This window comes from Zootoca vivipara, chromosome 3 (assembly GCF_965207765.1).
Source record: "Zootoca vivipara chromosome 3, rZooViv2.hap1.1, whole genome shotgun sequence".
Classification (NCBI taxonomy): Eukaryota; Metazoa; Chordata; class Lepidosauria; order Squamata; family Lacertidae; genus Zootoca; species Zootoca vivipara.
Genome location: NC_142586.1, coordinates 109,154,698 through 109,443,055, shown reverse-complemented (window position 1 = coordinate 109,443,055; position 288,358 = coordinate 109,154,698). Strand labels below are relative to the sequence as shown.

The 288,358-nt window shown below is 46.0% G+C and overlaps 1 protein-coding gene across 4 annotated transcripts; it reads right to left on the bottom strand.

Annotated features, from left to right (window-relative positions):
• Positions 1 to 162,920: 162,920 nt before the first annotated feature.
• CCDC85A (coiled-coil domain containing 85A) lies at positions 162,921 to 286,806 on the bottom strand. Of its 4 annotated transcripts, XM_088667430.1 has the most exons (5): positions 285,055 to 286,806; positions 278,007 to 278,943; positions 194,506 to 194,582; positions 175,593 to 175,703; positions 162,921 to 167,260 (listed from the first exon to the last, which is right to left on the bottom strand). In XM_088667430.1, exons 1-5 carry the CDS (start codon positions 285,331 to 285,333, stop codon positions 167,171 to 167,173), a joined length of 1,494 nt encoding a protein of 497 aa, XP_088523556.1. In that variant the 5' UTR covers positions 285,334 to 286,806; the 3' UTR covers positions 162,921 to 167,170. The 4 variants fall into 4 exon arrangements, with proteins under 4 accessions (XP_088523556.1, XP_060129124.2, XP_034966821.3 ...); XM_060273141.2 differs by lacking the exons at positions 175,593 to 175,703; positions 194,506 to 194,582 and adding an exon at positions 259,734 to 259,813; XM_035110930.3 differs by lacking the exon at positions 175,593 to 175,703.
• Between the last annotated feature and the right edge of the window lie 1,552 nt (positions 286,807 to 288,358).

Here is a 288,358-nt window from a genome sequence, read left to right as displayed (position 1 = left end):
TATAATCCAAATCGTGAGGTTACTTACAATCTTGTTTATTTTCGGAAGAATCCAGCGCTCTCCGCCTTCGGCTTGAAGCTTCTCCCTGCTAGAATAACGTTGCCGCTCAAAATGGCCCCCGCGACTTCTACCCTCCTCACTCCGGAGCTCTTATTAGAGCTAACCGAAGAGTTGGGGAGTCCGGATTGGGTCTATGCCGAGCAAATTGCCCCCGGGACGCCCTTCCCGAGGTTCTAAGGGGCGCAGCGTCGCTCTCGCTGCCCTCCCCACTCCTAGCAGAGACGGGCCGTCTCGGAGACGAGACGAAACCCCGCCGATCGGCGTTGGCGCTGAACCAGGAAGCCTGCAGCAAAAAATATTAAAGAAAAAACAATGCACTGCACATATGTAATTCTGGGACATTCTAACCCCTTTCCCAGACCCTAATGAATGATTTCTGTAAAGCTTTCTGCATTCGCCAGATCTAATTCACATTCCAAAGGCCACACTGATTGAAATGCCTTGTTTGATCATACTCCATTATCTTCCGACGTGTAATACTTGTACCCTCAATATGATTGCATTCTTTGGTCCTTGTGTTTATTTATTTATGGAAACTCTTGCTGCGAGAAACCATACCTGATGTACAGAAACCTCACCGAAACATGGGTCAGCGTAGAGCAGGGCTGTTTGATTAACCTACAGCAAACACATTTGCTCCACCAAAGCAACCTGTTTGTTGATTTGACAATGGCCTTTTGGGTGAGACAGGGCAATTGCTGATTGATTCATTCCAAATGATTTGCCTGGCAGCTTCTGTAAAGGATTTCTCATGTCACAGCTGGCTAGTTCTTCTGAGCAGGCTTCAAAAGACCGTGGTCCAGGAGGTAAGTGGTTCGTGTCTGTGTGCCAAATCCATTTGTCAGCTCCCAACCACAGAAGAATGAAACTGAGCAAGGAAAAACTGGGGTTCTGGTACGGAACTGAATTGCAGAATTCGGAAAATGCAGAATTTTGATGCAGGGGGGCAGTGACCAGGTTGATGACTGGGACCAGAAGTTCAAACTTCCTGACAGGAAGTTCAAACTTCCTGACAGTAAGAGCTGTTCGGCAGTGGAATTTGCTGCCAAGGAGTGTGGTGGAGTCTCCTTCTTTGGAGGTCTTTAAGCAGAGGCTTGACAGGCATATGTCAAGAATGCTTTGATGGTGTTTCCTGCTTGGCAGGGGGTTGGACTGGATGGCCCTTGTGGTCTCTTCCAACTCTATGATTCTATGAAATTATATAGTAAATGTTCCAGACTGCCTGCCTATTTGTTTCCAGGCCCAGTTCAGAAGTGCTGCTTCTAATCTGTAAAACCTTACTTGGCTTGGGGCTCCAATAATAATAATAATAATAATAATAATAATAATAATAATAATAATAATAATAATAATTTATTTATACCCTGCCCATCTGGCTGGGCCTCCCCAGCCACTCTGGGCGGCTTTCAACAGAAGTATTAAAATACAATAATTTATTAAACATTAAAAGCTTCCTTAAACAGGGCTGCCTTCAGATGTCCTCTAAAATTCCATTATTTATGGAATGTCTCTCCTGCCATAAACCTGCCTGTATCCTTAGGTTAACACCTATCTATCTATTTATTAAATAATCTATCTATTATTTAGTGCCTGGCATGCTATGGTCCATGGGGTCACCAAGAGTCGGACACGACTAAACGACTAAACAACAACATCTATTTATTACAATTATTTGCCACCTTTATCTTCCAAGGATATCAAGGTGGTGTTCATTATTCCTCTCCTCCCCACTTCATCCTCACAACAACCCTGTGAGGTAGGTTAGACTAAGAGACAGTGACTGGTCCAAAGTCACTGGCTGAGTGGGGATTCAAACCCTGCTCTTGCAAGGTCCTAGTCCAACACTCTAACCATTATGCCATACTGGCTCTTCTGGTAACCCCTTTGAGGGAGGGTTGGAGGGATGGATAGGACCTTTTTTGTTGTGGCTCCATATCTATGAAATCCTCTCTTACTGAAGGCCCCCAGGCACCAACTTTGTCATCTTTTTAGTACCAGATAAAGGTATTATTTTCCCGAGAAGCTAGATAGCTCAGTTGGTTAGAGCATGCTGTTGATCATGCCAAGGTTGCAGGGACATCTGCGTAATCCATGACTGTGCTGGACCAGAATGATCCTCAGGGTCATTTCCAAATCTACGATTCTACAGTGGAATGGATAATCCCGAAGAGCAGCAGAGGTTTTTAAACAGAGGTTGGATGGCCATCTTTCAGCCATTCCTTAGCTGTGACTCCTGCATTGCAGGGAGTTGGACTAGATGATTCTTGGGATGCCTTCCAGCTCTACAGATCTGAGATTCTATGATCAAGAAAGGAAGGGTGTCTTTTTGGTAGTGATTTTCATTTATTTCTATTAACATGCTTAGTTCATTAAATGGGGCTAGTGTGTTAGTTAATGAAACCGAACTTTGAAGTGTGATTACTATCATCCTTGATTACTTTCACATTTTGCAACCTTGATTACTTTGATGTTCATCAGGCAAATAAACCTGGGTAGTTTCAGAATCCTTCCAGTCATTTTAAGAAGTCCCTTTAAAAGCAACTTATTGATCAACATACGCTGAGCGCTCACAGTTATGACTGCTGACCACATGGGCAAAATAATGAATAGCAAATCGTGAATGTACACATATTAAAGTCAGGACTAAGAGAAAGGATATCAGCATCATTCTCCCGAGCCCTTTTCTGGGAGTCAGTAAAGACTCCTCTAAGAGGGGAGTTTTCAAAGTCTCCAGCAATGGGGATGATCATGTTGGAGATCTCTGAGGAAAACAGGAACAGAAGCAGAAATTGCTAATCTTTGCTTATTCATCTCATACGTGGAACAGAAATGAGCCCAGCAAATATGACCAGCATCTGCTGTTGCTCCTTTCAGTCTGCAAACAACACTCAACTGATCACATTCCCCATTCCCATTCCCATTGCATTTCCTTTGTATCGAAATGAATGGGTTAGAATAATGTAACAGCAATGTAATCTGTGCGATAAATAAGGTAAATTATGCAAGTTTTGCTACAGCGGACAGCGAGCTGAATACTGTAGTTTGGGGCAGAAGATGAACTGCAGCAGAAGTGAAATAGTGCTGTACTATTACAGGGTAGAAAATGAAAACGATGCCTTCTTTTATCTCTACCCAGAATCATCTGCAGCTTCATACTTGCATGGTTTCTGTTTTTCTACTACGCTTATGGAAGCTAGATATGTGGCACCACCTACTCTGAGAAAGGCCAACTGTCCAAATAGCTCTCTACTATTCCCAGCAGGTGGCGCTGTGGTTAAACCACTGAGCCTAGGGCAGGCATCCCCAAACTTCGGCCCTCCAGATGTTTTGGCCTACAACTCCCATGATCCCTAGCTAACAGGACCAGTGGTCAGGGATGATGGGAAGTGTAGTCCAAAACATCTGGAGGGCCGAAGTTTGGGGATGCCTGGCCTAGGGCTTGCTGATCAGAAGGTCGGTGGTTCAAATCCCTGTGACGGGGTGAGCTCCCGTTGCTTGGTCCCAGCTCCTGCCAACCTAGCAGTTCGAAAGCACGTCAAAATGCAAGTAGATAAATAGGAACCGCTACAGCGGGAAGGTAAACGGCGTTTCCATGTGCTGCTCTGGTTTGCCAGAAGTGGCTTTGTCATGCTGGCCACATGACCTGGAAGCTTTACGCCGGCTCCCTCGGCCAATAATGCGAGATGAGCGCGCAACCCCAGAGTCGGTCACGACTGGACCTAATGGTCAGGGGTAAACTTTACCTTTTTTTTATTCCCAGCAGACTATCCAAGCTCTCAAACAGAGGTCTTTCAACAGTCAGCTGCCTGAGCCCCTTTTAAGTGCCAGTGCCAGGGGTGGTACATAGTACCGTACTGTATATGTGAAACATGGACCACTTATAAACACCATCTCCAACTCCTTGAAGGATTCCATCATATCACTTGGGAAGACAGGCAAACTAATACCAGTGTACTGGAAGAAGAAGCAAAGATCACCAGTGTCGAAGCAATGATTCTTCAACATCAGCTTCATTGGACTGGTCATGTTGTGCGGATGCCTGATGATCGTCTTCCAAAGCAACCACTCTATTCCAAACTTAAAAATGGAAAGCGTAATACTGGTGGTCAACAAAAGAGGTTTAAAGACTGATCTCAAGGCAAAAAAAAATTAAAAAAACACCAACATTTGGGAAACACTGGCCTGCGAGCGCTCTACTTGGAGAACAGCCTTTACCAAAGGTGTCATGGGCTTTGAAGACGCTCGAACTCAGGACAAAAGGGAGAAACATGCTAAGAGGAAGGCACGCTTGGTAAATCCACACCGTGATCGACTCCTGCTCGGAAACCAATGTCCCCACTGTGGAAGGACGTGTGGATCCAGAATTGGCCTCCACAGTCACTTACAGACCCGCTGTTAAAACCATGTTTATGGAAGACAATATTACTCGGCTACGAGTGATCACCAAAGAAGAAGAAGGTACATAGGACTTTAAAAATGCAAAGCATGAACTATTCCTCTGAGCTATGGCCTGCCAGCACAGGCTGACCTCGAGTGATGCACTTCTGCCTCTTCCCATTATTAAAGCCTGTATAAAACAAATGTCACATATTTGGTCCTCCGTAGGTTGTTGTTGTTTAGTCGTTTAGTCGTGTCCGACTCTTCGTGACCCCATGGACCAGAGCACGCCAGGCACTCCTGTCTTGCACTGCCTCCCGCAGTTTGGTCAAACTCATGTTCGTAGCTTCGAGAACACTGTCCAACCATCTTGTCCTCTGTCGTCCCCTTCTCCTTGTGCCCTCCATCTTTCCCAGCATCAAGGTCTTTTCCAAGGATTCTTCTCTTCTCATGAGGTGGCCAAAGTATTGGAGCCTCAGCTTCACGATCTGTCCTTCCAGGGAGCACTCAGGGCTGATTTCCTTAAGAATGGATAGGTTTGATCTTCTAGCAGTCCATGGGACTCTCAAGAGTCTCCTCCAGCACCATAATTCAAAAGCATCAATTCTTCGGCGATCAGCCTTCTTTATGGTCCAGCTCTCACTTCCATATATCACTACTGGGAAAACCATAGCTTTAACTATACGGACCTTTGTCGGCAAGGTGATGTCTCTGCTTTTTAAGATGCTGTCTAGGTTTGTCATTGCTTTTCTCCCAAGAAGCAGGCGTCTTTTAATTTCGTGACTGCTGTCACCATCTGCAGTGATCAAGGAGCCCAAGAAAGTAAAATCTCTCACTGCCTCCATTTCTTCCCCTTCTATTTGCCAGGAGGTGATGGGACCAGTGGCCATGATCTTGGTTTTTTTGATGTTGAGCTTCAGACCATATTTTGCGCTCTCCTCTTTCACCCTCATTAAAAGGTTCTTTAATTCCTCCTCACTTTCTGCCATCAAGGTTGTGTCATCTGCATATCTGAGGTTGTTGATATTTCTTCCGGCAATCTTAATTCCGGCTTGGGATTCATCTAGTCCAGCCTTTCGCATGATGAATTCTGCATACAAGTTAAATAAGCAGGGAGACAATATACAACCTTGTCGTACTCCTTTCCCAATTCTGAACCAATCAGTTGTTCCATATCCAGTTCTAACTGTAGCTTCTTGTCCCACATAGAGATTTCTCAGGAGACAGATGAGGTGATCAGGCACTCCCATTTCTTTAAGAACTTGCCATAGTTTGCTGTGGTCGACACAGTCACCACAGTCACCACCTCCGTAGGTTAGTGATAGCCAGAGGCCATGGCGTTGCAGACAAGGTATAAGGTCAGCTCGGCTATCTCTGCCTAACAGTAAATGTCTTATTTATGCTTCTGCTCATTTTTGTGAGAGCATTTTATACTGTCAGGTTTTTACTCCTCTTTTTCTCTTCATGTAAGTTCACTTTGTGTTCAGATAAGTTCTACTATAGTGAGTTGAGCGTAGAAACAGAGGAGATTCCCCCCCCTCCAGTTCACCTTTTAATGTCAACCTAACTCATTTGCACTTCCAAGATGCAAACTGAAATATAGAGGTGCATCATTATTCCCAGTTCTCAAAAATCTGCAGTGCGGTTCTCCAGCCCACCCAAAATGCATCCAAAAAAATATGTATATTAAAGTGTGCATAAAAAAATGCATGCATTGCAGGGGGGGAATAAGCATACAAAATCCGTGTATAATAAGCACACAGGCATGCATTAAATCAAGGAAAAACTGGTTTCAGAAATAAATGTACTAGGTAAAATTTGGTATAAAATGTGCATATTAGGAGTAATGCACGTGAAAATGACAACACGTTTTTGTGTGGCCTTGTGAGAAGAAGGCAGAGAGAGCAGCTTTTCATCGCCATGGTTTCTTTCTTGCAGCTCAACCAGACGTAAATATGATCAGGACAGGAGAGCAATGCCATGGCAATGAGATATCAGGCAATGTGTTCATGTGTGAACTAGAGCTGCATAAGAGGCAGTTACTCACAGCCTCGGTCCTATATACCTGAAGGAGCGTCTCCACCCCCATCGTTCAGCCCGGACACTGAGATCCAGCGCCGAGGGCCTTCTGGCGGTTCCCTCGCCGTGAGAAGCAAAGTTACAGGGAACCAGGCAGAGGGCCTTCTCAGTAGTGGCACCCGCCCTGTGGAACGCCCTCCCATCGGAGGTCAAGGACATTTAGAAAACACCTAAAGGCAGCCCTGTTTAGGGAAGTTTTTAATCTGTGATATTTTAATGTATTTTGGTATTTGTTGGAAGCCGCCCAGAGTGGCGGGGGAAACCCAGCCAGATGGGCGGGGTATAAATAATAATAATAACAAGACTGTTAAGATATAACAGCAGTCCTAAAGGGTCTACATTGGCTCCCACTACATTTCCCAGCAGAATTCAAATTATTGGTGTTGATCTTTAAAGCCCTAAGTGACCTTGGCCAATGTATACCGAAAGGAGCACCTCCACCTCCAGCGTTCAGCCTGGACAAAATGGACCAGCTCCGAAGGCCTTCTGGCGGCCCCCTCACTGTGAGAAGTGAAGTTACAGGGAACCAAAGTGTTACATACCTTTAAAGGTGAACAAATAAAATCATTTTTAAATGTACACTTGGAGAGAAAACATGGCATTTGCATTTTTATGTTTAGTATGCTCCAAAACCTAATCATAAATGTCATATATAAGTATTTGTTTGTTTGTTTGTGCAAGATGGTTGAATGGCACCTTATATGTTGCCTTCCAGCAACTCCTGCAGACAAGCTGATGTCCAACCTATTGCTGTGCTTTCCTTTGGACCACATCAGCAAGGCTGAGAGGGGAGTCTTGTCTTGAGAGGGAGCCAGTGTGGTGTAGTGGTTAAGAGCGGTAGACTTGTAATCTGGTGAACCAGGTTCGCGTCTCCGCTCCTCCACATGCAGCTGTTGGGTGACCTTGGGCTAGTCACACTTCTCTGAAGTCTCTCAGCCCCACTCACCTCACAGAGGGTTTGTTGTGGGGGAGGAAGGGAAAAGGAGATTGTTAGCTGCTTTGAGACTCCTTTGGGTAGTGATAAAGCGGGATATCAGATCCAAACTCTTCTTCTTCTTCTGGGCAACCCAGGACCTCCAAACACACTGTCCAGGCTTGCACCCTGGAGTGGTCACTTCAGTGCTGCTAATGCAGCAAAAACAACATGGGAGACAACAGTTACGAGTTACCTGTCTCTGCAGCCACAGCAGGCGCTGCGATTCTCCAGGGTTTTGACTTCACCCCTGGAGGTGTACTTCATTGTCTCTCAAGACAGGTGGATGCCAACCAGAACAATATATATGGAGACGAATTGGTTATTAAGCAGTCTCTATTGTACAGCGGGTGGCGCTGTGGGTTAAACCACTGAGCATAGGGCTTGCCAATCAAGGTCGGTGGTTCGAATCCCCGCCACGGGGTGAGCTCCTGTTGCTCGGTCCCAGCTCCTGCCAACTTAGCAGTTCGAAAGCACATCAAAGTGCAATTAGATAAATAGGTACCGCTCTAAGCGGGAAGGTAAATGGTGTTTCCATGTGCTGCTCTGGTTCGCCAGAAGCAGCTTTGTCATACTAGCCACATGACCCGGAAGCTGTACACCGGCTCCCTCGGCCAATAAAGTGAGATGAGCGCCGCAACCCCAGAGTCAGTCACGACTGGACCTAATGATCAGGGGTCCCTTTACCTTTATTGTACATTACATTTTTAACTGCTTAGAGTTGGGTTTGTTTGTTTTTTAACAATCAAGAAATATATAGATGTTGTTAAATAAACAAATAAATTCAAAACCAATACTTACTCATACTTTTTAAGCATTATACATGCATTCAAAACATTATAAACCAACAATTTCTTCCTGGTATCAGCCATAAACTTTTACTGCGTTCACCAAAATTATCCCATCTTATTGCAAAACCAAGATGCTTCCAAAAACACGTTGGAAGCATCAGAAACAAAGAAGGAGATTTCTTTCCCATGTGATGAAGCAAAGCAGTATTGCAAAAGAAATAAATGTCAAATAAACAGAAAACTTAGGGTATGAAATATCCCTTCAACCAGTGTTTCCCCCCTCTTAATTTACATAGAAGGGTTGGGGAATATGGACAAATGGTTTGTTATATGTTGGCCACTGCCAAATTACTTTTTACAAATATATGATTAGCTAGAATACCCTCTTTTACTAACAAATAATAATTTGTTTCCTTGCATGCTCAAAGTGCTAGGTTCAGACATCAACATCTCTATTTAAATAACTAAGAGTAAACCAAACTATGTTAGGTAGACTGACCCAAAATGAAGTAGTTTCATATATATCACTTGGGACCTAGGGAACTAGTGCTTCTATAATCATTTGTGCATTCTTATTGGAATTGGGTGTCTTCTTCACTCAGCCCAGGATATTCAAACTGCTTGCAATGGTATAATTCCCTCCCCCCAAAGTTCAGAGCTTTCATTCATACATCTGAGATCCATGATACTAAAGGTAAAGGGTAAAGGGACCCCTGACCATTAGGTCCAGTCGTGACCGACTCTGGGGTTGCGCGCTCATCTCGCATTATTGGCCGAGGGAGCCGGCGTATAGCTTCCAGGTCATGTGGCCAGCATGACAAAGCTGCTTCTGGCAAACCAGAGCAGCACATGGAAACGCCGTTTACCTTCCCGCTGTAGCGGTTCCTATTTATCTACTTGCATTTTGACGTGCTTTCGAACTGCTAGGTTGGCAGGAGCTGAGACCAAGCAATGGGAGCTCACCCCATCACAGGGATTCAAACCGCCGACCTTCTGATCAGCAAGCCCTAGGCTCAGTGGTTTAACCACAGCGCCACCTGGGTCCCTTCCATGATACTAAAGGTAAAGGGTAAAGGGACCCCTGACCATTAGGTCCAGTCGTGACCGACTCTGGGGTTGCGCGCTCATCTGAGATCCATGATTCTAGCTCCCTTCTTTTTACGAGTCATGAGCACCAATAAAAATCACCGGAAAATGTTATGTTATTATCCTGCGAATCGCCCAGCAAAGTCAATGTGGTATCATTTGGTATGCTGCCAAAAATAAACAAATCTTATTGAATATATGTAGACAAGAGCAACTCGAGAATGAGGCGGGATTGTGCAACATTGCTCCCAAGGCACTTGAGGAAGTGCAACTTTCAGAAAGGTGCACCGAGAGCTCTGCATCAGGTCTTAACATTGTTGTTGTTTAGTCGTGTTCAACTCTTCATGACCCCATGGACCATAGCACGCCAGGCACTCCTGTCTTCCACTGCCTCCCACAGTTTGGTCAAACTCATGTTCATAGCTTCGAAAACACTGTCCAACCATCTAATCCTCTGCCGTCCCCTTCTCCTAGTGCCCTCCATCTTTCCCAACATCAGGGTCTTTTCCAAGGATTCTTCTCTTCTCATGAGGTGGCCAAAGTATTGGAGCCTCGGCTTTACGATCTGTCCTTCCAGTGAGCACTCAGGGCTGATTTCCTTAAGAATGGATAGGTTTGATCTTCTTGCAGTCCATGGGACTCTCAAGAGTCTCCTCCAGCACAATAATTCAAAAGCATCAATTCTTCGGTGATCAGCCTTCTTTATGGTCCAGCTCTCACTTCCATACATCACTACTGGGAATACCATAGCTTGAACTATACGGACCTTTGTAGGCAAGGTGATGTCTCTGCTTTTTAAGATGCTGTCTAGGTTTGTCATTGCTTTTCTCCCAAGAAGCAGGCGTCTTTCAATTTCGTGACTGCTGTCACCATCTGCCAGTGATCATGGAACCCAAGAAAGTAAAATCTCTCACTGCCTCACTTAACATAAAAGGGTTTTAAAAAGCAATGAAGAGCGGGATATCTTTGTCCGGCTAACATTATTAAGTAAGTTTGAGTAGCAATAAACCTTTGCTTTACAACTCTCCTCTATGTTTCTTTTTTATAATATATTTTATTAGTTTTTACAAACAGAACAGAACATCTACTCTTATCTTATACAACATTTTGAATTTAAAGATGATGAAGAAGCTGCATGGAACATTGTTCCCTCAGTAGGGGGGGGGGAACGGACGGACAGGAGTCATGCTTGATTCAAAGAGCCTTCAAAGAAGAACCAGCATGGAATAATGCCCTCCCAGTGTTATTATGATAAAAGAAATAATATTTGAATGCATAAAAAATGGGTATAAATTTGAGGCTAAGGGGAGAAATAGAGGATAGATTGATGGGAAAATAAATTTAGATTTGGACTAAGATGGATTATGGGTGGAAGATAGTCGATGCTTTTAAGAATAGAAATAGTTGTGAGATAATGAAAAAATGTGTTAGAATGATTTAAGATAATAAATGAAAATTGCTTAATTTGGAGTTTAAAATTGACCCAGTGCGAGGGGAATCGAGGAAGTCTACAATGTTAATTAAAATGTTAGAATTGATATGTTTTTCTTTTTTATGTTTTTTGTGAATTTTTGTAATTTGTAATGTTTGAAAATCAATAAATATTATTTCGAATAGAGCCTTACTGCGAGGACTGTGCATTAATCAGCGTGCACTGATCTACACACATAAAACAAATTCACACACAGGTGACTTCCAAAAACCCATCCCAAACCCAAAGGACTCACTGTTAAAACTGTGTTTATGGAAGACAATCTTACTCAGCTATGAGTGATCACCAAAGAGAAGACATTAGCTCAATAAATTATATATATTGTTGTTGTTTAGTCGAAACAACAACAACAAAAAATTCCTTCCAGTAGCACCTTAGAGACCAACTAAGTTTGTCATTGCTAGGAGCTTTCGTGTGTATGCACACTTCTTCAGATACACTGAAACAGAAGTCACCAGATCCTTATGTATAGTCAGAGGGTGGGGAGGGGTATTACTCAGAAGGGTGGTGAGAATGGGTGATTGGCTGATAGGTGTGGTGAACCTGTTGACGACTGTTGACGACTGCAATTGGCTTACAGGAAAAATCATGGGGTGAGATGGCTAAAAATAGCTTTATTGTGTATAATGAGATAAGACTCCAATGTCTCTATTCAGACCAGGTCTCTCCATGGTTTTAAGTTTGGCAATAAGTTACAATTCAGCAACTTCTCTTTCCACTCTATTTCTGAAATTATTTTGTAATAAGACAGCTACTTTGAGATCTTGTATAGAATGTCCTGCTCCCTGGAAGGACAGATCGTGAAGCTGAGGCTCCAATACTTTGGCCACCTCATGAGAAGAGAAGAATCCTTGGAAAAGACCCTGATGTTGGGAAAGATTGAGGACACAAGGAGAAGGGGACGACAGAGGATGAGATGGTTGGACAGTGTTCTCGAAGCTACGAACATGAGTTTGACCAAACTGCGGGAGGCAGTGCAAGACAGGAGTGCCTGGCGTGCTATGGTCCATGGGGTCACGAAGAGTCGGACACGACTAAACGACTAAACAACAACAATAGAATGTCCTGGGAGATTGAAGTGTTCTCCTTTGTTCTCTGACACGCTTGGACCTCCGAGTTTGTGGGGAGGGAGGGGGTTTTCCCTCGCTCTCAATTTATGTATCACCCAACTGCTCCCTCCCTTCTGGTTGCTTAACTACTGTCCCATAGTTGGGCAGCTCCTGTCTCAACTGTGCAGCTTCTGTGTTTGCCTTTCTCTCTGCTTCTAGAAACGCTGGACGGGGGGGGGGGGCAAACGAATATTTTTCCTCCTCTTCTGTTAGAAGCTGATCTCCCTGCGATTGCATTCCCCAATCTTCCGATCCAGACCAGCCCCTGACAGGTGACAGCCGACAGGCACAGTCCCAGAACCCAGTGAGCCTTGAAAGTAGGAGAGCAAAGAGCTCAAATACAGAGGGCTCCCGTAGAGGAGGTGATGAGGATGACGAATGAGGAAGTGAGAGAGACGGGGAGGTGGAGATTCACTAGGGACAATGTCGTTATCCAAGAGGCTGGGCTCCATAGCCTCTCTCTGGAAATACTGAATAAAAAGCGGACGATAAGAACGTTCCTTGTCTTTGTACGTTCCTGGGCAACCAGCCATGGGGAGATGGTGGAGGCAGCCTGACACCCCTTTATCATTTTGGTGGCCCTTTTCTGAACCTTTTCCAACTCTACAATGTCATGTTTGAGGTGAGGAGACCAGAACTGTACACACTACTCCAAATGTGGTCACACCATCGGTTTTTATAATGGCATCATGAGATTAGCAGTTTTATTTTCAATTCCTTTGCTGATGATCCTTAGCATGGAATTTGCCTTTTTCATGGCTGCAGCACATGGGGTCAACACCTTCTTCAAGCTATCTGCCGGATGCTGAACTAGATGGACCATTGGCCTGATCCAGCAGGCTCTTATGTTCTTATGCTCTTATTCCTGCCCATCTATTGGGATTAATAGAGCTGGTGATACAGAGATTTTATAACTTTTAGGCTCATTCAACTCTAGACTTCTGTACATGACATCTGAAAATTTATCTTTCTCAGGAGCTGAGAAATTAATGGCATGGCAGCTCCCTTTCAAAGCATGATGTTTTCTGTAATGTAACAACCCTTACTTTTTCTCCATAGATTTCAATATTATATTCTCAGTTAGAAATGTTTTATTGATTTGTAGCTACTAGCAAATTTCATTCCAGCTATTCCAGCTGTGGGGTGAATCAATGGCAATTCACTTTTCTTTATTTATAAGTGGCCAAAGGGACCTGGTATCAAATTTTAAGAAGAACAGAGCACCACTTTTAGCCCATCTTGTAATTTCAACGTTTAGCTCAATGTAAGAAGCAAGCAGGTAACGCTGGCTGGGATAAATCTGTCATTAGTTTGTTCATTTTAAAGAGAAAAGAAAAGGAATGAGATGGTTGAAGGTTTTAATAGAGGATAAGAGTGCTCTCTGAGTTTAAGACACAGGGGGCAACATCTCTCCGCCACGGAAATCAATAATGGCTTCGCCATAATCATTGGTCTTAAAATGTCCATTCACTTTAGTGAATTCACACTTTCACTGAGACCCTGAAATTAATTCTGACCTTGCAACAAACTGGGGGGGGGGATTAAAACAAAAGAAAGAAAGAAAGAAAGAAAGAAAGAAAGAAAGAAAGAAAGAAAGAAAGAAAGAAAGAAAGTATCCATTTCAGGACTTGTGTGGTTGCCAGGGCAAGCATCAGAGGTTGACATTGTTGGGAACAGGTTGAGACCTTTAGGGCTTTAAAGGTCAGCACCAACACTTTGAATTGTGCTCTGAAACGTACTGGGACCCAATGTAGATCCTTTATGTACAAGTGTTCTATGGTCCCAGCAGCCACTCCCAGTCACCAGGTGGCAGCTGCATTCTGGATTTAGTTGTAGTTTCTGAGCCACCTTCAAAGGTAGCCCCACACAGCCCCATCCTTTGCAGTGGTCCAAGCAGGAGATAACCATACCATATATCACTGTGCTGAGATAGTGCGCAGGCAGGCAGCCACTTCCAGAAATGTAGTGGAATATAGTACAGGCTTGGTGCTCATTTCTCTGTGTGTTGGAAGTAATATTCTTTTATGGGAGCAAACACTATGGAAACAAGTGCTAAACCTGTGCTATATTCTGCTAGGTTTCCAGAAACTCATAATTTTGCTCTGTCTTTCATTCAAAGGCCACCCGTAGGTGAAATATTGCACCAGGTGGTTATCTTAACCGAGAGGACTATGGTTTCATTAGATCATTTGCTTTGGAGTACCCCCATTGCTTCAGGATTACATCTTACATTTACCTCTAGGCAAGTTCTCAGCAGGGGGACTTCAAGAAAATCAAACCAGTTTGCAGCTGTAACTCCAGCAAAATATGCGGAGTCTGTCTGTGTTTAAAGATTTTTCACAGAGGGGGTTTCTCATGAATTTCACTCTGCAGTGTATCTCAATCACAGACCCTCCAAGTGCCCCTTTTTTCCAGGGGCAGTTCCGGATGAACAGAAGCTGTCCTGGTTTCTGATTTGTCCTGCTTTCCCCTAGGGCATCCCTATTTCCATCCAAGAAATGTTGGAAGGCACCAAGTTATCTTACCCCGGAGCCATCTGAAGGGCAGTTTTTTTTAAAATGTTTAATATTATTATTATTATTATTATTATTATTATTATTATATGTTGGAAGCAGCCAAGAGTGGTTGGGGCTGTTGACATCCAAGGGCATGGTGTGGCTTGTTGGCTTGCCTCCAGCTGGCCCAGGCCCTCCAGCCGATACGCTGGCTGGTCCTCTGGAGCAACGCTGATTATGGCTCTGCTTCTCCGAAGCAGGAAGATATTAGCAGAGTGTCCGACGCAACAAAATAGGCTCTGAGGACAAGTGCAGAAGCATATTTACAGCAGTTTATGCAGACAGCGGAATAACATGTCTTCTCTCTGCGAGAGAGAACAACAGAAGCGAAAGCAAAAGCTATACAACAGTTTCCCAGCAATCTGTGCAGGCACGTAGCAGACATGTGACATGTGACATGTGTCTGCAAACCCTTAAGGTGGAATGGAAATCAAAATGGTGCAACCCCACCAGATAGATGGGGTATAAACAGAAAATAACAATAATAACAATAATAACATTATTATTATTATTATTATTATTATTATTATTATTATTATTATTATTGAATAGGATGTCCCTATTTTCATCAGAGAAATGCTGGAGGGTATGCAATCACGAATAGTGAATTTGTTTTTGGGGAGGAGTAAATTGGGATGGTAGAACTCTTCAATTCCAACCTTCAATTCAATACAGTATAGTATTTGTTTAGTCGTTTAGTTGTGTCCAACTCCTCGTGACCCAATGGACCACAGCACACCAGGCACTCCTGTCCTGCACCGCCTCCCGCAGTCTGGTCAAACTCATGTTCATAGCTTTGAGAACACTGACCAACCATCTCGTCCTCTATCGTCCCCTTCTCCTTGTGCCCTCCATCTTTCCCAACATCAGGGTCTTTTCCAATGATTCTTCTCTTCTCATGAGGTGGCCAAAGTCTTGGAGCCTCAGCTTCACGATCTGTCCTTCCAGTGAGCACTCAGGGCTGATTTCCTTAAGAATGGATAGATTTGATCTTCTTGCAGTCCATGAGACTCTCAAGAGTCTCCTCCAGCACCATAATTCAAAAGCATCAATTCTTCGGCGAGCAGCCTTCTTTAGTATATCTCCCTGCAAGCCTGTCCATGTTCACTTGGAAGTAAGTCCCATTGTGATCAGTGGCACTTACTCCCTAGCAAGTGTGTTTAGGATTGTAGCCTTAATTACTCCCATTAAACTGAATGGGGCCGCAAAGTGCTTGAATGTGGCCGGAACACAGGAAAGTATCAATAACAGCAGCAATAGTGGTGGTATTCATGCACCATCAACACGTGGAATGGAATTCTGAAGTAGTCTGGATTCTCCCTCATTAGACACATGTGCTATATGTGCGTGTGTTGGCTTGTGCACACAGCCACTTTCCAAATGGAAAGCCAATGGCAGCAGGCATAGAGGCAAGCAGGTGTGGCAGTGGTTGGGCTACTTGATTGTTAGGAGTCCATGTTCCCGGCTTGATAACACAGTAAACATATGTAATTATAAAGGAGGATTTATTGCAAAAACAATGGGACCCAGGTGGCGCTGTGGGTTAAACCACTGAGCCAAGGGCTTGCTGATCAGAAGGTCAGCGGTTCGAATCCCTGTGACGGGGTGAGCTCCCGTTGCTTGGTCTCAGCTCCTGCCAACCTAGCAGTTTGAAAGAACGTCAAAATGCCAGTAGATAAATAGGAACTGCTACAGCCAGAAGCGGCTTTGTCATGCTGGCCACATGACCTGGAAGCTATACGCCAGCTCCCTCGGCCAATAATGCGAGATGAGCGCACAACCCCAGAGCCGGTCATGACTGGACCTAATGGTCAGGGGTCCCTTTACCTTTTATTGAAAAAACAAGCAATTAGCTCTGGACGGCTCTAGCCAAGCCTCTGGTATCATCACTCAGTTGACCCTTCTAAAGAAACCTTCCGTTTCCGGCAGTATAAACTGAAGCTATGACCCTTGCGCTTCTTATTTTGTTTCCTGTCAAACACCCTCCCCCGCCGACAACTTCGTGGGTTCATTGGATCCTCTCCAACTTCTTCCTGAGAAGACAGGCTGTCAATCATCTCTTTCGCGCCTGCCTGTGCCTCTCGTGAGCTGTGGTTGGATTCCAGCACAGTCTCTGCTCCAGCCTTATCTGGCTGCCTCTCGGGGTCAAGAGGAGGGCAGGTCCGCATCTGCCTTCTGTCCTCTGTCTGAGAGAAATCTGATCCCGACGGTTGCAAACTGCGGTCTGCTACTGGCTGCATTCCTAGGCTAGGAGCTAGCGTATTCATGACACTGATGCACGCTCTCAATTCTGCCACATGTCCAATAAATGTTTGATGGAGGCCATGTGTACACTCCTGATGATGCCCCCTCCCAAAAAAACAAAGCAGCAAGTTTTATAGCAGAACAGGGATCTGAACCCAAATTTCCACAGGTTGCTCTCTTGACCTCTACACTGGTCACCTGAAAGCTTCACCCCACAAATGTTTGTTGTGCATTGTGGTCCTTTTTTTATCATTGGCACAGCACCCGCTGCATGAAAATCATTTCACAACCACAGTATCTTCCTTGCTAACTTGCTGCCTTTGCTGGTAGCTGATCATTTGGGCCCATCAGGGACAAGAGGAATATTTAATTCTCTCCGGATAACGTTGAGATTATAGACAGATTTCGTGGTGGGGACGTATTTGCAACGAGGAGGATGCTTAAGAGCCAAATAATCCAGGCATCTTCTTCAAACACCCTAGAGGCACTACTGGAGAAAGAGCCCTTGTCCTTACTTTCATCGGAAATCAATATGTTATTTATGCAAGATCTTAAAAGAGGTGCTAAGAAACCAGAAACAAGGATGGTTTCTTACCGACAGAGTGTGAATCTTCGTGAGCCTCCAGCTTGCTGGAGAAAGTTGCACTTATTTGCTGCAAATGGGTCAGCGGTGCTGTTAATGGTGTGGTAAAGAAAACAGAGAGTGGGCAAGTCTAAAATTGCTCATTGTCTTCCACTTGCCACTTCAAGGGGAGTGATCATTTTTCCCGAGAGGAAAGAAAGCAGGGAACACAATTATTCATATTGACCCATTTCACATTCCTTCTTCTTCTGGAGTGTATACTTTGATTACATCATATTCTTTCAGCAGCTTTCCATTGAATCGGGCAGATGGTCCATGATACTGCCTTTACTGAATATTGGCAGTTGGCATGGTTTTAGAGAAAATTTGATTATTTTATTTCATTTTTCTGTTGTAAGCCGCCCAGAGTGTCTGGGGAAACCCAGCCAGATGGGCGGGGTATAAATAAATAATCTATTATTATTATTATTATTATTATTATTATTATTATTATTATTATTATTATTTGCTCCAATTAAAACCAATGCAGCTTTGAAGTATGTCAAGTAATCATCTTTGTTGTCATTGTTCTAATAGCATTAATGTTAGTATTCATGCATTATCAGAGCAGGAAAGGGGGCAGCGAATCCACCTTTTGAATTTTATTCCTTGGGTTTGTTCCTTTCAAATAGGGGGGGAAATCCTCAGTATCATACTTATTGTTCAATTATTGTTAATGAAAACAAATAACACAGTTTCTTAAAGCAATTATGCAACCAGTACTAAGAAAGCCCAATTGAGTTATGAAAGCATGACTCATTTCTCTATCGTTTCCCCACTGGCAAAATAATTAGGTTGTCTCCTTTAATTTTTGAAATGTGCTTAGCATAAATTGTTGATTTTATTTTAAGTATATTGGCTGGGTGTTTTCCAAGGGGTTTTACTTATCTATTTGTTTCTGACTTGGGAATTTTCTGAATGGAGACGTCGGGAAAAGAAGGTCTTTCTTGCCCACTCACCAGACTGAGAACGTGGCACCAAAATGGGTGGCATTTAAGGGTTGTAACTTCAGTTGAACTGTAACGATCTGTGATGGACAAATAAATGTTGACCTTCCAATCCAAATGCAGCTCCCTAAACCTAGAGGAGCAAAGCCCTGTTCTGCCTCCTTTAAAGGCAATGCCATTTTGTAGGCAAAGCTGGCTCAAATGACTTTGCTCCCACCCTCACCTCCATCCTGTTGAGGCAGTTGGCAATAAGAGGTGGGCTGCGTAACCATCCCTTTGCCCTCTGTGGACAGCAGGATCCTTGCCAAGGTAATCAGGTGGGGAGAGCGCTGTTCCATTCAGGATCTACTTGTGGTGTCAGAGGGTCATCGTGGCTACTCTAGAGTAACTCCGCTTGAGTTCAGACTTTTATTGTGCAAAGTATTTACAGTGCAGAGACAGCTTAAAACATGACCTCTCATTCCGAATCAGAATCCGGCAATAGCGTACGTCTGTTCTTACACCAGCAAAGTAGTCGGGACACCCCAAAACGCCTCCCCCTTTACCTGCGTCGCAGTGCTCTCCTTAACTCTTGCGCCAGAAGGAACGATGCCCTCTCAGTCTCCTCCCTGTCAAGACGGTGGAAGGGCTCTCCAGCATCCTTGAGCCCTTCCCTACATCTCTCCTCCCCTGAGCTTTCCCATGGTTCCACACGCTGGGTTCTCTCTCCCTCCGAGTCCTTCCCCTCCCCCCTGGCTGCTTCAGACCCACTGCTGCTCCCTGTGCTTGGCGAGGTGGACCTTAGGATGATGGGGGCTGGCTCCCTGTAGGGAGTCCCCCTTACATGTGGGCTTCCCATAGGCTAACCACTGGGACTTCCGGATGCTGGGCTAGCTGAGCCATTGGCTTGATCTGCGATTGGTTGTAAGAAGGCACGTAGGTGGGGTCTAGCTGAGAGCAGACTGAGATCGGCGGGGCAGTGCCCCATTTGCCCAAATGGACCAGTCTCCACTGCAAATAACACATTGTCAAGTTGGAACAGAAAATTGTCCTCTGGCAGCATCCATCAGTTTTGTTCAAGAGTCTCTATCTTGTATCTCACCAAGATACAAATCATCTGTAATATTCTGCCTTGCCATTTGTTATTTCGAGGTGCAAATATGGCAGTGGGGAAGCTGTGTAGTAAAGAAGAAGAAGAAGAAGAAGAAGAAGAAGAAGAAGAAGAAGAAGAAGAAGAAGAAGAAGAAGAAGAAGAAGAAGAAACATCTTAGAACGTCTGTGGTGCCTGGGGGAAGTGGCAGCGGCAGCTCAGGTGCAGTGGCGGACTGTGCCGCTTGGCTGCCTGGGGTGGCACCCCCTGGGGGCGGGGCGTTGCTCCGCAGCGCGCGTCATGCCGTCACGATGCGCAGTCCATCCGGGTAGCTGGCCGAAGCAGTTCTGTAGCGCACTCTTTTTCATCCTGCTTGGGCAGAGGAGGCGAGGGGTGGGCCAGGGGCCAGGGGCGCTGCCCCCGCACGCTGCCCCCATGCGAGTGGAGCTTGTATGGAGCTAGGGGAGGCCTGCCCCCCGCCCCTCCCTTGCTACGCATCTGCTCAGGTGTAACAGAAATTGTTTGGGTTGTGTTTTTTCCTACTGCTCCCATGTTCCAAATGAGTCTTTGAACACAGGCAGTTCTCCTCTATGGGAGGATAAGAGGTTTCCATTTCCATTTGATCCTTTGCAAACATGATTGTTGGAACCTGAGTCATGTCATCTCAGCCAAGGATAAGACTATAATGGTTGTGGTGGGTGGAAATATATCAAATATATTCTCTTTCAATTAAAACACTAAAAATGATTTCTACCAACAGTTTAACCCTGGGTTTATCTGTATGACCTCTTCAGATTTCCCCATAGAGTGACTCTTATAGCATGCTTGCCATTTGCTCACAAAAAGTAAATGTTGTTTTTGTTGTTGCTTTTTTATATTTTTTTTAAAAATAGGAACATAAAGTGAAAAATTGTACTAGGCTCTAGACACTTTTGGTAACCATGGTAATCGCATCAGAGCTCAGAAGAGCACCCCTTATTCAGACTTCATTCAGCAGTTCACTTTGATAGAGACAGTATTTTTGTAATGAAGCCTGTTTATAGAGTTGCTTCCAAATTTCACCTAACTTAAAATCTAGACGTTCCTATGCAGGCAAAAGAGTAGCAGAAAGCCAAACAAAGTAGCCAAGTCGTAGGGCATCTGTCTTCTATGCAGATGGTCCCAGATTCAACCTCCTTCATCTTGAAATAGGCCTGGGAGAGACCTCACTGGCTGAGAATGGGCAGGATGATACCTGCAGGGCCCCGAGAGCACTCCACCAGCACCTATCCTCCCAGACAGATGGCACAGCCATGCAGGTTTGACTATCAGTTGATGTTTCTCAAAGCTTATACAGAGTGAGGGGAATGCTACCTGGCCTCCCTCTGAACTGGCTTTATTACAGCACTACTTGATCCATCAGATCTAGGAAATAGGCTGGCAAAACGCCACTCACTCTTGGGGCGCCAACCAAAGCTGTAAATTATTCCCTTCCCAACACTTACCAAATGCAAACAGTTGTGCCAATCAGAAGCCACTTAGCGCTGTCTAATTAAATCCTTTGCTTTGCTGAAGCCCAATGTTAAGAACGGTTGTCATGATAAACCAGAGGAACAAAGCTTGTCGAGAGAAAAGGGAGTGTGCCTCTGGGAGTGAAGTCAAATCGCTGGAGAATCACAGTGCAAGCTGTGGCTGCAGAGACCAGTAACTAATTTTATTTTTTTATTTTTTTATACCCTGCCCATATGGCTGGGTTTCCCCAGCCACTCTGGGTGGCGCCCAACAGAAGATTAAAAACACGATAAAACATCAGACGTTAAAAACTTCCCTAAACAGGGCTGCTTTCAGATGTCTTCTAAAAGTCAGATAGTTGTCTATTTCCTTGACATCTGATGGGAGGGCATTCCACAGGGCAGGCACCACTACCGAGAAGGCCCTCTGCCTGGTTCCCTGTAACCTCACTTCTCCCAGGGAGGGAAATGCCAGAAAGCCCTCGGAGCTGGAGCTCAATGTCCGGGAAGAACGATGGGGGTGGAGACTCTCCTTCAGGTATACTGGGCAGAGGCCATTTAGGGCTTTCAAGGTCAGCACCAACACTTTGAATGGTGCTCAGAAACGTACTGGGAGCCTGTGTAGGTCTTTCAAGACCGGTATTATATGGTTCTGTAACTTGTAACTCCTGCCTCCTGTGTTGCTTTTGCTGCATTAGTAACACCAAAATGAACTCTCCAGGGTGCAAGCCTGGACAGTGTGTATGGACTGCCCAGAGCCAGCGTGGTGTAGTGGTTAAGAGCGGTAGACTCCTAATCTGGGGAACCGGGTTCGCGTCTCCACTCCTCCACATGCAGCTGCTGGGTGACCTTGGGCTCGTCACACTTCTCTGAAGTCTCTCGGCCTCACTCACCTCACAGAGTGTTTGTTGTGGGGGAGGAAGGGAAAGGAGAATGTTAGCTGCTTTGAGACTCCCTAGGGTAGTGATAAAGCAGGATATCAAATCCAAACTCCTCCTCCTCCTCCTCCTCCTCCTCCTCCTCCTCCTCCTCCTCTTCTTCTTCTCCTTCTTCTTCTTCTTCTTCTTCTTCTTCTTCTTCTTCTTCTTCTTCTTCTTCTTCTTCTTCTTCTTCTTCTTCTTCTTCGCCTCGCTGATGTGGTCCAAAGGAAAGCAGAGCAATGCATTTGGCACAAGCTTGGCTGCAGGAGTTGCCAGAAGGAGGCATACAAAATGCCATCTAATAATCTTAGGGACACCACTGCGGATTTGTGTGGGGTTGCCTCTTCAGCGTTTTGCCTCTTTAGCATTTTCTTCTCCTGAGAATATCCCACAAGGCATAGGCTAGCATGTGAACAATTGCTGTTACATACTTACAGTAGGTGAACCCATTCAATATGTTCCTATTGCATATATGTGTGTGTGTGTGTGTGTGTGCGCGCGCGTGTGTGCGCGTGTCTTAACAAAGGATGCCAGCTTAATTTTTCTTTTAAAGAATTAAAATATGCCTGCAAAAGAAAGTTATTAGCCAAAAGAGATCTTGGTTGGCACTATGCGCTGAGCAAAGTAACAAAGCTCTCCTCAAACATAATGCAATGCAGAAAAACTTCCAAAAGTGTTTTATTGGCGTTTTATATAAATGTTACAAGCCAGCATTATGTTTTAAGAGTCTATATCCCCTGCATGAATGCACACCAGATTAATTCCTGTTGCATTTATTATTCCTGAGGGCAACTAGGATAGTGAGTGAAAATAATATTATTATTTTTAAGCCTGTTATTAAAAGAACTGGTATTTTATGGTTCTGTAAGTACTTGTGTTTTCTTGCTCTTCTGCTAACAATCTGCCCAGTATAACTCCTGAAATCACATTCTAGTTAACAGACCTTTGTTTAAGGAAGACAAAGAGAAAGGTCTTCTGTTAATCTCAGATATCCAAGGCCTCTGGGTCCGCATTTTGACCTTGTTCTGCTCTTCACGCAAATCCAGACAGTCGGCCATGGCATTTTGTCACCTCAGTACCACAAATACATGCAGGTTGGTACGTCTGGTGATGTCTCAACAACCTAACCCAGAATGAGGGAAGTGCTATTTGGCCTCTGTCTGAACTAGCTTATGACAACACTACAAAGCTAACCTTAATTAGTTTTCTGGTGTCGCCATGTAGCCATCAAAATGGAGGCATCAAGGAATGGCCTCATATTCAAACAATATAAAGATGGGTTGTTCCTCTCAAAGGACCTTTCTGCACATACCTTTTGTTTTGATATAGTTGCCCCCTCTTTTGTTCATTGCTTCCACCGTATTGTTACAGTGGTACCTCGACTTACGAATGACTCAACTTATGAATGTTTCGAGTCATGAACAGAGTTCCGTCCGCCATTTTGGATGTGGTTTAGATAGGATTTTTTCGACTCACGAATTTTTAGATAGGATTTTTTCGACTTGCGAATTTTTTTTTTAAAAAAAATCCCCATTGGCTTCGACTTACGAATTTTTCGACTTACGAAGGTCCGTTCGGAACGGATTAAATTTCGTAAGTCGAGGTACCACTGTATTTATTAAATTTGCATACTGCCCTATACCGGCAATTCTCAGGGCGGTTCTCAGGATAAAAATGCTATATAAAACAACAAAATACATAAACCAAATAAAAGCAAAAACAACCAGTCCCCCCCCCCAACACACACATTTAAATTTGTTCAGCTGCTATTCTGGAACAATGTACTCATAAAACTGCATTTTATACTACCACAAAAAAACCCTGCCATTTGTGAATGATCCTTAACGGATCACACCACTGTTTTTATGCCATTTCCCTCTGACTGGCAGGGCCTGTCCATTTGGGTTGGGTGCAGTTCTGAGGAGAAAATGGCCCATGTTCTGATATGGAAACAGCAGCAAGAACTTCCTGAGGGACCTCCCAGAACTGCCAGAGTCTTCTTTATAAACAGAATAAAACTTTTCCTTGGGAAAATAAATTTGTGGATAAGCAGCATAGTTAAAGAGCATACACAGAGTGCTCATAACAGCTTTCTTAGTCTTCACAGAGATCTTAGCTACTGATTGACTGGAGTCCTGGAGCCGCTCTGTCTGCAACAATACAGAAATACACTGTCACTCTGAACGACAGACTCTGAACTGAAGAGAGACTGAGGCTGGTTACATTTATAGGGAACCCAAGATGAGTCACGAGTCACAGTGACGTGGCAGTTTACTGCTAACAGCTAGCAGGCTTGAAAGGATTGTGTAGGCATTGCCTTACTGCTTCTGCTCTTAAGAACTTTTGTCTCTTGACAACAATTCCCACAGCTCCCTAGGAAGTAGGATGGACTGTTAAACCACCCTAGGAATTGTAGATTTGTGAGGGGAAATGGGGGTCTCCTAGCAACTCACAGTACCCTTAACAAACCACAGCTCCCCGGGTTATTTGGGGGAAGCCATGGCTGTCATTGGCGTACTATTGCTTTGACTATATTAGGTGGACGTAGCATAGTGACGTAGCAGCAGAAAATCCCTGGTTGAAATAATGCTTTTGCTGTGAGATCACTTGATGGTCTTACAGAATGCCAAATTTCCTGGCCACACCCCTGTTCTGCAATATGGAAGGGGAGGGGGTCAAGGGCGTACCCACCACGGGGCAAGTTAGGGCAGCTGCCCTAGAAGCAGGGCTGGTGGGCAGAGGCGGAGCACAGCCCGGCGGAGCGCGAGTTCGCCATTCCCGCCGTGCCGCGCCGCACCCTCCCTCCAGCTCCCCGGCGCGCCCTCAGACAAGGCCAAGCACGGCGGGGAACCAGGGAGCGCAGCGCGGTGGGCGGGAACGCCGAACTCGCGCTCCGCTGGGCTGGGCTCCGCCTCCGCCCACCAGCCCTGCTTCTAGGGAGGGGCACAGCCCGGCGGAGCGCGAGTTCGCCGTTCTCACCCGCCGCGCTGCGCCCTCCCTCCAGCTCCCTGTCGCGCCCTCTGGCAAGGCCAAGCGCGGCGGGGAACCAGAGAGCGCGGCGGGCGGGAACGCCGAACTCGCGCTCCGCTGGGCTGGGCTCCGCCTCCGCCCACCAGCCCTGCTTCTAGGGAGGGGCACAGCCCGGCGGAGCGCGAGTTCACCGTTCCCGCCCACTTTGTGGCCCCTCCCCTTCCGTGCCTTGGCCCCTCCCCTCCCCCCCCCTAGTTTTGATCCTGGGTACGCCCATGGAGGGGGTAACAATATTGACCCACCTTAACAGCATTGTTACTAATATTATTAAGATAATGTATGTGGACCGCCAAGGCCCAAAGTATTACTGTTCACAATATCCAAGAGTGAACGGCAGAGGCTTATCATTACTGAAAGATTAACATCAGACCTTCAGTAGGGACGTTTGGGAAAATATATTAAGGCTTACGAGGCAGACTACAGAGAGTGAAAGAAGAACACTAGACCGATATAATTTCTGATTTGTGCCCTTGTTTGATTGAATTGCATGTCTGTTTTGTGTAATCTACACGCCGTCGAACCAATTTATTGCTTTCCTCGCCTCCTTTGTTACATCATGCGGTATCAATTCGCGCTCAGAAAATGAAAACAAAAAGAGAGAAGGGGTGAAAGTGATTAATGTTGCATGGCAAAGGGAGTACTGTACTCAAAAGGATATAAAAGGTTTTCTGATAAAAGGCAAAAAAATTGGGGGGGTTTGAGGCAAAGAAGTGAGAAGTGAGAGGTGAGCGAGAGATGCCATCTGTCCTCCTTTACCTCAGCAAAGGTGTGTGCTATTTGTAGCATCATTAAGGTGGCCCCCCTTGGAGCCAAAGGGCTGGGGAGCATATGGTGCCTTTTCCCACACCTGAATAGCTAATATCTTCTACAGCATTTAAGGGATTTTTGCTCCTCGGGTCCCAGTAACTCCTTCCTCTTTCGAAGGGCCTAGTTCATACACCTGGCTACTGACCCCCCCCCCACCAGAGCAAAGTGGGGCTACACTACATGCCTGGCAGGGAGCCCGGTCGTCCAATGCAGCCCTTGGCAGGTAGAGAGGAGCACCAGGGCCGGGCCACGCTGGGGTCACCTGTGTGAGAGCGCCAGGTTCACACCCCTTCAAAAATTGTGTGCCTGGGCCCACTGCCCCCCTGCCACCCCCATGCTATACCCCTGCTGGCTACCCACCCCCACAACCACAACCACCTTTGGAGTTCCAATCTCACAAAACCGGTACTGCTACACAGGGCCTGTGCACTTGGCCGATACAATTTCTATACAGTGGAACCTTGGTTTACAAACACCTCAGTTTACGAATTTTCGGTTTACGAACACCGCGGACCCATCTGGAACGGATTAATTCACTTTCCATTACTTTCAATGGGAAAGTTTGCTTCAGTTTATGAACAGACTTCCGGAACCAATTACACCCATGCTTCGGGTTAAGTACGCTTCAGGTTGAAGCGTACTTCAGGTTAAGTACGCTTCAAGTACGCTCCGCGGACCCGTCTGGAATGGATTAATCCACTTTCCATTGCTTTCAATAGGAAAGTTCGCTTCAGTTTATGAACGCTTCAGTTTATGAACAGACTTCCGGAACCAATTGTGTTCATAAACCGAGGTACCACTGTATTTATTTTGGGTGTGAGGGTGATCTGGCTGCAGCATCTGTCACCACATTGATCACCAGGGTTGATTTGGCTATATTTATTTCAGGGACTTTCTTGACGCATTCATGGAGGATATGGCTAAAAATGGCCACTAGCCATGATGGCTATGCTCTGCCTCCACCAAACTATTAGCTAAAGAATGCTCCATGTGCTATCAGGAAGAATGCTTAAGATACACGACTGATGGTTGAAGATCAGCCTACAATCATCTCCAGATAAGGCTGAGAAAGACTATACTGAACTATGGAGATTCTCTGCTGATCAGTGGATGGCTGGATGGTCTGATTTGCATAAGGCCACTTCCTGTGTTCCTAATTTTCGATTGTGAGCTATTTGGTACATGGGCCTGTCATCTTGTTACTCTGTGAAATGCAAAGGAGGAGGAGAAGCCGTTCTTGAGGAAGTTCTCCTGCTGACTCCAGCATTTCCTCCAGTGGCTAATCCCTCTTTTCTCAGTCCCTGACCCTTGCAACAGCTTCCTTAAGGGAACGGAAGCCAGTTGCCTGCACGGCACTTCATTTCCAGTGGCTGTTTTAATGAGATGCTTGCTTATTACAAACAGGATATTGAACGCAGAGTTAATTTCAGCCCAACTACTTTCATTATGCAGCTCAGCTTGGGTTCGATGTTAGAACGGTGCTCATGACTTTCTACGGAACACTGGAATGATGTAGTGGTACAGACCCTCAAATCTAGTTGTATCACGAATGCAGCTGCATATGTGGGTTTCTGTCTGTGATCTGCTTCTCTCATGCCTTTCTTCCCTCGAGGCTTGGAGACAGTTAGAGGTTCTACATGAAACCGATGTTCAACGTGGGATGCCTCCCACACTCAACCAATGTCAAATGTGGGGTGCAGGTTCATCTCCCATGAGGGGATGAACAATGGGAGAGCATAACAAACCACTGTTGCAGAAGCTGCATTTCTAAATGAATTCAAAAGCGGCATAGGAAAGAGGCAGAAAAACTGATGCCTCCTTGGAAATGGAAGAAAACATCTGAAACTGCAGGACTGGTTTCAGCACAGGACAAAGTCAGATGATGCTAAGTTCTGTTGTGCCCTCATGACTAATATTCTTTTTTTTTTGTTGAATAATTTTTATTAGGTTTTACATGAAGAAGAAAAAGGTAAGAGGTAAAAGGAAAAAAAGAAAAATTTAAAGAAGAAATATGAAAATGCAGAACAATATTATCACATCTTATTTCTTGAAACTTCTTCCCTTCCCCTTCTTCCATCCTTATTAATAATTAACTCATAACATTTCCAAGTCTTAACTAGACATCATAGAATTACGTCTTATCTCCCATTTCATACCTTGTTCATAAATGATTCTTATTCATTTTATATAGAAGAGTGAAGGAAAAATATAAAGAAAAAACCCAAAATAATAATAAAAAGACATAATCATATTTTCCAATTTCTAATCTAAACATTTCGGACTTCCTCATTCCCCGTTCTTGAGTTTCTTATTGATCACTAATTATTGCAGTTTCCCAATCTAAAATTACATTCTTTCTTCCAATTTATAACTTCTTTTTGACTATTTACCCTTCATACTTCTCTTTCCTAATGACTAATATTCATGACTAGTATTCATAGATAGAGCAATTTTTCTTCCATGACATCAATTGCTTGTTAACAATATTTCAAGCTCTATTGTGAACATTGTGAAGTGTTGTCCTGCTGGCAGCCATGCAAACTGCAGCATGACCAACATTTTTATAAGAAAAGTTGGGTGCTTCCCCCTCTTTCTGTCATAGCTTTAAGAAATATGGTTTATTCGCCCATTAACTCCTTCAGTCCATATGGAGGGATTCCAGATCTTACAGCAGGGTCGTTTCCAGAGGGGCTTGTCCCCCATAGCAGGGCAGCCATGGAGTCCAAGGTGAAAGATTATCTTAAAGTACCTCCTACTATGTTTTGTTACCTGTGTTGTGTTCCCATCCATGTATAAAACGTTCTCTTACTATGCCATAAAGCGGATTGATTGAGTCCAAGGAATCTCTTAGCCAGCCTTCAGCCAGCCTGCTCAAGATGGATCCCAGTCCATTTTTCTTCTTTCTTCCCAGAACACCTTGCAAAAAACTCTCTCCCGTCACCTCATGCCCAGTTACCCTGGCAACCTTCCAAATCCCCATCCTTTGTTCACAACTCAGGGCAAGGGGATGGAGCATAGCTGCCAAGTTATCCCTTTTTTAAAGGGAAATTCCCTTATGCTGAATAGGCTTCCTCATGAGAAAAGAGAAAACTTGGCAGCTATGGGGTGGAGAAGAGTTCTCTGGCATTGCCAATGGCTCTCAATGGCCCTGTATTATTTCTTAATGGCCCCAGCTTGGCCAGGTCATTTTGCATAGGCTGGCCCAGGAATTCCTCTGCAGCTCGTATTTCTCCCTCCACATCCCAAATCATTAAAATCCTACCATTTGTTAATTTCTAGAGTTTAGGATGCCCCCCCCAAACTATAACAATATTATGTAGCAAGAAATAACATGGGCATTTTAGCCATTTTGGCATAATCAATCAACTTGATCTGCCATTCTTCTCTGGTAGGGACTTTATCAATAACACCCACACAGCCATGACTAGAATGGCTAAAATGGCTAAAATGACTGGAAGAGTCAGAAATCAGGAAGACCAAAATTTTAATAAGGACTGGGGAAAATTTATAACCTATTTTAAAAACCATTGTGAACAGTTAAAATCGTTAGTAGGATTGGAATATCACTTGTAGCTTAATGGTGAATTTTGGACACAATGGAGATGTAAAAGATTTGGATAAAAGATGCAGGAGGAAATGAATAACGATAGGACCCTCAAAGGGAAGGAGAGAAGTCTAGGAGGTTCCTTGGAATCTTGTTTTTATGTTGTATGTTTAGTATGTGACTGTGAAATTGTAATCTGAGAAACCAAATAAATTTATAAAAAGAAAAAAGAAAGAAATAGCAAGGGCAATGAACTACTGGCCTGTAGCAGTCCATAGCATAACTGCCAGGGGTGCGAAAAGCACTTTCCCAATGCTGCTTTCTGGACTCGGTCCCACAGGTGGGACCAAAAGCACTGTAACACGGTGCCCCCCAATTCCCATCTCACGGAGCTGATCCAGGAGGAGAATGCCTATGTACTATTTCCAATGTAGATGAGTTGTTACGAATTGTAAGTGGGGAGAGTGTTACAGTGCTCAGGTCCTGTTCACAGGCTTCCCGTGGGAATCTAGTTGGCCTTTGTGAGAACAGGAGGAGGGACTAGTTTGCCTTCCATCTAATCCAGTGGGAATTTTATTATCTTGCTGGGAGCTGCCCAAAGTGGCTGAGGGAACCTAAAACTGTTGTTGTTATTTTCTTACCAGGGACAGGTTTTAAGGATAGTCTGTGCAGAACAAGAAATCCTCCCTCACATCACAGGTATGTTTAGTCTGGAGAAGAGAAGGTTAAGGAGTGATATGATAGCCATGTTCAAATATATGAAAGGATGTCATATGGAGGAGGGAGAAAGATTGTTTTCTGCTGCTCCAGAGAAGCGGACACGGAGCAATGGATTCAAACTTCAAGAAAGAAGATTCCACCTAAACATTAGGAAGAACTTCATGACAGTAAGAGCTGTTCGACAGTGGAATTTGCTGCCAATGAGTGTGGTGGAGTCTCCTTCTTTGGAGGTCTTTAAGCAGAGGCTTGACAGGCATATGCCAAGAATGCTTTGATGGTGTTTCCTGCTTGGCAGGGGGTTGGACTGGATGGCCCTTTTGGTCTCTTCCAACTCTATGATTCTATGATTCAATGCCTGGCAGATTTTCTTTACTCCCTTTCCTGAGTTCTATCGTTACTAGAGAGAATTCTCTCTCTACACTTTCTTCACCACACTTATAATTCTCAACAGTTCTGTGATTGCAAAGCTCTGGCAACATCCCATTGCCTCCAAAAATCCTAAAGGTTACACAAATACTTCCCAAAATGTCACAGTTCTATTTTTCTACCTTGTATAAGTCTTGATCAAATTGCACAAATTAAACTTAAATATTAAAAAAGGAAGGAGAATTAACGCCTGGAATATTTGATGTGAAATGCTGCAATTTACACTGTAAGCTGGTGATTTAGAAGAGAAGCAGTCTTTGCAATATGCTGTGACTGTGGTTCATTTATCTCCCCTTTTTGCCGCTGCTGGGCTTATGAAAGAAAAGAGCCAGACTTATATCTTCTGTCTAAGGGGCATAGTAATGTCATCACATGCCTCTAGTGCTCATTAATCATATATGCCTGTCTCTGAAGTTGATAGCATAAGTTGTATTAGATATTTACGCCATAAAGCTCTATATCATAAAGCTTTGCTGAAGCGAAAATAAGGTATCGTGGAAGTTCAGTTTATTGTCGCTTTAAATTCTTTAATATGTCATGAGAATACATCATCAACATGACTGAATCCTGCATCGCAAAAATATCTATTATTAAGTGGCTTCAGCGTTTGGTAGCAGAGGTGGGCAAATTCCCATTTTAACTTGAGACTTTTCTACACTCTTCCCTCACAAATCAGGAGAGCCCAGAACAGTTTGGAAAATAAAAAGCAATAGCTCATCTGCATCCAAAACAATGGATTCACATTACGAGAAAGGAGATTCTAACTAAACGTTAGGAAGAACTTTCTGAGGGTAATAGCTGTTTGACAGTGGAACAGACTTCCTAGGAAGGTAGTCTTCTTCATTCACTCATAGCCGAGTAAGATTGTCTTCCATAAACACGGTTTTAAAAGTGAGTCCATAAGTGACCATGGAGGCCAGTTCTGGATCCACACGTCCTTCCACAATGGGGACATTGGTTTCCAGGCAGGAGTTGATCACACTGTGGATTTGCCAAGCGTGCCTTCCTCATAGCGCATTTCTCCCTTTCATCCTGAGTTCGAGTGTCTTCAAAGTCCATGACACATTTGGTAAAGGCTGTTCTCCGAATGGAGTGCTCGCAGGCCAGTGTTTCCCAGTTGAGGGTGTTTATACTACATTTTTAAAGATTTGCCTTGAGAAGGAAAGATCACCAGTGTCGAAGCAATGATTCTTCAACATCAACTTTGTTGGACTGGTCATGTTGTGCGGATGCCTGATGATCGTCTTCCAAAGCAACTACTCTACTCTGAACTTAAAAATGGAAAGCGTAATGCTGGTGGTCGACAAAATAGATTCAAATACTCTCTCAAGGCAACAAAAGTGGTGGACTCCTCATCATTGGAGGTTTTTAAAGAGAACTTGGATGGCCAACTGTCATGGATGCTTTAGCTGTGATTCCTGCATTGCAAGTGTTGGACTAGATCAGTGTTTCTCAACCAGTGTGCCTCCAGATGTTTTGGGACTACAACTCCCATCATTCCTGACCACTGGTCTTGCTAGCTAGGGATGATGGGAGTTGTAGTCCCAAAACATCTGGAGGCACACTGGTTGAGAAACACTGGACTAGATCCCTTCCAACTCTATGATTCTATGCATCCATCTCTACCAGCCTCCACCATCCTCACCAGCTCTTCCCACCAGCATCTCAAGCACACTTACCTCTTCCTTTCTCTTGCCTTCTTTTCTAAGTGAAACGGGGGCAGGACCGGCAGTTTACACTGATTAGCAGCAAATGAGGCAACAAAATCCCAGAGGATGGTGTAAGATGAAGTTTTCTTAGGGACAGCTGCAATTGCGTGTTTTAGAGGAGCAGTTGGGTAGTGGGGAGGTCAGGGAAGGGGAGCCAGGCTTGCTAGGAGGACAACCATCTGTCCCATTGTGTTTGGATTCATCCTGGATCCAATGAGAGATTGTGGCAAGAGCATGGCCAAATTTTGATAGGTTTCTGAGAACATTTCAGAGGTCTGTCTTTCTGCCACTCCCAAATGGAAGCCACTTTTGCAGAATTTTCTCCAAATATTCTCCACCACCCTCTCGACTTACCAATACACATACAATGACCTGTACATTGTACAGCAAACAAGATCCCAATAGAGGTAGTCATCTTTTTTATATCACTATAGAGCAAAAATAGATTGCTCTCCCCACAGGGCCATGAGGGCACCCATCTGTTTGGCTATACTGCTTGAAAATGAGGTCCTAAATTTGCACCACTGCTTGAGAAGCTGGTAGCCAAACAAGACCCAAGAAGATATCCTCTGTTTAGAAAGATTTATTTTAAATACATCAGCAGGAGATCAGTGAAAGCATTTCAGTTTATGAAAGATCTGAGCATATCGCTGAAAAGAAATCAGTAGTGCATTATGCAGGACATGAAATAAGGAACAGTATATGGAAATACTGGTTACATGGCAAACAAAATTGAATATGAAAATGTAAACTTAACTCTAGCAAGAAAAAAAAAGTTCAAGACTCAAATTTACTGCAACTTAACCATTGCTGAACCCTACACTGGCCCACCTACTCTTCATCAGGACTCCAGATGGCTCAGTTGGTTAGAACTTGGTGCTGGTAACACCGAGGTAGCAGGTTTGATCCCCATATGGGATAGCTGCATATTCCTGCATTGCAGAGGGTTGGACTAGATGATCCTCAGGGTCCCTTCCAACTCTACAATTCAATGATTCAATGATTCAATGAAAGGTTACTTTGTAATCCCAGCTGTCCCAACAACACTGTCCATGTGAGTGACACAATGTCATCCTATCCCACTGCTTCCAGGGAGCATTTGCAGCTAAAGACAAGCATACCTGTCAGCTCCAGTTTCTCACAGTTTCTTATTTTCCCAAGCTTCAGTTCAGATCTCCACATCAGTTTGCAAAAATAGAAACTAAGTCTTTTTGAAAATTCACCAGCATTTCAGTGCAAACGTCTCCTAACCTACAAATACAGTGGTACCTCGAGTTACAAACACCCCAGGTTACATACTCTTCAGGTTACAAACTCTGCTAACCTGGAAGAGTTACCTTGAGTTGAGAACTTGTCCCAGGATCAGAACGGAAATTGTGTGCTGGTGGCGCAGTGGCAGCAAGAGGCCCCATTAGCGAAAGCAAGCCTCTAGTTAAGAACAGTTTCAGGTTAAGAACAGATCTGCGGAACGAATTAAGTTCGTAACTAGAGGTACCACTGTATTTATATGCAATTTTGTCTAACATGGACTTTTTTTTTTTGCAAAGCCATTTTCCCTAGTACAGCACATTTTGATGTCCCTTTCACCAACACATGCATTTTTATGCACCATTTAGGGTGTGCATTTTTGTACTTGGCTGGCAAATTGCATTGCAAAATTCAGAGAAACATGAATTTCAAAGGATGGCTGCATTTCAGTTCTCTTATTTTTGGGGAAAGTGTAAAATAGGTTGGTTCACCTTTAAATTTGAACCAAACAAGAGTTCTGCCCCAGGCCTTTTAGCAGTCCCATTTTAGTTACACAAGACAGCTGCCACCCATTTTCAAGGTGCACCAAATAGCAATTTCCTGTGGAAAGGAAGGTGGGGAATTAAGGCAGCTTCTTCCCATGCAGCCCCAGTTTCCTGGGTCAATACTCCAAAGAAGAACTCTGTCCCAATTGGCAAGAGCAAGTGAGGTGAGTCTGCTTTAGAACCCAGATTTAGTTAATTCCTCTTCCCATTCCTACCCATGACGGAAAACCTCTCAGCAAAAAGATCTATGTCTGCATTCTCCCTCTCCTGCTGCTTCTGTGAAAACGTAGATTCCCACCACCCGCCAAAGTTAGTTAGGAGGTGCTGAAAAATAACTCAAACAGTAATAAAGGAGTCAAAGCACCTCTGAAGTGAAAAATGACGCAAATTGAATTTGGCGTCAACGTTTGATTGACAACCCAATCAACCTGAATGTGCAATAAAGATGTTTCCACTTCTGATATTTCCAAGGTTATTTGCTATCCCTTGGAAAGCAACGAGGCCATAATAGCCTAGTCTATTATGTTATCACATCTTTGCTTAGAAAAGCTCTGAAGAGCAGCTTATCTCCCTCAAATGCCAATGTTTGCTACAGTACTCCTGCCAATAGGGTAAAATAGCCACTGATGTTACCAAATAACATGAAATTGTGTGAAATCCTCTCCCTTTCCCATTTGCCTTCCTGAGGACAAGCTGGGAAGAATTGAAATTTTTAAAACTGATACAGATGTGACGGCCCATTTGCCTAACAGTATGTGCTCCTCAGGGACCCAGGTGGCGCTGTGGTTAAACCACTGAGCCTAGGGCTTGCTGATCAGAAGGTCAGCGGTTCGAATCCCTGTGACGAGGTGAGCTCCCATTGTTTGGTCCCAGCTCCTGCCAACCTAGCAGTTCGAAAGCACATCAAAATGCAAGTAGATAAATAGGAACTGCTACAGCGGGAAGGTAAACGGCGTTTCCATGTGCTGCTCTGGTTTGGCAGAAGCGGCTTCGTCATGCTGGCCACATGACCTGGAAGCTATACGCCGGCTCCCTCGGACAATAATGCGAGATGAGCGCACAACCCCAGAGTCGGTCACGACTGGACCTAATGCTCAGGGGTCCCTTTACCTTTACCCTTTTATGTGCTCCTTAAGGGGATACACTGGTACTTCTGGTTACAAACTTAATTCATTCCAGAGGTCCATTCTTAACATGGGGTGCACTTTTGCTGATGGGGCCTCCCGCTGCCACTGCACGACTTCCACTCTCATCCCGGGGCAAAGGTCGCAATCAGGAGCATCTACTTCCGGGTTAGCGGAGCTCGTTACCCGAAGCGTTCGTAAGGAGGACGGTATGTAACCCGAGGTTCCACTGTACAATACAACTGAGGTAAGGAATGCAACATCACTGAGACAAGGAATGATCCCTCTGTACTGCTCAAATAATAACAATTATTTATTTATTTATTTATACCCTGACCATCTGGCTGGGTTTCCCCAGCCACTCTGGGCGGCTTCCAACAGAAAAATGAAATAAAACAATCTATTAAACATTAAAAGCCTCCCTAAACATGGCTGCCTTCAGATGTCTTCTAAAAATCTGGTAGGTGTTTTTCTCTTTGACATCTGATGGGAGGGCATTCCACAGGGCGGGTGCCACCACCGAGAAGGCCCTCTGCCTGGTTCCCTGCAACTTGGCTTCTCGCAATGAGGGAACCGCCAGAAGGCCCTCGGTACTGGACCTCAGTGTCCGGGCAGAACGATGGGGGTGGAGACGCTCCTTCAGCACAATGCACAAACTATCAACCAGCTGTAAAGTTTCTAGATGCTAGTTGTTTGGAATTGATTACAGAGATCCCTTGCTCCTCACATGGCAGGACAGCAGCATCCTGAGGTTTTCTGCAGCCTCTCTGGCTGGCCAGACAGTTATATCCTATTAACCTATAAATTTAAAGTGTCATTTCCTAAAGCTGTAATAGGTGTGTGTGTGTGGGGGGGTGTTCTCTGAGCTGGAGAAGTCAGGCCAAGTCCCAACCTATTGTGCTCCTGCCAAAGAAAGAAAGCATAGATAAGATTCTTCACCAGATCTTCACCAGATCTTGGGAATCTGACATCTGGATGTGGGCGGAGGTGGCCTGCAAGGTATCTTGGACATAAGGCATTGAGAACTTTAGATCGAACCACCAACATGCTGAATCATCAGCAACTTGGAATCCCAAAGTCATGCAGTGCCAAGTTCAAGTCTTGTGTTGCTCTTCACCCAAACATGGGACTGTTCAGATCACATTGGCTATTACATCAAGCCATGCATGTAGGAACAGATAACCAGTGTGCTAATTCCCCAACCATATAGTCATGAAATCATAGAATTGTAGAGTGGGAAGGGGCCATGAGAGTCATCCAGTGCAAGAACCTTTTGCCCAACGTGGGGCTCGAACCCACGACCCTGAAATTAAGAGTCTTATGCTCTACTGACTGAGCTATTCCAGTCAAGAGAGGGCCGATGGTTCAATGGTAAAGCATGTTTTTCATGCAGAATGCCCCAGGTTCTGTTCTCAGGATCTCCAGCCAAAAAGTCTGAGCCGCAATGTCTGCATAGCTGCCAAGTCTCCCGTTTTCCCCGGGAAATCCCCATTTTTCCAGCTGTTCCTAGCTGAAAAAAATGGATTTTTTTGTTTTTTCCTGGTTTATTCTGGCACGGTGGCCATTTTGGAACTGGGCAGAGCATGCTCAGAAGCGACTTTTGATGCTGCTCTGCCCAGTTCCAAAATGCTGGCAGCGCTACTTCCGGTCTGCTATTTCCGGCCTGGTCCCTTATTTCTCTGACAGCAACTAGGCAAGTATGTGTCTGTGTAGCCAGGATGGCTCTGAGCATCAGTCGTTGCTGCTGCGAATCACATGTGGGGAGAGTGCTGGTACATTCAGGTGCTGACTGCAAGGCCAGGGATGTTGGGAACTGCAATCCAACAGCAACTGAAGGGTACTACATGGGCTACCCAATTGTAATGCTACTGTTACTTAAGCCACATTCACACCATACATTTAATTCTACATGGTACCACTTTAAACATTCAAGGCTTCCCTCAATGAATTCTGGCTAAGGGTAGATGGCTAAGGGTTATGAGAGTTGTGATAAGGACGCAGGTGGCGCTGTGGTCTAAATCACATAGCCTAGGACTTGCTGATCAGAAGGTTAGCGGTTCGAATCCCCGTGACGGGGTGAGCTCCCGTCGTTCGGTCCCAGCTCCTGCCCACCTAACAGTTTGAAAGCACATTAAAGTGCAAGTAGATATTTCTGTGCGTTGCTCTGGTTCGCCTGAAGCGGCTTATTCATGCTAGCCACATGACCTGGAAATACTGTCTGCGGACAAACGCTGGCTCCCTCGGCCAGTAAAGCGAGATGAGCGCCGCAATCCCAGAGTCATCTGCGACTGGACCTAATGGCCAGGGGTACCTTTACCTTTGATGAGAGTTGTGAGGGGGTCCCTATTCCTTGAATCGTAGAATCATGGAGTTGGAAGGGACCCTGAGGATGACCTAGTGACAGTCCAGCCCCCTGTGATACAGGAATATGCAGCTTTCCCTTATGGGGATCGAACCTGCAACCTTGGCATTATCAGCACCAGGCTCTAACCGACTGAGCTACTGTTCCCAAAGCTCCCTGGAAGAAGGGATTGATTGTAAAAAACCACTCTGGGAATTTTAGCTCTGTGAGAGGACTGGGATCTCCTGACTGACAAACTACAGCCCCTATAATTCTTTGGGGGAAGCCATTGACTGTTCAGAGTGGTCAAAATGCTTTGAATGCCTTGTGTGAATGTGGCCTTAGCATTGCTAATTGGGAGCTTTGGGTCCACCTGAGCTTCTTTTAATTGGTTGACTGGTTTACTTTTATGGGTCTGTAAGCAGTTTTGAATATGCATGATAATAAAAAAGTGGGGTGTAAATCTAAATAGGAATAATTCAGATTTGGCTTTTTAAAACAATGGCACTTCTTTGGGGGAAGCATTTTCCACCAACATTTTACTGGACGTGTTGAAAGTATTGATCCTGGATTCTCAATACTAAGAAGAATGTACCCCAATGTGTCTTAAATCCATCAAGTGCTCATCGCATTAATCAGTCCTCTATTGCCTGTCAAATGCCTGCTCAGTGGTATTCGCTGCCCTTTTTGTCATTCTGCTCACAACTACCTTTCAGAGTGAGCTCAGTACAAATGACAGCAGCTAAAATATCCAACCAACAGCCCTTCCCCCATACCGTCTGTAGATCACCCTGTCTCAGAGGCTCTTAAAAAAAAGAAAAAGCGATCTAGTCTTGGATTTTAAGATGTCCAAGAGAATTAATCACGAGCTATTAAGACCAGGAGGCATTTGTTAAAGGCCTTGGAAGTGGATGGACAAGTTATCTCAGGCTGATATTTTACTCAGTGAAGGCTTGATAATTATCCCATTCACCTACACACAGTAGCCTTGAGACAATTAATATTCTTTTTTTTACAAACCAGGGGTGTTAAGGAAGTGAGACTTCCCAGGGAAATGAGCAAAATGAACACAGGATTGTCCAGACTAAGAGATGGTTCTCAAGGGATTGTGTGTGTGAGCGTGTGTGCACACACACACACAAATGTTAAACAATTTGGGGTATAAAAATACATCCTATTCCACAATTCATTCATCGCATACAGCACTGATTCCTTGCTGCTGCAGTTTGTCTTCTGCTCAAAACGACATTGTTGTTCTTGCTGCTAGGTGTGGAGAAAATGCATAATTTACAGTTATCTAGTGATGCAATTAAAGTGGTGCTTCGCTAGACGAATTTAATTCGTTCTGTGAGTCAATTCGTTTTACGAAAAATTCGTCCAGTGAATCCCATAGGAATGCATTGAATTTGTTTTTTTGTTTTGTTTTGTTTTTGCCCATAGGAATGCATTAATTGAATTTCAATGCATTCCTATGGGAAACCGCGATTCGCTAGACGAATTTTTCACAAAGCGAATTCGTCTTGCGAGGCAACCTCCGCTCGAAAAATCTCTTTGTTAAGCGAAAAATTAGTCTTACGGGGCATTCGTCCAGCGAGGCACCACTGTAACTGCATAATCAATTATTTGTGCAAATTAGAATGTGCAAAGAATGCTTTGATGGTGTTTCCTGCTTGGCAGGGGGTTGGACTGGATGGCCCTTGTGGTCTCTTCCAACTCTATGATTCTATGATTCTATGAAATTACATGTCTCATTCACATTATGCTATTCCACCTCATTCAGAGGAAACACAATGCAAACTGGGGTGTGTGTGTAGTCTATTTCTTATCAATTGCAGGCTGAAAGCAACAACAGTGAACACTAATTCCTGGATTCATTTCTGCACCAGTCATGGATTGATTTCCATTCCGCCACACCCCTCGCTGCCCCTGCCCTGAGTGTCTCGGTCTGGTGAGAATGTGTCTTCTTCTTCTTCTCTGGCGATCACTTGTCGCCGAGTAAGATTGTCCTCCATAAACACAGTTTTCACAATGAGTCTGTTAGTGACTGTGGAGGCCAGTTCTGGATCCACACCTTCTTCCACAGTGGGGACATTGGTTTCTGGGTGGGAGTTGATCACGGTATGGGTTTGCCAAGCGTGCCTTCCTCTTAGCACATTTCTCCCTTGTGTCCTGAGTTCGAGCGTCTTCAAAGCCCATGACACCTTTGGTAAAGGCTGTTCTCCAATTGGAGCGCTCGCAGGCCAGTGTTTCCCAGTTGTCGGTGTTTATACTTCATTTTTAAAAATTTGCCTTGAGAGAGTCTTTAAACCTCTTTTGTTGACCACCAGTATTACGCCCCCCCCCCCCCATTTTTAAGTTCGGAATAGAGTAGTTGCTTTGGAAGACGATAATCAGGCATCCGCACAACATGACCAGTCCAAGCAAGTTGATGTTGAAGAATCATTGCTTCAACACTGGTGATCTTTGCTTCTTCCAGTACACCCCTCACTACCCCTGCTTTGAGTGTCTCTGTCTGGTGGGAATGTGTCCTTGGATTCTAACCAGGGCTGTATCTTGGCTGGGTAGAGGAGTGGGGTGAGTGCATGCAGAATCTAGCCTTCTGTACATTTTTTGCTCTTTCCACTTTAGCCTCTAGACCTGGCAGGCAAGTGGTCTGCAGAACAGAAGGGAATGTAGCCTCCAGACCCCCCATCTTTCTCCTAAATGCTTGAGCTGCATTGCAGGCAAGCAAGATTTAGGTGGGGAAACGAGGCTTTCGCAAGATCTGGATTGTATGGAAGGAGACAAAATAAGTGTGAGATTGCAATTAGCTTATTAATTGCCTGAGAAACACTGAAGTCAGGTACAGCTGGTTTAAATTGGAAGGGTAGGATTGTGTGCTATAATCAGGCACAGATAATTAATTGTGCACGGCCTCTTTAAGTACAGTCCAGCCTCCAGACTTCCCCATCCCTCTCTTCCCTTGGAATGCAAGAAACCATGTGCTGGCCCGTGTTGGGAACCCCACCAGGATGCTCTATAGAGCCCTGCCCATGGAAGCTGTTAGGTAAAGCTGCTCCACAATGAACTTGACATTCAACCCAGATGTCGTTCAGAATTAAGACCTGAAAATTTCAGGCTATCTTCCCTTGTGCACCACAGCGAGCGTAAGGAACTTCCCAAAATATCCTATTAAAAATCCTATCAAGAATGCTCTCTGAGAGCTTCTGATCATTTTGAGCACAGAGATGTTCATTAGTCCGAGATACATCTCATTAGGCATACGGGTGCTTTTAGCAAAATAATGGACAGAAATCTGCAGCTTTCTCCCGAGCTGGATTTCCAGGGGCTTTCAATGTGCCTGTCACAGCTATCATGTAGACATAGCATGCAATTTTCAGCTTTTTATTCTAAATGTGCAGGTTGGGCTAATGATGTTGGACTATTATGTGTAGCCTGAGTGTGGTATTCAAGGTTCAAATCCAGCAACGAAGGTCAAATCTATATTTATCTGGGTCTGTAAATGCATGATGTATTCATAGCATTATATTTCCTGCCCACTTCCTCCATTATATTTGTATGTATGTGTTCGTTCATTCGTTCGTCCGTTGAAGCACAGGCTGCAATTGAACCTTTAGTGCTCAACCATCTATTTTATTTTATTTTTAATATTAGCTTTGTGTGAGTTTATGTTATATGACTGGCTATCAGAACTTCCTGCCAGCTTAAGTTCTGTGTTCAAGCAATTATTCCTGCCAGGGATTCAGTAAGTACAAAAAAAAGTGTCAACACAATTCCTCAGGGGCTGTTTTTTTCTACAGCTCTGGATACAGGGACATGAAGCTGGGTCCTCAGATCTATTTTCTCAGCCAGCCCCAAGCAACAGATTTCACAGAAACATCATCTGCCTCTTCAAACTCTGTATGGTTGCTGTTTGCACTTCCCTTGATTCAATGCTATCAATTACTTGCTTGTAGCCGAAGCCTTGGAAAAAAAAACTACCTGTGTACAAATGTTGCAACCTGTCCTCATAGGGAAGTCGCTCAATACCCCTGATCATTTTGGTTGTAGAATGGGGATAACAGTAGAGTTGGAAGGGATCCAAGGGTCATCTAGCCCAACCCCTGCAATTCAGGAATCTCAGCTAAAGCATCATGGCAGATGGCCATCCAACTTCTGCTTAAATACCTCCAAGAAAGGGGAGTCCACCACCTCTCCTGGCAATCTGTCCCACTGCCGAACATCTCTTACTGCCAGAAAGTTATCCCTGATGTTTAGTCAGAATCTCCTTTCTTGTAACTTGAAGCCATTGTTTTGAGTCCTACCCTCCAGAGCAGCAGAAAACAAGCTTGTTCCATCTTCCACGTGACAGCCCTTGAAATATTTGGAGATGGCTATCATATCTCCTCTCAGTCTCCTCTTTTCCAGGCTAAACATACCCAGATCCTTCAACTGCTCCTCGCCAGGCTTGGTTTCCAGACCCTTTATCATCTTGGTCACCCTCTTCTGCATATATTCCAGCTTGTAAACATATTTCTTAAATTGTGGTGCCCAGGTGCCAGAACTCATCATGAACACCTCTCTTGTTCTCTTATAATGGCAATGGTGCCCACCTGAGAGGTGTCGGAACTTAGTTCTCATGAGTTCCAGCTGGAAAAAAAGCCCTGGGGATAGGGTACCATCTCATCTCAGGCAGCAAAATGTATTGAACTGACCATGCTTGGGGTAGGTGGGTGGGCTTTTTGGAAAAGATGTGGCAAAAGCTGTGCTTTCTTTTTATGTTTAAAATGTTACTTCAAGAAATTGTTGTTATTTAGTCGTTTAGTCGTGTCCGACTCTTCATGACCCCATGGACCAGAGCACTCCAGGCACTCCTGTCTTCCACTGCCTCTCGCAGTTTGGTCAAACTCATGTTGGTAGCTTCGAGAACACTGTCCAGCCATCTCGTCTTCTGTCGTCCCCTTCTCCTTGTGCCCTCCATCTTTCCCAACATCAGGGTCTTTTCCAGGGAGTCTTCTGACCGAACCCAAACGGTGCTCATCAATGGCTCCTCCTCATCCTGGAGAGTGGTGACTAGTGGGGTGCCACAGGGTTCTGTCTTGGGCCCAGTCTTATTCAACATCTTTATCAATTCCTTCAGTAGCACCTTAAAGACCAACTAAGTTTTTATTTTGGTATGAGCTTTCGTGTGCATGCACACTTCTTCAGATCAGCACACGTATCTGAAGAAGTGTGCATGCACACGAAAGCTCATACCAAAATAAAAACTTAGTTGGTCTTTAAGGTGCTACTGAAGGAATTTTTTTTTTTTTACTTCGATCCAGACCAAAACGGCTACCTACCTGTAACCATCTTTATCAATGACTTGGATGATGGGCTTGAGGGCATCCTGAGCAAGTTTGCAGATGACACCAAATTGGGAGCGGTGGCTAATACCCCAGAGGACAGGATCACACTTCAAAATGACCTTAACAGATTAGACAACTGGGCCAAAGCAAACAAGATGAATTTTAACAAGGAGAAATGTAAGGTACTACACTTGGGCAAAAAAAAAATGAAAGGCACAAATACAGGATGGGTGACGCCTGGCTTGAGAGCAATACATGTGAAAAGGATCTAGGAGTCTTGGTAGACCACAAACTTGACATGAGTCACCAGTGTGATGCAGCTGCTAAAAAAGTCAATGCAATTCTGGGCTGCATCAATAGGAGTATAGCAACTAGATCTAGGGAAGTAATAGTAACACTGTATTCTGCTATGGTCAGACCTCACCTGGATTACTGTGTCCAGTTCTGGGCACCACAGTTCAAGAAGGATACTGACAAGCTTGAACGTGTCCAGAAGAGGGCAACCAAAATGGTCAAAGGCCTGGAAACGATGCCTTATGAGGAACGACTTAGGGAACTGGGTATGTTTAGCCTGGAGAAGAGAAGGTTAAGGGGTGATATGATAGCCATGTTCAAATATATGAAAGGATGTCATATGGAGGAGGGAGAAAGGTTGTTTTCTGCTGCTCCGGAGGGGCAGACACGGAGCAATGGATTCAAACTTCAAGAAAGAAGATTCCACCTAAACATTAGGAAGAACTTCCTGACAGTAAGAGCTGTTTGGCAGTGGAATTTGCTGCCAAGGAGTGTGGTGGAGTCTCCTTCTTTGGAGGTCTTTAAGCAGAGGCTTGACAGGCATATGTCAAGAATGCTTTGATGGTGTTTCCTGCTTGGCAGGGGGTTGGACTGGATGGCCCTTGTGGTCTCTTCCAACTCTATGATTCTATGATTCTCTTCTCATGAGGTGGCCAAAGTATTGGAGCCTCAGCTTCAGGATCTGTCCTTCCAGTGAGCACTCAGGGCTGATTTCCTTCATAATGGATAGGTTTGATCTTCTTGCAGTCCATGGGACTCTCAAGAGTCTCCTCCAGCACCATAATTCAAAAGCATCAATTCTTCGGTGATCAGCCTTCTTTATGGTCCAGCTCTCACTTCCATACATCACTACTGGGAAAACCATAGCTTTAACTTCAAGAAACAAGTTACCGCAAAAACAAGTTGCCCCAAAGAATCCTCTGATATCAACAGTTAGATAACATAATCATATGAAACACCCCCATCAAAATAAAATTAAATAGTAGGATGGCAATATAGTTGAATACAAAATAATAAAGGGCATCGACACATTCTTGCAAAGCTAGTGCTGGAAGAATGCTTCTCCTATTTCACAATTCCAGTCAACATACCCTATTTTTATGTGTATAAGATAAGACAAGGTTTTTTAAAATTAAAATATTATGTTTGATTTTTGGAGTTGTCTTCTACACGGATAGTGCATCTGGGGGACCTGGGATTGGTTGCTTCTGTGAGCCAGAGATGGCCAGCAGTTATTTTGGTGTGTTATTGTTGGCTGCTGGCAAAGGCTGGTGTAGATATGCTGTTGCTGCGTCAATAGGTTTGGCATTTGGTATACTCTGCTGGCATGGGGACAGGCGATAGGTGGCCTTTTCGACGAGTGCAGGTGAGCGTCTTTCCTGCCTAAAAAGAACCTCAACAACTCTGGGCAATCCCCCCCATTTTCTTAATTTTGAGTCCCCCCAAATAGGGGGCGTCATATACACGGGGGCATGTTATACATGGAAAAATACGACACATCTTTGCCTGTTCTTCCTTGTCCCAGGGCCTGAGAAATGTCCCTGTCATTTCTGCCATGGGACTGTGCTCTCTAATATAAATACAGTGGTACCTCTAGTTACGAACTTAATTCGTTCCAGAGGTCCGTTCTTAACCTGAAACTGTTCTTAACTAGACGCGTGCTTTCGCTAATGGGGCCTTTTGCTGCTGCTGCACTGTTCTCATCCCGGGGCAAAGTGCTCAACTCAAGGTAACTCTTCCAGGTTAGCGGAGTTTGTAACCTGAAGCGTTTGCAACCTGAGGCGTTTGTAACTCAAGGTACCACTGTAATAAACATGTTTCACACTGCATAGTAGTGCAGTGATTATTTTTCCTTGGCCATTCTCAATTTGAAAGTCAGTTTCTCAGCCACGGAAATATTCCAGAGGCAGCTGGTCCAGTTTTCCATTGTTAAATGTTCAGCAGGTTTCCCCATCTTTGCAATCTCCATCTCTTGGCTAATTCCAGCATGAAGTCAATGAATGGTCTGCATGGTCAACTCTTTTGTTGACTCTGAGGGCCACTCCATTTCTTCTACGGGATTCTTACCGCAGTAGTAGATAGTGGGATTCGCCCATTCCCATCCATTTTAGTTCACTGATGCCCAGGATGTCAATATTTATTCTTGCCATCTCATTTTTGACCACATCCAGTTTACCAAGGTTAATAGCTCTTACATTCCAGGTTTTATGCAATATTTTTCTTTACAGCATTGGACTTTCCTTTCGCTTCCAGGCGTATCCGCAACTGAGAAACCTTTTGGCTTTGGCCCAGCCGCTTCATCAGTTCTGAATCTACTTGTACTTGTCCTCTGCTCTTCCTCAGTAGCATGTTGGACGCCTTCTCACCTGAGGGGCTCATCTTCCAGCATCATAACTTCTATCTGCCAGTTGTCTTTGTCCATGGAGTTTTCTTGGCAGGGATACTGGAGCGGCTTGCCAGTTCCTTCTCCAGGTGGATCACGTTTAGTCAAAACTCTCCACTATGACCTGTCCATCCTGGGTGGCCCTGCACGACATAGCTCATAGCTTCTCCGAGTTATTCAAGCCCCTTTGCCACGACAAGGCATTGATCCATGAAAGAGATAATACAGTTTATGGAATACTGATTAAATGCAAATCATACAAAAATCCAGCCTGTGAAATAGCAGGATACTAACTTGGTGCTTGTGGAGAGTAGAAAGAGATCTAATTCCATGCTCCTTTCAGACGAAGAACTGCAGAAAATTCAAGATAAGCCACTTGGGCTGTCAATCTAGAGCAAGTCACAGAAGGTGGCAATAAAATAAAACTCCCAAGAGAAGCCACGGAACAAGTGCTTTGCCTTGATTTGTGCTCTTTTGATCCCCCCCCTCCCTGTGTGTTGCTCACTCTTCTATTGATCTTCCCTTGGTTATTTCCACACTTTCATCTCCTCTTTTCCACAGCGCCCACAGGGAAGGGATATATTTGACATCGCCAAGATTGCCTTCACCTCAACAGCCTCTGAGCTCAGAACCAACATCTGCAGGTGAAGAGATTACCTTAGGTCAGGAGCAAACTAACTGGATCCACTTGAAGCCACTGTTTTTGTTTTGTTTTCAATGGCACTGGGATCACATCCACCTTGCAAGCGACCTCAGTCTGCCCGAGGCCTTTCATTCCATTGGAATTGATGCGAGCTACAACAGAAAGTTTGCGAAAACCCTGAATGCAGCAGAGAAAGTAAAGAGAGAAAGAAAATGTGTGCTTGGAAACACTAGAGCCTGGGTTGCCAAACAAAATGAACTGGCCTCAGATACAGGTAAGAGAGAGAGAGAGAGAGAGAGAGAGAGAGAGAGAGAGAGAGAGAGAGAGAGAGAGAGAGAGAGAGAGAGAGAGAGAGAGAGAGAGAGAGAGAAGTATTTCTTCATTCAAAGAATAACTTGCTGGAATTCTTTCTCATTCATTCTTCCTCCAAGTTGCTCAGAGCAGATACATAAGAACATAAGAAGAGTCCAGTTGGATCAGGCCAGTTCTCACAGTGGCCAACCAGATGTCTGTGGGGAACCTGCAGAAATATGAACAGGGTTCATCCCATTGTATTCTGTGAAAGAAGCTAAGAAGAGAGGTAAAGGTAAAGGTACCCCTGACCGTTAGGTCCAGTCGCGAACGACTCTGGGGTTGCAGCGCTCATCTTGCTCTATAGGCCGAGGGAGCCGGCGTTTGTCCGCAGACAGCTTCTGGGTCATGTGGCCAGCATGACTACGACGCTTCTGGCGAACCAGAGCAGCACACGGAAACACCGCTTACCTTCCCACCGGAGCGGTACCTATTTATCTACTTGCACTGCATGCTTTCAAACTGCTAGGTTGGCAGGAGCTGGGACAGAGCAATGGGAGCTCAGCCCATTGCAGGGATTCGACCCGCCGACCTTCTGATTGGCAAGCCCTAGGCTCAGTGGTTTAACCCACAGCACCACCCGTGTCCCATGTGTAGGAAGTTCCAAATCGTTACCAGAAGGCTATGAGACTTTTTAAATTCGTCAATTTATAAAATGTCATCTACTCCAACCCCCTGCCTGCAATGCATGATTCGAACCGCCGACCTTCTGATCGGCAAACCCAAGGCTCAGTGGTTTATACCACAGCACCACCCGTGTCCCTCAAGAAGAGAGATAACATTGCCTAAATCTTTGGGGTCACCAATGTGGTACTTGTGGATACAGTGCTGCAGTCTTCAGAAAGCCTCTGAGCCCCCACCCAACTATTGCTTTCTTGGTCACAAGGTGGTGAGGATGGTTACCTCCCCCACCCCTTGCAAAGTGCATAGAGCTGAAGGAGGAAGTTGGAGGAGTGGCACTTTCCCCACTTCCTCTTTCAACTCTATGTACTTTCATCTCTACGTACTTTCCAAAGCTTAAGTTGTGTTTACTGGATTTTTTTAAAATATAATTTTTATTTGATTTTACAAGTGTAAGGATACAACAATACCAAATGCATATCCGTAAACATATTAGTGTATCGGATTATCTATCTATATATATATATAAATGTAAAAGGTCCATGTTTGTGTTTTATGACCTTTCTCCACAACCGCTTGACCGATTGTGTTGAAATTTGGACACAACGTCACATGCGAATATCCGAGGGTTTGCATACCATTTGCGTAGACAGATGCCACACTGCAGGTAAAGCAGGTAAAACCCACTGTTTCCGAGCACAAAACTCAGACAGCCGGGGATGCTGGGAGTACAGGAGAGGTTGCACAACAGTGGCCTCTAGTGGAGGCTACACTGGTACTGCAGGTAGGAAATCTTCCCTCTCCACAACATCTCGGCTCGACTTTGTAGACTAGGCCGAGTAGAAGTGGGGGCTCTCCTGGGTGGGGGATGGGGGAGGAGGGGCGGGAAAGGTCATGGGTTGGGACAGGGTGGGGCCAATCACAGGCATGAGCCACAGCAAGGCGTGGCCGGGCCAGCTAGTTGTCCATAAACGCACCTTTAGAATCATTTGTGTCGAAAACTATTTAGAAAGTGATGGCAAATGGGAGGGGACAACCTCTCTCACATGAGACTATGTGAATCTCTCTGCCATTGTGGTCATGCTACACATGCATAGAACAAGCCTGGAGTCAATTCTGACAAGCTAAAGCAGAAGGGCTGGACATCAGTTATATGAGAGAGTTAAGAGTCAAGCTGTCAGTATTTTTATTCTTTCTCCGTTCCCCCACCTTGCTGCTCCCCCCCCCAAAAAAATGATACATAAATACTGAAGACTATTTCCGACAGGGGCTCATTTCACACATCATTGGGAACAATAATAAGTGTATTCTAGATAAGGAGCACTTGGTGTACTAATGCGCTTTAATGCACTGCAAAATGTAAGCTGATAAGTGGATCAACTAGATAATTGCAGGAAGTCAGCATCAACACCAATCTTTATTACATATACACATGTCTAGTGAGAGTGTCAGTTCCTAAATGTTCTAATAACCAGGTTTAATCCTCTTTTGACACACACCCCCCAAAGGTCCACGGCATTTCCTCTCTCAAACAACATTTCCAAGAGAATCTGCTCTGAAACATATCAAGGCTAATGACTGCCTTTTCTCCAGTTTTGCAGGGCTGGATTCCATCAGATATATTCCTCCAATATTTAATCCTGCCTTGCTCCCATCATGGAACTCAGAGTAGCATATAGGTAAAGGTAAAGGGACCCCTGACCATTAGGTCCAGTCGTGACCAACTCTGGGGTTGCGGCGCTTATCTCGCGTTATTGGCTGAGGGAGCAGGCGTACAGCTTCCAGGTCAGGTGGCCAGCATGACAAAGCTGCTTCTGGCGAACCAGAGCAGCACACAGAAACGCCATTTACCTTCCCGCCGGAGCGGTACCTATTTATCTACTTGCACTTTGACGTGCTTTCGAACTGCTAGGTTGGCAGGAGCAGGGACCGAACAACGGGAGCTCACCCCATCACAAGGATTCGAACCGCCGACCTTCTGATCGGCAGGCCCTAGGCTCTGTGATTTAACATACATATGGATAAAATTGCCAGATATATATGGGCTATGAGTGAAGCTCTCAAGTTTCAGCCTGGCAGTAGCCTGGTGTAAATTATTCCATGGAATTTCAGGGAGAGGGTCTACTTTACTTTGCTTTCTCCTCCCCTCTCCCAATTAACCTCCATCTCCAGGGCTCTGGGGTTTGAGGGACCACAGAGGAAAAACTACCAGCTCCCAGCACCCATGACATCACCAGTGGCTGCTCCTAAGTCTCAGGTTTGGACCCTGAAGTCTCAGGGTCTAGGATACTCCTGATCTGGCAATCCTATTCCTTGATGGTCTATTTCCAGGAACTGACGAGACCCAGATCTGCTTAGTTACACCAAGGTGGTGGTCTCATGTGACTTCAGACCATCCCTGGATCCCAGTATTAGAAATGGCCACCACTGAAAATGTCTTTAAATTAGTCATGCTTCTGTGTTTTAGCATGGACTGAATTATTGCCCAATTTTGAAATAACTTTCTTTTAAAAAATGTCCAAGTCAAAATTCCTTCTCAGATGACAACACTGGAAGCCTCGGAGACAGATGGGGGGACTTGAGAACAGAGGGCAGGGAAGGGAAGGGATATAATGAGAAAAGGAGACAGCTCCAACAACCACCATCACCAACCAGCCTGATCAAGGATCAGGGATGATGGGAGTTGGAGTCTGACAACAGATGATTATTTATTTATTTATTTATTTATTTATTTATTTATTTGTTTGTTTATTTATTTATACCCTGCCCATCTGGCTGGGCTTCCCCTGCCACTCTGGGCGGCTTCCAACAAACATTAAAACACATCAAATATCACAGATTAAAAACTTCCCTAAACAAGGCTGCCTTCAGGTATTTCCTAAATGTCAGGTAGTTGTTTATCTCTCTGACCTCTGATGGGAGGGTGTTCCACAGGGCAGGTGCCAATACCGAGAAGGCCCTCTGCCTGGTTCCCTGTAGTTTTGCTTCTCGCAGTGAGGGAACCGGCAGAAGGCCCTCGGCGCTGGACCTCAGTGTCCGGGCAGAACAATGGGGATGGAGACGCTCCTTCAGGTATACTGGACCGAGGCCGTTTAGGGCTTTAAAGGTCAGCACCAACACTTTGAATTGTGCTCAGAAACATACTGGGAACCAATGTAGGTCTTTCAAGACCGGTGTTATGTGGTCTCGGCGGCCGCTCCGAGTCACCAGTCTAGCTGCCGCATTCTGGATTAGTTGTAGTTTCCGGGTCACCTTCAAAGGTAGCCCCACATAGAGCGCATTGCAGTACTCCAAACATTGAAGGGTGGGAAAGAAAAGCACAGAACCCTTCTGCATATTCTGAAGTTGCCATCAAACAGACAAGTGCCAGATTAGTGAAGATGTCAGAGGGAAAACTCAGGGCTCTGTATGCTCAGAGAAGAAGGACCACGTGCATATGAAAGAACAAAACAAAGCTAGAGGACTGACCAGAGGGACTGTAGAGCAAGTTCTCTCCGCCAGCAACCTCCATAGTCTCACGGTGGGGATGAGATAATGATACAAATTGACATCAGCCTCCAGGCTTTTCAACTTCTTCCACAACAGTTTTTAACCATTGGCTCTTATTAGATTTATTCAGATGTTGGATAACCAACCAAGCATCACAACAATTTGGAGAGGGGTCTACAGGAGGAACACACTAGCTTGGAGGTTATAGTTCAGAAAGCCATTAAGGGAACGCAAAATAGTTCACCTTCACATCCATGCTTTTATCCCACCCACCCTTACGGTGACTTTTCAATGACCTTGGCATTCAGGGTATCTTCTCAGCTGGTGTTGGGAAGCGACCACTCTTGCTTGAAATTTGAGATGGATGGATCAGTCTAAAGCATAAGAAGAACTCTGCTGGATCAGGCCAAAGACTAATCTCCCCTTCCCCCCACATCCTCATGTCCCCCCCACCATTTAATAAACCTATAGGCATTATGTTTTGCTTCTAGGAGACACTTGCCTGCAGCATCTTGATGACTGAACATGTGCAGTGGGTTTGGGGAGGGGGAGGGAATAGGGAATCCAGGGAGGAATGGGATGGATAGAAACCTGAACAAGAGCACTTGATATTACAACGTTTTTGTTACAGGTCCTACCCTGATGTTTTTGCATATGGTGTATCTGCATCTGCATTGGAAATATGTTTTGATCATGTTATCTCTTGCTGTTTGCCTTCCCGGGCTCCTTTGGAAAGAAGGGTGGGATATAAATACATTAGAGAATTCCTTAGCTACCAGCACATAAAAGGATGCCTTCAGCATTGCACAAAACTATATATAAATACTTCTGCATTAATACTTATAAAATGATGCTGCTGTAATTAGCTGCAGGCTGAAATGCAAGGTGCTGGTTTGGAGTATAAAGCCTTATACCACTTGAAGCCAGGATACCTGAAAGATCCTCTCACCCCTTATATACCCCTATCAATTACCACACTCTGCAAATGAGGGCCTCCTGCAGATATCACCTTATCTGGAGGTTCACTATGCACAGCATAAGAACCCAGCCTTTAGTGATGTGTCCTTTGGAATTCTCTCTCCTTAAATATTAGACAGTCTATGTTGTCCTTTTGGTGCCTACAGAAGACCTTCCTCTTTCACAAGTCTTCTAAGTTGGGACCTTTCACAGTCTGCATCTGCATTGGAAATATGTTTTGATCATGTTATCTCTTGCTGTTTGCCTTCCCGGGCTCCTTTGGAAAGAAGGGTGGGATATAAATACATACATAAAAAGGAAAAGGTACCCCTGACCACCAACAAAATCCTGTTGTTTTGTTTCCTCCTACAGTGGGAGATTTGTGACTCTTTTCAGTCCAGTTCAAAAGACATTCTGAAGGTCCTCTGAGCAGCAATGGTGGTAAGCAACTGTTTATGGGAACTTGAAAAAAGTAGTTTCTTCCACAGCAAGTTTATTTCTTCTCCCAACAGTGGATTCTTTACCTCTCAGTCATCTGTCACCTCCCATTATGTCCCTTGCCTCTTGCGACAGACATGTTACAACCCAGATGCCAAAAGGTCCGCCGTCTCTCTTCTGAGCAACAACTCTTTGCATAACAGATCCCTGAAGGCAGTAGCTGATCTGAAAACAAATGAACCCCTAAAAAGCAATCCCTCACAGAAGGAAAGGAAGCCTAGAGGTATCCATAGCTAAAGAGGTCATTTGATGGTCAAACATGCCATCTCAGGGTTGGTCGTTGAAAATGCACTCTGCTACATCATCATAAATCTGAGACCTGTTGGAATCATGTGTAAAAACTCTATGGAAGGGATATAAAGTGGTGTTTTAGTCATGCCTGAGGATATTGGGAATGGTCTTGCATGCAGGTTCAATTTCCAAATGTGGCTGGGAAGGAAAAGTCCTTTCTCTGGAACCCCGAAGAGTCAATGCCAGTCAATACAGATGAAGGGTGTCTAACCTGTGGTTCTCCAGATTTTAGGGGCACCATCTCCCATTGGTCTCAAACAGCATGGGCAACAATCAAGGACTATAGGAATAGCAGTCCAAGAATATCAAAGGAGGATACAGGTTAACCACCTCTGGTGTAGACAGCACTGAAACAGTGGAATACAACTTCCTGGGTTCCTCTCTATATCTCATCCTTAAATATAATTTTTCCATGTGTTCTGCTTTTCTGAGCTGACAACAGCATTACAAAATTCGCAGAAGTGCAGAATCCGAAGAACAATTAAGTTCCAATCTGCACATTAGTTCAGGAGGAGCGGATTGGGTCGGTTTGCACTGGAATGCCCCAAACTGAATTCCTCAAAGCATCTCTAACGGGGGGGGGGGGGGTGATGCACATTGTCACAACACCTTATGCCCAGAATGGCTCAATATCCCTATGAGTAAGTTTAGAATTTGGATGGAAGGCAAAGCAAGGTATACTCCCCTTCCTGACAATTAGCCTCTCCATACTGAAAGCTAATTTATGTATAATGCTCTTGGGAATTGGCACATCACTAAATATGCACCACATGACGAGTGATAAGGGCCATTCCCGGTGTTTGTTTTTGCTTCTCTGGGCTGCTGAGCAACAAATGTCAGGAGTGACAGACTAGAAGATGGGTTATCCATCATTATGAAGGATGGAGAGCCAGAGGAGAGTCGGTAGCTGCTAAGTATTGGGGAAGGTGTGCTTTGATTGTTTCCAAATTAGAAGCAATCTGCTTCAGTTGGAAGAACTAGTGTTTTGAAGCTGATTGGGTGTCAGATTCAGAGTGGGAAGACCTGGATCCTGTCAGGTTGGCTGCAGGTAAGCAGCTAGCTGAGCCAGGGGGCAGGGCAGAAATCTAAGCAAGTATATATCTAAGCAAGTACATAATGGTTTAGGCTGCTTTTCAGGGTTGCCTGTCTCTGTAAGCAGTGTCCCAAACCAGTTCAGGACCCATTGAGAAGTGACTGCTATCACATAGTTTGCATCTGGATTTTTTAGAAAGTCCATGTGGGGGAGGTGGTGAGCTGGATAGGGACCATCATAGGGCATTAAGCCTTTGCCTCCTGTTGCGTTCCTGATCAGAATAAACTTGTTGTTGTTGTTTAGTCGTGTCCGACTCTTCGTGACCCCATGGACCATAGCACGCCAGGCACTCCTGTCTTCCACTGCCTCCCGCAGTTTGGTCAGACTCATGTTCGTAGCTTCGAGAACACTGTCCAACCATCTCGTCCTCTGTTGTCCCCTTCTCCTTGTGCCCTCCATCTTTCCCAACATCAGGGTCTTTTCCAAGGATTCTTCTCTTCTCATGAGGTGGCCAAAGTATTGGAGCCTCAGCTTCATGATCTGTCCTTCCAGTGAGCAGTCAGGGCTGATTTCCTTAAGAATGGATAGGTTTGATCTTCTTGCAGCCCATGAATAAACTTATCAACAGCTATTCACAGTGGAAGGACACTAATGAGAGCTTTTTGTTATGACCCTGATGTCAGACTTTATCTTCTTCGGGGAATGAGGCTGGGAATTCAGCATGGGACAAGGAGTAGCCCCAAAGCACCTCACCAGCTGGAAGAACTTCCACAAAAAGAGCTCACAGTGCCAGTACCCTTCCAGCCATAAGATGTGGTCTTCTTGCTCCAAGGAATCCAACTCAGAAGCCCCAGTGCAACCAGAGTCCTCCCTACTCTTGTCAAAGTCAACAACTGCTGGTATTAAGACAAAGGTTTTAAGACAAAGACACTCCTCTTAGTGAAGGTGGATTTGGCCCCTGAGAGTTGCAGCTCTTACTTAAGGCTCAGCCTGAGAATGACTGCTACTGAAGCAACATCTGAGCTCTGCTCTTGTGAAATCTCTTGCCTCAACCCTGTAGGGAGCTGAAATAATTAAAAAATTAAAAAAAATGTCCAGTAGTACCTTAGAGACCAACTAAGTTTGTTTTGGGTGTAAGCTTTCATGTGCATGCACACTTCTTCAGATACCTGTAGGGAGCTGTCCATGGTACCGTCGCCTCACTTCTGCTGAAGGAAGCACTCACACTGCAACACTTTCCTCCCATTGTGAATTCACATTTTCATGTGGCACTGTGTGATCAAAGGAGCAACTTCCATCTTAATCTAAATGGTGTACTTTCTTAAGATTGTTTCATACCTCATCTATTGTTCTCTCCTTGCATCTCTCTTCCTCTCTCTCTCTCTCCCTCTCTCTCTCTCCCTCTCTCTCTCTCTCAATGTAAACTTCAACAACAGAAATATAAAAAGAAAAGAAAAAAGTTTACAAAGTAAAGGATGTTAAATATATGTGCATTTTATTATCATGGGTTGTCAATGTGGTGACCCAGGTTGTGTTGGATTCCAGCTCCCACAAGCCCCATCTAGCACAGTCAATGGTCAGGGGTGATGGGAGTTGTAGTCTGAGAGACACTTGGAAGATCACAGGGTCTCCGTCTATGGTTAAGGAGCTGTGTGGCCAATCATTAAAATTGAGGAAGGGGGAGAGGAAATATTGTAGGGACATTTAGGTTTTAGTTTATTCCATGGAGGAAATAGTGAGCAGGGACACAATGAAGTCTCTTTTGCTCATATGCAAGGATGCCAAGATTGGTGTTAGGAGTCTCCAAGTAAAATTAGGAGGTTGCTACAGGAGTATCTGAAGGTTCCTGGTTGCCCATTGCCACTATATTGCAAAACAAATCAAATTGCACTCCTATCTATTGCTGTCACTGAAATATTTTGGGTCTACTGAAAAATATTGAGGTTTGATATCTGTTGTTCCTTGCAATTTGCAATTGGGCTGGCACAACCATGGGTGGGAGTTCTGCTGTCAATAAAGACTGAGCCTGCCCACTCCTCCTGCAAATGTAGGGCTGCGTGCTTATTGTTATTTGTGGTCATGTTTTCTGTTTTGACCACATTGGGGAGAGGTGGTTCTCGCCATGGAAGCAGTCATTCCCCAATGTTGCCCTTCTCCTGCATATTTAAATGAAACCTTCTGTTGCCTCCAGATGGAATGCTGACTCAGGGACCTGATCTTCAGTTGTCAGCACAGCATGTCCCGGCTCAAATTATTAGTCACCTTCAGGTCTTCGTTTTAAAAATCGAGGTAAATAAAGCAGAAGGAAAGGAAAGCCTGAACAGAAAGCAATGAAATATAGCAGGCATTATTTTTATAGCGGGATTTTGTTGTGACTTGCTCCGTCAATAAATCAGAACTGAACAAGGCGTTTGGAGATTCACAGCCACTAATATGTTTTAAGAGGGCTCCAGTTATAAATATCAAAGATGAAAGGCCAGCAAGGGCCTCCATTTCTTTTTATAGGTTGTTCATGCTTTTGCCAATGTGCCCTTTCTGGGAGCCATGTCTTCTATTCCCTCATGTCTCTGCAGCAGAAAAGTGAAGAGCTGCAACTTGAGTCCTGAACTGGGCTAACAGCCTAGAACAGGAGCGGAGAACCGTCAGCCCAGGAGTCAGGTGTGGCCCATGGGGCCTCCCTATCCAGCCTACAGCACCCCAAAGAGTTGTGGTGTTGGAAGGGACCCCAGGGAATCCTTTAGCTGTGATTCATGCATCTGAGGAATTTTTAAAGTCTCATAGCCTTCTAGTAATGATATGGAACTTCCTACACACAGGACACAGGTGGCGCTGTGGGTTAAACCACTGAGCCTAGGGCTTGCCGATGGGAAGGTCGGCGGTTCAAATCCCCGCGACGGAGTGAGCTCAGCCCCTGCTCCTGCCAACCTAGCAGTTCAAAAGCACGTCAAAGTGCAAGTAGATAAACAGGTACCGCTCCAGCGGGAAGGTAAACAGCATTTCTGTGCGCTGTTCTGGTTCGCCAGAAGCGGCTTAGTCATGCTGGCCACATGACCTGGAAGCTGTACGCCGGCGCTCTCGGCCAGTAAAGCGAGATGAGCGCCGCAACCCCAGAGTCATCCACGACTGGACCTAACGGTCAGGGGTCCCTTTACCTTTACAGTGAAATGTGTGACTTCTAAGGCATACATGTGAGCCACAGGGCCAGAGATACTTTCACAACATGAAGTACATATGACTTAAGATGGAGATAGCAAAGGAGAAGGGTCAAAAGTATTTACAGTGATGGTTGAATTCTCTATGCCTTTGTGTTTTCTGTGAGTGCCTTTCTTTCTTGCAATCCCCCTAGAGGAGAAAACTGATGGTTGTTGTTTTTGTTGTTGTTGTTGTTTCCTTTTACAGGAAAAAATGATCCAGAGAGAATAATAAAGCACCACTACTGCACTACTGTCAAATTTACATCAGCAAGAGGGTTTCAAAGGGCTGCTGAAAAGAATGGCGCTTAATACACACAAAGCCAACACCTTTTTCTCCTGTCCACCCTAATAATTGCTCTGATTTCTTTCTGCCACAAATTAGCACACTCCCAACTGGCCATAAGTTCCTCAAAGGGACGGACTCAAAACAGAAGTGCATTGTGATTTGTGACAGAGGTAATAGTTTTTCCCCTCTTTCAAGCATCACGAAGCAGACACTTTTCAGCTTTTTCAAACACCTGTCTTTGCTTCTTGAACAACAACTTGGTAAATGGATGAAAATATTGCCACTTCTGTCAGCCTCAGGCTGAAGCTACAAATATCCATGATTATTACGCATGAAGGGCACAACCAGGCTTCCTATTGCACCACAATTTCCAGGAACAGGTCCACGCTTGAAAACTCCGTGTCCGAGTGTGTTTTTTTTTGTTTTGTCCTGGCATTTTACCTAGGGAAACCCATGTTTTACTGCTGAATTCAAGCAAACGGCAATCTGTGGCACAGCAATCACATCAATTCAGTGGTAAAACACAGGGTTTTCATGAGGAAAGTGCAGGACAAAAAAATAAAAGCTTGGACACTGACTTCTACATCCTGGACCTGTGTCTTTAAACACAGCACAAAAGTCAATCTGAATGAGCCCTATATGAACATGGAATATTTGCTGTTGCTGCTGCTGCAGAAGGCTCAGATAGCTGTCCTGAACGGGAGGCAAGCATGGCAAAATCTTTGCATCCACAGGTGGTGGGGGAGGAAATTTTGATGGATGTTATGCAATTAAACTAATTGCAGAGACAATGCACACAAAAGGATCTGATTTGTATCTGGGGGGGGGGAACAGGTGGTGCGAAGTGATGAGGGAGACTGCAAGGAAGAGGTTTAGCAATGGCTCCTGGATTTTATTTGTACCAAAATCCGTTGTGTAGCACATTTTTGACGTTAGAGTTGCCTTGAACTGCTACAAGACAAGCAGAAATTCAGCAGGGAAAGCTCTTTAAGCATGCAGGTGCAATAGCTGAGAAAGCCTTACTGGATGAATGTCAAACACCTTAGCAAAAAACACATCAGCCATCCTCAAGTATCTGAAGGGCTGTCACATGGAAGATGGAGCAAGCTTATTTTCTGCCACTGCAAATGGTAGGACCCGAACCAATGTCTTCAAGTTACAAGAAAACAGATTCTAACTAAACACCAGGAATAACGTTCTGATGGAGAGAGCTGTCCAACAGAGCAATGAAGTATCTAAGGAGGTGGTAGACTCAAGGTCAGCCACTTTCCCATTAATTCTAGGGAGGTGGAGAAACTACCCTATTAGGAACTGTCGCAGTGTTTGGGACTTTTTAGTTTAGAGAAAAGATGAGTTGGAGGTGACATGATAAATTGTGGATGACATTGTGAAAGTGGATCGAGAAAAATTATTCTCCTTCTCTCATGACACAAGAAATTGTGGAGATGTGATGAAGCTGGTTGTCGGAAGATTCGGGGCAGATGATCCCATCTAGCTGGGTTTCCGCAGCCACTCTGGGCAGCTAGAAGAAGAAGAAGAAGAAGAAGAAGAAGAAGAAGAAGAAGAAGAAGAAGAAGAAGAAGAAGAAGAAGAAGAAGAAGAAGAAGAAAGTGATAAAACATGAAACATTAAAAACTTCCCTAAACAGGACTGCATTCAGATGTCTTCTAAAAGTCAGATAGTTGTTTATTTCCTTGACATATGATGTGAGGGTGTTCCACAGGGCCCTCTGCCTGGTTCCCTTCAACCTCATTTCATGCAGTGAGGGAACAGCCAGAAGGCCCTCGGAGATGGACCTCAGTGTCCGGGCTGAACGATGGGGGTGGAGACGCTCCTTCAGGTATACTGGTCAGAGGCTGTTTAGGAAACTCACTCCCAGAGGAGACAGTGATGGCCACCAACTTGGATGGGATTAAAAGAGGATGACACAAATTCCTGGAGTATCAATGGCTACTAGCCAGGATGGCTATGCTCTTCCTTCACAACTGAAGGCAGCAATGCTTCTGAATGGCACTAAGGACAAAATAGCAGCTTGTGACACTCCACAAACATGAAGGCTACTCTTTGGACACAAACCTGGAGGTAGAAACTGAGTCACTATAGCACCAATGCCCATTCCATGCAGGCAGCCCAGAAGGATACCACAGGCGATGGTATCAAAAGTAGATGAGATATTGAGGGGGGAAAGAGCAGAGTCGCACTCCCTTCTCTCTGTAAAGGTCATGCATGAAGGCAATCAAGGCTGATTCACTCCCCCAACCAGAACCCAGACTGGCATGGATTGAGATAATCACTTCCAAACAAGAATGGCTACAGTTGTTCCACCATGACCCTTTGAATCACCTTCCTCAGAATGGGGGTATTTCTGACCAGGTAATAGTAGTTACAATCCACTGGGATGATGTTCCGGGCAGGTACAGGAATCCAATTGAGTACAGTGGTACTTACGTCCTACCAAACATGGAAAGGATGGGGCTGTCAAGCTTATCCCTAGCTCTTGACTTCTACTACAAGACATATACACAGAATTGGACCATTACATCTACTGACAAAGATGGCTTTGCTGGTCCCATGTCATTCCTGATTTAAATGGATTTTCTTGCTGCGTGCATATTAATTTTTCATTGCGCCCTTTTTACCTGCCGCTAAGGAAACATGCACTGGAATAGAACCAGAGCCAGCTGGTAGGTTGCTTCCAAGATGGTATGAAAGGTATTTAAATGCATATGGCATGAACAGAAAGGAAATACTGTGGGTGATTTGATTGGGGGGGAAATGGTAAAGAAATACAAACTTTGTTACTGTATACTTAACATCCCAGGTAAACTCATGAAAGCATGGGGGAGGGAGCAGGATAGGAGGAATGGAAAGATCAACACATGTGTGTTCCATATCAGTGTTGTATGTCTGATCCCACCCTATTTTCTGTAGACTTTTCTTTTTAAAAAACACAAAAAATGCATTTAAGTGGCACACATTTTGTATGCAGTTTCCCTGAAAACACACATTTTATATGCACCCTCCTGCAAAATACTGTTTTTTACCGACTTCACTATGTGTTTCCTCCTAAAATCTGAATTTTTTTGCATGCCTTTCCCCAATAAAATGGGCATCTCCATCCATTTTTAAAAAAACCAAAGCTCTTTCACAAATTTAGGAGAAGTGCAGGATCTGATTATTAACTGTGTAATGATCCACATATAAGTCGAGGAATCATGTAGCGCGTTGGCTTGCTTTAAAATGTGGACCAAACCAAATTCTTCTTAATCAGGCATCCCCAAACTGTGGCCCTCCAGATGTTTTGGCCTACAACTCCCATGATCCCTAGCTAATAGAACCAGTGGTCAGGGAAGATGGGAATTGTAGTCCAAAACATCTGGAGGGCCGAAGTTTGGGGATGCCTGTTCTTAATCCTTACACTGCCTCCCTTCACATGCCCTGTTCTTCCCACCAGCTTTTCTTAGGTCAAGGGCCACATTCCCTTCTGGAAAATATTATGGGAGCCACATCACAAGGGTGGGCAGGGCCAGGTGCAAAACTGAGCAAAGGTTCTCTTTGTTTCAATGTCTGGCATTTGCATGACTGGAAAGATGCCAATCATACCTGTTGCTCCACCCACTTTTGCCTCTGCCCCCGCCCACCAGTGCCATGGGGAAGGTTGTCCACAAGGGAGGGCAGTCTTCGGCCTCCCCACCACTAATCTACGCAGTAGAAAGAGTCACTTTTGTGGCATAAAATCAAAGCCCATTTATATTCAGATGAGTCTGAATGTTGATTATCAGGTATTCGTGACTTGTTTGAATAGCTAAAATAATAATAACAAAACCAAAAACACAAACTTGTGCTCTTCTGATCATTCATGATAAGCTGCACCAATAGGTTAAAGAACAGTTTCTACCATACCTGCCAAGTTGCTGTCGGAGAAATAAGGGACCGGGCCGGAAGTAGCAGACTGGAAGTAGCGCTGCCGCCATTTTGGAACGGGGCGGAGCATGGTCATAAGTGACTTTTGATGCTGCTTTGCCCAGTTCCAAAATGGCCGCCATGCCAGAAGTCGCACTGCAGCCATTTTGAAACTGGGCAGAGCAGCATCAAAAGTTGCTTCTGAGCATGCTCCGCCCAGTTCCAAAATGGCCACCGCACCAGAATAAACCGGGGGAAAACAAAAAAAGATCCGTTTTTTCCAGCTAGGAACAACTGGAAAAACGGGGATTTCCCGGGGAATACGGGAGACTTGGCAGCTATGGTTTCTACCCATGGGCCGTGAGGCTGCTGAATGGAAGACAGCAACATTGCAGCTGATGTTCGGGGTTGGTGGTCATACCACAGCACACAGAGTGTAACAAGGACTGAGAGATTGTGGGGGGGGAGAAGGGGGGGCTCATTTAATCTCACTGTAAACAAGTGGTACAGTGACAATGAAGCATTTCTATTCTGTCAGTGTGAGCATTTTTGATTACCAGACGGAACAGTCTCCCATTCCCTCATCTCACATGCTGTTCTGGGTTTTCTCTCGAGTAGATTTGGGAGAAAAGTCATAGAATCGTGCGAGGACTCGCACTGGCTTCTGCTAGTGTGCCAGGCTAGTTGAATCCACCCCAGTATGACTAGAAGATGCCTGTGGTTAAAGTTCTACAAGTGTTCCCTGATGGGTCTCCTCTTCATTTTGCCCCCTACCAAACAGCTTGACAAACTCTCCATTCGCAGTTTGCCAGGGGGCGAACCTAGAGCTGCTTTCAGATTTCTCAACCCTGAAGACAATTACCTCTCCCCCCCCCGCTTTTTTAAAAAAGGGAGGGGGGAATCATAAGACAGCTCAGAAACACTCCGTGATCCCATCAATATTTATGTACCTGACTCCGTAGCATCTGTGTATCTTACAAAAGGGCCATCAATGCAGGATATCAGCCCGTGTGACAAGTTACATTTTATTCCTGTCAACAGACAAAGATGTTCATATCTTCTCTGCTGGCATGGCACTCAATCTTTCCCCAACATGCTTGGCTGGGGCTGGGTCCAAAGCTCTGCAGACTGTATACTACTTCTGCATTGTGGGGGTTTTCTGTCCTCCCCTAATGGTGGCACCCTACAAGTCACCCACACAAATTATCCAAGATCTGGGGGTCCTTTACACCTCCATGAGGTGCAAAAGCCTGGCTACTTTGGGCTTATATATGAGAAGGGAATTTATAGAATTGGAGGGGAGGGGGGAAGAGATCTTCTTGTGCTGTGGATTGGCTTTGTCCCCAGAAGAAATTGATACGAAGTGATTTGCCTTGGCAGTAGGCTGACTATGGGAAACAATGGGAGAACTCAAACACCAAGAAGACTTGGAGGAAAGAGGAGTTCAAAGCAAAGATACTTTTAAAAAAATTAAAAAACAAAACAAAAACAAAGCAAAGTCGGTTTTGAGATGGCCAACAGAGAAACAAATAGAAGTGTGTCAGGCAGAAGCATGTGCAGTTTCATAATATTCAGTGTACTTTTTATAATGCCTCGATGTTTATTTTGTGGTACCTTATATCATCCATTTTAAGGGAGGAAGCTGGGTGAGAGACTGTTTTGGGAAATGAATCAGTGCAAGAGCTTCCATTTCTTATATATATAATAATGTTTATTAGTGCTAGAGCTTCCTGCAGGAGTGTAGTCTATGTTGTTGTTGTTGTTTAGTCGTTTAGTCGTGTCCGACTCTTCGTGACCCCATGGACCATAGCATGCCAGGCACTCCTGTCTTGCACTGCCTCCCGCAGTTTGGTCAAACTCATGTTCGTAGCTTCGAGAGCACTGTCCAACCATCTCGTCCTCTGTCGTCCCCTTCTCCTAGTGCCCTCAATCTTTCCCAACATCAGGGTCTTTTCCAAGGATTCTTCTCTTCTCATGAGGTGGCCAAAGAATTGGAGCCTCAGCTTCAGGATCTGTCCTTCCAGTGAGCACTCAGGGCTGATTTCCTTCAGAATGGATAGGTTTGATCTTCTAGCAGTCCATGGGCTATGATCTGCCTCCATGGCTGGAGGCAGCAATGCTTCGGTTTATATATAGAACATGTTAGAAATGTCAGACAGTCCATTTTAGATGTGGCACTGGATGGAGAGAGAAAGACAAGAGGAGAAAGAAGACTTCTAGTCTAGTTTTCTTTCTGATATGCAAGTTTTCCACCTGCTGGGGACAGGCTTTTGATGTGGGGCTGACTTCACACTTACAGTCCTCCAAATCCTTTCTGAAGTGGTACAATCATGCCACTATTATACAACATCCTTTTGGCTAATCTCTATTTCCCTTGATTTTGAAAAGCTCACTGTGACTAGGCATAGTCAAATCAGACTCTTTCTCTGCTATGTCCCTTACGCAAGTGTTCACCCAGAAGTTTGTCCCATCCTATTTCTGCATTAATCTGTTTTGTTGTTGCTACTGTTGTTTGTTTGTTTGTTTGATTGATTGATTGATTGATTGGATGGATGGTTGCTTGGTTGATATACCACCATTCATCAAAAGATCTCAGGGCAGTTCACAAGACAAAAATGCAAGATGAAAGCACAAATAAATAGTTGAAACAGAAACAGCAGAACAATAACTCCCCTCCAACAAAAACAACAACATTTAAATGCACATTTAAAAATACATTTTAAAACAAATTTTTAAAGCCTGCAACCACAGTGGAACATTTACGAAGTGTGAAAGCTAGTGGATTACTAGGTTACGATCCACACATTAGATGAGGATACCAGGTATCAGAATCTGCAAAGAATCAAATTCCTCAGGCAGGCTTGAATAAGTAAATATAACTGAGAATGACACCTTTAAGATCTTCTGCCTAGTGACGCCATATCAGCAAGTTGATTGCAAGGGATGAGTTTTACACTGTAGATTATTTAAAATTGTACTGTAAGAGATGGAGAGAAGGAGATAGATGAGTTCATAAAATCTCAGCAATCAACCACTGACAATGAATCTGAATGCCAGCTTTTCCCTGTCTCCTCTCGGGAGGTGATAGATGAATATTTGTTTCTGTTTCATCTGTAATCTTGTTTATGAGACAATCAAACTGCGTGCCATGGGTTTGGGGAAGAAAGCGCTGGGTATTAAAGATGAGGATCATAATAATTGCCTGTAGTTTGAGCAGGGCAGGGGGAGGTATTTAGAACACAGCAGAATGTTTGAAGATGAGATTTGCATTCCTTAACTGCGGCTGACATACAGAATAGAAATCTAGATGCAAAGTTTTCTTCTAATTTGTGACTTCTGCTTGCAAAATTTGACGTGGAAATCCAACTGTGGGGCAGGGGATGGAATCAAGAAATCTCCATAAATTGTGGGCTGAGATTCCACCAACCGAAAACATAATCAGCAGCAGGCAGAAAAGGAAGAAGAAGATGTGAAAGTTGTTGAGAAGATTGTGCATCTTTTATGCAATGTGTGTGCCTGATTGATTGCCAGCCACAACTAGGACTTCGCTGTTGTCTGCTCAAGCTTTCCACACCATGCATTGTAAGTAGTGTGATACTATTTTAAACAGTCATGGGTTTACCCCCAAAGAATTCTGGGAGCTGTAGCTTGCCGAGAGTTGTTAGCAGACCCCTGTTCCCCTCCCAGAGCAACAATTTGCAGAGTTTTTTTTAACAATCAATCCCTCTTCACAAGGAAATCTGGAAAGGGTAGGTGTGTGAAGGGAATCTGATACAAAGGGACTTTTCTCACTGCAGACCAGAATCCTCTGTTGGCTTGTCAGCTGTTTCAATTGCACCGCAGTGCTGGGAGCCCCCCCCCCCCACTGGCAGGGAGGGCAATTGATGCTATTATTATGATCACGATTTTAGACTTGCTTTTGATATGCTAACAGAGGGCGTTTCTCTTCCTCCAAATTGCCTGACAAATAAGACAATATTATCTCAAGAAGACATAAAGCCCTCCTCCTCCTCCTCCTCCCAGAATACATAGATCAACCCCAATGAATGAAGAATAGATGTACGCCCTTTCATTAAAAGGGGGAGGGGTTAAGAACCATCAACTCTCCATTAAAAGAGCCAGGCTTCTTCACTAGTACCATTTTCCAGTTAGCATAAAGAAGGCCACAGTTGCTGTCACTAATTAATACCAGTTGTTAAGCCTCTATTCTCACTGTTTATCTTCCTCTAACAATGTCAGCTATCGGATGCAAACACACGTCGGAGTCCCATTGAAGAGCGTTTCCGTCCTGATAGACGGGTGTCCTTCATCCATCTTGGATGGCTGCCAAGCCAGCAGAGAAGGAGATAAACCTTTGCAAATGCATTCCTTGGACATCTATAGATTTCGGCATGTATTTCAAGCCGCTCCGCCACATTGTGTGACATTAGGGTACCAGGAGATTTATGTGCACAACATTTGATGGGATTGCATTGAAGTTCTGTATCAGTCGCACAATGAGAGCTCGATTGCCACTATCGCGAAGGTACAATGCAGAAGCTGCAACGAATGAAATCTAGAGAATGCCATTGAGTGTTGTGCATAAAATAATCTGCAACTCGAACAAAACTACCCCCACCCATGAAGCATGAATGTAGCACATGTCCTACAACTGCACAAATATACAGTGAGCCCCAGAGATTGGATATCAGCAAAGTATGTTTATTGTGTGATAGCACTAAGGCTGTATATTCCCCCCTGTGTGTAATATGAAAATTTTGCCATAAAAGCCGCACTTTGATACAGTTTGTATATCTGAAGGAAGCATTAGCATATTTCCTGGTGTAATGCAGTCAAACCATTAAATAAAATATAATCTTTAATGCATATTTTCCAGAACCATGCTTGAAAAACTGTTGCAGTAAGTAGCACAGAGCCATAAAGTCTTCATCTCCTTCCCGCTCTTAAAATAATATATTCTATATCTTGAACAATGTATTTCTTAAAGGAAAATAAAAGCAGAGGATTATTTAAGGAGGGGGTCATAACTCATTGATAGGGAAGCAGTGTGGTATAGTACTTAAAGTGTTGAACTAGGACTGCAGAGATGCAGATTCAAGTCCCCACTCAGTCATGAATCTCAGTTGGACTAGCCCAGGGGTCCCCAGACTACGGCCCGGGGGCCGGATGCGGCCCAAATAGCCTGCCAATCCGGCCCGCAACGACCCCCGGCGCTGCCGCCCGCTCTTACGGTGCGCAGTGCGGCAGCGCTCTTCCGGGTTGGGAAAAAAGCGCCGAAAATCCTTTGTGTGCATGCGTATGGGCCTCTCCCGACCTGGAAGAAGTCATTTCTGGTGCACTTCCGGGTCGGGGGAGGCCCACGCGCATGCGCACAACGGATTTTCGGCGCTTCCCCCACCCTGGAAGCGCGCCGCCGCCCCAGTAAGCGCCCGTGCGCATGCGCACAGGCGCGCACTCCCCCGCCCGCCGGCCCGCACAGGCGCGCACTCCCCCGCCTTTCCGGCCCGCCGCGCAATCGGCGTGGTGGGAACCGGCCCAAACGCTGCTAAGTCTGGGGACCCCTGGACTAGCCTCTATTACATCACCTAACTTACTTCACAAGGTTATTTTAGGGTTAAATGAGAGGGAGAAGATCATGAATTCCTTGGAGGAAAGGTGGGGTACAAATGCAATCAACCAACTGATCAGTTCTTTGCTTGCAAATGGTCCCAGGTTCAATCCAGGTAAGACTGAGGATGGCACGCACCCCAACTATTTAAATGTTACCGTATTTCCTCCATCCAGGAAACCCTGAGAAATTCAGGTCATGTCTACACATTTGAAAGCACATGGCTTCCCCCCAAGAATCCTGGGACCTGTGCTGGGAATTGTAGCACTGTGAGGGGTAAACTACAGTTCGTAAGATACTTTGAGAGGAGACATGACTGTAAAAGAGCTGTTTGACAGTGGAATTTGCTGCCAAGGAGTGTGGTGGAGTCTCCTTCTTTGGAGGTCTTTAAGCGGAGGCTTGACAGCCATCTGTCAGGAATGCTTTGATGGTGTTTCCTGCTTGGCAGGGGGGTTGGACTGGATGGCCCTTGTAGTCTCTTCCAACTCTATGATTCTATGATTAAAGAGCTACAAATGTCCCACTCTATGAAAGAGTGAGAGGCTTCTTAGTTACTTCTCAACACACTCACCAAACGACAGCTCCCAGAATTCTTTGGGGGAAGTCCAACTGTTATAAAACTGACCCATATTTGGACACTGAGAGCTATCGTCTCCTTCCTTTTCTGTGCTTTACCAAATCTATCCCCATGCTTCTAACAAGTCAGAACGGGGAGAGGGGGTGAAATACTGATCTGACTCTTACCAGTGCTTCCCAGAGTTCAATTTTTGTACTAATTGGAGCTCCTGAAGTGTAACATCAGAAAGGATGGCATCAAGATATCAGGCATAATTCACTCTGGTAGTACCCACTGAGCAACGAAGTCACCAGGAGGGAGAGAAACCTCATTGACGCATAAATTCGCAACAAGATTTGAGCTGATGACTATTTAATTGGATGTGATCCTGGAGGAAAATTACCTTCTGATCCATTCCAGGCTCCAGTATAGGCACCCTGCATAGAAACACCTGCTAGTGGAAGGAACAAAGTTCTTCATTAAAACAACAACAACAACAACAACAACAACAACAACAACAACCCTATAAGGATAGATCTGAGCATGCTGTACTTCCCCAACCTGATTGAACATAATAACTACCTTGATGGTTCTGACTAAAGGATGTCCAGATCGAGAATTATCCTCTACAGTCACTTGCTTGTTGTTGTTTAGTCGTTTAGTCGTGTCCGACTCTTCGTGACCCCATGGACCATAGCACGCCAGACACTCCTGTCTTGCACTGCCTCCCGCAGTTTGGTCAAACTCATGTTCGTAGCTTCGAGAACACTGTCCAGGCATCTCGTCCTCTGTCATCCCCTTCTCCTAGTGCCCTCAATCTTTCCCAACATCAGGGTCTTTTCTAAGGATTCTTCTCTTCTCATGAGGTGGCCAAAGTATTGGAGCCTCAGCTTCACGATCTGTCCTTCCAGTGAGCACTCAGGGCTGATTTCCTTAGTCACTTGCTAATACACTGTTAAGACCATATTCATGGAAGGCAATCTCATTCGGCTACAAGTGATCACCAAAGAAGAACATCTAATTCACCATTCCCTTCTCGCGGTGGCCAACCAGGTACCTTTGGGGAAGCCACAAGCAGGATCTGGGCACAAGAGCACTCTCATGTCCTGTGGTTTCCCACAACTGTTATTCAGAAGTATTACTGCCTCCAGCGATAGACAAAGAGCATAGCCATCGTGGGTAGGAGCCCCCAACAACCCTCTCCTCCATGAATTCATTTCATCCTCTTTTAAAGCCAACTAGGTTGGTGGCCACTGCTACCTCTTGCAAGGGTGAGTTCCACAGTTTAAATAGGCGCTGCAACCTGAATTCGCCACTCTGTAAAGAATCCCACCCCCAAATAGCAAAAGTCCGGCAATGCCCCAAGGTTAAGGTGCTTGTCCTGAGGCAGAGATTTAATTTTCTGTTCTTGTATCCCACTATTGCTTTAATTTCTAAATTGCTGAAGGATCAAGCTGGCAATGCATGCAACGGGTCCGATGAAGGAAATAGGCTAATAGAAGATTGATTTCCCTTTGTTTGTTTTCTGGCCTACAAACGTGAGTCATCTTGTCACTATTGACTAAACATTACCACATTGTGGAAAGGTAGAAGGGGGGTCTTTACAGGCCAGATTCCAGTATACTGTCATCCTAGTATTGACTCACTTTTCCTGAAAAAAAGACAATTTTTGATGTTCTCTAGATACTCCTTAATCCTCTCCTTTTACTCTCGTATCTAAAGAGATCAGCAGCTACAACTGGGCAAGTGGTTACGTTTTATCAATGCTGAACTTAAAATGTTATTATATTTATTGATTATTCCTTGAAATGCCGAGGAGAGGATTTTGTTCCTAGCAATGGAGACGCTTGCAGACAGATCCTACCACCCACGCTAGATCACCATCTGTTTCTCAACAACTTACCTTCCAAGTCCCGGACTGCAGAATCCCCGTGCGACACCAGAAGTTGCGTCGACGTAACTTCCGGTGTCGCTTTGCCCTTCTATGGGCACCAGAAATGGCCAGCGGCGGCTTCGAAAGTCGATGGTACGCATGTCAGGAAGTGCGTTGACGCAACTTCCGGTGTCACTCCGCCCATCTATGGGCACCAGAAATGGCCGTCGCCGACACAGGAAGTCGCGTCTATGCACTTCCGGACATGCGTAGATGCGACTTTTGAAGCCGGCGGCGGCCATTTTTGGTGCCCATAGAAGGGCAAATCGGAAAGAAAAAAAATGGCCACCAGCAGGAGAAAATAACGGAGAAAAACGGGAGACGAAGTTATACGGGGGACCACTGGGGAAAGGTAAGTAAAAATGGGGGTTTTCCGGGGAAAACGGGGTACTTGGCAGCTATGCTCAACAATGGCCGTGAAGATGTTCCCAGAGTGGCCACTCACCATTTCCACAGAGGGTGACATTTGCAGCCCCTCATGCTCCTCCACCTTCATCCCCAGCAGCCAGAGCACACTCACCTGCCGGCCGTTGTTGTGGAATTCGCTTCCAACGGCAGTATTAAGGAGTAGCCTTCCCGCCAAAGAGTGCAACTTTGAATGAGCCAGTCGGAGGTCCTGCTTGGAGGGCAGTGCCTCGATGGCCAACAGGCATTAGCTGCTGCCTCCCTGGCCACTTTCTGGGGAACTCTGGGAATTGTAGCTTCCTTGCAACTCTCAGCAGCCTTAACAAACTACAACTCCCAGAATTCCCTGTTTTCGGGCCTACAACCTGCAGCTCCCAGAATTCCTTGGGGAAAGCCATGACTCTTTAAAGTGGCATTATAGTGCATTAAATGTCTAGTGTGACTGTGACCTGTGTGTGTCGTTTTCTACACACAATTCACAATCTTGCAAAGCGGCTAACATACTCTCCCCGCAGGACCAATTGCAGTCATCAGCAGTCATTAACAGCCATCTACAGGTTTACCACTCCCATCAGCCCATCACCCATTCCCACCCCCACCCACCCACCCTCTGTATATACATAAGGGTCTGACTTCTGTTTCAAGTGTATCTGAAGAAGTGTGCATGCACACGAAAGCTCATACCAAAATAAAAACTTAGCTGGTCTTTAAGGTGCTACTGAAGGAATTTTTTTATTATACTCTCCCTTAGTCATTTATTTTCCCAAACCAAAAAGCCCCAAGTACTTTACCAGCTCACTTTATATAATGCAGACTTCTCCAACTTGGCATTTTCCAAATGTTTTGGATGGCAACAATTCTGTGCCAAAGTGTGGCAGGGCATAGAGCAGAACTCTGGGGGGGGGGCATAGAGCAGAAATCTGATGTTGCCTCAGCAACAGCCAACTTTAGACTGAGCCCTCTCCAGGAGCAGAAGATTGACCCCAACTGAAAACTCTGCCTTCGCTATTATTGGAATGGGAAACTAAAGATGAGGAGGTGATGAATGGGAAACGAAAGATGAATTGACCAAAGAAACAATGATCAGGTAGGCACAAGATTTAGGGGAAACAATCAGGTATGAGGGATGGGAAAATTTGTGGAATCGGGATCTAAATTACATTATGAATTACGAGAAAATTTTCTTAAAATGCAATATAGGTGGTACCTAACACCGGCAAAATTGGCCAAAATGTATAAAGGGACGAGTAATATTTGTTGGAGGTGCCAGGAAGAAATTGGGACTTATTTGCATGTTTGGTGGGAGTGCAAATTTTTTAAAAAAAATTGGGAAGATATATACAATGAATTGAAAAAGATATTAAGATATTCTTTCAAAAAGGAGCCAGAATTATTTCTATTAGGATTATTAAATGATGATATAAAAGCAAGAGATAGATCCTTGGTGATGCATGCGACAGTAGTAAGCAGACTGCTCATCGCAAAGAATTGGAAAAGTGACAAAATACCAAATAAGGAGGAGTGGATTATAAAATTGACAACCTATCAAAATTTAACAATAAAAGTGGGAAAGGTGAAAGGTTTGAAAGAAGAAAAATTAGGAAAAGATTGGAAAATGTTTAAACAATATTTAAGGAAACAGGTGGGAAAAGCAAACCTCCTGGAAGAAATATAAAAGGCCCAAGGTTAAAGATGGAAAAAATAGGAAAAAGTATGCATAATGATAGAGATATATATAAACCAGAGTAGAGGGAAGACTGGAAGTCACACAAGGTGAAGGGGGTGGGGGGGCGAGGTGTAGGTAGCTTCTTATTATTTGTATTTTATTATCTATTTATATATATTTTTCCTTATGCTTGTTCTGTCCTTTATCAGTTGCATATTTCTGTTATGTTAATTTTTTTGATGTTTGTTATATGATTTCATATTTATATATATATAAAAAGATGAGGAGGTGAAATTGGTAATGATGCATTGGGCTAAAGATCTTGGACATAATATACAGTCACAAGAATGAGAGAGGTTATGGGATGAAGGTATTAACTTTACAACATGCAGTACACTTAAAGAAAAAATTATGAAAATGATGTATAGGTGGTATTTAACACCAGTTAAACTGGCCAAAATGTACAGAGCAAAAAATGAGTGTTGGGAATGTAAGGAAAAGGAAGGTACTTTTAACCATATGTGTGGTGGACATGTAAAGAGGTAAAGCCTTCTGGGAAATGATATATAATGAGTTAAAGAAAATGTTTAAAAACACTTTTGTTAAAAACCAGAAGCTTTTTTTATTGGGTATAGTGGTCACTGGTCCCATCACCTCCTGGCAAATAGAAGGGGAAGAAATGGAGGCAGTGAGAGATTTTACTTTCTTGGGCTCCTTGATCACTGCAGATGGTGACAGCAGTCACGAAATTAAAAGACGCCTGCTTCTTGGGAGAAAAGCAATGACAAATCTAGACAGCATCTTAAAAAGCAGAGACATCACCTTGCCAACAAAGGTCCGTATAGTTAAAGCTATGGTTTTCCCAGTAGTGATGTATGGAAGTGAGAGCTGGACCATAAAGAAGGCTGATCACCGAAGAATTGATGCTTTTGAATTATGGTGCTGGAGGAGACTCTTGAGAGTCCCATGGACTGCTGGAAGATCAAACCTATCCATTCTGAAGGAAATCAGCCCTGAGTGCTCCCTGGAAGGACAGATCCTGAAGCTGAGGCTCCAATACTTTGGCCACCTCAAGGGAAGAGAAGAATCCTTGGGAAAGACCTTGATGTTGGGAAAGATGGAGGGCACTAGGAGAAGGGGGCGACAGAGGACGAGATGGTTGGACAGTGTTCTCGAAGCTACGAACATGAGTTTGACCAAACTGCGGGAGGCAGTGGAAGACAGGAGTGCCTGGCGTGCTCTGGTCCATGGGGTCACGAAGAGTCGGACACGACTAAACGATTAAACAACAACAATAGTGGGTAGAGAGATACCGAGACAAGATTTAAAAAATGTTTCTATATGCAACAACTGTGGCAAGAATTTTGTTAGCCCAAAGAGGGAAACAACAGGGGTTACCAACAAAAGAAGAGTGTCAGGTGAATCTGGTGGACTTTGCAGAACTGGCAAAACTGACAGGAAGAATCCAGAACCAGTGAGACCAAGCATTGCAAAAGGACTGCAACAAATTTATATTATATCTGAAAGACAACTGTAAGCTATTAACATCATTAGCAGGGTTATTTGAAGATTTGTAAGATGAAATTGCTACCAATTCAGGTTGAGTAATATAATATTTTAGGTAATGATGTAACAAGGATAGGAAACGAAGCGGAACGTAAAGATGCAAAGTTTAATTTTGTAAACCATCCAGATGGGAGGGAGGGAAGTCGTTAGGCTTAGTTGAGCCAATAAAATAAAATAAGAGGTTATGATGTTACGTCAGGCATCCCCAAACTGCAGCCCTCCAGATGTTTTGGCCTACAACTCCCATGAACCCTAGCTAACAGGACCAGTGGTCAGGGATGATGGGAATTGTAGTCCAAAACATCTGGAGGGCCGAAGTTTGGGGATGCCTGTGTTACGTAATGTGATTCCATGTAAAACCAATAAGAATATTTATATATTAAAAAAGAAAACCCTGCCTTTGCTGAAAGGTGCCTCTTCAAGCAATCTTTGACTCTGACAGACCCGATTAGGCTTTGGTTGAGTGTGATTGGATACTGTGATGGAGTCCTCTGAGCAATTCAACATCCTCTGTGAGTCGGGGGGGCACTTGCCAGAGATAACTTCTGGGTCTAGCCCAGTAGACAAACTAAGGCCTGGGGGCCGGATCTGGCCCAATCGCCTTCTAAATCCGGCTCGCGGATGGTCTAGGAATCAGCATGTTTTTACATGAGTAGAATGTGTGCTTTTATTTTAAATGCATCCCTGGGTTATTTGTGGGGCATAGAAATTTGTTCATTATTTTGTTGTTGTTTAGTCGTTTAGTCATGTCCGACTCTTCATGACCCCATGGACCAGACCAGAGCATGCCAGGCACTCCTGTCTTCCACTGCCTCCCGCAGTTTGGTCAAACTCATGTTCGTAGCTTCGAGAACACTGTCCAACCATCTTGTCCTCTGTCGTCCCCTTCTCCTAGTGCCCTCAATCTTTCCCAACATCAGGGTCTTTTCCAGGGAGTCTTCTCTTCTCATGAGGTGGCCAAAGTATTGGAGCCTCAGCTTCACGATCTGTCCTTCCAGTGAGCACTCAGGGCTGATTTCCTTAAGAATGGATAGGTTTGATCTTCTTGCAGTCCATGGGACTCTCAAGAGTCTCCTCCAGCACCAGAATTCAAAAGCATCAATTCTTCGGCGATCAGCCTTCTTGATGGTCCAGCTCTCACTTCCATACATCACTCCTGGGAAAACCATAGCTTTAACTATACGGACCTTTGTAGGCAAGGTGATGTCTCTGCTTTTTAAGATGTTGTCTAGGTTTGTCACTGCTTTTCTCCCAAGAAGCAGGCGTCCTTTAATTTCATGACTGCTGTCACCATCTGCAGTGATCAAGGAGCCCAAGAAAGTAAAATCTCTCACTGCCTCCATTTCTTCCCCTTCTGTTTGCCAGGAGGTGATGGGACCAGTGGCCATTATTTCCCCCAAAATATAGTCCGGCCCCCCCACAAGGTCTGAGGGACAGTGGATCGGCCCCCTGCTGAAAAAGTTTGCTGACCCCTGGTCTAGCCCCAGGTGCAATTGCCCCTCTGACTCAAATTCCTCAACATTACCCTCTGAAGAGGGTATGTCTGACCCCCAAGGTCATAACAACAGCCTCCATCACCCACAACCAGCACAGAATTGTAGACCGAAACATCTGGAAAGCACAAGGTTTCTGAAGACTGTTTGAGCCATACCATTTAGCTCTGCACCATTTTATGTGCACACCATTTGACAACATTCCCCCTCCCAGTGCTATATTCAAAATATGCCCATATTTGCCAGTGATGCAAAGTGATATTTATCCCCCAGCCATTCAAATGTTGTTGAAAATTGAGAAGTGCTCTTGTCAGTGGATCGCCGTGTCAAAAGAGAAGGTGCACTACTGTAAAACCCACTTAAATGTTTGCATCCTGTAATATTATATCTCTGATGTTTTCATAGGTCTGTATTTGCCAGCAATACAAACTAGTCTTTAATCTTCCAGCCATCAATATGACATTGAAATGCAAAGAAATGCTACCGTCAGCATGTCTCGGGGGGGGGGGGGGGAGAGGAAAGGAAGGCTGGGGAGGAAAAATGGAAACGACTCAAGAAATACACGCCAGCGTCTAGTTGTATGCTGAAAACAACAAAGCATCTTGGGGCACTTTAAGGACAAACCAATTTATTATGGCATAAGCTTCTGTAACCTGTTGTTGTTTAGTCGTTTAGTCGTGTCTGACTCATAGCTGCCAAGTTTTCCCTTTTCTCGCGAGGAAGCCTATTCAGCATAAGGGAAAATCCCTGTAAAAAAGGGATAACTTGGCAGCTATGGTCTGACTCTTCGTGATCCCATGGACCATAGCACGCCAGGCACTCCTGTCTTTCACTGCCTCCCGCAGTTTGGTCAAACTCATGTTCGTAGCTTCGAGAACACTGTCCAACCATCTCGTCCTCTGTCGTCCCCTTCTCCTTGTGCCCTCCATCTTTCCCAACATCAGGGTCTTTTCCAGGGAGTCTTCTCTTCTCATGAGGTGGCCAAAGTATTGGAGCCTCAGCTTCACGATCTGTCCTTCCAGTGAGCGCTCAGGGCTGATTTCCTTCAGAATGGATAGGTTTGATCTTCTAGCAGTCCATGGGACTCTCAAGAGTCTCCTCCAGCACCATAATTCAAAGCACCAATTCTTCTGTAATCTACAATCCACTATATCAGATGCCTGGACCACATTAGATATGTAAAGGCATGCTTTGGGGAAGGGAAAAAACGAAACCAGAGGGAGATAAAATGTAGAAAATTATGGGCGGTGAAAATTACTTAACAGTGCTAATTCACCAAACAGGTCTTGATGGTACAGGCATCCTGTCATTGGTAATTGGCAATGTTACCAAAAATTGATACTCCTTCTTGGGAGAACGCTGAGAAAAGGAGAAAGAAGGAGCGGCTGAACTTCCAAGAAACTGAAGGCAAGTTTTGCTTCACTATTATCCCCCATGGGGGAGGAAGGGGAGGAAAGGGCCGGCTGAGTGGCCGGGCAACCTTCATGGTGCTGCCGCCTCGGCTCCTGGGCTGGAAATCGGGCAGCGCTGGCACCGGAAGTTGCTTCTAGCTGAGTTTTTGGCAGCAGTGTCTCAAGGAGTAGTTTAATAGGAAGAAATCTCAGATATATATATATATATATATATATATATATATATATATATATATATATATACAATTAGTATATGCAGTTTACTGTTGCCTCTTTGTATTCATTTTAAATACTTTTGTATGTGATTCTTTTTCTTGTGATTCTATTTGTAAAATGCCTAATAAAGGTTTGATAGTAATAATAACTGGACCCAGGTGGCGCTGTGGGTTAAACCACAGAGTCTAGGGCTTGCTGATCAGAAGGTCGGCGGTTCGAATCCCTGCGACGGGGTGAGCTCCTGTTGCTTGGTCCCAGCTCCTGCCCACCTAGCAGTTCGAAAGCACATCAAAGTGCAAGTAGCTAAATAGGAACCGCTCCGGCGGGAAGGTAAATGCCGTTTCCGTGCGCTGCTCTGGTTCGCCAGAAGCAGCTTTGTCATGCTGGCCACATGACCTGGAAGCTGTCTGCGGACAAACGCCGGCTCCCTCGGCCTATAGAGCGAGATGAGCGCTGCAACCCCAGAGTCGGACAGGACTTGACCTGATGGTCAGGGGCCCCTTTACCTTTAGTAATAATAACTAATAATAGTATTTTTCTAACCAAGACTTGGAAGTTATGCAAGGCTATCTCCAAAAAAAATTACACATCACTTGGGAAGACAGGTGAAGTAATGTCAGTGTACTGGAAGAAGCAAAGATCACTAGTTTTGAAGCAATGATTCTTCAACATCAACTTTGTTGGACTGGTCACATTGTCCGGATGCCTGTATATTGTCTTCCAAAGCAACTACTCTATTCTGAACTTAAAAATGGAAAGCGTAATGCTGGTGGTCAACAAAAGAGGTTTAAAGACTCTCCCAAGGCAAATCTAAAAAAAAATGTAGTATAAACACCAACATCTATAAACACCAGGCAAATCTTTAAAAAAATGGGAAAACAACTGGGAAACACTGGCCTGTGAGCATTCCAATTGGAGAACAGCCTTTACCAAAGACAATCAAACTCAGAATGAAAGGGAGAAAAATGCTAAGAGGAAGGCACGCTTGGCAAACCCTCACCGTGATCAACTCCCACCCGGAAACCTATGTCCCCACTGTCCAAGGACCTGTGGACCCAGAATTGGCCTTCATAGTCACTTGCGAACTCACTATTAAGACCATGTTCATGGAAGACAATCTTACTCGGCTACAAGGGATCGCCAAAGAAGAAGATAGGAGAAGAACATTTAGAAAGGGACCACTAGTAGTTGCACATTATATCACAAGATGTGCAAAGGGCTTGCTTCTTGTTTGTTCCCTTTCTTTTCCAACTTTAAAAGTGGAAGTGCACCGCTCAGCTGAACACCTGCCAGCAAGCTGGCTCCTGTACACTTTGTGCATTGCAAATAGTTCATCTAATGCCCCTGGGAATCTGTTGCAGGAGGGCACAGCTTGTGTGTTGAAGAGAGGTGGAAGGAAGATTGCTTTGCTTTCAAATGCAAACTTTGGAGGATGGAACCAATTAGGCTCTTGCAACTGGTACTTAGTATTCCTGGGGAAAATTCAGTACCCAGCATGGAATTCAGTCCCCTGGGCTGGTGCAGGGATTCACACCTCCATGGCCAATGGCTGCCATTGTCTTTATTCTCCATAAAAGAACTCCATAGTTGTGTGTGTGAAATTTATTCCCCCCCCCCCCCAAGGAGTTCACGGTCAGAAGAGTCTGCTGGATCAGGCCAATGGCCTATCTAATATTTATATTTTATTAAAGTGATTTCAGTTAAAATAAAGTGATACATAAAAAAGAAGGAAAAGTGAGAGGGAGAAAAACACAACAACAATGATACATATAAAAACAAAAATATGCAAAAAAGAAATATACGATATTGTATTAATTGTATTGTATAAATTGGTATAGTGTTATTGTTCTAGTGCTTATGTAAATGTTAAAAGCCTACTTTGTTGCTGTTTAGTCGCGTCCGACTCTTCATGACCCCATGGACCATAGCACGCCAGGCACTCCTGTCTGTCCAGCCATCTTGTCCTCTGTCATCCCCTTCTCCTAGTGCCCTCACTCTTTCCCAACATCAAGGTCTTTTCCAAGGAGTCTTCTCATGAGGTGGCCAAAGTATTGGAGCCTCAGCTTCAGGATCTGTGCTTCCAGTGAGCACCCAGGGCTGATTTCCTTCAGAATGGATAGGATTGATCTTCTTGCAGTCCATGGGACTCTCAAAAGACTCCCCCAGCACCAAAGTTCAAAAACATCAATTCTTCGGCGATCAGTCTTCTTTATGGTCCAATTCTCACTTCCATACATCACTACTGGGAAAACCATAGCTTTAACTATACAGACCTTTGTCGGCAAGGTGATGTCTCTGCTTTTTAAGATGCTGTCTAGGTTTGTCATTGCTTTTCTCCCAAGAAGCAGGCGTCTTTTAATTTTGTGACTGCTGTCACCATCTGCAGTGATCAAGGAGCCCAAGAAAGTAAAATCTCTCACTGCCTCCATTTCTTCCCCTTCTATTTGCCAGGAGGTGATGGGACCAGTGGCCATGATCTTGGGTTTTTTTGATGTTGAGCTTCAGACCATATTTTGCGCTCTCCTCTTTCACCCTCATTAAAAGGTTCTTTAATTCCTCCTCACTTTCTGCCATCAAGGTTGTGTCATCTGCATATCTGAGGTTGTTGATATTTCTTCCGGCAATCTTAATTCCGGCTTGGGATTCAGCTAGTCCAGCCTTTCGCATGATGAATTCTGCATATAAGTTAAATAAGCAGGGAGACAATATACAACCTTGTCGTACTCCTTTCCCAATTTTGAACCAGTCAGTTGTTCCATGTTGTTGTTGTTGTTGTTGTTTAGTCATTTAGTCGTGTCCGACTCTTCGTGACCCCATGGGCCATAGCACGCCAGGCACTCCTGTTGTTCCATATCCAGTTCTAAGGATGTTGAGAAGCTGGAATGTGTGTAGAAGAAGATCAAGGATCTGGAAACCAAGCCTTAGGAGGAACAGTTGAAGGAGCTGTGTATGTTTAGCCTGGAAAAGAGGAGGCTGAGAGGAGATATGATAGCTATCTTCTAATTTCTCAAGGGCTGTCTCGTGGAGGATAGAACAAGCTTGTTTTCTCCTGCTCCAGAGGCTAAAACCTGAACTGATGGATTCAAGTTACAAGAAAAGAGTTTCCAACTAAACATCAAGAAGGACTTTCTGACAGTAAGAGCTGTTCAACAGTGGAACCGACTCCTATGTGAGGTTGTGAACTCTCCTTCCTTGAAGGTTTTTAAGCAGACGTTGGATGGCCATCTATTATGGATGCTTTAGCTGAGATTCCTGCATTGCAGGCGGTTGCCTATATGACCCCCCGGAGACCCTTCCAACTCTATGAATCTGTTACTATGGGTCTTGAAAAAGGGATTGCAGGATCAACAGGGATTGCAGGATCCCATGCATTGAAATGGCTAGTTACAACTAGTCCACTGATGAGAAGAGGGCAATGCACAGAGGGGCTAATAAGCAAAAATGCTGCTATTTCTAGCTTCGGTTTCAAAACTGAGGAAGGCCAATCATTTGGGAGAATAAGTTACCTTGATTCCCTGGACTGCTTGTTGTTGTTTAGTCGTTTAGTCGTGTCCGACTCTTCGTGACCCCATGGACCATAGCACGCCAGGCACTCCTGTCTTCCACTGCCTCCCGCAGTTTGGTCAGACTCATGTTCGTAGCTTCGAGAACACTGTCCAACCATCTCGTCCTCTGTCGTCCCCTTCTCCTAGTGCCCTCAATCTTTCCCAACATCAGGGTCTTTTCTAAGGATTCTTCTCTTCTCATGAGGTGGCCAAAGTATTGGAGCCTCAGCTTCACAATCTGTCCTTCCAGTGAGCACTCAGGGCTGATTTCCTTAAGAATGGATAGGTTTGATCTTCTTGCAGTCCATGGGACTCTCAAGAGTTTCCTCCAGCACTCTTGAGCACCCTGGACTGCTAATAAATCACAATTCTACAGCACTGAACGATTCTACAGCACTGAACGATGTTTTCCCTGGGCACCCACTGAAATCATATTTCCCCCCCATCCACATGCTTTTCTCAGATATGTCAGATCACAATATTGATGGCCTTGCAGCAGAACTTCCACTTGCTTGAGAAGAGAGGCTTTATTAAATTTCTGGCACGCTCTCTCAGAGAGACAGCCACTCAAAGCAAGCATCCCTCTGAACCAAATGCAAATGTCTCTTAAAGAAAGCTCTGCACAAGGGAAGCCTGAAAGGCTGGGCTGATTGTTCTTTGTAGTTAAACAAAGTTTTATGCCCATTGTTCATTAAGCACTTAATATTTTTTTCCTAAGCCCTGGACACGGAATAACATGGAGAGCTCCTCTGGCAGAACAGCTCACAATCTCATGAGCATGAAATGAGCAAGCAGGCTTTATAAATAATAAATTATTATTATTATTATTATTATTATTATTATTATTATTATTATTATTCCTCCTAATAGTTGCAGGGTGGGGAAACTTAGTCCAATTACGGCTGTAAAGAAAATGTGTGATTTGCCCCAAAAACCTACAAAAGGAGAGCTTATCTCTTCATTTACCGTGTTTCCCCTTTTTTAAGACACCGTCTTACAACTTTTTTTCCTCAAAAAAACACACGGTGTCTTATTTTCAGGGGATGTCTTTTTTATCATCCTTACTGTTTTTATTACAGTACCTTACAGTTGTTCCGGGCTTTGAACTCGAACTTAGCTTGGTAATATATGGGAAGCCAGAGCAGGTGGAGAGCATGCAACACTGTCCAGGACAGGGGTCAGCAAACTTTTAATGTGGGGGGCCGGTTCACTGTCCCTCAGAACTTGTAGCAGGCTAGACCGTGCGCACACACACACACACACACACACACACGCCCATGCCTTCCTTCCCTCCCCGCGTTCAGATGGAGCAGGCTGGGCTGAGGAGGGGGCACCCCGTCGGCGCTGGGTCTCGGCTTGTGCTGAGTGGCCGCAGCCACCCTGCCAGGAAGGGCCCCTACCCCGGAGTGTCTATGACCATGCTGCTAAAGTGCCTCCGCCAAGCAGCACAGAGTCCTCCTCCTCCTCTTACTCTTCCTCCTCCTCCCTCTTCGCAGGCTCTCTGCTTCCGCAGCGCTGCTGGGCTCTCCGAGCGCTCTGCGTTGCAGCAGCCATCAGTTCTGGGCTGCGGGGTGGCAGGCCTCCTCAGCCGGGCCAGGCAGAGGCCCGGCCACTGGCTCGGGTGCTCTGCCCGGTGCTGCTGTGCGCTCTGCGCTGCAGCAGCCGCCAGTTCTGGGCTGCAGGGAGATCAGGCAGGGCGTGTGCGTGCAACCTGCAGGAATCAATGCGCTCCCAATGCGCGTGCAAATGGCCCGGGAGGGCCACCTCCGCCACCTCTGCTGCCAGGTCAGGTCCCCGCTGTAGCTGCAGACTTCCCGCGGGGGCTGCCTGTGAAGCGCCACACCGAGGCTCCCCAGGAGAAGGCGTGCGGGGGCTGAAACCAGAGGCAGCGGGGAGCGGATTCCGGCCCCGGTGATGTCAGGCGCGTGGCAGTCCCCTGAGCTGAAGCGCAGCTTGGGGGACTGGTGGCAGCAGCGGGGCTTCCTCGGGGAAGGCAGGCAGGCAACAACAGTCCCGGAGCCGAAGCTCAGCGGGCGCTGCTTGCCACTTGCCTGCCTTCCCCGCCATTCCCCCAGCTGGAGCGCAGCTCGGGGACTGGCGGCGGCAGCGGGGCTTCCTCGGATCGGCAGCTGGGCGCCGACTCGGCAGGCCGCCGGATCAAGGAAGTGGGCTGCCGGGTCGGCGCTGATCAGTGCTGCGCGGAGCACCCGATCAAGGAGCCAGTCTGCAGAGTCAGTGCTCAGCAGCGCCGCACAGAGCATCGCCTCCTCAATCCAGCATGGCGTTGCTGGGCGCTGACTCTGCAGACTGGCTCCTTGATCCTGTGCTCCGCGCAGCACTGATCAGCGCCGACCCGGCAGGCCGCCGGATCAAGGAAGCGGCCTGCCGGGTCGGCGCCCTGCACCGGATCGAGGAAGCTTCGGGGGGGGGGGAGAGAAAGAGGAAAAAGGTGTCAGCGGGGAGGGAAAACGCGCGAGTCCTCTCCCCTTTCTTTCCTGCTTAGCCGGCTTGCGGGCATTTTACAGGAACAAACAACGTGAAAAGAAAAAAGAGGCAACGAGACCGGTCAGCGGTGTCTCCCTCCCTCCAACTCCCCCCCCCACACCAAATGGAACTTCCCGACACACATACCCCGAAACTTTTGGCCAGAGGCGTCCTCGGCCCCGTTCCCACCTTCGCTGCTGCATGTCTTATTTTCGGGGTATGTCTTATATTTTAAAAATCTCAAAAATCCTGCCATGGCTTACTTTATGACTACGGCTTAAAAAAGGGGAAACACGGTAATACAACAAACTAGCTTGGCCCATGACAATATTTCTGCAGTGGCCATGTTGTGTTATGCTAGTAACTGGTTCACAGCCCAAAATGATCTATCCCTGTTTCATCAGTGCAAACCATTGGCATCTCCCCAGCTTTGAAACACAATACTGATCAACAATTAGGAACGTGACATCCTCCAGTCAGTTGGAAGAGGCTGAGTTTTGCAGTTTGCATTTGCAAAATCTAGACTCGGGGGTTTGGACCGCAACCTTGGGATGCTCAACAATGGTGGTCTGGGAGTCAAAGACAGGACCAGCATCCATGCAGTCTCATTTGCTTCCACAATGCACTGCTTGTAAATTTATGAACAAAATAAATATCATAAAGATTGCAAAAAATCTCTAGTGCTCCCATCCGAAGCGTATGTGTGGAATAGCCCTCCACTGGATTTTTCCCCTCTCTTAGGAAACTGGGGACCAAAGCGAAATATCCCTGCTTTCCATTTTAGGAATATTCTCTTTGGCAATGCTGGAATGAATTATGGAATGGCTGGCAAGGGGAGGAGAACATACCTTCTGACTCCTCCAAATAATTCTCCTGCTTCTCATTAGCATTTGTAATGAGGCAACTGGTCAAGGTAGATGCCAAAAAGGAACAGATGGATCATGAATTTTGGAGGAAAAGAAGATGGCGATTATCTGCAGCATCTTTAATCTCGTTTCTGATGTTTTAAATGCATGCAGTGGAGGAACCTGAGGTTAAACGAATACTACTTGACACGAAATAGTTGAGGTCAGCTTGGCACAGGGCCCCCAAAGAATGTTGCCAATTCTGAAGTGCCACAGTTTCTCAAGGAATCTTGCAGTGGAGTCTAGATGCCTAGATTCTCTGCACCTCTGTGATAGCTTCTAATAGGAGAGAGAGTGCCTGCTCTTTTCTCTGATGTGCATCAGTGCCACCACTTTAGATAGTCTGTCTTCATGAAGAAAATTGCTTGAAGAAATTAATTGTGGAGATGATTTTTTTAAAAGGAATCCAAGCAATATACCGCATTTTTCACTCCATAGGACGCACCTAGGTTCTTAAAGAGGAAAACAGGGAAAAAAATTGCTTTCTTGAATTGTCCTAGGCATAGCAGCCAGCTCCTAGAGGCCTAGGTGCCTTTGCCCCCCCTCCAATTAAATATTTGAGGAAGCTTATTTTGCAAAGGGGGAAAGCTCCATTTTTTTGAGGATCAGCTCAAAGTTGTGCAGCTTTTTTTGCAAATGGGAAAAGCCCTGTTTTTGTGGGGGGGGGGTTTCAGATCACAGTTGTGCATCTTTTTTACAAAGAGGGAAAGCTCCATTTTTTAGGATCAGCTCAAAGTTGTTGAGCTTACCTTGCAAATGGAAAAAATCCTGTTTTTATGGGGTTCAACTCACAGTTCCACAGCTTCTCTAAGAAAGGAAAGGGACCCATTTCTACAGTTTCTAGACATAATCTAATCAGCCAGTCACATGTCGCTGGGGAAACAAACAGCTTCCCTCTGCAGACAACAATTGAGGCCTGGCCAAGGGGCCTGGGCGGGAAGGGAAGGGAAGGGAGCTAGCTCCCTTATCTCCCTCCCCGATCTCTTGCAATCAGCTGCTGAGCGGGTTCCTTTCAACACTCTCTTTCCCTCTTGTTAGCCTTTAGCTATTTCTTTTTTGTGCAATTCGGCTTCAGGGACCACACATTCGCTCCATAAGACGCACAGAATTTCCTCTTACTTTTTAGGAGGAAAAAAGTGTGTCTTATGGAGCAAAAAATACAGTATTCAGAACAGAATGCGAAATTAATTGTAAATCAGGCAATAAAGAAGGAATGTAAAATACAAAAAGGAACCAGGCAAGGGTGTCCGACCGTTATCACCGCTGTTGTTCATCTTGGTCCTGGAAGTACTTGCAAGAAATATAAGAGTAGAAAATAATATTATATGGATAAAAACTGGGAAGAATGAATTTAAATTGAAAGCCTTTACTGATGATTTAGTAATTACGGTAGAAGATCTGAAAAATTCTCCCCCTAAGATGATAGAGAAAATTCAAGAATTTGGGGAAGTGGCAGGATTTGAATTATATAGAAACTAAATTAAATTATTAGTTAAAAATCTAAAAGAAGAAGATAAAAAAGATTTGGTGCAAAGTGTTGAGATAGAAATTCATAAAAAGTAAAATATTTAGGGATATGGTTAACAACAAGAAATATAAATGTGTATAAAGACAATTACCATATGAAAAAAGTATGAGATAAAAAGGAATCTAGAAATATGGAGTAGAATGAACGTCTCACTGTTAGGAAGAATTGCGGCGATAAAAATGAATGTGCTACCCGAAAATGCTCTATCTTTTTCAGGATAAGGATGATTGCCTCAAAGGATGGCAAAAGGATATCTCCAAATTTGTTGGGGGGGGGAGGATTAAACATAGGATACTTACAAAAGAAAGAGGAGGCTTCGCCCTCCCAGACCTTAAATTATATTACGAGGCTGCATGTTTGGTTTGGATTAGGGAAGGTAAATGGCGTTTCCGTGCGCTGCTCTGGTTCGCCAGAAGCGGCTTAGTCATGCTTGCCACATGACCCCGAAGCTGTCTGCGGACAAGCGCCGGCTCCCACGGCCTATAGAGCAAAATGAGTGTGCAACCCCAGAGTCGTCCGCGACTGGACCTAACGGTCAGGGGTACCTTTACCTTTTTTACATATTAAGGGTGCCCTCCTAATAACAATAGGCAGGGAGTTCCAAAGCATAGGTGCTGCCACCATGAAAGATAATGAGTGAGGAGATAGAGCAACATCTACTACTATCCTTCCCCCCTCTGGAGGTGGTTGTGCAGGTTGAGTCCAGAGGGGGACAGAGCAAGAGGGAATAGTGACAATGTTTGTGAAACATGGACCACTTATAAATGCCATCTCCAACTCCTTGAAAGATTTCATCAACGGTATCTCCAAGAAGATGATTGCCAAAGAAGAAGAAGCAACCTTAATTATGTACACTTGTGTTTTGACAGTGGCAGTTTTTATCTGCATTTTGTTGATAATCTGCTGGTTTAATGGGATTGTTTCATTGCGAATTTTAATTACAGATATTTATATTTTAATGCCTGCACAGTTGGTTTTTATACCTTGTAAACTGCTTAGAAACCTATTTTGACATTAAGAGGTATATTAATTAATGGTGATGGTGAGGGTTTTTATTGTTGAATAAGCAGTTTATAAGCTTTCATAAACACACAAATTGAAATATTCGCCAGCATGCAAATGTCACAACTCCAAGTTCAATTTTGTTTTCAGAGCAGGCTTTTCTCCCTCCTTGTGGTTCTGAGCTAGAGACAAATGAACTTGCCCCACTTGTATGCAGATAAGCACAGTATATTGTGGGCTCTGCTTAATGCAACAGCTGTTCTCTGTTCCCTGTCACCCTAGCCTAACCAGGCCTGACACATTGAAATTACAGTTGCCTCGAAACTCTTCAGATCAAATAAAAGCAGAGCTTGAGATGTACATGTGCTAAAAGTCCAGATTCTGCCCCAATTTCAGATCAGAGGAGTAGGAAAAGGAAAGCTAAGGGGACTTGCAGTTCACAGCCAACTTGTATCGAAAGCCTTTCCGATTTCAAAACAAACCATCTGTCACATGTGAAAAATTGTTCATGGACCATACCACTTGAGACAGTAAGTGGGAGATGGCAGGATTGAATGTTCCTGCAGGTAAGGGGGGGGGGGATTAACTAGACCAGGCATCCCCAAACTGCGGCCCTCCAGATGTTTTGGCCTACAACTCCCATGATCCCTAGCTAACAGGACCAGTGGTCGGGGAAGATGGGAATTGTAGTCCAAAACATCTGGAGGGCCGAAGTCTGGGGATGCCTGAACTAGACCAAAGGAGGTACAGTGTTCAACTACTCTGCGGAATTTGTTCCCACGAGGTGTCAGGATGGTCACCAGCTTGGACGGCTTTAAACAGGGTCAGACAAACGCATGGAGGAGAAGTATCTCAGTGGCTACTAACCATATTGCTTACCTCCACTGTCAGAGGCAATCTGAGGCCTCCCTAAAATGGACGGTGCTCATGCTGTAGCAGAAGGTGATCAGGGAAGGTGCACGATGGCTCTCTCAGGAAAGGGAAATTACAAGTTCTAGGTGCGCTAACTGAAGTGTCTTTGTCTCTGGCCCAGGTCAACAATGGTTTTGGAGCACATGTTGACGATACTAATACTTTGTGTCAAAGAGCGAGCCAGCAGGAAATCACACTGTTAGCTGTTCATTAGCAAAAACACAGGCCTAAGTTGCTGTCAGAGAAATAAGGGACCGGACCGGAAATAGCAGACCAGAAGTCGCACTGCAGCCATTTTGGAACTGGGCGGAGCATGCTCAGAAGTGACTTTTGAGCATGCTCCACCCAGTTCCAAAATGGCCGCCACGCCAGAATAAACCGAAAAAATCTGTTTTTTCAGCTAGGAACAGCTGGAAAAAAAACAGGGATTTCCCGGGGAAAACGGGAGACTTGGCAGCTATGGGCCTAAGGAACACAGCAGCTCATCCCCAGTAGGTCTGGGCCCATGAATCTGTTGCTGAAACTGGAAGTCCCTGCTTCTCCAACAGCCATCTAAGTTCCCTCCTGTCCAGGGCTTTTCCCAAGCAATCAGAGATTTCGCCTGCATGCAGTCTGTTGCTGCTCTCCCTGTTTCGGCCATCTTCTGGTTATGGGAGATGGAGGAGGAGGGAGACACCCATGACTCTTCACCAGCCTGCCTCATCTCTGCTTCTTGGCCTCCTTCCTCCCACCCTCCTGCTTCAGTTTCTGCCTCTAATTCCAGACTTCTGTCGACCACAGACTCTCCCAGCTCACTAAGTCCTGTTACCTCTTTAGCTTCCAACACCTCCTCTTCCCAGTCTTCTCCTTCTTCTCCCTCTGATCACTCACCCTCCCACCACCACTCCCCAAACTCTGAGCCTTCTTCCCTTGGGGGTTCCCCAGCTGGTTCCTTCCATCATTCCTCTGTGTCCAACCAGTCCATGTCACTTGGGCAGGAACATACTGGAGATATACCTAAGTCTGGGTTTGCACTCATTTATGACCCACAATTTATTTATTTTTTAGACAATCATATTCCTCTTGACTCCATTTGTTGGTCCCCAGTGAAATGCTGGAAGACACAGAGGACCTGTGTCCCCCCCCTGCCCCACATTGTTGGACTACAGCTCCCATCATCACTGACTATTGACTCAGGCTGATGGGAACTGGAGTCCCATCAGGACTCAACGGGCTCCCGAGTCCTGCCTTCAGATTTGATGGAGGAGGAAGGGAAGGAGCCCTGAGCCAAGAGCGGAAGACCAGCTAATGAGCACAAACATTTAGAAGCTGTTTCTGGAATACAGCTTTGATTCACAGCCTTCTCCCCTCTCTCCCTCTGCAGTCTATTTTGGCCTTTGTCTCCAGTAGTTCCTCAAAACAGCAAACCAAAGCGAGACGAACAGTCTAGCATTTGGCATTGTTAATGTACGTCTGATTCTTTCATGCTTTGTGGCGGGAGTGGGTAGGTGGCGGGGGGGGGGGGACAGGATGGGGAGGGAAGAGAAAAGGAGATGTCATCATTTTAAAAAGTTACCCAGTCACGGAACTGACAGCCGGTGTCTCTCTTGCCTATGAATTATTTAGAGATTCCTACATTTACAACACAAAGGAGCCATGAGGACCTACATACTATGGAACAAAGAAACATCCCAACCTCAGCGCCGCTCGCTTGGTAAGGAGAAGCGTATTGTTGAAGTTCATAGAAGCAGGTGAAGGGAGGCCTCATACTGTCAGGAGAGCTTTAGTGTCCCACACACAAATCCACCCCCCAGTCCCCCCCCCCCCGTTATTAGTTAAACAGCATGTAGTTAAACTAGATTGAGGTTGAATCCTGACAAGACAGAAGTACTGTTTGTGGGGGACAGGAGGCGGGCAGATGTGGAGGACTCCCTGGTCCTGAATGGGGTAACTGTGCCCCTGAAGGACCAGGTGCGCAGCCTGGGAGTCATTCTGGACTCACAGCTGTCCATGGAGGCGCAGGTCAATTCTGTGTCCAGGGCAGCTGTCTATCAGCTCCATTTGGTACGCAGGCTGAGACCCTACCTGCCTGCAGACTGTCTCGCCAGAGTGGTGTATGCTCTAGTTATCTCCCACTTGGACTACTGCAATGCGCTCTGCATGGGGCTACCTTTGAAGGTGACACAGAAACTACAACTAATCCAGAATGCGGCAGCTAGACTGGTGACTGGGAGCGGCCGCTGAGACCACATAACACTGGTCTTGAAAGATCTACATTGGCTCCCAGTACGTTTCTGAGCACAGTTCAAAATGTTGGTGCTGACCTTTAGAGCCCTAAATGGCCTCGATCCAGTATACCTGAAGGAGCGTCTCCACCCCCATCGTTCTGCCCGGACACTGAGGTCCAGTACTGAGGGCCTTCTGACGGTTCCCTCGTTGCGAGAAGCCAAGTTGCAGGGAACCAGGCAGAGGGCCTTCTCAGTGGTGGCGCCTGTCCTGTGGAACGCCCTCCCACCAGATGTCAAAGAGAAAAATAGCTACCAGATTTTTAGAAGACATCTGAAGGCAGCCCTGTTTAGGGAGGCTTTTAATGTTTAATTGTTTTATTTCATTTTTCTGTTGTAAGCCGCCCAGAGTGGCTGGGGAAATTATTATTATTATTATTATTATTATTATTATTATTATTATTATTAACTGTGGAACTCACTCCTGCAGGAGGCAGTGATGGCCACCAGCTTGGATAGTTTCAAAAGAGGATTAGACAAATTCATGAAGGGGAGGGCCATCCACAGCTACAAGCCGTGATGACCAAGTTCCACCTCTATGGAAGCAGGCATTATGGGAAGAATCAGAACCTTTTCAGACTTCCTTAGGCTTCACTGCACGGGCTTCCTCCATTTTTCTGCTCCCTTTTATTACTAATCCATGCCTAAACCAGGGGACGTCCTACTGATGTAGATCGAAATACAGGCAACATCTGGCCCTCTTTGTGTGTTTAAGGCAAGTGAAACCGCGCACATGCAAGTCACTTTCGGCACCGAAAGAGGGCAGGCTTATCCATATTCTGCCGACATGCGTGATGACCCAGAACATAACCCCCGTGTAAATGTGGGGTTGTCTGTAATGCAAGAAAACCAGATCCCGTCATGCGTTGCCATAGATCTATGGTTTGTTTTGTTTTGCATTTTCATTTTGCGGTTAAGTATTGATTGATTGATTTTAATTACCTATGCTGGGCACAATAATCTTTCCAGGGTTTAGGACCTCTAAAGGTCTTAATCCAGAAAAACCCATCACAGACCATGCTTCCAGAGATGATACACTGGGGGCACATGAGAATGAGCGCAAGTTAAATGAAGAAGCCGACATTTTCAAAAGGAGTATCACAAAATTGCCAAAACATTGGAGTTTTTAGGACTGGGAGGCGGGGAGAATTGTTAAGGAAAAACAAGGAAGCATTCCCCTTCAATCCTGAACAAGGCATCTTAGAGATTAAGTAGTTTGTATGCATAATGCTTGGTTTTTTTAGACCCTTGATTATTTTGGTTGTCCTCCTCAGCACATGTTCCAGCTCGTTGACACCCTTCATACCACAGAGATTCCAGAGCAGCCCTCGCCACAGCCCCTCATGAAATGTCCATGTTTATCTCAAAGCTATAACAAGGAAAACAAGCCTGGACATTTATGAAGTTAGCGTTCTCAAAGCAAAGTGATTTGCAAGGGGGAACAGCAATCCATTTCATTAATATGAATTGCTTTCTTTTATCTTCCCCTGCCTTGCTTTCCACAAAGTGCTTAATAAATTACCGTCTTCTTGTCATTCCGAGGCAAGTCAGGGGAAAGCCTGTTTTGTTTTATCAGGGAAGATTCACACTGGCACAGCATCACAACAGGGACCAATCCATCCTTCGCTAGACTGGCAGGTCCTCACCTCGGCGGGCCTGCTCTTGCGTAGCCTCATTTGCTTTCCAACCTGGCGGATGCGCAAATGGGAGGCCAATGGGGAGCTAGAGACTGGAGATGATGAGAGGGCAGAACAGAAATAAAGCCTTGAAGGGCAAGGATTCATCCTAATGTATGTCCGTGAGGAGGATAGTCTCAAGGGTTTGCCTCCAAGAAGATAAATGCAGAGGATCATTTTTGCTTGGAAAATTAAACCATGTGCTCTGATAGCTGAAAGCTCAGGTCATCCAGTTTGGAAGGAGTACGTTTCTGAGCACAATTCAAAGTGTTGGTGTTGACCTTTAAAGCCCTAAACAGCCCTTGGCCCTTGGCCAAGTATACTTGAAGGAGCGTCTCCACCCGCATCGTTCTGCCCAGACACTGAGGTCCACCGCCGAGGGCCTTCTGGCAGTTCCCTCACTGCAAGAAGCAAAGCTACAGGGAACCAGGCAGAGGGCCTTCTTGGTAGTGGCACCCACCCTATGGAACGCCCTCCCATCAGATGTCAAAGAGATAAATAACTACCTGAGATTTAGAAGCATCTGAAGGCAGCCTTGTTCAGGGAAGTTTTTAATGTGTGACATTTTAATGTATTTTAAATTTTTGTTGGAAGCCACCCAGAGTGGCTGGGGAAACCCAGCCAGATGGGCGGGGTACAAATAATAAATTATTCTTATTCTTAGGAAACTACCCACCTAGACATGGTTGGGAATCCATCCTTACCTGCCCTACACCTGATGTCATGTGGGATGACACCAGCTGTCAATCAGGACTTGCAAAGTGCTGTGCTCTTACCCACATGGTTCGATTTCAAACTAGGGAGGTAAAAACAGGTCAGCTAATGTCATTGTGATGTCAAGTGATTGACAGGTGGGTGAGATCAAACTTGGTGGGGGGGGGAGATAAGGATACAACCTGCTGCTCTAAAGCATCCTTCCCAACCTGGTGCTCCTCAAATGCTGCTGGACTCCAGTTTCCATCAGCCCCAGCCAACATCACCAATGACACAGGGATGAGAGGTGGCTGGAAACATCTGGAAGCCCAAAATTCTCTGCTCCTGTCTTGGCACCATAAGAGAAACAGGCATGTCCCTTGGTTGGTCCCACCTACTGTGCTTCAGTGTTGCTGAGTTAATAGCCGTCTGAGGGGCATTCTGGGAGGGAAATGGCAGCCACCGAGTGGGTGACTGCTGTTGTTATAAACTGCCGCCACCGTGTTTGGTGGCGGCAGCCTTGTAACCAACCTTCCTTGTTAGATGGGGCAGTCCAGAGGCACCTCCTTGAGCCAAAGGAGCTCCGTATATGTGACATCACACAGACAGCATTGGGAGGAATAACAGCATTGGGAGGAGGCCTTGCCACAGCTTCAATGGTCGCGGCTCCTCCTCCCTTGCACTCAGGAAGAGCCTGTCTTTCATGCAGCAGTGCACTTGGCTCAGTGGTTCAGCCTCGTTCACCCCTGCTGAGGAACGTTGAGAAAATTGACAACACCTATTATTATAATATAATAGGGACGCGGGTGGCACTGTGGTCTAAACCACTGAGCCTAGGGCTTGTCAATGGGAAGGTCGGCAGTTCGAATCTCCGCAACAGGGTGAGCTCCTGTTGCTCGGTCCCAGCTGCTGCCAACCTAGCAGTTCGAAAGCACATCAAAACGCAAGTCAATAAATAGGTACCGCTGTGGCGGGAAGATAAACGGTGTTTCTGTGTGCTGCTCTGGTTTCACCAGAAGAGGCTGAGTCATGCTGGCCACATGACCCGGAAAAACTGTCTGCAGGCAAATGTTGGCTCCCTCGGCCAGTAAAGCGAGATGAGTGCCGCAACCCCCAATTCGTTCGTGACTGGACTTAACTGTCAGGAGTTCTTTCCCTTTCCCTTTTATTATTATAATTCCGTATTGGCCCGAATATAAGCCACACTTTCTTTCTTCCAAATTCCGACCGTGAAAAGTTAAAGAGCAGCTTATATTCACGACCTTACCAAAATTGGCATTTTGATCGGCTGTGAGGTGGCGCACTGTTGTGGGGAGCCATTCAGTTGGTCTGCGGGCTCGGCTGCAGCGCTCAGGATCACTCAGGCTCTGGGCGCGCCGCAGGAGTCTATCAGCTGTGAGGCGGTGTTCCCCCAAGCTGAGCAGGAGCGGCTGCCCAAGATTTCTCCTACACGCTACAATCTCTGATCAACTATTAAGCTGTTCCTTTACAGCTGGGCAGCAGGCGTCTTCCAGTTATTGTATTCACCAGCGAACGACCGCGTGGGCTTCAGTGGTAAGAATGTGCTTGTTTGGGACGGGTGCATGTTGGCCCCCTTTTGATTCCCTCCCAACCCTCCCTGGGCAAGTGTTGTGTGTGTGTTCCGCATTGTGTGATTGTGCTTCATTGGGCAGGTGCCTTTTGGAATTCCCCCCCCCCCTCCAATTTTACGGGAGCAACTTATCATCATCATTCTTTATTCGACCGTCAGTCAGAAAAGATACATTTTTTCAGTACAAAGTTAAAACATCTAAGACATCTAAAAACTAAAATAAAACATGGGCAGCACCAATAAAGGCTATACAGATAAACCCGCATCAATGCAGTCAATTTTACTCTTACGACGCTTGAGAGCTAGGAAGAGAAATTTGGCCACCAAGAATGCTGTTTTCCCAGTGGGATTATTCAACAAATGTACAACCTGACTTTCTCTGGGTAGACAGCTAAGCTGAGATAGGAATGGGGCTATGAGACATTGTCTTAAATCTACTGAAATATACTCGGAGTCGAGAGTGAATTTCATGCTCTTTATTCAGCTCATAGTCATCAAGGAGAAGAAGAATGCCCCTTTCCCAAAACCATCTGCTTATATACATTATTTACACAATGGGCTTTGCATGATTGGCTGCTTCAGGGCTACACCTGTGGGCCAATCAGTTTGTGGATTGACTTCTCCCAGCCGCCTGATTGGCTGCTCCTGCAGGCCAATCAGGTTGCGGATTCACTTCCACCTGGAGTTGGATTGGGTGGCTCCTGCGGACCAATCAGACTGCTGATTCTGGATCCTATTGTTCTATGATTCAGCTCAGTACATAACATCTACATAGAAAGGGCAACTCAGGAGGATATGTTCGGTGGACTCTACCTCACCCAAGGCACAATGGCAAGTTCTCTGATCGTATGGAACTCCCCTGTACCTTCCCCATAATACCGCGGATTCAAGGACGTTCAGTCTGGCCGCAGTGAGGAGTCTGCGGTATTCCACATAGTGGATTACCGCGAGATAAGGGGCTGGTGTGACCTGATAGATCTGCTCCCCCAGGAACATCCCTGGTTTCACGCAGGCTATGTCCTCTTGTCTAGCAATATTGCCCAATCTCTGAGCAATCACGGCTCTAGCTTGACTGTATGTCATAGACTCCAAGTAACGGTGTGACAGTCTAAGGGAGCACCTTATATTCAGGTACTGTCTTTTCCCCCCTCCAATTTTGAAGGCACAGCTTATATTCGGGTGCAGCTTATATTCGAGCCAATATGGTAATAAAATTTTATTATTTGTACCCTGCCCATCTGACTGGGTTTCCCCAATCCCCTACACCCTCCTGGGAGGTGGCACACATGGAGCAGCCATACTTCTGTGTGGAGCGCTATTGCGGAGAGATGCATAGTGCCAGACAGTTCCCTTATGCATGTCAGCAGGGGGCAGGGTCAAAAGTGGGCAGGGAAATGAATGTGAATTTGACTTTTACACAATAGGCAAGTTTCTACACATCCCTTCTGTTTCCGACACCCAGCCAAGGACGAAGCATTGTTAACAGTTCAAAGACCCATTCTAGACAGACCAAAACTTTCACGGATGGTTTAAAGGAGGGCTGGGGGTGAGTTGTGCAGCTGTGAGAGAGTCCTCAGGGTCCAGTGGGCCACATCTGGTGACCAGGCCTGAGGTTCCCCACCCCAGCTTTAAAGGGAAGAACCAGAACTTCGAATTGATCCTGCAAACAAATCAATATCCCATGTAGATGTTACCCGCACTGCATAGAATGGTGGTTTAGACCTCTCCTGAGTCAAACCCTTTGGTCTGATCCAGCAAAGGCTTCTCTTTACGGGGAAAGGATATACGGGCATTCTCTATTTAAAAAGAAAAACGAAACATTATTAGGATCAGAATAACAGTGCCAAATGGAGGTGTACCCTCTCCAACAACTTCCCCGAGGTTCCACAGTCTATAATTATCCCATAAATAAACAAAAAGAGAAGGTCCTTTCTCTGTTCTAAACACGAAAAGGAAATACTTGGCTTCGGCAGTGTATAATTTTCCTATCATCCGCAGCAACTTCATTACGGTTAAAAATAAAATAAGAATACCCTACCTATTTTGACTTTTACTTAGACAAGGGTTATAATTATTTCTCTCGGCGACTGTTTGTAAGGGAACACTGTGCCTGTTGTCCTTCAATACCTCCAGGAAAACAGGCCACGTTTTCTCATTCTCTCCCTCCTTGGTCCCCTATCCCTCAGGGAAGAAGGTCTTTAGTACAGGAATTTCTGTAAATATTTATAGGGAATATTAGTTCATTTCTCCCATCTCCAATACCTTGGGGCAGTTGTTTTCAAAAGTTCAGCCTCCAGGGATTCCTTTCCTCCTTGAATTGTCTGCCACGCAAGCCTCTCATGTCTTCCATCTAACCCTCAGCCTCACAGAGGTTTCAACTTATCCTCTGATTTTTTCTTCAACCCAGAATTTGAAAACTTGGTTTAATAGAAAAATGAGGGGAGGGGGGCTGGAGATGAGTAGCATTCGCAGGAGGGAGGGGAGCGCTTAACGAAAAACAGCAGGACAATTTCCTTCCATTTAGTATCAGAATGATGGAGCCATTGCTAATTGCAAAACCAATTTATAAACCCATTAAAGCAACAGGACGACGGCTGGATTTACCAGATCCCAGCTGATGAGGATTTGACACTTGGAGGAAAAGTGCTTGCTATGGCGTGAGCAGAAAGAGTACCATGTTTTTCTGCACTTGGGGTGGAAAGAAGGTGAATTCAAAATTTGGATACCCGTGCATATGGGGTTGAATTCAACTAAGAAGGCAGTCCCATGGCAAGGCAAAAATGAGGGGGGGGGCATACAGCCTGGTGGCCAGAAAGCAGATTAGAGATAGAGACCTTTACTTATACAGCAGGTCCATTTGGATTATTTCATATTTTATTAAATGCTGAGTTTGTGCTGTAAAGCATAAGATTCTGTATGCATATTTTTCGATGTTTTAATTCTGTTTTAAAGAAAGCTCTGCCAGTAAAAGTTTAAATAATATTAATATGGGTCTGGGCCATGTTTCATTTCCAAAGGAATCAGTTCTTATGTTTCCAGTCACTTCAAACTGTGCAATATTTAATATCGAAACAACCTAGCATAGAACACCATTTCAAAGGTTGCTTTCCCCCCTGACAGGCTTAGGCAGAGCAGCAGCTCGCTTTATGACAGAGCAGGTTCTCCCCCTAGAGGAGAACATGGGTTCTGGAAAGGTTAACAAGACATCCCAGGGTTGGAGAGGCGGGTCAGTTTGGATGACCACATGTGTGGTTGGTGGGTGTGCTGTTGCTGAGAAAATTTGCATGTAGCAAATGATTGATTGACAGCCTTAACCCTATATATGCTTAGCGAGCAGCTTTCAGTTCCACTTTTGCTGCTCGCAACGAATCTCCCGCCTGCCCTCCTCTAATTTTAGGTGTTTTTGCATTGACCTTGCTGCGCCTCTCATGGGGTCACCTGTTTTGGATCAGGGGCCTGGTAGGAATTTTGACACTTGGCTGATTGGCTGGTGCCAGGTGGTTTTTGCCTACTACGCTGCAATAAGTCACAACTTGTAAGGTTGGCGGTTAGGCATTGGTTCAAATTGGATGGTGGAGGGGTACGGATTTTTGTTGGGCCTGCCCCTCATGGTTGCTGCTGCCTTTAGGGGTATTCCTTTAAAGGAATCCTGGGGCTCTACATGTTTGTCCGTTTGTCCCCATTAGGGGCCAGGACCGTGCATGAGCCTCGGGGAGCATCTGAGGGATGAGGTCAAGGGCGTGGGGCCCTGCCCTGATCTCTCCCAGAGGGTGCTTACTTACTGGCTCCCCTACTAGACTAGTGGGAGTCAGATCTGTCCCAGGCGGGGGACAGATGACAAGAACCAATGCCTAAGCAACCACTCACATTCAGTTGTATTTAAATAAAGTTGTGGCCAAATTAATGCCAAAAATCTTAAACTTAAAATATTGTGTGAGGTGTGATTTATTGGGAGGGTGTCTTGGTACCTCGGCACGCAACTTCTGGTGCCTATGAGTGTTCCCTAAGTCACAAAAAAAGGGAAACAACTTCCACTTGTGCAAGGCATTTCCCCCTCCCCTTCCTGGTATTATGGTTGGAGTCCAACCATATAATACCATCTTGGCTACATTCTTCCTGTATAATAAATATTTCCTCCAACCTGTGTTTTTATAATCAGCTGGCTAATAAACCCTGGCTGAAAAACTCAGCCAATAGGAAGCTCCATAGCTGCTGCCTACATTGTCGGCAAGACAACTCTAAAAAAAAAAAAAAAAAGCTATTGTCCTCACTGTTGCCCACTGCCTTCATTGCAAGGGAAGGTCAGTGTTGTTAGGCAAGCTGTTTTGAGAAAAGCTTGCCTGCCTTTGCTGACTTCCATCCTGAGGAAAGCATCAAATATTCAAGTAATATCACAGGATTTCTCCGGAAATGTCTGAAAAGCTCCAAAAATAGCTGGACCTTGTAGACCATTTTCCCTGCATGAGGAAACCTAGATGAGGCATCCGAAACCGTAATGATCTAGTTATCCTTCAGAAATTCGCCTGGCTCTTATTTGAACCCAGCAGGCTTCTGTGCTCGCACAACAGGTTTCTGGGAAAGTGTTCCAGATGGCGTTGTGATGTCAAACAGTCACGCTATCTCCTCTGGGTGCCGTGAGGAAAGTTTCACCCGAGTGCATCTGCAGTGCCACTTGGCTGAAGCTTCCCTCTTGCTTTGGTCCACATTTCAGAGGAGAAGGTCACACTGCGAGCCAGCAACACAATTGCTGCAAGATTTGATTCTTAAGCAAGATCTGGGAGTCAGGTGAGAAAGTCGTAGTGTTTGGGAAGCTGGTGATGGATATTCACCCAGGCGGCATGACTCTTACAGAATCCACACAGAATTGGCAAAACAAACAAAGAAGCAGCTATGGCGCAGTTTAAGAAGTAATAATAATAATAATAATAATAATAATAATAATAATAATAATAATAATTTATTATTTGTACCCCGCACATCTGGCTGGGTTTCCCCAGCCACTCTTGGCGGCTAATAAATAATAATAATAATAATAATAATAATAATAATAATAATAATTTTTATTTATACCCCGCCCATCTGGCAGGGTTTCCCCAGCCACTCTGGGCGGCTTACAACAGAAAAATGAAATAATCTATTAAAAATAATCTATTAAACTATCTTCCAACAAAGATTTAAAATACGGTACATTAAAATGTCACACATTAAAAAAACTTCCCTGAACAGGGCTGCCTTCAGGTGTCTTCTAAATGTCAGGTAGTTATTTATCTCTTTGACATCTGATGGGAGGGCGATCCACAGGGCGGGTGCCACTACTGAGAAGGCCCTCTGCCTGGTTCCCTGTAACTTGGCTTCTCACAGTGAGGGAACCACCAGAAGTCCCTCGGTGCTGGACCTCAGTGTCCGGGCAGAACAATGGGGGTGGAGACGCTCCTTCAGGTATACTGTGTTTTCCTAGAGGGAAACGTGGAATTTTCCTGATTTTCTTTGATCGTTTCTTATGATGAGGCACCTGCCTAACAAGGCAGAGGTTAGAGGACAACTGGGGTCAGGGCGCCAACTCTAGGGGTTGGAAGGGGCTTTGGCCCCCTCAATATTGGTGGGCAGGGGGATGTGAGGGCCGCCATCACCTGTTGCCACGGGGTGAGTGCTCATGCACCGGGCAGGAGCGCGACATGCAGAGGGTGAAGGTCACCCTCTGAGCTCCCCAGCCTCTGCTGCTGCCACCAAGCGGTAGGATATATCACATGATGCTGGGCCCCTCCAATATTGGGGGGGGCAAGTCACTGGGGTGTCCTTCTCACTGTGGCGGTAAATCTGTACATGAGCAGTACCCCTTCAGGTTGGGAGGTCACATGCTCCTGTGTACTAAGACATAGGCCCCTCCTTTGCTGTATATTCAAAACAATATTATACCATTTTAAAACGTCATGGCTTCCCACCAAGAATGCCGGGAACTGTAGTTTGTGAAGGGTGCTGAGAGTTATTAGGAAACACCTATTCACAAAGCTACCATTCCCGGCGTGGTTTAATAATAAATAAATAAATAAATAAATAAATAAATTTTTATTTATACCCCACCCTCCCCAGTCAGAACTGGGCTCAGGGCGGCTCACACCAATAAAATTACAATAAAACATAAAAAGCAATTAATTAAAATACAGATTAAAACACAGTATTAAAATTTAAAATGCAGCCTCATTTTGAGTAGTCAAATTCAAGCCATGAGGGAGAAAAAATGCAGGGGTCAGACTAAGTCCAACCCAAAGGCCAGGCGGAACAGCTCTGTCTTGCAGGCCCTGCGGAAAGATGACAAATCCCGCAATGGATCACATCAAGAGACAGCTCAATTGAAAGGGGGAGGGTTCCTCCGCAGCCCCCCCCCAATCAGCTGATCAGTGACAGCAGGATAAACCCGGTCTCCAGACATTCTGATAGCCCACATTTCGCTTTCCTTTTATTCCTTTCCTCGAATGAATATGTAATTTCCACATTTGAATGAATATGCAATTTGACTTCATGCGGTGATCACCCTTCCTTCTATGCCTTGAGATGCTAACCTGGTCCCCTATCTTTTACCTCTAATAGCGAAAAGCTATGTTGAATACCCTCTTGACAAGAGGCGATATGAGGACAGCAGTGACCTAACATCCTTTCGCCTGCCTCTTTAAGCGCCTTGGGTAACGTTTGCAGTTGAAATCCCCCTTTGGAATAGTTTATGAGCATTCGCCTCTCCACTCACTTACTGTATCTGCAGGAAATTAACATTAAAACATTTGCTTCTCTTCCTTCCTCTTCTTGTTGTTGTTGTTTAGTCGTTTAGTCGTGTCCGACTCTTCGTGACCCCATGGACCATAGCACGCCAGGCACTCCTGTCTTGCACTGCCTCCCGCAGTTTGGTCAAACTCATGTTCGTAGCTTCGAGAACACTGTCCAACCATCTTGTCCTCTGACGTCCCCTTCTCCTAGTGCCCTCAATCTTTCCCAACATCAGGGTCTTTTCCAAGGATTCTTCTCTTCTCATGAGGTGGCCAAAGTATTGGAGCCTCAGCTTCACGATCTGTCCTTCCAGGGAGCACTCAGGGCTGATTTCCTTAAGAATGGATAGGTTTGATCTTCTAGCAGTCCATGGGACTCTCAAGAGTCTCCTCCAGCACCATAATTCAAAAGCATCAATTCTTCGGCGATCAGCCTTCTTTATGGTCCAGCTCTCACTTCCATACATCACTACTGGGAAAACCATAGCTTTAACTATACGGACCTTTGTCGGCAAGGTGATGTCTCTGCTTTTTAAGATGCTGTCTAGGTTTGTCATTGCTTTTCTCCCAAGAAGCAGGCGTCTTTTAATTTCGTGACTGCTGTCACCATCTGCAGTGATCAAGGAGCCCAAGAAAGTAAAATCTCTCACTGCCTCCATTTCTTCCCCTTCTATTTGCCAGGAGGTGATGGGACCAGTGGCCATGATCTTGGTTTTTTTGATGTTGAGCTTCAGACCATATTTTGCGCTCTCCTCTTTCACCCTCATTAAAAGGTTCTTTAATTCCTCCTCACTTTCTGCCATCAAGGTTGTGTCATCTGCATATCTGAGGTTGTTGATATTTCTTCCGGCAATCTTAATTCCTGCTTGGGATTCATCTAGTCCAGCCTTTCGCATGATGAATTCTGCATATAAGTTAAATAAGCAGGGAGACAATATACAACCTTGTCGTACTCCTTTCCCAATTTTGAACCACTCAGTTGTTCCATATCCAGTTCTCTTCTTATTTTAGCTCTTTTTGTGCTAGGCAAGGCCGAAACAAAACTACCCATCTCCATTTATATTATTCCTTTTCTCGCAACTCTTCTAAAGCCAAAGTTTTCTCGGTTCTCACTACAAAACATCCGCGTTGTCTTTTTGAAGCGCTTTTTTTAAAAAAAACACCATTTCTTTTGGGCAGGAAAATAACAAAGGGAGGGCAAGCAGAAAAAAAATACTGCTTGTGCCCTGTAAGCTGTAATATGGTTGATTAACAATGGCTTTAATTAAGTTCAAGGGTGCTATTGGGTGTTCCCCCCTCCCCTTCCTTCTTGCAACAGCCGAATAATAAATAAATAAAGGAACAGGAAACGCTGCTGGTTGTTTTCAATCTCTTTGGGGAAAGTCAAAGAGGTCTATTATGCTTTCTGATGGTGTGCACTTGGGAAAACATCTCTTCTGAGAAATATCATTTGGTGTGAAGTTTGAAAAATAGATTTCATGTCCTACTTTCCCCTCAAAAGGCCAAGGGTCTGGTGCTGAACGTTAATGAGCACACAGCTAATGTACGATGCATGCAGAAATTAACTCTCAGGCTTTGCAGTCCATTTGGTTTCAGTATTACCAATCTATATCATAGCTGCCAAGTACCCCGTATTTCCCGGGAAAACCCCATTTTTCCTTACCGTTTCCCGGAGGTCTCCCATTCCAGCTCCTCTCCCGTTAATTTCCCTTATTTTGGTTCCTGTCGGCAGCCATTTTTCTGGTGCCACTTTGCCTATTTATGGGCACCAGAAAATGGCCGGCGCCGGAAGTCACGTCTACGCATGTCTGGAAGTGTGTAGATGCAACTTCCGGTGTCGCTTTGCCCATCTATGGGCACAAAAAATGGCTGCTGCTGACACCGGAAGTTGCGTCTACGCACTTCCAGACATGCGCCGGCCATTTTCAGTGTCCAAGCCTTCCTCTTTAGCTTAGACCAGGAATGGAGACCATCCTAACCATTATGCTGAGTTCGGGATGGCTCAGTGCAATGATGGAGAAGATTCTTGGCACACACCCTAAAGAACATAATAAAACGTTCAGGCCAATGGCCTATCGAGTCGAACATCCTGCTCTCACAGTGGCCAAGCAGGTGCCTCTGAGAAACCCACAAGCAGGACCCAGGTACCAGAGCACTCCTGCAGTTTCCAGCCACTGGTATTCAGAAGCATTTCCAAGTATCCCTAATTTCCAGGGACAGTCCCAGATTTACAGAAGCCATCCCGGTTTCTGATTTGATCCTGGAATGTCCAGTTTTCCCTTAGGATGTCCCTATTCTCATTGGAGATATGTTGGAGGGTATGGAGTTATGCGACCCCATGAGCCAAGGAGGTAAGTAACTATAAGGACATCCCTATTTTCATCAGAGAAATGACATTACTGCCTCTGACTGTGGGGGCAGAGCACAACCATTATGACTAGCAGCCCTATCCTGCCTCCTATGGATAGCTCAGTTGGCTAGTGTGTGGTGCTGATAACACCAAGGTCGCAGGTTTGATCCCCTTAAGGGACAGCTGCATGTTCCAGAGGGTCCTCACGGTTCTTTCCAACTCTACAGTTCTATGATTCCACGAATCTGTCCAATCCTCTTCTAAAGCCATCACTGCCTCCTCTGGAGGCTCATTCCATAGCTTAACTTTGCACTGCGAAAAGAAGGCTGATGTTTGCCCATTTTGATAGTTCCATGTAGCAGATTGTAGATAGTTCAAAGTCAAATCAAGGCTCTCTTCCCTTTGCCACTCCAGGTGAATCCACTCAAGGTGGGTTGTTAAGATGTGATAGACCAACTAGGGAGCGGGTGTCGCTGTGGTCTAAACCACTGAACCGCTTGGGGTTGCTGATCAGAAGGTAGGCGGTTCAAATCCATGCAACAGGGTGAGTTCCCGTTGCTCTATCCCAGCTTCTGCCAACTTAACAGTTCAAAAGCACGCCAGTGCAAGTAGATAAATAGGTACCGCTGTGGCAGGAAGGTAAACAGTGTTTCCGTGCGCTTTGGCTTCTGTCACGGTCCTCCATGTGCCTGTAGTTTAGTCATGCTGGCCACATGACCCGGAAAGCTGTCTGTGTACAAACACCAGCTCCCTTGGCCTGAAAAGTGAAATGTGCACCACATCCCATAGTTGCCTTTGGCTGGACTTAACTGTCCAGGAGTCCTTTACTTTTACCTTTTAGACCAACTAGTAGGAAGAGAGCTTATATAATAAGCCAGGCATTTTTGTGTTTGGTGTCTACAGTGTTTGCAAGCAGCATTAGTACAATCTCATGCCCCTGGGCTTCTCTGCTCTCACAGAAATGCTGCTGTGTAATTATTTGAGGTGGCTGCGAGAAGCATTTGAAAGTGGCAATTGCATCACCCTGCCTTATTCCAATAAGCATCTCTCAACCCCATCTTCTTCATGAAATTTCATTTGTTTATGAGGCATTAGAGAAAGTGCCATGTTCTTTGCTCTCTGATATTGCTCTTATCTTACATAAGTGCCGTGCAGATCCAAATTACAGGCAATTGCCTTGAAAGGGGTTCTGTATTTAAATAGAACCTTTATGTATGCATCCTTTTGATTCTCATGAACCAGGTCAAATTCAAATGCCATGGGGGAAGGTGTATATAATTCAGGCACGAGTGAAAGGGTTGAGTAAAAACGAATGTTGAAATTATCATGCAGATTTGAAACCTTCCTTGGAGAGCATGTGAAAGCAGCAGAGTAAGGCAAGTAAATTTGATGAGGATGATGAAGATAATTACAGGCTTACTTGCATTGTTTGGCTCGTTTCACACACTCTCCAAGAAAGGTTCTTAATTGTTGTAATTGTTGTTGCTATTGTTGTTGTTGTTGTTGTTTAGTCGTTTAGTCGTGTCCGACTCTTCGTGACCCCATGGACCATAGCACGCCAGGCACTCCTGTCTTCCACTGCCTCCCGCAGTTTGGTCAAACTCATGTTGGTAGCTTCGAGAACACTGTCCAACCATCTCATCCTCTGTCGTCCCCTTCTCCTTGTGCCCCCCATCTTTCCCAACATCAGGGTCTTTTCCAGGGAGTCTTCTCTTCTCATGAGGTGGCCAAAGTATTGGAGCCTCAGCTTCACGATCTGTCCTTCCAGTAAGCACTCAGGGCTGATTTCCTTCAGAATGGATAGGTTTGATCTTCTTGCAGTCCATGGGACTCTCAAGAGTCTCCTCCAGTATCATAATTGTTGCTATTGCTATTACTTAGTAATAAGAGTCTTATCCAGCACCATAATTGTTGCTATTACTATTACTTAAAATCATCTGATCTTATTCACAGTTCCCCAGCTTATATGTGGATAGAAACATGGCTAGCGATTCGATTGCACACATCTCCAATGAGAGCAAATAAGGATGCTTATTTTATGGTGGCAATCAGGGCCAGCCAAAGACATTTTGGCACCTTGGATGACCCACAAAAGGCACACCATTCTTCCCCTTACCAGGTAAGGGTGTGTGAAGATTCACATCAGGAAGAATTGGGGGAATAAAACCAAGCTTATCCAACAGTTAAGGAATAAAAGGTCATCACAAGGTGGGGAGGGGCCCATTCTGAATTACACTGGGTGGTGTCACTGGGCAGCTGACAGGAAGCACGCTTTGCAAAAAGCAGAGAGAAGCAAGGCATGCAACTAACTTCAGCTCACAGCTCTTTTATTAGCGTCAACACAGGGAGACATGAAGATTCATGAAGTATACTCCCTCAGAATGAGCCGTTGCCCAGATTGATTTGCTCCTCCCATCTAGTCTATTTTCTGTGTCTCAGGTCCCTCTGTCTGCCTGTGGGGAGTCCCCTCTCTGTTTCTGCTTGGCTTTCTGTTCTGTTACATGGAGTAATCGTCTTGTTTTAGGGGTGAGAGGTGAAGCTGGCAGAATTTCAACAGACATGCTATCAGCTGATGGTGGTGTTGCCTCTATTAAGGCTGACTCCTGTCCTTGCTCAGGGCTGGGGCTTCTGCTTGTTTGCCCCCTGTTCCTCACCCTCCTGACTCCCAGGTTCCAGTATTTCCCAGCTCTCTTCCTCCTCTGGGGTGTGTCCTGTCTCCCACCACCACAAGCCTGGGTCCAAACTGTCCTCTCCTGCACTTTCCCTGAAGGCCTCTTGGTCAGGCGGTCTCCACCACTCCTCCGCATCTAGGCAGTCCCTGACAGGAGGGTGCAGAGCTCAGGAGACCCCAAAGAGTAGGAGGACACCAGCAGTGCCCCCTTTTTTTTGTAGAGGAGGCAGATCCATGGAGGACACCGCAGCCATTGCTGTCACTTTTCTGAACTCCGTGTAAAAAGTCTGTGAATTGAGTTCATTAAAGACCTATTGAAGCAGATATTGTCCAATGTCTCCCTTCCCATAGGTAGAGCAACTGTGCTGGTTTCTAAAATTGAACCATGATACAATAATTTTCCTTGTGTTCCTTTCATACCACGTTTTGTTATTTTAAGGGTTTGCAGAAGCTGAGAGGTAAGCTGCCCTTTATTAAAGCCTAGTTAAATATCATGCCTTCAGCAGTTTTATAAGGACGTTTCAGAACTATGCTGTACTCTGCCCATATCTGTCCTTGAGGTATAAACCGGACTCAGGATCTCAAATTAGATATTGTCCTTTATACAATGCACTGAAAGAGCAATACTGGGGGCAAATTTTAGGCAGAGAAGGGGAGAGGTCTGTCCATGAGTCTATAATTTATCTTCAAGATCAGTTTGCAACTCTTTCTTCTCACTATGGCTTCTTCGTAGCTGAGTAAGATTGTCTTCCATGAATATGGTCTTAACATGTGTCCATAGCTGACTGTGGTGGCCAATTCTGGATCCGCACATCCTTCCACAGTGGGGACATAGGTTTCTGAGCAGGAGCTGATCACGGTGAGGGTTGCTAAATGCGTCTTCCTCTTCCTTTCGTCCTGAGTTTGTGCTTCTTCAAAGTCCATGATGTCTTCGGTAAAGCCTATTCTCCAACTGGAGCGCTTGCAGGCCAGTGTTCCCTAGTTGTCAGTGTTTATACTACATTTTATATATAACTATGAAGAGGGATGGACCCAGGTGGCGCTGTGGGTTAAACCACTGAGCCTAGGGCTTGCTGACCAGAAGGTTGGTGGTTCGAATCCCTGTGACGGGGTGAGCTCCCGTTGCTTGGTCCCAGCTCCTGCTAACCTAGCAGTTCGAAAGCACATCAAAATGCAAGTAGATAAATAGGAACCGCTATAGCGGGAAGGTAAACGGTGTTTCCGTGTGCTGCTCTGGTTCACCAGAAGCGGTTTTGTCATACTGGCCACATGACCTGGAAGCTGTACGCCGGCTCCCTCAGCCAATAACGCGAGATGAGCGTCGCAACCCCAGATGCTGAACTAGACGGGCCATTGGCCTGATCCAGACAGGCTCTTCTTATCTTCTTCTTTGGAAGCTGGAGCCGCCCCAAAACACGGGTTTGTAAATAAACAGACATTACAAGAACAGCGTCAGTCACCAGCAATGGCTCTGCATGGTCAAACAGGCTCCATAAAGCTGTCCCTGAAATCTCCTACAGCTCGGGTTAAGTGAGAGCACAAACCACTACCTTTTACATGATAATGGACTGCAGCAGAAAGAATGTATGATAAAAAAATCTGTGAAGAATTAAAGAGAGAAGGCAGACAGAGCTGTTCTAATCGGAAGTGAATCAGACGTGATTTTTTTTTCCTTCGCAGTCTCCTCCCTGAATCTAACATGTTTACTGAATGGCAGATGTTGTTGGGCTTCCAGGCGTAATCTGTCACATGTGATGAAAGCGATCATTTCCTCAAAATGCCCTTGACAGCACACTTCAGTCTGTTTTCTGACCAGGGCCTGAATCCTTGTCGGAGTCTATGCCTCAATTATGATGCACAGGGCTTCCGTGCTTTTCAAGCACCAAGATCAATAAAGGAACAACTGAGACAAACTTCCTTCTGAGACATTTGACATTGCCAGAAACTTGGAGAATAGCCCTTTAAAGAAGAAAGCATAAGCAGAGCAAGCTGATCCTGTAAGCCAGACCCCCCTGGTCCATCTGGATCAGGAGTGCCTACACCAACTGGCAGCTACTCTCCAGGGAGTACTCTCAGGAGACAGTGGAGGAGTGTGCCTTTGGGGTGAAGTCAAACCATTGGAGTGTTGCTGTGGTTGCTGTGGCTGTAGAGACCGATAGGGGAGAGACATGTTTTGTTGCAGCCGGGGCAGATGAAGGAGTCTGGTTGTGCTGATGCAGAGGCACCATGGCTTTTCTTCTCTCGGTGCTTCCCCCAGTGGTCTGGGAGGACCAGGGATTCAGGCAACGAATATTTCCAGCTGTCCCTGGAGATGCTAGGGATTGAACCTAGGGATTGAATTCTGCATGCAGAACATATGCACTGCCACGGAGCTATGGAGCTTTTAATTCAAGCTTGGCTAGGATGCAACTTGCCTTCTCATGCTCTTAGGCAGGCATCCCCAAACTGCGGCCCTCCAGATGTTTTGGACTACAATTCCCATCATCCCTGACCACTGGTCCTGTTAGCTAGGGATCATGGGAATTGTAGGCCAAAACATCTGGAGGGCCGCAGTTTGGGGGTGCCTACTCTTAGGCATATTTTTTTTTTAATATGCATCTCTATGCCTTCACACGACAGGCGCTACAGTCCATGCATTTGCAAACGAAAGGCTCAAGTTACTCAGGTGAAGGATGCTGTCTGGCTTTTATGCTTGATTTAGCGGCTTGGCTTTCAACCCTTAGCATAACCTCAAATGAATTTTGGGTTTTCATGGTGTTTAATGCAGTGGTGATTATCGTCACGAGAAAGTGGAGCAGGAGAGAGAGAGACTGTGATCCAGTTATAGTGACAGGCAATGAAAACAAATCATCCCATAAGAGGATAGCGTTGACGGTTGCCATCATTCCTTTCACAAACGTCGCAGAGGCTCCTGAAATTTCCAACTCCTCTCTGGCATTTCAAAGCATCGCATCAGCAATATACCTCCAGCGCAGGTATGCATAAATGAAAAGACAATCTGGAACTTGAGAGGGAGGACCAATCTAGCCTGGAATTTTAATGTGGATTGGAAGTTAGTTAGGTGGCAAGGAGTGACCCACAGCCTAGACCAGGGCTGGGCAATATCTGGTTCTCAACATCATGATATATTGATATATCACAATGTCTGAAATAAGAATGGAACTATGTAGAGGCTAACAGTAGGGCTGAGCGATATCAACATTGTGATGTAAAGTAAAGGTAAAAGTAAAGGGACCCCTGACCATTAGGTCCAGTCGTGACCGACTCTGGGGTTGCAGCGCTCATCTCACATTATTGGCCGAGAAGCATGACAAAGCCGCTTCTGGCAAACCAGAGCAGCACATGGAGACCCCGTTTACCTTCCCGCTGTAGCGGTTCCTATTTATCTACTTGCATTTTGACGTGCTTTCGAACTGCTAGGTTGGCAGGAGCTGGGTCCAAGCAATGGGAGCTCACCCCGTCACAGGGATTCAAACCGCCGACCTTCTGATCAGCAAGCCCTAGGCTCAGTGGTTTAACCCACAGTGCCACCTGGGTCCCTAACATTGTGATGTATCACCTGCTAAACATTACGACATATGAATATATCATGGTGCCTGAAATATGGATGGAGCTAGGTAGAGGCATTGGCTGGCTTCACAGTTTTTCCGGCATCATGATTTTTGCCAGCGATTTTCTGCCCCCCTGCACGAGGCAAATCTTGTGATTCGCTGCCCCCCTGCATGAGGCAGGGAAGAGCTGAGCTAGCAGAGTTAACAGAAGCTGCAGGAACCGAGAGAAGCACTGGCTGGCTTCGTGGTTTCCCGCACATCGATATTTTTGCCTAACACACGCACACATCATGAGTCGCAATATATTTCCAGGTCATAAATTATGGAACCGATACAACGATATGGACTTCAAACCAGTTTGGGGTGATATATCACTATATCGCCCAGCCCTAGCCTAAACCAGTGACAGAGAACATTCTTTGCAAGAATTTAATCGCTTGCATCTCCAGAGAGCAGATGGGCAACCTTCTTGCGGCCTGATGCCAGGCGTGGGCAGGGCCAGAAACAAAAGTGAGTAGAGCAATAGGGTTGGATTAACTTTGTACAGGAGAAAGGGGGGGGGTGTAGAAATAGGCTACTGTACAAAGGTCTTCTTTGGCTATCACTCATAGCCGAGTAAGATTGCCTTCCATAAACATGGTTTTAACAGTGAGTCCTTAAGTGACTGCGGAGGCCAATTCTGGATCCACACGTCCTTCCACAGTGGGGACATAGGTTTCCAGGTGGGAGTTGATCACTGTGAATTTGCCAAGCATGCCTTCCTCTTAGCATGTCCTGAGTTCGAGTGTCTTCAAAGCCCATGAAACCTTTGTTCTTCAATTGGAGCGCTTGCAGGCAAGTGTTTCCCAAATGTTGGTGTTTATACTACATTTTTAAAATTGTCCTCAAGACAGTCTTTAAACCTCTTCTGTTGACCACCAGCATTACGCTTTCCATGTTTAAGTACAGTAGGCTATTTCTACACACACACCCTAGGCATGGCCTAGGAAGAATCCTAGAGAGAGGTGTGGAGGGTCACATTTGGCCCCCAGGCCTTATGTTCCCCAAGTATCTTGCAAACATTCTATTGTAATTCATTGCTTTCCAAATACCTTCTGCTGTAGCACAGGGCATCAATGAGTCAATAATAATAATAATAATAATAATAATAATTTATTTATACCCTGCCCATCTGGCTGGGTTTCCCCAGCCACTCTGGGCGGCTTCCAACAGAACAGAACATTAAAATGCAATAATCTATTAAACATTAAAAGCATCCCTAAACAGGACTGCCTTCAGATGTCTTCTTAAAGTCTGGTAGTTGTTTTTCTGGTGGGAGGGCGTTCCACAGGGCGGGTGTGACTACCAAGAAGGCCCTCTGCCTGGTTCCCTGTAAATTGGCTTCTCCTAGTGAGGGAACCGCCAGAAGGCCCTCAGCACTGGACCTCAGTGTCCGGGCAGAACGATGGGGGTGGAGACGCTCCTTCAGGTATACAGGACCAAGGCCATTTAGGGCTTTAATGGTCAGCACCAACACTTTGAATTGTGCTCAGAAACATACTGGGAGCCAATGTAGATCTTTCAAGACCGGTATTATGTGGTCTCGGCGGCCGCTCCCCGTCACCAGTCTAGCTGCCACATTCTGGATTAGTTGTAGTTTCCAGGTCACCTTCAAAGGTGCATTGCAGTAGTCCCTGCTTGCAGGGAAAGACATCACAAAAGTAATAACCACAGAGGACCCCTTTCTCAAGCTGTTTGTTTCCAGGTCTCCTCATCCCCCAACTCATTGGGGAATCGCAGGACACCCATCAATGCCAGTGTCCATAATTATTCGATAATAATAACATCATCTTTATGGCTTCCAAGAAATCCAAGGCTGAATTGCTTCACTATTGCCACATTTGCACCACAAACGTAATCATAATAATGTTATTATTTATGCCTCACCCATCAGGCTGGGTTGCCCCAGGCACATTTAAAGCAGTATGATACAGTGGTACCTCGGTTTATGAACACAATTAGTTCTGGAAGTCTGTTCATAAACTGAAGCGTTCATAAACTGAAGCGAACTTTCCCATTGAAAGTAATGGAAAGTGAATTAAACCGTTCCAGATGGGTCCGCGGCGTTCATAAACTGAAAATTCATAAACCGAGGTTCCGGTTTCCGCCTGCAGGAATGGCGGACCTGTTTTCCATCCCTCTGACCTTCGTAAGGAATTTGGCGGTTGCTAGGGGAGTAAATGGCAACCCCCTGCCCTCTCCGGGGGTTACGGAGAGGGGCCGCTGGCCCGCGATGCCCCCAGACCCACTCCGACTGTTTATGGAGTGGGGGGAGCTTGGGCTCAAGCCCTTACGACGGCCAGGACTCCCGGACGCTAATCTGCATGGCGGGGATTTCCATGATTAAAGAAGATAATTAGGCTTAAATCTATGGACATACTTCAGAAGGAGGGGCAGAAGCGCTGTTTACTGCCGAGAAATCTATGCTGCTGAAGGTGAGGAGTTAAAGGCTGTATTTCATCTGGAAGAAGGATTGATGGGGACAGAGCGATAAGGGAAGCGAGTCTTTTGTTTATTTTTTTTTTCATATGAGTTACTTCGTACCTTCCCAGACGCGATGTCCTGGCTTGTTTGGAGTGAAAGAGAAGCAAAAGACTGTGTGAGTTGAACTTTATAAACGTTGTTATTGAGCATATTCTTTGAAGATGAGGAGTTGCTGATGAGAAAAGCCCCCCTCTAGTTGGACGGAAGGAGTGCCTGGACGCGTTCGGAGGATTTATGAGTTGTGACGCACTTTGAATTGGAGCAGCGACCTGAAGCTAAGTTCAGCTATAGGGCAAGGAGAACCATTAATTTACCAAGAGTCAATGCATGGTGTGAGATCTGGTTCTTCGGCCTGGAAAAGCTGTAAATTCTATAATGATCGTTTAATCTACATGGTTATGAGAGAAAACGAAAGTGATTTGAGTTTTTTTTAAGATGGCGCTGCTTCGTGTTGAGAGCCGACGCAATAGGGACGCTCCGGACCAAGAAGATTTATGGGGGGGCTGGACTGATTAACTCACACAGGAGAAAGAACATTTGTGAAACTTTGTTTGACATTTATCTCAGCAGCTGGGAAATAATCGGTTGAAAGAGGAAAACATCTATGTGACTGTAAAGGGAAAGATCTGGATTATTATGGATTTGGAGAGACGATTTGAACTTTAGAAAAAAGACGACAGTGGACGGTTGCGAGGAATCCCCAATTTCTTGAAGCATGGGAACCCTAAAAAAATTTTTTAGATGATTTGGCATAACATTCGGTTTGATTGATATATATGTGTATAATTTGAAATAATGAATGTGATATAATTGGTTTTAATTGGAAAAATTAATAAAATATATTTTAAAAAAAAAGAAAATTCATAAACCGAGGTGTTCATAAACCGAGGTTCCACTGTATACCACTTTAAACAAAGAATTATGGGAGTTGTAGTTTGTTAAGGGTGCTGAGAGATGTTAGGAGAGCCTTCCCCCCCCCCTCACAGAGCTACAATTTGCAGAGTTTCCTGGGAAGAGGGAATTAAATGTTAAACTGCTCTGGCCTAAAGTAACAATTCCACGTTATACGTCTTGCAATGCAAAGTGGGAAGAGCCTCCTAACAGAATTATATGGAATTTTTGTTTAACGTGATTACATTTTGTTAATGAAGCTATCCGTTGAAGAAATGTATACAGCCGACTGCATGAGTTAGCAGGGGAATTGAGCAGGATCCTATAATTAAGGGACATTCGCGTTGCATGAATCATATTAACCTTCCCCTGAGTTTGATCCTATGGGCACCTCGGAAATCACAAAGGCGGAAAATACCAGTGTTTTGTTTGCAAACCAGAGAATTTCACACTGTGTTTAAAAAGTTAGAGAGCAAAATCATACAAAGGAGACTCATTCAACCTCATAGCAGCTAAGGAAAATAATATGACGTCTCTGTTGGATACAACTAACTAATTAGTTTCTGGGCTCAACTCAAAGTGCTGTTTTTGACCAATAAAGTCTTAAGCAGCTCAGAACCCCCAAAGCTCTGAGCTATCCCCAGATGTACCTACCCAGACCCTTCACTGGTCATCTGAGGTATTCTCAGATCCTCCCCTATTTTCCGGGGACAGTCCCGATTTACAGAAGCCATTCCAGTTTCTGGTTTGATCCCAGAATATCCCAGTTTTCCTTAGGACACCCCTATTTTCATCAGAGAAACGTTGGAGGGTAGGGAGTTATGCAACCCGTGAGCCAAGGAGATAAGTAACTATACAACATTTAGAAGACATCTGAAGGCAGCCCTGTTTAGGTAAGTTTTAAATTTTTTAATGTTTTGTTGTTGTTGTTTAGTCGTTTAGTCGTGTCCGACTCTTCGTGACCCCATGGACCATAGCATGCCAGGCACTCCTGTCTTGCACTGCCTCCCGTAGTTTGGTCAAACTCATGTTCGTAGCTTCGAGAACACTGTCCAACCATCTCGTCCTCTGTCGTCCCCTTCTCCTTGTGCCCTCCATCTTTCCCAACATCAAGGTCTTTCCCAAGGATTCTTCTTTTCTCATGAGGTGGCCAAAGTACCGGTATTGGAGCCTCAGCTTCACGATCTGTCCTTCCAGGGAGCACTCAGGGCTGATTTCCTTCAGAATGGATAGGTTTGATCTTCTTGCATTCCATGGGACTCTCAAGAGTCTCCTCCAGTACCATAGTTCAAAAGCATCAATTCTTCGGCGATCAGCCTTCTTTATGGTCCAGCTCTCACTTCCATACATCACTACTGGGAAAACCATAGCTTTAACTATACGGACCTTTGTAGGCAAGGTGATGTCTCTGCTTTTTAAGATGCTGTCTAGGTTTGTCATTGCTTTTCTCCCAAGAAGCAGGCGTCTTTTAATTTCGTGACTGCTGTCACCATCTGCAGTGATCAAGGAGCCCAAGAAAGTAAAATCTCTCACTGCCTCCATTTCTTCCCCTTCTATTTGCCAGGAGGTGATGGGACCAGTGGCCATGATCTTGGTTTTTTTGATGTTGAGCTTCAGACCATATTTTGCGCTCTCCTCTTTCACCCTCATTAAAAGGTTCTTTAATTCCTCCTCACTTTCTGCCATCAAGGTTGTGTCATCTGCATATCTGAGCTTGTTGATATTTCTTCCGGCAATCTTAATTCCTGCTTGGGATTCATCTAGTCCAGCCTTTTGCATGATGAATTCTGCATATAAGTTAAATAAGCAGGGAGACAATATACAACCTTGTCGTACTCCTTTCCCAATTTTGTACCAATCAGTTGTTCCATATCCAGTTCTAACTGTAGCTTCTTGTCCCACATAGAGATTTCTCAGGAGACAGATGAGGTGATCAGGCACTCCCATTTCTTTAAGAACTTGCCATAGTTTGCTGTGGTTGACACATTCAAAGGCTTTTGCATAGTCAATGAAGCAGAAGTAGATGTTTTAATGTTTTATTACATTTTTATATACACTGGTACCTCGGTTCCCGAATGCCTCTGCTGAGGAAAGTTTCGGTTCTCGGACGCCGAAAACCCAGAAGTAAATGCTTCTGTTTTCGAACGTTTTTCGGAACTCGAATGTGTGATGCAGCTTCTGCTGAGTGCAAGAAGCTCTTGCAACCAATGGGAAGCAACGCCTCGGTTTTTTAACGTTTCAGAAGCCGGACGGTCTTCCGGAACGGATTATGTTCGAGAACCGAGGTACCACTGTATGTTGGAAATCGCCCAGAATGGCTGAGGCAACTCCATTAGATGGGTGGGGCATAAATAATAAAATTATCATCATCATCATCATTAGGGAATAGGATGTCCCGATTTTCTTTGGATAAATGTTGAAGGGTATTCAATTTATGTAGTAGAATGTTAATTAATAAATAAAAAACACAAGCAAAAGGGGACTTATGCAAGAGAGAATTCCCCTCCCCTTCCCTCTCTAGCCCCTTGAGCCCCATGAAAAGTCCGTCACCTTCTGAGGTTGTCTGTTCCATCGTCAAACAGCTCTTACCATCAGAGAATTCTTCCTAATAGTTGGAATCTCCTTGCTTATAATCCGCTGGTTCAGAAAACAAGCTTATTCTCTTGCATTTCTCATATCTCGCATTTCTTCCGTCATGAGATTTCTGCGGACCAGGCAAGGTGGCCTAGGAGGCCTCATTTGGCCCCTGAGCCAGAGGCTTCCCCACCTCGTATTAATACTTGGTTGCTGGTGAGTCAGTCCTTGTGCAGCCCGAATCTGTATAATATTCCTTTCTCTCCTCTGCTTTGCAGATAATCTTTAGAATATGATTTAGAGGTAGCAATTATAAGGCTATACATTGCGACTGTCAAAAATGGCTAATTCTCTGTTGGATGGGAGTCATGGGAAAGACTCGTTTGATTTATGATGGCTTTTTCTTGCCCTCTCTCTTTCTCTCCCTCTGGTTTATTATTTAACAGATAAGAAAGCTGATCCATCCTATAATATACACACACACACCTAACTGCATCAAACTCCCTAGATTCCCTGCTTGGATGCTATTCAGCACTGAGAGTAATTTATGAGCATTTTCCTATGTTTTCCTTTCCTTTCCTTTTGCAAGATGAAAGGCATTGCTCAAGTGTCAGAGAGGTCCTCAAAACGCAGCAACAAAAGGAGTAAATAAAACCGCGACGGAACAACAACAAAACGTGGAATGCTTTTCAAATAATTCCCTTCCGCCAAGCAAAAAAATCAACAATTGACCAAATGGCCTTAATCTGTCACTTTAAAAATGGTCTCTTAGTAGCTACACAGATAGCAAGGTGGTAAATGATGCTCAGTGGGGAACGATGGCAGCAGACAGACGGCCGTCAGAGGAGAGCCATAGCCAAGAAGACCACAGAATTTAAAGAACATAAACTCAAATGAGTTGATCTGAATGCCCAACTCAGGGCTGTAGAGGTTCCTATTGCAGTGGAACCAACGGAACCTGCAACAAAATGTTGCAGCATGCCGTCACTTCCATAGAATAAGTGCTACATCGTTCCTTGAGGGGGTTGAATGCTTTAGTCCTACTTTTTAAAAATCTTTAGATTTTACTGCTTTGCCTTTTATGCTGGTGTTATTTATTTACTTGCAGCATAACACTAAAAGTTGTTGTTGTTGTTTAGTCGTGTCTGACTCTTTGTGACCCCATGGACCAGAGCACGCCAGGCACTCCTGTCTTCCACTGCCTCCCACAGTTTGGTCAGACCCATGTTGGTAGTTTCGAGAACACTGTCCAACCATCTCGTCCTCTGTCGTCCCCTTCTCCTTGTGCCCTCAATCTTTCCCATCGTCAGGGTCTTTTCCAGGGAGTCTTCTCTTCTCATGAGGTAGCCAAAGTATTGGAGCCTCAGCTTCAGGATCTGTCCTTCAAGTTACAAGAAAGGAGATTCCGACTAAACATGCATGTCACCAATATGCCTTGTTGTGCTCTGCATAGCCACAAAGAAGACTGTCCGCTCATTTTATACGGCCATTTTCTTATCATTTGCTTTAAGTGCTACCCTTAGATCTAATCTCAGTTTACTCAAGGCAATGTGACCTGACCGGAAAATATATTGCACGGCAAATGACATGTTACAAGAACGCAAGCACATTCTCCGTTTCATGTGTGCTTCGCTCTGGAGGAGGAAGAAATAGATCTGTAATAAATCATGGTGATCATTATTATTAAACGCCCACCATGAAGCAGGGATGTGCATGGAATTGTGGGCTGTCAGTGGATGTGCGCAGATTGCTGCTCTTTCCTATGTGCAGGCATGTAAACATAGGGATCTGCCTGAGACTGAGGCAGCCATCTAGCTCAGTATTGTCAACACTGACTGGCAGCAGCTCTCCACAGTTTCAGAAAGGAAACAGCCCTGCCTGGAGATTAAACCTGGAACCTTCTGCATGCAAGGCAGATGCGCTGCCAGGGATCCATGGCCGTTTGTTGCTGACCATTCCTTTCCAGGTCTTCGGTCCATTTTCAGTGTGAGGTGTGTTACTATTTAGTTATTTGGACAATTCTGTGTCCAGGGCATCTGGTACGCAGGCTGAGACCCTACCTGCCTGCTGACTGTCTCACCAGAGTGGTGCATGCTCTAGCTCAGTGTTTCTCAACCAGTGTGCCTCCAGATGTTTTGGGACTACAACTCCCATCATTCCTGACCACTGGTCTTGCTAGCTAGGGAAGATGGGAGTTGTAGTCCCAAAACATCTGGAGGCACACTGGTTGAGAAACACTGCTCTAGCTATCTCCCGCTTGGACTACTGCAATGCGCTCTACGTGGGGCCACCTTTGAAGGTGACTCGGAAACTACAACTAATCCAGAATGCGGCAGCTAGACTGGTGACTGGGCCACCGAGACCACATAACACCGGTCTTGAAAGATCTACATTGGCTCCCAGTATGTTTCTGAGCACAATTCAAAGTGTTGGTGCTGACCTTTAAAGCCCTAAATGGCCTTCAACCCAGTATACCAGGAGCGTCTCCACCCCCATTGTTCTGCCCAGACACTGAGGTCCAGCTCCGAGGGCCTTCTGGTGGTTCCCTCACTGCGAGAAGCGAAGTTACAGGGAACCAGGCAGAGGGCCTTCTTGGTAGTGGCGCCCTCCCTGTAGAATGCCTTCCCATCAGATGTCAAGGAAATAAACAACTATCTGACATTTAGAAGACATCTGAAGGCAGCCCTGTTTAGGGAAGTTTTTAATGTTTGATATTTTATTGTGTTTTTAATATTCTGTTGGGAGCTGCCCATCTGGCTGGGGAAACCCAGTGTACTATAATTATTATTATAGTACGCTGTACCAATACGTACCAACAGCAGCAACAAAAGCACTGCTCCTTGTCATTTCTGTTTGTTGGAAGCCGCCCAGAGTGGCGGGGGGAACCCGGGCAAATGGGCGGGGTATAAATAATAAATTATTATTATTATTATTATTATTATTATTATTATTATTATTATTATTTCATCCTCACAACAACCCTGTGAGGTAGGTTAGGCTCAGAGGTGGTGACTTGCCCAAGGTCACCCAGGGAGCTTCATAGCTGAGCGGGGATTCAAATCCTCCTCTCCCAAGGTCCTAGTTCAACACTCTCTCACGCAACACTGGCTCTCTTACTAGCATGAATAAGCATTTGGGGACTATTCCGGAATGAAAGATTCCGCAAACCACAGTCAGCCCACCCCCTTTATCTCCCTCTCAGTTTTCTGACAGAAACACTCCTGCCCTCCTCAGCAAAGCAGTTCAAGGGCCAGAGGAAGACAAACTCACCCACAAACACTTGGAACATTATTATAGAGATGGGGACATAGCAATTTGTCCCCCACATGGCTTTAATATCACAATTTTTTCATTCCTACTGCTGACTTCAAGAGCTTTGCAACCAAGAATGTGTGCCTGAGCTTGCTTTCCTCCTTCTCCCTCCCAGTCCCTTTTCCTTTTATATCATCATCATCATCATCATCATCATCACAATTTATTATTTATACCCCGCCCATCTGGCTGGGCTTCCCCAGCCACTCTGGGCGGCTTCTATGAAAGATAACCCAACACCCCACCCCACCCATCCCAGTAGATGGACCATTGGTTCAATCCAGCAAGCTCTTTTAATGTTTTTAATGCTATTCACATTGACCTCTCAGGAACTAGCTCTAGGGATGTTGTAGTAGCCACCTAGGCTGCCCCCCCCTCCCGGCACCTTAATTATTGCACAAGAGCAGGCTTAGGATTTCAACCGCACACTGCAAGTGTTCTGTTTACTGCGACGGAAGGGCAAAGCACTTACAAAGCAGTTCTTCATATATTTGCTTTATTAAATTAAAGTGCCCCAGATCGATCCCTCCCTTCTCTCATCACTTACTCCTTCATGACAAGAGGCGTACTATAAATACCGGAGACGAAAGGAAATAGATTTGAAACAGCTTGCCAAGGCTCGTGGAGGGTAGCTGCTGATGGCCCTTGAACGGCCTCGAGTGTGCAATTAGGACTGTTTCAAAACAAGACCTTTCTCCTCTTTCTTCCTTACAGAGACAAATCCCAAGGAGGGATCACTAAGCTACAATAACGGGGAGTGAGAGAGCCAGGCTGTGTTTGTTGGCCACGCCCCCATTAATGCAGTCCCGCCTCCAGCTGGACACACCCCTTAATAGCCCCACCCCCACTGTCTGCATTTGGGGGAGCAGCTCTGAATAGGGAGCCTGGAACATGCAGCCACAAATGCACCCAATAAAAGATCAAATCCTTTAGCTGTGTTTAATGAAATGAAAACAGCATCCCCTGTTTTTCTGCTTACAAATACTAATGCAGATCAAACTGTCCCCTCCCTTCACCTCCAGATATACATTCAAATATACAAGGGGAGGGGGAGGAAAAATTCTCCCTGTTAGTGCCAAATGCTCTTATTATAAGCAAGGCACCTTTAGATTTGGTTTTACATTTGGACCATCTTTTAAGTGATTTTGATCACCGCGGTGTGAAAGGGTGGGATTATGTGTTGAGCAGGAGTGCTTTAGAAATTTGAATGACCCATATATATATATATATATATATTATATATATATATATATATATATATATATATCCTGGACTCTGTGCAGATCAGAATGAAATTATCCATTTATTTATAAACCAGCTTTCATTCAAAAAACCGTAGAGCGGAATAAAGAGAGTCATCCATTCTTGCCTTTAGTTTAGATAAGCCATAAGAATATTGGGTTAAGGTTCTGTTCAATTCTTTAATTATGAGAGGTGGAAAAGTGTGCTGAGTTTAAGGCACACTAAGCAGCAACTTTAACACCTTTCCTGTTGCCTGGTACAAGAGCTCTGAAACAACAACAACAACAACAACAACAACAACAACAACAACAACAACAACAACAACAGCATGGAATGCAGCAGCTAGACTGGTGACTGGGAGCGGCCGCCAAGACCACATAACACCGGTCTTGAAAGATCTACATTGGCTCCCAGTATGTTTCCGAGCACAATTCAAAGTGTTGGTGCTGACCTTTAAAGCCCTAAATGGCCTCGGTCCAGTATACCTGAAGGAACGTCTCCACCTCCATCATTCTGCCTGGACACTGAGGTCCAGCACTGAGGGCCTTCTGGCGGTTCCCTCGTTGCGAGAAGCCAAGTTGCAGGGAACTAGGCAGAGGGCCTTCTCGGTAGTGGCACCCGCCCTGTGGAACGCCCTCTCACAAGATGTCAAGGAGATAAAGAACTATACAACTTTTAGAAGACATCTGAAGGTAGGTAGCCCTGTTTTGGGAAATGTTTAATGTTTAATGCTGTACTGTGTTTTTAATATTCTGTTGGGAGCAGCCCAGAGCGGCTGGGGAATAAATAATAAATTATATCATCATCATCATCATCATCATCTCCCATATTATAGGGACTTGGCTGGTCTCAACTGGAAGTCAGGCCATCCAGCATTTTGCTAGAATACTCCTCCAGCAGAGATGTGACAGGCCTCCTCACTTTTGACTTTCAGTGGTTACCTTAATAACTTGCTATGACGTCAGGCCTATGTTGCTGTTTATTTTCTTCTTTTTAATTAACCAGCCACTTTAATGATTATCTCTCTTGTTCCTTTTTTCCAAATTATTTTTATTAATTTTCCAAATTACTACAAATCCAACCAAATAAATTCAATTTAATACAATTTCTTAAAATCAGGTTTCCCGCTCCTGTTCCGAACATGGGATCATCATCCTTTCCTCACATTGCCACATCATTTCAATTATCTGTATTGTTCTTAATGGTGTTCTGTGTTTTAAAGTTGAACATTGCCCTGATATTTTATGATTTTGCTTTTAGGAGTGAATATTATCTATCTATCTTTGGTTAGTATTGCCTGCACTGATTAAACGGTAAAGGACCCCTGGATGGTTAAGTCCAGTCAAAGGCGACTATGGGGTTGTGATGCTCATCTCGCTTTCAGGCCAAGGGAGCTGGTATTTGTCCGCAGACAGCTTCCCGGGTCATGTGGCTAGCATGGCTAAACTGCTCCTGGCACAACAGGACACTGTGATGGAAGCCAGAGCGCACAGAAACATCATTTACCTTCCCGCCACAGTGGTACCTATTTATCTACTTGCACCGGCGTGCTTTCGAACTGCTAGGTTGGCAGGAGCTGGGACACAGCAACAGGAGCTCACCCCATTGTGGGGATTCGAACCGTTGACCTTCCGATCAGCAAGCCCAAGAGGCTCCATGGTTTAGACCACAGTGCCACCCATGTCACTGAGTGGCAGTACACTAGGGTTTCAGACAGGAGTCTGTTTCAGCTGTACCAGGAGATGCTGAGGATTGAACCCAGGAACTTCTGCATGTGCTCCACCACTGAGCTACGGCTGCTTACCCAACGTAGGCTAACAGTCTTCTTCTGAATATTAGTTGCTGGAAACTGCAGGAGGGGAGAGTGTTATAATGCTTAGGTCCTTCTTGTGGGCTTCATAGGCATCTGGTTGGCCACTGCGAGAATGGCGAGACTAGATGGGCCATTGGCCTGATCCTGCAGGCTCTTCCTAGGTCCAAAACACCAGTTTGGGTCAATAAAAAGTGTATTAGACCAGAGTTGGAGGATCTCCATTGCTTACCAATTAACTCCCAGGCCCAGTTCCGGGTTTTAGTGATACAATAATGGGGAAAGAATGTACTCTGAACATATACACAAAATTGAAAATACCTGGTGAAAAACCCCGAGTCAAATAAGCAAGTTTGCCACGGCCATTTTCCGGAGACAGATGCTTTTACGGGCTCTGCATGCTCTCCTGGAATAAACTGCCAATGCAGGGATTGACCAAGAAGGCATAATTTATCATGGTTTAGCACCTGCTCAGCTATGGCTCACCCACCTATTTGTTTCCCAAGGGTAGGGGGCAAGCAAGCTGTTGTTGTTCCTGCAGAAGCTATTTCCAATGATTGCAAATCCATTCCACTGAGAATTGACTTTAAAGAATATATATATATTACATAATATCTTCCAATAAATATTATTACACCTGTCCTGTATTCTTAAATGCTAGCTACCTGCAGAAAGCCGGGTCGAATTCAACAGACCCCAGCACACTGAATGCTGTCAAACTTGCTTCCAAGTCAGCTTGCATGAGATCTGGCTTCCAGGCCTGAACACATTTATTAGGAAACAAGTCCCCCCGAATTTAATGAGCCTGACTTCAGAGTACATATGCTTTCTCCATGGTGGAGATGTGCCTTCTTGTAACTCGAATCCATTGGTTTGGGTCCTAACCTTTGGAGCAGGAGAAAAGAAGCTCCCACCATATTCATAGAATCATAGAGTTGGAAGAGACCACAAGGGCCATCCAGTCCAACCCCCTGCCAAGCAGGAAACACCATCAAAGCATTCTTGACATATGCCTGTCAAGCCTCTGCTTAAAGACTAGAAGGAGACTCCACCACACTCCTTGGCAGCAAATTCCACTGCTGAACAGCTCTTACTGTCTGGAAGTTCTTCCTAATGTTTAGGTGGAATCTTCTTTCTTGTAGTTTGAATCCATTGCTCCGTGTCCACTTCTCTGGAGCAGCAGAAAACAATCTTTCTCCCTCCTCTATATGACATCCTTTTATATATTTGAACATGGCTATCATATCACCCCTTAACCTTCTCTTCTCCAGGCTAAACATGCCCAGCTCCCTAAGCCGTTCCTCATAAGGCATTGTTTGTATTCCACATGACAGCCCTTTAGATATTTGTGGATGGCTATCATATCACGAGGGACGCGAGTGGTGCTGTGGGTTAAACCACTGAGCCTAGGGCTTGCCGATCAGAAGGTCAGCGGTTTGAATCCCTATGGCGGGGTGAGCTCCCATTGTTCGGCCCCAGCTCCTGCCAACCTAGCAGTTCAAAAGCACGTCAAAGTGCAAGTAGATAAATAGGTACCGCTGCAGCGGGAAGATAAACGGCGTCCCTGTGCACTGCTCTGGTTCACCAGAAGCAGCTTAGTCATGCTGGTCACATGACCTGGAAGCTGTATGCCGGCTCCCTCAGCCAATAGAGCGAGATGAGCACCGTAACACCAGAGTCGTCTGCAACTGGACCTAATGGTCAGGGGTCCCTTTACCTTTATCATATCACCACTCAGTCCTCTTCTCTAAGCTACCGTAATCATTCCCAGCCCCATCAACTGTTCCTCATAAGGATTGGCTTCCAGACCTTTGACCATTTGGGTCATCACCCTCTTCACACATTCCAGCTTGCCAAAATCCTTCTTAATTTGTGGTGCACATGACTTCTTCCCCTTCTCTCTTGGGAAAATAATGTAATGTGTGAAGTTAGAGAGTCGAGGAGGAGGAAGAGAAGGAGAAGGAGAAGGAGAAGGAGAAGGAGAAGGAGAAGGAGAAGGAGAAGGAGAAGGAGAAGGAGAAGGAGGTCTGATGGGAGTTGCAGACCAAACATCTAGTGGTTACCAGCTTGTCGAAGCCTGATCTATAGTGACAGCACCCAAGATTCCTAGACCATTTTTGCAGGTGCTGCAAAAAACCCTTTAAAAGGTAAAGCTAAAAGTAAAGGATCCCTGACAGTTAAGTCAAGTCGCGAACGACTCTGAGGTTGCAGCACTCATCTTGCTTTACCAGAGCAGCGCACGGAAACGCCGTTTACCTTCCCGCCAGAGTGGTACCTATTTATCTACTTGCATTTTGACGTGCTTTCGAACTGCTAGATTGGCAGGAGCTGGGACCAAGCAATGGGAACTCACCCTGTCGTGGGGATTCAAACCATTAAATGAAGAAGAAACTTGGAAATACCCATCACCCCAATGTTAAGCTTTGACTCAAGAACCCTCAGCCCATACCAAATGTGCTTAACAAGGGACAAAAAAAAGCCAGTTTCACGTTCCCCTTTGATTTTGTCAGATGTTTCAAATCCCAGTCAAAGCAGATTCCCTTTCAGCTGCTTCCCTTTTCGTCCTGCCACTTGTATTTAGAACATGCATATGACACCTGGGATAATCTGTCGACTCTCGCTGCTCCTTTGATCCTCTTTCAGCCCTGGCTGTGAAATTCTGATCCTGCCATTTGCTGCTCTGGTCTTTTCTTATCTGCAGGAAAGCACAAGGTCATTTCTTTCTCAGCACTTCTGGAAGAGGAAACCTAATTATTTCTTCTTCTTCTTCTTCTTCTTCTTCTTCTTCTTCTTCTTCTTCTTCTTCTTCTTCTTCTTCTTCTTCTTCTTCTTCTTCTTCATCTGATTCCCCCCATCTTTCTAAGTTTTCATGTAATTTTCAAGTACATAGTTTGATATATATTATCTACCTTTCCATCTATCTGTAAAGTTCAACATAAAATTAGAACGGCAACTACACCTACATATTTTTATGCCACAAGATTTAAAGTCATTGAGTGATATCAATGAAGCTAAGTAGCTTACATCTATTGGTTCCAAGGGGTCTAACTTAGAGAATGACTTAGTTGAACATCACCCTTTATTCCTAGGGTAGCCAACCTGCTGTTCAACTACAACTCCCATCATACCCCTGGCCACTGGCTATGTTGCCTGGGGTTGGTGGGCTTTGTAGCCAGTACAGAGCAGCCTTTCTCAATTTTGGGTCCCCAGATGTTGTTGGATGCCATGGACTGGTTGGGCGCAGAGGAATGCTGGGAGGAACCAGCCGGGGGACCACAAAGGGATGAAGGCTTAGGGCCTGGGAATTGGCGGTCGGATGATGATGAGTGATGAGAAGGAGAAGACTGGGAAGAGATGTCAGAAGCTGGAGGAGAAACAGGGCTTTGTGAGCTGGGAGAGTCTGTGACAGAGAGAAGTCCAGAATCACAGTCAGAGGCAGAAGCAGGAGGGTGGAAAGAGAGCGGCCAAGAGGCAGAAATAAGTCAGGCTGGTGAAGAGTCACGGGTGTTTCACCTTCCTGCTGTGTCAATCTTTCCTCCCCCTGGTCTTCCAGAACCAGAAGAGGCATGAAGTGGGCAGAGCAGAGACGGGCATGCAGGCGCTGTCTCTGATTGCTTGGGGAAATTCCTGGGAAGGAGGAAACATAGACAGTTGTGGGGAGCCAGGGAGCTTTAGTCTCGGCAACTGATCCATGGGGCAAGACGTAGCAGGGATGAGTTCCAGTGATCATTAGGCCTGACACTCCACCAAGTGCAGATCTTATTCTTGCTAATAAAGAGTACACAGTGTGATTTACTACTGGCTCGCTCCTGTCATTGGATTACAACTTCCATCAACACCCCCCCCCTCAAAAGAAACCTTCCGTCATCTCTGACCACTGGTCCTGCTAGCTAGGGATGATGGGAATTGTGGTCCAAAAACATCTGAGAACTCAAGGTTGAGAAAGGTTGATCTATAGCAGTGATGGCCAAACTTGGCCCTCCAGCTGTTTTGGGACTACAATTCCCATCATCCCTGACCACTGGTTCTGTTAGTTTGGGATGATGGAAGTTGTAGTCCCAAAACAGCTGGAGAGCTAAGTTTGGCCGTCACTGATCTAGAGGACACCACATTGGCCAACCTCACTTTCTTCCAAGAAGTCTAAGTGACCTCAATTTTGACAGGGCTTAAAGGGGACTTAACCTTCACCCTTCAAATAATAAACAACGGAATTATTCGCCAAACTCAACTGAGTTTTAATACAACTGAATGCAAATTGAGACTATTGACATGGGAATTCAGAATAAACAAATGTCAAGTAAGTATAAGATCTTCATTATGCATAGTGTATTTTAGGCAACCAGCTCATTAGCTTCCAAGTTTATTATCTGCACCAGTGTCTTTTGTCATTTGCATTCATCACAGTGGATATTATGAGTGTAGCCTGCTGGGATTTCTGCTATCAGAAACATTAAGAACTTACTAATAAAAGTTATATTGGAAACACCCAATTGCACTCTGAATTTAATCATTCCATTTGTTTCCTTGCCCCTCCCACTGTTCTACATTGGATTAAAGAGGGAGGGAGAGATCTGTCTGCAGTGATTAACACATCTCCATGGATGCAGATGCCCCTCCAACGTTGGGAAGTGGTTATGCTTAGGGCAAACAATAACCAGTAACAGTACTTCAGGAAAAAGATTTATCAAGCAGCTCTCGGTAGACCTATGCTTGGTTGCAGAGGAAGGTGACCAAGCTACTGAAGGTTGGGACACTTGAGGGAGCTGGGTATGTTTAGCCTGGAGAAGAAGAGACTGAGCAAAAATATTATTGACACCTTCAAATATCTAAAAGGGTTGTCACATGGAAAATGGAGCAAACTTGTTTTCTCCTGCTCCAGATGTTAGGACCCGAACCAATTGATCCTTGTAATTTGAATTAAATTCTGATTAAACATTAGGAAGAGCTTTCTGATGGTAAGAGCTGTTCGACAGTGGTTCCCTCAGGAGGTAGTAGACCAGGCATCCCCAAACTGCAGCCCTCCAGATGTTTTGGCCTACAACTCCCATGATCCCTGGCTAACAGGACCAGTGGTCAGGGATGATGGGAATTGTAGTCCAAAACATCTGGAGGGCTGAAGTTTGGGGATACCTGTAGTAGACTCTCCTTCACTGGAGGTTTTTGAGTTTAAGTTTTTAAGTTTGGGTGGCCATCTGTCAGGGATTTTTTAGCTGTGATTCCTACATTTCAGGTGGTTGGACTATATGACCCTTGGTGTCTATTCCAAATCTACAGTTCTATGATTCTAAGATTTATTTTACTTTGCAGAAATTCAGCCATTGCTTTAGTCCAGGCATCCCCAAACTCCGGCCCTCCAGATGTTTTGGACTACAATTCCCATCTTCCCTGACCACTGGTCCTGTTAGCTAGGGATCATGGGAGTTGTAGGCCAAAACATCTGGAGGGCCGCAGTTTGGGGATGCCTGCTTTAGTCCCACAACCTGCAGACTTCTGAAGGAACTTGAACATTTTGTCCTGGTCCAGCCTATGGCTGAGGCTCCACATGGTTAAAGGAAGGAAGGAAGCCTGAAGGTGACTGTAGCAGCCAGCACTTCTGATAGCTACTACAGGCACAAAGCAAGACTTCTCATCAAATTATTCTCCGTGCTGCTCACTCACTTTGACAATTCTTGGTGTTTCTGGGTTCAACGGAAGTCACCTTGCTTGAGAGAGGATGGTTTGAAGGGGGATGTCCACAGTTACCTGGAGCACCATTTAAAACTGATAACAGATATGATGGACCTTCTTGCAGCCTGAGGGCCACATTCCATTCTGGGCAGCCTTCTGAGGGCCACATGCCAGTGGCTGGTCCGGCGAGTGGCAAAAGTGGGCTGTTTTCTACATCCATGCAGCCTTCTCCGTCTTGCATTCCCATGAGGAAGAGGCACTGTCAGAGTCAAAGGACACATTCCAGTTCTGGGGGGGGACACAAAACAGGACCAGTGGGGGTATGGCCTGACAGAATGGCCTGGAAGGTCACATTTGAAGAGCCTGGGAGCCAGCGTGGTCTAGTGTTTAAGAGTGGTGGACTCGTAATCTGGTGAACAGGGTTCATTTCCCCGCTCTTCCACATGCAGCTGCTGGGTGACCTTGGGCTAGTCACACTTCTCTGAAGTCTCTCAGCCTCACTCACCTCACAGAGTGTTTGTTGTGGGGGAGGAAGGGAAAGGAGATTGTTAGCCGCTTTGAGAATCCTTAAGGGGAGTGAAAGGTGGGATATCAAGTCCAAACTCCTCCTCTTCTTCCCTTCCCAGGGAACTCTGAGGAGTGTAGCTCTGTGAGGGGAAGAGGGATCTTCCTACAGCTCTCAGCACTCTTAACAAACTACAGCTCCCAGCAGTAACGTCTTAAGGGTATCCAGCGCCGTGGTTCAAGAATCCTCCAGCCCCCCCCCCGGCGGCAGTAGTGCGCTGCTGAGGGGCGTAGATGGAGGGTGGTGGAGCCTGGACAGCACGCACCACCTTGCAGGGGGCTGGCCTGGGTGCAGAGCCCACCTCCCGGAGAGGGGGCTGCTCGGCCTCCCGCCCTGGACTGGCCCCTCCTTGGCGTCTCCCTCCAGCGGCCACTCTGGGACGCGGTCATTGAGCTTCCTTCATGAAGCAGAATCAGCGAGACTCCTGCCTAGAGTGGCAGCAGGTGCGTGGTGCCACTCTCGGAAGGAGTCTCGCTGATTCTGCTTCATGGAGGAAGCTCAATGGCCACGAGGTATTGCTGCCGTGGGGGTGGGGGGGCGTGCCGGCAGCAGCTGCTCCCTGACACCAGCCGTTCGGCGCTCCTTCCGCGCCCCTGGTGGCCAGGTGCCCTGGTGCCTTGCGCCACCCAGCCCGGGCCTAGAGACGGCCCTGGCTCCCAGGGTTCTTTGGGGCAAGTCACAACTGTTTAAAGAGGCACGATACGACTTGAAATGCATAGTGCAGATGAAGCCAGGATTGCCTTAACTATCTTGGCAAAGAAAAACACTGAAAGACTTCTGACTCCTCAGAGGAGTTGGGCTGTTCCTCTTCTCTGTGTGCTAGTCTATACACATTCTTACTGTGGACGAAGACATCAGTATATGGTGATCAAGATACAGCAAAAAGGCCGAGTATCCTAACTATCAGATATGGATGTTCTGGAAACAGTGGGACTTTTTGCAGGCTCGGGTACTTACGAAACCCCCAACTGACTAAGTTTCTTGCGCCGGATCTGTGTAGCCTTTGCTTGTTCTTGTGCCTGAGAGAGTTGCTATGGCAACCGCCGAAGATGGATCCAAGCTTTGCAGAAGGGAGGAATAACAATGCAAACTCAAAAATATGGAAAATCGGGGGAATCTTTAAGAAATACTCCTAACCGAAGCCCGGTGTAGCAGTAAGGTCCATGAGGTGTCAACTGCATGCATCAAGTTTAGATCTCTTCTCATGAGAGTTAGGTAGAGTAGAATAACTTTAATTGCATTAATCCTTAGACCATAGCAGTACATCACACTCACATGCTGTGTTAGAAGAGGGGGCTGTGAAGACTTGTTCTTTAATGTTGCCAGCTGAAGTCTGCATCCACCAAGAAGCTCTTTTTACCAGTGGGGAGGAATCTCGGGCCCTGGTCTGAGATGTGGCCCTCCAGCTCTCTAGTATCTGGCCCTCAGGACTCTCTCAGGCCACAACCATCTCCCCAGACCACGCCCTTTCACTGTCCCTGCCCTACCCCTGCTTCAGGTGCTTTTTGCCTGGCTGAAATGTGCCCTTAAATGGTGACGGTGGTTCTTGTTTGCCTGGTTGGGACGAAATGTGTGGCTGGGTAGATATAGAAGCCTCTGACTTCGGCACGGAGTAGGAATTTCCCTGCTAGATGTTAAGTATAGTGGTTTAATTCACTGAAATTGTAAATGTTTGTATGCTTTACTATGTGTTTAAATGGGAGGTATCCAGTGAAGGCGAAAGTCCATTTTATGTGACGCAAGATGACTGTGCTTTAGAATCCACTGTGAACACTGCTAAGTTGAACAGGAGTGCTGCTTCTCTGCTTGAAAGAAAGAGAGCAAAGCTGTAGGAGAAGGTAAAAAGTGGAAATATATCATAGGAACTGCAAGGCATGGCCTGATTGAGATACAGAAAGCTGAGTGCTGAGCTCTGAAAAAAGGAAAATACAGTTGTTTGGAAGTTGGAAGAGAGGAGAGTGTAAGCCCATGCTTGGAGAAGCACGTGACTGTAAATATTATGTTTTCATTCATCTATAAGTGTCTGCAAGTAAAGTTTTTGAATGTTAAAGTCTGGACATTGGTTTAATTTCCAAAGGAGAGTGCTAGTCACATATATATATATATATATTTGAGCTTCTTAGCTGCGATTTTGCTACTCTTACTTCAATACTAAACACAGGTAAGGGTCCCATCATTTGACTCTGGTCAAGTGAATAACTCTTCATCGCCCCTGTTTCAAGAGCATCCCAGACCCTGAGATGTCAGGGCCCAAACCTTCTGAGCCCTGGGGGAAGCTTTTGGCGATGTCATGGGGGCAGGCCCCAGCGATGTCAGCAATGTCACTCCCATAATTCCTCGCTAGCAAGACAGGGGTGATGGGAATTGTAGTCCCAAAACAGCTAAAGACCTAAGTTTGGGAAACCTTGGGTTAGAGCAGGCATCCCCAAACTTCGGCCCTCCAGATGTTTTGGACTACAATTCTCATGCTTTCTGACCACTGGTCCTGTTAGCTAGGGATCATGGGAGTTGTAGGCCAAAACATCTGGAGGGCCGCAGTTTGGGGATGCCTGGGTTAGAGCGTCAAACTAGGACCTGAGAGACTACACCACACCACATGTGAGGTAGTTAGGCTGAGGAACAGAGACTGTGGTGTGGTGTGGTGTGGTGTTTGTTTGGTATAGCAAAGTGTTATAACCTGCTGAGCCAAAGTCCAAAATTACTTCCTGGAAAGTACAGTATGTGTCTTTTTCCCTCACCCATCAGAGTGGCTCGTCTCCACACACACTCCTCTTCGCCACAACGTCGGAAGTGTCGAATCATCTGCTAGGAGGGTCCTGTCATATTTTGCAATATCACCTTTCTAAATAACAACATCCCTTGAAGGAGAGCGTCGGCTATTGATCTGATGTTAGAGCCACTGACACAGCAGATAACATCAGCCAAGGCGGAGATGCATCCCAAGGTCGCTGCCTTCTTAAAATACACATTTGGATACTGTTTGATTCAATTCAATAAGCCATTAACTATCGATTGGGAGAGCTGTTTATATATAAAACTGGTCACTCCCCAAGAAAGCCGCACTTTGTGTTCTTGTCTCGCTGCCAGAGGCTTCGGGATTTGACAGGCACCCCAGAGAGCCTGAGCCTTTGGGGGCAGAGCAGGATTAGAAAATAACGACAGCAAAGCAATGCGTAAACATAGGGCCGCTCTCTCATTGAAAGAGAACAGAGGGAGATTTTGAAATTCAGCTCCAGAAAAATTAACACAGAGGAGCAAATGGCTGGCAAAGACCATGCTCAGCAGAACAAATGAGAGACAATGTGGTATAATGGTTAGAGTGGTTGGACTAGGACCTGGTAGAGATCACTCAGGCCACAAAAATCACTAGGTGACGTTGGGGCAGTTGCTGTCTCTCAGCATAACCTACCTCACAGGGTTGTTTTGGGGATTACAGTGGTACCTCACAAGACGAATGCCTCGTCCAACGGAATACTCGCAAGACGAAAGCGTCTTGCAATTTTTTGGGAGACTCGCAGGAAAAATTGTTCTATGGCCGTGCTTCGCAAGACGAAGTAGCATAGACGGCTGGCAGGCTGTCTGTCTGCTTGGGCGCGAGGGTCCGGCTGCTAGGGAAGGAGGGAGGGAGCTTCTCCCTGGCCTTCCTCCTGCTTCCCCCTCCCCGCCCGCACAGCCGCCTGGGCCTGGGCCAGGCTTGGGCTGAGAGAGCCTTAAAACTTTCCAGAGTGGCCGTGTGACTGCTGTGGCTGCTCCTGGGCTCGGCAGGTGAGTCAGCGCTGTATGCGAGGCTGGAGGGCGAGCTGGGGGAAGGGGAAGCAAGGGGCGGACCTTTTTTTCCAATAGGAACGCATTAATAAAATTTCAATGCATTCCTATGGGAAACCGCGCTTCGCTAGACGAAATTATTGCAACACGAAACGACTCGTGGAACGAATTCATTTCGTCTTGCGAGGTACCACTGTAAATTGGGAGGGGGAGAACCATTTATACCACCTTGAGCCACCTGGAGAGAAAAGCAAGGCAATATGTACATAAATACGTATTTTGTCAGAGGCATCAGTTGCATGCTTTACAGCAAGGCACATCTGTTCTGTAGGTCAAATGTGGTTCTGTAGGTCTAAGGTTTTAATTGCCTCAAATGCAGCAGAATGGTAAAAGACTCATCCACTGTTCTGCTTATGTTTCCTCTGGCCACCCCCCCCCTTTGCCCCTGACTCCACCCACCAATGACAGTGGCCTTGAGAAGTTTCCTCAGGCCCTCAGCCCTTCTTTATAGAACAGATGGAAACAATGTCATCAGTCATTCATTTCAACGTCTCGATAAAGCTGGGTGTGCTTGTCGTGGTGAGAAACAGCAGGTCTGAGGAGCAGAAACGTCTATTCATGTACACGACAGCAGAAGCGAGGATACTATTGGCCCAGAGGTGGAAACAGAGCCGTCTCTACGGCCAGGCTGGGTGGTGCAGGGCGCCACGGCGCCGGTCCGCCAAGGGGGGCGCCACGCAGCCGCACCTGCCCGCCCGCCGGCCGCTCCACCGCGCAGCAAGCCCGCCCGTCATGCAGCAGCACCCTCGGCGACCACATTGCGCGCTGAGCCCAGCCACCACCGCGCTGGAAAACGGGGCGGCGGGGGGCGGCGGAGGGATCCGTCGCACCACGGCGCCAGGGCGCCAAAGGTGCTTAAGACGGCCCTGGGTGGAAAGAAGACAAAGTCCCGACCAGAGAGGAATGGCTGGTGAAGATGATGGATCATGCCAAAATGGCGAAATGGACTGGGTGGGAAAATCAGAAACCAGGAAGAGAAGATTTTTAAGAAGGAATGGGAAACAATTTATAGTGCATTTAAGAGAACACTGTAAACAACTAAAAACTTTGGCAGGATTTGAGTAACGCTTGCAATGTATGAAAAACTACGGGAAATGGATTATTATTCTTTTAACAAATTAAAGAAAATAAGATAAGCAGATGGATAAAAGATTGATAATGGTAACCATGGAAGGGCAGAGGGAGGTTAAAAGGATCCGGAGAATCCTGAATGGAGAGATGAATGATGTGTTTGAATTTAAAATTGTTATGTAAAACTTAATAAAAATATATTTAAAACATAAAAAACCCAGCAGATCTGCCCACAACTCTATTGGGATTGAGAGATGTTGGTGGTGTTTTTTCTCCTAACCCCCAGGGCAGCAAAATCTCTCTTGCATGTGGATGAACTGACTCAGCCCTCTCTCCCACTATAGTACAAACCGCTATTTGTATGCACAGCTCTGGAGATTGCACACTTGTTGAACGTAGTGTGTGACCAGCCCTCTAGGGACAATTCAAGGACAATCACTATGAGATAGGTAAAGAGACAAGCTTCTCTTTGCTAATGGGGGCGGAGGATGATTCACACACATATCCCCTTGGTCTCTCAGGGTTGGATCATTGCATCCTTAAGTCTCTGTTCACCCATGCTGGCACGTCGCTTGAGTTCTCTTCACTTCATTGCTGCATGCACAATGACTGTGTCGACTGACCCAATAAAACACATTGTGTTAGAGCTGATCTGAGAGTTGCAGGTTTCCAGGGCAACTGAGTTACTCAACAGGGACATGGGATGCCCTGAAAACGGCATCCTCCAGGGTCTCTGGTATGTAGGACACTCTCATTTCAGCATCCCAGGTACCAGGGATCAATGGTGGCATTGCAGACAGACCACCTTGATACCACTGCTAGTAAATAAGGAGGCGGCAGATGAGAGCTCAGGGACTCACAAGTATCAGAGGGATATTGATAAAGAGTACTGTGCAGTGTCTGATATTGGAACTCGGGGTGGGAGGGGGAGAAAGTGAGCTATATTCCCTGGGCGGCCTAGTTCATATTAGCTCTAAGCCCAACTGTTCATGTACTGAGTTGAGTTTGCCGACCCCAGCTTGACATCGCTTATAAGGCTTGTTCTCATGTTACAGTGAACGAAGGTACAAGCTGCCTCTACAAGTGTTTGTGCTAGTTGCTGATCTCAACTATTTTGCACACAGATACACAGGTTTTGTTCTTGCTGAATGCTACATGTGAATAACTGTACACCTGTCAGGGACTGGCTGGGTGAGGAAGAGTGGTGGGCACCACCTGCCCTAGAGCCCCCAAGGATGTCACAGAAGACGACTTAGACCCTGGATTGTGGTGGTGGGACACTGGAGAGCAGCCTATGGAAGGGACGAGCTGGGAGGGGCTAGAAGCAGGAAGTTTGAGCTATCAAGGGGGGGGGGTCAGAAGAAGGAGGCCCTTCCAGGACAAAACTAGAGGGTGAGGGTCACAGTGTGAGTGTAGACTCAGACAGAGAAGAGTCAGAGCTTGCCCTTGCTACACTGCAGTAGGACAGTCCCCTTCTGGCACCTCGCTCAAGGAGAATCCTGTAGGTTGCTGAGCAATGGGCCAGACAAGCCCAGAGGAGGAGCCCAGCCCCTCGACATAGCATTTGTCTTGCTTGGGAGGGATCCCGAGTAGGAGGCTAGAGGGGGAAAGGTAAGGCCAGTGCTCAGTTTCAGCAACATCTCAAGCTTTAATGAGTTGAGGCTGCTGTGTTGTTATTTTCCGCAAATAAAAGCTTATTGCATTTTGCACCTTGTGTTCTTCCTGCCCTGTGGATGACCTGCGCTCGCCTGACAGCTCCTTGACAAAACCCCACTATCTGCATACACAGCTTCACAGATGGCACACTTGTTGAACATAGTGTGTGAACATGTGATGGCCTGGGACTCGGGCTCGGACTCGGAACCAGAGGAGTCTCAGTCTGCACTGGATCCTCTGCCTTGGACATCAGCTGAACCAAGTCTGGGGCCTGATTCTGAGGAGCCTCAGTCTACATAGATTCCCCTGCAACAAGCACCAGCTGAGCCGAGTCAGGGGCCTGAGCCTGTCCTGGCTCCAGATCAGGGCCGTCTTAAGCGGGTCGGGCGCCCTGGCTCCGGCGCCCCCGCCCCCGCCCCGCCCCATTTCTTCCCGCGGCTGGTGGGCAGGCGCAGTGTGCAGCGTGGTTTCCGCGCAGCTTCACCGTGCAGCGGCGCCCTGCCGCCCCGCGCCACCCAGCCTACCCCAAGAGCCGGCCCTGCTCCAGATGCGGGGAATACCTCGTTGCCATCAGCTGGGTCATCACCGACAGCTGGTCCACTACTGGCTGAGTCAGGAGAGGCTGAGGCGGCTCCTGGGTCTAGTAACCCACCAGCGTCTCCCGAGCTGCAGAGACTCAGGTCTGAGAGAAGGAGTCACAGGGTAGTGAGTCATCAGGGGATCAGGACCAGCCATTAACCTGTTAGAGATAAAAGGTGGTCAGACCCTGTCCCAGGTTGTGGGAGCAACATTGCTGTTTACCAGATCCTGCCTGTGTTCCTGTTCCTGACCTCGCCTGGCTTCTTGCCCTGCACCCTGCTTTGGCTACATCGGACTGACTCTACGTTAACTCTTTCGGCCACAGACCGGACCTAGACGTCGCCTCTCAGATTACCCATGGAACCAGCACAGAACACCCCTCTTGAGACAACTAGGAATGTCTGAATATTTGTCTTCTCACCACCACCACCACCAATCTATTAGGATGAGCTGTCTTATACAGAGCCAGAACATTGGTCCATCTACGTATCTCAATATTGTCTACACTGGCTAGCAGTGGCTCTTCAGCCTCTCCAAATCCTAGCTGGAAAGGCCAAGGATTCGACCTGGGACCTTCTGCATGAGTAACAGATGCTCTACTACTCAACTGGGATTGCAGAATATCCCCGCAGCTTTCTACTCATTATGCCATCACCATGCCATTTCCCCACCCCCACCCCCGGCCGCCGCCTGCTCCGGGTGGCAGCATTTGGAACATGCCGAATTTGCCAGTACAGCTGGCAGGGAGCGCATCAGATGGCTGAACATTTTGTGTTGAGATTGTCAACTGCATCAATGGCATTTCTCCGACAGGCTGGAAATGATACACAGAATAAACAGATCACAGCTAAAGGATAAGGAGAGACGAGAATCATCTGGTCCCAGATCAAAACTCCAGCTACCGAGCCCTTGCCGTTAAAAGAGATCTCAAGCTGTCGAAGCGAAAACCCTGCTTTCAGCAAACAAAAGAGGCAGGAGGAAAACATTTTAACTGGTTGCATGGCAGGAAACCAGAGGCATGTCCTGAACGTGGCATGCAAAACACGGCAGTTTCTTTTCTATTACTGTTGAACTGCGGGAGTGCAATTTTGCTGACAATTTTGTGTCACCTTCAAAGACAAGAGGGTAGAAGAAGTGAGCGGGTGGGGGCTTTCTGCACTGTAGATCCTCACATGCAAAAAAATAAATAAATCCAGTCACCCAGAAGCCACTGGGATCAGGGTGTCAGGGGGAACCATTAGCTCTGTGATTGGTACTGTCCTGTCTCGCACCCAGCACAAGCAGACAGAGGCTCGCTAATATGTAAGTAAGAAAGAGATCTTTATTCAGGCCCAGTAATGGTACAGATTTGGCAGCAGACACAAAGCTCAGGAGGCCTGATTTAGGAGTTCGAGAATGAGGCAAGATGATCAGAACTGGAAGGAAACAATGAAGCTGTCCCAACAGTTTCCACAGCCTACCAGCCAAGTTTTTAAAGATGACATTCGATGCTCTCGCTGATGACAATGTAGGAAGAACCTGCTGGGTCAGGTCAAAGGCCCATCTAGTCCACAATCCTGTTCTCACGGTGGCCTCCCAGATGCGTGTGGGAAACCAGGGAGCAGGATCTAAGCACAAGAGCTCTCTCCCCTCCTGTGGTTTCCAGCAACTGGTATTCAGAAACATTACAGCTTCCAACTATGGAGGCAGAGCATAGCCATCACAGCTAGTAGACACTGGTAGCCCTCACCTCCATGAATTAGACTAATCCTCTTTTAAAGCCATCCAAGTTAGCAGGCATCACTGCCTCCTCTGAGAGTAAGTTCCATAAAAAGTGCTTCCCTTTATCTTTCCTGAATCTTCCAACATTCACTTTGCAAGAATGTCTGGGTTGTAAATGCTTGCTCCTCCAGGGCAGGTGAGTCTGCTCCCATCTGTGGAGGTCATGCCTGCTTCTAGGGGATGATATTGCACCTTCCTCTTCATGCTTCTGATTGGTCATTGCTGCCTCCTGAGCAGCATCACCAGCCTCCACTAAGGTTCTCCAAGGTCAGAGAAAGGAGTCGGCATCCCTGCTCCCCAAGTGGCTGAAGTCTTCCAACCTTGATTCCCACCAATCAACCCCTCTTCTTCTTCTTCTTCCTTCTACTTCCTCCTCCTCCTCCTCCTCCTCCTCCTCCTCCTCCTCCTCCTCCTCCTCCATTGGGACCTGTCAACCCAAGCCCAACAGCTCGCTGCAGGACACACTGCAGAACTCACAATTGGTTCCTGGTTATAGGTAGGTAGCCGTGTTGGTCTGAGTCCAAGCAAAATAGAAAAAAAAAATCTTCAGTAGCACCTTAAAGACCAACTAAGTTTTTATTTTGGTATGAGCTTTCGTGTGCATGCACACTTCTTTAGATACACTTGAAACAGAAGAATCCGATGTCTTTATTCATCCCAGATGGCTCTATGGTTTTAAGCTTGGTAATGAGTTCCAATTCAGAAACTTCTCTTTCCAGTGCCCTTCAGCTCTCTATATTGGACAAACAGGCCAAACCCTATGCCAAAGGATAAATGGACATAAATCTGACATCAGGAACCATAAGACAGAGAAACCAGTAGGAGAACACTTCAATCTCCCAGGACATTCTATACAAGATCTCAAAGCAGCTGTTTTATTACAGAGAAATTTCAGGAACAGACTGGATGAATAAGGACATCGGATTCTTATCTCATTATGCCTGATCAAGCTTTCTTTAGCGCCTCAGCCCTTGCATTCCACCCCCCCCCCAGGACTAATTGCAGTCATCAGCAGTTGTTAACAGCCATCTACAGGTTTACCACTCCCATCAGCCCATCACCCATTCCCACCCACACCCACCACCCTCTGTATATATAAGGGTCTGACACTTCTGTTTCAAGTGTATCTGAAGAAGTGTGCATGCACACGAAAGCTCATACCGAAATAAAAACTTAGTTGGTCTTTAAGGTGCTACTGAAGAAAAATTTTTCTAACTGGTTCCTGGGTTGTTGTAGAACAGAAACTGAAATAAATGGGATAAAAACGTAATTTTAAAATGGATTTCTAATCATTAAATCTAAATTAAGTTCTCTGCTTATTAAATCGGTTGGATGGGGTGAATATTTATTTATTGCTAGGTGGGCAGGAGCAGGGACCGAACAACGGGAGCTCACCCCGTCGCGGGGATTCGAACCGCCGACCTTCTGATCGGCAAGCCCTAGGCTCAGAGGTTTAACCCCTCTAGATCTCTGCATGTGTTTTGCGAAGTCTCTTCCAAAACAGTTTCCTAGTTCCCCCTGGTTACCGAGTAACCTTGCCGTCCTGCATTTTTCTCTGGTTTAGAATTGTCAGCTCCTGCACCAGCCTTCTTAGCCTTTGTTCCAGAGACACGAGCCTCCTCGCTCACTCCATCTGGCACCTGTCAGACCACTGTAAATTCAACAGATCTTCCAACCAAGTACATCATAATCTCCCCACCACCACCTTTGTATTTCCTCTCTTTTCTGTGTCCAAAATATTTCTCCCTTTGGAACAATTAGCACGTGCAGAAACATCTTGCTCGAGATTGACTCCCCAATTTCTGCACTCAGAATCCCGCCCCAAGATGCGTGTTCAGGCATTTGCCCGAATGTGCCGATGTTCAAAGCATGGGCACACATGGCAAGGAAAAGAGGAAGCCCCCTAATATTGAGTCTATCTGGATCAGTGTTGTCAACACTGATTAGTAGCGACTCTCTAGGATTTCAGACAGGACATCTCTCTCAGCCCTGCCTGGAGACACCAGGGATTGAACACAGGATCTTCTGACTGCAAGGCAGATGCTCCACCAATGAGCTACGGCCCTTCCCAAGACCTGCAACCCAACTTCTTTGTGTGTATTCACACATGCACCCTTAGTCCTCCACTCCTCCTTGTGCTGAGAGAATCATAGAATCGTAGAGTTGGAAGAGACCACAAGGGTCATCCAGTCCAACCCCCTGCCGAGCAGGAAACACCATCAAAGCATTCTTGACATATGCCCGTCAAGCCTCTGCTTAAAGACCTCCAAAGAAGGAGACTCCACCACACTCCTTGGCAGCAAATTCCACTGTCGAACAGCTCTTACTGTCAGGAAGTTCTTCCTAATGTTTAGGTGGAATCTTCTTTCTTGTAGTTTGAATCCATTGCTCCGTGTCCGCTTCTCTGGAGCAGCAGAAAACAACCTTTCACCCTCCTCTATATGACATCCTTTAATATATTTGAACATGGCTATCATATCACCCCTTAACCTTCTCTTCTCCAGGCTAAACATACCCAGCTCCCTAAGCCGTTCCTCATAAGGCCGCTTATGAGGAGAAGGTCTGCAGAGGGCTTCTGCATGCTTTCAATTGAATGCAAGTAATGCTGTTGTGGAATGGGGGAAGCAAGGTTTTCAACTGCTCAGAGGAATCTTCTCACATCCAAGTGACTCACAGAGAAGCACAGGGAAGGTCATGGTTGATGAGGAGCAAGATTCACACGAGGGCCCTAGAGCGTGAGTCTTGCATGTGAAGCCTGGCCCCAATCCACTGTTCATATGTTCAGGAAAACACGGGCCCTGGTCCAGCACTCCAACCACCACATTATGCTGGCTCTCTCACATGCTACCTTCAAGATCAGATACCTCTGAATTCTCCTTGCTAGACAACAAGAGCAGGAGGCCCGCTTGTGGGCTTTCCAGAGGAATGAACTTAGAAGATTCTGTCAGTTTTTGGTTCTATAAGCTTATCAGTGTCTCGTTTTTCCAATCTTAAATTCTGTTCTCCATATTTTTGCAGCGAGTTACTACTATTTGTATTTTTTAAAAAAACAACCTCTCACAAAAATTATTCAACATTTTAGTGTACTTTTATCCCAATAAAAATATCTTATTGTTAATGTGCACATTTTTGCAAGCAATTTCCACAAAAACAATACATTTTCATATGTTGTTTTGTTCTTTTTTGAGCACATTTATATGCAGTTTTGTGAACCATGGTTGGAAAATTTTGCACCACAAAATTGAGACAAGTGCAAATTTCAAAGTACACCTGTGTTTTGTTTCTCTGTTCTTTTGGAAAGTGTGAAACCAATAAATTTGGCTTCAAATGCAAACTGAATCAAATTTCTGTTCCACCCATAGAGTGGTATAGATGAGCCTTTGGCCTTATGATCTCATCTATCTTTTCCACCCTGTCTTCTGCAGAGACCAAACTCCCGCCCCCTCTCTCCCTCTTGTAATATTAATTGTAAGAAATGTTGTTATGACTGAGTGGTTGTTAATCTTTAATGTTTTTTTATGCTATTTTATTTTATTGCTCCCATGTCTTAATCACTGTTTGCAAGCCACACTGATGATGGGGTGCCTCGCAGCAGACACTTCGACGAAAATAAATAATGACTCGAGAGTCACACAGATTGCTTCGCTCTGCCTGCCAGCATGCCTGAAGTGGCTTTCAAACTGTGTGCTGAGGAACCCTGGTGTTCCTTGGAAGCTTGTCAGTAAATGGAGGTGGGGATCTTCCCTGAATGACAGCCTTCCAGCCAATCCTTTTTCCCCCGCAGCTATGTGTAGCCACAGGAGAGGTCAGGGTGTGGTCTACCGGTAGATTGCTTGCGGAATTCACATGGAGTAATGGAGAGACGCTCCTCGTGTTATGTTAGACCCAAAGCATGTCCCATGGTCAGAGGCAGTGCACCAGGGCTCGGTGTTCCTCACTAGGAGAGAGGCGGGGAGTGAATTGATTCGATTTATTTTATTGTTTTTCTACGCTGGTTTTTATTCAGATGAATCCCAAAGTGGCTTACAAACAATAAGCGTGGTGTAGTGGTTAAGAGCAGGAGACTCGTAATCCGGTGAACCGGGTTCGCTTCCCCGCTCCTCCACATGCAGCTGCTGGGTGACCTTGGGCTAGTCACACTTCTCTGAAGTCTCTCAGCCCCACTCACCTCACAGAGAGTTTGTTGTGGGGGAGGAAGGGAAAGGAGAATGTTAGCCGCTTTGAGACTCCTTCGGGTAGTGATAAAGTGGGATATCAAATCCAAACTCTTCTCTTCTTCTTCTCCTCAGCCTAACTCACCTCACAAAGTGTTTGTTGTGGGGGAGGAAGGGAAAGGAGATTGTTAGCCCTTTGAGACTCCTTCGGGTAGTGATAAAGTGGGATTTCAAATCCAACTCCTCCTCCTCCTCCTCCTCCTCATCTTCTTCTTCTTCATAACAGTAACATAACAGAACACAGCATAAATCATATGAAATGATTGACAAATCATCAACAAAACAGTTAGAACCTATGGTAAAGGACCCCTGGGTGGTTAAGTCCAGTCAAAGGCGACTTTGGGGTTGCAGCGCTCATCTTGCTTTCAGGCTGAGGGAGCTGGCGTTTGTCCACAGGCAGCTTTCTGGGTCATGTGGCCAGCATGACTAAACCACTTCTGGCACAACGGGACACCGTGATGGAAGCCAGAGCACACGGAAACGCCATTTACCATCCCACCACCTATTTATCTACTTGTACTGGTGTGCTTTCAAACTGCAAGGTTGGCAGGAGCTGGGCCAGAGCAATGGGAGCTCACCCCGTTGCGAGGATTCGAACCACCAAGCTTCCGATCGGCAAGCCCAAGAGGCTCAGTGGTTTAGATCACAGTGCCACCCATGTCCCTATGAGACACTACTGACAGGGCGGCAACTAAAAAATAAGCTAAACATCACAATTACGGCAAAAGTCACACTATACGATTAACAAATCACAAATATATGCATTTGTATGTGCATATGACCTGCTAAATGCATTTGTTGTATACATGGATAGCTCAGTTGGTTAAAGAATGGTGCTGATAATTCCCAGGTTCAATCTCCATATGGGACAGTTGCATATTCCTGCATTGCAAGGGGTTGGACGATGATCCTATGATTACTGCACTGCAAAATTCAGAGGAGTGTACTTCTGTTGTATTCTGGTTCACAGATTCTTTCTGCAAGGGCAGATTTGGGAGATTCGTCTTTAAGCAGGAACTGAGCAAAATCCCCCCCCCCAATCCCTCCCTTGAAAGGAGAAAGTAGGAGAACGCTCATCTGCTCTCAGAAACCTTACAACAGAATTTTGCTCCGCCAGGTGGTCCCTTCCTGTCTAGCTTGCACTGCAAAGCAAAAGTCTCCGTCAGTGAACCTGCCATGTTTCAACTGCTGCGGAGGAAGGAGAAAAAGATCAGTTTCCCACCCTCAGATTTTCTTGTTCTTTTTTTGCATCAGCAAAACACCATTATTTCTCGCACATGGCAAGAGGCGTCTTCTCCCTTGAAAAACTAAACTGCATATCGCAGCAGAAGAGAAGGAAAAGCTGAAGGTCAAAAGGAGGGGATAACTGCTTGCTTGGGCACATTTCTGCAAAACTGACTCTTACCCCCTGTAATCAACAGCCCGGCTTAATGAGGGAGAGGAAACCAAGCCAGGAATGCACAAGAGGGGATGGAGGTGAAGAGGAAGGAAGAATCACAGCGAGGAAAAGGTTGCGCCAATGTGAAAAACCCTGCAGGAGGAATTGGCGTTCTCTTCTCCAAGTGGATTTCCATTTTTAAAAAATCCACTTTTGATGGTTCAGTAAAGGGCAGCCAACACGATCAAGGGGATGGATCACGTTCCCTGTGAGGAAGGGTTGCATATTTTGGCACTTTTTAGTCGAAAGAAAAGGTGAGGAAGAGGTGACATGATAGAAGTCTATAAAATTATGCATGTTATAGAGAAAGCAGATAGAGAAAAGTTGGTCTCCCCTCTACCGCAACACTAGAAATCACAGGCATCCCAGGAAGCTGGATGTTGGAAGATTCAGGACAGGAAAAGAGAGTACTTCTGCATGCAAGACATTGTTAAACTGTGGAACTCCCTGCCACAAGGGGCAGTGATGGACACCAACCTTGATGGCTGTAATAATGGATTAGACAAATGCATGGAGGAGAGGACTATCAATGGCTACTAGTCATGGTGGCTGTGGTCTTCTGAATACCAGTCACCAGAAGGGTGCTCTTACGCTCAAATCCTCTTTGTGAGCTTCCCATAGGAATCTGATTGGTCACTGTGAGAACTAGATTATTCTCACATCAGCACTTTTTAAAATAAAAAATATGCTTTTCAAATTTATAGTAAAGGTAAAGGGACCCCTGACCATTAGGTCCAGTCGTGACCGACTCAGGGGTTGCGGCGCTCATTTCGCTCTATTGGCCGAGGGAGCTGGTGTACAGCTTCCAGGTCATGTGGCCAGCATGACTAAGCCGCTTCTGGCAAACCAGAGCAGCACACGGAAATCCCGTTTACCTTCCCGCCCGAGTGGTACCTATTTATCTATTTGCACTTTGATGTGCTTTCGAACTATTAGGTTGGCAGGAGCAGGGACCGAACACGGGAGCTCACCCCGTCACGAGGATTCGAACCACTGATCTTCTGATCAGCTAGCCCTAGGCCAGGCATGTCAAACCTGCGGCCCTCCATCTGTCATGGATGCTTTAGCTGAGATTCCTGCATTACAGGGGTTTGGACTAGATGACCCCTGGGGTACCTTCCAACTCTACAATTATATGACTCTATGTTTAAGCATAATCCTAAACCCATCTACTAAGAAATAAGGTAAGTTTGGTATAGCAGCCTGCTACTCGCCATATATTTTTTACTATGGCTCGCATCTGATGAGAGTTGTGATCCAAAATATCTAAAGGACCCCGGGCTGTGGAAGACTGTGGTGTAGGATGGAGCCCACTCCCAGTTAAATGCATACAGGATTGCAGCTTCAGTTGTTCAATACTTCTCTGAAAAGTTTCCCCCAGCTAAAGTGTGCCCTCAGCTGAACCTGCCCTGACAGCCTGGCTTGAGATTTTAACATCTCGTTTTGTATGCTGGTCCTGACCAAGCCATTCGAATGAGCTGTGCATTGCAGGTGTAATTTGTGGACCTGGAGGACAGTCAGGTTCCCCTAGATTTGAATCTGAAATAGGAGCAATAATCGCCATTGCCAGCTATTACTCACCCAGAATGTCAGCTCCAAATGCAAATCGCAGACCTTATATATACCAACATTTCACGTACTGTCTTCATTTGGGCATATTTACCATCTAATTACCTGTCAAGGCGGGCATACATTCTAGTTAGTTAGCAGCAATTTATGAGCAGAGGGCCACTGTAATGTTTCTAAAACTTATTTGTCTTCGGCTCCTAAACAGGTGATCCATTGGTGTTTTATAATGCCGTAGTTTTCAAACATTCCACCGTCAGGGGAGCATTTTCACTGTGGCTCCTTTGCTGAGGAGCACCTGTAGGCTTGACTTTGACTTCTTCACATTGCAAAGGATTCTGGGACCTATGTTGTAAGTCGCTTCGGGTTGCCCTGGGCATGCTAAAGCGACTAACAAGTTTAGAATCATAGAAATCATAGAATCATAGAGTTGGAAGAGACCACAAGGGCCATGCAGTCCAACCCCCTGCCAAGCAGGAAACACCATCAAAGCATTCTTGACATATGCCTGTCAAGCCTCTGCTTAAAGACCTCCAAAGAAGGAGACTCCACCACACTCCTTGGTAGCAAATTCCACTGCCGAACAGCTCTTACTGTCAGGAAGTTCTTCCTAATGTTTTGGTGGAATCTTCTTTCTTGTAGTTTGAATCCATTGCTCCATGTCCGCTTCTCTGGAGCAGCAGAAAACAACCTTTCTCCCTCCTCCATATGACATCCTTTCATATATTTAACAACAAGAACAAGAACAAGAACAACAACAACAACAACAACAACAACATTTTAGAGTTCACATGGGAAATTGTAGAGAGATGTGATCGGTTTCAGTGCATGAACTGATGGTGTTTCCCGTTGTGCAACTTGCCACCACATGGAAAGACCAGTAGCCTTCAAGGACAAAGTACACCTCTGGGAAATTGCTGCTAAACATCAGAGGAACCCCCAGGATCTCCTCAAACGAATATGGCTGTTGCAATATACTGTTTCTTATGGACACACATACCACAATTCTGTTCCATTAATATTTGCGTGCTCCCTTGAAACCATTTCTATTCCTGAGTTCTTTGTGAAAAGAACTCGGGGTGAGCAGTAAGTTTAGAACACAGATAGTTACTATACCACACATAGATCAAGGATTTCATTTCTCATAGGTGCAGGAGATGTGGAGGTCTTCAGCCTGCTATTTTTTGTTACAGGTGTGGGGAACCTTCATCCCTCCAGATGCTGCTGTACTACAACACCTATCAGCCCCAGCCAGCATGACCTGGGCTGATGGGAAGTGTAGTTCAGGAACATCTGGAGGGCCTAAAGTTCTCCACAGCTGTTTTATTATATTATAGTCATAAGAAAATGCATTCTTACTCTCAGTAACTGTTATAATTGTACAAAGTGTACTGCATTTGTTAGAAAATGTTGTACTGGGGAGAAGACACAGCATGGCATTCTTGTATAGGTCAGCTGACCTTATGGATGTGTCCCATGAGGTTCCCGTAGATCAGCTGGTCTCCTGATTGAGTCACATGGGGGTTGATGACATTCCTGTCGGACAGGTCCTGAGATCTTGCATACAGGTAGCAAATTTTGGGGGCATAGACTCTAACTTACTCTTAGCCCACAGCAAGCCAGTTGGGTTTACCTGTTATCAAGACCAGTAGTTGGCTTTCAAAAAGCCTCACTCCTCTGGTACTTTCCAATGCTTGATGATGATGATGATGATGATTTATTATTTATACCCCGCCCATCTGGCTGGGTTTCCCCAGCCACTCTGGGTAGCTTCCAACAGAAGAATAAAATAATCGATTAAAGATTAAAAGCCTCTCTAAACAGGGCTGCCTTCAGATGTCTTCAAAAAATCTGGTAGCTGTTTTTCCCTTTGACATCTAATGGGAGGGCGTTCCACAGGGCAGGCGTCACTACTGAGGAGGCCCTCTGCTTGGTTCCCTGCAACTTGGCTTCTCGCAACGAGGGAACCGCCAGAAAGCCCTTGGCACTGGACTTCAGTGTCCGGGCAGAACAATGGGGGTGGAGACGCTCCTTCGGGTTTACTGAACCGAGGCCATTTAGGGCTTTAAAGGTCAGCACCAACACTTTGAATTGTGCTCGGAAACGTACTAGGAGCCAATGTAGATCTTTCAAGACTGGTGTTATGTGGTCTCGGCAGCCGCTCCCAGTCACCAGTCTAGCTGCCGCATTCTGGATTAGTTGTAGTTTCTGGGTCACCTTCAAAGGTAGCCCCACGTAGAGCGCATTGCAGTAGTCCAAGCGGGAGATAACTAGAGCATGCACCACGCTGGTGAGACAGTCTGCAGGCAGGTAGGGTCTTAGCCTGCATACCAGATGGAGCTTATAGACAGCTGCCCTGGACACAGAATTGACCTGCGCCTCCATGGACAGCTGTGAGTCCAAAATGACTCCCAGGCTGTGCACATGGTCCTTCAGGGGCACAGTTACCCCATTCAGGACCAGGGAGTCCTCCACATCTGCCCGCCGCCTGTCCCCCACAAACAGTACTTCTATCTTGTCAGGATTCAACCTCAATCTGTTAGCCGCCATCCATCCTCCAACCAATGAGGTGTGAATTGTGTGCATGACAAATTTGGCAGCGACAGGGAGCCAGTTTTGGTCAGATTCGACAGAAATGGGATAAAAGCAACCTCTGAAAGAGAAAGAAACACATAACTTCTAATGTAAGTGGCATAACTTCTAATGTAAATCTATTGTTATTTTTTTACTTGTCAAAACATATCTGAGGGGGGGAAGATGTAATAAAACAAAAAACATGGATAATGTATGGTTTATACAGGAATCATTTAGAAAATGTATTTATGTGCTCTCAGGCAAAGGGTTCAGCAGTCAGACTTACAGTTCCCCCCCCCCCCCATCCATAATGGACTGCCTGGGATAATTAGACTAATTATGTTTCCATCTTGCAATTTCTCTGATTTATGGACCTGGCTGCCTAGCTTGTTTCTGTAATGAGTGAAAATGTCTGAGGACTCCGATTCACTAAATATGATTTAGAACACATCTCTTTAAAATGATAGGCAGTCAATATTCTTCCCTGACCTTTCATGCTAGCTGAAGGCTCACAGTTAATTTTGTATGGTATGATCCGTAATGTGTGATTAATCATACGACTGACACGGCTCTCATTTCAAGACACAAGTTTTACACAGCATGCCTGGGGCAGAAGGCTTCTGCAAGAGTGAGGAATCTGGATTTGTCCAGATGTTAGACTACAGTTCCCATAATCCCTGGTGCTTGGCCTTGCTGAATGAAGCTGATGGGAGTTGGAGTCTGACCAGATCGGAAGGGTTACAGCTTGCTACGCTTAATCCAGATCTAGGGCGACAGGATTAAAAGGAGAGCAGGTATACTGCACTGTGAAAAGGGTTTTTTTTCCGCATGTGCAGTAGTTTATCATGCAGGGATGAGAAAAGCTTTGACCGCCAACATTGGACAGCAGGGCAAGGAACGTTTTCCATACTGATTCTCTTCTGGGAAAGATTCCAGAGACCACATATCAGGGGTGGGTGGGAGGCAAAAAATGGGGAAAGCAAAGGATGTAAAATTTTGCCTTTGCACAGTGTTGTGACGTGGGGTTTGTGATTTCAGCTCTCTTGACAAAACATGCTGGAGACAGTTCTCTAGTAACAGCTCTTTATTAAAGTGAACAAGACTGAAGACTGAGGAGAGGAAAGCTACATTTATAGGGACAGGGGACTAGCTAGGAAGGGATACATTTTGGAGGGAACAATATCAAGCAATCACAGTGCTGCCTTTTGGAGGAAACCAATAAGACAGAGGATCCAAATACAGCAGCTTAAATGAACCAATAGTAGCTGTACCCTCTGGAACCAAAAGGCAGTTACTTTATCCTAATGCAAATACAGACAATAATAATACAGATATGAAATCCTTTGACTCAATACACAGCACCCCTCCCCCCCTAGTGAGCACAGCAGACGTAATCCCTCAGGTACTGTGGGGTCCTACAACTTCTACCTGATCTCCTGACAACAGGTGTTGCAGGTTCTGGATTGGGTGTTACCTGTGGTGGAGGGGCTGCTATAGGGGTTTCATCAGGAACAGATGGAGTCCCAGACATCTCAGGGTCCCCGACCTGTACCTCGTCATCATGAGGACTAGCAGACCCTGGTTCATTTGCTGAAGCCCCTGGTGACTGTACCTCTGGACCATTTTCACTCTGGTCTTGCAGCTGTGCGTCATTAGCCAGGGATGAATTATCTGACTCCTCCCTGCTGAGCGCCCGGCGCCTCAGCTGATCTATATGTCTCTTCCAAACTTGCCCATTTTCCAAGGTCACATAATAGGACACAGGTCCACTAGCCCGGGTGATCACACCGGCCACCCACCGCGGACCTCGTGAATAGTTCCTCACCCAGACCAGATCTTCAGGGGCGAGATACCTTGTTGTGTCAGTCTCAGCCTGGGGGGTTGCTCTTGAATTACGGTTTGGCATTTTATCTGGGTGGACATAATCCAGCACCGTTACCAGTCTTCTACCTAAGAGCAGCTCGGCTGGCGACTTGCCCGTCGCAGTACACGGCGTCGCATGCTGCAAAAATAACATTCGCGCAATGCGAGCCGACCAGTTACCCTCCATTAAGCGCGCAATGGATTCTTTGGCTGTTCTTACCATGCGCTCAGCCTGCCCATTGGAGGATGGGTGAAAGGGCGCGGATGTGACCCCTCTTATAAAGTTATCAGCCAAGAATGCCCTGAATTCTTGGGATACAAAAGCTGCCCCATTATCTGATACAATGGTCTCAGGTAACCCATGGGTAGCAAACAGCTGCCTCAACACCTTGATTACGGCAGCTGATGCCATGCTAGGGACCATCGCCACTTCTAACCATTTGGAATATGCATCAACGATAACCAAAAAGACCTTCCCTTGGAATGGCCCAGCAAAATCTATGTGCAGCCGGCTCCAGGGAGTCCTGGACTGCTCCCACCAGTGGACTGGTGCTCTGGCCACTTCTGGCCGCACCTCTTGGCATGCCTTGCATGTTCGTACCCATTGTTCTATGTTCTGGTCCATTCCAGGCCACCACACATAACATCGGGCTAGCGACTTCATCCTGACCATTCCCGGGTGTCCCATGTGAAGCGTCTCAAGAACCCTGTTTCTCAGTGGTGCTGGGATGATCACCCTATCTCCCCATAGGAGACAACCCTTATGCATGGACAATTCGTGCTGCCTTGTCGCATAAGGCCTGAATTTTTCTTCATGCGGACCACCTGGCCACCCCCTCCCCACCCAAGTGAGCACACGGGAGAGAACAGCATCTTTCCTAGTTTTCTCAGCTATATCCGTAGCTGTTACAGGAGCCCCCGGAAGTGTTTCTAGCATCATAATGTGCTCCGCCGGAGCAGGATCCTCATTGCTCCCGCCAGGAAGGGGCAATCGACTCAGCGCATCAGCATGGCACAACTGTTTCCCCGGCACATGGGTCAAGGTGTACTGGAACCCATTCAGGAATATTGACCAACGCAACATTCTGGGGGAGAGAATTTGTGGCGTTTGTTTGTTTGGGTTGAACAACCCTAACAGTGGTTTGTGGTCCGTTTCAATGGAGAAATGGCGACCGTACAAATAATCATAGAACCTTTTGATTCCGGACACAATAGCCAGTGCCTCTTTATCAATTTGAGCATAGTTGCGCTCTGTGGGCGACAACGTACGGGAATAGAAAGAGATGGGCTTTTCCGACCCATCCGGTTCCCTATGACTCAGCACAGCCCCCAGACCGTATTGAGAGGCATCACATGCCAGGACCAGCGGCTTTGACTCATCATAATGAGCAAGGACGCTCCTGCTACTCAGCATTCCTCGCAAGGAGTCAAAAGCCTTCTGCTGCTCCCGCCCCCATCGCCACACATTCTTTTTCTGCAATAGTCTATGTAATGGTTCAGCTACCGAAGCTTTCTGGGGTAAGAACGAATGATAAAAGTTAATAAGTCCCAGGAATGACTGCAACTCCGTCTTGTTCTGTGGTCGTGGTGCCTCGATGATGGCCTTAATCTTAGCATCTGTGGGGTGGATGCCTGATGCATCAATTTTAAACCCCAAGAAATCCACAGTTGGCACCCCAAAACTGCATTTTTCTTTTTTCAGTTGCAACCCCACCTCCTTGAACTTGAGCAACACTGCACGGACACGCGCAACCAGTTCCTGTGGGTCTTTTCCAGCAATCAAAACATCATCAAAAAATGGCAAGACCCCCGGCAGACCTCTTAACAGGCGTTCCATGAGCCCTTGAAAAATCCCTGGGGCCACACAAACTCCGAACTGTAATCTGTTAACTCTGAACGCCCCTTTATGTGTGACAATAGTCTGTGCTTCCGCTGATTGTGGGGTTACTGGCAGCTGTTGGTAAGCTTGTGCCAGGTCAATTTTGGCGAACACCTTGCCTCCAGCCAGTTTAGCCAACAGATGTGATACGACTGGAATGGGGTATGAGTTTCCCCTGAGTGCCTTATTGATAGTACATTTGTAATCTGCACATATCCTGACTTCCCCATTTGCTTTAAGGGGTGTGACGATTGGAGTCTCCCACTTAGCAGAGTCCACGGGTGAGAGAACTCCCTGCTTGACCAATTTATCCAGCTCTGCCTCGATCTTGGGTTGCAGTGCAAATGGCACTCGCCTTGGTTTGAGTCGGATTGGAGCCACCCCGGGGTCCAACTCGAAGTCAACTGGGGGCCCTTTATAACAACCCAGTTTTCCATTAAAGAGATCAGCAAATTCCTTGCATAATACCTCACTCATCTCAGGGCAGGTTTGGATTGAATTAAGCCCTGAGATACTCAGTCCCAGGGCAGGGAACCAGTCAGTGCCCAGGAGACTGGGGCGACTGCCCTTCGCAATCACCAGTTTGAGTACAGCCTGTTTGTCCCGGAACTGTACTCTCACGGCACACATTCCCATAACATGGATGCGGCCTGCTGAGTACGACTGCAAGGTTGCCGGAAAGGGCTCCAGAGGGGGCAACTTACCCCTGGGGAAGAATGTCTTCGCGGTCTGGTCCGACACGATGGTGAATGCGGATCCGGAGTCCACCTCCATGTCGCACTGCTGACCCTCAATCTTCACCTTGACGTGTGCCTTGCCTTGCGCTGGAAACTGCACGGCCCTCCCGTTGATCTCCGTTACGTAGTGGCAGTCCTTTAGAAAACGAGTTGCTGTGGGCGGTCTGCGATGCTCCAGTCTAGGTGCTCCTGTCGCTCCCGACGCCGCCGATCTACAGACCCTGGCGATGTGACCCGTCTTTCCGCACGTCCGGCAGATAGCATCCCTGAAACGACAACTCTTCCTTTCATGGTTTCCGCCACAACCTGGGCAACTGCCTCGGCGATCTCTGTGCACTGTGCAGGCCTGACGCACCGACTCAACCCCACGGACTGGGCTCTGGCTGGAGTAGCCTCTAGCTCGTCCATGGCATGCGCAACTTCTATCTGTGGCTTAGTGGCCTTGCGACTGGCATCAAGCTCCTCTCTTTCATAATTCTCCGTGGCGGTGGCCTCCTTCAAGGCTGAAGCAAGGGTAACCTCTTCTTTAGCCACGATGCGTCTTCTGGCTTTCTTGCTGCTCAGACCACCAATAAACCGATCCAGGAGAGTCTCTTCCAGATTTTGGAAGCCGCAGTGCTGAGCGAGCTTCCGGAGTTCAGCCAGAAATGTGGATACAGACTCCCCAGCATGCTGCTGCCTCTTATGGAACTCCATCCGCCGGGCCATCTTGGTCTCAGTAGGCGCCAAGTGGCTTGTTAGGCAGGCAAGAATATCTTTGAGAGATGTCTCACTCAGCTTCGCTGGAGCAAGTAATGCCTTGGCCAGCTTGAAGGTCTCGGGCCCACAGTAGCTCAGGAATGTGGCCCTTCTTTTGCTGGCATCGGTGATCCCTTGAGCCACTGCAAAGAACTCGAAGCGTTCGACGTAGTCTTCCCAGGTGTGGGGCTCTGATGGCTGGAAGGGCTCCAATACCCTTGGACTCTCCATTGTCCTAGCGGGCAGGGTCGTCTTCTCAGCTGGCCAGTGAGTCTTGTTCTCAGCTGCAATCCGGACTCTGAGGCAGGGTTGTGTTTAACCGTTCCTCAGCATTCCGGATCCCATCCTCGTCGCCAGTTGTTGTGACGTGGGGTTTGTGATTTCAGCTCTCTTGACAAAACATGCTGGAGACAGTTCTCTAGTAACAGCTCTTTATTAAAGTGAACAAGACTGAAGACTGAGGAGAGGAAAGCTACATTTATAGGGACAGGGGACTAGCTAGGAAGGGATACATTTTGGAGGGAACAATATCAAGCAATCACAGTGCTGCCTTTTGGAGGAAACCAATAAGACAGAGGATCCAAATACAGCAGCTTAAATGAACCAATAGTAGCTGTACCCTCTGGAACCAAAAGGCAGTTACTTTATCCTAATGCAAATACAGACAATAATAATACAGATATGAAATCCTTTGACTCAATACACAGCACACAGTACACTGGTTTCTATACAGACTCACACTTTCCTCTCTATCTTTCTTCAGGCAACCACAAAGAATTTTCAGAGTTTGAGGATACATTTCAGCCTGGCAAAAAACACTCAAGGAGGGTGTGAAGTACAGTCTTTGTGGCTGTGGGGTGTGTTGACTTGGGGCAAGACCGCTGTGTCAAGGAGCTGTCGAGGAGCCAGGTCATCCACAGGGCAGGCACACATGGAAGGCATGGAAGGCAATTAGCTCTTTATTAGCAGAAAACAACAACACAGCAATGTTCCCGCACCTAGGAGGTGAGATCCTCCTCTAGGTCGGTCTGGCACATTTCTCAGTAACATACAAGGAACCTCCTCAAGTGGGGGGGGGTCAGAGGAGGAGCAGAGTCAGCAGGACTGAGACTGTCTATGAACACACCGTGACTATCGGCTTCTAATCCTGCCCTGGAAAACCCTCCCTGTCCTGACCCTCTTTGATCGCTCAAATCTCCTGCTTCTATCAGTTCCCAGCTCGTCTCTTCTGCTGACTGCTCCTCAGTGTCCCACCACCAGCGCCCGGGCTCTAAGGTGTCATATTCAGAGCCCTCCCGGCAAGGGGAGGGCAAGTCTTGGGAGGCAGGCTCCCACCACTCTTCTTCATCCAGCCAGTCCCCGACACCCTGTCTGAATCCCTGGAGCATACCTACCAAGTTCATGTGGGAGAAATAAGGGACCGGACCGGAAGTAGCAGACGGAAGTAGCGCTGCCGCCATTCTGGAACTGGGCGGAGCATGCTCAGAAGAGACTTTTGATGCTGCTTTGCCCAGTTCCAAAATGGCCGCCGCGCCAGAATTCGCACTGCAGCCATTTTGGAACTGGGCAGAGCTGCATCAAAAGTCGCTTCTGAGCTTGCTCCGCCCAGTTCCAAAATGGCCACCGCGCCAGAATAAACCAGGGGGGAAAACAAAAAAATCTGTTTTTTAAGCTGAGAACAGCTAGAAAAATGGGGGTTTCCCGGGGAATAAGGGAGACTTGGCAGCTATGCCCTGGAGACCAGCTGCTGCCAGACAGTGAAAACCAGGGGCGAAGAACCTGCAGCCTGCAGGACTTATTAGCCTCCTCCGCCCCCTCATTTGGCCTGCCAGGTCATTTTTGCCGAGCCACCTGCCAAGTCACCTGCTGATATATATATAGTGTCAGGTTTGGGCAAGGGAAAAGGCAGGTGGACTAGGCTAAAAGGGGTGTCTGAAGCCATGTTGTTCAGGTGGTTGTTGGTGCTTCAGAAGCCTCACATGCTGGACTTCTGAAGTGTGGCAGATCTTCATGACTTCTAAGTACATAGGGCCTCTTGCTAATACAGTCATACCTTGGTTTAAATACACCTTGGGTTGAGTATTTTCAGTTTAAGTACTCCGCGGACCTGTCTGGAACAGATTAATCCACTTTCCATTACTTTCAATGGGGAAGTTCGCTTCAGGTTAAGTACGCTTCAGTTAAAGTACAGACTTCTGGAACCAATTGTGTTTGTAAACCGAGGTACCACTGTAACTCTGCATGGTACTTTGAAGTCTTACCAATCAGCTGATTGTTGGGACCTCAAAGCACCATGTCACCTCATTTCACTGTGATGTCAGGCGACTGACAGGTATGGCTGCCACAGCTACTGCCTGTGTGATCCAGTGTGGTGTAGTGGTTAAGAGCGGTAGGCTTGTAATCTGGGGAACCGGGTTCGCTTCCCCGCTCCTCCACATGCAGCTGCTGGGTGACCTTGGGCTAGTCACACTTCTCTGAAGTCTCTCAGCCCCACTCACCTCACAGAGTGTTTGTTGTGGGGGAGGAAGGGAAAGGAGAATGTGAGCCGCTTTGAGACTCCTTCGGGTAGTGATAAAGCGGGATATCAAATCCAAACTCTTCTTCTTCTTCTGTTAGGATTCCTGATGCAGTGGGACCACTGTACCTTGTATCTCAAGCAGACACGAACGGCATTGTGGAGGCTTATATAGAGGCCTCCCCACGCAGCCTTTGGATTTATGCCAGTTTCGCTGTCTTGCCTTTTCTGCAGAGGATCCTCCACATATTCAGCTTTAAGAGCTCCCCGCGGATGGGAATGATGCAAGGCCCAAGGAGTAGCACATCCCAGCATACCCTTTAATCCAGCTCTGATGATGGGAAACTCAAGAAAAGATGCAGTCAATCTTTCTTCATTCCCACCGCTACAACGGAAAATCTATTAGGCTGCTATTGGTTCCCTTGAAACCACTCAAAAGCTTCCAGATAGCAATTCTCTCTGTGTGTGTGTGTGTGCGCGTGCAAGCCGATGCACTTGACTCACCTCAAGCAAAAGTCCTTCTAGGCTTCACTACGTCCAAACTGATACAGTGGTACCTCTAGTTTCAAACTTAATTCGTTCCGGAGGTCCGTTCTTAACCTGAAACTATTCTTAACTAGAGGCGTGCTTTCGCTAATGGGGCCTCTTGCTGCCACTGCACCGCCAGCACACAATTTCCATTCTCATCCTGGGGCAAAGTTCTCAAGGTAACTCTTCCAGGTTAGTGGAGTTTATAACCTGAAGTGTTTGTAACCTGAGGAGTTTGTCACTCGAGGTACCACTTGCATGAGAGGAGGAGGGATGTGTGAGCCATCTTCTCAGCATAGCTGCCAAGTTTTTCCTTTTCTCGTGAGGAAGCCTATTCAGCATAAGGGAAAATCCCTTAAAAAAAGGGATAACTTGGCAGCTATGCTTCTCAGCCCCTGTAACTTTTGAAATGGCTACCATAAGCAGCATGGTTTATGTCGGTCTGTCCAGCTATAATGTGGAGTTTGCAGAGAGGAGTGTTCACATGGCTATCCATTCCAATGCTGGTGCAGGTGCGCAGCCTGGGAGTCATTCTGGACTCACAGCTGTCCATGGAGGCTCAGGTTAATTCTGTGTCCAGGGCGGCTGTCTATCAGCTCCATCTGGTACGCAGGCTGAGACCCTACCTGCCTGCAGACTGTCTCGCCAGAGTGGTGCATGCTCTAGTTATCTCCCGCTTGGACTACTGCAATGCGCTCTACGTGGGGCTACCTTTGAAGGTGACCCGGAAACTGCAATTAATCCAGAATGCAGCAGCTAAACTGGTGACTGGGAGTGGCCGCCAAGACCATATAACACTGGTCCTAAGAGACCTACATTGGCTCCCAGTACGTTTCCGAGCACAATTCAAAGTATTGGTGCTGACCTTGGTCCTGTATACCTGAAGGAGCGTCTCCACCCCCATTGTTCAGCCCGGACACTGAGATCCAGCTCCGAGGGCCTTCTGGCGGTTCCCTCACTGCGAGAAGCAAAGCTACCGGGTACCAAGCAGAGGGCCTTCTTGGTAGTGGCGCCCGCCTGTGGAACACCCTTCCAACAGATGTCAAAGAGATAAACAACTACCTGACATTTAGAAAACACCTAAAGGCAGCTCTGTTTAGGGAAGTTTTTAATCTGTGATATTTTAATGTATTTTTGTATTTGTTGGAAGCTGCCCAGAGTGGCCGGGGAAACCCAGCCAGATGGGCGGGGTATAAATAAATAAATTAATTAATAATAATGCAAAGCGAAAGCAAAACAAAGCCAGGAAGCTTGATACAAATTTCAGACTTTCTGTATGCTAAATACCTAGCCTGGACCACAACTGCCAAGCTTTGAGTCCATGTGTATTATTTTATCTCCAAGCAGGGACGGGGCCTCGGCTCACAACTAAATGCCACTGGTAAATTTATCCACTGAACAGCGATTCATAGTTTAAAATCCCATTGGAACATCAGTTCCAGACTTCTGAGCAGGTTTTTCTTTTTTCCTTTTAATGTAATGATCCCCAAAGAGAATCCTTGCAAACACGGCTTTGACTTTTCTTAGGCCTAATACCTATCCATCTTCAGGAGAGACCTAACAATGGGAAACAGAGATGGCTCCTGATAGCATTCAGACAGCGAGCCAACCTTTCCTAGAATATTCAGATTATTGTGGTCAAGTGCAAGATAAAGGTTTGTCTTTGATCTCCACGAAACGATCATGGCCAAAACTTAGGAGACTTTCTGCAAAAAATAATAATGAAAAACAACCAGCCTGCTTTTTCAAGCAAACTGATCGAGGTGCTTGGTTTTCTAGCTTTCGGAGCAATATCATGAATATCAGCAGGATTTATTTCATCAAAATTATTCAGCTAATTAAAAAGAGAGAGAGAGAGAGAGATGTGCCTGAATAAGGCTAGATAAGTCCCACTTACATCAGCTTTTAAGGACATGAGAAGAGCCTGCTCTATTAAACCAGTGGCCCCATAAACTAGTCCCATATCTGGTTCTCACAGGGGACAACCAGATGCCTATGGAAACCCTCAAGCAGGATTCGAACACAAGAGCACTCTCCCCTCCTGTAGTTTCCAGCAACTGGTATTCAAAAGCATCACTGCTTCTGACTGTGGAGGCAGAGCAAAACCATCATGGCCAGTAGCCACTGATAGCTTTATATTATTATTATTATTATTATTATTATTATTATTATTATTATTATTATTATTATTTACCTATACCCCATCCATCTGGCCGGACCTCCCCAGCCACTCTGGGTGGATCCCAACAGAATATTAAAAGCACGATAAAATATCAAACGTTAAAAACTTTCCTAAACAGGGCTGCCTTGAGATGTCTTCTAAAAATCAGATAGTTGTTTATTTCCTTGACATCTGATGGGAGGATGTTCCACAGGGAGGGCGCCACTACCAAGAAGGCCCTCTGCCTGGTTCCCTGTAACCTCACTTCTCGCAGGGAGGGAACCGCCAGAAGGCCCTCGGAGCTGGACCTCAGTGTCCGGGCAGAACGATGGGGAGATGCTCCTTCAGGTATACTGGACCGAGGCTGTTTAGGGCTTTAAAGGTCAGCACCAACACTTTGAATTGTGCTGGGAATCTGTCCAATCCTCTTTTCAAGCCAGCCAAGTTGGTGGTCACCACTGCCTCCTGTGGCACCGAGTTCCGTCTGTGCACTGCATGACGAAGGACTTTTATCGGTCTTGAATCCTTTCAATTTCATTGGCTTTCTTACAAGTTCCAGCAGATGAATAAATTTTTAAAAACCCTCTAGCTACCCACTTTCTCAATGCCATGAACAATTTTGCAAACTTCTACCGTGTCACCGCTGACTAAACTAAAAAGATCTTACTGGCTTCTCGATCTCTGCTGGCCTGGAAGCTGCAGTTCCACTCTGTGGCCATCAGGAACGGCGATTCTTCAGCACAGCCATTAAGGCCAGTGAAGACCCTGGGCCTTGCCCCTGGAGTCGCTGCTTTGACACATGTATGAGTTGATGCATTAAAGGGATGAGGAAGATTATTGCTGGAGTTACAACTCTCCCATCGCAAGCCTGCACCGGTAATTCAGGCAAGCTGAGTCACTTGCAAGGCGGGGGGGGGGGAGGATTCCAGAGGTCAGTGAATGGCCCAGAGGCCCCCTCTGCTGCTTCCAGTCATGCATTTCATTTGGAGGTTGTTGGGCAGACTGGAACACAGTGCAAAGGTCTTTTTCCTTGCAGGGGTTTTTCATCTATCTAGGGTTCCTGTGATCCCAGCTGAATGATTTCAGTAATCAGATCGGTGTGGTATGATATGGCATGCAAGCAATTGCCAAAGGGGCCAAGATGTGATTTCTAATTAAACATGAGCCGCACACTTATGCCTCGTGTAAGCAGTCATGGCTGGAAGGTGCGGGGAGGGTTTTGTCGGAATGGCACCGTCATCAACTGCCAATCAAACCTGGCAGGCGTCACGAGAGGACGCAGGACAAGTCAGTTCAATTTGTTAGAGAGGCAGTGCGGTGTAGTGGTTTGAGTGCTTGACCTTGAATAGGGAGATGTGAGCTCAAATGCCACCTCCTCCAGCAACTTTGACCTCTCTCATACAGCCTATCCTACCTCACAGGGCTGTTGTGGGATAAAGGAGAGTGAACTTTGTATGCCAACTTGAGCTCACAGGAGAAAAGGTGAGATAAAGCTGTATCATCATCATCATCATCATCTCTCTCTCTCTCTCTCTCTCTCTCTCTCTCTCTCTCTCTCTCTCTCTCTCTCTCTCTCTCTCTCTCTCTCCATCTCTCTCCAGTGATTGCATCACTGGTTTGTTCCACACAACTGTTTTTCAAGTGAAACTACCAGAATTTGCTTGCCTTCCTTTTCCCCTTGATATCTTCTGTGTGAGTCATGTCTATAGCTTTGCAAGCCAGGGGTTGGCAAAATGGGGCCCATGGCTGCCAGTGTGCCCACTAGTATCTCCTCCAGTGCCCCCCCCCAATTCAGTAAATATCACCTCAGAAATCCACAATGCATGAGAGGCATTTTCCTGCTCAGTTCCTGTCTATACTCGCTCAACCTCTCCTACAATGAATAGGTAAAGGGACCCCTGACCATTAGGTCCAGTCGTGGACGACTCTGGGGTTGAGGTCTCATCTCGTGTTATTGGCTGAGGGAGCCGGCGTACAGCTTCCAGGTCATGTGGCCAGCATGACAAAGCTGCTTCTGGCGAACCAGAGCAGCACACGGAAATGCCATTTACCTTCCCGCTGGAGCGGTACCTATTTATCTAGTTGCACTTTGACGTGCTTTTGAACTGCTAGGTTGGCAGGAGCTGGGACCGAGCAACGGGAGCTCACCCCGTCGCAGGGATTCGAACCGCTGACCTTCTGATCAGCAAGCCCTAGGCTCTGTGGTTTAACCCACAGCGCCACCTGCGCCCCAAGCACCACCCACGTCACCTACAATGAATATGCCCCCCTCATTGGATGCTGAGACTGGATCCTGTCCTTTCTGACAGACCTACCTTCCTGCTGATCTCCCCTCCCCCCACCCGCAATGTTTGCCCCACAAGAGAGTGCTCTTCTCCTTAGGTCCTCCTTGCAAATTTCCCATTGGCATCAGTCTGGCCCCTATGAGAACAGGACGCTGGACTAGATGGGCCTTTGACCTGATTCAGCCGTCTCTTCTTACTTTCTTAAAGCAAGGGACAAGCTTTGGTACACTTTCAGAAAGTGCTGTACGAATGTGAAAAGCCCCCCCCCCCCGCGCTGTTCTTTTAAATGTTTGCCATCTGTCAACACATCCTTCCCATCATCTAACGCTTGTCTTAAGGCTAAACATACCCTCGTCCTCGTCTCGCCACGAGATCAGCCCCAAAGACACAGCTTGCTGCCTGTTTTGTTTTCCTTTAAAATTAATTAATGTGATCTGCCGAGAATGAGATGAATAATTCATCTTTCGTGTGTGTGTGTGTGTGTGTACACATACATATTTCCTTTTAAATCTTTTAGCAAGGTAGTTAAGATGAACATGTTTTCAAAAACCTAATTCACAGCAGCAAACCATTTCTGGGCTGTATAAAATTAAATGATAGGCTACGGTGTTTTGCTCCACTACCAGTTTTGTTTCGATTTGTTTCATATCTCCATTACATAAGGGAGGGGAGGGTCCCACTGTCAGGGACTGGGCAGAGGAGGAATGGTGGAGACCGCCTCCCCAGCCTGACCCTTTCAGGGAGGGAGACAGTTCAGGATTACAGCAGGGGTTTGAGGGAGGTTACAGCTCAGAGGCAGATGAAGGGGAAAGCTGGGAAATAATGGGAGAGGAGGAGGAGGAGGAGGAGGAGGAAGAAGAAGCACCAGGGGAGTGACAGCTGACAGACTCAGTGTCTTTAGAAAGCATTCCAGACCCACTCCTCTCCCAGAACCCGGTGGGCATTGAAAGTAGGAGAGCAGAGAGCTCAGAGGCAGAAGGCATAGATCAGCCACCATAGGGATGACGTATAATGGGAAAGACGGAGATGGTGGGGTTTCACTCGGAGCAATACCATTACTCCAGGAGGCTGCATTTCTAAGCCTCTCTCTGTGAATATTGAATACAAAGCATTGGTAAGAACTTCCTTGTCTCATCCATTCCTGGCAAACTTTGGTGCGGGGTTGGAGGGTTGGATCTTCTGAAGCCTGACGCCCACCTTTAAAGGTGGTTCATTATGTGAACGTAAGAGGAGCTGGATGGATCCGGCGATCTAGTCCTGCTTTCACAATGGTCAGCCAAATGCCTATGGGAAACCCCCAGGCAGGACTTGAGCACAAGACGGCATTCCCCTCCTCTGGTTTCCAGCAACTGGTATTCAGAAGCACCTTTGAAGGTAACCCAGAAACTACAACTAATCCAGAATGCAGCAGCTAGATTGGTGACTGGGAGCGGCCGCCGAGACTACATAACACCTGCAAGACCTGCATTGGCTCCCAGTACGTTTCCAAGCACAATTCAAAGTGTTGGTTTTGACCTTTAAAGCCCTAAATGGCCTTGGCCCAGTATACCTAAAGGAGCATCTCCACCCCCATCGTTCTGAGGTCCAGCGCCGAGGGCCTTCTGGCAGTTCCCTCGCTGCGAGAAGCCAAGTTACAGGGAATCAGGCAGAGGGCCTTCTCGGTAGTGGCACCCGCCCTATGGAACGCCCTCCCACTAGATGTCAAAGAGAAAAACAACTGCCACACTTTTAGAAGACATCTGAAGGCAGCCCTGTTTAGGGAAGATTTTAATGTTTAACAGACCATTGTATTTTAATATTTTGTTGGAAGCCACCCAGAGTGGCTGGGGAAACCCAGCCAGATGGGTCGGGTATAAATAAATTACTACTACCTCTAAGTGTGAAGGCAGATCACAGACATCATAGCTAGTAGCCATGGATAGTGTTGTCCTCCATGGATTTGGTGGATTTGGTGGCCATCACTGCTTCCATTGGGAGTGGGTCCCATTGTTTAACTATGTGGTGTGTGAAGTACTCTCTTTTTTCTATCCCGTATCTTCCAGTATTCAGCTTCAAGGAATGCCCACAACTTCTAGCATTATGGGAGAGGGGGAAATACTTTTCTTTGCCTACTTTCTTCATGTTAAGTAGAATTGTTTGATTGCACACTGAATTGGAGAATGCCTGTATGTATATTGCTGAAAGGGTCTAACACTGGCAATTTCCATGGAAGTATACTGAAGCTCTGAGCTCTAACCGAGTTGATCATTAACTGCTGATGTTCTCTGCTAGCTCTCACATGAATGTTTAACCTTAGAACATGTGATTGCGGTATTTGATTGCAAATCTCCATCTTGAGGAATTTTTTGAAGCTAGGCCTGTTTGGAGTTATGTTATATAAGAAGAGGAACCTATGCTTGCATGTTCAAATGCTTTATACAACTTTCTGGATGCATCATTGATTGCTTTGTACCTGTATTTGAAGAAGTTCTGGTTAGTAAAGCTTTGAATAATACTTGTGGGTCTGGACAATTTTTAATCCAAAAGGAGTCAGCTTTTACGCATGCTGTTGCTTCATGCTGCGCAACATTAATATCTGCAATATGCCATGCATCGTTTTATAAACATGTCACCTCTTACTCTGGGCAGTTTGTTCTGCAGCCTTCAAGATGTTTCAGACTCTCACTCCCATCAGCCCCAGTGACTGCGGCCAGTGGGATTGGTAGGCCAAAACATCTGGAGGGGATCAGGTTAGGGAAGGCTTGCCTCCTGTTCCCATGTATATAACACGTTGTCCATTTTGTATGGGATACCTTTGACTATCCCCAGCCTTTAGATAGCAGAAATAAACATTTGGTTGCAAACATGGAGTTCTTGGTCCTGTACATGCTGAAAACATGCAACACAAGCCCCTTCTGCACTATATACACAGTGGTACCTTGACTTACGAATGACTCGACAACCGAATTTTTTTACTTACGAATGGGGCAAATAGCCGCACGCTTATGAATTTCTCGACATTCGAACGGAAACTGTGGTGGTTTCAACTTATGAATTTTTAGATGGGGTTGCTTCGACTTACAAATTTTTCCATTTCCAATGCACTCCTATGGGAAATCGTGTTTCCAATGGCACTTTTCGACTTATGAATTTTTTGACCTACGAAGATGCCTTCAGAACGGATTAAATTCGTAAGTCGAGGCATTGCACCACTGTATTTAAAGTAGTATTCAAAGTAGTATTATACCACTTCAAACTGTCATGGTTTTCCCCAAACTGAACAAACTATGGGGGTGGGTGCAGAGAGCTGCTTGCATAGAAACCAACTCCTAGGGGCCAAGGTCCCTTCACCATCCCAACAAAATATTTGAGGGGGCTTCCTCCCTCCCCACAAAAAGTTGATGGGCATTGCCATTCAAATGGTGTGTGAGCACTGTATCTTGAGATTATGTGGGGAGGGATTTACCTGCCCCCCCATACCTGCCAAGTTGCTGTCAGAGAAATAAGGGACCGGGCGGAAATAGCAGACCGGAAGTAGCGCTGCCGCCATTTTGGAACTGGGCGGAGCATGCTCAGAAGTGACTTTTGATGCTGCTTTGCCCAGTTCCAAAATGGCCACCGTGCCAGAAGTCGCACTGCAGCCATTTTGGAACTGGGCAGAGCAGCATCAAGTCACTTCTGAGCATGCTCCGCCCAGTTCCAAAATGGCCGCCGCGCCAGAATAAACCGGGGGGAAACAAAAAAAACCTGTTTTTTCAGCTAGGAACAACTGGAAAAACGTGGATTTCCCAGGGAAAATGGGCAACTTGGCAGCTATGCCCCCCCCCAATGTATTTTATTGACTACTGGACCCAGACCAAACCAGCACATGATGTACATGTGCACTGCAGGAAGGGCAGGGGGGAAGAGAGAGTTGGGGGAAGGGAGATGCAAAACCAGTTCTTGATCCTTTGGAAACCAGTATGTGACCATGCCCGAAATGCTGTTAATATAACTCCACTGGAAGAGGCAGTTATGCCAAAAACCCTCCTGGAAGCAATTGATTTGTTGCAGTGGGGAGGGGGCCTGCCTATCAGCTCTCAAAACAGCAAGCGAGGGCAAATCTTTGAGGAGCAGCAGTTGAGGCAGGGAGCTGTTTGAGGATCACAGGAAACATTTGCAGCAAAGTATCTGCAGCCCAGAACGGTACCAAACCTTGTCCTTTGTGTGGGTTTGTACTGGCTGACTATATATATATATATATATATATATATATATATATATATATATGTGTGTGTGTGTGTGTGTGTGTGTGTGTGTGTACTCCTTTTCGCATTTTTAGAAATGTGATATGTATATTGTGTTCGGTGTGGGTGGGACCACATAAAGTATTCGAGATCTAACAATTTTGCTGGTTACTTCTTTGTGCTTCTTTCCTGTGGGTAGCTTTCGCTGTTGTTGGTTCTTTTTTCAGTAACAAAGGAATCTGCTGTTATATTTATAGTCCTGGCCCCCTTTTTTAATTTTAATTTTATTATTTTTTTGGAAGCAGGAGTCAAAGCCTTGTTCCCATGGTAACGTCTCTGTGCCACTGATGTAATTCTCTTCAGCTGAGGGATGGGAGAGAAGAAGAGAAGAACAGTTTGGATTTCAAGTCGTATCGTGCCTCTTTAAACAGTTGTGACTTGCCCCAAAGAACCCTGGGAGCTGTGGTTTGTTAAGAGTGCTGAGAGCTGTAGGACAATCCTCACAGAGCTACACTCCTCAGAGTTCCCTGGGAAGAGAAGAAGCAGCGTTTGGACTTGATATCCCACATTTCACTCCCCTTTAGGAGTCTCAAAGCGGCTCACAATCACCTTTTCCCTTCTTCCCCCACAACAAACACTCTGTGAGGTGAGTGAGGCTGAGAGACTTCAGAGCTGCATGTGGAGGAGCGGGACGCAAACCCGGTTCACCAGATTACAAGTCCACCGCTCTTAACCACTACACCACACTGGCTTTTGCCGGGCTCATCGAGCGCTTCTGCAAACTCCCCTCAAGCCCCCTGGATGGGACGGAGCTGATGCTTGCTGCAAGGTGGGCACGTAGCTTTCAGCTTTTGTTGTGAACTACAAAGGAGAATCTCTTACTTGTCAAGAACCTTATTTGAAGCCCTGTCTCAGAAGGGTTTGAGATTGGCTTCCATAAAGACATGGGCATCCTCTTTTGTTTGGCTGAGCAGAGTCCTGGGGACTAGGACAAGTCACTTTGCAAGCAAAAAAACAGTGGGGCCATTCTGTAGGGTCTCCTTTTTACTTGGTTGCAAATAGCTTTGGGGCTTTAAAAAGGGGGGGAGTGGTGTGCATGCTTAATAAAGTTACAGCAATGGCTTGAAGGCTTTTAAGTGAAAATTGATAGAGGAATAAAAGGGAAAGCAAAAGTTGGGTTTCCACCAGGGCCAGCGTGGATGTTGGCATTGCCAGTGAGTAGATTAATTATGTTTGCAATGATTCTTGGACACTCTGAGAGTTTCCGGGGCTCCAAATAAATAATCAAACAGAGAATACTTTTAATTTAAAAAAATAAAAGTGGAGTGATTTCCCCCAAGGCCGAGTCCAGTGTCAAAATCAAGCAAGCGAATGAGCGTGAGATTAAATAATTTATTACCGTTGCTAAGATGGAACACATAATGCCTGGCACCCCCATTATATGGTGAATTGTAAAAAAATAGCTTTAATACAGTATCAAAATTTACATACGCATCGTGGCAAAAGACCAGCATCGCTCAAATTAGTGGCTGCAGGGCATGGCTGGGATCCAAAGAACCACAAAACTGGATCCAAACTCTCATGGGATTGTGGGGGGTTTGAGGTTTTGGGCTTTTCTTCCTCGAACAGCACCTCCATCTGCCCCCGCAGCAAGCTACTTCTACAGCCTTTTCCAAAGCAGTTTGCAATACGGGATTGGGAAGGTCTGCTCTTCAACGAAAAATAGTCAGACAACCTCCCTGGAAAAACTCGAGAATAGCTCTTTGGACCCAGCCCTTGACTGCAAGCACAATTTCTTTTGAGGGTTTCTTTTCTTTTCACCATTTGTTCCTCGCACGATTATAGGAATACAACAATTTAAAGAGAAATAGCCGAAGTGGTGGTTTTCATTAGCATGACGTCGTTAAAACGGGGGGGGGGGGAGAGAGAGAGAAAAGGAAAAATTAGCAAAGCGACCGATCCACTGAAGCAAATCAATCCCTTTGTGATTTTTTTCCCTTCTTCTCCTCTTCTTCCTTCTGGAAAACGGGTAACCAATTTACGCTTGCGCTACCATGTATAGGGCGAAAGGGTTGTACCGACACAGCGCCGCCACATTCCACAACCCACAGATCAATAACACAACATGTAACAAAGCCCATCTGGCGGGGGGGAGGGGAGGGAAAGATATAAGCCTGGGGAACCCAATCTCATTAATCAAGGGGGGGGGACCCAAAAACTTGGGAATTGTTGCATTCCTATGTTTGCCTTGGTTTTGTTTTGTTTTGTTTGTTTTTGCTTTAAATGCTCAGCCATGGTTAAAAAGTCGAAGCAACAGCATCTATTCACAAGCCTGTTGCACATTCATACGAGAAACTGTTGCTGCATTTTGAGATATACACAAAATAGCTATCAGAGCTGAATACACACAATCTAATGGCATATGGGGGGAATGGGGGGGAAGAGAAATATCAATGTAGGCCCACCCAGGTCCAAAAACTCAGGCACAATGGACAAGAGTTTAAAAACTTGGATGAAGGAAGGACATGCTTTTGAGAATATTCAACATTTCCTTCAAAAGGATGCGACCGTCAGCAACAAAAGCTTCTTCTTCTTCTTCCTCCTCCTCCTCCTCCTCTTCTCATAAATACAGCGCTACCTTGATAAGCTCTTATAGACTCCTGTGAAGCAAAATCTGTGTGTGGTCAAGGAAATGGAAGAAGGAAGTCACCCAGTACTTAGAAAGGACACTCGGCAAGATTTGGCAGAGTGGAGGCTTCAAATATTTAATACCTCCGAACAGCCTGACTCTAAAGCCCACGGCACCAGTAAAGAAGCATTTGGGAAGGAGTGTGTTTTTCAACAGGTTTGAGGCTTGCTTCGTTGTGCTCTCTGACATCACAACTCAACTCAGGACTCTGCAATAGCGCAGCAGAAGACAGCACCAGGAAACCAGGAACATCCAGCACGGACAATTGTTATTTAGGTGTTGTAGACAGCTTCTATGTGGCACAGAAAAATGGGTTCATATATGGGAGTCAAGGTGGCTGGGGAAACCCAGGCAGCATTCTAAAGGCCAGGTAACAGCTGTGATGTCATCTACATGGGAGCATACTTACTATGTCATAATAAGGAGTCAGGAGTAGGGGAGGGGGAGGAATTTGTTCACTCCGCATCCGGGAGCCAACTAACCTGTCCCACGCCTCCTAGAGCATTGTGTGGGCTGGAACATAGTCATGCGGTTCAGCTCGCACGTTCTGTATTCGGTTGTCCGCACTGTGTGGGTCCAAACTACCTAGGATGTAGCCTCAAGTTAATCTGGATCAGGCCTTTTAGAGGGTTCCAGGCCTGAAAGCCCCAAACCTGCTGGAACTGATGGGCTGTAAATCACGTGCACGCTCACGCGCACATATCCAGCTAAGTTGCCAGAGGGTCGACCCAGGATCTTGGACCTCAGGTGCTTCCATGCACACCTGGCGCATTCAGAACAGCTGGCCACCGTGGAAGCTGAACTTCCCAGGATGCATTCTTCCATGGGGTCGGACTTCCCAGGATGCACCACATATCTGCTGAAATAGCCAGAGCTCTGATGAAGCTGATGCCCCGGAGACCTCTCCACTGCCTTTGGCCACCCACATTACTCATCAAAAGCAGCAAGAGCAACACGTGATTTCCCAGAAGTCCCGGCTGCTTTCCCTACATCCTGAGTAGCTGGCCACTTCAGCCCCATTAATGTCTACTTGCCCTACAGATGCCAAGCATTCGAAAGAGCATTCAGTGCCTTAAAACACTTTATAAGATCTTCAGACCACAAATTTAGTCCTCCCTTCTTTCCTCCCCCGGTAATACAAGCAGAGAGGCAGCAAGGAGGACCCCATTGGGGGCTGGACTGGATGGCCCTTGTGGTCTCTTCCAACTCTATGATTCTATGAGTCCCAGACACCCGGTTCTGGTGCAGAATCATCAATATGTGCAAGGGTCTTAAGGGCCAGATCCAACTAAGAAGTCCCACTAGCAGACTTCCACAAGTGCAATGGGGCTTTCCCCCCCTCCCTGTGCAGCCCTCAAGTTGGCTCTGGGGGGGGGGTGTCAGGAGAACCCCTCAAACAGTGCACTGGAGGAGGGAAAGGGGAACATTCTGCCTCCCAAACTGAAATGCTTGCCCTGATGGAATGATTGTCATAGTGCTACAATGACTTCCACCCCAAGTTGCAATCTAGATCAGGATTTCCCAAACTTGGGTCTCCAGCTGTTTTTGGACTACAATTCCCATCTCCCCTATCTAGCAGGACCAGTGATCAGGGATGATGGGAACTGTAGTCCAAAAACAGCTGGAGACCCAGGTTTGGGAAAGCCTGATCTAGAATCAAGGTTAATTTTCTGGACATCTAAACAGCATCCATGAAACTAACTTGGATGCGCTGTATCATGTATGAGCAGGTATGTGCAACCCTCATGAGGACCTGGAAACTGGGGCTCTTTGGGTCTGGAAAAAAGCCTTTAGCATCTGGCCAGCGTGAAAAGCCTAGCAAGTGAATCCAGCAGAATGCCCCACCCCCTTGCCAACTTCTGTTCTACCCTGGCGAACTTCTGGAAGCCAAAACTCTAAAAGTCCTCCATTGCCTTTGCTTCATCTATCTTCCTCCAACGGGCCTCCCTCGCACAACCCTCTCCTTTTTTGGACTGCCTCTTTGGCTTGTGCTTGGTAAAACACAGACCATACCTGATCCCAAATCAGACTCCGTGATGGATCGCACTACTGCCATCTAGCAACTAGACTCCTGATCTTTGCTGGGGGACTGCCCTTCCATCAACACAGCTCCTTGATCTATCTGGTCCCTCAGAGAGGGAAACTCCTGCTCTTTACAAGACAGGCTCATTCCTGCTCCATTGCTGGGGTTGCCTCAGGACTGGCCTTGAGGTGTTGCTGGAGAGAGAGGATTGCCTTCTCTTAAGAGGAGAAATGCCACCTTTTCGGAAGACATTTGCCAAAACGAGTGAAAATAAATGAATTCTTTTTGTTTCAGGCGGGGGTGGGGCTCAGTTTTAGTGCTGTTGTTTTCTTTGCTACACTACTGGCTGGTTAGGAGACTTGAAGGTCTTATATTTAGCACCTCAGAATGCAATTACTCTACAAAGGAAAGTGTTTCAGCTGCAATCTGCCTAAGCACCATATTAACTATTTTTTTTTTTACACACCCTGGTGTAGGAGAACCTAACTGTCCAAACTGTGATGGCCAAAAGGCACAGTTTGTAGGTATCTTTCCAATCTGGTGAAAAGCTCCTGGGGAAACATCATGGGAATTCCAACACGTCAAGCACTTCCTCCGTGTGGGTTCTCCTGCGGCAGATTTTAAACAGCCTTCGGAAATATCAGCCGGTACCTCCTGGGCGTATACACTGTAAGTGCTCATGGCAGAAGCAGAGTTAGATTAGTCAGAATATATATTGAGTGCAATGAGATCTGGATACTTTTCACCAAAGTCCTTGAGGCAGGAACGGAGGGAGTGGGGAGAGCAATCCAATTTCCAGAGTTGAGCATAGAGCATGAATGGACTTGTCTCATTGTTAGGAAAGAGGTTGCTTTGACAAGATTAAATCCAACAGTAGCTGAAAATGTTCCTTTGTTCCTTAAAAAAAAATGTCCATTCACATAGGCCCTTTGTACTGGTTTCCAGACAAGTGTTGCCTAATTCCAGGACACGAGCCTACAGCATCTCCAAGTTTCCTCCACACAACCTGAAAACGGAAAGAGAAAAGTATGTCAGTAGATTTCGCCAGAAACCAGCAATTAGGCACACAACCCAACATATTCTAAACAGATGCTTACTAGCCTTCTTCACACATCCACGTAAACAAAACCATAGCTTACTGGATCAGCACAGCACAGACATGATGGTTCCTGAAGAGAAGCACACATCCCTCTCTGGTCTTTTTACCAAAATGCAGCATCAACATTTGACTTAGTGTGTTGTCCAAACCGGAAATCATGGTCAAGGGCTCTCTTCCTTAACCAACCATGGTTGTTAACGATAGGACAAAGCTTGGCTACATTAACCATGGCCCTGGTTGGCTACACTAACCATGACATGCTAAGCCAAACCTTGGTTTAGTTGCCACACCACACTGTGCTAAAAAAGGACTGGGGTGATAGAAACAGGCATGAGCATCCCTCTGGGAGCCAGCACATTCCTCTGGGCCCAGTAAAACATGGTTTGGCTTACTTTGACATGTGAACCACGCCATTGTGTAAAGTCATCATACATTATTATTATTTTAATAGAGAAAGAGTTGATTAACTCAATTAACTAAGAGCTAGATCATATGTTTTGGCTGCCATCAGGAGGTCACCAAAAGTTACCAAAAAATCTGCACAGCCACAACAGCTGTAACTATGTGACACAAGAATGGCATGTTAGGAGTAGCTTTGCCCCCATCAACTGGCATATGATATTTTAGGAATATCTATACCACACTGATGCCTTGTCACCTGATGAGTCCTTTGAAGGACATTAGAACTAGGAGGGCAGAAAGAACAGGCCAGAGGGATGCCATTACTGTATTCCCTTCCAACCCTACAATTCTCCGATTCTATTATCCCGCTTAATCAAACAATCCCCTCCAAGCGGTTTTACGTAAGTGCCATAAGAAAATACAAAGAGATAAGATTTTGAAAACCAGCAGACCGAATGAAATTATCAAAACACGGATAAAATGCGTAATAAAATTACATGTCTGGTTAAAGGTAAAGGGTAAAGGGGCCCCTGACCATCAGGTCCAGTCGTGTCCGACTCTGGGGTTGCGGCGCTCATCTCGCTCTATAGGCCAAGGGAGCCGGCGTTTGTCCGCAGACAGCTTCCGGGTCATGTGGCCAGCATGACAAAGCTGCTTCTGGCGAACCAGAGCAGCACACAGAAACGCCGTTTACCTTCCCGCCGGAGCGGTCCCTATTTATCTACTTGCACTTTGGTGTGCTTTCGAACAGCTAGGTGGGCAGGAGCTGGGACCGAGCAACGGGAGCTCACCCCGTTGCAGGGATTTGAACCGCCGACCTTCTGATCAGCAAGCCCTAGACTCTGTGGTTTAACCCACAGCACCACCTGGGTCCACATGTCTGGTTGTTGTTGTTGTTTAGTCGTTTAGTCGTGTCCGACTCTTCGTGACCCCATGGACCATAGCACGCCAGGCACTCCTGTCTTGCACTGCCTCCCGCAGTTTGGTCAAACTCATGTTCTGGTTAGGCTTAGCTAAATGAAATGTGCTTGGAAAATGTTTAGCGAGCTTTCAAGTTTTGCTTTCTTTTTCGCCATAGCGGCATAAACATTCATTAAATAATTATTTGAATAACAATACCAAGAAAGAAGAAGCCACCACAGATTATTATTTTAGCATGAAGGCTATTTTTTTTCAGGTGACTTCTGCACCAGCCTGGCTGCGGACAAGTGGTCCTTAGATTCAGTGACCATTCTTCCCATATAACCTGCATTTACCAGAATTAGCCTGCTCCCCGTCCCCATCCTTTCTCTTGTATTGTGTCTAATAGGCAGAGACCCGTCTGTATTATCATGTCGACATTAGTGTTCTGACATGTAAACAGAACCAATATAAGCTTTCTAGCAACTCATTTTTGATGTTCACCAGGCGCAGAAAGTCTGTTTGCCACATGGCCTGCGAGGTGTCAGGACATCCAAATAACCAGCTAGCACAAGGAAGGAAACCCAACCTGTGAATGCCTATCCTTCTCAGTCACACCTACAATTTAAAAAATAATGGGGAGGAATGCAGATAATAATAATAATTTATTATTTATACCCCGCCCATCTGGCTGGGTTTCCCCAGCCACTCTGGGCGGCTTCCAACCGAATATTAAAAACAGTACAGCATCAAACATTAAAAACTTCCCTAAACAGGGCCGCCTTCAGTTGTCTTCTAAAAGTAAAATAATTGCTTATTGCCTTGACATCTGCTGGGAGGGCATTCCACAGGGCAGGTGCCACTACCGAGAAGACCCTCTGTCTGGTTCCCTGCAACCTGACTTCTCTCAATGAGGGAACCGCCAGAAGGCCATCGGTGCTGGATCTCAGTGTACGGGCTGAGTGATGGGGGTGGAGACGCTCCTTCAGGTATACAGGACCGAGGCCGTTTAGGGCTTTAAAGGTCAGTACCAACACTTTGAACTGTGCTTGGAAACGTACTGGGAGCCAGTGTAGATCTCTCAGGACCGGTGTTATGTGGTCCCGGCAGCCACTCCCAGTCACTAGTCTAGCTGCCGCATTCTGGATTAATTGCAGTTTCCGAGTCACCTTCAAAGGTAGCCCCACGTAGAGCGCATTGCAGTAGTCCAAGCGGGAGATAACCAGAGCATGCACCATTCTGCCGAGACAGTCTGTGCAGATCTGCCCGCAGGCTACCTGCAAAACATCTTACCCAGACCTATCACTAAATGTACCATATTCATGCGAATCTAACGAGCACCTCAATTTTCAAAACCTTGAAACCAAAACAATACTTGCTGGCGAATGTAAATGTGCCATCAAATCTAATGAGCGCCCTAATTTTCGCAATGTGATTTGGCCAAAAGAGGTGCACATTGCTTTCAAGTAAATGCGGCACAACAGCAGCTCTGGAAAATGATGTGATCCATGTTCTCCACTGGTGACCGCCCATGTTTGTGTGGGTGGTGGTAGAGTGGAGGAGACAGACATTGCTATCTGTATTTGTACATTGTTCTTGGAATGTGGTAATGCGGACATTAAAGGCAGAGTCACATTTACTGCCACTAGTAATACCATCCATGGGGTTTTGCCCTTATTGACAGAACATTGAAGAGCAAGGTTTCCAAACATCCTCCTTTTCTGTGCAACAGGTATATTTGCTGAGATTCTGTGCTATTTCATGTTCCTCTTCCCCATTTTTTGGCAGAAATCAAAGGCTGCCTTTCTCGTACTCATCCATAAAAATAGCAAGCGGCAAACCTCACATTTTGTTGCTAGGGTATCCATGCTTAACTGAGTGTCTTTTCAAAAAGTGCTCATTATCTAAGTGCATCTCCCAACAATCCGTTTTCTGCTCAATGAGCAACAGAAAATATTTACCCAGCAGATAATGTTGATGCGGCAAGAAAGTGAGAGCTGACATTTTCAATTGCCTTTATTTCCAGGGGAAATAATGACCTCTAGGCAGATATGAAGGGACACACGGAATAAAAACTGAGTTTGCAGATTGAAGGGCAGCAGCTGCTGCTATGAGGAAATTACATTGGTTTCTACCAACTTCCACAGTACCTGTGTGCATGGTAACAATTGTACTTAAATCCTAAAATTGCTTCCACGGTCAGATGTCCGAGAAACGGCACTTCCAAGCTGAGCGCTGCAATTAACTATGGCTGTACCACTTCCATGCATGATGCAGAAACACCAATATTTTCTGCCAAAAAATACATTAGCCTGCGGAAGGCAGACCTCCTTTCATGTGCTCCTTTCCCACCCCCATTCCACAACGCAAAATGAGTACCAAAATGTTTTGATCCAAGGAGCTCTGCATTGGGGGAGATTATCGACACTGGTAGGGAGCAGGGACGCCCACTATAGGGGGGCGGAAGGGGCTTTCGGCCCCCTCAATATTTGTAGGCAGGAGACTGAGCCCACCCCCCAATATAGAGGGGGCCACCATTTCTCATCACCCCTGGGTGAGTGCTCATCCTCCAGGTGGGAGGCATGGAGAGTAATTTTCACCCTCTGTGCTCCCCACCATGATTGCCAGAGCACCTTCCCAGAAGGGCAATCCTCCAAGGGATGCCCAGGTGAACTGGGGCAGGGCCATCACACATGACATTATGCACCTGCAACAGCACCCCTCCCGAATGTCGGGCCCAACTTGGCGCACCTAGCAGGGAGGGACCTTTCTCCTCGGCACTCAGCCTGATCAGATTTCCCTAACTGAGGTCAACTCATGTAAACAAGGCTTTTAATGCAGCTATCTGGCAGAGAGGAGATGCGGGTGGTGCTGTGGTCTAAACCACTGAGCCTAGGGCTTGCCGATCAGAAGGTCGGCAGTTCGAATTCCCGCAACGGGGTGAGTGCCCGTTGTTCGGTCCCAGCTCCTGCCAACCTAGCAGTTCGAAAGCACATCAAAGTGCAAGTAGATAAATAGGTACCACTCCGGCGGGAAGGTAAACGGCATTTTGGTGCGCTGCTCTGGGGTTTGCCAGAAGTGGCTTATCCATGCTGGCCACATGACCTGGAAGCTGTACGCTGGCTCCCTCGGCCAGTAAAGCGAGATGAGCGCCACAACCCCAGAGTCGGTCACGACTGGACCTAATGGGCAGGGGTCCCTTTACCTTTAATCTGGCAGAGAGATCAAAGTAGCAGACAACAAATATTTTTGGGTACATCACTGCCCTATAATATTGGTATTTTGAAGCAGTTTGGTTTTCTACGTTCTTAAACTGTGATCTTAAATTATGGACTGGTTACATATCCTGGTTGACAGACGGATATATCAAAAAGTACTCGGGGTCACACTGAACTGTGACGCTTCTGTCACAAATGTCTAAATGGAGACTAAAGTGTCAGACGGTTCTTACTCCCACTCCGTTCCTTCTGCTCCCGACTGCCTTCCATGCAAGGTGAATTTACAACGTTCTTAGCTGACCTCAGCAGCGCAAAGCTCACATTCACGTAAAGTCAATAAATTCCACCGTACAGGAGAATCAAAGGATAATTGGTTTCATTTGCATGTTAAAATACTTCCAAGGCATATTGTCAGCATTTTAAAAAATTCATAACATTTCTCTGAATATGATTTCGAGCTTCAAAGAGAGAATACCAAATGAGGGACATTAAAACGTGCACTGTAAATTTCTCTGGCTGTAACTCTTCTCCCCTGGACACCAGCCACTAAGCTCATAGCCTTTATCCATAACCGAAGAATTGGGCGCGTTAATGGGGGCGGGGAACAAAAATGTAAATTTTCCGCATTAAAACAAAGCTTGCTTTTTCCTCTGCAATCAAGAACGTTAATGTGACCTTGGAGGTTAAAGCTACGCAGGCAGCTCTGATAATGAATGCACGATGGGGCCAGTTCAGAAAAGATAGTGAGCATATAACCATTGACCCAGCATGCAGGAATCTGATCCCCAGGTTCTCTGGGGAGCTGGAGAGCGTCTCTGTCTGCGACTACATATTGGGTGAACCAGGCGCTCTGTATGAGTGCCCCAACCATGCAGAATCTCAGATCCTGCTCTCTTCCTTCCTGTTAGAAGGGAAGATAGTTTTCGCGAGGCTAATCCCTGAGTGTGCTTGTTTATAATTTGTTTGTTTGTTGCTAATTATAACCCACCGTTTTCTCTGAGATTGTGCAGGTGGGGGTACCTGGTTCCCCACTTCCCCATTTGATCCCCACAACAACCCTATGAGGTAGGTCAGACTGGCCCAAGGTCATACCCAGTGAGCTTCATGGCCGAGTGGGGATTCGAACCCATGCCTCCCAGGCCCATACACTTACAATCAATGGGGTTATCCTTGCAAAGGCATGAGCTGAAGCCTACAGTGAAACGAAGACCCATCCTTCTCGGAGCTGCAGGATAGGTGAAAGTGAATCGGGTGAGATTAGGTGAAAGTGTGCAGTATGCTTGGCACAGGCAAACAACCCTGCCTGCCTTCTGTGGGGAAGGGCTGCAGCTCAGAGGTAGAGCATCTGCTTTCCAAGCAGAAAGTCTTGGGTTTAATCCCCAGCATCTCCAGGAAGGACCAGCAAAGACTGAAAACCTAGAGAGCTGTTGTCAGTCAGTGGCAGGCAATATTGAGTTAAACTTGACCAATAAGGTGATTTCTTATGAGTTGGAGTGGGCGGGCATGCAGCCCACAATGATCCTCCTTCTAGTCATCTAGAGTCATCTAGCCCAACCCCGGGCAATGCAGGAATCTTTTGCACAATGCGGGGCTTGAACCTGAGATTGAGTCTCATGCTCTACTGGCTGAGCCATTCTGAACTCAAAGTCCTTCTGTCGCTTTAAGGAATCCTATCCAACTACACAAAGGGGTGCTTTCCTCTTGTCTGGCAAGGGAGAAGGGAAGAGATCTCAAGTTCACACCTTTCCCAGATATTTCCCTGGCTTAAAAAAGTAAAGGGACCCCTGACCATTAGGTCCAGTCGTGACCGACTCTGGGGTTGCACGCTCATTTCGCATTATTGGCCGAGGGAGCCGGCGTATAGCTTCCAGGTCATGTGGCCAGCATGACAAAGCCACTTCTGGCAAACCAGAGCAGCACATGGAAACGCCGTTTACCTTCCCGCTGTAGCGGTTCCTATTTATCTACTTGCATTTTGACATGCTTTCGAACTGCTAGGTTGGCAGGAGCTGGGACCAAGCAACGGGAGCTCACCCTGTCACAGGGATTCGAACCGCCAACCTTCTGATCAGCAAGCCCTAGGCTCAGTGGTTTAACCCACAGCGCCACCTGGGTCCCTTTCCCTAGCTTAGCCAGGTGCTAAGTGTTGCTTCCTGGCTCCAGACAGCCTCTCTGTGTAACTTGAGTCTGTCAAAGGTGCCACAAGGCAGTGCAGAATGTGTGTGTGGGATTTTTGGAAATGGAAACAAAAAGTTTAGGAACCGATGACACAGTACCTGTGTGTGTAAAGCATGCTTTAGATTTTTTTTCCATTATTAAACTCATAAATATTTTATCAGAACATAAAAGATTAACCCATTTTTTTTCTGAGTTGCATGGAAAATACTGGAGAAAGTCTTTGCTACCTGGAAATGTTCCTTGTCTTTTTCAGAGGATGCAAATGATGAAGCTGTAAAGCTGCCTGCAAAACCCCATCCCCCCCAGCCAATTGCATTTTATGGAAGAGGACGTTCCAAACTGAGAGTGGGACAGATATCCCTCTCGCTTCCTGGGTGCCACCACTTCTCATGGTGGACAAGAACCTTTCCAAAACGGGGCACCTATTGAGATGCAACTATTTGTCACAGCACAAAGAGAAAACTTTTCCAACCAGAAAGGGGAAAGAACAAGTTATAAGTCAATAAAATTGTGAACAGCATGAAAACATTTTTTCCCCTCTGGTCCCATGACAGCAGATCTTGAGGTCACCCAAAGACTTGTAGAAGATTCAAGGCAGGCAAAAGGAAGTACTAATTCACACAAAACAAATACTTAACTTATGGATTTCACTGCCACAAGATATGATGATGGTTTCAAGTTTAGAGAAAGTTAGAGAAATCCATGGTGGGTGGGCCTATCTGTGACTATTCACCACAACAGCTTAACAGGACTTCCATGTTCAGAAAGACTCATATTATTATCATCAGATGGTGGGGATAGACAGCTCAGGAAGTCTGTTATCTAATGCCCTGCTTGTGAGTGTCTCAGAGGGATCTGAATGCGCACAGTTTCTACTGGAAATGGAATGTCAGACTAGATCAGTGTTTCCAAAATTTGGGTCTCCAGCTGTTTAGGGACTACAACTCCCATCATCCCTAGCTAGGAAGACCAGTGGTAAGGGATGATGGGATGTAGTCTGAAAACAGCTGCAGACCCAAGTTTGGGAAACACTGGACTAGATGGACCTTTGGTCCAATCCAGCAGATATGTTTTGTATGTTCTTAGCTAGGAGGACCACACCATCCACAACTCAGTCTAAAACACAATTGTGTGAATGGGGCCAGGAAGAAGTCCACAGAATGCTCTGATGGAGAGTTAGGCAGGTCTCTTTGCTGCTCACAGGACTTCTGAAAATGTAGCCGTTTTTGTTCTGCTGGCCAAAGGTGGCCCTACAGATGTTGCTAGACCAAAACTCTTGTCATCCCTGATCACAACATCTGGAGGGCCACACAGGTGCTAAAGGAGACGTCTCACCAGCTGACAGCCCAAGTAGAGACAAGTGGTAGATGATGGGTGAGACGGGCAAAAGAACATGTGGGGAGATGGAAGCAGCATTTGTGGTGTATTGTATCTTCCCCCTGAGAAACGCTGATGCTTTGGTGCAATGGATCACGGATGGTCACAGAACATACAGATGGGAGATTTGGCACCTACATGCCAAACACAGCAAGGCGTGTTACCTTGAGGCCATTAACCACCGCTTCAGGCTGCTGAGAAGGTGAGGAGGCCTGGTCATTGACGCTCGGAGAGCAGACATTCCCATCTGCCCTTGTTGGCATCCTAATGGGACCCTTTGTAGAAAATCAAAAACTATTTAATAGCTCATCAAGATGAACAGTTTCCCCAACCACCTCTAGCCCCTCACTGCAAAGCCCATTGGGCATGTACATACTCTGAGTATATGTTTAATTCAACCACCTTGTAATTGCGCCCTTGGGATGCTAGGCTATCCCAGGGCAACAAACTGTTTCTGTAATTTCCTGTAAGATTCTCAGTCATATCGAGATGATGACAAGCACAGGGAGCAAAAATCTCTAGTCCGATCTAGAAATACTTAAATCATGTTTTAAGTCCCACTGAAATCAAACTCATTGCAATTAACATGTCTTACTGATTTTTATTTTATTTATTGAATTTATTTACTGTCCCTCAGCATAAGATCTCAGGGCGGTTCACAGAATAAAATACAAGACAAAAACACAAGTAAATAATTTAAACAAAGCAGCAAAACAGCAATACCCTCCCTTCCCATGGGGACATATTAAAAGGCTGTGGAATATTCATCAGCCGAAGGCCTGGTTGAAGAGGAACATTTTTGACTGGCGCCTAAAAATATATAATGAAGGCACCGGGCAAACTGCCCTGGAGAGAGCATTTCACAAATGGGGAGCCAGCACAGAAAAGGCCTGTCCTCGTGTTGCCACCCTCTGGACCTCATGTGGAGTAGGCACATGAAGAAGGTCCTCAGATGATGAACACAGAGTTCAGGGTGGTTTATATGGGGAGAGGTGGTCCTTGAGGTATTGCGGTCCTGAGCCACTTTAAGGTATTATGGTCCAGAGCCATTGAAATTCTGATTTCAACAAGATGGAAGTGCAACTGGCTTTGCAAGATCAGAGCCCAGGGTTTTATTTTTGAGATCACAGGGACCTAATACAGGAAGTAGCATACACAGTCCTCATAAGGAGGGAAGACATTGCAATGCTAACAAAATGGCAAGAGAGCAATACTAAAGGGGTTCAAAGGTAGGATGGTTTAACAGGGGCACCCCATATCCTTTGGCCATTTTACATTTGATTTGCTAACCATGATAGAGAGGTTGGTTGAGGGCTCCCAGTTGTTTGCCACTTTTAAGTTAAATGAAGTTTTGCCCACGCAGCTATTGACCAAACTGTCTTATTGCCGCATAATATTCAAAGACATTCCAACTTCCAAAGAATGAGGTTTAAGACCAAGTTAAATGTGATTATTATTTTTTACAGTTATAATTCATCAGTTGTATGCCTTGTATCTTATTTCCAGCTGGTGAAGATTATTATGAAACAGTAGTATCATTCTGACACTGTCCTTTTGAGACATCTTCTGTTGAAACGTTTGAAAGACTATTGAGAGACTTTATTTTTGAAACTTTTGAGACGTCTTCCTTTGAAAGACTATTGTGCGACTGTTCTTAGACATCTGTTTTGAACACACGGCTTGACGATCCTCGTTACCACTCTGTTATATTGTACATATGAACTTGATTGACTTATTTCAACAATTTGAATGATATCATTATTCTATTATATATTCTCTACTATTAGCCTACATGTTGTGTTTGTATTGTTGTGATGAAATATTCAGAGGCATTCCAACTTCTGAAAAATGTTTAAGACCAAGTTAAATGTGATGGCCACCATGAAGAGGCCATCAAAGATGGTTCAGGTGCCCAAGATGGTGGACATAACATTTTTGTGCCCATGCAGTGGCTCCTATAATCCTAGTATTTGCATCCCAGCGCTCTGCAACCTTTGAAACAGTCATGCCAGTGTGCAAATACCAGTGTGCATAAGGGGCAGTGCTTGTTGAACATTCAGTGGTGTACTTGCATTAGAATGTGTATAAAAATGGCCTATTCAACTTAGTTCCCACTGAGATGGTAAGTAAGGTGGTTAATAAAAAAGCTTTTTTTGAAAATGCCTGCTCCAAAGGTCTTATCTTAGTACACTAGGGATTATATAGCTATATCTGAAATTTCATGCATATCAGTTAATATCTTGACCCTCCTGCATGAAAATAGCTGTTTACTTGGCCGCTTTCCTATGTTGTGAAGGCTGAAATTTCAATTCAGTGGAGCAGGGTCAAGATATTAACTGATATGCATGAAATTTCAGATATAGCTATATAATCCCTAGTGTACTAAGATAAGACCTTTGGAGCAGGCATTTTTTTTAAAAAAAAAGTTTTTTATGAACCACCTTAATGGTAAGGCTATGCTTAGTTTACTGTTTCAGACCGCAGGTGGCGGCTCACAAGGAGTGGGAGAATCTGTCTATTTCGGTTTCTCTCTCCCACCCCAATCCTGAATTCAGTACTCCACATTTCCACTTGAGTTTTTTTTGGGGGGGGGGGCAGGAGCAGGGCAGAGGGAATACTTTTTTTAAAATCCTCATGAAAACTCATCAGCATTTTAGTGTGAATTATTCCTTATATACACATTTGTATGATTCTTTTTGGGCCAAATATACACATTTTTGCAAAGGAACATACATCCGTGTTAACAGGGAAGAAGTCAAATAATATGCAATGGCTTTGGCAGAGGAATCTTCTAAGGCAGGGATGGGCAGAAGTTAGATCGGGATCTTTTGGTACTGTAGATCTCTGGGTGATTTGCAGTAGATCAGCAAAGGTTCCTGGCTCCTAACAACTGCAACAGCGAACCAACTCTGCCCCCCCCCTAAAATAGGTTGCTGAAATGAAGAACACTAAACAGGCGTGTGAAACATTGTGGGAAAGGACTGTGGGAGCTCAGTTCAATTCTGGTACTGAAAACAAATTCCTAGCCTCAGAATGTGCTCAGAGGCACTTTGTTCTTTCACACCATTTCTCGTCTGCTCGGTACCTCTTGGGGTGCTAGTAAAAAAGATGAAGATCTGTGAAGGCTGCCCACCCCTGCGCTAAGACTCCCCCTTTTTCTTTTCCTATACTGTTTTTTCTTTTTCTTTTCTCCCCTTTTGCTAATCCCACTGGCAGCGCAACATTCATCTCATTCCAGCACAATATAATATGTATTTTTTATACACATATTTCTTTTCATGCCACAAAAGCCAGAACAAATAATACATTCCTTGTGTGAGTCATTCTACCTGCGAAGTCCTCCCCCCCCCAACATCACATTTTAAAATAGCAAAAGAATTTCAGGCCCCAGCATGCATTTCAGACAAAAGCACTTTAGTTTGAGGCAAACCAACTTCCTCCTTCGACCAGAGGTGGGTTGCTGCTTGGAGAAAGGAAGGTAACAAAACTGGGCAACAAATGCTCAGTTTCTAAGTCAAAGCTTAATTAAGACTGCAGTCCTATGCACAATTATTTTGGGCTGGTTTGCACATGATTTAATAAACTCAGACCCCCGAACATTTCTCCAATGGAAACAGGAACATCCTGTTCCTCCATATTAGTAGTAGTACAGTTGTACCTTGGTTGTTCGACTTTCAAAAATGTTCAACAACCAAGGCACAGTTTCCGATTGGCTGCAGGAGCTTCCTGCACTCAATCGGAAGCCCTGTTGGATGTTCGGCTTCCGAAGAACGTTCGCAAACCGCAACACTCACTTCCGGGTTTGTGGCGTTCGGAAGCCAAAACCTTCGAGTCACAAGGTGTTCAGGATCCAAGGTACGACTGTAGTAGTAATATTTTAAAAAGTTATATCCCACTCATTTGACTGGGTTGCCCCAGTCACTCTGGGTGGCTTCCAACATGCATAAAACATAATAAAACATTATTAGATATCTTCTAAAAGTGGTATAGTTACTTATCTCCTTGGCTCAGAGGTTGCATAACTCCATACCCTCCAACATTTCTCCAATGAAAATAGGGACATCCTAAGGAAAAGTGGGACATTCTGGGATCAAATCGGAAACAGGGATGGCTTCTGTAAATCCGGGACTGTCCCCGAAACATAGGGACACTTGGAGGGTCTGTAAACTATGGTTTGTTTGCTGTGAATGAGCAAACTGATTCTGAGAGATAAGAACTTTTATCACTGTTAAGTGGCAGCCTTTGCTAGTCAATCCCTGCTACTTTCTTTGGTGTAATCTTTGGTCCACCCCTGGGCTTGGATGTCCTGATTCTGGTGGTGGCTGGAGATGGCTCCCCATCGCTCTTAATAGCCCCATCTGTTTCTTTTAAAAAGTTTGCAAGATTTTCTTTCAGATTTAGACCTTAATGCCTTAGCAACTTGCTTTTATGCCTTAGTATCCTCTAGGCTAAGCTAATAATAGGGCTTATTAGAGCTACTATTTTTAGCAATATTTCCTAAAGGCAAACTTTCTGCTTTCAGGGGACAATTTCCAGACTGACATGCCTGCTAAGCAACATGTGTGTGCCTACAGATGACTCTAGAGCATTTACTCCTATATTCCTAGGACATCTAACAAACCTCTGGATGATTTGCATTTGCAATTGATTGGCGATGTTTTCTCACTCCTGACTGTTTAACAATAGCAGCAACAAATATGTTGTTCCCCATAACCCTCCCTCTCTATATACAATCATGCTGCATAAACAATGCTGATTTTTGTGCATGAAAAAGGTAAAGGTAAAGGGACCCCTGACCATTAGGTCCAGTCTTGACCGACTCTGGGTTGCGCGCTCATCTCGCATTATTGGCCGAGGGAGCCGGCGTATAGCTTCCAGGTCATGTGGCCAGCATGACAAAGCTGCTTCTGGCAAACCAGAGCAGCACATGGAAACGCCGTTTACCTTCCCGCTGTAGCGGTTCCTATTTATCTACTTGCATTTTGACGTGCTTTCGAACTGCTAGGTTGGCAGGAGCTGGGACCAAGCAACGGGAGCTCACCCCGTCACAGGGATTCGAACCGCCGACCTTTTGATCAGCAAGCCCTAGGCTCAGTGGTTTAACCACAGCGCCACCTGGGTCCCTCTTTGTGCATGAAAGTCCTGCTTAAAAAAAAGTCCTGCAATAGGAACTGGAATTTTTCCTGCAATAGGAACTGGAATTTAAATTGGCAGGTGGATTATAGCTATTTGACACTAGGAATCAGAGGTTGAGGTGGGTGGGCCTGATTCCCCACAGCTGACAAAACCACCAGTGGGCCATCCTTGGACATCATGGCCCTTGACAGCTACTCTTGAGGATGTCAAGAGTCTGAGACACACTTTGAAAACAACTTCTCTGCTCAACTGAAAACTGCTGGATTTATGTGGCTTCTTGGTGCGGCCCAAAATGGCTACTGTTATGCTCTTACAGAAGACATAACTGAGGGAGAAAGCCAAGGAATACAGAACTCCACCCCCCCCCAAAAAAATCTGACAGCAGAGACAGGCCAAATCAATAACAATGTAAAGCAATTCTCCGTTGTATTATAAACACATCTAATTCCTGTCACCGCCAAGCGACCCAAAGCCATTTTTTTTTAAGTGAACAGGAAATTGGAAGCAGAAAATCTCCCTGAGGGAAATCCTGACAGGAAAATGTTTAACGACAACTCCGTTATAATAGCACTCTAGGAAATCACATGCATTTCCCTAAGGCTGACCCTGAAAAAAAAAATCAGACGTGTGTGTGTGTGTGTGTGTTTAGCAGGGCAGGGGGAGACCCAAAAAGTTTTGTACCAGAGGAATGTTTCCTCAGACTTTGGAAGAAGCACATTGCTTCTTTGGATGAGGGAGATCTCTGGCTCAATCCCTGGCCTCTCCTGATGAAATGATCTCAACTGGCAGCAAATAGGGAATACCCTTCACTGACTCGAGAGTGGCCACCCGTTGGATTAAAGCAAAACATGACTCAGTAGGCTAAGTTCCACAGGCACATGTCTTCTGACAGCTCAGGCCCCATTTTAAACTGGAGATTTTGAAAACTGCAGGCTCACAACTCCACCCCCGTCAGAGGCAGATTCAGAGGCACACAACCGGTTCTGTTGCACTGGGTGCAGAGCCTTCAGGGCACTGCAGGAGCACCAGAACTGTGAGGTAGAATGGAAACGGAGAGGTGAGGGGCACCAAATTTTGGCACTGCACAGGACACTGCTGAATTTTGAGACCCGCCACTGCACCTGTCTTACCCTAAATGGTTTAATTTCAGAGTGTGAGAGAGTAAATGTCAGTGTGGTAAAGCTACAGCATTCTTTCCCAACCTGGGACCTTCCGGGTTTTCTGACTACAACTCCCGTCAGCCCTAGACAGCATGGCCAACAGTCCGGGACAATGGAAAGTGTAGTCTAACAAATGTCTTGATGACACCAGATTAGGGAAGGCTAGGTTTAGAGTGTTTGACTGGGATTTGGGAAACCCAGGTTCAAATCACTATGAAGCTCCTGTGGTGATCTTGGGCCAGAGTCTCTCTCTCTCTCTCTCTCTCTCTCTCTCTCTCTCTCTCTCTCTCTCTCTCTGTCTCTCTGTCTCTCTGTCTCTCTGTCTCTCTGTCTCTCTCCCTCTCTCCCTCTCCCCCCCTCCCTCTCCCCCCCCCCTCTCTCTCTCTCTCGGCTGAGCATGAGCTGCTGCAAACATGAAATGAAAGAAAGGCAGGATATGAATGTCATGAGTAAATAAAAAAGTAAGTAAGTAAGTAAAGGAGCTCTGAAGAAGTGTGCATGCACACGAAAGCTCATACCAAAATATAAACTTAGTTGGTCTTTAAGGTGCTACTGAAGGAATTTTTTTATTAAGTAAAGGAGAATAGCTTGCCCCCAGACTAATGCATGTCTCAGCACAAGACGTCCCTGTGTATATGTCTAAAGACAGGAAGGAGACCAGATCAGGACAGTGATTCATCTAGTGGCATGGGTGTCTCCCCCCTCTTGCTGCCACACACTCCCCTTCCCCCTTGTCTCCCAGAACCAGAAGAGGCATGAAGAGGGCGGAGGAGAGGCTGTCTGCATGCAGGCACAGTCTCTGGTTGCTTGGGGAAAATCCTCGTGAGGAGGCAGCTACTTTCAGTTTCAGCAGTTATTTTCATGGAATGAGCTGCTCTGCTCATTAGGCCTAACATTCAACCAAGTCTGTGGAGGTTGTGTTTTTGCTAATGAGTCTGTAATTACTGACCGGGACACTCCAGTGACATCTAGACACAAAAAATGTGCACCCTCCTCCCAATTCCTCTGCTCCTTTGCACTGGGCTGAATGCAATATCCCAGAGTGATAAAGCATGCTTAGATGCAGCAGGCAGACTGCTCCACAGAATGATGCTATGAGCTCACTGGAGTCTTCATTTCATTAGCTTATTTTATTTATAAAAGTATTTCTCTACCGCCCACTCACATACAACATGATAAAATATGGCAAAACAAGACATGACTATCACAATAATTACTTATGTCTCACTGTTTACGAATGACCCGATTGGATCATTTGTGGCATATTTTACTTTAGAAGAAGAGCTAGTTGTGATTTGTTGTTTAGTGTGGATGAGGGTTGCCTTGGCTTGCAGCACTGCTGAATGAAAAATAAAGGGAAAAGATGCCTTCTCTCTCTCTCTCTCTCTCTCTCCTCAATTAGAATTGGCACAAGTGAAGAAACCTATGTATTTGCCCAGTCTTGAAAGTTGTCTCCCATTTGTCATCCATCCTCTGTCAGAGAAAGCCTGGCTGGCTGCCGTCTCCCCCAGCCATTTCCCAATGACGTGCAAGAACAGCCAAGAACATGATGGGGGGGAGAGAGACAGAGCAGTACATCAGTATCTTGAGGACAGGCACTTCAGGACTCCATAGGAATCTCCCCAACAGACATCGTTCTGTTGTACCCTGAAGCAATTACTCATTTGGCACAGTAGGACGGCAATGGTGGGGAAAGGCTACTTCTGCTCCTAAGCGGGATCTGCAATCTCAACAACAAAAGTGGTCAGCCAAGATGGCATATTGTTTCCTGCTGGGCAGGCTGGCAGTGCAACCCAGCCCCTCTTTTGATGCCAGAGGACGTCCTTTTCTTCCCTGTGCCACCAGCCCCTGGTATCTTAACCTTTATCTTGGCCAAAACAAACTAGATGCCTCAGATCCGGTTTCCAAAAACCTCAGCAAACAAAGTGCACAGAGGAAGAAACTGTATTAATTTGACTAGAGCAAACATAAAGAGACACACAGAGAGAGATCCGTAACTAGTATGGCCACAAGTAAGCTGTGTTGTATAACAGATTGTATAATAGATTTGCAGCTGCTTTGGGCAGAGATCAATGTTCTTGTTGCTGCTCTGTAAAGCACCATTAATGTTAAAGGTGCTTTCAAAGAATCATAGAATTGCAGAGTTGGAAGGGACCCCAAGGATGATCCAGCCCTGTTAAGTATAGTGATTTAATTCACTGAAATTGTAAATGCTTGTATGCATTACTACGTGTTTAAATTTGATTGGCTGGAAACTGAATTCTAGAGTTCTCTAGTAGTTCTCATGTTACTGGATAACGTTGGTCACATGAGAGGTATCTAATGAGGAAGAGACTCCATTTTATGTGACTCGAGGTGACTGTGTTTAGCATCCACTGTGAACACTGCTAAGTTGAATAGAGCGTTGGAGTGCTTCTTCTTTACTTGAAAGAAAGAGAGCAAAGCTGCAGGAGAAGGGGGAAATGGAAATCCCTTTTAGGAGCTGCAAGGCATGGCCTAACTGAGATACAGAAGGCTTGAGTGCTGAGCTCTGGAAAGAGGAAAATACAGTTGTTTGGAAGCTGAAAGAAGAGACTGTAAGCCCACGCTTGGAGAAGCATATGACTGTAAATATCATGTTTTAATTCATCTAGAAGATTCTGCAAGTAAAGCTTTTGAATGTTAAAGTCTGGACATTGGTTTAATTTCCAAAGAAGGGTGTCACTTATATATATGATTTGAGCGTCTCAGCTGCAATTTTGCTATTCCTTCTACAACAAGAAGAAACCCTCAAAATGCAGGAATCACAACTAAAGACTCCCTGACAGCTGGCCATCTAAATCTAACCTCTGCTTAAAAACATCCAGTGAATGAGAGCCCACCACTTTCCTAGGTAGTTTTATTTACTTGTTTACGATTAGGCAGCACTGAAGAGCAGAGCAAGTGCTCCAGCCATGTCATGTCTCAATTATTTGTGCACAAAGGTCACCCAAGGTTGCGCCCGCTGCCACAAATCAATAGAGAAACTGGCTGTGTGACAGAAGGATGATCTGATGCAGGTACCAAAACTCTCCAGCTTTGGAGTACAGTAGATGAATTTATAAAGTTTGACTTCTCTCCGTTCCGCATGTTTCCAGTTGTAAATTCAGTTCTCCACATTTCCACACACACACACAAATAATCATCATAAAGATTTCTCAACATTTTAGTGTGAATTTCTCCTTATATATAGCCAGCATGGGAGCTGTAGTTCAGCAATGTATGGAGTAAGTCAAATATTCGCCACATTTGAAATAAGGGGATATCCCCAGCCTTGCTGGAACAAGGCTCAGTCCATGAGATGCCCGAATAGTCTGGCCATCACCCAAGCAGCGCAGGCAAGCTGCCATCTTGCAGGAATAACCATTCAATCAGTTTCTAAGTGGAGCTTTCCGGTTAAATGATGAACTTGTGAGTTCTTGGTAAAAGAGAGAGGAGGTTTTCTAATGATTTGACTGCCACCGCAATGAAGCTGTGTGAGGATTAATCGATCCTTATCTGCCTGCAACTTGCACACACACTTAACACAATGGGAGCATGGAGACTTCCAACAAAGAAATACTGTATTTATTTGCATTACAGATTGGCCTTGTCATTGGCATTGTAACAAAGATCTTTTTTGAAAAAAAGAAACCCGAAAAGAAGAACCTTCTTTCTATTCTTGTTTGCTCTGGAAGGGAAGGAAACATACTGCACTGGCAAGCATGTAGATTGGCCAGAGACCCAATCTAGCGTCATAACTACAGGATACTAAGTAGAAATACCCCAGCCTTCTTCCCATATAGCTGCTGAGGGGTCTCAAGACTCCCCAAGAACAGCATGGAGAAATGGGCCACAAGCTAACAAAATGAATTTCAATAGGGACAAATGTCAGGTTCTACATTTAGGCAGGAAGAACCAGATGCACAAATATAGGATGGGGGACACCTGGCTTGCCAATACTACATGTGAAAAGGATATAGGGGTCTTAGTAGACCACAAGCTTAACATGAGTCAAGAATGGATTCACCAGCAAAAAAAAAACCTGATGCTTTTCTAGGCTGCATCAACAGAAGTCCAGTGTCCCAATCAAGGGAAGTAATAGAACCACTCTATTCTGGCTTGGTCAAACCACACCTGAAATACTGTGTCCAATTCTGGGCACCACAATTGACAAGCTGGAACCTGTGCAGAGGATAGCAAACAAGATGATCAAAGGGCTGGAAGCCAAGCCTTATGAGGAGCGGTTGACGGAGCTGGGTATGTTTAGAGTGGGAAAGAGGAGACTAAGAGGCCGTCTTCAAATATCTCAAGGACTGTCACATGAAAGATGAAGCAAGCTTGTTTTCTCCTGCTCCACAGGGTAAGACTCAAACCAATGGTTCCAAGTTACAATAAAGCAGATTCCGACTAAACACCAGGAAGAACTTTTTGACAGTAAGAGCTGTGACAGTGGAACGGACTCCTTCAGGAGGTCGTGGACTCTCCTTCGTTGAAGATTTTAATGCGGAGATAGGATGGCCATCTGTCATGGATGCATTAGCTGAGATTCCTCCATTGCAGGGGGTTGGACTAGGTGACCCTCAGGGGTCCGTTCCAACTCTGCAATTTTATGATTCTACTAGTCTCATTCAGCCCATTAAGAAAACGGGCACTAGAGGTGCGACGGGGCCGCGGCCTTCCCTCCCTTTCTGCGCTCGGCCACGGGGCACGCCGGGAACGCAATTAAACAAAGCGCTCTCCCGTCGTGTCCCGCGGCCGAGCGCAGAGAGGGAGGGAAGGCCGCGGCCCCGCCGCTCCTCCCACGGGCCAAGTAGGGTTGTCAGGAGGAGGAGGAGGCGGACCAAGATGGCGGCATCGGGCTCCGGGGCCCCGGAGCTTGATGCCGCCATCTTGGTCCACCACCGCAGGGGAACGGGAGGCAGAGGGTAGAGGGGGGGAGAGAGCGTGTGCGTGTGTACGTCCCACCTCTTCGTCCAGTCCCTGTGTCTGTGGGGCACATGCGCATTAGCGCAGACACAGGGACTGGACGCAGAGACACAGGGACTTTATTATACAGTATAGGATGCAGGGGAGAGGAGATAGGGGATGATTCCGTCTGGTAAGCTAAAACGCTTGTGCACACGGTGCGCTCATCACAGCCGACATTGAATTCTACCCTAAGTGTTTTAGAAATTATAAACTGTGGAAATTTGCCACCAGCTTCCCTGTGTGGGGTGACTGCTATGTTATTAGTTATTTTATTCAATTATCCCACCTTTCCTCCCGAAGGAGCCCAGCGCAGCAAGCACATCAGTAATATATACATATTCCAAAAACAGTTTAAAACATTCTCTCAGCCAGCGGTTTCAGGGCTGTTGTGGGGTATAGATGTTCTAAATAAATATGTGTGATAGAAAAGGCTGGCATGGGCTTCGAGTCAAAAGTCTAGCTAGGTGTTGGGGGGGGGGAAGGATAGATTTAACAATCCAGGCTGAGGCAGAGGGGGGAGAGGGAATATATGGAGAGGCTGAATTGAAGTCAAAGGGAAGCAAAGGGTGAAATCCAAGGTGATAAACTAATGGAACGAAAAAGCACAGGAGATAAATGGGAAGCGCTTGAGGTGTTGAAAGACAAAATGAAGTCCGAGGGAGAGTTAGCAATGCTATCTTGCACCTTGGTTCTCCAGGTTTAAGAAAAGGCAGCTGTTGCTTTATTCTTAAAAAATGTAACACTCAGAATGGTTGAATCAAGACCAAAAGAAGAAGAAGATGACTGTAGGAAAGCAGCTGGAGAGGTGTAAAGGAGGGAGAGGAGAAATCGGAACAAACAGCCAGTCTATTGACCAAAGAGAAAGGCAGACAGAACTTGCTGGCCAGATTTTTAATCAATGTTTCATCCATCAAAACTAACTGACCTGCCAGACAGAAGGGTGCAACTGTGTTAAATAATGTTGCACCGGTGCTTACAAAGAGCTCAGGGCAAAGGGAATGGGAGTCACATATGTCAGAGCAGTTTCAACGCTGCAAGCTGCTGTTCTCCGTCTCCACCACCCCTCAACTCCTGCATACCTCTGGGACGCAGAAGGCTGTTCGGAAGAGTGAAGCTGTTCTCCATTGACAAGAGCATCCATTCCCAACTGTCCAACTTGCAACGACTGCATCAAACTTTGGGGAAGGGTGGCCACTCATTCAGAGAGCACCTTCATCGCATGCCAAAGGCCCCTGGTTCCATCCCAGCCTCACCAGGTAGGACTGGGAATGCCTCCCCTGAAACTCCAAACAGACGCTGCCAGACAGTGTCAGCAATACTAAGCACTGAGGTTTCTTCCATCACAAATAACCTTCCTTCCATTCTGTGGGGTTGATTAGGCTCTCAAGCAGCAACCCAGTGAAAGACTCCGTTGTCTTTGCTTGCATATTTCTGTTTTCTGGGCCCCATCAAGAACTAGGCCATCCCAAGACATCGTTGCCTAAGGCGGAATACAAGATGGCACCCACTCCCATTCCATGGGCATAAATTGACCAGACTGACAGTCAAGATTGTACTTCAACACTGCCGAAGGGCCAACACCCTTCTCTTCAGAAGGCTTAGTTGGGGTTGGGTGTACAGGGCAGGCCACACACACGGCATACATAACACCTCACCTCTGCTTCCTACCCTCCAGCATCTGCCACCAGAGGCAGCTTCCTCACTCTGCCTAATGATAGGGCCGGCCCTGACCAAGAAGCCTATATATATGCCAAAACCAATAACAGGAAAAGAAGTGGGATATGCAACAACTCTCCCTGCTCAGAGGTAATTATGAAGTATATTTCCGCCGTCTTTGACACAACCGCTGCAAATATCATCCCCGAAGATATTATTCCCCACTTTTCTGATTCATTGCCTAACCTCTGCATAAGTGCATTCTGCCTTGTCTTTGTCCGACTTCTGCCGCGTTGCCATGGAAGTTGAGGATTCAATTCCTCCAGCTCTTGTACATTTGCTTGTACACTTCTGGCAACAAAGGTGGAATCCATCTGTTTTGTTCAGATAGTGTTGTCCTGGCAATAGCTTTCGCTGCCGTATTGTTCTATTAAAAGGTGACACTTTAAGGCAAATTACATTACCACATTATTATTATTATTATTATTATTATTATTATTATTATTATTATTATTATTTTAAGAACGCCATTAACAGGCTTCTGGTTTTGTCTATTAGAAGAAATGGAGCCAGTTCAACAGAAAAAGTCAATCTTTGGCTGCACTGATAACTAGCAACGGAGGAGATATTTGATTCAGTTCACATTTGATCGTGAACCGACCCAATTAACAATACACTCTTCTCCAAATTGTGCAGTGAGTTCTCCAACAAGAAAAAGTTATAGGAAAACATGTATATTAGGGGGAAGTGTGCATTAAAACACATATATTAGCTAAAATAGCTTGCATAATTATATTAGGCTGTATTCAGCTAAGTCCTACTCAAAGTAGGCTCATAGAAATTAATGAACCTAACTTCATGTTCATCAAGTCCATTAACTTCAAAGGGTCTCCCTGAGTAGAACTGGCACTAAATATCACCCATTATATTAAGGGAAACTGCCCACAGTACTGTGCATATATGAGGGGGGGGGGAATGCATGCAAAATTGTGTATTTCAGACAAATGCACACTAAAATGTTTACAAATTTTGATAACTGATTAGATTAGAAACATACCGGTAATAATAAATCAAAAATGACAAATTGAGAATTGGCAAATTTGTCCATCTTTATTAGTAACATCCCTTCCAGTTGGACCAGAGAATAGAAAACATACTCAAGTATTCCCCCCCCAAACTTCTGCTTCTTCCAATATTAGTCTATTAGTCTAGAATTAGCCCCAGCGATGCGCACAGGGGTCCAAAATGTAATCCCCCCACAAAATGGTCACTGCCTATATATAAACACACATAAACACAGTGGCCCTTGTTTTGAGGGTGTACTCTTCCGTCTGTTTCTAGGCTCCCTATCCCCTAATGTTCCAGCTTCTTACAACCCGATCTTAAAGGGACCCCTGACCATTAGGTCCAGTCGTGACCGACTCTGGGGTTGCGGCGCTCATCTCGCGTTATTGGCTGAGGGAGCCGGCGTACAGCTTCCAGGTCATGTGGCCAGCATGACAAAGCTGCTTCTGGCGAACCAGAGCAGCACACCGTTTACCTTCCCGCTGTAGCGGTACCTATTTATATACTTTGACGTGCTTTCGAACTGCTAGGTTGGGAGGAGCTGGGACCGAGCAACAGGAGCTCACCCCGTCATGGGGATTCAAACTGCCGACCTTCTGATCAGCAAGCCCTAGGCTCTGTGGTTTAACCCACAGCGCCACCCGCGTCCCACTAGGTGAGGCTTTACTCCGAGTCACAACTGCCAACTTTCTCTTTCCTCACAGAAACAAAACAGTTGTGTCCCATCAGCAACCAGAATGTTTATGAATGTTCCATACTGTGTGCCGTCACACCAGCATCTCTTCTCCCATGTGACCACTAGGAACTTTTTATACAGGCACAAAAAGCGCAGGAATCAGCTTGTGATTACCACACCGAAAGAGAAAATTGGTACCAAGCCTCTGATGATTCCAGAGAAGCTGCTTTATGTCATGCACGACATTTTCAAGACGCCCTTTGTGGGCAACTCCTTCAAAGCACATTTCTAGCTTCTCCAAACACAGGTCGTACTGTATTTCCAGGTCTTCCAAACGATATTTCCACCCAGCCGCCTCGCATAGCTTTGCGCCTGGGTGAGCGCTGCCATAAACTGATGATACACACATGCCTTTGTGCAGCCAGCCAATTCATTTTTGACATGATCTGTGGGACAAGGATCCAGCAGCCTGCTGCGATTCTTGGGCAGAGCCTGTTTCCTTGCTCCAAAACGGCTCCATCTACGGTCATAGAAGCAGCTTGGATCCTGTCCAGTCTCATGCCAACTGGGAGCAGCGGCCTTCGTTAACTCACAGCCTGGCCAAATGGAAAACCTACAAAACGCCTCCAGAATCACTAAACTTCGTGCTGGTTCGTACATTCAGAACAATGCTCCAACTGGGGCAGCTTGCCCACAGGCACACTTTTTCCCGCCCCATGTATGGTGCAGGCTGTGTCCCAGGGCTGGCACCAACACCCAGCATCCACTGGCAGCAGCCATGGCCCCAGCGGGGCCCATCTTCGATGCCTAAGTGCCAGCAGTTCAGGCCCATCACTCACACTTCCTGCGACGCCATCTGAGAAAAGCCTTCAATACAAGTTCCACCAGAGATTGCTGACTCTTCTCCCGAGTTGGATTTAGCATCAGGAGTTGCTACCCAGGAAGGTCAGTCTTTGTCAAGAGGTTCTAGTACAGGTGTGGTCTGGGAGGGGTGGCACCATCTTTCCCCCAGCAATGATTCTGAAAAAAATGCACAGCACCATTGCACACAGCAGAGGACAGCAAGGTGAGCATCAGCACTCACCTGTCCTCCCAAAGGATGCTTCCACTTAGTGGGAAGGAGAAGGAGGGAGGCAGTGCAGTGGGGAGATATGCAAGCTGCAAATGCACTGGCAAGAGAGATGGGTTGGGCTTTTGCACTCCACCAACTGTCCAACTGCCTCACCCCTCTCCTTCTATTTGTTTGTAAGCAGCAGTGGCTCAGCTGTCGGCCTGTCATTGTCCAGGAGTGTATTTAGAAGGAGGTTAACAAATCACCAATGTTGACGTAATAATAATATGATAACATGGCAGGCCAGCTAGCCACCAACTGCAGGGGGCAGGAAATTTCCTCTAAAAAGAAGTTTAGTGATTATTATTATTTATTTATTTATTTATTTGTTTGTTTGTTTGTTTGTTTGTTTGTTTGTATCCTGCCCTCCCTGGCCGAAACCGGGTGCAGGGCAGCCAACATCAAATATATAACATTGGTATAAAATCAAACAATAATTAAATTATCTCTTAAAAAGAAGTCAGGATCGATTAAAATCTAATTAGAAGGCTTTCTGCAGGATTAGGGTTGGGAGCAGTAAATGCTCATCAGGCCCAATTGTTTACGTTGTTCTTATATGGGCCTGTGAGAATGCTGGGAGCCTCTTTCATACTAGTTCTTATACAAAAAGAGAAGGGGAGTCAGGCTGAGCCCTAACCAGCCTGGCGGAACAACTCCGTCTTGCAAGCCCTGCAGAAAGATGTCAAATCCCACAGGGCCTTGATCTCTTGTGGCAGAGTGTTCCACCAGGCCGGGGGGGGGGCAAGGCCAGACTAATCTCCCTGAGGCCTGGGATCTCCAAGCTGTTATTATTTGCAGACCATAAGGTCCTCCGTGGAGCATACCAGGAGAGGCGGTCCCGTAGGTACGAGGGTCCTAGGCTGTATAGGGAACACTACCATTCCCACCTTTACTGTCTCTGATTTCTTTGTTTTTAAAACTTTAAGCTGTTCCTGGAAATTCTGAGTTTCTTCCTCCACTTTTTCCCACCCACCTACCCTCCAATCCCACTTGAAAAGCCTTAGAAGTGAAAGCTCCAGAACCGTGTTAATTATTTGTGCCGTGGCAACTGAAATTTGGGTTACTGCAATGGGACTTTGGAAGACATCCTCCAACATCCAAAGCTTCCCGCAGAATATGATTAGGAAGAAGAAGAAGAAGAAGAAGAAGAAGAAGAAGAAGAAGAAGAAGAAGAAGAAGAAGAAGAAGAAGAAGAAGAAGAAGAAGAAGACTGACAAATCCATGAAAGCTTGAAGCCGGCCGTTTGTAACTTCAGACTTCTTTTAATCAAAAATTCATTCCACAACACAGGTTCGAGCCTCCAGTGAGATTCTGCTAGCGAAGTAGAAACACTTGGGGAAGTGGGGGGGGGCAGAGATAAAGCGTGAGAAAGTATTTAATCTGAGACACCCCAAGCGCATGTGCTTGATGGTGTTCATTAATGAGAAATTAAAACAAAAGGATGCGAGCAGCACATTTGATTGCTGGAATGGGAGGTTTCGGCTTTCTTGAAAGAGAGATTTGTGCTTAAAAGCAAGCCCAGCTCAGCTCACAAAGTGCCGAAAGCTGCACTTCAAAAGGACTACCGCTGCCACCATTTCACAACCGTCTCAAGAATATGACAGACAAACACCCCTGGCCTATTTACTTGCTGTTCTCTTGGCAGTGGATCTCACACAAGTAAGGGAATGTGTGAAGTCATCTCCATGCAGCAGTGGGCTGTTGTTGCCCACATCATCTGGTCGTTAACCACGTGGGTGAGAAGGCTTCATCCATTCCCTTATACCAGCGTGGGAGAAATCGGCCACGGAGGAACCAAGCACTGTGCTGTTAAGTTCCCTTTTACAAAGGAGGGAGGTCCATTCTTCACAGATGTGATCAGAGGGGTACCAAAGCGCAGACGGGAGTGAGTCATCGCACTAAACAACTGGAAGGTTTATTACAGAAGGGACAGTAAAAGCATAAGAAGAAGCCTGCTGGATTGAAATAAAGGATCATCCAGAACAGACTCCTGTTCTCACAGTGATCAACAAGATGCCTATGGAAGTCCACCAGCAGAACTTGAAGACAATCCCCCTCTCTCACTGTTGCTCTCCAGAAACTGCCTCCGGAGCCTCTGATACTATCATGGCGTGTGTCCCACACTGCATGCATGGAGTTCCACTCGTGCAATGGGACTTCCCCTTCCCCTCTGTGCAGACTCTCAAAATCTGATCCTGGAGGTCCTTCAATCCTCTGAAGCAGATCTTGAGGAAGCATGAGGTACTGCGGGAAAGCAGAGAGGAGGGGAGAGCTCCATCGCAGAAGTCTGTTGCGACCTCCATGACCTCATCCTCTATGAGTTTGCTTGTCTACATTGGTGGCATCGCTACATATGGTTGTGGCAAATTCCATAATGCAACTATGCACTGTGGCTCAATGGGAGGTCTCCCGTGCAATCCATTTCCAGGGGCGTAGCTCTGTTGCAACAGATGGAAAGGTCTTGCTCAAGACTTGTCATGTTGGCTCCAATTCTGCCAGCACCCTTCACCACACCTGAGTTCACCATTTGTTGTTGTTGTTGTTTAGTCGTTTAGTCGTGTCCGACACTTCGTGACCCCATGGACCAGAGCACGCCAGGCACTCCTGTCTTCCACTGCCTCCCGCAGTTTGGTCAGACTCATGTTCGTAGCTTTGAGAACACTGTCCAACCATCTCATCCTCTGTCATCCCCTTCTCCTTGTGCCCTCAATCTTTCCCAACGTCAGGGTCTTTTCCAGGGGGAAAAGTTCACTATTACAGGAAACCATTACCCAACATGAGCTTTTAAATTAGGACTCCTACCAATTGGGCACAAGTTCCTTATCCCCTGTGGACTGTACTGGGTTACCCAGAGACATGATGTCAGCAATACTGCAAGCCATATCACCTGACTGGTCAAGTGACCCAGGGACACCACAGAATGCCACCTAGTTCTATCAGCCCTAGGACCTGCAACCTGAGATCCTTCTCACTCTTCTGTCCACCCTGAACCTGTCACTTAAGACCTTTTTGGTCTGCTTTGGCTACAGCATTTACCTCCGGCTCCTCACCAGCCTCAAGGCTTCCTCCTTGATGAACTCGGAGGCCCTGATCCTGTTATCGCTTGGGATTCTGACCCCAGCGAACCCTGACGACAAGTAATTCGGCTACCTGTCTCATGAAACACATTCAGATTCATCCAAGCTCAACTGCTCAATCAAGGCTTTGATACTTAGTGTGATGGGGACAAACTAACAACAGGCACCTGTGCCAATCTTCTAGCTAGGGACCTAAGCTAGTGCACCTAGCAATAGGAAATCACCCACCTGGGGCAGCATGCGATTTTCCTCCTCCAGCTGTCTTACTCTTGCTTCCAGCTGCCTAACATAGGACAAGGTTGATTCTAAAATTAAAAAAAAGACAAAAGAAAAGAACTCTGATTATACACACGTCTACTTTGGCACACCCGAAATCAGAATTAGTCACCGACAGGTGATTTCTGGCTGGGTGTCTTCAGAGCAGTAGCTATGCATTTACTCTAAGATATATGGTAAAAGCATTCTGTTCTGTCATGCTCTCTGGATTCGTATTTCTAAGTGTTGACTGCAGCTAGAAGCCATCTAAAATTTCAAAGTTTTGGGATTATCGACTCCTTTTCCCCTCTATCTATACAGGATCTAAACTACTGGTCTCAAGGCCCAGTTTGGAAGTCACATTTCTCCCCCTGGGTGGTGCAGAGGCATGAGGCATCCATGTTCAGATTCATATGCTAAAAACTAGAGGGACACGCATGCCCCCAGATCCACTTTGCATTCGTGTCTTAAAAAAACAAACATCCAATCTGTTTCTGAATCGCCCTGTGGACTCTCTGCTTTGAGCTGTCTTTCAGATTCCGAGCCATTCTGTGTAAAAGGAAGCCCTCTGTTCTCCTATTCACTATAATGGGGAATTAAAAATAGCTACACCTTCCCCAGTTTTGGCCAGGGTGGCTGAAATTTACAGGCACAGGAGCCCCTCGCGTATAGATTAAGCCTGCCAAATTGCAGATAAATTGGTCCAGGGGTTGTTGTGTTTGTGCAGAAAGTAAAAGGGATTCACTTTCCCCCATAATACTTCATGGGGAGGGGAGAGGAAATCGATGTCTCTTTCTTACCTTAAAATAATTAAGAGACAGCTGAGTAAGGCATTTTATGTTGCGAACTGCTACAACACACACACATTCATTCATTCATTCATTCAAGGGTGCATCGAATTCTTGGTTACTCGTTTTTTGAACTATGTACAGCTTCATACTGGTCTTTCTTTCTGAAGGGTGTTTTTGTCCTCCGATAGGTTTTGCTGGCCTCTCAATGCGAGGCTGTCTAGAAAACTGCCCTGCAGGGTTGTAAAGAGCAGAACAATGTAGGATTGTTAAAAATCTTAAATGAAACTTGCTAGTTTTTTTGAGGGGGTTAAATCCTCCACTGCTGTGCCTTAACAGAAAACAATTCTGAGTTCTTCAGTGCTCTAGAGGAAACACCTTGGACAGCCTCAGTTCTTTCAAAGCCCAGCTTTGCTATTAGCAGGCATTGTTGAAGTTGGGGGGGGGCAGATTGCGAATTTGGGTCTCCCCAAGTTGCTGTGGCTGTCTCCATATAGTGCAGTTATTTAATATCAGGACTTTAATCCGGGAAGCATTTTGAAGGCTAACTATGTAGGCTGAGCAGCCTGCGTTAGCCCTTGTGGATAATTTCTGAATATCTCCTGAGCTATTTATTTATGTATCTGTTCCAGCTACTTATACATTAGTGAAATTGATGGGTTTGGGTTTTATTTAAAAACAAATACATAAAACCTACCATTTTATCACTGCTGTTCATGTCTCTGCGGGCGGTTCTTTTAAGCTCTGTAAACGGCGTTTTCAAGTTAACATTGATGATGATAACAATACTGTATCTCTAAAATATGGAATTGAAATATATGTTTCATGGGAATATAGCAAACTGCCGTAAAGGTTCATCTAGGTCAATATTCCCCACACTGACTGGCAGCAACTCCTGAGGGCTTTAGATAGGAGTCTCCCCCAGGCCTACCTGGAGATGCTGGGGACTGAACCGGAGACCTTCTGCATGCCAAGCAGATGTACTACACCTTCGCTAGTGGTGCTGTGTCATATTAATCCAAAGGGCAATTGTTGGATTTAAGAGCAGGCATGTGGATACAGCAAAGCCGTGAGCTCAACAGGAGTTGGCAGACCTGTTTTTGCTGCTGAGGTGGCAGCTCTATTATATCCAGATCACCTCACCTGCCAGGCAACCTATGAAATAAAAATGAATGGCAGCGTGCGAGGTTTCGCTCCTTTCCATTCTGCAGCTCGCCGGAGATTTCAATATGCGCACGCACCGGGACTGCGTGTGAATTGCGAAAGACCGAGATGGCAAATCTATTGTGGTTTGTCAGAAGTGATTAATATACAGTGTGCGGTAAACAGGCTAAAAATAGGGCTGTGGGACAGCGGGGAAAGAGGTAAGCTGAGGTTTCATGCACTTTGCTGCGCTAAGAGTCGTCACAGCAAGCGATGAGTGAACCGAGGACAACTGCACACCATTGGCAAGTTTCCACGGAAGGAAATCCACTCTTTCGGCACCTCCAGGTGGGCTGACAGTTTGGGGACCAGGTGCATATCGGGTACCTGCACCCAGGGCCAGCTCCAGGTTTCTAGGGGGAGCCCTCAGATGCCCCTGTCACATTTTTTACTACCAGACGTGGAGGAAGGCAGGTGAGTGGGCTTACTAGAAGAGTAAGGGTGGCGGCAGCAATAGTAGCAAAGCTCTCCAATGTGTGCTAGTTGGCCACCGCTGTGATTGCCCACAAAGCTGCTGGCTGAAAACAAAGACATAGGAACATAGGTTTTTTATCAAGTCAGACCAGTATTTGGACCACCTACAGTATTGTCAAGGGACGTGGGTGGCGCTGTGGTCTAAACCACAGAGCCTAGGGCTTGCCGACCGAAAGGTCGGCGGTTCGAATCCCCACAACGGGGTGAGCTCCCGTTACTTGGTCACTGCTCCTGCCAACCTAGCAGTTCGAAGGCACACCAGTGCTCAAGTAGATAAATAGGTACCACTCCGGCGGGAAGGTAAATGGTGTTTCCGTGCGCTGCTCTGGTTCGCCAGAAGCAGCTTTGTCATGCTGGCCACATGACCCGGAAGTTGTGACATCGGCTCCCTCGGCCAGTAAAGCGAGATAAGCACCGCAACCCCAGAGTTGTCCGTCACTGGACCTAACGGTCAGGGGTGCCTTTACCTTTACAGTATGGTCCACACTGTATTGGCAGCAGTCCTCCCAGGTTTCAGGCAGGAGTCTCTCCCAGCCCTACCTGAAGATGTTGGGGACTGAAGCTGAGCAGATGCTGTAACACTGAGCTACGGCTGTTCTCTGTAGAGGGAGAGAGATGATACCAAATGCATGCTGTTAAGATGGGTGGATACTGAGGACCAAACCTTGTTAGTGCCGGCTCCACACCTTTGGAACGCCCCAAAGTTCATAGGGCCTCATTACTGCTAACTTTTAAGGGAACTCTGAAGATGTTTTCGCCCCAGGTAAATGTGCCTTGTGTGACTGGAGTTTTGTTTTGTTTTTATAAGCTGCTGTTGGTTTTAAACTAATGGAAAACTGCTGTCGTCGATGGCTTGTCCTCATGATGCTGCTGCGTATCGCAAAGCCCTTTTGCAAATGGCCGTGTGATGTTAGAAGACAGAAAAAGTACTAACTAGCAACATGTTACTTCTTTGGGGGAAGAGGAGTGCTGGTAGTCAGCTTGCCTCTGAGACAGGTACAAGGATCTCGTGTTCATTCAAAAAGCCCTAAACAACTTGAGCCCAAAATACCGGCAGAACCACCTTATTCCTCATGCTCAACCTTGATCTCCTGATGGGGCCATGTGACTTCAGTCAGCCTTATTCCCTTATGTGTCATCCCTACTTTCATGCCTGTCATTTTCACTAACCTGTGCATTTTTAGCCACACTCTCGCCCGATAGACACATTTCTGAACACTTATTTTGCTGGAGAACTGAGAAGTGCAAACTAGGTAGGTCTCCCCTTAAATGCAAATCGAGTAAGATTTCTCCCCAGTCCCTTATCCAGTCTCTCCTCATAATGCCTAGGAGTGCATACGACAACATATAAATGGAGGGAAATACATAAGAAGGGAAAGATATAAATGCACATCGTTGCAATGAGCGATGCAGCAGTGGAATCGTAATGGAGCCATTTCAGAGCCTTGAGAAGTTAGTTGGGAGAAATGAAAGAACGGGTATCGCAAAGCCAAGTATTGAGTCTGTGTTTGAACTGGGTTTTGTACAGACATCCTGCAGCCAGCTGTGATGATCCCCCTACATATTGAGGGCCAAGCCACATGTGATGTGGGAGGTCTGTGGTCGCTTGGGCTATTCGGGATCTCTCAGCCTCAAATTTCTGTCTGTAGAATGGGTATAGTAGAAGAGAAAGCCCTTTGCAGAAGTTGAAGTGCTACGAATGTGCAAATTCACACCAAATAAGGAAGCATTTTTAAAGCAGTTCGCCTTTGGTGAATCTGCGGGGCTTGAAACGTTTTCTCAATCACATTTCTTCCCTCCTCCTCCTCCCAATATGTACTCAACAGCCCACTTTTACCTTTGCCACATCTTAACCAGCTTATTTCTCTCTCATCAGTAATTACAAGCATGCGACCATTTGATTTGCTCATTTCTTTCTGGAACAAAACGTTCTCTCTCTCTCTTTCTCTCTCTCTCTGTGTGTCTCTGTGTGTGTGTGTAGCGCTGTTGTTAATTCACTGGAACTCAGAGCCAAGTATGTGCCTCTGATTATTGCTAAATGAAGCCTTAGCACTTGTAAGCTTTATCCTTTGCTAACCAAATTACATTCAGAATTACATCCTCCCCTTCCATCCAGATTTATCTCTTTTCTAGTCAAAACAGTTATTTTTATACCCCAGCCAACAGGTGCAGTTTACTCCTCCTCTGAATGCACACACTTTCCAGACACTGCCAGTAATTATACATCACTATATAATTAGGTATTTTTAATCCTGGGTTCTTATGGAAGGAGTCAGCCTTTTTCTCCCCCTCCTTTTTAGTCCAAAGCAGGGCTCAATTGGGAAATTTTGTCTCCGTGCTGCCGTTTAGGACAGCACAAGGTGTGAGAGGGTTGTGGCAAAGAATCATCTGGATGGGTCATCTGGTAATGATGGCAGTCACAACATGTGGGAGCCACCATCTACATTTCCCACAATGCCACCCACTGGAACACTGCATTGTGGGAAACCGAGCTACCAGCTCCCACACTTTTAAATGCACATATTATATAAAGTGGTCTATGGACCGCAATAAAGCTGTGTGTGTATATAATGCTATTTTTAATGTTGATTTTTTTTAATGAGCTTTCTCTCTCCCCTAAGAAAAACATTTTTTTGTATAGACATGTGTGGCTGGAAAGCTGCCTTGCAAAATTCTGAGAAGTGTGAATTCCAAAGTAAATATGACTTTTGCTTTGCACACTGTTTAGTGCAAATTAGGAAACTTTCCATTAAAATACAAACCAAACCATTAAAAAAAAACCCCTCCATCCCTACTGGAGATTTAAACCTGGGTAACCCTAGACCTTCTCCAGTACGCTAACTTTTATACAAGGCAGACTTTACTAATAAAAAGGAATGGCCACATTCACATTCACCCTCCTCTCAGTCTGAAATATTTCTTGGCAGAGAATGGAACGACATTTTGAAGACATTTGCAGTTCTTGGCATTGAATTTCTACATTTCAGCTGCAAAATCATTTAGAAATCCGGAGCCAAAGACAATGACCATAAAATAAATAACAAAACAACTTTGCTAAACATTTTCCTGCAAGGCGCATTGTTTCTGCCCAGGGCAAATGCTCACTTTTCCATTCTAACCTCTGATTCACAGATTGAGCCATGGGCTAAAGATGTTGTGAATTTCTGACTTCTTGCTATGTCCAAGTCTCTAACCCCTGTGCTGAATCCATCTGAGTGACGGGAGGGAAGGAGGGGGCAAACCACTATGAAATCACGCATACACATTGTGCCATCCCTCTCCTCTCCTCTCCTCCCTCCTCTCTCTCACACACATATCCTTCCAGCCCTTTCTCTCCTTTTTCCGGCTCCCTTTCTGCCTCTAGAGGTCCCCCACATGAACTGAGGCCTGTAGAGCCCACACAACTCTTGCAAAAGCAGCCAATCAAAGTAGCAATGATGGAGCATCGTAGTGCACACCTGCCAAGTTGCTGTCGGAGAAATAAGGGACCGGGCGGAAGTAGCAGACCGGAAGTAGCACTGCCGCCATTTTGGAATTGGGCGGAGCATGCTCAGAAGTGACTTTTGATGCTGCTTTGCCCAGTTCCAAAATGGCCACCGCGCCAGAAGTCGCACTGCAGCCATTTTGGAACTGGGCAGAGCAGCATCAAAAGTCGTTTCTGAGCATGCTCCGCCCAGTTCCAAAATGGCCGTCGCGCCAGAATAAACCGGGGGGAAACAAAAAAATCCATTTTTTCAGCTAGGAACATCTGGAAAAACGGGGATTTCCCGGGGAATACGGGAGACTTGGCAGCTATGCCGTAGTGAAGCTAAGGTGAACAGGACCCAGATGGGATGTCCCATATGCTTGGAAGCATCTGCAAGTGGCGCTGAGCTATTTAAGGCAACAGAGAGCCAGCAAGGACCATCTAGGAGCCAAGCACATGCTTGGAGCCAGGAGAGTAGCGGAGGACAAAGACTGGTGACAACACACTAACTTTAAGGCCCTTCCTGAGACAGGAACACAGTCATGAATGTCATCATTTTCAGGTGGGATTCAGTGAAATACCGGAAGGTCTTGCCCAACAAACCATTTCTCCACTCCCTAAGATCCGACTTTTTTTGTGATAAGACAGGAAAACACACCGGAAAGTGTATTTGAAATTAACACAACCTAATCCATGCTTCCTCAACCTCAGCCCTCCAGATGTTTTTTTGGCCTACAACTCCCATGATCCCTAGCTAGCAGGACCAGTGGTCAGGGATGCTGGGAACTGTAGTCTCAAGACATCTGGAGGGCCGAGGTTGAGGAAGCCTGGCCTAATCTAACCTCCCCACAAACAAATCAGAATGAATGCTTAAAAAAAACAAAAACCCATAGATTGCCTAGAACAGGCTTCCTCAAATTCTGCCCTCCAGGTGTTTTGAGACTACAATTCTCATCATCCCTGACCACTGGTCCTGCTAGCTAGGGGTCATGGGAGTTGTAGGCCAAAAACACCTGGAGGGCCAAGGTTGAGGAAGCCTGTCCTAACCTACCCCACAGGGTAAAATGAAAGAAACAACATAAGTCTCTTTGTACTCCTTTCTCTGAAGGGCAAAACAATAGCTATAAGAACTGCTATTTAACTTTAAGAATGGGTGAATGAGTTTGCTTTCTTCCTCTTCCCTCCCCATGCCTTTTTTCTTTCGTTTCACGTCTCTTAGATTGTACGCCTGGGGGCAAAGAATTTCTTGCTCCTGTATCCTGCTCTTATATAATTCACTCAGGAAGTGTTTTCAGCCACAGATACTTACCACTTGCAACTCAACCCTACCCCAAAATGGAAAAAGGAGCCCAATTTTTCCAGAGGAGGAGGACCGATGCCCATTAATTGCAGGCACTTTAGAGCGCTGTGGGAAGCCTCAAAAGGTTATCCAGTTCACTCCAAAAACATGACCAATTACGTTCTTAAAGCAGCTTTATTCCTCTGCCAACTTTCTGTGGTAATTTGCTGAAAGACAAGCAGGGCTGAAAGCATTTATCGATTCATCAGTGTGCTTAATCAATTAATTCTTTAATCAAGAGATTTACAGATTTGGAATCTGGGTCTTTAATGAGGTTTTAATTTGATCAAATGCCTGGCCCCCACTATTCCCTGAGGGGCTGCCTTGGGGCCTGTTCTGTGGGAGCAAAGGTGATGGGCAGAGAGACAGTGCCATAGCTGGCTGCTAGGCAACCGACTCGCTCGCCAGTTCACTTCCATCTTGGTCTTATGCAAACGGCACAAATTTTATCTGGCAGAGGAAAAGGATAACTGCTATCCCTCGCTAGCCTTGAAAGTGGGAGGGTGAGAGCGTGCCTCTCTTTCTTCGTCTCGTTCGGACGCGGGCTCACCTTGGTTTTGGAAAGAGCACCAGACCCATCCTGCTCTGGTGTGTCAGCAAAGACAAGGCCTGTTACATCCTAGAGGCCATTTTTGTTTCACTTTTTGAACTAATAGCCTAGTTCGGGGGCAGCCAATGTGGGGCCATCATAACTAGCAGCCACTGATAGCATTATGATTATGACGTGCCTTTATATCACACCTTTTTCTCCAAGAAGTTCAATGTGGCATGTATGGTTCTCCCCACTCCTCATTTAACCCCCCAAACTATCTCGTGGGATAGGTTAGGCTGAGATGTAATCATCATCATCATCATCATCATCATCATCATCATCATCATCATCTTTCTACTTTGGCGATCACTCGTAGCTAAGTAAGATTGTCTTCCCTAAACACGATTTTAACAATGGGTCCCTAAGTGACTGTGGAGGCCAATTCTGGATCCACGCGTCCTTCCACAGTGGGGACATTGGTTTCCAGGCGGGAGTTGATCACGGTGTGGATTTGCCAAGCGTGCCTTCCTCTTAGCATGTTTCTCCCTTGCGTCCTGAGTTCAAGAGCCCAGGACACCTTTGGTAAAGGCTGTTCTCCAACTGGAGCGCTCACAGGCCAGTGTTTCCCAGTTGTCAGTGTTTATACTACAATTTTTTAAGATTTGCTTTGAGACAGTCTTTAAACCTCTTTTGTTGACCACCAGCATTACGCTTTCCATTTTAAAGTTTGGAATAGAGTAGTTGCTTTGTAATAATAATATTTATACCCCACCCATCTGGCTGGGTTTCCCAGCCACTCTGGGCGGCTCCCAACAGAATATTAAAAACACAATAAAACACCAAACATTAAAAACTTCCCTAAACAGGGCTGCCTTCAGATGTCTTCTAAAAGTCAGATAGTTGTTTATTTCCTTGACATCTGATGGGAGGGTGTTCCACAGGGTGGGCGCCACCACCGAGAAGGCCCTCTGCCTGGTTCCCTGTAACATCACTCCTCACAGGGAGGGAACCTCCAGAAGGCCCTTGGAGCTGGACCTCAGTGTCCGGGCTGAATAATGGGGGTGGAGACGCTCCTTCAGGTATACTGAGCCGAGGCCGCTGAGGGCTTTATAGGTCAGTACCAACACTTTGAATTGTGCTCGGAATCGTACTGGGGGCCACTGTAGGTCTTTCAGGACCGGTGTTATATGGCCTTGGCAGCTGCTCCCAGTCACCAGTCTAGCTGCCGCATTCTGGATTAGTTGTAGTTTCCGGGTCACCTTCAAAGGTACTCCACGTAGAGCGCATTGCAGTAGTCCAGAGGTTTGGTAAACTGCTCTGGGATTCCTTAGCACTGGTGTGGGGAACCTGGGAGACACCCAAGCATTGTTCTACTCTAAGTCCCATCACTCCTGACCATTAGTTATGTGGGCTGGGGGCTCATGGGAGTTGGAGTCCAACAGCATCCAGAAAGCCAAAGGTATCTAATCCCTGCCTTGGAATCTTGGACTATCAATACCAATCTAGTCTTTGACTAAACTAAGCAGCGGCAATTTTAGCACCCCTCCAGCCCGATCGCTCTTTTTTGTGGTGTTGTTGATGTGCCTCATTGAGTTTTGTTTATGCTATAGGAAGCTTGGGGTGGGTGGGAGAGACTTGTAATTTTCTTCAGACGTTGGCATCACGCCAAGGATTAAAGCGTATGAGTCTCAGCTGTCTCCGAGACTCAGTGCTCAGTAATTGCTACTATTAGAGAAGGAATGGAAAAAGAGGGTACTTGAAAGTGACTCCTTCCTACATCACAAAGGTTTTTATGTATTTCTCTGCTGAATCCAGACCGAGGAATGGAAGGCAGTCTGGCGTCGGACTTGCACCAAGAAAAATGACACACACCCACACACCCCGCCACCGCCACCCTATTGCTATCTACCACATTAATAGGATTTTAATGGCCAATTTGTCAAAGATAGCCAAAAATTGCATCCAAGGGGTACTTTCCATGTTTAAATTTAAAGATAAAAAAGAAGAGAGAGAGCCAAGGGGCAAAAAAAAAAAAGGATCCGTGATCAGTTTTCCTGACTATTTTAAAGTAGAGACAAAGTGATCTGATTTTTATCAGAGATGTGGCAAAGAGCCAGGAGGTGTTTAATCCTTTCCCCCATAGACTCTGGGGTTGCGGCGCTCTTCTCGCTCTATAGGCCGAGGGAGCCGGCGTTTGTCCGCAGACAGCTTCCGGGTCATGTGGCCAGTATGACAAAGCTGCTTCTGGCGAACCAAAGCAGCGCACGGAAACTCCGTTTACCTTCCCGCCGGAGCGGTCCCTATTTATCTACTTGCACTTTGATGTGCTTTCGAACTGCTATATATTAGTGGCAGCCTTTTACTCAGCATTGCTAGGAAATTCCAAGAAACCAAAGATTCATTGCTGTTTTGAAATCAATGGTTCTGAGAGGCTCAGTCGGCCATCTTGACTCAAAATGGCATCCCACTGGATCCAAGCAGAGGGCTGTCTCCAACTAAGTTGTGCCCAGAGTACACTAATTGAAATTAATGAACAGATGATGCATCTCAGAAGACCTTTTTTTCAGAGTCTGCTGTCAAGGCTGTGTCATCTGCAAACAACATTTCTCAGATAAGGACCTGCTGCACTTTTGTCTTGGCGCACAGGTGTGCCACGTTGAACAGACTCCTGTCACTCCTTGAATGGAGGCACACACTGTCGTCAGTCGAGCTGAGGGCCGATGAGAGCAACCAGGAGAAGAATATGCCCAAGAGACATAGCTGCCAAGTTATCCCTTTTTTTAAAGGGATTTTCCCTTATGCTGAATAGGCTTCCTCGCGAGAAAAGGGAAAACTTGGCAGCTATGCCAAGAGAGTTGGGGCAGCCCTGTTTCACACCACTCTTTGTAGGGAAGGAGGCCAAGAATGAGCCATCCTACTGGAGGGCGCCATGCATGTTCTCGTGGAAGGACAGAATCATCTTGTGGAGCTTAGGTGAGCTATGTGAAGAGTCCTTTTCAGCTAACGAGGTCAAAGGCCTTTGTCAGGTTGATGAAGGTGATATATGAGGGCTATTGCTCCTCTTGGCATTTCTCCTGCATCTGGTTCAGTGAGAAAATCATGTGGTTTGTTGACCTCTGAGCTCTAAAGTCTAATTGTTGAAATCTGTTGAGAACTTCACGGGTGAGGGCTTAGAATCATAGAATCATAGAGTTGGAAGAGACCACACGGGCCATCGAGTCCAACCCCCTGCCAAGCAGGAAACACCATCAAAACATTCCTGACAGATGGCTGTCAAGCCTCCGCTTAAAGACCTCCAAAGAAGGAGACTCCACCACACTCCTTGGCAGCAAATTCCACTGTCGAACAGCTCTTACTGTCAGGAAGTTCTTCCTAATGTTTAGGTGGAATCTTCTTTCTTGTAGCTTGAATCCATTGCTCCGTGTCCGCTTCTCTGGAGCAGCAGAAAACAACCTTTCACCCTCTTCTATATGACATCCTTTTATATATTTGAACATGGCTATCATATCACCCCTTAACCTTCTCTTCTCCAGGCTAAACATACCCAGCTCCCTAAGCCGTTCCTCATAAGGCATCATTTCCAGACCTTTGACCATTTTGGTTGCCCTCTTCTGGACACGTTCCAGCTTATCAGTATTCTTCTTGAACTGTGGTGCCCAGAACTGGACACAGTATTCCAGGTGAGGTCTGACCAGAGCGGAATACAGTGGTACTATTACTTCCCTTGATCTAGATGCTATACTCATGATTTGCAATATATCACCAGGACAAAAAGTATGAAACTGATTATCACGATATGGACTTTAAACCGACCTTGGATGATATATTACTATATCACCCAGCCCTATTGGACAATGTTGACTGCTGTGACAGAGACCATGTTTTCCCACAAGTACAGTTACTGAGAGTTCTCTGCCCATCACTTCATCTGCATGCTGTGGTCTGTGCTAATCTTTCCCAACAAGGTTTTTGGCGGTGCAGTTTTCCTTACTACTGGTCCACAGGCTTTCTTTATGCCTTCATACATTTTGCGAGTGTTGCCGGTGACAGCAGCAAATTTTTCACCACTGTGGGGACCATTAGCAGCAGCAGTGTAGTAATTTAGACTGGGAAAATGGAACACGGAAAGACTAAAACTCGCTCTTTCCCAGTATCTCACCCACCCACCCACCCTTGTCAACACAGCTACTTTAACATAAGCAGGGCCTTTTTTTCAGACGGAACTCGCTAGAACTGAGTTCCGGCATCTTTCAGGTGGGCACCACTGCCATTCTAAGAGAACGAGAGAGGTGTTCATTGTGAGTTCTGGCACCTCTTTTTCTATAAAAAGAGTACTGAACCTAAGGGACAAAAGCCACAAAGGTAGAAGGTCCAGTCATTTAATCAGTGTTGTGATTAAAATCCTAATATAGGTCACATTCACACCATGTATTTAGAGCAGTATCATAGCACTAGAAACAGTCGTGGTTTCCCTCTAAGAATTCTGGGAGCTCTGCTTTTTAAGGGTGCTGAGAGTTATCACGAGACCCCTATTCCCCTCAAAGTGCTACCATCCCCCGAGTAGTTTACCAACCAATCCCCCTTTAGAGGAACTGTAACTCTGAGAGGAAAATAGGGGTCTCCTAATAATTCTCAACACCCTTGACAAACTATAGTTCCCATAATTCTTTGGGCAGCCAAAGAATGGGCTTTACATGTACACAACTGGTGTGATTGTGAGCATGGATCCTTCATGCTTAACAGCTGTGTACCTAATTATCCCAACCTTCAGCTACATGTGCAGAGGGCAGATGCCATGGCCAGTAGGCAGGCTCCTCGTCTTCCTCACCGCACTCCTTCAGTGTATTAAAAAGTGAGAACAAGGTTTTACTAGTTAATAGGTCTGCGTCATGGTTCGAGAACTCTGTAACCCAGAAATCATGCATCCCAAATTTAATTCTGAAATCTCCGGCCTTCGTGACAATCACTGTTGTAACTTGCGCACAGATTTCCAAAAGCATATTTCTCACCAGCCAAACCTGACAAATGATTGTCCTGCGCCAAGGTATTGGATGTCTCCAATTAAATGGCTCTTTTAGTTATTTACTGCCAATGTTTATCTGCCTTCTCTCTCAGATGTAACGAATGTATCAAGAGACCCACTTGACTTCATAGCCCGTGGAAATTCAGGACACAGCTGTTAAATCATTTCTCAACCTAGGGCAAGTTTCCTATTCTAAATCTCTGGGAGCATTGTGCTCTAAAAGAAAAATCATCTGAGAGGTTATATGGAACAGGTTAAAGAAGTATAAAGTGGGAGGTTACTCCTGTGATATGAGGAGAGGTTGGTCAAAGCTGGGTGAGTTAGGAAAGACTGGGGGCAGGCTTCAACTAGTTCATCTTTAGTAGGATTTGCTAAAAGGGCCTCCAAGAATACAAAGCAATTTGTAGATTTCACCAAATATTATGGGAAGGGGAGGGTAGACACACACAGAGAGAATGAAATTCTCCAACAACATTTTTCTCAGAAAACTCTAATCATAGAAATATTGGCTCATTAAACATTGAATGAATTGTATTGTCAATACATAGTGGTAGATGAAAGAAGCAACAGGCTATGAGAAGAAGGTTGGCAGAGGAAGAAGCCTAGGTCACTTTTTCTTAAAAGTCCTAATAATAATCATTTTAGTGCAAAATTCTCCTAATGCACCCCTTTGCATGCAACTTTCCATAGTATATACATTTATGCAAAGCAACATTCTCTGGCTTAATGCATTTTTGTACCTTATTTTCACTTTAAATGCACACTTTACGCTAGCCTGTGCATTTTTGTACACATCACTTCGCTAGAGGAAACTGCATCGCAAAATTCAGAGAGGTACAAATTTCAAAGGACAGCTGTGTTTCTATTTGCATAATGTTTTGGAAAGTGCAAGTTAGCAAAGTTCACCTTTAAAGGTGAGCTGAAATAAATTTCTCCCCATCCCGCCTGAGACCGTTGCCATGGTCTCCTCCAGGCAGCTGTGCCACCTTGACCCCGCAACAGAGAATGTCCAGGGCCACATATTTTGTAATTTGGATTTATACAGGCCCCATGGAATCAGCTAAGAAAACACTTGGTGCAAAAAGAGGCCAGGTTCATCTTTCTGTTAAATACACTCCATCCTGCCGGGCTAAATACTGATGTGAACTATATCTGTTTCTTATGCATTTATAGTGGCATAAGTGTATCTGCGATATGTATTTGAGTCCTTGCATTCCACTTGTATATATGAATTATTTTCCTTTCTTCAGTGCACCATTGGTATAATTGTACCTGTGGTTCCTTTACAAGAAGAGCCAGTAAATTACTAACACCTGTAACCCTCAGTGGCATTACCTGTATGTGAATATATATCTTCAGTTTGTACAAGAAACTTTTACTGAAGTTTTCAGAGTACCTGCCAGGTCTCTGTTTGTACATCGTCCAAATATTAATGTTCTATTGTAAGTCTGACATGATTGATACATGTTACAGGTAGGTAGCCGTGTTGGTCTGAGTCGAAGCAAAATAAAAAAATTCCTTCAGTAGCACCTTAAAGACCAACTAAGTTTATAATTTGGTATGAGCTTTCGTGTGCATGCACACGAAAGCTCATACCAAAATATAAACTTAGTTGGTCTTTAAGGTGCTACTGAAGGAATTTTTTTATTATGATTGATACATGTTTCTTTATAATATTCTTCTGTAGGCTGGATATATATGTCAGATATATGATTCTATGTTTCTTCATTATAATATCATTTAGTACTCTCACTGCTGATGAAGCCATAATGGCGAAACAAGGAAAATAATCGGGATAATAATAATAATAATAATAATAATAATAATAATAATAATTTATTATTTATACCCCACCCATCTGGCTGGGTTTCCCCAGCCACTCTGGGCAGCTTCCAACAGAAAAATAAAACATAGTAATCTATTAAACATTAAAAGCCTCCCTGAACAGGGCTGCCTTCAGGTGTCTTTTAAAAGTCTGGTAGTTGTTTTCCTCTTTGACATTTGTTGGGCGGGCGCAACCACCGAGAAGGCCCTCTGCCTAGTTCCCTACAACTTGGCTTCTCGCAATGAGGGAACCGCCAGAAGGCCCTCGGTGCTGGACCTCAGTGTCCGGGCAGAATGATGGAGGTGGAGACGCTCCTTCAGGTATACTGGACCGAGGCCATTTAGGGCTTTAAAGGTCAGCACCAACACTTTGAATTGTGCTCGGAAACGTACTGGGAGCCAATGTAGATCTTTCAAGACCGGTGTTATGTGGTCTCGGCGGCCGCTCCCAGTCACCACTCTAGCTGCCGCATTCTGGATTAATTGTAGTTTCCAAGTCACCTTCAAAGGTAGCCCCACGTAGAGCGCATTGCAGTAGTGCAAGCGGCAGATAACTAGAGCATGCACCACTCTGGCTAGACAGTCTGCAGGCAGGTAGGGTCTCAGCCTGCGTACCAGATGGAGCTGACAGACAGCTGCCCTGGACACAGAATTGACCTGCGCCACCATGGACAGCTGTGAGTCTAAAATGACTCCCAGGCTGCACACCTGGTCCTTCAGGGGCACAGTTACCCCATTCAGAACCAGGGAATCCTCCACACCTGCCCGTCTCCTGTCCCCCACAAACAGTACTTCTGTCTTGTCAGGATTCAACCACAATCTGTTAGCCGCCATCCATCGTCCAGCTGCCTCCAGGCACTCACACAGGACCTTCACTGCCTTCACTGGTTCTGATTTGAAAGAGAGGTAGAGCTGGGTATCATCCGCATTGCTTCGATTCTTCGCGGAAACATTACGCTTATACTTTGGACTACTATGATACTACACACATCACCGCCAGATTATGCTTAATCATCTTTTGGAACTATCATTTAATTTGTGTGGATGACACCGGACTTGTTGCAAACTCACGTGTATCTCCATACATGAACCTTCGCACATATTATGGAATTTTAGTGTGGACATATAGTATGTGTATTTACGTTATATTACACATTTGATCTCATTATCTGCGTGTTTCTTGTGATTATCATTCATATTATGTGATATCAGAATTATTATTTATCAGCCAGTTACGTCCTGTTGTATGATTTGCGCCACCTTGACCCCGCAACAGAGTGTGTCCGGGGCCACATGACATCACGGTGGCATGCAGATGTCACTCACACGTCACAGGGACATGCTGCCGTGTTGTGTGCATGCCCTGTGGCATGCACACGTGATTCAAGCATGCTCCACAGCATGTGTGCACCATCATGTAGAACTTGGGGGGGAGCCCAGCACCTCTGTTAAAAATTGGTGGGTGCCTGGGCACCAATGGCCCCACATATGGCTCCAGGCATGAGATGGGTTGCAATCACACCTGGAATACTGTGTCCAATTCTGGGCACCACAATTTAAGAAGGACATTGACAAGCTGGAATGCGTGCACAAGAGGGCAAGCAAGATGACCAAGGGTCTGGAAACTAAGCCTTATAAGGAGCATTTGAAGGAACTGGGTGTGTTTAGCCTGGAAAAGAGGAGACTGAGAGGAGATATGATAAAGGTAAAGGTAAAGGACCCCTGACAGTTAAGTCCAGTCGCAGACAACTCTGGGGTTGCGGCGCTTATCTCGCTTTACAGGCCGAGGGAGCCGGCATTTGTCCACAGACAGTTTTTCCGGGTCATGTGGCCAGCATGACTAAGCCACTTCTTGGTGCAACGGAACACTGAAACCAGAGCATCGCATGGAAACGCCGTGTACATTCCCGCCAGAGTGGTACCTATTTATCTACTTGCACTTTTTGGCGTGCTTTCGAACTGCTAGGTTGGCAGGAGCTGGACCGAGCAACGGGAGCTTATAGCGATCTTCAAATATCTTAAGGGTGATCCCATGGAAGAGGGAACAAGCTTGTTTTCTCCTGCTCTGGAGGGTAGGACTCAAACCAATGGATTCAAGCTTACAAGGAGATCACAACTAATCAGGAAAAACTTATTGACAGTAGTTCAACAGTGGAAAGGACACCCTCGGGAGGTTGTGGACTCTCGTTCCTTGGGGGTTTTTAAGCAGAGTTTGGATGGCCATCTGTCATGGATGCTTTAGCTGAGATTCCTGCATTGCAGGGGGTTGAACTAGATGTCCCTCGGGGTCCCTTTCAACTCTATGATTCTAACTGGGGGAAGGGCCTTTTCAGTGTTGGTGCTCAATTTATGGAACTTCATACCCACAAAGGCTCAGCTTCAGCCCATGCTGCACCAGCCGAGGAACCTTTTCATTTTCTCAGGCACTTTAAAGTTTCGAATTGTTTTACTGCAGTTGGGTTTTATTACAACGTGATTCAATTTTGCTTTATTATTGATTTTATTGCTGGTTTGTATTTTATTGTTGCACATTGTCCTGGGAAACCTTTTCTATTTTTCTTTTTACCCTTTGGCTGAAAGGCAGCATAAAAATATGTATTAAACATATAAATAACAGCAAACCTCTTTTTTCCCCTGAAAAATGCAGCTGCTGCCACATGTACTTTAAGGCTGTAAGCAAAGGGTGAGCCCCCTAACAGCTTTCACTCATAACCTCCTATGCAGCTTGGCTAGAAAGGGATTGAGGAATAAGCTCCCTTTGATTTCTAAGAAAGGAGACTGGGAAACTTGACCTCAATTTAAAACTGCAAATGAAAACAAAATCGGCTCCCGCAGAAAGGAATGTAGATATGCTTGGGGAAAAGAGATGCTTAGAAGAGCTATATGCTGATAGGCAGCCAAAGAAGATTCAGGAATAAACAACAGAAAGTAAAAGGTAAAAAGAAATACGTTGCAAGCAGTCAGCACATATTTGGGCTTTAAATTGTGGTTTTTATAGGGCATTTTAATGTTATTAAAAACATTAAACATTAGGGATGGGGAAATATTTTTTTGGAAGGACATCACATTTAAAGATGAAACACAGTCACCCTTCAAAATTCCCTCTTCTACAAATTTTGCAATGCAGCCAAACAAAAGTACATCCAGTTCAGCGAAATGTGCAGTGAAATGCATATATCAGTAAAAGCGGCATACAAAAAGGCATTATATTAGTGGAAACAGCCTGCAAAAAAATGTGTGTCTTAAGGTAAAATTGCATGCAGATATTTGCAAATCAGGGGAAAGTCTTACAAAAGTGCTGAATGATTTTCCTGAGGATTAAAAAAAAAATCAAACTGATGCAGAAATGTGAAGAACTGAACTTAAGATTGTGAGAAAGTAAAATTGTCAGATTTCCTCATTGCAATTTATTGTTATTTATTTCTTAATGAAGCTAACATGGAATCTACACACGTATTTTTTAAAAAAAGGCTGTGAAAATGCTTTTTTAAAAATATTTTGAAAAATACATTGAATTTGGCATAGCTCACTGTTGCCATCTAGTGTCACATTTGTATATTGCACTTTACAACACATTTAAAATGTTTGATTTGCAGCTGTATAGCTGAGTCCTAAGACAGATCTTCACTATGAAAAAAATCATAGAGCTTTTTTCCTAATTGCTTTGAAACAAAATATTATGCAAAGTAAACAGCAATAAGACAGCTCACCTCCCCCACAACTCAAGAGAGCACTCATGTTACAACCCACCCACAGCAAAAGATTGTCTATAATTTCCCTCAGGAAAAAGAATAAATTGATTTAGTATATCATATTATACAACCATTTTACAATTATGACAAATCACATAATAGTCACTTCTTTGCATCAAAGCAAATGGATTTTCTTTTTAAAAGAGGGGGGGGGAACCTTTGAAAATGTATATAACATGCATTTTGGTTTCCTTGTTATAGACCAGAACTTTCTTGTTATAGATTCTCCAAGCGCTTTTTGCAATAGTAGTTCTTCAATACTACCTCTTTAATTACTCTGTTTTATTCCAATAAAGGCCAACCTCTACATGAGGGCTGTAGTACCAGGGCCTATTACAAAATTGCTATTTAAAATACTCTTTTTACAAGCTGCCAAGCTGAACTTACAACTTCAGTTTTACTGTCACATCAAAATTATGGTCCCAATACATTTCACAATTATGCCCTAGCAGCACTCTGTATTATAAGAAATATTTTACACAGGCTGCTATTCACCTTTCAAACAAAGCTCCCATTGGTACCAATGACGGCTTCTTTTATAATGCAAATTACTTTGGAAAGGGTGGGGGGGGGTTGGAAGGAGGGGTCCAGGACTGTGGTTAGAATGTGTGGAGAGGGGGGAAATGTATATGGGGCTCCACACAAAAGTCCCTCATTAGACACCCCACTGTCCTTAGTCATGTGATCAAGCATAAAACAGATACCACATCTATTGTCCACAGCACAGGCGAAAGAAAGAAAGAAAGGAAGGAAGGAAGGAAGGAAGGAAGGAAGGAAGGAAGGAAGGAAGGAAGGAAGGAAGGAAGGAAGGAAGGAAGGAAGGAAGGAAGATCTCATAGGAACGTTGTTCAATTAGTACCAAAATTTGAACTTAGATATTTTGGAAAGTTTTGAGAACATTGAATAAGATTAAATCAACATGGGTGGCGCTGTGGGTTAAACCACAGAGTCTAGGGTTTGCCGATCAGGTCAGCAGTTTGAAAGTTCGAATCCCCGTGACGGGGTGAGCTTCCGTTGCTTGGTCCCAGCTCCTGCCAACCTAGCAGTTCGAAAGCACGTCAAAGTACAAGTAGATAAATAGGTACCGCTACAGCGGGAAGGTAAACGATGTTTCCGTGTGCTGCTCTGGTTCACCAGAAGCGGCTTTGTCATGCTGGCGACATGACCTGGAAGCTATACGCCGGCTCCCTCGGCCAATAACGCGAGATGAACGCCACAACCCCAGAGTCGGTCACGACTGGACTGGTCAGGGGTCCCTTTACCTTTAATAAGACTTTAGAGCAGGCATCCCCAAACTGCGGCCCTCCAGATGTTTTGGGCTACAACTCCCATGATCCCTAGCTAACAGGACCAGTGGTCGGGGAAGATGGGAATTGTAGAACCAAAACATCTGGAGGGCCGAAGTTTGGGGATGCCTGCTTTAGAGCCATCTCGCCCCAAAATGGCAAGCAGATATTCCCTTTTGGTGACTGTCACCTTGGTTTGAGGAGCTATTTGTCGCCTAGCTTATGTATTTGAGTTTTTAACACATGATTGCCAGACAGCTCAAAAATGGTCCTGGTTGGAAGAGTGCAAGCACATGGCTGTCAATGGTGGCAGGGCTGCATTTAGCCACACATAACAGATGGGGGTGGGAGTGCCTGGTGTGCTCTGGTCCATGGGGTCATGAAGAGTCGGACAACCAAACAACAAATCAGATGGGGTTGCCTGAGCACCTCTCTGCTTGGGGTTCCCATCTTGGTCAGCCAGTGATCATTTATGGCTGTGCAGCTGCAAAAATAAATTTAAAAAAGCTTCTCTTCTGTACTTTTGCAGAAAGAAGCATTCACAGGTGCTATTTTACCAGAAGGGCCTGTAGTAGCCCTGGAGGCTTCCGAACTCCTCTTTAGAAAAAGGGGGGGAAAGCAAGAGTGGAACTCAGCCAAGGTGTTTATTGATGGATTCTCTGGTTGGTTAGTTCCATTTTCCACGGCTATTCCTGACATGATGTAAAAATTAATTTAATGTGGCTGGATATCCCCCAATGGAGATGTTTGCTTGCACGAAAGGAGCCTGCAGGGGCGCAGAAGGAGAGAAACAGATAATAATTGCCTGCTGCACAAACTCCAGGTACCTTCTTGGAAATGGAGGGTGGATAATGCCAGCAGAGGGATGGGAGCAGATAAGGTGAGCATAAAAACAAGCCAAGTTTCTGCTGTTAGAATTTATTAGTTCATTCAAGACTCTCCCCAAGGCATGCCTTCACCGCAGGCCACACCTTTCTCTGGTTCCAATCCACCCTTTCAAGGGCTTTTGTATGCAGGAACATGTCCTTGACTGGATGAAGGTTGGAAAGAGAGGGGGAAGAAACATTAGAATCATAGAGTTGGAAGAGACTACAAGGGCCATCCAGTCCAACCCCCTGCCAAGCAGGAAACACCGTCAAAGCATTCCTGACAGATGGCTGTCAAGCCTCCGCTTAAAGACCCCCAAAGAAGGAGACTCCACCACACTCCTTGGCAGCAAGTTCCACTGTCGAACAGCTCTTACTGTCAGGAAGTTCTTCCTAATGTTTAGGTGGAATCTTCTTTCTTGTAGTTTGAATCCATTGCTCCGTGTCCGCTTCTCTGGAGCAGCAGAAAACAACCTTTCACCCTCTTCTATATGACATCCTTTTATATATTTGAACATGGCTATCATATCACCCCTTTAACCTTCTCTTCTCTAGGCTAAACATACCCAGCTCCCTAAGCCGTTCCTCATAAGGCATCGTTTCCAGGCCTTTGACCATTTTGGTTGCCCTCTTCTGGACACGTTCCAGCTTGTCAGTATCCTTCTTGAACTGTGGTGCCCAGAACTGGACACAGTACTACAGGTGAGGTCTGACCAGAGCAGAATACAGTGGTACTATTACTTCCCTTGATCTAGATGCTATACTCCTATTGATGCAGCCCAGAACTGCATTGGCTTTTTTAGCTGCTGCATCACACTGTTGACTCATGTCAAGTTTGTGGTCTACCAAGACTCCTAGATGCTTTTCACATGTACTGCTCTCAAGCCAGGTGTCTCCCATCCTGTATTTGTGCCTTTCATTATTATTTTTGCCCAAGTGTAGTACTTTACATTTCTCCTTGTTAAAATTCATCTTGTTTGCTTTGGCCCAGTTGTCTAATCTGTTAAAGTCATTTTGAAGTGTGATCCTGTCCTCTGGGGTATTAGTCACCCCTCCCAATTTGGTGTCATCTGCAAACTTGATCAGGATGCCCTCAAGCCCATCATGCAAGTCGTTTATAAAGATGTTGAATAAGACTGGGCCCAAGACAGAACCCTGTGGCACCCCACTAGTCACTTCTCTCCAGGATGAGGAGGAGCCATTGATGAGCACCCTTTGGGTTCGGTCAGTCAGCCAGTTAAAAATCCACTGAATGGTAGCAGTTCTCAGCAGTGAGATTCCACTGCAGTTGTTACAGTCATGGCAGTCACCTTTGTTCCTATAGAGGGTCACAGTGCCAGTCACACATATATTGTGGCACTGATCCCTTGTTGCCAACACTGCATGAGAAGGTCATGGCGGTCCATCATGAGAGAGGAACTGGAGATAGCTTTCAGCACTTCCATTCAGATTTCATCCTGTCCAGGGGCTTTACCACATGCCTGGGAGTTGATGGCATTCTTCAGCTCATGAAGGGAGCAAGTACCATAATGTAGCCTACGGAACCAATTGTCAAAACCATGTTTATGGAAGACAATCTTAGTTGGGTACGAGTGATCACCAAAGAAGAAGACTATACAAGGTCATGTCCCTTGCTGCACCCCCTTTTTTGCTTCTGCCCCTCCCCACCTTTGCCTCTGGCCCCACCCACCACTAGATTGTGCCCCCTCAAAAGACTATCCTTGAGGGAATGCAGACCTCAGCCTGAAAAAGGTTCAGTAGCCCATTTGGGCAAATTTGACCTCTGCCAGACCCCATTTGGGGTCAAGAGGGTGGGACTGCTTCTCAGCTTCCTCAGCTTCCGTGTTTGTGTTGCCCTTACAAATGTAAGGTTCTGCACTTAGATAGGAATAACCAGATGCACAAATAAAATATGGGGGAGACCTGGCTTACTAGCGGTACATGTGAAAAGGATCTAGGGGTCTTGGTGGACCCCAAGCTTAATATGAGGCAGCAGCAAAAAAAAGCTAACACTATTCTAGGCTGCATCAACAGAAGTATAGCGTCCAGATCAAGGGAAGTAATAGTACCACTCTATTCTGCTTTGGTCAGACCACACCTGGAATACTGTGTCCAGTTCTGGGCACCACAGTTCAAGAAGGATACTGAGAAGCTGGAATGTGTCCAGAGGAGGGCAAGCAAGATGATCAAGGGTCTTGGAAACCAAGCCTTATGAAGAATGGTTGAAAGAGCTGGGTATGTTTAGCCTGGAAAAGAGGAGACTGTCTCTCAGGAGGTTGTGGACTCTCCTTCGTTGAAGGTTTTTAAGCAGGGGTTGGATAACCATCTGTCATGGATGCTTTAGATGAGATTCCTGCATTGCAGGGGGTTGGACTAGATGACCCTAGGGATCCCTTCCAACTCTAAGATTCTAGAAATCAGAGGGGGAGATAGGGACAAAACTGGAATTAGTTGGCTCTGCCTGGCAATGGCTCTGGCTCCACCTACCATTGGTCTCCACATCTTCTGCTCCACCAGCCCCAATGGCAACCAGTCCACCATTGCCTCCCCTGCTCCATATTGTATTTAATCCTGCATTCAGAACAAGTGCAAATATTTGTGTGAGTTTCCCCCCTCCTCTTTTTTTTTTACCCACATTTCTAGCTGTTTGCCCAGAGGAATAAGATTTGCCCTGACTCATTTTGTTCTCTCTGAAATAGGTCAAGCCATTTTTTTAAAAAAGAAGAAAAAAATCTGACACAGCATAGATGTAACCTAATTAGCATCTTACGAGAGCCAAGATTCTCTCATTATTCTTCAGTGTCCATATTCCAGGCAGGCTCTGGAGAAAATGGCTCCTGTCCACCGTTGCCAATTATTAATTATAGGTTTAGGCATCAATTTCTTCCCTGATCTGTTCCAACACCAATACCATCCAAATCTCATTTATTTAAAGCACTGGGGTTTTAAAGTTTCTACTTCAAGCAACTGTTTCCACACTGCGTATTTCCCCCTGCTGAGGAATCACACTGCCCACCATGGAACCCCTCGGTGAGGCAGAGGATTCTGGGAAATGTTCTATCTGTGGTGCTTATTTGGTTTAACACCAAGGGGCTTCCGTGCTTTGGGGGCTGAACATTGCTCTGTGTGACATGAAGAGTACACCTTTTGCAGGCAAGGCCCTGGCCAAACCAGACATCGGACGGGACTTTCCTTTCATTTTCCCTGGCACACTGGAGAGGATGAAATCATAAGCTCCGAGCATCCCTATTTTCCAGAGACAGTCCCAGAATTATGAAAGCCATACCAGCTTCTGATTTGATCTGAGGACGTTCCCCATCAGTGCCGCTGCCATTGAGCTTAGGAATGGGCAAGAGCTGGTGCATGTCTTGAGTGACGGCGGCAGCAGCGGTTGAGATGATCAGGCCACAAGGTAAGCCTCTATTCCAGCTGATCATAGAATCATAGAGTTAGAAGAGACCACAAGGGCCATCCAGTCCAACCCCCTGCCAAGCAGGAAACACCATCAAAGCATTCTTGACATATGCCTGTCAAGCCTCTGCTTAAAGACCTCCAAAGAAGGAGACTCCACCCCACTCCTTGACAGCAAATTCCACTGCCGAACAGCTCTTACTGTCAGGACATTCTTCCTAATGTTTAGGTGGAATCTTCTTTCTTGTAGCTTGAATCCATTGCTCCGTGTCCGCTTCTCTGGAGCAGCAGAAAACAACCTTTCTCCCTCCTCCATATGACATCCTTTTATATATTTGAACACGGCTATCATATCACCCCTTAACCTTCTCTTCTGCAGGCTAAACATACCCAGCTCCCTAATGCATCACTTTGGTTTGATATCAACTGAGACTTCTCAAAGGATGTGGGGGAGTAGCACCGGGCCACCCAAAATGCAGCTGTGCTGATGGAAAGGACTTTCATGCATGCAAATGTTTCCTCCTCTCCCTCTTCTGTCCTCTCTAGCCCTCCATGTCCCATCAAAACCATCTTGGGACACCCTCCAGAACATATTATTTCTCTCGGGGGGGGGGGCGTAGAGAGACTTTCCTACAATTGGTAAAAGCCCTTGTAAACCTCCACATTACATTTATCATCCCAGGAGGAAATTACCAGTGCTTTCCCCCGCCCTCTACATAAGCATTGCTTTGCTGAATGTCATGTTTTCTCAACTGTAAGATCCCCTTCACAATACATCTTTCGGAGCATTTGTTCTAGCCCTTTTGTTCACAGCCTATAAAAAAGGCAGCGCTTGCTCAAAATGTCAGTTCTTCAGATCTTTATAACCGGTTTAAAAGCTCTATAAACCAGGCCTGTCTTAAATTGAGAATCTGACGACTTGGAAGAGGAAAGAATCGGGTTGCACCGCTGGGCTGGTAATGGGAACGGGGGCGAGGAAACAAAAAGATTCGTAACTCCAAGAAAAAGATTTTCAATATAAGCCACGATACATAGATAAGGAATATCTATTGCTCATTATTAACTACTGTGGTTTGCCACTTATTAAATGAAGGAAACAAAAGATGCCTGAAAAATATGGCTTCTGGGGGAAGTTGTTGTGGCTCTGCTGGGAATAGACTTCAGGAAGGAGTAAAAGCCCAGCGGCAGAGGCACATTTCACATGAAGCGGGTCTTGGATTCAAATCTCAGCATCTCCATTGAAAGATTCATGGTGACAAGGCAGAGGTTTTTCTTAGCCTCATATACCCTGGAGAGCCGCTGTCTCTCATGGCAGACAGAGAGGATCTGGATGGGACCGTGGTCTGCAGAGTCAGTCATACACTCAATACATTGGCCTCCAAAGAGTTCCCCATTTCTCCCAGCTATCTATTCACCAACCACATGAATGCAACAGCACTTTGCTGAACAAGGTGTACCCAGTGCCAGGGGAAGAGGGTGCAGTGGGTGCGAGCCGCCCCGGGTGTCATCACTGAAGGGGGGTGACAAAAATATGAGTTTTAAAAAACGGGCTCATGAAACTTTTTAGTTCACTCAAGAAACGTAACGAAACATGGCTGCTACTGCCCACCACACCGCAGGGGGCAGAACTTACTGCGGGGCCTGCAGCATGCCCGAGCCATGCGTCTCTCCTGGGGGTGACATGGTGGCTTGGGCGCCTGCAGGCTCTGCGCTGCCTGAAACAGCAGCGTGGGGCTTACATCTGCCCACCGCCTCTTCCTCAGCCGCCCCACAGCTGAGGGGGAAGTGGCGGAGAGGTTCCACGCAGCTTGCCCTGCCCCCATGGGCGGCTCGCCCCACCCCCGGCTGCAGGATGCGCACGCCGCACCGGGCACCCGAACGACTGGCTACACCACTGGCTGTACCAATGGTCTGATTCGGTAGACAGCTGCTTCCTAAGATGACAGGCAGATGCATTCTAGAGCAGAAACTGATTTATGTATTAAATTGTGTACCCCTTCCCCTTGCCTTCAGTGGAGACATCCAAAGAGAGCCAGTGCGGTGTAGTGGTTAGAGCACTGGACTGAGACCAGGGTTCTAGTCCCTACTCACCCATGAAGCTCAATGGGTGACATTGAGCAGCCACATTGGGCAGCCACTGTCTCTCAGCCTAACCTACCTCCCGGGTTGTTACTGAAACTTTGGCACCCAGGGTTCAAGAATGCAACAATTATCTTTCTTCAATAAGGTGCACTGAAGCCTTTTAAGGATTCAGGGTCCCCCCCCCCCTACAATTCATCCCCATTCTTATGGCTCACAGTTTGTGGTCCTCTGCCTCTATACAGTCACTGCAAATTTTCAAAATAATAATAATCATCATCATCATCAGTTCCCAAATTTGCATTTTCTGATCACAGAATTCCATCTCTCTGGTCTAGAATATAAATTTCCCAGAAGCAATTTCCAAGAGTATCAGGCAGTTGTGTCTCCATCCCCTTTGAATGTTTGCACAACTGCTCGATAAACAAGCATGACCTTTTATTCGGACGTGATGATTTGCTGTCAAAAAAGGAATACACTCTTGGATGTGTTTGCCAATTCAATACAAACTAAATTTTAGTGTTTTGGGGTGGGGGTGGGGGATTCACGTAGAGGAAATGTTCCCATGCAAATGTTCAAAAGATGAAAATGTTATTGTGATGACTGTAAAGATTAAGAGGGCAATCAATCTAAAGAGAAACAAAACAAAACAAAATTTAAGAATCCCAAACCAGCTTTTGAATGATGGGCTTCCATGAGTGAAGTTTTAACATCCAATTTGTGCTTTAAAATCCTAAGTGAAGTTTTCACGTATCATCTTCATCCCAGCAAATTCGTTGTCAACAACACTGTCAATCAAATGCCTCTGTATTAATATTGCCATTCCTCTTTAGCATTTGCTAGCGTGAAAACAGGAATGGAGAGTGGATGCTAATATATTGCAAGGATCTGTCAAGCGGGGAACACAATGCAACACATGCAGAGAGACATGCTCCTTCTTCGCCCGAGTTCCTACTCAATGAGAGTGGGTGGCCCAGCCTCTAAGCCAGGGGATGTGATTTGGCCTCACCATAATGGCATCCCCCACTGTTAGCATGCTACGTTTTCTAATTATCATTTTCTAGGCACCCGTTCACAAGCAAGAGTGAATTAAAGTGATGCAAACTGGTGCTGGCGAGTCGCAGAATCACAGAATTGTAACGTCGGAAGGGAACGCAAGGGCCATCTAGTCCATTATAATGTATTTGTTCGTGCACGTCCATAAAACCTTATATACTTGACAATCCAATTTTAAAACCTTCTTCATCTCATTACAAGTGACTTTTAAAAGTTATATGGGACGCGGGTGGCACTGTGGGTTAAAGCACCTTGCCACTTGGGCTTGCCGATTGAAAGGTCAGTGGTTCGAATCCCTGTGATGGGGTGAGCTCCCGTTGTTCGGTCCCAGCTCCTGTCAACCTAGCAGTTCGAAAGCACATCAAAGTGCAAGTAGATAAATAGGTACTGCTCCGGCGGGAAGGTAAACGGCATTTCCGTGCGCTGCTCTGGTTCGCCAGAAGCGGCTTAATCATATTGGCCACATGACCAGGAAGCTGTCTGCGGACAAAAGCCGGCTCCCTCGGCCTATAGAGTGAGATGAGCGCTGCAACCCCAGAGTCATCCGTGACAGGACCTAACGGTCAGGGGTAAAGGTAAAGGTAAAGGGACCCCTGACCATTAGGTCCAGTCGTGACCGACTCTGGGGTTGCAGCACTTATCTTGCATTATTGGCCGAGGGAGCCAGCGTACAGCTTCCAGGTTATGTGGCCAGCATGACAAAGCCCCTTCTGGCGAAACAGAGTAGCACACGGAAACACCGTTTACCTTCCCGCTGTAGTGGTACCTATTTGTCTACTTTCACTATGACGTGTTTTCAAACTACTAGGTTGGCAGGAGCAGGGACCGAGCAATGGGAGCTCACCCCATTGCGGGGATTCAAACCGCCAACCTTCTGATCGGCAAGCCCTTTTAATTGTTCCTTTGGCTGGAGTTGCTACACTAAAACTTCAAAACTAAAACACTACATTTGGAGACTATGGGTCATGTACATCAATGCATGAGCAACATTTGGCTTCTGGGATGACCAGTTATATGGTTCTGTTACATCCAGTATTAGAAGCAGCCTTCTGGGGAACATGGGCAGCGAGAGGGCTATGGGACTTATGTCCTGCTTGTAGGCTTCATAGAGGCATCTTAGTTGGCCACTGTGAGAGCAGGAGTCTGGACTAGATAGGCCTTTGGTCCAATCCAGCAGGGAATTCTAGTTATGCTCAACCAATACAGAGAAGCAAGGCTGCACCACAGCTGACAAGTAAAAGAAGTGCCTGGCTGTATCTGAACAGAATCATAGAACCATAGAGTTGGAAGAGACCACAAGGGTCATCCAGTCCAACCCCCTGCCAAGCAGGAAACACCATCAAAGCATTCCTGACAGATGGCTGTCAAGCCTCCGCTTAAAGACCTCCAAAGAAGGAGACTCCACCACACTCCTTGGCAGCAAGTTCCACTGTCGAGCAGCTCGTACAGAAGTGTACGTGGTCCATAATTTGTCATTCCAATAACTGCTAGCCAGAGGCTTCTCAGTGCGTATTTCATATTCAGGTATCTGGACGCTTAATAGAACTTGAGGAATGGGCTTGGCTGGGCCTGGTTAGGGCATGACCCAACTTTCATTGAAATTAATAGTGACTTCCTACAATTGCAACAACCCTCTGGAACAGGTCTTGTAATTCAAAGATTCTCCCCACAAAGAAACACACAACCGCTTTCTTCTGGTTTTCGGTACTCCGTTTCCATAAACCCCAACATTGCCACCTCCTATTGCAACAATCTGTACTGGAGACAATCCAGGTTTAATGGAGGCAATGATAGTAATTTCAGCAACCGAGCCATGCGAGCTTCAATTACTCGTTGACCTTTGACCATGAACAGGACAGCCAAAGTACTGTACCTCCCGCCCCAAAAGAGAAACCATCACATTGTTCTGGATACAAATGGGAAGGGAAATGTCATTCTTCTTCAAATTAGAAAGGACAGCAGCGGTAAATCAGGATCTGCTGGTAGATCTCTGGGCAATTTGAAGCAGACCAGAAAGGAGTTTCCAACTCCCAGTTGTCTTAACTACAGCAGTAACAGCAGAAAAAAGCTTTCCCTCCAGACGAATTGGTGGGAAAGAAGACTTAACAGAAAACATGGAGCGGACTTTTTAATGGATCTGTGCAGGGGTTTCAACTTGGAAAAAATATTGGGGGGGCAGGTAAACCCCACATAACTGATCACATGATGGAGTGCAGGCACACAATTTGAATGCCAATGCCCATCAACTTTGGGGAGCCCCGGCCCCCTTTAATATTTTATTGGGGGGCTTGAAGACCCTTCAGCCACTAGGAGCTGGTTCCTATGGATCCATGAGCTTGGATTTGGTACCGACCACAGATTTCCTAGTCTCAGCATGTGCTCCGAGGCACCCTATTCTTAAATTCTTAGACATACTTGGCTAGCTGAGCCACTGGTTTGCACCCTGGCTCGAGCTGGCATACCTCTGGGATCCACTTGAAAAATAAAACAGATTTCTGAAAGTCTGAAGTTTGCCCATGCAATCTGTCAACGCCTTCCTTCCTTCACCAATTTCTCTTCTCTCGCTCTCTTTCCTGTCTTCACCAGAATTGCGCCCTCAAGAGCTGTTGTCTTCCAGCCTCTGAGGAGAAAGTTAGTTGGCCACCTCAATGGCCAATGGACCTGATATGTAGGTAAGAGGGCACACAAGCAAACTGGGATATAATTTTGCATTTTCTTCATGATTAACAGCACTCTCACATGTGACTCCCAAAATGCAAGAGGGGTTCAAATGCCGTTCTGAGCATCATGTCCCAAACCACACTGTGTTTCTTTGTTCAGTTGAGTGAGATTTCAATCTGTGATTAAAAGCTTTAGCTGTTTCATGGCAAGGATGAATACATTCGGGTTCACAATACTATGAGAAGGAATGGGCAGTTGCTGTTCCTCTCAGCTTTAGGTTCATTTCTCCACATTTCTGCATCAACTGGGGGTGGGGAGTGGATTAAAGACCTATTGAAAATTCACCAGCATTTTAGTGAAAATTTCTCCTAATGTAAGCATATTTATATGCAATTCTGCCAAATACACACATATTTACAAAGCAATTTTCCCTAATACAATACATTATCTTATGTTCAACTAATAGAGATAGACTTTTATGCACACTTTAACCTGGATAATGGATTGATATATTGGCTGGAGAACTGCATTTCAAGATTTGGAGTGTACATTTTGAAGTGCGGCTATGTTTTGGTTCACTATTTTTTCAGAAAGTGTGAATTAGACTCACCTTTAAATGTGCACTGAATTTCTCCTTAATCCCTAACTATGAAATTATGAAACATGAAAAATGCACTGTTAGAATATGTGGTTTTTCATGCATATTTTGGAGGGGGGAAGTGGATTAATGCAGGATGGGCTCATGGAAAAACCCACGTGAAAAGTAAGTTGGACTGGAAATAAGATAGATTCACTCAATAACCCCTCAGACTGAATGACATGCAGTGTAATGTCAAAGAGGATTTGTGGGGAAAGCCATCGTGAAGCGTGAGGATGAAAAACTCATTTTAGAAAATCTATCTCATTCACTGGGCCAGGAGTGACAAAAGACGAAACTTTAAGAGACTAACTCACACCCTGAGCCAAGTAACATAACAACTGTATGAAACACAGCAAACATAAATGAATGGATACATACATATATGTTCCCCATTGACTGAGAATGAAAAGCTAACAATAATTCGGAAGAGAAATTAACACAACGCTTTGCCTCAGGCCACGGCAAATTGAACAGGATTTCCGGTGTCGTGCTAAACTAAATGCAGATGCCGTTATTTGAAGGAACATCCATGTCATACAGGGTTTGCGTCTGCCCCTCAGCAACCCACTTCTTCCATACAGCAGGCTGATCCTCGTCTCCCCCCTGCCATCCTATGTTTTTGCAACACAAGGCCAACCTTCTGCTTCCTTCGAAGACGCAGTTTATCCGATTGTGTTGCTGTCACTTTACTTTTGACGTGTCTGCGAAGTAGAGCATGGCTCACAATATCACACCGAAGAGCCTTGTGTGAAGGGGAAGGCGTTGGGAGGGCAGGGGGCGAGAGACTGATGCAAGAGGAAAGCTGGAAATAAGAGAAGGGAGGGTGGCTAGATTCTTCCCTTGTCTGCCTGTGGCACCTCATGATACTGTTCTGAGCTTTGGCCGAGCAATGTCACAAGCTTTTAGCCAGACCTTTCCATAACTACTGCCCTTCAAACATACCAGATACTTCCCCAGTGCTTTATGACCGCTTTTTTTAAAAAGGTAAAGGACCCCTGGAAGGTTAAGTCCAGTCAAAGGCGACTATGGGGTTGCGGCGCTCATCTCGCTTTCAGGCTGAGGGAGCCGGCATTTGTCCGCACAGCTTTCTGGGTCATGTGGCCAGCAGGACTAAACCACTTCTGGCACAACGGAACACTGTGACAGAAACCAGAGCGCACAGAAACGCTGTTTACCTTCCTGCCGCAGCGGTACCTATTTATCTACTTGCACTGGCATGCTTTCGAACTGCTAGGTTGGCAGGAGCTGGGGCAGAGCAACGGGAGCTCACTTCATTGCAGGGATTCAAACCGCCAACCTTCCGATCGGCAAGCCCAAGAGGCTCAGTGGTTTAGACCACAGAACCACCTGCATCCACCACAGAGCCCTATTTCAGCAACTAAGTACTGTACAAAAAGGGCAACTTAGCTCAGTTGGTAGCTCTTAATCTCAGGGTCGTAGGTTCGAGCCCCAAGATGGGCAAAGATGCCTGCATTGCAGGGGGTTGGTCTAGAGGACCCCCGTGGTCCCTTCCAACTCTATGATTCTATAACCATTATCCTCATCTGCTTGCAAATTAAGAAATTTGGAATGGAGAAGACGATCCAGTGGAAACAAGTAGTTCATTATGTCTTCCCCAAACCCCCAGATTTCTGCCACGGCCCATGATTTCACTCTCACCGCATCAAAAAAAGAAAAGTCTACCCCCTACCCAAGAGCCTGAAGATGCTTTAACTATGTCTACCCCACAAGGACACCATTTAATGAGTTTCTAAATTTACACTTTCCAGAAGTGAAGTTTGCTTGTGACCTAGAATCTCCTCCACAGCAACTTTCTTCAACGAGCTCTTTAACAGCCGCACTTTCAAGAGGTAGCAGTTTGTGTATTAACAGTATTTATTTGCCACTCGATAATCAGGACATCTGGTCAGGCACAACAACAATAGAACAATGGCCATATGAGCCATAATATGCAGTATAATGCATCATTAAAAAGAAAAAGAAAAAAGAAAAATAGCTAATTCCAAGGGTAGGACACAGTATAGCGCTAAGTGATTTCTACTTGTGCAAGAGAACATTCTCCACCCAACAAGCAACCCCTAACTCTGCTATAGGGGTTCCCCAAACCTCTAGAGAAGATATGAGAATGTATGAAAGGTATGAGAGATGGGAGATTTCTTTAGTTCAAGAGGAAGTTTCGCACTTATGGGACACAGTAGTTGAATACCACCCACTCTCAAGCTTACAACAAAGTGAAACTGGAAAATCTAGCATGTTCTATAAGAATAGCAAGATTATAATATATTCATTTATAGAAATATTTATAAAATGTTTTTATAGATTTTTTTTAAAGTAACTTTTTAACCAATGCCAACAATATTTTAAACGGCTGGGGAAACTAAAAAGTCTTAACCTGCCACCAAAATGACTACTAAAGAGAGATCTCATGAAACTATTTGGAGAGGGCATTCCACAGCCAGGGTGTCACCACCAAAAAGGCTCTCTCTGCAGTAACCGCCCAGCAAATATCACATTGCAGGAACACCCAAAGGGCCTCTAAATATGAACTCACACCATTAAGGACCTTAAAGGTTAAAACCTACCCTCTGAGTTGCGCCCAGACACAAACTTTCACATATGCCTCTTTTTTTTATCTCTTAGCAGAACCTTTGACAACCTGGTGCCCTTCAGATTAGCCCAAGTCTTCATATCTGGAGGGAACCAAGTTGGTGGCAGCTGTGCTAGCAAAATGGTTAGTTAGTTCCTTCCCGCTCAAGCATTGCTCTCCAATTTACGGATTCTGTATACCTAGGATTATATACTTGCAAAACACAAGCGGTGCTACAGTCTCTAAGAACCTCTCACAGTAGAACTGAGGCTGCAGGCTCCCATTAGACGAAGCAAAAAGGTGCAAAACTAATTTTGCTTTCCCTGGTTTGGGCAGCGTTAACTGATCAGCGGGGCATAGGAGGAAAAACAAGGCGTTATTTCTGCCCAAGGCTAAGCAAAGAGGCGACCCTGCTTAGCAACATGCTGCAAATCAAAACACTACTTAGGGAACACATTGCCCTTTTATTTAATCATTCCTTCTGGCGCAGAAGGGGGGGGGAAAGATCAAAAGGCCTACTGCATTGCATCAAGCAGTCTTAGGTGCTATAATGCTTGAATATATCCAAGCCAATGACATTCTCTGTGGAGATCAGGCCACGATGCAGGGATTTTTATATCGTATCCTTATTAAAAAGTCACACATAAAAGTCTACCTGCAGAAGGGAAAAAAGCCAAAGCTGGTTCTGAAATGCAAACTGAAGGAGGCGAGGGAAATGGCAGCTCGCACTCTTCCGGGCTTCAGCTAACGGCACCGAAATTGCTTCACCACCCCCCCCCCATCACAACACATCACACATCACAGTCAAGTCCTTAACAGGTTAGACACTTCGAGTTTGCCAACATCAAAAAGCGAAAGACAAGTTTATGCCTCCCATTACAGTGAATGTAAATTTGCCAGCTGAAAGCCAAGTCTGATTGGAAGTCTGATTTTTTTTTTCTTACTCTTGGGGCAAAGCCAAGGTCAAACAAGTTGTCTGCAAGGAAAGTGGCAGACCAGAAGCAGCCATGGGTGAACTTCAGTCGGCTCAGCTGGTTCGTAAAGGGCTTACCGATTACAAGAGTTTTTTAGGGAACTCTAGGGGGGGGGAATCTGTTTTATTCCCCCAGGAGTTCTGAATTGACTCACAGTGTTGGCTGCACTATACTAGATTGGTTTCAAACTTCAATCTATTCTTAGTACAAGTCCAGGGTACCAATTAGTGATCACACAAAGCTTAAAAAACACTCCTGCAACATCGCTAATCAGGTTTCTCAAAGAAACCAAGGCACATAATATAAAGTGCTGAGAAGCTGAATCACGTGAAAAGATGAAGATGAAGCTTGTAAGAATTTTCAGAGAAGCATGTGGTACAATTTTGATGTTACTGTTGCTGTTTAGGGCTGGGCGATACCTGGTTTCCAACATTACGATATATCTGAAATAAGGATGGAACTATGTAGAGTCTGGCTTCATGTCTTTCCCCCCTGCAGGAGAAAAGGGGAGAGCTGAACTGGCAGAGTTAACAGAGCAGAAATCGAGAGAAGCATTGGCTGGCTTCATGTTTTTTCCTGCATTGTGATTTCTGCATAATTATGAAACCGATATCACGACATGGACTTCAACTGGTTTTGGACAATATATCAATATATTCCCCAGCTCTATTGTTGTTGTGTAGATTGATCTTGACTATCAAGTACACACCAGGGATCGGGATGCTGCGGCAATTCAGATATTGTTGGTCTCCAACCACAACCAGCCCCAGAGAATAGCCGGGGTGATGGGATCTCTTGCTGGACAATGTCTGGAGGGCCCCAGCTTCCACCTCCCTTCTGAGTTGTGTGGGCTCCCACAGTGACTCCCTAAAGTGAGGAGGAATTAAAGAATCTTTTAATGAGGGTGAAAGAGGAGATCGTAAAATATGGTCTGAAGCTCAACATCAAAAAAACCAAGATCATGGCCACTTGTCCCATCACCTCCTGGCAAATAGAAGGGGAAGAAATGGAGGCAGTGAGAGATTTTACTTTCTTGGGTTCCATGATCAGTCCCACTCACCTCACAGAGTGTTTGTTGTGGGGGAGGAAGGGAAAAGAAGAATGTCAGCCGCTTTGAGACTCCTTTGGGTAGAGATAAAGCGGGATATCAAATCCAAACTCCTCCTCCTCTTCCTCTTCCTCCTCCTCTTCCTCCCCCTCCTCCTCCTCCTCCTCCTCCTTCTTCTACCGTGTTGCGAGATCATTTCAGAAAGCTGAAAGCTGATCCCAGAAACTGACATCTACTCAGATGCCTGTATCTGGGTGTCTGAATTGCTGAAAGCTGTGGTCTGTCATCTTGATAAATGGATGTTATTCCTCGAAAAACAGACAATAGGAGGAGGCGAGTCCAGAGTCTGCCAGTTCATGTTCCTGATAAAATATGGGGTAGCCTGGCTGGCAGCAGTAAAGCAAGATGATGATGTCTGGGATAGCTCTGTCAGCAGAGCATGAAACTCTTAATCTCAGGGTCGTGGGTTCGAGTCCCGGTTGGGAAAAAAGATTCCTGCATTGCATGAGGTCGGGCTAGATGACCCTTGTTGTCCCTTCCAACTCTATGATTCTCTGATTCTATTCTAATAACATTCCACTCCACACGTTCCCTATTATGCAAGGACCCCCATGGAAGAAGGAACGTTTAATTCCTCAATCTGGACCTCTTCCAGGGCTTAATGGAAATATATATTGTTGACATGCGAGCCTGTTATAAAAGGCATTGTTCGGTTCGCATCCAAAGTATGTTCAGCTGAATTTCCCTCACACTTGGGGGAAGTGGAAGTTTGCTCCCACCCTCCCTCTCCTCGTCCACCCCCCCCCCACTTTCTCTGGCCAAGGAAAAGCCAAGGATGCAAGAAGTGTGTGTGTGTTTGTATATTCAAAGGTCCTTTCAGGAACATCCAGCTCACAATAAAAAAAAAGTCCCTCAACAGCTTCTCGCAGGAGAGTCGCAGAGTGTTGCGAAAGCTGATAATTACTGATTCATGACAGATTTAGGAAAAACATCAGCTGAAGTAATCAGGTCAGGGCAATGGTGTTGACCACACAGCTGGCAAGTGAAACAGTTTCTTCCCTGTGTCCCCAACCCCCGATTTCTGTCACTAACATTTCGCTCGCCACAATTGTGTCCAAGCCCTTTCCTGCGAACACATAGTATAAGAAAGATGCTCACTTGCTCAGAAGGATGCCAGGAGTCCTGTACTGCTCAGTAAACAAAGCATGTTGTTGTTGTTTAGTTGTTTAGTCGTATCCGACTCTTCGTGACCCCATGGACCAGAGCACGCCAGGCACTCCTGTCTTCCAATGGAAAGTGGAATAATCCATTCCAAACGGGTCTCTGGAGTACTCAACCTGAACATACTTAACCCGAGGTATGACTGTAATTGGTTCTGGAAGTCCGTACTTAACCTGAAGCAAACTTTCCCATTGAAAGTAATGGAAAATGGATTAATCCGTTCCAGACAGGTCCGCGGAGTACTTAAACTGAAAGTACTCAAACCGAAGCGTACTTAAACCGAGGCATGACTGCATTTGAAACAGTTACAGTTTCTGCCTCAAAGAATCCTGGGAATTGTAGTCAGTTAAAGGAGCTTAAGAGTTATAAGGAGACATCTACTCTTCTCAACGAGCTACAATTTCCAGAATCGCAGAACAATCAGGCTTTGCAGGGAACTCTGGGAATTGTAACACCCTGAGAGGAACAGGATTCTCCCAACAACTCTCAGCTCCCTTAACAGACTACACTTCCCAGAATTCTTCGGGGGAAGCCAAGCCAAGACTGTCGTGGCCCATCTACTGCAGCATCCTGTTCTCACAGTGGCCAGCCAGATGCCTCTGGGGAACAGGATCCAAGCACAGGACCCAAGACCCTTCCCTTCCTGTGGCTTCCAGCAACTGGTATCGATGGGGTTATTGGCTCAGCATTTCCACACCTTCAACTGACTACGATGAAATGGAGAAGTCAGACATCAGAAGAACCAGAGACACTTCCACGATTTTGCAGCGAGCTCCTTTTTGCAGGCATCGGCGTTTCCAGGACAACCGACGCCCGTGAGATTTTTTTCCCCTCAACTTTGTCAAGGATGAAGACCAGGCTGCCCAGGGCGGGTTGAGAAAACACACACAGCTGTTCGTCAAACTGGCAAGGCAGATGCAAAGCATGAGAGGCCAAAGACAAATAGGACTTGATGGAGCAAAACCAAAAAGGAGGAAAACAAGAATGAGACGGGGCATCTCAAGCAAGCCTGGTTTGCTTCTTGCTCGTGGGCAATCAATGAAAGATCACATCGATCCATGAACAATAAAAGACTATTTTGCTGTTTGCTATACTGGGTGAGGGAGGAGGGACTGATTCTGTGGTTTAAGAACGCTTCCAAGTTTTGTAGTTAGAGATTTCTTCTCTACTTGTGCCCCCCTGGCATATCTAAACTAAAAACATGTATTGTTTACACGCAGGTGGCGCTGTGGCCTAAACCACTGAGCCACTTTGACTTGCTGATCGGAAGGTTGGCAGTTCGAATCCCGCGACAGAGTGAGCTCCTGTTGCTCTGTCCCAGCTCCTGCCAACCTAGCAGTTCGAAAGCACGCCAGTGCAAGTAGATAAATAGGTACCGCAGCGCAGGAAATTAAATGGCATTTCCGTGCACTCTGGTTTCTGTCATGGTGTTCTGTTGCACCAGAAGTGATTTAATCCTGCTGGCCACATGACCTGGAAAGCTATCTGTGGACAAACACCGGCTCCCTCGGCCTGAAAGTGAGATGAGCGCTGCAACCCCATATTTTCCTTTGACTGGACTTAACTGTCCAGCGGTCCTTTGTTGTCGTTTAGTCGATAAGTCATTTAGCTGGGTCAGGATCACCCCCTGAGCTTCACAGCCAAGTGGAGATTTGAACTCGGGTCTGCCCAGTCCCCAGTAGAGCCTGGTCCATCAGAGAAATTAGGGCAGTGCCCCACCAGCCACAGTCTGTGCTCAACCAGTCCCCATAGCTTCCAAGTCTCCCGTATTCCCTGGGAAAACCCCGTTTTTCCAGCCGTTTCCCGCTGGCAGCCTAGATTTAAAAAACTCCCATAAATTCCCCGGATTCTTACCGGCCCGGGGAGGTTCATTCTGAGCATGTCTAGAGTCTCTGGACATGCACGGAAATGATTTCTGGCACTGCGGCCGTTTTGGAAATGGGCACTTCCGGTGCCACTCTGCCCAGTTCCAAAATGGCCGCAGCGCGACCTCCGGTGCCACGCCACGCCGATCCCGGATTTTTCAATCTGGGAGTTGGCACCTATGCCAGTCCCTACCTTCCTACTACTATCCCCTCTGACTGTCCACTTCCTCTTCCTTCGTCTCAGTGTTGCCCTGGTAGAAATCAGCAGGGAGAACGGAGACCAAACTAGGAATAGTTGGCTCTGTCTGTCATTGGCTCTGGCGCCACCTACTGTTTGACTCCTGCCTTCCATCCTGCTAGTCCTAAGGAGCACCAGCCATCACCGCCGCTCCAACCACCATGCCAAATCTTTATTATTATTTTTTTAAATGCAGTGTTTCCAGGGCCCAGATAAAACATCTGCGGCACGGCCACTTCACAGCCCCTCCCCTGTCCACCTCTGAGCTCACCGATGTTTCCTGTGAGTTGGTTCTACTTCTCTGCAACCACACAGCTGATGATGCACCTTAAGACTGTGAAGCTGGGCCCATCCATTTCATGCATGAAGCAGCGCGTTATCGTGGCAAATTGAGCTGAATCTTTTATTCAACCAACTGCAGCCTCTGCATTGCTGCAGATTTTCTCCTCCAAGCTTAGAAATAAATCAAAACCACCCTCGAATCCACACGCCTCTCGATTTAAAGTGGGAAGAGGGGAAGGGGGCATTGCTGTAACTATTTCATCCAAGAGAAAACTTCCTGCAGCTGCAGACTGCAGTTGAGGGCTGCGATCCTGGCAATTTTAACACTGCAAAGGTGTGGGGTTCTGTTGAATGTGAACGCAAGGATAAGACTATCAATGGCTATGAGCCATGGTGACTATGCTCTTGACGGCCATATGTCAGGAATGCTTTGATGGTGTTTCCTGCTTGGCAGGGGGTTGGACTGGATGGCCCTTGTGGTCTCTTCCAACTCTATGATTCTATGATTCTATCATCCTGTAAGACCTACATTGGCTCCCAGTACGTTTCCGAGCACAATTCAAAGTGTTGGTGCTGACCTTTAAAGCCCTAAATGGCCTCGGCCCAGTATACCTGAAGGCCAATTGGCCAAGTCCAAGCAGCTGGGCAATCCAGCTTGCCATTTGCCAGATCACGTGGCCCGGTCACATCACTGTCCACCAGAGAAGGTGAGCTCACCTGTAGTGTTTTCACTGTCCCTCCAAGTGTCCCTATTTCCCAGATACAGTCCCAGATTTACCTGAAGGAGTGTCTCCACCCCCATCATTCTTCCCAGACATTGAGCTCCAGCTCTGAGGGCCTTCTGGTGGTTCCCTCCCTGCGAGAAGTGAGGTTACAGGGAACCAGGCAGAGGGCCTTCTTGGTAGTGGCACCCTCCCTGTGGAATGCCCTCCCATCAGATGTCAAGGAAATAAACAACTATCTGACTTTTAGAAGACATCTGAAGGCAGCCCTGTTTAGGGAAGTTTTTAATGTTTAATGCTGTATTGTGTTTTTAACATTCGGTTGGGAGCTGCCCAGAGTGGCTGGGGAAACCCAGCCAGATGGGTGGGGTATAAATTATTGTTGTTATTATTATTCTGACTGGGGCTGATGGGAGTTGGAGTCTAACAGGATCTCAATGGCCACCGTTTCTCTTGGAACCAGGAAAATAATCTTCTTGTGGCCTAAGGGCACTTTCAGACTCGGTTTCCAAAATGACAGTCCCACCTCTACTCCATGCTAACTAAACTTGGACACTACTGTACAGTTGATCTTAATTTCACATATAGGCTCTCAGTGCAGTGGCGGACCAGGAACAGTGACCTTGGGTCCGTCGTGTGTGGAGGCTGTGAAGAAAGTGAACAGAGAAAAGCTTTTCCCTTCTGTCATAACACTAGACACTCAGTTCCCATCGCAGTACTCCACTGTCTCATCTTTCAGTTTCTCTATTTTTTATTTATTTGGCTCATCCCAAAGCTGTCTGTTTTGCTCAGCAGAAATCAGGAAGAAAAAAAGGGATGAAGAGAAGAAGAAGAGTTTGGATTTGATATCCCGCTTTATCAAAGTGGAGGAGTCTCAAAGTGGCTAACATTCTCCTTTCCCCTCCTCCCCCACAACAAACACTCTGTGAGGTGAGTGAGGCTGAGAGACTTCAGAGAAGTGTGACTAGCCCAAGGTCACCCAGCAGCTCCATGTGGAGGAGCGGGGAAGCGAACCCGGTTCACCAGATTACGAGTCTACTGCTCTTAACCACTACACCACACTGGATGGGGGATGGAGGAGGACGTTCCCCCAAATGATCTTTTAATCAGTATTTGCATGAAGCATACATGGCACCCTGAGGAGGAATATCAATCCAGTGGGACTGGCTTGCTTCGCTGATGGAAGGATATTTCGAGATGACTTTTCCCAAGCACTGGGCTTCTCTAATCTTCTCTAAACATAAGAAGAGCCAGCTGGATCAGGCCAATGGCGCATCTAGTCCCTTCCCCACAATGTAAAATGAACTATTTAAGAAAGATCAACATCCTCCTGCTCCGAAAAGATTATGGAGTTTGTTTCTTGATCATCTTTATAAAAATGAGTACATCTGTTTTCCGAACTGTAACAAATTGCTTTTCAGATCTTGGCTAGAACAGCCCTGCGTTTGTTTTAGGGGCTGAAATGTTGTAACACAGTCCCTAATGAGGAGCATTCATTATTTTCAAATTCTGCTGTCGATGTTAGCTTTCTTTCCTTCATGCAAATCTGCTAACGTGGGTGGATATTTCTGGAACACATGCACAAACAGCAGCTCCAAACAAACAGAACAAGTTGTATCAACAACCCGCCGGCCAAGGATTGCTCTGCCGGCATTTTTGATGACCCACTGAGGATGGGGAAATTAGTCCACCCTGGACCTCACGAGCCATGAGAGATGTTGAATTCAGCACTTAATAATTTAAACTGAGAAACACACATTTGGTGACTGGAATCAAGGATAGCTCAGTCGGTAGAGCATGAGACTCGTAATCTCAGGGTCATGTTGGACAAAAGATTCCTACATTGCAGTGGGTTGGACTAGATGACCCTCGTGGCCCCTTCCAACTCTACAAATTCCATGATGCTATGTTTCCGTGTACTAGTTTGTCCAACCATAAAGCTTAGTGGATGGCCTTAGGGCAAGCTCCTATCTTTCCCTCCAGCCTACATTGTTAGGATAGGAAGATCAACCCAAGTAGGTAACTTTGGGCTTCTGGACTCACAGCTGTCCATGGAGGCGCAGGTCGATTCTGTGTCCAGGGCAGCTGTCTATCAGCTGCCTGCAGACTGTCTCGCCAGAGTGGTGCATGCTCTAGTTATCTCCCGCTTGGACTACTGCAATGCGCTCTATGTGGGGCTACCTTTGAAGGTGACCCGGAAACTAAAATTAATCCAGAATGCGGCAGCTAGAGTGGTGACTGAGAGAGGCCGCCAAGACCACATAACACCGGTCTTGAAAGATCTACATTGGCTCCCAGTACGTTTCCGAGCACAGTTCAAAGTGTTGGTGCTGACCTTTAAAGCCCTAAACAGCCTCGGTCCAGTATACCTGAAGGAGCGTCTCCACCTCCATCGTTTTGCCTGGACACTGAGGTCCAGCACCGAGGGCCTTCTGGCGGTTCCCTCGTTGCGAGAAGCCAAGTTGCAGGGAACTAGGCAGAGGGCCTTCTCGGTAGTGGCGCCCGACCTGTGGAATGCCCTCCCATCAAATGTCAAAGAGAAAAACAACTACCAGACTTTTAGAAGACATCTGAAGGCAGCCCTGTTTAGGGAGGCTTTTAATGTTTAATCCATTATTGTATTTTATTTTTCTGTTGGAAGCCGCCCAGAATGGCTGGGGAAACCCAGCCAGATGGGCGGGGTATAAATAATAAAAAAATATTATTATTATTATTATTATTATTATTATTATTATTATTATTATTATTAACATTGAGAAAGGGCTGTGGCACAAGATCTGCTTTGCAGATGTAAGGTCCCAGGGTCAATTTAGGTAGTGCAGGGCCTCTGTCTGGACCAAAGGAGGTGGCAGAACCGACAGTATCTTGCTGTGACTTAAAAAAATTCATTCAGTAGCACCTTAAAGACCAACTAAGTTTATATTTTGGTATGAGCTTTCGTGTGCATGCACACTTCTTCAGATACTTCTTTCGTGTGCATGCACACGAAAGCTCATACCAAAATATAAACTTAGTTGGTCTTTAAGGTGCTACTGAAGGAATTTTTTTATTTTGCTTCGACTCAGACCAACACGGCTACCTACCTGTAACTTGCTGTGACTTGTTTGCAAAGCATCTGAGGACAAAATTGCTTGCATCCACCGGGACCCTGACTCCACTCCTAAAGAACATGAATCTCAAGGGGGGTCCAGAACAAAAGGGGATCCCACTGATGGAGTGACATGGGATGGGCAACCCTGTCCATTCTGGTTTCTCTCTACAGTATTTCTCATTTTCCACTTTCCAGCTCTCCACTTTCCAACATCAGCCTTTAAAAATCCAGCAGCGGTTTAGTGCAAGTTTCTCCTACAACACACTACTTTGATTGCAATTTTGGCTAACAGGCACACATTTGCAAGGCATTTTTTGTACACTTTTGCCGCTAGCATAGGCATCTTAATGCATGCATTGACCTGGCACATGTCTTTCTGAACACATTGGTTAGCTGCGGAACTGCACTGCAAATTTCGGGAGAGCTCCGGTTCGCAGCTCGTTTCAGAAGGTGCAAATTCGATAGGTTCGCTCATAAATGCGAACTGTATCAAACTGCTCTGCCAATTCAAGGGGGAGGGACAGATGTTACAAGCCAGGGAGCCCTCGAATTACAGTGCATGAAACTGCATCTTGCACCTGTCCTATCCACTTCTGGCTGTATCATTGCACAAAGGCAGCTTTTGAACAGCGGGTGAATTGCTGCGTGTGCGTCTCGTTTCGGATAAAATTTCACTTGCTTGCAAAGATTAGCTAAGGGAAAGCAGAGTGGGGGACAATATAAGCGATCCAGGTTCTCAGGCGTCAGTGTGCTTTTTTTGCCTTTTGATACCTCCCTCTCCTGAATTGTTACATCTATTTATATTCCAATTCCCAGCCCGCCAGATACCAAAGAAGTGGAGCAGGTAAACGACGTTTTAAAAGTCCCCGTGAAAGCAACACAATCAAATGCTCATTAAAAGACTGTAAAATTGCCTCCTAATTTCTTAGCCACAGGCACTAAAAATCAGGCGAATCAAGACCTCTGTTTCCTGCTGCTTTCTCATATCTAATAATTTCAGGGGAGTGGCAAAGCACCTACTTTTCATGCAGAAGTTGTCAGCTTCGATCCTGAGCATCTCCATTTGCTCAAAGATGGAAAGAAGAGGAAGTCCAGACATGACAAGAATGGCTACAGAAATTAACAGACAATGCAGAAATGGAAAAAAACCTTACCCGGAAGAATAAGAAATCAAGACAACAAACTCCCTTAATAGGGAATGGAAATCTTTTATTGAATATTTACAAATAAATTGTAAATGAATCAAGACATTAGCAGGATTATTGTAAAAACGTGCAGTGGCTAAAATTTGTATGAAATAGTATAAATAGATTTAATTGAGAAATGCGGGGGGGGGGGGGTAGAGTAAATTTAAGGAACCACAGAAAGAGAGGGAGGGGAATCAAGGTTTAACATGTAACAATGACTTTTTTTACCGTTTGGTTTTTTTGTGTGTAATAAATGAAAATTATAAATAAAAATTTACTGAAATATATTTGTGGGCAGGGGGCCAAGCCCCCCCCCCCAATATTGACAGATCAACCTTTGTCTGGATTTGGGGACGGCCACCCACAGTGTTAGCCTGCCTCTGTTGACCAGACCCTGTTTTAGAGTAACTGCTCATAAAACGATTTGGCTTAACCACTGTAATGGCGAGCGTGTCACGAGAAATGTGCCCTGGCTTCTGGCTTTATTTTTCCTTCAATTACACCGACTTTGAATTCCTTGCATGAGCAACTCCTGATGCAACTTGCACGTCCTGCAAAGGGAACCGTAAGTAATATGTATCTGCAAAGCTATTTTGGACGCAAGCAAAATGTGCATTGTTGTCTTCAGCCTGATGGCTCATTCTGATTATGCTTAGCTGCACTCTCTCCTAAGCTTTTAAGCAGCTATACAATGCCCAGAAAACAATGCCGCCATGCCAACCATCTGGATGCTCTGCTCAAACGTATTCTTATGTACCCCACCGCGGGTCGACCTGCATTGCCGAGTCCCTAAAAGGTAGGAGCAGGGCCAAAACGTCTCTTGCAACATTCATTAGGTAGGAACAGCAGCTTAAAGGGCAACACAGGAGGGCAGCCATCTCTGTATACTTGTTGTTGTTGGGTTTTCTTAATATTAATGTGGTCAATGGTGCTACTCAGAGGTATGTGTTTGTAATTATAACCTGTATGGCAGCGCATCTGTGAGCTCTTAACAATTCAACACACCTGTAGTATCTTAACAATTTAACTAAATAGCAGGTGGGAGTTTACCTGCGGCACCGAATGCAGCAATGTGATAGGGCAGGGACGTCCAACTCCCAATAGACTGTGATCTACTCACAGTATAAAAAAATTGGTAATGATCTACCCATTGTTGTTGGCTGGACCAAAGTTGTTGAGCTTTTTTTAGGAAGCTGTTTTCCCCCTTTTTTGGGGAGGGGGGAGGAGATCACTGAGGGGCCAAAGATCTACCAGGAACACCCCGTGATCTACCAGTAGATCACGATCTACCTGTTGGACATGCCTGTGATATGGTAATTGATTATATTGAAAATTGTATTTAAGTTGACCAAATGCTTTGTATGGTACTGGCTGGTGTAGAGTGGTGAGTAACATCTGTTTGATTGTTATGTAAAATAAAGATAAGCAAAGATATTGCGGGCGAGTTTTTATTCCATCGCCCCAGCTGCTGCGCAAGCTCAGTTGGTGAAGAAAGCCCAACAGCTTTTCTACCAGGGTTAGCTTGCTAGAGGGTGCCATGGTTGGAATATGGCACCGAGTTAAGGTTACCAGATTTTTTTTCAATGAATCCGGGGTCACTTTTCAACTTCAATGGATTTCGTATGGGGACTGATTTGTAAATTCGGGGACTGTCCCTGGGAAACGGGGATGTCTGGTAACCTTACACCAAGCCCCGGAGGGCTCTCGGGCCGGTTGCTCTACGAAGCTGCAATTTTTGAATTGTGTTGTAGTAAATCCTGGAGGCCCCTTGTCAATTCATCAAGCAATGGGAAGATGGGTAAATTGCTTTGCTGAAAGGCTGCTTCTGGCCCCAATTCAATGTGCCGGTATTAAACTTGATGGCCCTACCTACCCAGATGCATGGAAGTAGGGGAATCTAGACAGAAAGACCTTTTCAGTGGTGGCACCCCAGTTGTGCGCCAAGGCCCCATGAGTTCCCAGCTCCCAGGGAGTAAATAACCAGACAGGACAACAGCATACAGTCGTACCTTGGAAGCCAAACACCTTGGCTCCCAAACAAATTGGCTCCCAAACGATCGGAACTTGGAAGTGAGTATTTTTGAACGATTTTCGGAAGCCGAACATCCGAAGCCACGCTTTGGTTTTCGAATGGTTCCGGGAGTTGAATGGACTCCCGGAACACATTCTGTCCCTAAACCAAGTTACCACTGTATTGGTTTGGGGGTTCAAATAAGGCCACAATTTTATTGGTTTCAGACGTGAACAGTTTGGCACAGGGTGAAACCAGCACTATTATACTCTGCTGGAAGTGCATCTAAGAGTAAACCACATCTTGGAAGGGGTGCCCTATGACCTACATCAAATAGAGGTACCCCCCCCCAAGGCTTCCCCGTTGGAGGAGTGGTATGCCCCTAGCCCCCACCTGAGCATCGGACAGAAACCACTCCTCCTGTATCCTTTTAACAGAAGAAGAAGAAGAAGAGTTTGGATTTGATATCCCGCTTTATCACTACCCGAAGGAGTCTCAAAGCGGCTAACAATCTCCTTTCCCCTCCTCCCCCACAACAGACACCCTGTGAGGTGGGTGGGGGCTGAGAGACTTTCAGAGAAGTGTGACTAGCCCAAGGTCACCCAGCAGCTGCATGTGGAGGAGCGGAGACGCGAACCTGGTTCCCCAGATTACGAGTCTACCTCTCTTAACCACCACACCACACTGGCTCTCACTGGCTCTCAACAGGCTACCCTTTACCCAGGAGGGACAGGCAGAGGCTACAACCTCACCTCCGGCCAAGTTCTAGCCTTACCCAACGCCTAACCTCACAAAGTTGTGGCGATTGCTGTCAGGTAGGCAAAAACCAGACAGCCGGTGCCAATTTGCAAGTTGGGGAGGGGAAAATCCTTGCCTGGCCCTGAATACAGCTGCTAACAGGGTCCATAGCAAGGCTGTAGCATAGTTAGATGAAGTCATAATTAAAGGATGGTGGGTGGGAGATCCGACAAAAAGGCTGAGGAAGGGTGCCAGGCAGGCTGCAATTTATCCTCTCTGGGAGTGGGCACAAGCAACCTCATTAGTCAAGTTGGGCATGCCCATCCAGGGAACGCCCACCCAAAGCCTGCCAGCATTGGCCAGTTGCCAGCAGCCGGGCGATCCAGACTGCCATTTGCTAGATCACTTGGCGTGGCCCGTGCCCTGGTTGCAACACTGCCCACCAGAGGTGATGAGCTCACCTGTAGTGTTTTCACAGGCCTTCCATGTGTCCCTATTTCCCAGATACAGTCCCATATTTACCTGAAGGAGTGTCTCCACCCCCATCGTTCAGCCTAGACACTGAGGTCCAGCTCCGAGAGTATGTTTTCAGAACTAGGTAGAGACTTTTTCTTTTTTACTCAACCAGGCTTTATAGAAAGTGTTTTAGCACTCCCTGGGTAATTTCAAATTTCCGTTATCCTCTGTTGCTGGTTTTATTTCAGTTTCGTACTGTCATCTTTTTATTCTGTTTTAGATTTTGAGTCCCACTGAAGTGTAGGTGGTTTCCCATGAGGCAAGACACAGCGATAACAGCAAGAACCTTTACTGAACGACATAACTGGGAAACAGGGGCAAAGCAACTGCTTATATACATTCCTGAAAGCCTGGGCACTCCCACTCCCAACGTGATTGGCTGTCTAAACTTCCAAGCTGCGAACCACGACTCAGAGTTCAAGGGCCAATGGCAGAGACCCAAATCCTGAAATGTTCTGTGATTGGACATCATGTATCCAATCAGGACACAGGGGCTCAGAATCCTTAGTCCAGACTCAAGCTCAGGCAAACACAGATCACTGAATACATAACAATGGCCTTGCTATAAACCACCCAGACAATTTCGGTTCTTAGGCGGCATTAAAGTGTAGTTAAATTGATTAAGTAAATAAAGGCAGCTTTCCCACCACTACGTCTTTCCCTGCAATTTATAGCTGCAGGAGAGTGTTGGGTTTGCTCTACGATTCAACAATTGCAGCCAAGCAGGCTTGGCCAATGTTTGTGTGAACTGGCCACAGTCCCTAGAATATGGCCAGGAATCCTTTGCAGAAAGCCAGACACAAAACCAGGAATGTAAAAACGGTAGGCCAAAAGCGAAATGGGGGGGGGGAGAAGAGACGGGATTCCAGGTGCTTCAAATGAAGTTTATTTCAGCTTATTCCTGACATACTTTGGAACGATTCGTACCTCATAAGTGGGGTTTTTAATCTGTATCTCATGCATTTGGTAAGAACTGCTGTTAGACATGTGCCCCGTGGAATGATTTGTTCCAAAATGCAATGGATCCGGAATATGTTTTATTTCAAACACCTGCCATTTTCTCTTCTCGCTTTGCCAGGATCCTTTGCAATAGCAACAACACCGGGATTTCAAGCAGACAGGATTTCTCCAGGAGATGGGCAGATATGGAATGGGTGACATTTATTTGGCAGAACACAAGAAGAATAAAAATGATGTGCAAGAATAAAACGCCAAAATTACCGTGCTACCAACAGTGTGCATACAAAACAATGTACTCATTAGCGAAAACAGCATCCAAAAATGCATTACGTCGGGGGACATTGCTCTCAAAAAATGTGCAGATTACAGAAATGTACACTGAATTTTTTATAGATTAATTGAGATGATGGTGATTTTTTTTTTAAAAAATGTACTGTATGGGTTTGTGTGTTGATTGGATCGAAGGGATAAACAGACAGACACGCTAACTGTCACTCACATCAAAACTGGGTTCAGTAACTATGATGAACAAGTGCCTACTAAGTAAATAAAGGCAAGGGGTGATATGATAGCCAATGTTCCAATATATAAAAGATTGTCATATAGAGGAGGGAGAAAGGTTGTTTTCTGCTGCTCCAGAGAAGCGGACACGGAGCAATGGATTCAAACTACAAGAAAGAAGATTCCACCTACACATTAGGAAGAACTTCCTGACAGTAAGAGCTGTTCAGCAGTGGAATTTGCTACCAAGGAGTGTGGTGGAGTCTCCTTCTTTGGAGGTCTTTAAGCAGAGGCTTGATAGGCATATGTCAAGAATGCTTTGATGGTGTTTCCTGCTCGGCAGGGGGTTGGACTGGATGGCCCTTGTGGTCTCTTCCAACTCTACGATTCTATGATTCTACTCAATTCCTATCTTCCCTCACAAGCAGGCAAGCCAAGATAAATGAGGTGTTGAGCTGCTTGAATTCAGTTTTGCACATCAGGTTCAGATGAGCCTGGTTCCAGCTTCAACATGCCAAAACCCCACAATAATTTCATCCAAGGTTACAAATTTTGCCCAAGGGGGACTGAAGTCAGGGCACCGAGAATGTCTTTCCCAAGAGATTTTTCACGGATTCCTTCTTCTTTTTAATTAATATTGGAACCTCTCGTTCGTAACTGCATTAAGCAGCTAAAGGCCAGGACATATTAGCTCCTGCAGCCAATCAGACGCCACCGGAGACGAGCCGGACATTCGGCTTCCAAAAATCATTCAAAAACCAGAATACTCACTTCTGGGTTTCGATCGTTCGGGAGCTGATTTGTTTGGGAGCCAAGGCGTTTGAGATCCAAGGTACGACTGTATTCGAAGAGGTAAAAAGCCAAAGTTCCAGCTTACAACGGACACACTTTCTTGGACTTCTTTTTCTTATTGCAAGAACCCTGCTAAAAGCTCAGCCGATTTTGGTTGTTTTATTATTATTATTTTTCCTCTAAGAGCGAGATCTTCTACTCGCAAAGCACTTTCAATGTTGCCTGCTCTTCACAGGGCTTTGATTAATGTGCAAGAGAGCCGAATCTTCCTCTTTAAAATTAGATATTTCTGAATGTACCAGTAAATAGACACCCTGACCTTTTCAAGCTGCAGATACCTGAAGCCAGCACGCCAGCAACATTTACCAGCAGCCATTGATAAAGCTAATTTTCTTTTTTTTCCTTTCCTTTTCTTTTTAAAAAAATATAAAATAAAATAAATCAACGTCGGCATTTCACGACAGAAACAAAAGTGATTGGAATTGCACGGAAGGAATGGATCTCAAAGATGTTTCTACTTTTTTTTAACAAGGAGGGGGGAGTCGCAATCCAGTTGTGGAGAAAGGACACCAAAAGGTCAAACCCTCAGAACGGCGGAGCAAAATAATCAGAATCATGCATGATGAATGAGCTGTTAATTATTAATAACGGTTCGATAGGAGGCTGTTAAAAAGTTTCAGAATCCGAAAAGCATCTTCTATCCAGAATGCAGGCTCTAAAAATTAATATATGTATTTTTTTAATTTTATTTTTAATCACACAGCCTGCCGGTGGGAACAGCTTGTTCCTGATTACTTTGCTCCAGCGAGGGACGTCTCCCCCCTACCCACAACCAATGACATTAATCCTCCTGCTAATAAGGTCAAGGGGGTCACAAGCCTGTTTGACTTGCTGTTATGCTAAACAAATTTTGACATATTGGGTTTAATGCATGCAGCTATGGTTATTTTTCCAGGATGGGAGCAGGAAAAATGGGGGGGGGGGTTTGACACTCAATGTCAGAGCCAGGATTCTATGCAATTTCTCAACTCACGGGAACATAGAATCATAGAGTTCGGGGGGGGCACCCAGCCAGATGGGTGAGATATAAATGATAAATTATGAAGGAGAGCCCACCACAGCAGTCTATTTCATCCTCAAATATGTCTTACCATCAAAAAGTTATTCCTAATGTTAAGTCAGAATCTTGCATGAAGAATTCGGCTGATGCATTGCATTCGTGCCAGGTCTCAAATATAGAATCATAGAGTTGAAAGAGACCACAAGGGCCATCCAGTCCAACCCCCTGGCCAAGCAGAAAACACCATCAAAGCATTCTTGACATATGCCTGTCAAGCCTCTGCTTAAAGACCTCCAAAGAAGGAGACTCCACCACACTCCTTGGTAGCAAATTCCACTGCCGAACAGCTCTTACTGTCAGGAAGTTCTTCCTAATGTTTAGGTGGAATCTTCTTTCTTGTAGTTTGAATCCATTGCTCCGTGTCCGCTTCTCTGGAGCAGCAGAAAACAACCTTTCTCCCTCTTCTATATGACATCCTTTTATATATTTGAACTTGGCTATCATATCACCCCTTAACCTTCTCTTCTCCAGGCTAAACATACCCAGCTCCCTAAGCCGTTCCTCATAAGGCATCGTTTCCAGGCTTTTGACCATTTTGGTTGCCCTCCTCTGGACATGTTCCAGCTTGTCAGTATCCTTCTTGAACTGTGGTGCCCAGAACTGGACACAGTAGTCCAGGTGAGGTCTGACCAGAGCAGAATACAGTGGTACTATTACTTCCCTTGATCTAGATGCTATACTCCTATTGATGCAGCCCAGAATTGCATTGGCTTTTTTAGCTGCTGCATCACACTGTTGACTTATGCACGCCTCCATTGTTCCAAGGCTGTGTGTCACTGGTTATTTTCAAATGCTGATCATCGGATTGATTTCAATGTGCATCTGGCTTGCATCATACTAGGTCAGAAATAACTAGCAGCCTCAAACCCAGAAGTGCTCGGGAATCCCAAGAAACACGCCCCCCCCAAAAGTGTGAATTTTTAAAATCAATAGTTAAAAATCACAGCAGTTTTGAAAAGTTCGGTCTGCCATCTTGATTCAAAATGGTGTCCCAGTGTATCCACGCCTAAAACAAAAACCTCAATCTCAGGAACCACAATGCAGAATTTGCTTACTGTATCTTAAGAGCTGTCCAAATGCACATCAAACAGACAAGCAACTTTCCAGATCTGGGAAAACTCATTGTAACAACACGTGTAAATCAACGGCAGCCCATACTAAAACATCAAAACTTTTCAACACTGTCAGCCGAATCTTGAACCAAAGGCCACACAGTTCCTCATGATGGCAGTGATAGGAGGAACCTGTGGCTCTGGACTACAACTCCCATCATGCCTGACCCCTGGGCTACACTGCCGGGGTAGATGGGAGTTGGAGTCCAACAGTATCTGCAGAGCCACAGGCTCCCCCATTCAGGAAATTCAGCCATATCACTTTGCAAAGAAAGAAATGCAGTTGTGCATCCAAATGTTCCTGAACAACCTTACACTCAAGCTTTTTTATAACCTTTTTTCCCCTGCAACAGAAACATTGGTGATCTCAGCTTAGCTTCCCACCACGATGCTTCTGCAGACTGTGTTCCTTGGCACCAAGAATAACTGGGCTCCAGGATGCAATTGCTGCTTAGCCCACATATTCCTTCTCAGTGACACAAGGATCAATAGCTTCCAAAGGAAGCAGATCACTTAGTGTATCTTGCATTTTCTTTTTCCTTTTAAGTGAGCCAGTTATTAATAGAACCAATCCACCAGTGAGGCTCTTAAGATATACCCGCAATTCTAAGCTTTAAAAGAGTACCGGTGCTAAGCTTGCAAGCTTCCTGACAGTAAGAGCTGTTTGGCAGTGGAATTTGCTACCAAGGAGTGTGGTGGAGTCTCCTTCTTTGGAGGTCTTTGAGCAGAGGCTTGACAGGCATATGTCAGGAATGCTTTGATGGTATTTCCTGCTCGGCAGGGGGTTGGACTGGATGGCCCTCGTGGTCTCTTCCAACTCTATGATTCTATAAAGGTGCCATGGGGCCGACCAACACTCCCCAAATATCACCCTCTGAAAACGGCCATCCAAGTCGGACCAGAACCACCACAAAGTGGTGCCACCCACCCCAAACTCAGACAGCCGCTCCAGAAGGATATTTTTGATGGTATCAAAAGATGATAAGAGGTTGGGGAGAATTAACGAGGACACATTTCCCCTTCTCTCATCCTTATAGAGTGACCCAAGCAGTTTCTGAACCAAATCTGGGCCTATAAACCCTGACCAGAATGGATCTGGAAGATCTTGTTTCCCCCAATTACACCTGGATCTGGTCTGGGACAACCTCCTCAAGAACCTTGCTCAAGAATTCCCTTCCATGCAATAGTTAAGTCAGTTTTATGATTGAATCTGTGGTTTGAATAAAGCAGCCCCACATGTTTTGGGCAAGAGTGATAGTTGCCTTTTGAATTCCTTAATTCCTTCCCTCTCTTTCCGTATGAGTACCATCTAACAATATCCCTCTCCTTTCTCTCATCCTTGCCCCATCTCCAGCTTCCCCTTCAGAAACTTCTCCCTCCCCCTCCACTTTTCACAGATTTAACTATCATCTCCAGACTGAAGACTCGCAAAGCTGTTTTTGTATGCCTGGCTGGTCTCTCCCAGTCTCTTATTTAAGGCATTTTCCCCGACGCTTCCACCTGGATGCTTGCTGACTCCTCAAGCAGAAAGATGACATTACTTGAGCTATTCCAAAGCTGGCTGCCCCTTCTAGATCCAGAGGAGGCTAAAGCCTGCTTCAAAGGATGACATCACAGAATGGAATCCACATTTTTATGTGGATTCATCACATCTTTCTTAACAAGAAAAGGGATCCTTGGAAGCTGGAAATTGTGGTAGGATATAAAGCAATTCTACTATTGACCTGGGCCTCTGAGGAGGTTATCATTTCTGGCAAGAGATTGTTTAACTTTTCGTAGAATCATGGCACAGTTTGAAACTTGTAGGTTAAGAAAAAAAATCTTATTTTCACTGACACCCCAGTATCAATAAATCAAATAGGACTGTCATGCGGCCTCCCTTTTAAAATAAAGAAACGGGGGAACAGAAATCCTTCTTGGCAAAGCTGTTCGTCCAAAGATATCGACAGCCTGCCGTCTGTTTCCACCTTTTGCTATGCAAGGCACCAAGTCTGCGAGATAAAAATTTAACAAAAGCTTATCCCAAAAGCCGCTCGTCTAACAAGCCTTGAGATTCCCAGAGAGTTTGTAGAACCCACACTCAAGGAATTTAGAAATCTCAGCTGCTCTGAAAGAAACAATGGCGGAAAAAACCATCTATAGATGTGCATGGTGCAATCTAAAAGCAGTTCCAGATTTATTCAGGCTCCCATCAAACTCAGACAGGGACGATGGGAGCTGTAGTCCGACAATATACCGCGAGCCCACAGAATTCCCCATCCCTGGGCTATCGCTGACCTAAGACATTCCTCCCAGGGGTCATTCATACACAGGTGCAAGCAACAAATGAACACATGGAAGCCGGAATGCCTCTGAGATGGCCAACACATGGCTTTAAGTTTCTAAAAACCTCTGTGTGGTCGTGGGGTAGGATCACACATCCATACAGATGAGAACAACGCCTACTGGAATGATGATGCTCTGTATCCAAAATGAGACAGAATAGGCACCAGCTTGGTCCCATGCAAGGAGGAAAGCAGAGGGAGACATGCATTAGGAAGCATGGCCCAAAGTGGGGGAAATAGCCTCACATTGCCTCTTTCCACATTCCCTATGTTGCCCAAAGGAAGAGTAAAGGTAAAGGGACCCCTGACCATTAGGTCCAGTCGTGACCGACTCTGGGGTTGCGCGCTCATCTCGCATTATTGGCCGAGGGAGCCGGCGTATAGCTTCCAGGTCATGTGGCCAGCATGACAAAGCCACTTCTGGCAAACAAGAGCAGCACATGGAAACGCCGTTTACCTTCCCGCTGTAGCGGTTCCTATTTAACTACTTGCACTTGACGTGCTTTCGAACTGCTAGGTTGGCAGGAGCTGGGACCAAGCAACGGGAGCTCATCCCGTCACAGGGATTCGAACCGCCGACCTTCTGATCGGCAAGCCCTAGGCTCTGTGGTTTAACCCACAACGCCACCTGCGTCCTCACATTTAATGTATACATTAGTGAAAATAACAATACAATATGCATATCAGGAAATAGCACTTTGCAAAAAAAAATATTTGTATTCTGCACGAGAAATTGGATACAAAATTTGTACATTGGGAGAAGTTCAGACTGAAATGCTGTTGAATTTTCTTAAGAATTTTTGTGAAATAAAATCACAAACTTAATGTGCAATTGTGGAAAACCGAACTTAAAGATTGGAAAAATAAAGACACTAGAAGAAACCAAAATGAGCATAGAAACATAAAATCAAACCATAGCTTTGTAGGTCCAAACCCCCCCCCCAAAAAAATGCTGTAACCTTTCACCCAACTTGGCACCCATCCCTAATTCTTACTGGCTCCACCTACATTTGTGCCACACGCCAATCAGATGTTGTCATGACCTTGTCATAAGATCACATGATGGGCGTACATTGTTTGCTGTCGACTTAGCTACTCTGTGTTCATTTTCCACAGCTATTTTTATTTTCCATAGTGCTATAAACAGAAGGGCTGCTTTGGTCTACACCATGAAAAATAGGTCACCAACAACAGGGTTTTATTTTATTTTACTCTTTTTTGCAAACCTGATCACAGTACAGTATATAATGCCTTCCAACCATTTTACTTTATTTTGCACTTTTCAACCGCGCAGTCTCCTTCATAGAGATAATCCTGTTAAAAGGGCATTAGCTTCATTTGAGGTTTCAAAACCAAGGTATCTTTCCCCCCAAACCTTCAGCTCGCTTAACTCAGAAGTGTGTCATGCTGATTTTCATGGAGCTCACCTCCTAGTAAGTAAGTGGGCTTAGCATTCGTTTCTATGTAGTCCAACTCCTAAAATCCAGGGAAGGTCAGAGCCTGAGACAGGGCGCAAATCAGGCAAAAGGCTTCATTTTTTAACTCCCATTGATTTCGATGTACCCAGCAGGACTTAAAATGAAACCCACACCTTTCCTGAATGAACAAGCCAGCCAGGAATGTCCAGAGTGAGGAATTAACTCTTGTTGTCAAAAGTACACTTACAAGTTGGGGAAAGGCAGGTTCATCAGTCTCATGTACTCCTAGGTGAGCAGGGGCGCCATCTAGGGGGGGCCAATATTTTCAAGGAGGGGCCCGTCCCACAATAATAATAATAATAATAATAATAATAATAATAATAATAATAATAATAATAATAATTTGTGTCTATCCTGAAAAGCTTCATCGTCATCCAGGTGCATCCACTGCTGGAATATTCTAGAAGATACTTGAAAATGGTCTTGAACAAGTTGCTAGGCAACAGATAATTTCCCCAGCAACAGGTGTCCTTATTAGGGCATGTGATCAACTAAGACCAGGTCAGTGTAAAGGAGCAAGTGAATGAGTCAGCGTTAGGTCTCTGGCTAGATGGCTAAAAAGAAAAAAAGATGATGTTGCTTTATTTGTTTGTTTGTTTGACATACATCAATGGCCAGTGTAAAGTTTTGTAAACAATAAAGACTCTGAGAAACAGAACCAAATGGTGTTTATTCCTGTGGTGGGAATTTCACTAAGAGATAGCTGGAATGCTGCTGTTTGTTGCTGCTGCTGTAAAGAAGTAAAAGATGCAGCAAAACTTTTCTGCCAAAGGAACTCTGCTGCAGAAGGAAATGTTTGGGGGAGTTTTAAATGTTTGATGTTTTATTGTGCTTTTAATTCTGTTGGGAGCTTCCCAGGGTGGCTGGGGAAACCCAGCCAGATGGGTGGGGCATAAATAATAAATATATTATATTATTATTATTATTATTATTATTATTATTATTAATAGTACATTTTATTTATACCTTGCCCTCCCCGGCCAAAACTGGGCTCAGAGCGGCTAACATCAAATGTATAACACAGTAACATAAAATCAGGCAATCAATTAAAATACATCCTAAAATCAGATCAGGATCAGAATAAAATCTGGACTGGGGACCCAACTGTTTGTTTGCTAAACTTATATGGGCCTGTGAGATTATGATGATGATGATTATTATTATTATTATTATTATTATTATTACCCTGTTTCTCATATTTTAAGACATACCCATAAAATAAGCCATAGCAGGATTTTTAAGCATTCAAGGAATATAAGCCATACCCCGAAAATAAGACATAGTGATAGGCGCAGCAGCAATGCCGGCCGCGGCAGGAGGAGGAGGGAAAAAATAAGACATCCCTTGAAAATAAGCCATAGTGTGTTTTTTTTAGGAAAAAATAAATATAAGACGTGTCTTATAATATGAGAAACACAGTACGGTAATAATAATACCCCCGAGTAGATGCTCATTACCCCAGAGTAGATGCTCAGGCACCAACATCCTCTGCCAGGGACATGGCAGGGCAAAGTTTATTCACCCTGGCACATCCCTTTCACAAAGGTAAAGCGGGTGGGGGTGGCAGGATGCGGTGGCCTGGCCAGGTTGGGGTGGTGGCACACATGTGTGATGTCATGCACGTGCAACAGTCCTCCCGCCATGTTGAGGGCAACTCGGCGGATCTGTAGGCAAGTACTCACTGAGGCAGTTGCCGCAACAGAGAGGCTCCACTCCTGACCTCTGCTCCATCTAAGGCAGGCATCCCCAAACTTCGGCCCTCCAGATGTTTTGGACTACAATTCCCATCATCCCTGACCACTGGTCCTGTTAGCTAGGGATCATGGGAGTTGTAGGCCAAAACATCTGGAGGGCCGCAGTTTGGGGATGCCTGATCAACGGTGTGCGCAAACAGGGGAAGGCTGCATCTGTGAGCAACCTGCTTCTGCTCCTCCTCTCCTTCAATTCTCTTCAGCTCCTGGGAGACACTGGAGCAGGAGAGGCAGGGCAAGAAGAGGAGATGGGGAAGCCCTCCCCTGCAGTTGCTCTTCGCCCTCTAATCCTGCATCTTCTCCTGCCCCTGCCTTTCGTCTCCTGGCTGTTACCGGCTCCTCCGGTTCACAGATCCCTTCTTCCAAGACTCTTCAGTGTCCAGCCAGTCCCTGATAATTTTGTAATAATTTCATTCATTCATTCATTTGCTGCCCATCTGATTGAGTTGCCCCAGCCACTCTGGGCAGCCTCCAACAAATTAAGCACAGGAAAACAGCACACATTAAAAAACCTCCCTCAACAGGGCTGCCTTCAGATGTCTTCTAAAAATCAGAGAGTCATTTCTTTCCTTGATATCTGATGGGAGGGTGTTCCACAGGGCAGGTGTAGCTACTGAGAATGCCCTCTGACTGGCTCTCTGTAACCTCACTTCTCGTAGTGAGGGAACCAGCAGAAAGCACTTGGAGGTGGACCCAGGAGCGTAGGAAGGGGGGGGGCGATAGGGGCGCTCCGCCCTGGGCAGCGCGATCCTGAGGGTGGTGTCGCGGCTGGCCCTCCCCCCCCCCGCACTGGGCACCCTGCCCCCAGAACGCACGCCACACCCCTACGGGCAGTGTGCCCCGCCCCCAGAACACACGCCAGCCCCGCCCCCACCTGCTCTCCGCCACTGGTTGGACCTCAGTCTCTGAGCTGAACGATGGAGGAAAAATCCTTCAGGTATACAGGGCTGAGGCCATTCAGGGCTTTGAATTGTGCTTGGAAAGATACTGGGAGCCAATGTAGATCTTTTAGGACTAGTATTATATGGTCCCGGCGGCCGCTCCCAGTCACCAGTCTAGCTGCTGCATTCTGGATTAGCTGCAGTTTCTGAGTCACCTCTCAATAGCTTACGTGAGGAGTCACTTAAACTCCAGTATTTGGGAAACGCCAGCACGGGGTCGGAACAGCTCCTGCCCCAGTGCAAACTCTTTTTCAAACCTGTGTTGGATTTAAGAACTAGAGATGCAAAGCAAGGGGGAAGAGAATGAAACTTTAGGCGAAAGTGGCCAGGAGACAGGCATGCAGAGTGCATTGCAAGAGATAGCTACGGCATGTACCACTCTGGCAAGGCAGTCCCCAGGCAGGTAGGGTCTCAGCTGGCGTACCAGATGAAGCTGGTAGACAGCTGCCCTTATACATCTTGCTCCACAGCACCAACAGGGTTCCTGAAACTTTAAACTCATGAGAAACTGGAGTGCCTGCAGGACGGCACACCTCTGTGATCAGGTTGAAAATGTTAACAATCTGCCCACAGTTTTGTATGGGCTATCAGGAGGGAAATGCGGGCAGAAGTGAGATCCCATAAGAAGGAACCGTACACCAGAGTTCCGAGGGAGAGAGATGCCTTCAGCAGACATGTTTGCAGTCCATGATTGACAGACATGCTCAAAGAGCCCCGTGCCACAGCCCAGAAATTGACAGATCTGCCCATCCCTATCTCAGCTTCTCTCGCTTTCTCATTTTCCACCAATCTTAAGTTCAGTTCGCCAGACTGCTGCAGCCCTTTGCAAGTTTTTAAATGGGGACGGGGACGGGGGGACCCACAAAAAAAATCACCAGCATTTTAGGTCTCATTTTTCCCAACACACACATTTTAGGGTTAAATTGTTGCCTTATATCTACCTCACCGCAAGCAGTTTTCCCTAATAGAAGGCGTTTCCGCATGTTATTTTCTTTTACGTGTGCATTTCATGAAGGCTTTTCCTTAACATACACAGTTCTGCACATTTTCTCTTGCACACAGGCAGCTGCATCGCAAAATCCAGAGGAGCGTGGATTTTGAAAGATAGGTGCGCTTTGGATTTTGTTCTGTTTTGGAAAGAGCAAATTAGATCAAGCTGGCGTTGAAATGTAAACCGAAACGAATATTTTCCCCTGCAGAAAATGCTACCTCTGCCATATTCACCTTCTCTCCTAGAGTGCAAGGCCTGAGACGCAATAAAAGTTCAGGTGCGGTGGGAGAAAGTTAACACTTTAAAAACTGGGCTTGTTCCAGCTGCTTCCTCTGGATGAGAAAGAAGCTGTTTGGATTGCAGCTTTGGTCATGGAATTTGTAATGGTGTCGGGGGGGGGGGCAGCCTTTAGGCCCCCTGCTGATGCCCAGCAGACCTTTAAATGAGATTAGTCTGATGACCAATATACATACTAAGGGATTTCCGCTCGGTTCCTTTTGCCAGATGTGCACGTATTTAGAAAGCCTTAAACACAAGTGGAAATGCAATAAAGGGAGAGATGACAGAAACATTATCTTTTGTTCTGAAAGCTTTTGGAGCTTCTCAAATGATTTGCGTGCATAGGCGCAGAAATGTATTTTGTACATCTTCTTCAGCTCTCGGTGCTTTACAAAAGACCGTCTTGAAAAGGAATTAGAGGAGGTTTGTTTTTCTCACATTGTCTCATCCTGTCCAGCCTCTTAAAGAGGTTGAGTAACGTATCAGCTTGTATACTGACAAGCTGGAACGTGTCCAGAAGAGGGCAACCAAAATGGTTAAAGGCCTGGAAACGATGCCTTATGAGGAACAGCTTAGGGAGCTGGGTATGTTTAGCCTGGAGAAGAGAAGGTTAAGGGGTGATATGATAGCCATGATCAAATATATAATAAAAGGATGTCATATAGAGGAGGGAGAAAAGTTGTTTTCTGCTGCTCCAGAGAAGCGGGCACGGAGCAATGGATTCAAACTACAAGAAAGAAGATTCCACCTAAACATTAGGAAGAACTTCCTGACATTAAGAGCTGTTCGGCAGTGGAATTTGCTACCAAGGAGTGTGGTGGAGTCTCCTTCTTTGGAGGTCTTTAAGCAGAGGCTTGACAGGCATATGTCAAGAATGCTTTGATGGTGTTTCCTGCTCGGCAGGGGGTTGGACTGGATGGCCCTTGTGGTCTCTTCCAACTATGATTCTATCAAAATTATGGAATATCACAAATACAGATGGGATGAATCCCTGCCCAGCATCTTCCAGGAACGTTATGAAACCAGGAAGCCGGGCTTGATGCTATGCCAAGGACCGATTTACGAATTACATTTTAAACTGCACACCTAAACCACCCTTTCCCAACCTGCCAGATGTTTTGGACTTCCAACTCCCCTCGCCCACAGCCAGCAAGCGGGGAGGGGGGTAGCCCAGCAGCAGTTGAAGAGCATTAAGCTGGGGAAGGCTGGCGTAAAACAGTGTGGTGTGTGAATGTAACAAAAATGTATTTGAAAATACAATTCAGGATTGGTTTGGGCTTCCAGCATAGCGAGGACTCTGCAAAGTCTTAGTGGTTGCTGTGTAGCATGCGGAACAGCTTTTCAAAAGCACCTAATGCCACCTGGCTACCTTTTCCCGGCATCCTCTCCTTTTGCATTTGTGCTTCCACCGCTGAAGCTCATCACAGCACAAAATAGCAAAAAGCCAAGGAGGTGAAGCCCACCCAAAACCTGCATTTCAATGAGCAGCCCAAGAAGTGTGCTGACAGCTCTTGTTGTGCATGCAATTAGAAGACACGACTGCAGGCTCTCAGGATCGAGTGCTTGTGAAATATCCTCGGAGTTGAGCGTTGATTTCATGCTTTTTATTTCAGCTCAGGGTAAACAGTGAGTGAGTGCTTTCCAACAAAAACTCTGGCTATGTATACATTATTTACACAATGGGTCCCCTGTGATTGGCTGATTCAACTCCCCTCCTGGAGCCTGATTGGACTGTTCCTGCAGGCCAATCAGGTAGCTGGTCCGCTTCCTCCTGGTGCCTGATTGGGCTGCTCCTGCAAACCAATCAGGTTGCTGCCTTCTAGGATCCTACCTGCCTCTTGTTCTAGGATCCAAGCTCAGTACATAGCAGCTTGGTTGCGATGAAATTCACCTAGACAGCTGCAGATACTCAATATGTGTTGTTACAATTATCATCATCATCATCAGGTCTCAGGGTGGTTGAAAAATAAAATCACAATATAAAATATATTCAGGATCCTTATTAATCCAGGCACTAGAAATACACCCAGTAGTTGACAGTACAGGGAGGCAGGTAATAGCTTTTTCACAGAGCCAGGCTTCACCCGGCTTTTGTCTATGCAGAGTTCGTAACTTTTATAATTATGAATTGAAAAGCAACACAAATAAACATCCAAGTCAAGGACCTAGAAATAAAAATTTTAAAAATTGCCCAACTATTGTTAATGTACATTAACTATTGTTAATGTATTTTAATCTTTGTTGGAAGCCGCCAAGAGTGGCTGGGGAAACCTAGCCGGATGGGCGGGGTACAAATAATAAATTATTATTATTATTATATATATTTTTAAAATCGTTGGAACAAAAACGTCTCTTCTTAATAGGGATGCTGTTCCACAAAACAAGGGCAGCCCCACTGAAAGCCATCTTCTGAACTGCTGTGGGAGCAGGCTTCTGATATTATAGGGACTTTAAGAGGGAACCTGAAATATACTCGGAGTCGAGGGTGAATTTCATGCTCTTTATTCAGCTCGTAGTCATCAAGGAGAAGAAGAGAAGAATGCCCTTTTCCCAAAACCATCTGCTTATATACATTATTTACACAATGGGCTTTGCCTGATTGGCTACTTCAGGGCTACAACTGTGGGCCAAGCAGTTTGTGGATTGACTTCTGCCAGCAGCCTAATTGGCTGCTCCTGCAGGCCAATCAGGTTACGGATTCACTTCTGCCAGCCTCCTGATTGGCTGCTCCTGCAGGCCAATCAGGTGGCGGATTCACTTCCACCTGGAGTTGGATTGGGTGGCTCCTGCGGACCAATCAGACTGCTGATTCTGGATCCTATTGTTCTATAATTCAGCTCTGTACATAACAGAACCCCACCGCACTCCCAGTAACCTGGTCTGAAGCTACAGAGGGTAAGCAGATTGGCACTCAGTGCAGATCCCACCGACAAGATGTTGCAATGCTTGGTGGTAGGAGTTTGCCCACGCAAGCAGTCTAGCCGCCATGTTCTCTGTTTCACAGCACTCCAAAAGCCTGCCAAGCGAATTTAACCAGCAGAAAGGACTGGGAGACAAGAAGCTGGTGCCTACGCCGTGCAGAATGGCACAACTTCCGAAGCTATTGTGCCTCTCCAGAAACAGCGGAGGCACAGCTGTTTCGAGGAGTTCCAAACAAAAGGCTAGCGTTCCCCAGGTGGCATTGGAGAGATGCCAGAAATCGCTCCAACCCCTCTGAAGAACAAAGCAATCCTGCAAATCCTTGCCTCCGATTTCCCCAAACTTTGCAGGAAATGCCTCGGTGCAGGTTGTTATTGTTTAATTAAAGAAATAATGGGCCAGCCTCTATTGTCCTGGCCCGTTTTGAGGAGCTGGTGTGTGAAGGAGAAGGGACGTTTCAGAATATTTCTTTTAATTTAGGAAAAGGGGCAGAGCGAAAGCAAGAAAGAGCCTTTTCGATGGCACCGCCTGCTCCTCAGAAGGCGGAACCTGCTCCTCAGGGAGTCTTGTCAGGAGCTGCATCCTTTGTCAAAGCCCTTTTATATTCGCCCAGGCATTTTAATCTATTTTTAGATTTGAGGAGGCTGCTGCTCTTTTGTTAGGCTGCTCAGGTACTCCTCAGTGCGATCATATGCATGTCTCCTCCTGGAGGTCACTGGCATTTACGGTGTAGAGATCAGGAACCATGTATCCCTCTGGCTATTGCTGGACTCCCATCTCCGTCAGCCCTTGGCCAGCATGACCAACGGTCAGAGAAGATGTGAAGTAGGAGCCAAGCAACGTCTGGAAGAAAACAGGTTCCCTGTCACTGGTGTATAAGATTGCAGATTTATACCTGCTCCAATGAGGGCTGCCCATTTGAATTGCTCACAATGCCCCAGTGATGCCACGCTGCCATCGTGAAAATTTAGAAGGCTGGCTCAATGTCTCTTCTACCCACTGCAGAAATCATTGTTGATGATCCTGGCGAGGGCACCAAAGCTCTCCCAGGCCCTCCACCAGTGGCGTAGCGTGGGTTGCCAGTGCCCGGGGCTATACGGATGGAGGAAAACGGACAGAATATGGATGCACATTCAACTGCCCAACAGTGTTTGCATCTGCAGAAAAGAAGAGTTGTTCCGTTGTCTGCAGAGGTCACTTCCTGGTTCACATGGAGAAGTCATTTTCAACAGAGCCCAGCAATGGAAGCATGCAGCTGTACTGAGGAAGCACCGGTTGTGGAAATTTTGCGCCCCTAACCATTTTGCGCCCAGGAAAACAACCTCTCTTTTTAATACATATGTAAATAATTCTTATTGAATTTTCCATTTTACATAGCTTTATAAATCCAGTTACTTAACAGCCTTCTCCTTCCATGGTTCATTTTGCTTATCATTCCTGCATTATTATTTTTACTTTAACCATTTTAAGCAGTTCTCCACTCTTACATCACTCAAATGTGAATTACACTGTTGAGGTTTTGATCTTAATACTGCCAGAGTTTTCAGCTGTATACAGTTATTTTTCATATGCTCAATAAATATTTTCCACACTGCTTTGAATACATGTTCTTCTTGCTCTCTTATTCTATGTGTTAAACCTGCTAGTTCTAACATCTTAAGTTGCCAATCTTCCTTGCCTGGGACCTCCAACACTTTCCAGTTTTGTGCTAACAAAACTCGAGCTGCCGTTGTTGCATACATAAATAAATTTTCTGGACACCTAGCAATTTCTGTCTGAACTATTCCCAACAGAAACGACTCCGGTCTTTTTGGGAAGGTTAGTCTAAACATTTTTTAAAAACTCATTGTAGATCGTCTCCCTTCTTCTTCTTCTTCTTTACCTTTTTACATGTCCACTACATATGAAAAAATGTTCCCTCTATTCCTTTACATTTTCAACACATATCTGATTCTGTTCTATATACCTGTATCTTAGCCAACCTACTCAGAGTTAAGTACCATCTGTGAATCATTTTCATATAATTTTCTCAACGTGTAACACGCAGCAAATTTCAAACCATTTTTCCAAAATTTCTCCCAAAGGTTTAATTCTATGTTGTGTCCTATATCTGTTGCCCAGTGTGTCACTGGAGCTTTGACTAGCTCGTCTTTTGTTTCCCATTCTAGTAAAAAAAAAAATTACACATTTTAGACCATTGTTTATCCGTATGCTGTAATAATTCTCTTTCAAATAGTGAGGTTTGGTCCCAGAACCCATTTTTAAAATCTAATTTTAACATATTGTGTACAGTGGTACCTCGGTTTACAACCACAATTGGTTCCGGAAGTCTGTACTTAATGTGAAGCGTACCGGTACTTAACCTGAAGCGAACTTTCCCATTGAAAGTAATGGAAAGTGGATTAATCCCTTCCAGATGGGTCCGCGGTGTTCGTAAACCGAGGTATGACTGTAGCTGGTGGTATTGTAACCAATCCGTAACTTGGCTCCTTAAATCTTCCATTGGTTTCAGTCTGGGTTTATTCCCTGAAAAGTCCAACAGATCCCCGAATGGGACAACAACCTCTGTGCCCCCCCCAAGCTATGGCACTGCCCTCTGCTCCCCATAAACTTCCTGGGGGTGGGCGGTTGAATCCTGGTCCAATACACCATCACACTACTGACGCCAAAACATGAGTTGATCGATGCACTGGGCAGAGATGTTCAATCTGCAGCGCTGGTAATCTTGTCATGCCACAGGGATCCAGCACGGGAGGCAGAGATGTAGCCAGAACTCATAAATTTGCAGCGCCAACAATCCTAAAACAGCTTGTCACAATGGTTCCAAAATAGCAACAAGTTTCAAAATACAGCTATCTATCTTTTCCCGGAGCCTCCAGCCCTCTGAGCAGGCCTGAAACAAGATTTATTTTGCCAGATAGTTTGTTTCTAAAATGGAAGGCATCTCTCTTGGCAGCAGAGAAAGGAGGGCAGACACCCAAAGCTGAGAGTCTGCCAGGGCACATCCAACAATCTCCACTGTGTCCAGGGTTTGATTCTGTTACAAGCAACAGAGGGAGGGGAGAGGCTGCCCACGTTTCCCGCTGCAGGGCTCTCGTCTCCTCTCTCTCCAAAGTCCCACCACAGAGAGTAAAAGATGCTAAGAACCTGTACCTGGTGAGAGGCACCGATTCCGTTCATCTTCCTCCATGTAAGTTAAGACTGCAGAGCCTTTGGTCTTGGTGGCAGGCGATCTGGTTAGGAACAAAAAACCGCATTGGAATGCTATACTTTAAAACGCTATGTTTTGATGTTGCACCTGACTTTTCAAGGATGCGTACAATACATGGATAGGATACTGGTCTCGGACAAATATTGTCAACCGGCCCATCGACTGCCCACTGTCGAGTATTCCAACCTAGCTTTTTGACTGAACACTGGAGTCACTTTATAATGGCCAGCCTTGTAGGAGAGAGGGTCTCGCAGACGCAAGCACCCCTCATTTCAAGACAGCCCCCCCCCGGCCCTATATCTCACCCCAAAGGAATTGCTCTTTGCCAATTAATCTGGTGGATAGCTCAGTTGGTGAGAGCGTGGGGCTGATAACATCAAGGTCGCAGGTTCGACCCCCGTATGGGCCAACTGCATATTCCTGCATCACAGGGGGTTGAACTAGATGACCCTCAGGGTCCCTTCCAACTCAACAATCCTATGATCTATGGATTAAGCCACACCATCTAGCACCTCCTATTGGCTATGTGCTGTAGCTGCAGGACTCTTCGAACAGGAAGTGGGACATGGGGTCCAGGAGGAAGAAGGAAGCAAACACACAGCATGGTCACTGGCGAGGCAAACGAGAACGTTCAGATAATAATAATAGTAGTAGTAATTTATTATTTATACCCCGCCCATCTGGCTGAGTCTCCCCAGCCACTCTGGGCGGCTCCCAATTGAGTATTAAAACAATACAGCATTAAATATTAAAAGCTTCCCTAAACAGGTTTGCCTTCAGGTGTCTTTTAAAATTAGGATAGCTACTTATTTCCTTGACATCTAATGGAAGGGCATTCCACAGGGCGGGTGCTGCTACCAAGAAGGCCCTCTGTCTGGTTCCCTGTAACCTCACTTCTCGCAATGAGGGAACCGCCAGAAGGCCCTTGGCGCTGGATCTCAGTGTCCGGGCTGAACGGTGGGGATGGAGACGCTCCTTCAGGTATACAGGACCAAGGCCGTTTAGGGCTTTAAAGGTCAACACCAACACTTTGAATTGTGCTCGGAAGCGAGCCAGTGTAGATCTCTCAGGACGAGTGTTATGTGGTCCCGGTGGCCGCTCCCAGTCACCAGTCTAGCTGCCGCATTCTGGATTAGTTGCATTTTCCGGGTCACCTTCAAAGGTAGCCCCACGTAGAGCACATTGCAGTAATCCAAACGGGAGATGAAGTGAGCGGCAATTTCAGAAGGCAAGAGGGAACTGGCACTCCTTACCCCCTCGACATTTTTCTTTGACAGGGCCCATGGTTGAGGTGGCAGAAGCAAAAGTGCTTGGCCACCACTGACAGTGGCCATTTTCACTCCAAGATCCTATTTGGCCTATTGGCTCCCAGTACATTTCCGAGCACAATTCAAAGTGTTGGTGCACACCTCTAGAGCCCTAAACAGCCTCAGACCAGTATACCTGAAGGAGCATCTCCACCCTCATCGTCCAGCCCGGAAACTGAGGTCCAGTTCCGGAGAACTTCCGGTGGTTTGCCTCACTGGGAGAAGCAAAGTTACAGGGAACCAGGCAAAAGGCCTTCTTGGTAGTGGCACCCTCCCTTCAGATGTCAAGGAGATTAAGAACTACATAACTTTTAGAAGACACCTGAAGGCAGCTCTGTATTGGGATCTTTTAAAGGTTTGATGCTTTATTATGTTTTATATATTCTGTAAGCCACCCAGAGTAGCTGGGGAAACCCAGCCAGATGGGTAGGGTATAAATATAATCATCATCATCATGATGAAACAGCTCAGGATCGAAGGGATTGGGGGAATACGGAAGCAAGCTCTGACCTGCTACTTTCACCTTTGAATTTTGCCCTACCCCAAAGAACTTTTCTCCCCAACCACTGCTACTGCTGAGTCCATTGCCTTTGCTGTGGAGAGAAGAAAGCACTTGTTCAATGCTCTGTAAAGCTTTCAGAATCTTCTAAAAGACAACTGTTTTAATAGGAGTCATTTTCTTCCTATCTTTAACTCTTCTAATCAATCAAAGCATTGAACACTAGTCAACTATTAGACAATATTTGACAGGTTAAAATTGACCGAGGGTGTTTTTTATTATTATTATTTGATTGGGCAAATCTATAATATGATATTCATGCTGTTCACATAGTCTAAAGTGGTTCCTTTATAAAATCACACCAAGGATAACATCACACCATAGTGGTTATTCGTCACCACTAAATGTTTTCAACTTTAGCATGCAAAATATCCCATAACTTTTACAGCCTTTAGGGTCCAGGGTCCTCCCGGCCTCACACCTGCAATGCAAGAACAACCAGACTGCCACAGACCAATGTTCATAATCCAGATTATGGCAAATCTCAAATTTATATATAATCTTTTGACAGTATGTTAGATTGAGAAATATGGACTGGCCCAAAGTCACCCAGCGACCTACTGAACCCAGTTGTCCACCGCCCAGGACTTCAACACCCCACATGAACTGGGAAACTAACAGCATAAACAAAGAATGTGCAAAGGTCAAAAATGCAGGGGAAGATCTAGGTCATAGATATCGCGAAAGAACTCTGGATGTGGAATGCAGCCTCTCTGGAAGTTATTGTGTTTCCCCGAAAATAAGACCCTGTCTTATATTTCTTTTTCCTCAAGAAGACACACTATGGCTTATTTTCAGGGGATGTCTTGTTTTTTAAATTACGCATCCAGCCTCGCCTCTTCCTTGGCGCCCTCCAGAACTGCACCTATCACTATGTCTTATTTTCAGGGTATGGCTTATATCAGTGATGGCGAACCTATGACACGCGTGTCAGACGTGACACGCAGAGCCCTCACTGCTGGCACACGCCCCATCGGCCCATTCACGCTGTTGTTGTTGTTGTTTTTCCCCCATTTGTTCTCCCGCTCCTCCTACAGCTTGTCTCCGCTACAGCTTGTCTCCGCTGTTAAAACCCCAGATCCTTTGTTGTTCTTGTTGTTGCTGGTAGCCAGAGATTGGTTTTTTAACGTTTTCTGTGCTGTTTTTTTCTGGCGCTTTGGCAGACTATGATTGGGTGTAACAGCATTCGTTTTTTAACGCATTCTGTGCTGGTTTTTTTGCGCTTTGGCAGACTGTCGGTGCTGTGTGTTAGTTCCAGCGAATGTATTATTCGTCATTTATTTCTGTTCTCTTCCCCCCCCCCCAAAAAAAGCGCAGCAGCTTTGGGGCATCCCCCCCAAAAAAGCAAAGCAACTTTTGCACCCCCCAAAAAGACCTCCAAAACTTTGGTCAGCAGCTCCCCCAAAAAAGCTCAACAACTCTGGGCACTTTGTGATAAATAAGGGGTTTTTTGTTTGGTTTGGTTAAATAATTAGTTTTTTGTTTGTTAAATACAGTTATATATTACAATTATACATTTTTGTTATTTAAACTATAAATATCGCGAAATTATGGTTTTTTTTCTTGAAGTGACACACCACCCAAGTTATGCTCGGTTTTTTGGCGAATTTTGACACACCAAGTTCAAAAGGTTGCCCATCACTGGCTTATATCGTGCAAATGCTTAGAAATCCTGCTACGGCTTCTTTTATGGGTATGCCTTATTTTCGGGAAAACAGGGTATTTGTTAGCTTGCTTATTTGTTAAAATGCTATACTACTTTGTAAAAATCCCTAAATGATTTCCATAAAAGCAATAGAAATGCAAACGAGGTAAGTCTATAAAACTTTCGAAAAAACTGGATAGAACCAAAACAGAACTGCATAAAGTATTGCAGAGACAGCTGAGCAAAGTTCAAAACAGAGAATTAAAGAGTTGAGGTCTAGGAAAGCTTTTAAGAGGTGTTTAAAGGTCATTACTGACGCCACCTCATGAATTCCCCCAAGGGGGGGGGCGCATTCCAGAGGTTGGGAGCTATCACTACGAAGACATGTGCCCACATTGTCAACACGTAACACTTGTGGAATGAACAGCGGGGTCTCCTCAGATAATTTCAAAAAATCGTCTTGGTTTGTACTGGGGAAAGGGGTCTCCTGGTCCCAAGTTGTTTAGGGCTTTAAATGCCATCACCAAAAACTTGAACATGGCTCAGTAGCTAACAGGCAGCCAGTGCAGATCTGCCAAATCGGGTTCAAGGGGAACTACCAAGGCAAGGCTCTCCCTGTCCAAGGAGAGTCACAATTGATGCACCGAGTTAGTAATGAGCCCTCCGAGGTGATTACGATCACCTGTGCCATTAGGGATGGAGATGGACTAAGGAGCATCCCCAAAAGATGCAGCTGGTCCTTCAGAAAGAATGCATTTCCATCCAGGACAGGTACACAGTTCCTAGACCAGGGAATCGGCCATCCAGAGAAGCTTGTTAGGATTCCGTCACAGTATTAGCGTTCAGGCACATACATGGCCTCTCATGACTGAGATGGTACCAAGTAATAGAGGTGGTCATCATCAGCATACTGGTGATGCCTTGCCCCAAAATATCCTAATGACACCCCCCCCCATATGATTTTATAGAGATATTAATTAAATAGCATTGGGGACAAAGGAATGCCCTAGGGCACCCCACAGATGAACTGCCAGGGGTCAGGGCACACACACCCTGGAACCAAGTAGGAGTAATGCCATGGCGTCTCCAAGCCCCAACATACAAAGACAAGCTAGGGTCAGTGGTGGCCAAACTTGGCCCTCCAGCTGTTTTGGGACTACAATTCCCATCATCCCTGACCACTGGTCCTGTTAGCTAGGGATCATAGAATCATAGAATCGTAGAGTTGGAAGAGACCACATTTCGTTGTCCTCTTCTGGACACCTTCCAGCTTGTCAGCTTGTCAGGGATGATGGGAGTTGTAGTCCAAAAACAGCTGGAGGGCCACGTTTGGCCACCACTGAGCTAGGCAGATACCGTGGTCAACTGAGATACCTAGGAGAATCAATAGGGTCACACTTCCTCTGACCCAAAGACAGTGGTTCTCAAGAGGTGTGGCATGTCAAGCAGGTGAGGCAGGAAAGGGGAGCAAGTATGACAAGAAGGTTCAAGGACAATCAAAGAAACATTTGAGCATTTCAGTGAAGTAGGGATATACCACCAGGAACAATATCCATGACTCTCTTCGAGAACATTGGCTATTCTTCTGCAGTTCTCCATGACATACTGTGAAGATGGATTTTCAGTTCTGACAAATATGAATGTTCAGAAAAAGAGAAAGGCTTATTTGTGCTGGTGAGGAGACAAGAGCTTGTTTGCCTCAAATTAGACCAAATATAAATGAGATTACCTGGCAAAAGCAAGCATAAACATCTCAATGAGTTTGTATATATACTTAAGGTACATATGTAAGAGGCTCATTTATAATTCTATTTTGGGGGTGTTCTTATGTAGCTGCATTGTTTTATACTTTCTGGATGCCCCATGATCATATTATAAAGTAGTTGTGCTCTGTGTTATTATTTTTTTAAGTAAGGGGGGGGGAACACAGCCTGGAGTTGTTTCTAGGGTTGCCAGACTCAATCGAGGACAGGACTTCTGTGCCTTTAATTGCCCTGCTCTCTTTTGAGTCTGGAAACCTTAAAGAGAAACCAGCAGACCCTTTGTTTAATTTCCAAGCAAAGGGTCTGCTGGTTTCTCTTTAAGGTTTCCAGACTCAAAAGAGAGCAGGGCAATTAAAGGCACAGAAGTCTTGTCCTCTATTGAGTCTGGCAACCCTAATCAAGATAGTCAGGTATAGGCATCAGCTAAAAACTTACAAGCATTTTCAACTTAGTGGGTCGTCTGTTGTTTTCTGAACTAACAGGCTGTTGATGTGTTTTCATTTATTTATCGCTGGGATCTTGTGACAAACAGTGGGGACATAAACCCAAAAACAAACAAACAATTTTGCCCAATCCTTAGCACAAGCGTGGGAAAAGCTGGTGCGTTCAATCTGATGCTTTTTCAACAGACTTCCATTCAAATACCACCTGGTCAATGTTTATTTCGAGCCGACTAATTGAACATAATGCCTCTCTTGTTGTCATAATAAAAAAGGGATCATATTTGGAAGTTGCAGAAGAGGAGCCGAATTCAGCTTTGAGCAGTAATTAAAACATTGCTTCCTTTCTCTAAAACCAATATGTAAAATCAATCCAGAGTTGGGCATGCAACACTTTATTGCCAATCTCTAAAGAGAGATGTGCTTTGTGACCCCTGAGTGCAATGGAATAGCAGAATGACCATCTGTACAGCATGTTCTTCTGCTGCGGTGAGAGAAAGCACAGCCGGTTCTTTCATGGTTTACACGTCCTATTGGCCAGTCAGTTCCTTCATCTTCCCTGTTGGGCAGCACTGATGGGAAAGGGCCTTAGCTCAGCGGTAGAGCATCTGCTTTGAATGCAGAAGGTCTCAGGTTCAATCCCCTGTCCAGCCTGGGACTAACTCTCCCTAATCCCATTACCAGCCAGAAACTGAATCATTACAGTAGCTGGGGGGACGGGGAGAGCCACAGCAGAATTTTCAACATCCTCCTCCCAACATTGCAATGTAAGTGGAAGAAATACAAGCCAATGAAACAGGCTCTCTCCCTTTCCTTTCTCTAACAATTGCATATCCACTGAGATCTTGATTGCACTGAAAGTGCAATAAAAACAACGCTTATTTGAGAGTTGTAAAACTGCTTCTGCAATGGAGGGGAAGTGGGTGTTTGACGTTATGGACGCCAGCCAGTCGGAGCTGTGCACAGGGGCTTTCAAACTCACAAGAGGGATATTTTTTGAGCGGTAACGCAGAGCAAAAAGGGTTCAGCGGGACATAACATGGTACATATGCTTCTGGAGCAAAACGTTATGCACTTGTATAATCTTATTCACATCCAGGACATGTTCTGCCAATCATAAAGAAGCTGGTAAAATGCGGGCTAGACAATGCTACCATCCAGTGGATTTGTAACTGGCTGACCGAACCCAAAGGGTGCTCATCAATGGCTCCTCCTCATCCTGGAGAGTAGTGACTAGTGGGGTGCCACAGGGTTCTGTCTTGGGCCCAGTCTTATTCAACATCTTTATCAATGACTTGGATGATGGGCTTGAGGGCATCCTGAGCAAGTTTGCAGATGACACCAAATTGGGAGGGGTGACTAATACCCCAGAGGACAGGATCACACTTCAAAATGACCTTAACAGATTAGACAACTGGGCCAAAGCAAACAAGAAAAAATTTTAACAAGGAGAAATGTAAAGTACTACACTTGGGCAAAAAAAATGAAAGGCACAAATACAGGATGGGAGACACCTGGCCTGAGAGCAGTACATGCGAAAAGGATCTAGGAGTCTTGGTAGACCACAAACTTGACATGAGTCAGCAGTGTGATGCAGCAGCTAAAAAAGCCAATGCAGTTCTGGGCTGCATCAATAGGAGTATAGCATCTAGATCAAGGGAAGTAATATTACCACTGTATTCTGCTCTGGTCAGACCTCACCTGGACTACTGTGTCCAGTTCTGGGCACCACAATTCAAGAAGGATACTGACAAGCTGGAATGTGTCCAGAAGAGGGCAACCGAAATGGTCAAAGGCCTGGAAACGATGCCTTATGAGGAACGGCTTAGGGAGCGGGGTATGTTTAGGCTGGAGAAGAGAAGGTTAAGGGGTGATATGATAGCCATGTTCAAATATATAAAAGGATGTCATATAGAGGAGGGAGAAAGGTTGATTTCTGCTGCTCCAGAGAAGCGGCGCACGGAGCAATGGATTCAAACTACAAGAAAGATAATTCCACCTAAACATTAGGAAGAACTTCCTGACAGTAAGAGCTGTTCAGCAGTGGAATTTGTTACCAAGGAGTGTGGTGGAGTCTCCTTCTTTGGAGGTCTTTAAGCAGAGGCTTGACGGGCATATGTCAAGAATGCTTTGGTGGTGTTTCCTGCTTGGCAGGAGGTTGGACTGGATGGCCCTTGTGGTCTCTTCCAACTCTATGATCCTATGATTCTCTATCTTTAGTAATTAAACCAAAGCATGACCGTGAATGCAGCCCCTTCTCTCCTCCCATTGCTGTGAGCAGCAATTAAACCCAGAAACCTCTAATTAATTAACCACAATTCACATTTAATCTGAACCAGGGAACTATAATTACCAGCTTTTGAGCAAACCAGGACATTCAAACCAACAAGCTTGGAAGTTGGTTTAATATCCTGGCTTGTTCCGAATCTGGTCACCATTGTTTCCTGGTTCGGACAAAGCAGAAACTATGGTTAATCAGAGACTTTGGGGTTTAACTGTCGCTTACACAGAGGGAAAGGGTTATTGGGTCCAGTGAAGGCTGGATTAAGCACATAAGACAATGGATCCCACCAGTATTTTCCTTTTAAAAGGGTTCACATTTAAGCATCAGGCCACCATCAAAGGCAGAGGAGCAGTAAAAACAAACTGGCAATTTTACTAACACCTCATCCCTGTCACTTTTGGGGAAGCCCTGTTCTAAAACGTTCCAATTCCTTCGGCCGGAAAGCTTAAATAATAACCTACAGTCTATGCACAGAGGAGGAGACGGAGGCCTGTGATTAATGTGCCTTATAAATCCTAAAGGAATGAAGAGGTTAAGTAAGCGGCAGTTGCCAAGAATTACCCTAATGTAGTTATGCATTAAAATCAGTGTTGCTCACTCAGGCTCCCTAATCGCAGCTATATTTCCAAGAAAACCCTGCCAACCTCGTGCTTTATACTTCATTAACTGTACCGAAGAGAAAGCCAGTATGCTATTTAAAAAGAGCTGAGTTAGACGAGCATACAAGGCACCATCCAACCGTCTTAGGGACTCCGCTCCAGACACAGGCGCCTAGTTGCACCCAACATGTTGCACGTTGTATGCATGACAACTGTTGCATTGGGAGAGGCCAGCCATGCCTCTTCCTAATGCGACATTCGCACTGGCGTCTCTTGATGTAGCACAGCCCGAGGCAACATCCCACCAGGACTCCTCTGCCCCCGAAGATTTGGTGGGGGTGGGTCTGAGCCCCATCCCAGCAGACACTGGGAGGACTGTAGAGACCTAAACCCCATCGAGTTTGTTCACCCAACTCCAATTTGTGTAGGGTTTATTCCTTAGCTGTTTCATCTTCCAAAGATAACCCGCAAAGCAGTGGAGATTTAGGATCCTTCCCAGGATGGTAACCCCCATCTGCTTTTTCCAGACAAAACCCATCCAAAACTGCTTACAAACATAAAATATGTATGGGGGGGGGAATCAAGTGACAAATTCTTGTTTCCAGTTCTATATGTTGGCAAACCAATGTTCGTTGGACTGGTCATGTTGTACAGATGCCTGATTATTGCATTCCAAAGCAACTACTCTATTCTGAACTTAAAAATGGAAAGTGTAATGCTGGTGGTCAACAAAAGAGGTTTAAATGTTCTCAAACAAATCTTTAAAAATGTAGTATAAATACCAACAACTGGGAAACACTGGCCTGCGAGCGCTCCAATTGGAGAACAGTCTTTACCCAAAGGTGTCATGGACTTTGAAGATGTTTCAACTCAGGATGAAAGGGATAAATGTGCTAAGAGGAATGCACATTTGACAAATCCACACCGTGATCAACTCCCACCCGGAAACCAATGTCCCAACTGAGGAAAGATGCGTGGATCCAGAACTGGCCTCCACAGTCACTTACAGATAATAATAATAATAATAATAATAATAATAATAATAATAATAATTTATTATTTATAACCCGCCCATCTGGCTGAGTTTCCCCAGCCACTCTGGGTGGCTTCCAACAGAAAAATGAAATAAAATAATCTATTAAACATTAAAAGCCTCCCTAAACAGGGCTGCCTTCAGATGTCTTCTAAAAATCTGGTAGTTGTTTTTCTCTTTGGCATCTGAAGGGAGGGCATTCCACAGGGCGGGCGCCACTACTGAGAAGGCCCTCTGCCTGGTTCCCTGTAACTTGGCTTCTCGCAACGAGGGAACCGCCAGAAGGCCCTTGGCACTGGACCTCAGTGTCTGGGCAGAATGATGGGGGTGGAGACACTCCAAAACTCTGTTTTACTTGGCTACAAGTAATCTTACTCGGCTACAAGTGATAGAAGAAGAAGTAGTAGTAGTAGTTATGGTTTGTGAATCCATCATGCCGATGGGTCTGAAGAAGCAAGCATGGCTGAGAATACTTTGATTCCACTGGCTTTAAAAAACAAAAAAATGTGTGGTGAGCTCTTTTGGGCCAAGAGCCTCTGGGAAATCCAGCGCTTTCATATATCAGGGGAGGGCGCTTAAGGTCTTTACCCAATTTGGCTTTGGTTAGCCTTGGCTTTCAGATGCCAAGCTCTCGATTCGTTTGCAATGTTCTCGGGACTGATTTGGTGCTTCCTGAACCAGATACAACAAGGTTAACCAGCAGGTTTGAATGCCAAGGAGCAGATGGCGGTGCAGGCAAGGCTGGAATGTGCAGGCAACATTTCCTGGCTGTCAAGCCAGCTGCAAAGTCCAGCTGCTCAGGAAAGCTGCCACAGGAGAGGGTGCTCAGAAAGAAATGAAAAGCAGGAGAAACTGGGGAAGGACAGAGCAGGCGTAAGGAGGAGCCGCCTAGACTGTCTCTTCTAAGTCAAGGGCAAAAAAAGATTGGAAGTACAATCCCCAGCATCTCCAGGTCAGTGTTAGAAACTCAGATATATAAGCTAAGCTCCAAAGGTTACCGTCGCCAAAACGGAATGTCTAGTTGCCATTTGGGGGCGAGATGGCTCTAAAGTCTTATTTTTTAACTAGTGTCATTCAGCCCGTTCAGTAAACGGGCGCTAGAACATGTGAGGAGTGTCGGGGCCGTGGCCTTCCCTCCCTCTCTGCGCTTGGCTGCTGCGTCTGGGAGGAGAAGGCCAGCCACGACCAAGCGAGAGGGACGACTCCGGCTCCCCGCCTCTGGGACTGAGGCGCAGGTGAGGGGAGACGGGGAGAGAGAGAGAGAGAGAGAGAGAGGGAAGGAAGGAAGGAAGGAAGGAAGGAAGGAAGGAAGGAAGGAAGGAAGGAAGATACCCCCGCACACTTCCTTACCCTCTCCTCCTCCTCCTCCACCATGCGGAGCCCTCTTTGCGTTTTTTCTTCCCGCCTTTCCCCTCTGAGGCAAAGGCTCCCCTCACATGAGGCGGGGCTCCTGCCCGGCAGTGCCGGAGCTCCCTGGGGCCGCAATGGCAGCGCCGGCGCTTGAGGGAGCCGACCGAGAAAAGAGAGGCGGAGGTGTGGGGGAAAGAGCCGCAAACTCTTCCCGCCACCGCAGTGGCTGCTAACGCGGGTGGGCGGGGAAGGAGGGCGGTGGGCATGTGAGGCTCGGCACAGCGGGACCCAGCCGGGGAGCCTCGGCGAGAGCCAGTTTCCATGAGTGTCCTGGGCGCATGAGCAACTGTCTCTGTGTCCAATCCCTGTGTCCGTGGGGCACATGCGCAGTAGCACTTGCATATTATTATATAGGATGATGGACGGACTGTGAGTGATTCTCAGTTAAGCATTGAGCTAGTTCAGATGACAACCATGAGCTATGTTAAGAGCTTTGAGAACTTAAGGAATTGCAGTGACTGCTCAGGCTCAGGCTGCACAGAGAAAGCATTTTGGTTCCAGAAATTCATTCCAATTGTGAAGATGGAATACAGCGGATAGAATTCTAAAGACATTCCATTTTGGCATGTCTTGGTATAGAGAGCCATTTGGCACCTAGCTTATATATCTGAGCTTCTAACACTGCCAAACCCTCCTTACCAGACTACTAGGCTGTCTATGGCAGGGACAGCCAAGGCAGTGCCCTCCAGAAGTTGCAGGACTCCTGACTCCCATGAGGATCAGCCAGCATGGCCAATGGTGAGCAATGACAGGAAGCAGAATCCGCATCCTAAAGAGCATACTGCGCTGGCAACCCCTGCCATAAGGCAATCAGGCTACTGCAATTCTAAGCACATGTACATGGAAACAAGGTTACTGTTATATCATTTAGTTACAGGTAGGTAGCTGTGTTGGTCTGAGTCGAAGCAAAATAACAGCCATCAACAGCAATTAACAGCCATCAACAGGTTCACCTCTCCTATCAGCCCATCACCCATTCCCACCCCCCACCCCTCTGAATATAAATAAGGGTCTGGTTGATTCTGTTTCAGTGTATCTGACGAAGTGTGCATGCACACGAAAGCTCATACCAAAATAAAAACTTAGTTGGTCTTTAAGGTCCTACTGAAGGAATTTTTTTATTTTGTTATATCATTTGTTATATTATAAACTGTTATATTATATACTGAAAACAAGGTTACTGTTATATCATCAGGACACTGAGTGTCGAAAATGCCAGTGAGGCCCAAGGACAGCGAGAACAAGCTTTTCTCTATTTTCTTTTCTATCTTTGCAGATGGCCACCCCCCCTCAAAAAAAAGATACTTTGCAATTTAACATCCTCAAGTGCTGCAAATGCAGCTTCTCACAAGAGCATTGTGCAGCCTTTGGCGTTCTCAAGTGTTCTTGGAAACCCTGCTTTTTCTGTAGAAATTCCGACGCTGTGTGGTGACAGATCGCTAACTGCAAGGGGAAACACTCTATTTCGTCTTCTTAGAGTGCTCCGTGTCTGGCAAACCACCCCACCAGAAAACAGCTTCCTATTTTAAAAGCGAAGGCTACAGTCTATTAAGTGGGCTTTGCTCCATTTAAGTCAGTTGGCCACGTTCCCTGGCAAGATCACAAATCCAAGTACAAGATAAATAAAAAAATTCCTTCAGTAGCACCTTAAAGACCAACTAAGTTTATATTTTGGTATGAGCTTTCGTGTGCATGCACACTTCTTTAGATCTGAAGAAGTGTGCATGCACACGAAAGCTCATACCAAAATATAAACTTAGTTGGTCTTTAAGGTGCTACTGAAGGAATTTTTTTATTTTGCTTCGACTCAGACCAACACGGCTACCTACCTGTAACCAAGTACAAGATGTTTAAATACAGATCAAGCCTTGAATTGTCAGACTACTGTAATGGTGTAAATTGTATTCAGCTTGGAGAACGAGATGGTGGACCAGAAGGTTCTTATGTTCTTACGCTTTCCTTACATTCAGAAACATTATCTAACCATTAAAATCTCCCCATTGGGAACTGTGCATATGACAGATCTTCCTCGCTCCTCAGCAGTGCTTCCCGATTAAGTTCTCAAGGCAAGGAGCTTTTTCCTCCCATAGCGCTTACTCGGACGTTAAGTTCTTGCATCTTGCCAGAGAAAGGTAGGTAGCCGTGTTGGTCTGACGCACTTCAAGACATTGCCTCTGACATTGTTGCACGGGTCTGTCTTTGCAAGACTGCTCAGAATAATAATAATAATAATTTATTATTTATACCCCGCCCATCTGGCCGGGTTCCCCCAGCCACTCTGGGCGGCAGAAATGTCAGCCGGTTCAAAATGCAGCCACTGGATTAAGGACTGGCATGGGGAAGTGATCTCACTGGTTTTCAGTCAACAGCCGTGCTTCCTGGTCTACTTCCGATCTCAAGATAAAGCACCAATTTTAATCTGTGGCCTTCCAGAGCTTGCTGGATTCCAGACACCCATGATCCCTGACCACTGGGCATACTGGTTGGGGCTGACAACAGCTGAAGTTCAAACAACATCAAAAGGCAGCAGATTCCCCATCCCTGCTTTAACGCACTAACTTGGGAACCAGGTACCTTAAGACAAAGGTGGGATGGGTGTCTGTGGGGGGGGGGGGTGAGTGCCCTGCTTGGAGGGAACAGTTGACTGCAGCCCTGAACAGATGGGATCCTTTTAGGAGGGGGTGGTGCACTGCAACAATTTGTTGCAGACGTCACTTGTATTCCCTTGTAGTTCCTGCACCCTACTCTCCAGGAGAGCATGTGTTCATAGAATCACAGAATCGTAGAGCTGGAAGGCACCCCCAAGGGTCATCTAGTCTAACCCCTTGCAATGCAGGAAGCTCAACAAAAGCATCCATGACGGACGGCCATCCAACCTCTGCTTAAAAACCTCCAAGGATGGCAAATCAAGTTGATGGACTGTTTCCCGAAATGGCAAAATTAACTGGGAAGCACAGGAACCAAGAAGACGAGAAATTTTTAAAAAGCAATGGGAAATGTTTATAATGTATATACAAAATCATTGCAAACGGGTCAAAACATTAGCAGGATTCTAAATACACTTGCAATGTAATAGAAAGTACAGATAATTTAGGAAGATGAAAAATTGGAGACGTATTGATATGCAGTTGCAAATAGAATTTAGAGGACCCATGGATGGGATGGGGGGAAGTCAGGAGATTCAGATTAATCTTGATACGTGGAATTTGTATGATCTTTCCATGTAAGTTTATTCTTTCTTTTCTTTTGTCTATTTTGGAAAATCAAATAAAAAAATTATTTAAAAAAACACCTCCAAGGATGGAGAGTTCAGCAACCGCTCTTCCCAATCGTTAGGAGCTCTCTCATTTAACACACACATTTATTTCCCTTTCTTCTCCCTGCTACCTTTTTTAAATGAATGCCGGAGCTCTGAAGGTCTGGTCTCAGTTCCCAATCTATCACACCTCCAACATTACAGTGCCAGAGAGAGAGAGAGAGAGAGAGAGAGAGAGAGAGAGAGAGAGAGAGTCAGCACTTTTGCTTCTGCTCATTAAGAACCTCAAGGGGGAGCAAGAAGTGGCAGTCGACAGCCTTTGATATTCCCCATAAATGCAAAAAGAGAAAGAGAAAAAGGGAAATGGCAAGGAAATGGAGCCAGACTCTCAGTCAAACAAAGGAGTTATAAAATTAGACGTTTGGAATAAAACTATTGAAGAATGCCTCATGAGCACACATGGTCTATTAATTCATAGCTGTTAAGCTGTACTGAAGCATCCCCCCTGGTTTTTGTGAATCATCCCAAAGTGGAATGACCCACATAATGGTTCCTGGGGGAAAGAAGTAGGTGTTAGCCCTACACCAATAATGGAAGCAAGTGATGTGACATAAGCACATCGCGTCTTTCTCCATCCCACACAGCCACTTGGGGAAAGGCCGAAACCATAGAATCGTAGAGCTGGAAGGGAATTAAGCACCATCTATTCTAGTCAACCCCCTGCAATACAGGAATCTCAGCTAAAGCATCCATGGCAGATGGCCGCCCAACCCCTGCTTAAAAACCTCCAAGGGAGAAGAGTCCACAACCTCCAGAGGGAGACTGTTCCACTGTCAAACAGCTCCTACTGTTAGAAAGTTATCCCGTATATTTGATTGGAATCTCCTTTTGTGAAACTTGAAGCCATTGGTTCAGGTCCTACCCTCCGGAGCAGAAGAAAACACAACCCTTTAGATGAGGGGTAGGCAACCTAAGGCCCATGGGCCACAAGCAACTCACGGAGGTCATTTAACCAGCCCATGAGCTGCCCCCGAAACGAGCCACCTGCTCGGCGAGTTCCCACGCGCTGAGCTAAACCGGCACAGCACGGTGCGGGGACTCACTTCCACAGCGCGAACCGGCCCAGGCGAGGTAAACCTTGCTGAGCCCTGCTTTAGATATTTGAAGGTGCCCATCGTCTCTCCTCTTTTCCAGGGTAAATGCAGAGGGAGGGAGGGCGAAGTTAACACGCATGAGAATAAAGCCATACCAGGCCTGTTCATTACTATGTGTTACAGCTTGGAAGGAAGAACAGACAAAGTGTGGGATGTGATACATAAGAAGCAGTCAAGTACAACATTCCTTGTTTTCCTAGAATGGACATGCAGGGGAAGGTTTGGTCCAGCCAGTTGAAAACTTCCTGTTTCCTCCGGGCTGGAACATCCTTCCTTTGCATGTGACTAGAGGTGGGCGTGACCTTACCTGTTCAGGTAACAAAAGGACAAGGCACACAGCACACTTGACTTCCTCCATCGTTAGAGCAGCTTTTTAGCTAGAAATGCCCTGTTGGCTTTCCAACAGAGGACACTGGGATTATCCCCATATGGGGTAGATCAACATGTATATATCTGGAACTAAGTCTGCCTTCAGGGATCCCACTGTGAACTCAAAGTTCATCAGCAGAGCATCTGATTGGCACTAGGAGAATGGGGCGACAGAGGACGAGATGGTTGGACAGTGTTCTCGAAGCTACCAACATGAGTTTGACCAAACTGTGGGAGGCAGTGGAAGACAGGAGTGCCTGGTGTGCTCTGGTCCATGGGGTCATGAAGAGTCTGACACAACTAAACGACTAAACAACAACGAGTAAGGTGGCCACCACTGCCTCCTGCAGCAGCAAGTTCCAGAGGTTAAACTATACATGGCATTCCACACTCTCACCCTTCAAAATGGGAAGATTTGTAGGTTCCCAGTAAGATCCCAATTCTACAAAGACAGATTCCTGGGCTGCTACCACCAATCTCATTTTTTTTACCCTGGTGGAACCATCACGACAACGTCAAGATCCTTCCTCAGATGTACCCCAGAGCCTACAAGTCACTGGATCACCATCCTGAGAAATAATCAGCAAGACGTGAACGCCAACTGCACCCTTAGGAAATGATTTGAGCTTAAAATCCTTCCGCTGCACAGCCGTTGAGAGCCTGATCGGCTTCTCCGTCAACTGAGACTAGACGTGCATCCCAGAAACATCTGTTAAAATGTCAGCCTACTGTCGCAAACTGCATCGAAAGAGCTAAATGTCAAAGGAATCTGCTTTTGTATCTTTGCAGAGAATCCCAGGAAAAAGCAATTAAGATGAAGCGAGTAAACATTTGCCAAGTAGGCAAGCTTAAGTGGAGGACAAAGACTGCAAGACTGTTGAAATGTCCCCTTTAAGAAGGCAAAGGTACAATGCATGGGCAGTTTTGGGATTCAGAATTGTGGCTCAATTTGAGAATGTGATGCTTCTAATGGCAGAGATACCCAACGTGGTGCCCTCTAGGTGGTGCTAGGTGACAGCTCTCATCATTCCTGACCAGGGGTGCGGGAGAAATTCGATTCAGTTCACCATTACGTACAGGCAAACCTACTTAATTTGCCCTTAGAGTTGAAACACAGCTATCCTTTGAAATTCACACTTCTCTGAAGTTTGTAATGCAATTCTCCAACCAATGTTTACAGAAGTGTAAATATGAGAGGGGGGGGGGATGTGGATAATAACAATAACAATTTATTATTTATACCCTGCCCACCAGGCTGGGTTTCCCCAACCACTCTGGGCAGCTTCCAACCAAAGAAAGTAATTCATCAAATATTTAAAAATTCCCTAAACAGGGTTGCCTTCAAATGTCTTCTAAATAGTAATAACTATGTTAGTGAAATCAACATACAAAAAAGCATTGTTATTCATTGCAACAACAAAAAAATACATACATTGGTCAAAATTGCATACATCAGTGGGTGTATTAGGAGAAGTTCGCACTTCGATGCTGATGGGTTTTCATTCAGACTTTAAAAGCAACATACAAATTGCTGTAGAAATGTGGAGAACTGAATTGAAGATTGGAAAGAGAGAGAGAGAGAAATAGACAGAGAACCAAAACTAGCCGACCCATCCATCCCTATTCCTGACTACTGACCATGAAGGCTGGCGGGGGTTGGGAGTTGGAGTCCAACAACATCTGGAAGGCAATGCATTGTCTACCCCCTGCTCTAAAATCCTTCTTTCACTAAGATATGGCAGCAGGAGAAAAGCCCATGAGGAACGACTCGCTCATTAGTGGAAAAGGCCAAGCAAACTCCAACGAAGATTGCAATTTGTGGACACCAAGGAAACTCCTGCACTGGCCTTTGGAAAGGCCGGGTTCAGTGAAGTCCTTGATGCTATGTTTTGAATGTCCCCTGGAAGCAACCCTATGCCAGAAGACAGCAGCCGTAATGAATTAAAAGCTACACAGATGCCCTCCATCCCCGCTATGAAAAGGAGGCTTCTCCCCATCCAGCCTTTTCTCTCCATTCCATATCTAGCCTATGTGCACTCACTGTACATTAGCTCCAGCCTGGAGGAATCCCATATTTCAATGCCTCTTTGTACAGGCAAGACGCTTTTGCGCAAAAGCCCAGGAGATACAACTGTTGTGCAGCCTGTTACGGCAATGCATCCATCAACTTCGCCCATACTTAGCAACTGAATCATCACTGGGGGGGGGGGTGTGACTGGAGCCTTGGCTGCGATTCCTGCTTCGCGCTGCGCAAGAAGCCTTCCATCATGTACGTACAGAAATGGGCGCCTTCCCCCAACCTTGATGCGTCCATAATTTGCACACAAGCAAAGAGGAAAGATTGACCCTTCGACATCATCATTGCAATAAAATAAAATAAAATAACATGTACTCACCATTCATCCCATTGTAGAGGCCTCGGTGATGTGGGGACAGGTCATCCGTCACCGGCCTCCGTAAGGTGCCTTCTCTGCTGCTGCTGCTGCCCCCCAAGTGCTTGAGATGGTCCGGGCTTCCGCCATAGTGCTGCTTGAGATGTTCGGGGCTGGTCCCCCTCACTTTCGGGAGGTGCTCAGAGCTCCCGCTCAGAGCGTGTTTGTGGAGAAGTTCGGGGCTGCCACCGCCAGCGCTGTGCTTCTGGTGCTCCGGGCTGCTGCCGCGCCTGTGTTTCTGAAAATGTTCGGGGCTGCCGCTCAACAAGTGCTTCGGCAGCGTTTCCGGACTGCTGCAGCTGTGCTTCTGCTGCTCCACAGCCCCCTTTCCGAGAGTCTTGTGATGCTCCGGGCTGGGCCCTTTCAGGTGCTTCTGGTGATCGGGGCTGCCGGAGCCGCGGGGTTTGTGGAGGTGATCGGGGCTGGCGCTGCGGTGTTTCTGATGCTCGGGACTCCCCTCGCTCCTCACCTTCTGGAGGTGCTCAGGGCTCGAGTTCGGGTGGTGCTTGTGGTGGTCGGGGCTATCCGTGCTGCCGGTGCTGGAGGTGCTGCTGCCGTCCCCGACATCCCTGATGAAGGCGCTCGTGGCGTTGAGCTGGCAGAGGCTGGCCTGGCTGTCGATCGAGTTTCGGCAACCGGCAACACCGCCCTTCTCCTCGTCCAGCAGGACGCAGAGCTCCTTCAGCTCCAGGTTCTCCTTCACCACCTCCTCCTGCCTAACTTCCAGCTCCTTCAGCTTCTGCAGGTACAGGGACACCTCCTTGTGCATGACGCCCGCGCTGTACCGGCCGAGCCTCTGCCACTCGCGGGAAACCTTCTTGCCTTTCTGCCGGTCGTCGTCTAAGAAGCAGCAAAGGTCTCGCAGCTCCTGGTTGTCCTCCTGCAGTTTCTGGTTGATGTCCTTCAAAAGAGAGAGAGAAGCAGAGAGAGAAAGCAATAGGTTAGCAAGGGGAAGACTCTCGTCTGATCAACATCCATGTCTCATGGGAAACAAGCTGAAGCTTGTATTACAAACTCTTCCTCCTGCCATTCCCTCCCACACAGAACCATAGAGATGGAAGGGACCCCAAGGATCATCTAGTCCACCCTGAACTGTTGCTGCTGTTGGCATCCATCTGTCTCAAGAGACAGTGGAAGAGTGTGCCTTCAGGGGTGAAGTCAAACCGTTGGAGAATTACAGCCCTGCTGTGGCTGTAAAGACTGATACAGGAGAGACATGTTTAATTGCAACTGGGGCAGATAAAGGCATCCAGTCGTGCAAATGCACCTTCATCATAATAATAATATTTATAATAATAGTAGTATTTATACCCCGCCCATCTGGCTGGGTTTCCCCGGCCACTCTGGGCAGCTTACAACACATAAAAAATGGTAAAACATGAGACATGTGTTTTATCATTAGACATTTCCCAATACAGGGTTGCCTTCAGATATCTTCTAAAAGTTAGATAGTTGTTTATTTCCTTGACATCTGTAAGTAAAATATTATTTATACCCCGTCCTCCCCGGCCAAGACCGGGCTCAGGGCAGCTAACATCAAATATAAAATACATTAAAACACAATCCAACAAAACTGGGCCACCAGTGTGCGAGAATCACTCCAGAGGAAGTTCTACTACATCTTCCAAACAAAAAAGTCAGGATAGTCCATCTTTACGGTTCCTCTCAAGTTTCAGACCACTGGCCTTTATTGCAGAAATATATTTTGGGCCAACACAAACTCAGTACAGTCAAGGTTTATTTTTTAAAAAAATACCAATGACTATCCTTTTGGAGAGAGAATTACAGGAAGAATCATCAGTGGGTGATAAAACGCTATCTTCCTTGTAAAACGGGTAGAGGAACAGATTTAGGCTGTCTTCCAGATACAGAGTTAAATAAATCTTATGCTATCTACCTTTTTTTCTCTAAGAGAAAGAACAATATCAGGAGAGTCAGAGGTAGAAAATGAGGCTAATCCCTCTTTTTTTCTCTTCTATCAAACAGGGCCCAAACCTTTCAAGACTCCAGTGAGGAGGGGGAGAAACCAAGCAGAATGTGCAAACTGCAAGAGAGCCTGGCTTAACTTCTGAGTATCCCACCAAGTTATACTCAAAAGTAGATCTATTCAAATCGGTGTACAGTACTATAGGGAGCTGGGAGCATGACTTTCAGCACAAAACTAGCTTTCATCTACTCATAACCAATCCCTTTTGAATTCAATTAAGCTTACTCCCAGGAAAGTGCGGTTAGGATACAGTTCCTATCTGCACAGGAGTGCGGCCAAGACTTGAAGCAAAAGCAGAATCATAGAATTGTAGAGTTGGAAGGGACTCTGAGGTTCATCTAGTCCAGGCATCCCCAAACTTCGGCCCTCCAGATGTTTTGGACTACAATTCCCACTGGTCCTGTTAGCTAGGGATCATGGGAGTCGTAGGCCAAAACCTCTGGAGGGCCGCAGTTTGGGGATGCCTAATCTAGTCCAACCCCATGCAATGCAGGAATATGCAGTTGTCCAACATGGGGATTGAACCTTGGTGTTAGTGATGTTAAATATGCCTTAGCCCAGGGGTCAGCAAACTAAGGCCCGTGGGCCGGACCAGGCCCAATTGCCTTCAGGATCTGGCCCGCAGACTGTCCGTGGATCGGCGTGGGGATTCTGTTCGTTCGGACTGCGCCATTTTTTTCCTGCGCCATTCCATTTCCCCCCCCCTCTCCCTCCCTGCCTAGAGGAGGAAGGGGGTGGGCTGAGCTGGCTGAGCACCATTTTAAGCAGCCCCTCTCCGGAGCCAGCCCTTTCGCACCGCTCATCTTCCCTCCGCCGTTACCACCCTGGTGCTCCTGTGGGCCAGAGAGCACAGCGGACGAGCTCACTCTGCCTACCCACAAGAAGCGGTGGCGGCGGCAGCCCCTGGGAAAGTAAGCACAGCAGCTGGGGCTGGGGAGGGAGGGGAGGGCGGCTACTTGCCCCCCTCGCCTCTTTTTCCAGCTCCCCCTCCCCCGGGTGCCACTTCTCTGGCCCGCCACAATGTCTGAGAGACAGCGGACCGGCCTGCAGCTAAAAAAATTTGCCGACCCCTTAGCCTTTAGTGTGAAGGTCTTTTAAAATGGCATCGACAGGAGGGAAGCTAATAAAAATCAGGGTCACAGCAGGTGTGGAGGGGGGAATGTAATGTTTTCCTCCCCTACTGTGATCCAGAAGATGGACTACTTAACCCTTAGGAAATTTTCCCATTCAGAACTGCCCTCCCCAAGCTGCTTTTTTCACTCCAAGAGATTCCCCATATTTCCCCCTTTGCAGGTGAAAAAAAACAGCCTACAGAAGAACATCTTGCATGCAGAGCATCCCAGGTTCAGGACCAGGGTATCTCCAGAAAGGACTAGGAAGGTCCCCCTGGTTCTGAAACTCTGGAGAGCTGCTGCCAGCCAGTGTAGGCACTCCTGAGCTCAGATGGGTCATTAGCTTGGCTTCCTAGGTCTCCTGAAATGACCCAAGTGTGAGGTTCAGCAGCCGTTCCTTGTTCACCCTTCCTCTTTCCAGCTGCCCCGCTTGTCGCCAGGTCAATTGAGTGCATCATTTCAAAGTTTTATATGCCTCCTCCGCTGGCTGGATCAATAGTCAGCTGGGGCTGTCACTAAATATAACCACCCGGAAAGAGCTTTGGGGGGTGGGTGGGTGAAGATATATTTTTTCCACCTTCCTTTCCACAGTTTCTTCTCCTCTGCCTCTCTTGACAAGTGGGGACTGCATTAGGGCACAGAACACATAATAATCCATACGGCCCATTAACTCATCAATCCACTAGCCATTTGCAAAGCAATTAGGACGAGTTTTTTCTTTTTTTTCTTTTGCCGCACATGCACAACCCACCCAGAGGAGCTAGCCTAAACAGATGTGGTGGGAAGTTGGATAGGACTAGGCAAGAAACAAGGAGGGGAGATCAGGACAAAAATGCAATCTTGTAAAAGCCCATTACAGGGTGTGAGTTGTGGAATGCTAAAAGCCAATGAGGCAAGCGTGTGGGGCGCAACAAACTTTTTCTTTTCTTTTTGCAAAGTCTTCTTAAAGTGTACACATCCAAGTTGGGCATGTGCTCTCCTGATCGCCTAGAACGCACAAGAATTCTCTCCAGGTGATCACATGGGGGAGCTTTACAAAAAAGCTGGTGGTGTGTAGGTGCTGGGGCAAAGGGAGGGATGTGGGGGGGGTGGTCTCCCCGGGTGCGGACCACCGTTCCTTTCCTGGATTCATGCAGGTGCTGTTAAGAGCAGGGTTCAAAACCCCACTCGGCCATGAAGCTCACTGCGTGACCTTGGGACAGGCACTGCCTCTCATGCTAACCTACCTCGCAGGGATGTTGTGCCGTTTAAATGAGATGAGAGAAAAACATGTACGGCACCTTGGATCTCCCTGGAGGAAAAGGTGGTATGTAAGGGCAATCACAGAATTGTAGAGTTGGAAGGGACCCCTAGGGTCATCTATTCCAGTGTTTCTCAACCTTTTGGGGGCCAAGGCACACTTGTTCCATGAAAAAAATCACGAGGCACACCACCATTAAAAAAGTTAAAAAAATTAACTCTGTGCCGCCCTATATTGACTATATAATTATGACTGTAAGAAACACTTGCCAATTGCTGTGTTGGTTGCAATCTCCTGTAATAAGGCTTCACAAGCCGCTGATTTCTCTGCCAGCACAATCCTTTGCTCAGCAAGTTTCAGGTTGAGCTCATCCAGCCAGCTTCTTTAAGTTTGTCTAAAACCACCCTCCCGTGGTGGTGGCTGTTGAGAGCTGCGCTCGCCCCGCATCGTGACCCGGCTGGCTTCCGCCAGGCACGTGACAATGCAAATCGCCCTTCTCGTCGCCGCACGTCGCGGCACACCAGCCAGCGTCTCGCGGCACACTAGTGTGCCGCGGAACAGTGGTTGAGAAACGCTGATCTATTCAAACCCTCTGCAATACAGGAATTGTTTGCCCAAAGTAGGGCTCAAACGCACAACCCTGAGATTAAGAGTCTTATGCTCTACCGACTGAGCTATCTCCACTCAATCGTGACTTAAACACCATAGGATGGAAAGGAAGTATTGAGGGAACATAAACTGCAGAGGACCACAGGTTGGGTGGATCTTTCTCAAACAGTGCAGAAATAAGAGGTACTTGTTGTCATCATCTTCACGTTTATGAATCCTTTCCCCCAAAAGATCAAGACATCGTATAGTTCTCCACACACACACACACACACACACACACACACACACACAATCCCCTTCTTTAGCCTCTCAACAACCCAGAAAATGTCTGGCCCAAGTTAACCCCATGAGCTTCACAGCTGAAGTGGGATTCAAATCTGGGATTCCCAGCTTTGTCTGATACCTGAATCAAACCACTACACTGCACTGCCTCATTTCAGCTCCTGGGGCTAAGCAGGTCTAGTCCCATGCATCTATCCTGGACCATATAAGAGCAGGAAAATGCTGTATACAGACTCAGGCTGTTACCTCTTCAGAATACCAGGCATGGGGTTGTTGGTTTTTTTCCCTCCAGACATTTTTTGGACTGGAAATAGCAGAGACTGACGCAAGGGGCAGATAGAGAAGTTCCCTGGAGGAATAGCAGGGTGGTAAGTAATATGTGATGTATGGAAGTGAGAGCTGGACCATAAAAGAAGGCTGATCACCAAAGAATTGATGCTTTTGAATCATGGTGCTGGAGGAGACTCTTGAGAGTCCCATGGACTGCAAGAAGATCAAACCTCTCCATTCTGAAGGAAATCAGCCCTGAGTGCTCACTGGAAGGACAGATCGTGAAGCTGAGGCTCCAATACTTTGGCCACCTCATGAGAAGAGAAGACTCCCTGGAAAAGACCCTGATGTTGGGAAAGATTGAGGGCACTAGGAGAAGGGGACGGCAGATGGTTGAACAGTGTTCTCGGAGCTACCAACATGACTCTGACCAAACTGTGGGAGGCAGTAGAAGACAGGAGTGCCAGGGGATATGCCAAAATCAGTTTTTGAAGGACAGAAGATGGCCAGGAAGATGGTGGGAAGAAATAGCACCTTTGGGGGTGGGGGAAGGGGAAGAAGAAATGAAGCCTCCATTAGGTCTACTTGCATTCAAGAAATTAGGGAGGGGAGACATATGCAGGCAGCCACTGCCCCCAATGCGCTAGAACATCACCTCCTGAGCTTTGAACATTCTCCAAGGGACATTTTCCAACATGCATTGGGAGGCAGTGTGGCACAGTGGTTAGAGTCATGGACTAGGACCTGGGTGACCAGCATTCAAATCCCTCCTTCAGCCATAAACCTCGCTTGGGTGACCTTAAGCTGTTCCTAACCCATCACTCAGTGCTGATTGCACTCTGCACATGCTCAAAGGTTACACATTAACCTTACTCCACAGGCTCTGGGACTGAGGCACCTCTGTGGCGCAATGGGTCAGCGTGCCTGGCTGTTAAGCAGAAGGTTGGTGGTTCAAGCCCACCCAGGAACAGCTGTGGGCAGGATTCCTGAATTGCAGGGGGTTGGACTAGATGACCCTAGGGTTCCCTTCCAACTCTACGATTCTGTGAGTCCTAGCAATCAAGGCAATAACTGTTTGTTTCTTTTTGGAGAGGGCGGGCTGGCATCTAAGACCAAGGAAACATTGTTTTCACCGCAACACTAGCATGAGGCAAACCAATCTCAGCTGGCAGATTTTGGGGACGACAGAATGGGAGACAGATGAATCTCCCTGGTGGAAAGCTGTTCAGTACAGTAATTCAAAAGGAGAACTTACCAGTGGGAAGCAAGTGTGTGTGTGTGTGTGAGAGAGAGAGATGCGTTTGGATTCTCCAGCTAAAGACATTTTTAAAAATTCTTGGAGGGAACTTCATGCAGGATATTCTCCCAGTGGCCAACCAGATATTTCTCCCCAGCTGTGATTCCCAACAGCTGGGAATTCAGAAACATCCTGCCTCAGAGACACCTGGCAGAAATTAGACTACTCCCTCCCGGGCCTCCCCTCTCCATCCCTCTCTCCCACCAGGTGTGTACCTTGAGTCCCCGGATCTCGCCCAGGTGAAGCTGCAAGCGCCGGTTGACCTCGCGGATGAGATTGCTGTGGTCCAGCATGGCGCTCATTTTCTCCGACTCCGCCTTGCGCAGGCTCCGGATGAGCTCCTCCTTGGTCCACTTGAGCAGCTCCTCGTCCGACACCTTGGAGAGGTCTTCGGCCACACCCGCCGCGCAACTTTCCGAGCCGGGCGCCGACGAGGCAGACGCCGACGCCCCGGCTCCAGGTGCGGATCCGGACGGAGTCGCCACCTTAGACATGGTGCCGGCGGCCCAAGTGGCTCCGGGATCGCCTGCCTAGGATGGGGGGGGGGAATGTCGTTGCACTCTGTATTCCACCAAGACCCTCAAACCCCAGATCTCGGAGGATCCTCGAAAACAACGCCTTTAGTCAGTCGGGACTGTTCCTCTCCGAGAAATCGGAGTGACTTCGGAATGCAGTAAAGAGCAAAGTGGGAGGGGAGTGCTTTCCCCCAAGCTATTGTGGCTTGTTCAGAAGGAAGGAGGCTCTCCCTTGGTGGTAAAAAGGCATCCTTGCAAATTATTTTAGAGGTGGGGAGAGACAGAGAGAAGATAAGGAATCTTCAATCCTCCGATCCGGTGGTTCTCTTGTTGAGCCTGCGTTTATAACAGCACCCCGCGGAGGGAGTCTTAAAACAGCAAAATCTTTGTTGTGTGTGTGGCTGGGGGGTTGTAACAAGGAGTTGGGGTGTTACCGCACAGCTTCGCCTCCGAGTCAGCAATCTTCAGCCTCAGAGTTTAGTGGATCTTCCAAATTCAACAGAAACAAACACACACACAAACCCGTGCACGCTAAGGAGTTTCACAGTGCCATCCGCGCCTACGAACTTGCGAGCCACGCGGCGCGATCACGAGTGGGGCGAGTCCACGCGCCCCTCCCAAGTCCGGCACTTTGCAAACAAAGTGGAGCCGCCCAAAAGGATCCTTGGCGCCGTTGGGCGGAGAAGGGTCGCTCACCCAGCGCCTCCCAGCCTGTTTTCCCAAAGGAGGCACAGAGAGGGTGTCTCCTCTCTTCCTTCTGCTCCGCGAAACTCAGGGGTTGCTCCGATTCGGTTCCGGCGCGAGACCGCGCGGCGCCCTCCCTCGGAAGCAGGGATCCGGGATTGGCGGGATCCGAGTCTCTTTGCTAGATCCCCGGACAGGACTCGAGGACTTTCCCTTGCTTTCCAGCTGCAGGTCGCCTTTCTGTTAAATCCTGCAACACGCCCACGCGCCCTCTCCGGACGCAGCAAGCGCGTGAAAGCGACACGCGGGTCTTTTGTACGTGAGGATGCGGACCAAGGGCAGGTTTGCGCCCCACTCCCCAGTCTGGGCAACGCAGCTTTGGAGACCGGGGGCTGGAGAAGCGGGGGAAAGGCACAGATCCGAGAGAGAACCGGACTCTCCCTACGTTGCTCCGGGAGAATCCGTGCGCTGGGGCACCGATCTGCCCTCTCCTTCCTCCGTTGCAGTTCAGGAAAGGGCGATGCCCGCTTCTCAACTAGGCTCGTCCCTGGCAGCCATCCTCCTCCTCCTCTTCTTCCTCCTCCCCCGTCCCGGGAAGCCGGGCCTCGCCCCGCTTCAGGCTGCGCAACCGGCTCCCTGCGGGCGCTCAGAGCGGCGCTCTCGGGGGCACGGACTGCCCAGAGCGCGCATTGGGCACAGGAAAGGTCTGCTCCGGCGCCCTGGGCAGGCGCTGCGCCCGCGGCGCGGTCCACGTTGGCCGGGCGAGAGTGAGAGTGAGAGCGAAAGTGAGGCGGCGCGAGGCTTTTCAGCGGGGAGGTGGCGGACCACGTGCGATGCCGGGGGGGGCGGGGGGGCGAGAGAGAGGGAGGCGCGGCTCACAGGCGCCACCTCGCGGGCGTGGCGCACAGGCGCCGCGTCTAAAATTGAATCATAGAATTACAGAATTTAGGGCTTGACACCTATCCTTCATAATACAGGATTGTCCTGTACAGTATTTCAATGTCCTGTATTGTTACAGTTTTATTTCAGATATTGTCTCTCCATGCTGTGGGCATAGCCAGGATTTTTTTTGGGGGGGGGGGGGAGAGCAGAACCTACCATATTGGCTTGAATATAAGCCACACTCTTTTTTCCCCAAATTCTGACTGAAAAGTTAAAGTGCGGCTTATATTTGGAACCAAGCTTTGCGTGCCCACCTCCCAGAACTACCGCCCTGGGCAGGGGGCAGCCGGCGCAGGTTTGGGGAGGTAGTACTGAGAGGCAGGCACGCAGCGCGCTCAAAACCGAGTGCCGGCGCTGGATTGGGAAGCGGAGCGCCGGTCCGGGCTGCCCCCTGTTCAGGGCAGTAGTGCACCTGCAAATAAGCCCTGAATTTTAAAACTGCGGCTTATTTGCGGGTGTGTCTTATATTCGGGCCAATACAGTACTTATCTGCAAGCAGTAGGTCAGTTAGTTAAGAATTTTAAATCTATTTACCTGATTTTGGGGGACAGATGCCCCCCATGTCTCCCTCTCTCTCTCTCTCTCTCTCTCTCTCTCTCTGCCAAGTTAGGGATCCTCTCCAAATGTAGGTGTTTGAAAGGTCATGCTTTTAAGCTCAGGGTAAGCCAAGCACAGGCAGATTTACAAATTCATGTTTATGGAGTAGGAGAAAACAAGTTTGCTCCGTCAATGACAGCTAAAGCATCCATGACAGATGGGTATCCATTAAAAAAAAAACTCCAAGGAAGGAGAGTCTATCACCTCTTGTGGGAGTCTGTTCCACTGGTTCCACTGGTGAACAGCTCTTACTGTCAGAACGTTTAGTCGGAGTGTCTTCCTTGCAACTTGAAGCAATTGGTTCGAGTCCTACCCTCCAGAGCAGAAGACAAGCTTGCTCCATCCTCCATGTGACAGCTCTTAAGATATTTGAAGATGGCTACCATAGCTGCCAAGTTATCCCTTTTTTAAAGGGATTTTCCCTTATGCTGAATAGGCTTCCTCGCGAGAAAAGGGAAAACTTGGCAGCTATGATGGCTACCATCCCCTCTCTCATGCTGGGGAGCAAGCATGGTGTAGTGGTTAAGAGCGGTGGACTTGTAATCTGGTGAACCGCGTTGCTTCCCCACTCCTCCACATGGAGCTGCTGGGTGACCTTGGGCTAGTCACACTTCTCTGAAGTCTCTCAGCCTCACTCACCTCACAGAGGTGTTTGTTGTGGGGGAGGAAGAGAAAGGAGATTGTTAGTTGCTTTGATACTCCTTAAGAGGAGTGAAGGGACACGGGTGGCACTGTGGGTTAAACCACAGAGCCTAGTGCTTGCCGATCAGAAGGTCAGCGG

Bases quoted from the DNA above. Each gene is read 5' to 3' on its own strand.
- CCDC85A (XM_088667430.1), bottom strand. From the start codon at position 285,333: ATGTCTAAGGTGGCGACTCCGTCCGGATCCGCACCTGGAGCCGGGGCG. The intron at 194,583-278,006 runs GTGAGTACATGT...TTTTAATTTTAG, and splicing joins CCTCTACAATGGGATGAATG to AATCAACCTTGTCCTATGTT. The intron at 175,704-194,505 runs GTGGGTGATTTC...TTTTCTACAAAG, and splicing joins AAAATCGCATGCTGCCCCAG to GGTCCCATTAGGATGCCAAC.